Here is a 288358-nt window from a genome sequence, read left to right on the forward strand (position 1 = left end):
GGCTCGATCGTCGCATTAAGCAGGAAAGGAAGGTCTCTTTGAGACAGGAAGAAGTAGTCTATCCTGGAGTAGCGGTTGTAAGGTGGGGAGGAAAATGTAGTCTTTTGTGTTAGGGTTGATTGTTCTCCATGCATCATGCAGCAGGAGATTTAATTGTAGCTTAATTTGTTTAAGCGCTCAGAGAGGCATTGAGGAGGTGCCCGTCGAGGGGTCTTCTAGAGGATTGAGTGAGACATTGAAGTCTCCTCCCAAAAGCAGTATGCCCTACTGGAAGGCAGATAGTGTTTGTGTTGTTTGCCGGAAGAACCCAACCTGAGCCGTATTAACTGGTCTCCCCTATAGTGAGTCTTTAACAAATAGATATGGGCCATCATCATCTATTAGGGAGTCAGCTATTTGCAGTGGCAAATGTTTGGAGAATAAAATGGATACTCTTCTAGTCTTATAGTGTTTGTTCGTTGCATGTAGGGAAGTTGGGTAGCTCAGGTTAGCTAGTTTCGGGATACAGTCTGAGCCGAAGTGTGTCTCTTGTGTGAAGAGTATGTCAGTTCCCAAGCTCCCAAGCTATGAGCATGTGCTAACAGCTGTGAGCGTTTCTCTGAGTGATTTAGTCCTTTCGCATTGATGGAGACAATTTTAAACTTAGCGTCAGCTCTCTGTATTGTATTGGAAGTCATTGTGTACTGTCAAGCTCTCTTTGTGTTAGGGCACAGGTTTAGAGCAAAAGAAAAGAAAAAAAAGTGGGTGGGGGGTGGGTGTGATTTCTAGGAAATATTGTAGGACCTTTGTAGTCCCAGTGGTGAGATAAACCAGCTATCTACCCTAGTTGAGTAAATATCCAGAAAGGGTCGGCGTGATTCGATAGAATCCGTCAAGTGGTGGAGTGGAATGGCTCTGCACTGGATGTTGTATGAGTGAGAAGAGGTGCAAGGAGGTTACAAAGGTGCAGGGTCTAAGAAGGATAATATCCATGGGGTGTGGCAAGGTTGTAATTATCGCTTTAGTGAGAGTAGCATCTACCTAAACCATTGCACAAGCAGTTGTGTAGCTATCTTCGACAAGAAGAGGGGTAGCTGTGCTACCTTGGTGTGCAACTTAGGTTTTGGATTCCTGCTCTCATGGGTATGACTGTTCATAGCAAGGCATTACCTGAAATGTACCCGTTTCTTTGTCATAAGGTGGATAGGCAAAGCTAGTTTCACTACTCGGGCAGGACTATCTACAAAAGTCCAATATCAAGTTAGCTTGAGATTGCTAGGGATTCTTTGGTCTGGCACAGGGACCAAATAAAATGACACCTGAGGCCCTCATATGGTTTTTTGTGTAGCAAATATACAGTAGAGCATGTATTTCAAGAAGGCAGGATGAGCTCCATTGCCAGGGGTCTATTCCCCCACTCAGCCAGATGTCCCAGTGGCTATGGGGGGCGGAGGGGTTCTAAAAGTGGTTTAAGGGAGATAGGTTGGGAGTAATTCTCTCAATGTGAGGAAAAGTTTTGATCACAAAGCAAGCTGGCTGGTTGGGGAGGCCGCATCACCTAGGGGAATTGAGTCCTTAAAATATGGTGTTCTCAATCATAACATTGTTTGAAAGAACAAAATGTAATCATACAAACACAACATAAGAGAGTGCATAAAACATTTAGTAGGTATCTCAATAAATGGTATACAATTAACAAACTTCCACCCTATCAACAGTCATCCTTCCGAGGGTCTAGTCAGCAGAGTGGAGTGGGAGGCAGTCTTGCACATACATGTGTTGCTGGTACTGACAGTATGTCTATGACCATAGCGTACGTTCTCACTGCTGAGCTCATTCTATACAGCAATAAAATAGAGACTCCACCATCTGGTCCCTGGTATTTGTGGGTGGTACTTATGTACCTGGGATTGAGATGTATATGTTATCAGCATTGCGAAGATTGAGGTTGAAATGACAGTGATAAATGTGGATAAACAAGCTTATGAGAAACTTCAATAATAGCACACACGTTTTGATACACTGGCTGTGGCTGGGTGGACTAAGGATGTCAGAATGGGTAGCATGCTTCTCATCTCAGGAATTGTGACAGTCATCTATGGTATCAGGCATGAACAGGGAGATAAGTTAGAAGGCTGGCCATTGGCTAGCCTGTATTTGTAGGAGGAGTTGGGGCCTTATAATCCCCCCTCTCCCCCTGCATACTCGTCGGCTAGCATTTCCAGGTTAGGAGAGCAGTCGATGCGTCATTTCCGGTTCCGGGTAAATGGCGTCTCTGGCTAAACAGCATGGACGAGCTGCTCCGGCGTATCTGTGGGTCTGTATGTTTCCTGGTGGCCTGTTAGCGTGGATGGCTCGGGTCTCACGCTTTATTCCGCATCACAGGTGATGGCTTTCCAGGGTATCGGCCGGCAGGCTTAGCTTCAGTGAGGATGCTCCTCTCATCTCCTGCTCTCTCTTAAGCGGGTCGGTTTGATGATTAAGTGTCACTACGTGTGTTTTTTAAATAAGGGTCGCAGCTGTCTGGTTAAGGTAGGTTCGAGGACAGGTGTCAGGAGGAGCGGGAGGAAGTCAGAGGATCACCATTCAGGGGGTCACGGGCTCTGTGTTGTGATGACCGGTATTTGTTGTTCTTTCAGGGTCTGGTGCAGCGTTGTATTAGGGTTTCGTTAGCTACCTGTCACCCAAGGGCAGGGTGCATCACTGAGCCAGAACATGGGAGTGCTCTGGGTTAGTTGACAGTCTCACCTGCATCAGGCACCTCAGGTCAGGAATCTCACTGGCAATAATCAGGCAGTCTGCTGAAGCTCTTAGTTCCACAGCTTGGTGGCCATGGTTTTGAGCACTCATTTGGCTGCAATTTTACGCACGTTCAGCACCATGTCACATGTCATGGGCAGGGCAGGGTATGCATGGCCTGGTTCAGCCACCTTCCTTTAAAAAAAAAAATAAGAAACAATTGCTCACGGTTGCTTTTCCGCCACAGGTTCACCTTTCGTTCTCCCACCACAGAGCTCATGTTCACTCTGGTCAGGTGGTTTTCGTTTGGTCGGTACGTTATTGTTAGGTTGCAACTTTCAGCTTGTATTTTCAATCGCTTTATTCAGTGCATACATCATGGTGTTGTTGCAGGTGAATTCTATGCTTTTTTCGTTCAGGAACAGTAAGGTGTGTTCTGTGTGTCTTTCGTTCAGGGGTCATAGCTAGTGGCATTATATACCAGGATCTGTCACGTCTACAGATCCGTGCGGGCTAAGGTTTCATTTTTAATGATTGTAATTTGCAATCTTCTCACCTGTACATCATACATCATACATCATACGTTGCACGTCACGTACATTCCTATTTTCTGCCTACTACGGTCTGTAGGTACCAAGCCCTGAGTGTTCATTTTTAATTGCCTGTCTCAGCGCGGCAGGTTACTCGGTTTCGCTCCACACTCACGCAGGGGGTCACAGTCATTACAGTCACTCATGTGCTTTTTTATTTTTTTCAGCACCACTCACCATTTTCGTATAGTCGAGGGTTAGAGTTGGTGGTCCGTTGATGGTTGGGCTGACTATATTAAGTTGTTTTTCCCACAGATTGGAACATGTCACATGTGTCGGCATTCAGCATATTTTACAGATGGGTAAGGGCACATGGTTGTCTAAAGCAGATATTTCGGATGCCATCAAACCGTCTCTCTGGCAATGGTATGGGTTAAAATGGCGGGAGAAATATTACTTTGCCACAAAATTGACATTTGGCTCCAATAATAGTCCTTGGCTCTTTAATACATTTGCCTCAGCTCTCAATTTGGTTTTGTCTTCTTAGATAGGGTGTGGAAAGGTCATTCATTACTTGATGATTTGTTATTAGAAAGCCCAGCTCAGCCTCCCAGGGACCTTGTGGCACTCACTGATTTGTTCATGGATCTGAACGTCCCTTTAGTCAGTCTGCCTCAGGATAAGTTGGTCAGGATTAGAGGTATCATACACAGTCTGGTCAGGTCCCCGGTGTGCTCCAAGAAAGATTTGCAGTCACTATTAGGCATGCTCAACTTTGCCATGAGGATTATTCCTCAGGGCAGGTCATTTGTGTCTAGGCTTTTGGCTCTCCTTCCTCTCTACCAGGACGCCGATTTGGTGGTGCGATTGCAGGACGATGCTCGGGCAGATCTGCTGATGTGGGATCAGTTCTTTTGTGATTGGAATGGGATCTCTATGTTCATACATCCACCTACGACCTTGTCTCCCAGAGTTTTTTTAGATGTCACTGCCTCAGTAGGTTTTTCAGCTGTTTTTAGGTGTCAATAGTTAGTAGGCCCTTGGCCCCTGGAGGTGTGGGACATTCCCAGGTTTGCCCAGACATCCGCAATTTTTGAGATTTATCCAATAGTGGCTGCAGCTGTCGCCTGGGGACTCCACTTGGTCTGACCATACAGTGATTTCTTCATCAATAACACAGCCACTGCTGAGATTATCAATAAGGGTAGATCGGGTCTCTCCTGATAATGTCTTAATGCAGGTTGACATGGTTGGGCCTCAGGTATAATTTTCATTTCCAGGGGGAGTTCATAAGTGGGGTCTATAATGTGGCTGCCGATGCCTTATCCCGTCCTGATTTCTGGCGTTTCTTCCAACAGCATCCAGAAGCAGATTGGGTGGGCAAACCTGTTTGACCTTTTGCCCTGCTGACATTGGATTAGATGCACTCAGTGTGCAGGCATCCATCCTGGTGAATGCGTCACTGTCAAGAAACACTCTCAGGGCGTACAAGACAGCATGGAGGTGTTTCTTTGCCTTCACGTCCCTCTATCCCTGCAACTGGGTGGGAAATGTTAAGTACATGATGACTTTCATGGCCTATTGTCATGACAAGTTGTCACTGTCATTCAACACCCTTAAAGTGGTGGGCCACCCTGAAAAAAAAAATCACCAAAAATCCTAAAAAAAAAAAAAAAAAATTAAACTTACCTAAACCCTTGTTGCTAGGCAGTCTTCCTAATCTGCCTCTTCCTATTCCGCGGTGAGTTCTTCTCCTCGGTGAGTGGCCCCGTTGTCTTCTGGGAACTGTGTGTGTTCCCAGAACACCACGGGGCCATTCACAGAACGGAGCACCGCTCACGCATGCGCAGTAGGAAACTGGCAGTGAAGCCGCAAGGCTCCACTGCCTGTTTCCCTTTCCTAGGATGGCGGTGTTGGGACCCGAGAGCCGAGGGATGGGTCGGCCTCGGGCGGCCGACATCGCGGGCACCCAGGACAGGTAAGTACTTATTTAAAGTCAGCAGCTACAGTGTTAGTAGCTGCTGACTTTAATTTTTTTTTTTTAGGACGGAATCCCGCTTTAAGCTATACCTTTCAGGTATTCAGCACTTCTTCTCACTTCTTAATCCAGACAGACCGTCCTTTTTTGCAGTTCATCCTATCAAAGCTATTCTCAAAGGTATCCAGAAAATGCAGGGGAAGCCAAGGGTGACACGCTTGCCTATCTCCGGTCAGTTGTTCTGTGAACTAGCAGATTTGTTGTCCTTTTTGGGGTGGGTCCCGGCTTGGTCCTCAAGGTGGCTGTCTTCCTTAGTTACTTTGGTTTCCTCAGACCTGGGGAGGTGTCCCGAGCTGGACTTAATGCACCGGTACTCCTCAAAGGTAGTCTTACTAGGTTCCTGATCATTTTGCACTTCAACTCCCCAACAACAAGAACCGGCAGTCAGGGCAGGGTTTTGTGATCAATTATTACAAAACCAATGCTGTCTGGTGTCCAGTCGAGGTCTTGGATCAGCTCTCCTTCATATTCACAGCAGTTCCTCTTGATAGCCCATTGCTTCCCTTCCCTACACAGGCTCTTAATTCCAGTCAGTTTATATCACGTTAGGATTCTGATTGCTAACTTTGGGTTGAACCCAAAACAGTTTGCGGGTCATGGCTTCAGGATTGGGGCAGAATCCGCAGCATCCAAATAGTGGGTCCCATCCCCATCCCATGTCATCAAATACATGGGATGTTGGCAATAGTCTTGTTACAGTCGGTACATTCCTGATCCCCATGTGGAGGTCAAATATGTTTTTTCTACTTTGTTGCATTAATTATTTGTCATGTTTTATATTAAAATTCACATCACTGTACCTAGTTGGTGTCTCTTTTGCCCTCTTTTAAGCATACTCTCATGGGCGACCATGGCACACCTCAGGTCGCCATGGTTGGGGTTACGTCTCCTCCAGTATCCAGACTCTGACTACAAGTTAGAAGGCTGGCCATTGGCTAGCCTGTATTTGTAGGCCTTTTAATCCCCTGTCCTCTCCTGCATACTCATCGGCTAGCGTTTCCAGGTTCCCTCCAACCCATTTCCCATTTGTTCCACATTCCATACTTAGGGTATGCCCTCTTTTAAGCATACTTTCACAGGTGACCATGACACACCTCGGGTCACCATGGTTGTGATAATGTCTCCTCCAGTATCCAGACTCTGACTACAACCACAGTTTATCAAAAGTATACTAGGGTATTGGAGTTAGAGCAAGTGGACACTAGGAGCGAATGTTGAGTATCCTCTAGGACTAAGAGGGAAAGGGGAGTCAACCAAGCAGCCACGCATATTCAGTTGGTTAGTAACAAAAGCCACTCCCTTGTACAGAGTCTGTAGGAAAATTACCCCAAACACAGCATGTTGATTGCTGGGACCAGAAAATATGTTACTGAGTCAGTCATGTTTGAAGGAGAGCAGTTCCTTGCTGGATACAGTATGTGATCTGAGGAGTAGCTTTATAGTCAGCCATTTATATGAGTGAAGAGCTGAGGGCTAAAAGTTTCAACAAGATAGTACGGAGATAGTATAACAGTCTGGCATTTGTGTCAGAACGATTTAACATACCTGAACCTTTACAATACAGCCCCGCCTCACACAACATGGAGTGTGTAGACAGGGACAACTGAGATGGACGGTAGCAAAGACTTAATGGACAGTTCTCAATCTCGACAGGCTTTGCGGTGTGCAGGGGAGGTTGGTTGATTTCCTCTGTGCAATGAGCATCAGTTAGCTGGAGCTGGGTAGGCTGGTCGTGGTGATCTCAGACGTCTGGAGGTGAGAGGTCTACCCTGCATCTGCAGCTCTATGGGTTCTCGTTCAGGGTAGAAGAGGAAGACGCAAACCGCTGTACCAGTCAGAAAGTTCCACTAGAGGCAGGTCCAGATCTTCACAAAATGATTGCAGGTCTTCTGGGCCTCTCAAGGTGACTGTGCGTCCCAAGTGAGTGACTGACTGGTATAATGGGAACTTCCATCTGTAGGATATATTTCTGGCTCAAATATGTTCAAGCAGGGGGCGGAGGTCTTTCCTGTGTTGTAGAGTGATATAGGAGAGATCCTGGTACAGCTTGATTTCAGCTCCATGATATAAGATATGTTTTTCACCTTTTGGATGATCTCTTCTTTAAGCCGAAAGTTAGCTATGCAGCAGACTACATCCCTGGGGGGGTCTGTGTGCTGGTGTAGCTCATGAAGATGCAGAGCATGTGCGTCTGCGACATGCCTAACATCCTGAAGTGCAGCATCATGGTGGGCAGTCACTCCCTCCACTTCTTCCAAGCGAGTTGCCACTCCTTGGATATCGAGCCTCAGATCTGAAATAGCTGCCAACAAGGTTTCTTTTATGTCAATGGCTACAGCTCGCAGGTCATCTAGGCTGGGTGTCCGGTTGGTGATTGGGGCAGCAGACTCTAGCTGTGATGATTGAGATCACTTAGGGCTTTTGCTTGCTGAGCACGTAGTGTGCCCCATCTGTTGTGTGGAGGCCAGTGCTCCTTTCTGCTGGGTCCACAATAGCTCCAGGATGTTGCTGCTCAGCTGTGTGCTAGTGTTCCTGGGTGATCGGGAACGTGATCCCGAGGCGTTCCAGTCAGGTTTCCCCATGTTGTCAGCTGGGTAGCTTCTTCAGCAGGCTGTGAAGAGGACCTCAATGTGATGGAGCAGGGAGTTTAAGCAGCCTTCTTAGTCAGCATCCAGACCACGCCCCCTCTTTTTTAATCAACTTTATTGCTATCACAATATGAACAACATCCCTTTTGATAGTATGGGCAGTGATATGTGCTCTTTATGGAGACCCAAGATTTCTCCTCTGCACTTAAAAGCACCTGATCAAACTGAGATTGGTTTGATCAGGTCCTTTCACAAGCCATTGGCCAGTAATGTCTTGTTTACATCCTGGTGAAACTGGAAGTGACAAAGTAAAATTGCTCTTACCTGTACATTAAAGTCCATTGCTAGCTTAAAAAAAGATATATGCCTGCAACTAAGGCATCATCCTGGTATCACCCCTCAGAGTCCAGGACGTCATATGACATCATATGTGCGGGAAGTGGTTAAAGTGGGAGTCTGGGCTGGAACTACCTAAGCCTAAAACTGCTTTCACCCACCTTCTAACACCTGTATTAACTTCTTTGTAGAAGGAAGATGCTTATGCTTACCTATTCTCACAACCCTCTGGTCTGGTAAAGTGATCTCTTCAGCGACCGGCTTCAGGGGAGAGGAGAGACAGCCAACAATGGATGTCCCATATTAAGCCTATGTGTGACGTCATAACCCAAGCATTTCATCCGTCGTCTGTGTTCTCTCCTCCCCCTGTAGCCGGGCGCTGAGGAGATCACATGACTGGACCAAAGTGCCCTGAGAATAGGTAAGTATATGCATCTTGCTTTTACAGGGTAGTTAACTTGGGAGCTAGAAGGTGGGTGGGAACCCTTCCAAGGATAATTAGTTCTAGTCTAGACTTCTACTTTAACCACTTCCCTACAGGCCTTTTGCAGAATGACGTCTGCAAGGTAGCTCAGTTATCCTGACTGGCGGTCATATGACATCCAGCAGGATAAGCCACTCGTGCGCGGCCCCAGGGCCCCTCCCACACACCGCATCTCTGATCGTGGTAAAGAGCCAATGACTAATGCCTCGTACACATGAGCGGACTTCACGGCAGACTTTGCCCGGCGGACTTTTCCACGTACTTTACGACGGACTTTCTGAATGAACGGACTTGCCTACACACAATCCACCAAAGTCCGCCAAATTTGTACGTGATGATGTACGACCGGACTAAAACAAGGAAGTTCATAGCCAGTAGCCAATAGCTGCCCTAGCGTGGCTTTTTGTCCGTCGAACTAGCATACAGACGAGCGGACTTTTCGACCGGACTCGATTTCGACGGATTGATTTAAAACATGTTTCAAATCTAAGTCCGTCCAACTTTTGAGCAAACAAAGTCTGCTGGAGCCCACACACGATCGAATTGTCAGACGAAATCCAGTATGCCAGACCATGTCTGCCGTAAAATCCGCTCGTGTGTACGCGGCATTAGGCTCTATACCACGTGATCAGCTGTGACCAATCACAGCTGATCACAAGGGTAACCAGGAAGTGCTGGTAATTGGCTTTCCTCAGTTTGCGCTAACAAAACACGAACAGAGGAGAGCCGATCGGCACCTCTCCTGACGGGGGGGTCTGCGCTGATAATCAGCACATTGATTATCAGAGCAGCCCCCATCAGAGGTGCCAATCCACATGTCAATCAGTGCCCATCAGATGCTAATTAGCGCCCATCAAAAATGTAAATCAGTGCCCATCAAAAATGCCAATCAGTGCCCATCAAAAATGCCAATCAGTGCCCATCAGTAACGCCTGTCAGTGCCCATCAATAATGACTGTCTGCCTTCTCATCAGTGCTGCCCATCATTGCCACCTATCAGTGCCCATCATTGCCGCCTATCAGTGCCCATCACTGCCACCTGTTAGTGCCCATCTGTGCCGCCTATCAGTATTCATCAGTGCTGCATATCAGTGCCACCTATCAGTGTCCATCAGTGCTGCATATCAGTGCCACATATCAGTGCTGCATATTAGTACCTCCTCATCAGTGCCCATCAATGCCACCTCATCAGTGCCCATCAGTGCTGCCTCATCAGTGCCCATCAGTGAAGGAGAACTTTTTTTATAACAGAAATGAAGAAAAAAAATTTTTTACAAAATGTTGGTCTTTTTTAATTTGTTTAGCAAAAAATAAATAAACCCAGTGGTGATTAAATACCACCAAAAGAAAGCTCAGTTTGTGGGAAGAAAATTATAAAAATGTTATTTGGGTACAGCATTACATGTCTGCGCAATTGTCATTCAAAGTGTGACAGCGTTAAAATATCATCCTATATCTAGGCACAAAACAATGATGGTATGCTCTCATATTTACAATATGATGAAAACAATATAAAGCCAAATACTGACTTTTTATTTTATTTTTCTGTGTTGTCTAACTTTACTAAATGTGAATTCTACAGTATTAGCTGCAATGGCGTTATACCATATTACGTATAATATTATGTATCTAGATAGAAGATAAAAATTAATGTTGCTTAAAAAAATTATTGTACAGTACAGTCGCATTGTGAATTATAAGTGCCAAGTAAATCACCAATCCCCTAGATAACATTATATTGCTGAACATACCATGAACTCACAGCAAGAGATCGGCAAATGAAAGTTCACACTTTTATGTACACAGAACAGGTTGTATTGTTGCAACTATTTGATGTAAAAGCAACAAGAACAAGCAGCTACAAAATCATCTTCTATAAGAAACTTCACATGTCCTACAGAGTTCCTAAAAAAAATTGCAATGATAAAAAGCCGGGAAATGTGCAAATTACCAATTTTGTGCTATGAAACACCAGCTTAACTAATAATATGGGCATCTTCTACTATAGACTCTATAGTATGCCTGTAAAGGGGTGCATGTTTCCCGTGTTTTTTTTTTTTTTTTTTAACCACTTCAGCGAATTTTTTCCTAAGAGACGTTGTTTCAACTTTAAAAAATCAAAAACTAGCCCATCTCTTTTTTTCACATCATTGTGGCTAATATACAATTTTATCTTTATTTATTCAAAAACTTCTTAATTAGAAAAGAAATAAAAGCAACAAATTCTCCAGTTAAGCGGAAGTTATACATAATGTTTGTACAAACTACAGTAGTGTCTGCTGCTATCTCCCTCCCTCCATCCCCCTCAAACCCCCCCCAACACCCCCCCCCACCTCCACCCCCCCTCCACCCAAACACACACCACCCGCACAACCTAAATTCTGTTACACCTCACTAATTCATTCATGCTCCAGCCATAACTTCCATATACTCTTGTATTTCTTTAAATTACCTCTCCATCTGTACCAGAATTCCTCCTTAATGATCATATCCTTAACCTCTCTTCTCCATTCTCCTACCGTTGGGGGTTCTTTCGCCTGCCACTTCCGTGCTATAATTTTCCTACCCTGAAACAAACATCTTATAATTGCCGTCTGGGTGTCCTTCAGCATATCATTTTTCTCAAATAAACTCAAAAGGCAGGTTCGGGCCTCCATCGCCAGTGAAGATCTAAATATTACATTGATTTCCTCCACTAGTTTTTCCCAATATCTATGTAACTTGGGGCATCGCCAGAACATGTGTATCAGGTCGCCTCTTCCATCTCCACAACGCTGACAGTTCACCTCCTGCCTCTTTCCAAACCTAAATAATTTTTCTGGTGTATAGTAAAGTCTATAAATTAGATACAAATGGGAGACCCCTTGTGATGGTGACAGAGTTACCCTTGGGCCCAATGCTAGATTAAACTTCCATTGTTCCTCTGTTATGGTGCCGATCTCTTCCCCCCATTTAGTTCTCCTCTTGGGCTCTACCTCCCCCTCCTGCCCCGCCTTGATTATACTCCTGTACACTTCTGAAATCAGCCCTCTAGATCCCTTGCTGTTTTCCAATTTCCTTAGTAAGGGCATTTCACTCCACTCTATCTCTTTGCCCTTAAATTGTGCCTCCAAGGCATGTCTTACCTGCAAGTAGCCAAAGAACAATCTATTGGGCACTGCAAACTCCTCTCTTAACTCTTGGAACAACTTCATCCTCCCTGCTCTATACATCTGCCTCAGACAGTGGATACCCCTCCTATCCCATTCTTCCATTTTCTCCATCACACTGAGCTCCTTCAGATTTTTGTTGTTCCATAACGGGGAAAATTCGGAGAACCCCGAGTATCCTAGTACGGCCTTTACCATCTTCCAGCTTCTGATCATTAACTGAGTTGTGGGGCAGCTATGTCCAAAGGATTCGGCCTCCACTGCCTCCACCTCTGTAGCATAGCTGATGTTGCTCATCCATAAGTTATCTCTTCCTGACCTTTCTTCAGACACATTGCTGCCTCTCATAAACTGTATTTGGGCTGCTAAGAAGTAGCTCCAGGGGTCCGGCAACGCCAGGCCTCCCTCCTCCCTCGGCCGCTGCAGCGTTTTCAAACCTATCCTTGCCACACCATTTTTCCAGATTAATTCCCTGAACAGACTATCCAGCCTCCTAAACCAATGTCTTGGAATCCAGACAGGGGAATTCTGTAGTATAAATAAAATTTGTGGCATCCATATCATTTTGATAAGATTACATCTGCCGGCGACCGAGAGAGGAAGACCACCCCACACCCGACTCTTCTGCTTTAATTTTACCAATAATGGTACTAGATTGCCTGTTATGTACTGCCCTGGATCTTTTGTTATATTTACCCCCAAGTATCTCATTTGGTTTACAATTTTTATCGAACTCACCTGACTAGGGAGAGGATTTACCAGGGGATCTATCGGCAATAAAGCCGATTTATCCCAGTTAATCTTCAAGCCCGAGAAATGTCCAAATTCTTTAATTAGCTTCATGGCTGCTAGCAAGGAGGTTTGTGTATCTCCCAGGAATAACAGGATATCGTCCGCATACATAGCGACTTTCTCCTCTGCACCCCTGCTTTTGAAGCCCGGATTTCCTGTGACGTTCTCAGAGCGGTTGCCAAAGGCTCCAGTGCGAGGGCGAAGAGCAGGGGCGACAATGGGCACCCCTGTCTCGTCCCCCTCCTCAGAGCACTCACCATTAACTCTGACTTTAGCTTTCGGGTTATCATATAATAGCCTCAGCCATTTCACAAAGTTAGGGCCGAATTTAAACTCTGCCAGTACCTTCCACAGATAGTGCCACTCAAGGCTATCAAATGCCTTAACCGCATCTAGAGATAGAATAGCCCTGTTGCCTCCCTTCTCCATAGGTACTTGTATGTTACTATACATTCGCCTAATATTCATACTCACCGATCTATCCGGAATAAAACCGGTTTGATCCACGTGTATTACTCTAGAAATTATTTTTTTTAACCTATTTGCTAAAACTTTAGCCAGAATCTTGACATCCGTACATAAAAGTGAGATTGGTCTGTATGAGGCAGCATCTAACGGGTTCTTCCCCTCTTTTAACAAAATTATGATCGTGGCTTCTGTCATAGACATGGGTAATTTACCTTCCATCACGGCCCCATTCAAAACTTCTACTAGTTGTGGGAGCAAAACTTCCCCATATTTTTTATACAGTTCTGCAGGCAAACCATCAGGTCCTGGCGCTTTTTGATTCGCCATTTCCTTTACCATTCTTTGTATCTCCACCAGTGTCAGCGGGGCGTCCAGGGTATCTCTTTCCTCTCTGGCTAGAGGAGCAATTTTGAGTCTTTCAAAGAACTCCCACATCTCCCCTTCTACATCTAACTGAGGGGCCTTATACAGATCTTCATAATAATCTTTGAACACCTCCACCATACCAGGAGTATGCCTTATAGTGCACCCGTCCCTTTCCCACACCGCCGGTATCGTGGAGGAGGGGCCATTTGCCCTAGCTATTAATGCCAAAGTTCTACCCACCATTTCCCCTTCACAAAAAAAATTCTGTTTCTGAAAAATTCTACTCTTTTCCTCTTTCTCCAGGATTAATTTTCTATATTCCTCCTGGCCCTCTACCCAAGCCTCATATCTGACTGTGGTAGGCTCCTCCAGATATCTAGCCTCTACCTCCCTCACCTTTTCCCTTGTTCTTTGTTCCTTAACTTGTGCTTTCTTCTTGACATAGGAGATTTTCTGTATAAGAACCCCTCTAAGGAATGCCTTCAAAGCGTCCCAAGTGGTACCTATCGGGGCAGACCCTTGATTCAGGTTTATAAACTCTTTCAGGTTACTGATGATCCCTCCATCATCCTCAATCACTTCAAGCCAGAAGGGGTTCAATTTCCACTCCCCTCGTCCAGTGTTCCACCCCATTTTCACTGAAAAAACCACTGGAGAATGATCTGAGAGCCCCCTAAGATCATAATCTATCTCTTCCACCATTTTCTGAGCTTCCTCATTACAGAGCACCAAATCTATCCTGGAGAGGGTGGCATGCGTCCTTGAGTGGCATGAATATTGCCTCACACCCGGATGCCACCTCCTCCAGACATCCACCCAACCCACTTCCTCACAAAATTGGAGAAGCGGGCCCCTAGATATCCCTCCAGGAGCCAACCCTGTCAGGAATCTATCTAAACGGTTATCCATAGCCATATTGAAATCCCCCATTACTATGACCGGTACCCCTGGTTTGTCCGCTGTAAAATTTATCAGTTTGTTGAGTATCTCTGTTTGAAATGGTGGGGGAATATATACACCCGCAAGAATACAATCCCGCCCCTCAATATTACAATAGAGAAAAACGTACCGACCATACTTGTCCATTTTGCTCTGTCTACAGGAGAAAACCAATCTGGTGTTTATCAGCACACTCACTCCTCTTGAGTACGAGGAATAGGTTGAGTGGAACTGCTCTTGATAGCCCCTATTCCTTAGAATGTTGACCGAACCCCTGTCTAAATGGGTCTCCTGGAGGCAGAGTATCCTGACATCCCTTATTCTGGCCATAGAGAAAATTGCTTGTTTCTTGCATACATCTTTCAACCCCCGCACGTTCCACGAACATACCTTCACACAATTAACTATTCCTAGCATTGCCCTCGTATCTGTTTTTGTGCCTACCATCACCTGTTCCTATATCTGAATTCTAAATAATACTCAGTTTCCAACACTGTTGTGATTAATTTTTAAAATTTTGGTGCTATTACTTTTTGTGTAACTTCAATGCTACACCTGTTCCTATATCTTAACTCTAAATAATACTCAATTTCCAACACTGTTGTGATTAATTTTTGAAATTTTGGTGCTATTACTTTTTGTGTGACTTCAATGCTACCCCCTTCACTCCACTCTACCCCCCTATCTCCCCCCAAACCCCCATTCACACATCTTCGCCCCCACACCCTCCCAGCCCTCCCAACCCCCCACCTCCCCTCCCCTCCCACCCACTCCATCTAAACCCTCCCCCCTCCCCCACCGACCCAACCTTGGGCCCTTCCCACCGAGCTTCCAAAGTGACCGTGATTAACCCTTTAAACCTGGGTGTGCCACCTTCCTCCTCTTACGTTGCAACCCGAACCTTTATAAGGGGGGGATTACCCCCAGCATACTTAATAAGTGTAAATACCAAGAGGAAAGAAAAGAGAGAAAAAAAAAAAAAAAGAAAAAAAAAAAAATTGTTTCTCTCTTCCCCTTCCCATGGCTGCTTCTCCCTAAAACCCACACCACTGAACCATATATCCCTACTATATCAACTGTGAAAAGGATGGGAGGGGAAAAAGAAAAGGGGGAGGGGGGGGAGAAGGGAGGGAGGCGAGAAAAAGAGAAAGGAAAAAAAAGGGTTAAAAAAGAAAAAAAAAGACCCCAAATTCCGATCTCCTACTCCCTCCCCCCCTCTCCCCGGAGCCCCTCACCTGGCCGCAGCCTTCCCTCATATCTTTCTAACCATGAGGACACTTCTGCAGGAGCATTAAAAAATTTCACCTCTCCATTTGCTATTACTCGTAAACGAGCTGGGTACAGCAGCGCATATCTGAGTCCATGCCGCTGTAAGCTTCGCTTACATTCTACAAACTTCGCTCTCTGTCTCTGCAGTTCAGGAAAAAAATCTGGATACAAAGATATTCTTGCACCATTATACAGGATATTTTTCATCTCCCTCGCTTTCTGGAGAATAGTCACTTTATCTCTGAAAAACAAAATTTTAACTATGAGTGGCCTTGGCTGACCCCCTGGATGTGGGACCCTCGGGGCAATTCTGTGTGCTCGCTCAATAGCAAACATTTTGGAGAAAGCGTCCTTGCCAAACATGCCCCTGAACCATCCCTCCATGAATTCTACAGGGTTGTTGCCCTCACTTTTTTCGGGGAGGCCCAGGACCCTCACGTTCTTCCTGCGTGCTCTGTTCTCATATTCATCAATTTTCTGGAGGCATGTGTCTAGCTGTACCTTCATCTTCTTAACCTCCTGTCTCAGTGGGTTCACATCGTCCTCCACCTGACTGAGCCTCTCTTCTAAAGCAGTGGTGCAGGCACATACCTCTTGCATATCCTTTTTCAATATGACCAGGTCATCTCTAATTCCTCTAAGTTGGTCTGATAGATCCAACAACGTGGTCTTGCAGACATTAATTGCTAGGAGGATGTCCTTCAGGGATGGTTCCTGCTCTGCGGCCTCCTTATCCTTTATTACTTCATGGCCCAGGCCACTCAGGCCACTCTCCTTTACCAAACATGTCTGCAATGCTGATTCGGTTACTGTAGGTATACAGATTTCAGCTGGACCTTGGCTCTTCCTCCCCCCAGGGTGATTAATCTGTGCCCCTTGGAGTTGTGCACCCCCCTGGTTTCCCTTTTTTAGTGTGCAATTTGTGTGTGAGCAAATCGCTCCAATTTAGCGGCCGCTCCCTGGGCTACCTTTTCCTTGGGACCTCGCAAATTGTGCGCTCCCTCCTGTGCTGCGGCCTCCTCTGACCCTTTTTTCCTGGTCATCTTATCCACCCTCACCCCTTAAGATTTTGGGGGCAAAGGTTTGTACCACCTGTTCAATCGCTGCCAACTTTTTTCTTCCCAAATAAACCAGTGGTCTGCTGATACCCCGAGGGGGAAAACCGCCTCCAGAAACCGGCTCCAGAAAGTTCAGAAAAGCCCTGAGACGGTGGCACTAGGCAGTATGATCACCTTGCACCTTACAACTCCCTCTTCAGCCTTTGAAATGCCCCCTCCAATACATCAAAGTAAAGACTCATCGGGAGATGACACTACAGGAGGATTCCCCAGGTTCACGTTTATTAGGGGTGACACAGACAGGTTACCTCAGGTGTGCAGCGCGCTGTGTAGCTAGACAGTCTTCCTTCCTCCTGTCATCCAAACCGCTAACCGGCGGTATCCACCTGTGTGCTGGCAGCCAGCGCGAGCGCTCAAATGAAGGATCCGGTGCGATTTTTAAACTCCTGTCTCCAGGAGAGCCACGGCTTCAGCTAGATCATGAGCCAGCTGCTTACTCCTTGTCTCCTCCACCCTCCGGCCGTCATAAACATGGGGAAAGCCGCTACGGCATCCCAAACATCCAGCATGGGTGGCGGGCGGGCGTCAGGAGGAACAGCTGATAGCAGCTAGGTCCGGGTTCTCACCCCCCTCCCCTCTCCCTCAGCCTCCGGTCACGCCCATCCTGGCGTTTCCCGTGTTTAGAACAGTCTTACAGCAAAATTACATTTCTAAAGGAAAAAAAGTCATTTAAAACTACTATCGCTATCGCCGGCTATAATGAATTGTCGATCCGGCAATACACATAAAAGTTAATTGATAAAAACAGCATGGAATTTCCCAACAGGGGAACCCCGAACCAAAATTTTTTTAAAAACTGCGTGGGGGTCCCCTTAAATTTCATACCAGGCCCTTCAGGTCTGGTACAGATATTAAGGGGTACCCCGCATCAAAATTTAAAAAAAAATGGCGTGGGGGGTCCCCCAAAAATCCATACCAGACCCTTATCCAAGCACGCAACCTAGCAGGCCGCAGGAGAAGAGAGGGGGACGAGAGAGCGTCCCCCCTCATGAACCGTACCAGGCCACGTGCCCTCAACATTGAGAGGGTGCTTTGGGGTAGCCCCCCAAAGCACCTTGTCCCCATGTTGATGGGGAGAAGGGCCTCATCCCCACAACCCTTGCCCGGTGGTTGTGGGGGCCTGTGGGTGGGGGGCTTATCGGAATCTGGAAGCCCCCTTTAACAAGGGGACCCCCAGATCCCGGCCCCCCTGTGTGAATTGGTAATGGGGTACAAATGTACCCCTACCATTTCACAAAAAAAAATCTATCTTGTCCCTTATTGTGTTTTTTTTTTTTGTTTCTATGTAGAGATCTTTATTGTTGCTACAGGCTCATACCATTCCCTGAGGAAGCCAATGTCTTGGCAAAACATGTAGGAATTGAGTACCTGTTTTGAAGGCCCTCCTCACCAGGCCTACTCCATTGTATTTAGAAAAGAAAACGTTTAACCCTGCGCTTACCCAACAACTCAGCAGCTCACACAACAAATAGGATTTTTGTCTAAAGTTACAAGTGCACAAACAGGTGTAGCACTTAGAGTATTACATGCTTATAATATTACATATGCATAACAAAGATTGAGAGAGAAAGGAAAAAGTCTTTAGCAATTCTTAGTGCACACAATGTAGTCTCTGGTAGTCTTCAGATGTCACTATGAATACGAGAAGTTATTCATGATCCAATGGTTACATGCAACATCCTAATCACCACGTGGATAACTCATGCGGAAAAGTGAGTGTGACGACCCTCCACACAGGAAGAATGAAGGCTTACCAGAGGGGTTGGACTCATAAGAACGTATGCTCAATGAGTCAACCAAGCTTGTATCACCGACTGGTGAAAAAGGGGACCTCTTAACTGGATGACCACAGAACTTCAAACTTGTCCGGAACTGTGGGGGAACCCTCTTTACAGTGGATGGCAACCCGTCCAATGGACCGTCTCAGGTGAATAGCCCATATAAAATAAAAAGGGGCCACATAGCATAATACCATTTGTGAAATAAATTTATTAAAAAAGGTAAACAACTTACATTTCTGTAGTAAAAAAGCGCTTTATATAAAATTATGGCAGGCAGTGGAGTCTCCCGGCGCGTTTCGTCTTACAAGACTTCTTCTGCGCGCGGGCATGTGCGGGTGCGCGCAGGCGCACGCCTGGGCATGCCGGCGCGGTCGCGGTGTTTGGCGCCGGTTGCCCTATTTAGGTTGCTGGGATGCTGTGCTCGGTGCTGTCCGATCATCAGCTTCCTGTTCCGTGCTTCCTGTTTCCTGTGTACTGTTTGATCTCTCTGTGACCCGGCTTGTTTACTGGACTCTGCTCTGCTATCCGCCTGCATCTGACCCCTGGCCTGCCTCCGACTTTGAACCTGCCTGACCCCTCTGTACCGTGCCGACCTCCTGCTGCCAAACCTGCTTGTGACCTGGACTTTGTATCTGCCTGCTCCTTTTGTACCGTGCTGACTGCCTGTTGCCAACCTTGCTTGTGTTCGGATCTGCCTGCTCCTGCTCTGCACCTGTAGCTGACCTACAGCCTACCTATCATCTCCTGCCAGCTTGCATCAGGACTTTGGGCCTCATCCCTGCTAACCACCCGCCAGGCTCTCATACCATTCTGTGCTCCCGTGCCTTCTGTGTGCTCTATCAGGGGCCGGGAACCAGACACGTACGGGAGGCCATCCTCTGCTATATCAGGTTCATCAGTCTGATACGGGTAAATCTGACAGTATCGGACAGCCATGTCCGAGCCCGAGCAGGGGACCTCTCCCATGGAGGAGCTATGCAGACACCTGGCGGGTCTCACGCAGGCTGTGAAGAGCCTTCAAGAAGGTTATACCAGACTGGAGGAACAAGTTCAGGTGCTATCCTCACCTGCTAACCCGCAAGGTGCTTCTGCTAGCGGGCTCTCATCTGCACCCTCAGTGGTTATGCTACCTCCCGAACCCAGGGTCCCTACACCCAAAAGGTTTACCGGAGAGCGCAACAAGTATCGAGCATTTCGTAACGCTTGCGAACTGTACTTCGCCTTGCAACCACGCACCTTCTCCTTGGAAGCAACCAGGGTGGGTTTTGTCATCTCTCTTCTATCTGGAGAACCACAGGCCTGGGCCCACCGTCTCCTGGAGCAAAAATCAGTCTGCTTGGATAATCTGGATACCTTCTTTACTGCCATGTCTCAATTGTATGAGGACCCTCAGTTAAAAGCCACGGCTGAATCCGCCTTACACGCCCTACAACAGGGGCGCAGGCCTGCAGAAGACTATGTTCTGGAATTTAGGCGTTGGAGTTCAGACACTGAATGGAATGATGCGGCCCTGCGATACCAATTCCGCTTAGGATTATCCGATTTGCTCAAAGACGAGCTGGCACGGGTAGGTGTACCCCAAACTCTTGAAGACCTTATTAACCTGTCGGTGCAGATTGATCAGCGCTTGAGAGAGCATCGTTCCGAGAGGTCGGTAAACCAGTTCTGCCCCACTTGGGTCCTCCCCAAGGTTCCTAGTCCTACCAGCTCCGTAGGCCAAAGCCTTCAGGTACCAACTGCCTCAGCCCTTGACACTTCTGAACCGATGCAACTGGGGCTTCTCCACCCATCCCTCACTCCTGAAGAACAACAACGTCGATGGGTCAACAACTTATGCATGTACTGCGGGGAATCAGGTCACTATGTGAGATCTTGCCCAAATAAGACAAGTAAGTCTCTTTCAGCTACTTCTAAAATCGCACCTGCCTTGCCTAACCTTGCTAACCATCTGGCTCTCTCCATTACCCTCCAGCTTCAAGGACAGGATCCGCTTACCTCGGTCATCATTGACTCAGGAGCGTGCAGTTGCTTCATTGATCTCACCTTTGCGACTCAACACCGTATCCCTCTCCGGACAAAATCGCAGGGACTTGCTGTCTATCTCGCGGATGGTTCCACCCTCAGCTCTGGTCCGGTCACCTTGGAAACCATCCCACTGCTAGCCACCATGAACACCTGTCATCAGGAATTTCTCCGGCTGGACGCCATTTTTTCACCACTCTTCCCTATTATTCTAGGAATGCCTTGGTTGCAGGCGCATAACCCCAGTATTGATTGGGTTTCTGGGGAAGTCAAGTTCTCTTCCATTTACTGCTAACAGCACTGTTTGCGCAGAACTCCTGCAAAACCCAGTCAACTCTTGTGTCTGAACACCGACACAGAATCGCAGCAGGCGATTCCCATCCCTTACCAGGACTTCTCCGATGTCTTTAGCAAAAAAGGGGCTGAGACCCTTCCGCCTCATAGACCCTACGACTGTCCTATTAAGTTGTTGCCTGGATCTGAAGTTCCTTTTGGGAGAATATTCCCTTTAACAGAGCAGGAGCTGGGTACTCTCAAGGTGTATATCGATGAAAATCTTAAGAGAGGTTTATCCGTCCTTCGACATCACCAGCCGGGGCAGGCATCTTTTTTGTCGAGAAAAAGGACCACTCGCTACGTCCCTGCATCGATTATAGAGAACTCAACAAGGTGACCATCACAAATCGCTATCCCTTACCTCTTGTGCCAGAACTGTTCCAAAGATTGGGTTCAGCAAAAATATTTACCAAACTCGACCTCCGTGGGGCCTAGAACTTGATTCACATCAGAGAGGGGGACGAGTGGAAAACAGCCTTCTGTACCAGGTTCGGACATTTTGAATACCTCGTCATGCCCTTCGGCCTGTGCAACGCACCGGCAACTTTTCAACATTTCGTAAATGACATTTTTCGTGACCTCCTGGATTTATATGTTATCGTATACCTGGACGACATTCTGATCTTCTCCTCTTCTGTTACCGAACATCGCAGGCATGTCAGGAATGTGTTAACCCAGCTCAGGCAGCATGGACTCTATGCTAAATTGGACAAATGAGATTTTGAGCTCCAGTGCATTCAGTTCCTTGGCCTAATCATCTCTACCGATGGTGTTAAAATGGACCCGCAAAAGGTTGCAGCTATTCTGGACTGGCCCGCTCCCTCCTGGGTCCAACGCTTTATCGGTTTCGCCAATTTTTATCGGAAATTTATAAGGAGTTTTTCTACTATAATCACCCCCATCGCAGAACTGATGAAACAGGGAAATCGATTCTGTTGGTCTCCTCAGGCGCAAGCAGCCTTTGATAAACTCAAGGAACTTTTACTTCCGCTTCTGTCCTGAAGCACCCAGACCCTGCCTTGCCATTTGTCCTTGAGGTGGACGCATCGGAGGTCGCGGTAGGGGCAGTACTGTCTCAGCGGCAAGGTGCCAAGGCTCTCCTTCATCCCGTAGCCTTCTTCTCACGAAAACTTTCTGATGCAGAAAAAAATTACAATGTAGGAGATCGTGAGTTGCTGGCCATTAAAGCCGCACTTGAAGAGTGGCGCTACCTATTGGAGGGGGCCGCTCACCCCATTCTGATTTACACGGACCGTAAAAATCTTGAGTATTTGAGAACGGCCAAGAGATTGAGACCACAACAGGCAAGATGGGCTCTGTTCTTCTCGAGATTTCAATTCCACATTACGTATAGGCCAGGTACCAAGAACACCAAACCAGATGCATTATCTCGTATGTTTCATGACTCCAGGGAATCTCTGCCTCCAGACACCATTCTCCCTGCTGGAAGGTTTCTGCTTTTTCAGGGAGATCTTATATCTCGGATCAAACAGGCCTCAAGAAATTTGTCCCCTTCTGTGGAAGGCGAGGTAAGCTTGCAAGATGGCTTATTCCGATACAAGGATAAAATCTTGGTCCCAGAGGATCTGAGGATTGCTGTACTGGAACTCTGCCACGACCACAAATTGGCTGGGCATTTTGGTGTGTTGAAAACAACAGAACTTGTACAGCGTACTTTTTGGTGGCCCCAGCTGGTAAGCGACTGCAAGAGCTTTGTGGAGTCCTGTATTACCTGCGCTCGGAGCAAGAGCAGCCGAATGAAGGCCTGGGGGCTATTAAGCCCTTACCCATGCCAGAAAGGCCATGGAAAATGATTGCGATGGACTTCATAGTTGAGCTCCCGTTGGCAGAAGGCTACTCCACCATTTTTGTCATTGTAGACAGACTGTCCAAGATGGCCCACTTTCTACCCATGAAGGGTACCCCATCAGCTTTGGAAACCGCAAAAATATTCATTAAGAAAATTGTACGCCTCCACGGAGTTCCCTCAAGTATAGTATCCGATCATGGGGTTCAGTTTACCTCCAGATTCTGGAAAGCTCTCTGTAGGTCTCTGGAGATAGAATTGGCATTCTCTTCGGCCTACCACCCCCAGACGAATGGGCAGACGGAGAGAACTAATCAGTCGCTGGAACAGTACCTTCGTTGCTTTTCTGCCTTCTCACAAGACGACTGGGTCTCTCTCCTGCCTATTGCCGAGTTTGCCTACAACAACTCTGTGCATCCGGACATCAAACAGACACCGTTTTTTGCGAACTACGGGTTTCACCCATCCTTTTTAACCAGTTCCTTACTTGAATGTGCGATTCCCGCGGTTTCTGAAACTATGAACTTCTTCATCGACAACAACAAACTATTGCAAGAAACAATGGCTAGAACCCAGGAATACAACAAAAAAATGTATGACAGGAAGAAGCGAGGACAACTATTGCTAGAACCTGGCAATCAGGTCTGGCTGTCTACCAGTAACTTAAGGATGGCTTGTCCTTCAAGAAAGTTAGGTCCAAGGTTCATGGGTCCCTTTTCAGTCAAGAGAAAAATCAATGATGTGGCCTATGAGCTGGACTTACCTAATTCATTGAAAATCCATCCGGTTTTTCACGTATCCCTACTTAAACCCGTTATCCCCAACTCTTTTTCGGGTCGCAATACTGGCCCGCCTAAACCCGTAATTATCGACAACGAGGAGGAGTTTGAGGTGGAGGCAATTTTGGATTGTAGGAAGAGACGCAACCAAATTCAGTACTTGATCAAGTGGAGGGGGTATGGACCAGAAGACAATTTTTGGGAACCGGAGGCCAACTTGCACGCTGAAGAACTCTTAAGGGATTTTCAGAGTACCCATGCGGATAGGTTAGCCCGGCTGGGCATCCGGAGGCTGCCCTTAAGGAGGGGGCACTGTCAGAGAGGATCTCGGTTCAGGACATTTGCTGGGCACTCTGGAGTGCGCCGCGTCGCACTGGCTCACCCTGGGGTGCACTCCCCTGTGGGCATGTGCGGGTGCGCGCGGGCGCACGCCTGGGCGTGCCGGCGCGGTCGCGGTGTTTGGCGCTGGTTGCCCTATTTTGGTTGCTGAGATGCTGTGCTCGGTGCTGTCCGATCATCAGCTTCCTGTTCCGTGCTTCCTGTTTCCTGTGTACTGTTTGATCTCTCTGTGACCTGGCTTGTTTACTGGACTCTGCTCTGCTATCCGCCTGCATCTGACCCCTGGCCTGCCTCCGACTTTGAACCTGCCTGACCCCTCTGTACCGTGCCGACCGCCTGCTGCCAAACCTGCTTGTGACCTGGACTTTGTATCTGCCTGCTCCTTTTGTACCGTGCTGACTGCCTGTTGCCAACCTTGCTTGTGTTTGGATCTGCCTGCTCCTGCTCTGCACCTGTAGCTGACCTACAGCCTACCTATCATCTCCTGCCAGCTTGCATCAGGACTTTAGGCCTCATCCCTGCTAACCACCCGCCAGGCTCTCATACCATTCTGTGCTCCCGTGCCTTCTGTGTGCTCTATCAGGGGCCGGGAACCAGACACGTACAGGAGGCCATCCTCTGCTATATTGGGTTCGTCAGTCTGATACGGGTAAGTCTGACAGTATCAATTTATGTGTGAACTGCACCCATCATTTTAATGACCTGTTTTTCTGCATGTGATAATATATGTTAATAACGTATTTTTGTAATTTTACCCGAAAACTCACTTCTCCTTTTCTCTGGCACCGTTATAATCCCTCTATACTCCCAAATTTCTAAATTTCACAAAAAAAGTGTCAAAAAGGTTAAAAAACACAAGAGATGGTTTTTGACAATACGGGGAAAGCCAGAGGGGTCACCGGGTGGCCCCGTCCTCCATTATATAAGAGGTTCAGAAGAACCTAAGCGTCACATGGCGGAAGAATCCCACTGAGGCGGATCGTGCGGACGGAGCGGAGAAGAAGCCGGAGGAAGATGCGGGACGAGAAGAGCGGAGGAAGAAGAAGATGAAGAGGAAGAAGATGGAGGAAGAAGAACACCGAAGAAAGACCAGAAGAAAGAAGATGGAAGAAGAAGAAATTAATAAAGGAGTTGTCAAAAACCATTCTTGTGTTTTTTAACCTTTTCGACACTTTTTTTGTGAAATGGCAGGGGTACATTTGTACCCCATTACCAATTCACACGGGGGGGGATCTGGGGATCCCGTTGTTAAAGGGGGCTTCCAGATTCCGATAAGGCCCCCACCCGCAGATCCCCACAACCAACGGGCAAGGGTTGTGGGGATGAGGCCCTTCTCCCCATCAACATGAGGACAAGGTGCTTTGGGGGGCTACCTGAAGGGTCTGGTATGGATCTTGAGGGGGACCCCCACGCCATTTTTTTTTTTAATTTTGGCGCGGGGTTCCCCTTAATATCCATACCAGACCTGAAGGGCCTGGTATGGAAATTAGGGGGACCCCCACGCATTTTTTTTTTTTTAATTTTGGTTCGGGGTTCCCCTGTGGGGAAATTCCATGCCGTTTTTATCAATGAACTTTTATGTGTATTGCCGGACCGACAATTCATTATAGCCGGCGCTAGTGATAGTAGTTTTACATGACTTTTTTTCCTTTAGAAATGTAAATTTGCTGTCAGACTGTTCTAAACACGGGAAACATGCGCCCCTTTACAGGCATACTATAGATACCCCCCAGGTATAAATTTAAAGGAATATTACACTTTTATTGTTTCACTTTAAGCATTATTAAAATCACTGCTCCCGAAAAAACGTCCATTTTTAAAACTTTTTTTTGCATTGATACATGTTCCCTGGGGCAGGACCCAGGTCCCCAAACACTTTTTATGACAATACCATGCATATAAGCCTTTAAAATTAGCACTTTTGATTTCTCCCATAGACTTTTAAAGGGTGTTCCGCGGCTTTCGAATTTGCCGCGAACACCCCAAATTTTGCGAACGGGCGAACAGCCAATGTTCGAGTCAAACTCATATTCGACCCAAACATAAAGCCCATCCCTAGCTAGCAGTATAAAAGCAAACCATAAACATGGTAACAGGAACAACAACTAAACGGAAATAAGCTGTGTCTCTCAAGGAACCCAGAAAAAATAATTTTATGAGTACAACATGTACTAAAAATGCATTTTTTTGTCATTCAATGAGAGACACAGTGGTTGATTTACTAAAACTGGAAAGTGCAAAATCTCGTGCAGCTCTGTAAAGAAACCGATCAGCTTCCAGTTTTTTTTTCAAAGCTTAAAGGGTTTGTTAACCCATCTACACAAGTCTATCCTATCCCTAATATTAGAGGCTAACATAGCACACTGTGTAATTTATTTTGAAAAGCGAGCGCTGTAAATACCTAATATCAGCTGTCTTCAGGCCGGTCCCATCACTCGTGGCTGCTTTCCAGCTACAATACATGCCTTCTGAGGGAGGGGCCCTGATCTCTCTCACTCTCCCTTGAGAGCGTGAGAGCGATAACACCAAATTTACCACACCTGCTCCCTGTTCACACCCGAGACCTTGTAACACTAATGAGTCACATGACACTGGGGAGGGAAAATGGCTAATTGGGCCCAATTTGGACATTTTCACTTAGGGGTTACTCACTTTTGTTGCCAGTGGTTTATAATTTATTGGCTGTGTGTTGAGTTATTTTGAGGGGACAGCAAATTTACACTATTTTACAAGCTGTACACTCACTACTTTACATTGTAGCAAAGTGTAATTTCTTCAGTGTTGTCACATGAAAATATATAATAAAATATTTACAAAATGTGAGGGGTGTACTCACTTTTTTGAGATACTGTATATATATATATATATATATATATATATATATATATATATATATATATATATATATAGTAAGACCTCGGATTGCGAGTAACGCAGTTAATGAGCGTTTCGCAATACAAGCTATTATTTTTTTTTAAATCCTGGCTCGGTTTGCGAGCGTGCAGGATTCAAGCCTCTGCAGTGTGCAGTACCACATTTGGCCAGAGGTGCAGGGGCACCGGTGACATTCAGAGCCACTTGGATGCACTCTGAGCCATTTGGAAACACTCGAAAACACTTGGTTCCCGTGTGTTTTTCGGAGCCTCTCTGAGTGTTTCCGAGTGCATCCAAGTGGCTCTGAGCAGTTTCCGAGTGTTTTCGAGTACTTCTGCATACCACAGAAGTCACTGTGGAACAAATTATCTGAGTTTCAATTGACTTCTATGGGGAAACACGCTTTGATATAAGAGTGCTTTGGATTACAAGCAATCTTCTGGAACGAATTATGCTCATAATCCAAGGTTCCACTGTTCACACTCATAATGTCCCTAATCACCAACACACCAGTTACAGTTTTCCGGATCACTTTTACACCAGTCTTATTGTCCCTGATCACTGCCACTCCAGTTAAAGTGTCCCTGATCACTGGCCGCCACACCAGTTAAATTGCCCCGGGTCACTGCCACACCAGTTACAGTGTGCCTTTATCACCACCACACCAGACCAGTGTACACCAGCAACAGTGTTTTTTATCAATGCCACACCAATTACAGTGTCACCACACCAGTGTAAGCAACCAATGGTGTCCCTGATTGTCACCACACCAGTCCCAGTGTCACTAGACCAGTGAAAGTCAGCAGTAGTGTTCCTGATCGCCACTACACAAGTCTCACTGTCACCAGACCAATGCAGCCAGTAACAGTTTTCTTGATCAGTGCAGTGATGCCTCTGCCTGCTGCCTGTACTAATTCTGCACTAATTGTCGACGTTACTGCTTGCTGCCTGGACCAATCCTCTGCCTGTTTGCGGATCATATCTCTGCCTGCTGTCTAAACTGACCTATTTGAACATCCCACTGACTATGTTCCTGCGACACACCAGTCCCAGCCATCCCCTGCAGACAACTGCACTCCTGGAACCATAGGAACTATTTTGTTATTTCTTTCTTCAGCCTCCTGAACTTCCCGACCAGTGAACATGGCATTCCTGGAGGCAGCCACATTCCAGTAGGCTAGGCTTGTTTGCCTTATAGGAACTGGTACTGCTATAGATGATGCTACACTAAGCTTTATTCCCTAACCACTCGCACAAACACGATTATTACAACATATTTGTGTTGACACAAATGGTTTATTTGTGTAATACACAAGATACAATGGTACATAATCAGTCCAGAGTCTTTCAAATGTGGTATCGTTATATTTGGGAAGAGCAGTAGAATGGGTTTTGGGTTGTAATTCCCATGCTGTGTGGCAGAAATAACTGTGTAAAAAAAGTAATTTTAATTTTCTTTCAGCAAAAAAATTAGGTCTTCAAAGGACTCACCAAATATTTAAAAGGCCCCTTAAAAAATACCTTGGGGTGTTTACCAAAATGGTGGTCATTTTGTGGTTATTTTTAGTGTCCTGGTGCTCCAGAGCCTTTAAAAATGTGATAGTTAGGAAATTAGATGTGTAATTTATGAAAACATGAAGGTACTTCTTGGATATTGGGCCATGTGGTTCAGCTGTAAAAAAAAGTCTGACACGTGGTATTTCCACACTCGAGAGAAGTAGCATAATGTGTTTTGGGGTTGTAATTCTTAGTATGCCAATGCTGCATGTTAGAAAGATCTTAACAATTAGCAACTTTGTGTAAAAATATACATTTTCATTTTCTATCTGCAATTTCCAAAACCTTGTGGCAAAAAAATTTAGTTTTCAAAAGACTCACCATGCCTTTTAGAAAATACCTTGGGGTGTTTTCTTTGCAAAATGTGATCATTTTTGGGCGTTTCTACTGTCCTGGTTCTCCTTCAGGGCCTCCAAAAATGTGATAGGTAGTTAGGAAATTAAATGCATAATTTATGCCCCTGGAACGCCTGAAGGTGCGCCTTGGATTTTGGACTGGTAGGGGCGAAAGTGTCCAGATTTGAAGAGAAGGGGAGAAGGGCAGAAACAGCCACAAGGTCGGACTTTAAAGGCACTTTGGACAAGAGTTGAAGTATAAAAATATATTTTATTGTTAACAATTCATGAGGCAATAGAACAAAAAAGAAGAGTTAAAAATACATATCATATAATGGATAAGAGTATATAGCGCAACAAATGAAAATCTGCAACACATGAACCATAGCGGGCCCCTGTGCGTCAAAGCGTTTCACTGTTTTGCTTCGTCAGGACACATTCAGGGGTTGTTGAAAAATGTGGGTCTCACTATCTTGTCAGCAGAGTTCACCGAGGAGTCCACTAAGCATCATGCGACACCATATATATTTTTCAAATACATGTGACCAGTGGTAAGTAGCCAAAAGCATCATTCCAGGTATATATTAGTGCTATAGTATTCATCTAGAGTAAGTAAGGAGAAGACAATACATAGCAAAAAACAAAAAAGATGGGAGGGGTGGTATGGACAAACCCTAGCAGGCTATCATTCAACCATAATACTAATGGTGTTCATATAATTTATGTATTTGTTGGCTCAGCCGAACCACATTTTCATAAACAATGAACAACCTGACCTGCAATTGGTAAGTATTTGCGGAGAATGACTGACTCCTTAAAGCCATCATAGCTGAAGTTGTGTCCAGTCTGCCCCCTCACACATAGAGCACATCCACCATGTAGTGATGGCTTTAAGGAGTTAGTCATTCTCTGCAAATACTTACCAATTGCAGGTCAGGTTGTTCATTGTTTATTGTTTATGAAAATGTGGTTATGCTGAGCCAACAAATAGATACATATATTATATGAACACCATTAGTATTATGGTTGAATGATAGCTTGCTAGGGTTGTGTCCCCTCTTTTTTGTTTTTTGGTATGTTTTGTCTTCTCCTTACTCTGGAGGAATACTATAGCACTAATATATACTTGGAGTAATGCTTTTGGCTACTTACCCCTGGTCACATGTATTTGAATAATATATATGGTGTCGCTTGATGCTTAGTGGACTTATCTGTGAACTCTGCTGACAAGATAGTGAGACCCACTTTTTTTCAACAACCCCTGAATGTGTCCTGACGAAGCAAAACAGTGAAACGCATTGACGCACAGGGGCTCACTGTTGTTCATGTGGTGCAGATTTTCATTTGTTTTGCCATATACTCTCGTCCATTATATGATATGTATTTTTAACTCTTTTCTTCTTTTTTGTTCTATTGCCTCATGAATTGTTACCAATAAAATATATTTTTAAACTTCAACTATCATCTAAAGTGCCTTTAAAGTCTGACCTTGGGGCAGTTTCTGCCCTTCTCCCCTTCTTATTCATTTTTGAAAACGGATGTGGCCTTAGGAGTGCTCTCTCTTTATATTTATGTCCAAATTTGAAGTGGTTAAAGCCCTCTTTCACCTTGGTCCCATGCTGTCTTCATCCTTTCCATCTCTCTGATTTGGTCTCCCCGAGCTGAACACCACTCTATCATCTGGTTCAAAGACACTCTTACCACTGTCAGACACTAAGATGCCTCATTAGAAGCAAATCTTGTTGATATTATTATATGCTCTATGCTATTCCTTACCGTTCCCAGATGTAGAAGATAGTCTAGGATTATCAGCCTCTTTCTAGACTAATAAACAATATCACACAGTAAAAATTCCCTTGCAAAGTGAACATACTCTACTTCTTTAGTAAATCAATCCCATTATGACAGTAATTGTTTTGAATGCAATGTCACTTCAATAGCAATAATGGGGATGTTTTGTCTTTTTATTGTTCATAGGATATACATGTAAAAACAGATCAACTTGATGTAAGTAATTTTATCAATATGCCTTAATGCAGATTAATGTTTTGTAATATTATACTTATGTGTATAGGGGCATCTGTTTTTGCTCACAGTTAGCCGAGGTTCCACTTTCTGGTTTGCAGTCTTTCAAATTGCAGGTCTACAATGCTGGTAAGGCATCTGGGTGAATCCCGACATTATTGTCGAGATCCCTGCAGAGTCTGGACTGGCTCTTGAAAGTCAGCCGACAGCCGACTTTAGCCGGCTGTCAGCTGAATCTGGGTCATGGGAGTGCAGAAAAAAAGCGCACTCCTGTGACCCACAGAAGTTTGGTCAAAAGAGCTTTGGCAGTACTTCTCCTTTAACACAATACACTCTATTTTTACCTCTCTGTGTAAAGAATAAGTATGTGGCAATAATAACTTTAAAATGCATTGTTTAGCAATGCAGTAAAGTTCAGTGGTTCTACTACTAATGGTAATGAGGAATAGAAAGATTTCAAGAAGGCAACACAATTTTTTGTGCCACCTATACATTTTGGTAGGTAAATATAGATTAAAAAAAATACATGTATTTTAATTCTGTTTTCTGTATAAAGTACTGATTAATGCTTTAGCCAGCGATTTAATTGTGGAGTAAATATCATTTAAAAAGCTCTGTCTATACACACTGTGGAATGCAAAAATGTTACTATTCTTAGTAAATATGTACAGAAAAAAAAGCAAGAAGACAATAGCATTATTTATTTTTTTTCACCAATATGAATTTATGGTTTAAAAATGTTTTTAAATGTTAAAAATGTAAAACAAGCACTGATCGCTATTTTAATCCTTTTAACTCACTTTACCTTTAAAGTGTAATTCCATTTTTGCTGAGAAGATCTAAAAAAAAGATCTAAGTGCATTGCAAGGATTTTAACAAACTGTGTTGAAGAATCCTTCCTTTTTCTGATCTGAACCTTGTTCTATTTTTGTTTGTTCCACTATGACCTTTCTAGTATGATTACTGAATCAGAGGGTCTGCATTCATAATAAACAACTGGCGCTCCTCTATCCTGCTTTAGTGTTCTAATCAGTGGCGGCCTGTAATGCAGGGTGCAGGGGCACCGCCCCCCTATCCATGCATCCGGCCCCTAATCTACATGTGGGTGCCGGATGCATGGAGTCCAATGGGGTTTCTTTTTTTTGAAGCATGTGATTAGAGCCAGAGGCTCTAATAGGCTTCAAAAAAGGGTGGGCACAGTTCACCCAGTTGTGTGACCAAAGTGAATAAATATTTGCTATTGTCACACTGATTTTCCTCCCGGGCCAATCAGGAAGTGAGACCCCTGGGTGACCCGACCGACCGGGAGGGTGGCTGTGGTTGCATTGTTTCCCGCCCCCCCCAAAAAAAAAAAAACACCAGCCGCCACTGGTTATAATGAGGGTAGTTGCATTGTCTGCATCCAGTAGTTAACCCTTATAGAGTACCTCACCAAAAAAGAAGCTCTTATTGCACAGGATACCTAATTTTACTTTTATCTTACTGTAGATCTGATTAAATCAGCAAGCTAATCACTCAAGCAAGAAATACAATTTTTGCGGACATCCTGTATACCAAATGTGTTCAGAACACCTCCAAGTTGCCATATTGCTTAGAATTTTTTGACAGTTTTAGAAAATGCAGACATTAAAGACATGGAATTGAAAATTATTTTTAATATTAAATTAAATTACAAAATGGCTTGTGTGGCAATGCTATATGTTATTTATTTTGTATTTTTTAATGACAGTGGAATCCCTTTTTAAATGTAGACCAGTCTGCTTTATCATCTATAGGCATGGTTTAAAATAAAAAAAATGTTCAATGAACAGAATAAAAAAAAAGAATTCACAGCTTCAAATATATTTTATTTTGTAGACAGAAATTAAATCTCTAGGCACAGTATTAGGCATTATCGAGAACACAGAGTCAATAGGTTAGTGTATACTGTTCTGTACAAAAATACAGTCTGAATAAATTACATTGCTAGTTATAAGATTGGGTTTCACTTATCGGTCAGTTCATTGCTTGTTTAATATTATAAAGTCATATGCTATGCCATATATATGTATGTATGCTTTGTTTCAAACAGATAATTCTCTTTATAATCATTTTTAAATTGCAATTACGAACTTTAACATATTTGTGCAATGTTATATTGGCACATAAACATGTTATGCCCTGAAAATCAAAATGAGTTGCCCTCCTGGCACTCGTGAAAATTTGGGTTTCATGTTTAAAATAATTGAAATAATAAAGCAAGGTGTTTACAAACTAAATACGTTGTGATTTAGAACAAGGACAGGATTAATAAGCACACCAACTGGTAAAGCTACAAGTAAGTATACAGCTCATCTAATTAAGAACATACAGAGAATGAACTGTCCAGAAAAACACAGAAGGGAGCTTTATCAACACCTTTTTTTTGCATACAGTATAGGCTTCATCAATGCAAAGAAACAGTTCTATTTTAAAAAAATATTTACTGTTTAAAATAATACAATTAGAGACAATAAAAATATTTGAAAAGATAACTAACGTCAGTTTATAATTTCTCATTGTAAGTACCATTTATCAGAAAACGGAATATACTGTATGTACCAGCTACATGTGATGCTGTTTTTTATACTGAATAATGATATACAATAGTGCTATAAGCATTTTAGCAAGTGTTTTTTTATAACAAAATATATGCACCTCTACCTTCTTGTATTACATAGCTAACGCTTCCTACTCTCATAATAGCTTTTTCAACATACTTAAGTGAAAATTAATGTGCAAACAGTAAACAGTAACAAAAAAAATATGACACAATAAAATGGACATTTCAGCTACACAAATCAACACTATAAAAATAATAAATCTACCTATGCCTTGACATGTGTGTGTATATATGTGTTAGGGACCCTTGATGTGGGTGGTACATATCAGTATTCATGTGAACAGCCCATTTCCTGGGACTGAGTATATTCCCTCAAAATTATATTGTTAGCAAAGTAAAAATGTTCATTCTACCTTGCAGGCAATTGATGCTTGCTTGCTATAGAAACTACATGCGTGATCTTCTATGGTAGTTGGAAGTCTGGAATAGCTTACTCTGGATGATTAGTTAACAAATAAAAAAGGGTTAAAGTTAGCCATTGTTCTGTGTGCATGCAGCATGGAAGGTGAACCAGCCACATAAAAAAGAATGGGATTTTTAATTGTCATACATTATCATGCAGCAAAAATGCAAGAGTTTTGTAGCATCAAAATGGGCAAGTGTGAATAGGCCCTACTTAAATTTTATTATTGATCATTTCCAGAAAAAAAATGTTTTTTTTTTTCTCTTTTTTCTAGTATCAAGTAACTTTAAAACACAAACATTTTGGAACTAACATTTATGGAATAAATTTAAAATAAATTATTTAATTTACAACACATAAAATAAACATATTTGTAAAATAAGCCTGTCACAAACAAAGTGTCATAAAACAAATCTTCTAGTGAAAAAAATGCATAAAAAAGCTGTCTTCAGTAAAAACTGCATTTCAAAATGATCAGCAGAGCCAGAGATATTGGTAGCTAAATGTATATGCAAATATAAACATTTCCTATAAAAAATGAATCTGACTGTGTCCTCTCAAGCCTCCATATTGGTACTTTAGCATTACAAATGAAAAGTAAGGAGGCTTGAGAGAAGCAAGGACTAGAACCTCCCATTTTCAGAAGTCAAGAATTGTAGCTGCATACATCTCTGGATCTACTGAATGTTTGTTTATAATAAATCATTTTCATTTAGAATAACTGCATTTATGCATTTTCTTCATGTTACGATTAGTATGAATGGCTAAATTTATGACAGGTTTAGTAGAGTTAAAAGACTAAAAAAATAAAATAAATAAAAATGTTTTGTTACATAATTTTTTTTCAATTAGCAGTGCCTATTCCACTGATTTTAAACTGGATGAATGTGCTGTTCCACCCACTGAATGTCATTGGCGCATCAGGAAAGCAACAGCAATACTTAATACATACAATACATGTGCATGCCCTGGAAAGTAGTACTAAGACTATGGACTATGGAACTGAGACTATAGACTCCTTCATGTGTATATTGTGTATTATTTAATGCTCCTTTTAATATGTTTTATTTGTTTTACACTATAAAGAATATATATATACAAATATATTGCTCTCTGATTATATAGGTATATTGTAGGTGGCATAACAGAGCTATCAGCATTCAGTTATGTATAATCAAAATGCACAATTATGTCAGATATTGAAAATTATAAAGGAAAACAAACTTTTTTTGTTATAAATATAGTTATTTTTTCATAGGTAAAATAATAAAAGTGGTTAATTATAATTAAATAAGAGATGCTGATATGTATATTCTTCTTACTTACACATACAAAAAATATCCAACATTAAATTTGAACTGCTAAAAAAAATGTACATTTGATTCCAAAAACGTTTGCTAGCCTGCACCTGTATGAAATGTTTATAGAAATATGCTGTTACAATGTAGAGGATATGTGCTTGTCTTTCATGAATTTGCATGAGCATAGTACTGTTAAAGGGACAAGCAAGCAATCTTACTACCTCAGTCAGTCAATCTAGCCCCCTGGTCTTCTAAGAACTTTGTTTAAAAGAGAAGCATGGGTTTGGGGTTTTTTCCTTCATCATACTTACCTTGGTGGATGCAGCATAGGTCCAATGCTGCATCTTTTCCACGGCATCTGTACACTGAGAACCGAGTGATTGAACATCGTTGATGGCTAGGTTCTCACAGCTCCCCGAGCAGAGACCTGCTGACTGTCAATCAGCAACTCTCAGCTCTGCTCCTCCACACTCACTGGAAAGCTGAGCTGTGGAGGGGGCGGGGAGTGGCCATCTCAGGCTCTCAGCGGCTCGCTGAGAGCCTGAGATGGATGTCAGTCCAGGCACCTGGCGGGTCCAGACTCCCATTGTTGGGATGACACGGCTGGACTGGACTGGTTTCTGTGATGTCACAGGAGTGATGGGTCACAGGAGTGCAAAACGAATTGCACTCCTGTGACCCATAGGAGAAGCCCAGCCAAACATGCTTAGGCTGGACCTTTCCTTTAAGCATTTGTTTCCCAGTATGCATCATACGCTCCTGTAAATGGTAGATCACGTGATTTAAGCAGGTCACAATCTAGTATGAGTATTTCTATCGGTACATTTGATGGTTTGACGATTGTTTTTAGAAAGTGCATCAAAAACTTTTGCTTTTAACATTCAATTTGGAGTAAATAGACCTTCTGAAATGAAAACTACATTCACTGTTAGAAACTCATTCTTTTCAAAATATGTTCCATCCTGCTCCTTTAAATCTTTTTATCATGAATGTCATTTTGATCCCACCAGCGATTACAAAATCAAACAAATGTCTTCAAATGAAATATGTTAAATTAAATTCTACTAGTGTATGGCCAGCTTTAATGTGATACATCTTGCAGTTTAGCTTTTACTGTAGATTGTCAATGTGTGTTTGTAGGATCAGCTTTAGTCAAAGGGAATGCAGATATTTGTGTGCGCAGATCCTTTTTTGCTACATAGAGTACAATATTATCTTTAATTGTGTTGAATAAAACCCCTAAAAACTGTGATATATTTGAAAAAAAATTCTTTGTTAAAATGAAATAAAAAAGCATATATACTTGCAATATCTAAAAGAAAAGAAAGCTTTATGTCTACTTGTTGACCTGATCACCTCTTTAAATTACAATAGCGTCCCAGAATGCCCTTAGAATTGCATACGATCCCTTATATTCTGGTTAATTACTCCAGCAAACATCTCACAGTAATAGCTGTTTTTAGTGTTGTATACAGAGATTTACAAGAACAATTGATTTCAGGTCGAGATTTGTTTTTGTAGTGCTGCTGTAATTCCATTTAAAGTGCTTTACATGATATTTAAAAGATTGTGTTTAGTTTTCGTTGGTGAGGTAAATTACTATTTCAGGATTGAGCATTTTGTTTTTTTAGTACATGTAAAGTGTTTGTTAACTCATATATACAAATCACTGCCAGCCCCTCTATTATAGGTAGGCATATCACACTGTATTAGTCTATTATAAAAAACGAGGCTTGTAAATACCGATTTAGAGCAAACTTCAGGCTGGTCAAGTGACTTGCGGCTGCTGTACAGCTCCGATACATGGCTTCTGCAGGAGGGGCTGGGATCTCCCTCTGATGTCAGCCAGGGAGGTCACATGGCCACTCAGCCCCTCCTGCAGTAGCCCTGGAAACAGGCCCAGAGTCACCTGACAGGCCTGAAGATCACACTAAATCATTATTTACAAGCCTCAATTTTATAAAAGACTAATACAGTGTGTTATGCCTAACTATAATAGAGGGGCTGTCAGTGACCATATATAAAATTGTATTTCTACTAAAAGCCAGAGACACAGAACACAGAGCTGACAGGCAGGGAGGAGGGGGTGAGAGGAGAACTGAGAGCAGGGCTGCGGATGACAAAGGGATGTTCGCTGACCATGGTGGTCAGGGCTCAGCAGCCCAGGGGGATACAGGAAGTGGCAGGATCAGCCAGGTTTATTTTAGAGAGGGGCAGATTACACAGTACAAGCAATTTGCTGTTTAATCTGCTTTAAGGGACCAGGATCTCTATTTTTTTGGGGGGGGGGTTAACAAACACTTTAAAGTGTATTTGTGTTTCTACAAATTTTGATTACCTAATTCAGATGCTGTATTACTGGTTTGAAGGCTCTAACAAAAATGTAAAAATGTGAATCATAAAAGTACACAATTTTAACTGGAGTACAAGTTTAGGGGATTTAAAAGGCAAGTGACAATAGTTCAAAGAACACTTGTGTCATTCCAGTAGTGAAGTTACAGTAAGTACAGCAATTGTACCATTGACAGTAGATAGAATGGTGAGGCAGCTGCCCACACTAAGAATTGTGTAATAAGCCTCTTTACTTTAGGCCTGATTTACATAACATGAGATAAAGTGAGAGGAACAAGGAAAAATGTATTATTTTCTAATCAGTGGCCTGTATTGAGATTCTCTGACCTGGGCATACTACAGTTAAAGCCAAAATCCAGGCATAACTATTTTTATTTATTATTTTTTTAAATTAAAATTCCACATTAATACTGCCATAATTTATTACTTCAGGAGCTTTCTAAGCTCTGCTGAGAGCTGCCAATATGTGCAGCATGAACAGTACTTCCGGCTCCAGACTGCATTAAAGGAGTGTTCATAAATGACACCAGTTTGGTTATTGTACTCCACCCGCTCACTCTGCTTTCCTATTCACAAATTGCAGCATAATAATCTGTGCTATACTTAGAGAGCACATGAAGTAATAAAAATGACAGCATTAATGTAAGAATTAAAGATTAAAAAAAAAAACATAAAAGTGACTCTGCTTGGAGTTGGGTTTTAACATTAAAGGGATTGTAAGGGTTTTTTTTTTAAATAACAAACATATCATACTTACCTCCACTGTGCAGCTCATTTTGCACAGAGTGGCCCTGAACATCCTCTTCGGGGGTCCCTCAGTGGCTCTCGCGGCTCCTCCCCACATCAGGTAACCCCCTAGGAGAAGCGCTCTCCCGAGGGGGTTACCTTGTGGGCGCGCTCCAAAGTCCAGTATTCAGCATCCATAGCCGCAGAATGTATGACTTGGCCCCGCCCCCCAGCACCCGCATCATTGGATTTGATTGACAGCAGCGGGAGCCAGTGGCTGCGGTGCTATCAAACTATCCAATCAAAAGCCCAGAACCCCGGGCAGAGAGACAGCGCATCCCCACCGGTTCAAGTTCCAGGGCTCAGGTAAGTAAAATGGGGGGGTTGGGGGGCTGGTCATTGCCAGGTGTTTTTTCACCTTAATGCTGATTAATATGATGCATTAAGGTGAAAAAACATGAAGGTTTACAACCCCTTTAATCTAATATTATTCCAAAATGAGAACACGTATACAGTTCTAATTACTGAAATAACATGTAAGTCGATCTTTACTGTAGGCAGTACATCTCTGCAATACATGCACATTCCCCCAGTAAATACTGCAAGTAGGAAAAATCAAACAAACAATTGATCTTGCAAGACATTCACAGAGCTTCTAACTTCCTGTTCATCCTTCCTCTGCTGCACTGAAATCCCAAGCAGTGTCATCAGCCCTGTCCAATTCTCTTTTGATAGACTACAGAACACAAACTCCTTATGTTATGGAAATGAAGAGAAAGTTTTCTGTAGTTCAGCATAATAGGACTAGGCACAGCTGGAAGCACTGCTTGGGATTTGTGTGCAGCAGGGGTAGTTTTACTAAAACTGGTGTACTCAGAATCTGGTGTAGTTGTGCATAGTAGTCAATCAGCTTCTAACTCCAGCTTGTTCAATTAAGCGTTGGCCATAAAACCTGAAAGCTGATCGGTTTCTATGCAGAGTTGCACTAGATTTTGCACTCTCCATTTTTAGTAAATAACCCCCACTGTGTTGTCAGGTCAAACAGGAAATTAGGAGCTCATTCACATATGTCAAGTTATTTTCATGCACTTTCATGCACTTGCATCATTTTTAAAAACCAAATGCATATGGAAATGTGTATATATTATACAGATGTGCTGCATTTTTTTTTTTTTATCGTGCCCAGACATACACGCTAAACATTTTCTCTATCCATTACATCAACATAGACACACAGTAGACAAAAAAGAGGGGATTTATATTCTTCATCCTCAATGCCTCTGCTACAAATTAACAAGCAAAAAGTGAGAGAAAGGCAGAGCATTCTGCAGTTCTCCCTATATTTATCTGACTTCTGTTTATGGTAGATACATTAGGAACATATAAAATGTTTTATGCACAGAAAATGAGAGTTTTTTAAGCTGTTCTACCATCCTTTGACTCCCTCTCCCTATTTTAAACTTTACATCTTGCCTTGAACTCTTGGCCATATCTACAAAACCAATAGTTCCTAAGATGACTGTTGTTGGAACATATTCTTTATTTGGAGCTATTCTGCCCTCATGTACATAACTCAACAACGTTAACATTTAGTAAAAAATAAATTTTGCCGTATTTTCACAATAAAATGCAACTTCTGGTAAGTTTTCATTACAGATACAAATTTAAATTCAAAGCAATAAACAGAAAGCTGTTGCATGTTGCTGTATCTTTCTTTTTATACACATTTATATCTATATTTTCTCTATCTTTATCCTAAACATTATTGCATACTGCACAACAGTATTATCAAAAATAAACAACTTCTGTGCTTATATACTGGAAAGCATATATGAGTCTGGTGCAATATAATGCAGACTGCCTAAAAAAAAATTGGCTGTATTGTGAGTGCTAAATGTTCATTCATTTATTGACACTTATATTAGTCCTAATTTAGTCCTAATTTATCGACGTGTTTCAAACAAGATTTGTCTGTGTTATCCCTAGCAGCCAAGCTGCATTTTATTATTTCGGTAAATTATTTAAATTAGAAGGCAAATCTGATTGCTAGGAAACACACGTATCTTATATCATAGAAAAGGAAGACAGGTTCTGTCAAAATCGTTGAAAGCTTAGAACCCCTGAACAATTTTGGGGTGTGTCAAGCAACCAAAATATTGCATATGCTTGGCATTTCACAAAACAGGGTCCTAAATGGATTAAATTGAATTTAAACGTACTATTTAACATAAGGAAATGTAAAAATAGTGGCTTACAAATGTCAAGGGCCCTTTAATTATGCTTACAGTCAGACTCTATTAGCTGTGTCCACTTATTTAGCACTATTATGCCCACTTTCATTCCCTGTGTATTATAAAAATTAATATCTACAGTGCCTTGCAAAAGTATTCACCCCCGTGGCATTTTTCATGTTTTGTTGCCTCACAACCTGGAATTAACATGGATTGTTTGAGAGTTTGCATCACTTAATTTACAGAACATGCCCAGAACTTTGAAGATGTTTTTTTTTTTTTATTATTGTGAAGCAAACAACAAATAGGACAAAATAACAGAAAAAGTCAATGTGCATAACTATTCACCCCCCTAAAGTCAATACTTTGTAGAGCCACCTTTTGCGGCTATCAAAGCTCCAAATCGCTTTGGATAAGTCTCTATGAGCTTGCCACATCTTACCGCTGAGATTTTTGCCCATTTCTAGCAAACCTGCTCCAGCTCCTTCAAGTTAGATGGTTTGCACTTGTGAACAGCAATCTTTAGGTCTGACCAAAGATTTTCTATTGGATTGAGGTCTGGGCTTTGACTAGGCCATTCCAACACATTTACACATTTCCCTTTAAACCACTCAAGTGTTGCTTTAGCAGTGTGTTTGGGGGTCATTGTCCTGCTGGAAGGTGAATCTCCATTCTAGCCTCAAATCACACACAGAGTGGTACAGGTTTTGCTCCAGAATATTACTGTATTTAGCACCATCCATCTTTCCCTCAACCCTGACCAGTTTCCCAGTCCCGACTGCTGAAAAACATCCCCACAGCATGATGCTGCCACCACCATGTTTCACTGTGGGGATGGTGTTCTTTGGGTGATGTGATGTGTAGGGTTTGTGCCAGACATAGCGTTTTCTTTGATGGCCAAAAAGTAAAATTTTATTCTCATCAGACCAGAGCATCTTCCTCCATACATTTTGGGAGTCTCTCACATGCCTTTTCGCAAAATCAAAATGTGCCATTTTGTTTTTTGCTGAAAGTAATGGCTTTCTTCTGGCCACTCTGCCATAAAGCCCAACTCTATGGAGCGTACGGCTTATTGTCGTCCTATGTACAGATACTCCAGTCTCTGCTGTGGAACTCTGCAGCTCCTCCAGGGTTACCTTGGGTCTCTGTGCTGCTTCTCTGTTCAATGCCCTCCTTGCCCGGTCCGTGAGTTTTGGTGTGCGGCCATCTCTTGGCAGGTTTGCTGTTGTGCCATGTTCTTTCCATTTAGTTATGATATATTTGATGGTGCTCCTAGGGATCATCAAAGATTTGGATTTGGATTTTTTTATAACCTAACCCTGACTTGTACTTCTCAACAACATTGTCACTTACTTGTTTGGAGAGTGGTCTTCATGGCAGTATTTGGTTAGTGGTGCCTCTTGCTTAGGCGTTGCAGCCTCTGGGGCCTTTCAAAAAGGTGTGTATATGTAATGACAGATCATGTGACACTTGGTTTGCACACAGGTGGAAATTATTTCACTAATTATGTGACTTCTGAAGGTTATTGGTTGCACCAGAGCTTTTTATGGGCTTCATAACAAAGGGGGTGAATACATACGCACACGCCAATTATCAGTTTTTTAGTTCTGAAAATTAGTTTTATGTCTATATATTTCTAATTTTACTTCACCAACTTAGACTATTGTGTTCTGATCACATATAATTCAGATTAAAAAAAACATTGAACTAAAGGCTGTAATGTAACAAAATAGGTAAAAAGCCAAGGGGGGTGAATACTTTTGCAAGGCACTGTATATGTGGATTTAAAGTGTCTTTTTTCTTAGATGCTTTTACACATACATTTATCCTCTTTGCCCACTAGGTCAATGACACAATGCAAACTTTGATTTGCTCAGGCTTTCCTAAGACTATATAATTTGTGTTACACAACTTTTTCAATACCTCAGAAATGTAACCCTTGATAATATTTGGACAGACCTGTAATATAAATGATTCTCTAGAACAGTGTTTCTCAACTCCAGTCCTCAAGGAGCCCCAACAGGTCATATTTTTAGGTTTTCCCTCAGATGAAACAGCTGTGGTAATTACCAAGGCAGTGAAACTAATCAAATCACCTTTGCAAAATAATGGGAAGCCTGAAAACATGACCTGTTGGGGCGCCTTGAGGACTGGAGTTGAGAAACACTGCTCTAGAAGCTCACACATAAAAGGCACATCATACTTCAATGTTGCATTGAACATGTATACGCTAAAAATAATGTCAATTTTGAAAGGTACCCATTAGTTTAGAATGCTGATTAAAATACTACAATCAGTGACCTAAGCTTTTTTCCTCTATCTGACAGGCACCATTCTACAAGCCTACATGTACATAGCAGACTCCAATGGGGTCACTTTTCTCTTGGGGGAATAATACACTACCAGTTGATAAGCTTCCAACCTGATCTGTTGTCAATTTCTATGCCAAGCATAGCTGCAAAAGTAGGTGGTACCCCAGTAATATCCTGTCACTCAATTTAGACAGCTTTAGCAGAATCAATTAAATTTAAAATAAAAGACAAAGGACATTTATATAAAAATGCTGAGATGTTTGACTTTCAGTACACAGGGAACACATTCACGTCAGCATATGTAACATTTCATTCATATCTAATCCTGCACTACTCCACTACACCGAACACTACTGTAATAGATCTACAATCATAAGTGCATCTGAAATTTCAGTTGACATATCTTATATTGGTATTGTTTTATATATTTTTAGGTCATTTGATTTCATATACTGTGCTTTTTAAGTTATTATACATGTATTGCCTTTCACTTAAGCTTATCTCAAAATACTTGCCATGCTTACCACACCTTTGCTGATGTATTTTTTCACACATAATCTCATATCTGCTGATTATGTAATAAAATATGCCAACAGTCAAATATATGTTAATCAAATGATCTATTAATTATAGTATAACCTAAACCCTTTGCCTATGGCAGTCCTAGTACAAAATGATTTACCATTTTGTTAAAATCACAGATATATTCTGATATTAAAATATATGTGTTTCCTTGAGAATATAATACATTAGCCTGACTATTTTGCCAAAGCATAGATCCCTTTAATTGCATTTTATATTTAAAAAAATAATAAAGGAAGAGCTAAATTAACCAAATTCAGTTTAACTGCCTACATTTAAATCATTTGATTCATTCAATTACAATTCTCCAGTGAAAATTCCCTATAACAGTGAATTGGGGGCACTTTGAATCATCACCTTTTACATGTTTAGTGGCTCTAAAAAGGAAAAAAGAATGCTCACAGCTGCACAGCCTATTTCGGCATGACATAACTTAAGTCGAAGTCCATTTTTTTAGTGAGTTTCAAAACCTAGAGCAATGTCACATTTAGAAATTTCAACTGCTGATTCTTCTCAGCCACAAAGCAGCTGCTTCACAGAGGTCCAAATCATGAGACATTGACCCACCAATGGAGAAGTGTCCACCAATCTAAAGGCAAAAATAGTAGTCACATCCCTTTAACACTTGTTGCAACTAGGTCCCAGGACGAACAGGAGCATAGGCCTACCTTGCTCTCCAACCTTTTGTTGCTTCTACTTCTTTATTATATAAATCTGTCATTTGGAATGCTAATATGTCTATGAGGATTTTTACGGTTACAATGCTTTTAGCATAGCCATTGTTACATTACTGAATATTACTGATTGCATGCACAGTACAGATTAGGAGGCCATAACATAGTAAGATGGGATAAAACAGATAAAATTGTTAGCAAAAAGAAGATCAGCCAAGACATTTGCGATAGGGGCTAGATGTAAGTAACGAATAACATAATAATATGTTGCCATTCAAAAAAATAGTTTCCTTATTACTTAGAGCTATCAGTGCATTTAGTCATGGATGGTGGTGCACACATGCAACAGCATGTGTTCCAATCTATTTAAGTTGTAAGTAGAAAGTATTACTTGAATTACTTATAAATGTGACTAATTCAGACCATATCCCTATTCTCTGGCAACCTACAGCATTAAAAGCATATTACCTTAGGTATCATGTCTTCTCATTCTAAAGTTAGCAGCATATACTGTATTTTTAACAATATGTAAATATGAAACTGATATATCTAATGGTCATGAATCTAATAGTCATGCTATGGTAAGCCAAACTAAATTTCTGGAGACTATAAACAGTGCACACAAAGTTTGGTCACAGAATGTAGTAATACATTTCTGCATTCATTATGAATACTGCTAAATATTATTTCAGAGAAGTGACAATTTATATTAACATTTATTCTACACAATATACCAAATACATAGCCTTCTTCAAAAAATAGTTACTCGAAAATCTAACAACATACTAGCTATCTTTTTTAGGCTTAGCTATAGCCTAGCTAAGGTACTCAGTTTAAAAGAAACCCACAAACCTATTTTTCTTTTATTTTCATGGAAAACAAATGTCCATTTTTAGTATTTCAAGCAAAGGTGAATGTGTAGCCTCTAGTAAAGGGCATATTCCATGGGTGTTCAAAAATGTGGCTGAGCTACGGTTTACTGCTAAGTTAGCCTTTCTTGCTGAAGAAAACCCTTGTGTTATTTTTGTAAATGATTCTAATGTGAACAACCATTCCTATTGGCTATTATTCTTTCAAGAGTAATTTCATAGCATCTTGTTTCTTCAGAACCTGGTCCTGTAAATGATGACCTTGGCAGTCTGGTATGGAGTAAATTTCTTAAGAATTCTTCATCTGTGAAATTCCACCAGGACTTTGGCATCCATTTCAGTACTAATTTCATTGTACAGTTTATAATTACACTTTTGAAGTTTTGTTACATTTGCTGAAGAAACAAGTTAATATTGTAGCAGATTGCATCAATTAGCTATGGAGTTATTGGTATCCTCGAATAGTTATTCTTTTTTCTACAGTGTTTTTTCTTAGGATGAATGTAAAGCTGGTTATATTACTGGCAGCCGAAAGTCAAAGGGAAATCAACTGAGCAGGTTACTTGATGCTCCACATGTCTTCTAGAAAAGGGAGATAAAAAACTGGAGTAAACTATTGTTTTGTTTCCTCTCACACACCTAATAGTAGTCCTCATAGTTTTTGGGGTTCAGGCAGTAAAGTATGGCACCTCCAAATGAAAATATTGTTGCACCCCATGCTAATCCATAGCCCCAGTTGAACTCGTGGTATATCTTTAGAGTGACAGTCTCAATAAACTTGATTGGATACAACACAAGACCACAGACCTGAAGAACAACTGAAAAAAAAAAGTAATAAAAAAGCAATTAGATTCAAAAAGCATTTACATTACATACTTGCATATGCAAAATAAAACTGACTGAAATATAATTTATTTTTAATTTAGCTTAATGTGTTGATGTTCAGAACCCAGCTATACGAATCCCTAAAAAGTAATTTATTGCAAAAGTGTTGAAAATAACACTTAAAATAACAGACAGTAATGAACTAGTAATACTTTACCTTTACTTCAATAATCCTTCTAATAATGGATATATTTGTTTTTATTTTTAAGATTTGGTCCATCTGAGTCACTCATTGCTTTTCACTGCAACTACAATGGAGGGAGGCAGTACAGAGAGTTGTAACAGTTCTAAAGTTGATTACTAAAGGAAAATGAGCTGTTCACTTTGCATAGTCTCTAATTGTGTGCAAGGAAAAAAACAACTTTTGCTCATACATGATTGGATGATTGAAGTCAACATAGCCTTACCACTATTCACTAAGCTAAGGTAAAATTCTCTTGAAAAGTGAAAATTCCCTTTCAAATTGAAAAACCTATTTGCTTTTAGTAAATCAATTACAAACCCTCACCTAAAGTCACTGACTGAATCAACCCACTGATGTCAACCAAAAATGTTATCACACAGTGGGGCTTTAAACTTTAAAAATAAAATAAAGAATCAACAATAAACAAATAGTTCCTTATCATCAACCTTTTTAGGGCTGATAGTGATTCTTTATCCTATTATATAACCTAAAGGTGATGTTAAGGAACATATCTAAAAAAATATTGTGAACATCAGTAAGGTCTGATTTTTTTTGTGACTGGTGGTGATGCTCAGGAACATCTTCTACATAAAATATTGTACACAGCAGTAAAGTCTTTTTGAAAGAACAATGAATTTACAACAAAACAACTTTTAAGGTAAAATATACAACTGAAAGCTGATTCAAGTGAAGTGTGATTGTAAAAGCATCACAGTAACACAGTTCATAAGCCTTTATATTCTGTAGGTTTAAATTCTGTAGGGGAACCAGTTTTAGCAAAAGAGACATTTTATGGCTTTTATAGTTTGCACTGTCAATGATTTGTTAAACTCAGCAAGGGAATGTGGATTAAAACAGATAATACCGGACAGCCCCCTGTGTTTACATATGATTTTAATTTAATATGGCATTATAAAAGATCATATCCCTGCTTCTCAGTTTTTTTTAAAGGAGTTTACTGAAATAACAGGTATTAAAATAATCTCCCTAGGCCAATCTTATCACTACACCTACCATTTCTAGCTTTGTTAAAGTTCATAAGTATTTGCATGTACATTTCCCTTAGTGACCAAATATAAACCAACATTTTTAAATGTCACAGTATGAGCAAAAAAGGAAGTGTGGCATTTACATATGATTAAAATCGACTCATTCTTATTTTAACATATAGTTTAAAGTATATTTGAAATTACTTGGAGACTGGCTTCTTTAGGGTAGATTTTGGTGACCACTCACTAAATACTATAAAGATTGGGCCCAAAATCATAAAAATTAATTCACACAAGACATGAGCATTCTGCTATAGAATGGTACATGGCACAAATTATGTCCACAGTCTCTGGGACTGAAGCACTGTCCCAACTCCTAATGGATATCGGACTCAAAGGCAGTTTGCTTTTAGGTGCTTCTGGGTTGCTTTGACTTGCAATCCATTAATGCCAACATGCCTTTAAGTCTGCACAAGGAGTTTCTTCATGCTGCTTCTATGTTGTACTGAGCTACTTCTAAGCTGTGTGGAGCTGCTTTGAGTTGCTTCTTCATCACACTTATGAAGAAAAGTAGCTCAGATGCAAACCAAAGCCTATATACAAGCTTGTAAAGAGTTGGTAATCAAGGCAAACAGTTATTGTACCAGGAGAATGATTTTTTTTTCATGTGAAAAAACCTGTTGTTTTATGTGCCCTATCCTACTCATACCTTAAGTGTATCATTTAAAAAAATGTGCTAAAAAAGGAATAAAAAAACATGTTTCACATATTTCAGGACACTACAATGTGCCCGCACATTGTAAGGCAATGTAATGCAGCTGTCAAAAGAACATGCAGCAACCCTAATCTAATATGCAAAAACTGACTTCCTAAAGGAATAGGCCTGCCCGATCCCAAAATGCAATGCATGCCCCTAGTAATTATCTAACGAGATCTACTTAATGCCATTTCATTGACTCTAATAATGTTTTTTAACCACTTCAATAATGGGCACTTTCACCCCCTTCCTTCCCAGACCTATTTTCAGCCTCCAGCGCTGTCACACTTTGAATGAGAATTGCGCGATCAGGTAACACTGTACCCAAATGAAATTTTTATCATTTTTTTCACATAAATAGAGCTTTTTTTGGTGGTATTTAATCACCACTGGGGTCTTTATTTTTTATGCTACAAATAAAAAAAGACCGAAAATTTTCAAAAAAAATGTATTTTTCTTAGTTTCTATAAAATTTTGCAAATAAGTAAATAATAATTTTTCTTGAAAAAATTTTGACCAACAATGATGCTGCTACATTACTTTGGTAAAAATAACCCAAATCAGTGTTTACTTGGTGTTGGCAGTGATGGGGAACTGACCGATTTTTTATTGGGACACTGAAATGTGTATAGGGACAGGGGTATATCAGTGGTGCTTAGTGTACTTTGTGGGGTGATCTGTAACAGCTCTCTGTGTAAAATCATCCTCACACAGACAGCTGTCACAGATCTGCAGATTCCCCCTCTTCCTCCCCCCCTCCCGCACTGAGCTCTCACTGAGCTCGGTGGGGAGACCTGTCACAGAGACACACGTCTCTGTTTACATTGTGGTGGCTGTGATTGGACACAGCTGTCAGGTTATTGGGAGGGCCAATCACAGCGCCCATATCCCGATCTCTGCTCTGCTGGATCCTGTGATCAGAATGATCACAGGATCAAGCCACAGCGCACCACGTGGCCGCGCTGCGAGCACTCATTCTGAGGGATGTTCCTGAAAGTTGGATTTTCTTAGTATTGTTTTCCTGTTTTAATAACAGTCCTTTTTCTACAATAAAATGACATGGGCTGTATAGCCTTGATACAGTGTATGCTTGTAGCTAACAGTAAGTACAGTACTTTTAAATTATTTCTGTAAACATTCCATTTAATTCTAAAGGTCTATCTAGCTGAAATAAGAGAAAACAATTAATTAAAGAAACAGAATAGCCCTGTCTTTGTCCAGCTGAGCAGAAAATGTTAAAAATGTAAATAATGGAGATTTATCTTAACTTGTGACAGTCATGGGGCTATGATTTCTTCTGACCAACAAAATTATTTTTTTTCAGTTCAATGTGTGATAGGATCTTGTTGTCGGAAATTCCGGCCGTGTGTAGGCTCCATCACACATTTTCCATAGGAAATTCTGACACACAAAGTTTGAGAGCTTGCTATAAAATTTTCCGCCAACAATCGTGTGTACCCAAATCCGATGCACAAAGTGCCACGCATGCTCAGAATAAATTAAGAAATTAAAGCTATTGGCTACTGCACCGTTTATAGTCCCGATGTACGTGTTTTACGACACTGCGATCAGAACAATTGGATTTTCCAACAACTTTGTGTGACCGTGTGCATGCAAGACAAGTCTGAGCCAACATCCGTCAGAAAAGAATCCATGCATTTTGTTGTCAGAATGTCCGATCAATGTCCGACCATGTGTACAGGTTATTACGCTACAATTGTCAGCTGTATAACTTGTTTTATAAATTAAGCAGTCATGAAGATGATATTCAGCTATGTAAATATGAGCAGGTACTGGCCAAGAACATGCAGGCTGAGCTTCTTACAGTCTTTATAGTGAAAATTTATCAACACAAACGACAGTAGACAGTAAAGCACCATCTATGTGCTTTTGAAAGTCTTCACAGTAAACTAGAGGTTTCCCAGCATGAACTACCTGATCAGACTCTGAAACGACCATATACAGTTTAGGGTCATAGCAGCTCTCTAAATACCAACAGTTTGTTAATGTAAACCCAGATGAGATATACTGTATATATTCATATTATGTGACTACATGCAAATAATATGTAACTGTAACACTTACGAATCCTTATTACCTCTCCTAGAGATCAGAGAACTCAATATGATATTACCTTTGTACCTATGATATTACCTTTATTACCTTCCTTTGTACCAGGAACACCAGCTCCATCTTTGTTCAGATATCAATCAGGGTCAGCATATACTACTTTATAGAAATGAATGCAAAATGTTCTCTGATTGAACAAAGTGGAGAGATGGGGCAGTGATGTCACAATCACCACCTCAATCAATCAGAAAACACTTTGCATTCATTAAGAAAATGCAAAGCATTCTCTGAATGGCACCCATGCTGAGTGGCCAACCTCCTGTGTTCAGAATGTATCAGTGTAACCACTCCGCACAGGACCCAGAAGCAAGGGGGGATCCCTGGAATAGCTGTGTCTACTTCAGTGAATTACAGCTTTCAGGGGCATCAGCCAGTTATGGTATATAACCGAGCTGGACCAATGTAACTACGTCTAAAATATCCATAGCATGAATTCATCTTTAAGTTATTTAAGGTCCACTTCAGCATAATGCAGCTTTAAAAGCCTACACTCTTTCCCTGTGCCACAAAAATGTATTATTTGAGAAGATTATCCCTTAGGTATACATTCAGGAAGAAAAATGGTAATTACAACACATTTGGTTTTCAGAAACAATACACAAACTTCTATTAAAATGCAAAAGCAGTTTATATGAGTATAACTGATATTTTATAGGAGAGGGGGGTAGGCCTACAAGACAATCAATTTAGTGTATTGTCTTCTTGACATAACGCAGTTTCTCAAAATTTCCTTCAAGAACAAAACATTGAACTACAGACGTGGTATTAATATCAAACATCTCAAGCATGTTATTAGATAAAGTGTAATGATAGTAATCATTGCACCAAATATATCTGGTTTATTATCAAACTAGGTATTTATTCAAAATTGAACTAAATGCCTACATTAAATATAGATATTTGCCATCTAATATACATAAATGCAAATATCTGTTCTTACTGTGGTGCTGTTTGACATTTTATTATCGTGAGAAATGGGACAGGAAACATTAGGCAATCATGCAATGTTAAACATACAATGATACATTTAAAATGTTTTTATTGATTTTTTTAAAATGATACTAAAGCCTAATTTTTTTTAAATTTAAAAATAACAAAAATGTTATACTTACCTGCTCTGTGCATTGGTTTTGCACAGAGAAGCCCAGATTCTCCTCTTCTCGGGTTCCTCACCGGCAGTCTTGAACTCTCCCTCCTGCTGGGTGCCCCCACAGCAAGCAGCTTGCGGTTTAGACATTAATGGCTGTGTGTTGAGTTATTTTGAGGGGACAGCAAATTTACACTGTTATACAAGCTGTACACTCACTACTTTACATTGTAGCAAAGTGTCATTTCTTCAGTGTTGTCACATGAAAAGATATAATAAAATATTTACAAAAATGTGAGGGGTGTACTCACTTTTGTGAGATACTGTATTTTTGGTAAAAAAATCCCAATAAGCTTATATTGATTGGTTTGCGCAAAAGTTATAGCATCTACAAACTATGGGATATTATTTTTTTAACTAGTAATGGCAGCAATCAGCGACTTATAGCGGGACTGCGATATTATGGCAGACAGTCGGACACTAACTGACACTTTTGTGGACCAGTGACACTAATACAGCGATCAGTTATAAAAATATGCACTGTCTCTGTACTAATGACCCAGGCTGGAAAGGGGTTAACATCAGGGACATGTGTGCCTAGCCAGTTTTTTTACAGTGTGGGAGGTGCTTTTACTAGAGGAAGGCATGGATCCATGACTCTGCTTTGCAGGATCACAGGATCCATGCCTTCCCTACTGACAGAACGGCGATCTCCCTTGTTTACATAGGGAGTTCTGCCCCTGTGCTGGATGATCGGTGGGTGCCCGCAGACATTGAGTTTGCGGTACCTGCAGATCAGCTCCTGCTGTGTATAATTACAGCTGGAGCAGGCAGCCAGTGGTGCTCATGCGCGCCCCCATACCGGAAGTGTCCAACGCAGCAGCGTCACCTTGACACTGTATATTTAAGTTATACAGTTGTCTAAATTGTTAAAGTTGGGAATCATCACTCAATATATTAAGTGAAGATTCACTTTAGTTATCCACTGTGAAAAGCAAATTCTTGTTTTTTATTTATTTCATCTGCACATCAATGGGCATTCAAAGTGAACACAGCTACAATTTATAGAGTGAAGATTCTTAACATCTTTAGTAGATCAGTCTAAAAAAACAACAACTTTAAAGACAAAAGTCTACAATTAGTATCACAGTTTGTGTGGTATCTGCTTTATATATATTTTATATACAGTAAATAATGTTGGTTCTTCTACACATTACCCTTCTCTCTTGCATATGGAACCTCAACGCCATGACAACACCTGTGACAATAAAGCAAAATGCTGCCAAAGCAGCTGCTGACAAGACTTGTACTTGTAATCACACTACAAGAAATACCATTAAAGGTCCAGTTCACTTTTAGTCCATTCATCTGTTTTCAACCTCAGGCCGTAATAAAGGTGATGTTTTTGGACCCTTTGAAAAACATTGGTTACTCTTTGGACTGACCCCCTAGCTTTTATTGGAATAAGGTTGTATCCGGACCTTTTAGCATTAGTGTTGCACTTCAATTTACATTTTGTAACAATAAATCAATAGTGGTTGTTCTGAACAGCACAGAAGGTTTTAGTAGTACTGTAAGCATGTCCTATCCTGGCAAATAAAACATTTATACTTAATTAATAATGAATAATATTAAAAAGTATTTCAGCTTGTCTAGATTGTGCAGCATTGTGTAGATATCTGAAAGCTGATGGCAGAGAGAACCATGCAACTATAACATGATCATGCATTTTTAGCTTCAAGCTCTCTCTGTTCGGTTACAGGTAAATACACAATTTAAATGCTCATTCAGGTGTACAGCCAGGGGGTGGTAAAAGTAGGTAGCTGAGGCATGGTTTCCCTGGCACCCCTGACAGTCCACCTAAACAAAGACATGCAGCCACTCAAGATCCATAATCTCTCATAACAGTTTCTTTAACCACCTCCTGCCCATAGGCAGCATATCTACAGCCTCAGACTGAAGTGGTTACACCAGGATCATGGCTGCAGATCCTGCTATTGTTTTTTCAGGTAAAATTGAATACAGCCACTCGATTGCTTTTTGCAGGTGGTGGAAGGGGGAAACCCCTGCTTCCGCTGCCTTTACCAGGCTCTCCCATCCCATTAGGGAGACTGGTACCGATGCGACTGGACAGGTCACATTCCCTAGAACAGAAGTTCCTGCCCTTCTTCTTTGGTGTCAGAAAATAGAAGAGACAAAGTTGTTTATTTAGAAGCCATTACCAGATTGTACAGCATCTAATTAAACTGATCTCCAATTTGATCAAACACTTTGGAGGCCAAAGGAGAAATTTGGGGTCTATTAGACCAAAAAGGGGACCTGCCATGGCCCAGGCTATCCCAAGGGATGTTATTCATCAAAAAAAAAGTGCAATTTAATTTAACCACTTAAGGACCAAGCCTATTTCTGACATTTGTTGTTTACAAGTTAAAATCAGTATTTTTTGCTAGAAAATTACTTAGAACCCCAAACATTATATATATTTTTTAGCAGAGACCCTAGAGAATAAAATGGAGATTGTTGCAATACTTTATGTCTCACCGTATTTGCGCAGCAGTCTTTTTTGGAAAAAATACACTTTTTTGAACAAAAAAATAAGAAAACAGAGTTAGCCATTTTTTTTTGTATAATGTGAAAGATGATGTTACGCCGAGTTAATTGATACCTAACATGTCATGCTTTAAAATTGCATACGCTCATGAAATGGCGACAAACTACGGTACTTAAAAATCTCCATAGGTGAAGCTTTACATTTTTTTACAAGTTACCTGTTTAGAGTTACAGAGGAGATCTAGTGCTAGCATTATTGCTCTCACTCTAATGACCGCGATGATACCTCACATGTGTGGTTTTAACATCATTTACATGTGTGGGCGCGACTTGAGTATGCTTTTGCTTCTGCGCGCGAGCTTGGAGAGACGAGACGCTTTAAATTATTTTTATTTTTTTCTTATTTATTTTACTTTTTATTTTTACACTGTCCCTTTAAAAAATTATATATATATATATATATATATATATATATATATATATATATATATATTTTATTTTTTTTTTTATCACATTTATTCTAATTACAAGGAATGTAAACATCCCTTGTAAAAGAAATAAGCATGACAGGGCCTCTTTAATGTGAGATCTGGGGTCAAAGAGACCCCAGATCTCATGTTTACACTTAAAAGCAATAAAAAAAGAAAAAATTAAATTTTATGCTTCCACATAAAAAATAATGGGCTCTTTAAGGCCGGAGGGCGGAAGTGACGTTTGAAGTCTCTCCAGGCCCCCAAGGACATAGAGTCGAGTGGGGGCCATCTTGCCCTCACTCCACTTCCTGCCCATCATTCCACCGGATCGGATAGTTTCTGTCACTGCTGATCTCTCCTGTAAGTGGCGGAAGCAACCAGGAAGCATCGGGAGAGGGGGGCACCTCTCCCCCTGACCATAAAGGTGATCCGCTGCTGGGAATACTTTTAGCTAGCTGCTGCAGTAACCCCGGTATTTAACATCAAAGTAGCAATGTATATACACAATAGGCGGTTATGAAAGTGGTTTAAATAACATCAGAGTAAAGCCTCGTACACACGATCGGATTTTCCGCAGACAAAACCTCTGACTATTGTCCGAAGGCGTGTGCCTGGATTTTGTCTTGCATACAAATGGTACACAATTGTCGGCCAACAAACACGAAAGTAATGACGTACTAGTTCACACTTTTCAATTCACACATTTCAGTTAGTTTTTGAATGGCCATTCGTCAACCAGCCATGATGCGGAATCAGAGGAGATAACTTGTTATTTATTATTGACCTTGGAGTAATTGGAGTATATATATATATAGTCCAGGAACAGAAACAGGAGGAGGAGGATTTCTAGGACCAAAAATTGATTGCTTTATTTATCGTGACCAATTATGTCATATGCCTTTGCTGTGGGAGCTCTAGGAGAATAATCCAGATGATTTTAGGAATTATCTCCTGATGATGGACCCCTGCTTTCACCAACCATTGGCATTGTTGACCCCCTATATTAAGAAGCAGGACACATACTTGAGGTTTTTATTTTATTTTTTCTTTGAATAATAATGATTTGATTAGTCATATTTTCTATATTTTTGGATGCATAGAATGCACTTTTTGGTTAAGTTTTTTTGGCAGATAGCATGTCTAATTTTATTTGTTTTCTTTTTTTTAATGCACAATAAAAAAAATTGTGGAGAATAATACTTGGCTATGTGTTTTATTTCAAATGACAGTTTGGGAGTAGGCAGTTACATTTTAAAAGATACAATGTAAAATTAACAAGGGATGCCAACATAATTATATCTTTGATCTTAAAAACTACGGGATAATGGTGTTGTGGTAACTTGCACCAAAAAAAAAAAAAATAACAAGCATAATACTATTATTCTTGATATCACGAGAAAAAAAAAGCCTTTGAAAAATTGTTTGCAATAACTCCATCAGTATCACCAGCAAAGCAGCTTCATTATTATCCCATTAAAGAAGAAGAGAATTGTGCGCTGCATTTCGAGATTTCATAATTTGCCACATCACAAATATTAATTCTCCATTATGAACGCTAGTTTACAAGACCGACCGCTTCTGGCTCGTCCTTGCTTCTGAGCATGCGTGTTTGTACTTTGGACTTTTGTCTGACAGACTTGCGTACACACGCTCGGAAAATCCGAAACAGACATTTGTAAAAATTTTTTAGCCTGCCATCCAACATTTGTCCGCGGAAAATCCAACAACAATTGTCTGATGGAGCGTACAAACGGTCAGATTTTTTGCCAACAGCCTGCCATCACACATTTCCCGTCGGAAAATCTGATCGTGTGTATGCAGCTTAAGAGTAATGATTCTACTGCCAGGCCTCCTGTGTAACTCTGAACTAATAACTTGTAAAAGTTTTTAAAGCATCGCCTATGAATAATTTAATGTATGGTAGTTTGTTGCCATTTCATGGGTGTGCGCAATTTTCACAAATTTTCACAAATACCATGGACATAAAAACCCACTATTTTATTCACTAGGGCCTCTGCTTAAAGGTTATATAATGTTTGGGGGTTTTCCAGCGTTTGTTACCCAAGACTTCATATTCCTGATATGTACCATCTACTTGTGAGAACAAGTATCCTGTTCTCTTTATTGCTTCCTTTGTGTGAAATCCCTGGCATTCCTGCCAGTCTCTCTGCTTTCCTATTAAAAACTGACTACACTAAGCAGGAGAACACACCAGGGTCAGTTCTCTAGCTATGCTTGGAACTCAGTGTGCTATCCTCCGATGATCAGACTTTTCCTGACATGCCCCTGCTGCACAGCCATTCACTGGAAAGTTCAGTGTGCTACTGCTACTCCTCCCCCAGCTCTTATGCTGCTGAGAACAAAGGGAATGTGATCACTTATAGAAAAAGGTATTTATAATTGTTTTTATATCTATACTAAAATGATTTGCATTTAATTTCTGTTTTAAACTGAATAGGTTGTTTTACAAGGTGGTCATTTACAATCACTATAAGTAATTTTCCATCAAAAAGTATGCAGTTTCTTACAGGTATGAGAGAAATCTCAGAAATCACCTGGGGGTCAAGTGGTTACAGATGTTAAATTTGACTGTAAATTCGCTGTAATGGCGACTTGCAAGACAACTGTGCGGCGTCATGCACAGATGTCAGTACAAGTCACACCCAAACTTGCCAAAAGTAGTGCAGAAACTACTTTTTCAAATCAGTGCGGTGCTGCAAAGTTGGTGTCACACCGATTTGAATAGTGTGATTGCTGGCAATAAGCTGCAACTTGTCAAATCGCATGACAAGTCGCTCCAATGTGAATGGGGGCAAAGATAATCACTTGTGCATTCAGTGAATTTCAGGTGATTCTCCTACCTAGAAGATTTCTCTAAGCCCTAAGAATTAATTATTTGCTCCTTTTGAAATTGTTTTGTTATATACAGTATTTTTAATAGGTGCAAAAAAATACAGTGCTGTCCTGTCTTATGTTCACTCTGCAGTAAGGATGAGCTCCGGTGTGTTCGCATGGCGCACGTGCCGAGCCCGCCAGGAAGTCGGCACGGCGCAGTGCTAATCACAGGCAGGGAGACATTTCCCGATCTCTGCAGCCGCACATCGGGAAATGTCTCACTGCTTGTGATTAGCGCTGCCCCGTGCCGACTTCCTGGCGGGCTCGGCACGTGCGCCATGCGAACACGCCGGAGCTCATCCCTACTCTGCAGTCTCACCACTTTATCACAACTGCTCAGCTCACTTCTGTAAGCTACTTAACACTTCCCACTATGTTAAGAAGATGAAGAGCAGGTGAGGTGTTCTGCAGGCCTTAACACACTTCCTTTCCAAGGAAGAGAACTCTGCTTGTCCATATAAACAGTACAGCGAGCAAGGGTTGTTACCCTAGGACAGAAAGTATGTTACTGACAGGATAACTAAGTAGTAAAAAAAGAAAAAAGGATTAAAAAAAAATAAAACTAAATCAGCCACTATGTTTAATGATTAGTAAAGTCATTCTTGGAATAGCATAAACTTTAAGGAAGGGAAAGGGTCTTGAATAGACATTATCTATTTTATGTTGGGCTCCAAAACTATGCAAAAGCAGTCCATTTTCAGAATAAGGGAATGAAGAAAATTATGCAAGAACAGGCAGACACCCTTGCTTTTTTAACTGAAGGGTTCGATATGTGATTTGATAACTCTGTAGGTAAAATAAAAACCCTTCAATATGCTTTTTTAGAATACAATAGATCCCTTTAGATTTGTGAAAGACTGTGATTTGCTGAGCCCACAAATAATCTAATATATAATCTCTCTTACAGCTAAACAGCTATACAAATTGTGTTACAGGTCACTTGCACTTGTTCTCCAGGATGGGAGCTCCTCTGTAACATCAGTATGAACTCTAATGCCGCGTACACACAATTGGAATTTCGGCCCACAAAAGACCGATGAGGGTTTTTCGTTGGAAAACGCGACCGTGTGTATGCTCCATCGGTCTTTTGCTGGCGGAATTCCAGCCAACAAAAGATTGAGAGTATGCTTTCAATTTTTCAATCGGGAAAAGTTCCTATACGAAAATGCGATCGTCTGTGGCAATTCCGACGCGCAAAATCCCTATGCATGCTCGGAAACAATTCGACGCATGCTCAGAAGCATTGAACTTAATTTCCTCAACTCATAGTGTTGTACGTCACCTTGTTCTTGAGGGTCGTAATTTCAACTAACTTTTGCGTGACCGTGTGTATGCAAGGCAAACTTGAGCGGAATCCCGCCGGAAAAGCCGTCATATCTTTTTCCGACGAGAAATCTGCTTGTGTGTACGTGGCATTACAGGTACAGATAAAGTTGGTCAAAGTAAATTATATTAAAGAGAATGTAATACTATTTAGCTACAGAAATGTATGCACTTCTATTTGTATTTTAAAGGAGAAGTCCAGTCTGAGCTTGTTTGGCTGGGCTTCTCCTATGGGTCACAGGTGTACAATTTGTTTTGCACTCCTGTGACCCGTTTTCAGCAGAGATCGGTCTGAAGTCCGCTCTCTGCTGGTGTCATACAGATCAGTCCAGGCACCGCGTCATTACGACAATGGGAGTCTGGATCCCCTAGGTGCCTGGACTGATAGCCGTTTCAGAGAGCTGCTGAGAGCCTGAGATGGCCGCTCCCCGCCCCTCCACATCTCAGCGCTCCAGTGAGCAAGGCGGAGCAGAGTAGGAGAGCTGCGGATTGACAGTCAGCAGCTCTCTGCTTGGGGAGCCAAGAGAACCGAGCCATCAGCGGTGTTCGATGGCTCGGTTCTCAGTGCAGAGACACCGGGGGACAGATGCAGCATCGGACCGATGCTGCATCTACCTAGGTAAGTATTAAAAACTGCAATAACCCTGATTCCCATACTTCTCCTTTAATAGTTTCTGCTTTTAAGTAAAAATTACCTCACCAGTTTTAACTTATATTTCTGAGTTTAAACATTTAGAAACTAGAGCACAGTAAGCTTGGTTACAAGTAATGCTCATTCAGAAACTAGCTTCCCATAGTTCTTGTTTCTCAAAAAAAAAAATGTGTTCCATACATAAACTTACCTTTATGCATGAAATGAAAGAAGAAGTATCAGCGATGCTTAAAAATTCTTCTCAAATTCCCCATGGGACCATATGCATGTAGCACTTATTTACGTTCTGATCTGAGACCTCTTTTACATTCGGATTGCATTTTTTTTTATTGTACTGTGCTGTAACTTCTCCCTAGGCTAAATCTCAATTTATTGGGGAGCTACAGCACAGGTCTAGGAACCACTCCTTGACTGAGTGTGTGAATGAACAGTCAGTGCTGGTGAGGCTGTGTAATATGCCAACTGCTAGTAAAAATCTATTGCATCAGCAGATAGATCACACAGCCTCTAAGTGCTCTCTGATCTTTAACTAGTGGCTTGTTATTAATAGAGCTGACCCCCAGACAGCTGTTAGGGAAGGATGTCTAAATGCACTGCTCAGCAACCACAGGATGGATTGGAACAGGACAAAGAGCTACATGCACTTGGTCCACTGGTGGATTCAATAAAGGTTTAAAAATTTGGTTATACATCTTCAAGTAAAGATATTGGTTAAATATGTCCAACTAAAAAAAAAGAAAAAAGAAAAAGACATGCTTAGACATTTTCTTACTGCAGCCAGAGCAGCTATTCTGCATTACTGGAATTAACATCTGTACCTTCTCTTGCAGAATGGGCAATCAAACTAGACTCAATCAGAGATTTGGAATGGCTGATGGCACGGGAAATAGAAAAAGAGGATCAGTTTTTTCACACTTGGACAGCCTGGTCAGAGTTACGAAGGTTATTTGAATTTCTGACCTGGGCTAAAACAGACTCTGTCACTGTTCTCTCTCAGCTATGATGGAGTGTTTCTGCTATTTCCCGCATCCATGTTACCCTCCTCTTCCCTCCCCAGATACTTACCCTTTATTCCAAGCGACCTTTCCCTATTTCCATATCCCCCCCCATTTTACTCCCCCCCTTTTTTACCCCTCCTCTTTTTTTCCCTCTCTTTCTCTTTTTCAATTTCTTTCCTCCTCTTCTTTATTTATTTATTTATTTATGACTATCCAATTTTTTTTATATATATATATATATATATATATATATATATATATATATATATATATATATATATATATATTATTATACAGGGCTTTTTTTTTCTCAAAGAATAGGCGCTGGAACTTAAACACAGCCCCACAAAAACCCTCCCCTCCCCCTACACACACCCTCCAAATCACATCAAATAGTGGGTGTGTTCAGTCAAATTTCACAAAAACAGTGAGAGGGTCTTAAAGGGGCATTAAATACCAGGATTGTATTGCATACAGAGTGCAGAGCTGTCACTTGTAAACACAGAAACCAGACTTCTGTGTTTACAAGTGATTGTGGTGAGCAGGCACCAAAGGGTCTGAGCCAGAGGTGGTGGAACTGAGTTCCACCAAGTTCCCCCTGAAAAAAAGCCCTGAATATATATATATATAGAGAGAGAGAGAGAGATATCTATATCTATATATAGATGTATATCTACAGTATATCTATAGCTATATATATATATATATATATATATATATATATATATATATATATATATATATACACTGTATATATACAGTGGGTATAGAAAAAAAATCACCCTCCCCTTTTTAAAAAAAATCACATTTTGTTGCTTTGCAGCCTGAAATAAATACAGACACAGTTTTTGTTTTATCCAGCTGTATTTACTCAGTGCAACTTCTAGCATCCAAGTGAAAGATATAACACCAATATGTCAGAAAAAAAAAAAACAGAATCACTGAGTTGGAAAAAGGATCAACCCTCCAAAAAATTATTTGGTTTATCTAATCGCTTTCTCAGTGGCATACAAAGCCATTTTACTTTCAACTGTGATCAGCTGTGGTCATTCTGATTAGCTCAGCATGGAAATGGCTTTCCTGGAGGATTTCAGTCCCTGGTAATGCAACTGAAGCAAACAATCAACTATGGGTGGCAAGGCACTTTTAAAAGATCTCTGGAATAAAGTTGTGGACAGACACAAGTCAGGAGATGGATACAAAAAAAGTCAAAGGCGTCATCAATGCCTCAAAGCACAGTGAAGTCTACTATTAAGAAGTTAAAGGTATTTGGTACAACACAGACCCTCTCAGGACATTTCTCAAAACTGGATGAAAGTGCCAGGAAGAAACTGCAAGGACCTACAGCAACTCTGAAGCAGTTGCAAGAATTTATGACAGAGTGGTCATTGTGTGCATGTGGCAACAATATCACAAATTCTCCACAAACGTGGCTTGTATGGGACCACTGAAAGAAAAAAGACACTCCTCAAAAAAGGCCACATGCAGTCACGACTGAGCTTTGTCAAAATGCAGAAGATTCAAACAAGGAAGATGCGGCTCCAGGTGAACAGTCACTACAGTCCAGATGCGCTGGGTGCAAGCCATGGCTCGCCACCAATGATCAATAGGAAGAAAAGAATGGCTGCACACCACAGGAATGTTCCAACGATTTTATTCCAAAAATAGCAAATGACAGCCAACAAAGACAGATTGTCTGAACCCAGGAGGTTACACGTGCATTTCACACTGACCTCAGTGCTTCTTCAAACCTTTGGCTGTTTTTGGAATAAAATCATTGGAACATTCCTGTGGTGTGCAGTTGTTCTTTTCTTCCTATCTGTCAAAACACACTTTGAAGATTCTGAGGTCACGTGGAAAACGTTGTTAGATGAGACTAAAAGGTAAATATTTGACCTCAACACCAAACGAGATGTCTGGCAGAAATCCATCCAAAAAACACCTACAGTAAAGCATGGAGGTGGTAATATCCCGTTATGGGGTGTTTCTCTGCAGCAGGGACTGGAACACTTGACAGGATAGAAGGAAAAAATGGATGGGGCAAAATATCGTCAAATTCTTGAGGAAAATCCACTCCTCTCAGCCAGAAAGTTGTCAATGGGACGAAGGTTTACCTTGCAACATGACAATGACCCAAAGCACACAGCAAAAATGACCACACAGTGGTTAAAGGAGAAAAAAGTTGAAGGTCCTTGCATGGCCTAGTAAGAGCTCAGATTTAAACCCCATTCAAAATCTGTGCAATGACTTGAAGACTGCAGTCCACAAATGGTGACCATCAAATGTAACTGAGCTTGAGCAGTTCTGCATAGAAAAGTGGACAAATATTGCCAAGGTCTAGATGTGCAAAGTTAGTGGAGACATATCCCAATAGACTAAAGGCTATGATTATAGCAAAAGGTTGGTTAACAAAATACTGACACAAGGGGGTGATTCTTTTTCCAACTCAATGATTCTGTTTTTTTTTTCTGACATGTTGGTACACTTCATGATAGAGATAAACATGCTTATTTTCATTTATCAATAAATACCAGATGTACTATCCAAATTCATGTGACTAGTTTATTCACATTGCCTTGGAACAAAAGCTTTGGTGAGTTTAGATTGGTGCAGACTGCAGATAGGGGAGATGAGTGTAGCTGTAAATAGTTATTACATTTTCTAAAAATACTTGAAACTAGAATTTAGAGTAAATAATTGTCTGTGTTTCTAGATTAAAGCTGAAGTCCTTGATTTTATTGCATTTTATTGCATAATTCCATTGATTCAGCTTGGACCAATGCAAGCATGCATATTTAATACCAGAAGAGCCGCTGGAGAAGCTGACAATAACTGTAGTTATTTTAGTACTATAGTGATAACAGAGATCTTCTGGGTCCTGTTTTGAGCATGTTCCAATCTGCACACTGACCACAAGGGCTTACTCCTTTGGCACTGCCACCATTTACACAATGCCTTTTATTTTTTTAACGAATACAAGGTATTCTCTGATTAGATGAGGTGGAAAGGAGGGGTGGTGACATTATGATCTCATTCTCATCCAATCAGAAAACATTGAAACAAAAATACAAGGCATACTGTGAATGAGGGCAGTGTCAAATGAGTGGCCCCCTGTGGTCAGTGTGTACAGGGGAAGCCACTAGGCACAGCAGCTAGAAGACTGCCACTATCACTGCAGTAGTGATGACTACTACAGTGATTGTGAGCCTCCCCAGTAGTCTCTCTCGTAGGAAATATGCATACCTAAATCACAAACCAGATCATTCCTGGAGTTGAGCTTTAAGCATTTCCATTTATTCAGTAATTTTCATTAAAAAAACATTTATATAAAAAGGCACAAACCAATAGGTTCCAGGTCTACTGGCCAAAGAACTTCTAACTGCTTCAACAGTGGTTATATGGACACACTGTGTGATATCCTTTTTTATTTTATTTTGCAAACAGAGCAGACTTTAAATGGGCATTGAAGGTGTGCTGTTTCCCCCTGCAGTTACAACTATTTCAGCTGTGTTATGCAGGGTCAAGTGGTGGAAGCACAGAGGTATACTTTTTTCTGTTTCAAACCCAATCAGAAACATGTGGAAATAAAGGAAGAGACAATAATGTTTTCAGAATATGGGCTTCTCTTTAAATAGGTATCATTTATACTTAAAACAAAATCAGTAAATTTTCTCTCTTCTCCCTGTCCTGACCTGGGATTTGATGTGAAGCACAAGGCAAGCTACACAAGGCAGTTTTGGAAAGATATAAACAGCCTTTATATCACATTATTACATTACATTATTACATGTTTACACATTAATGTGTAATGTTTATTAATGTTTATTACACATTAAATTGGGATGAGTCAGCACGTGGCTAGCCGCAGAACGAGCTTGCTGCACTGTGAGGGAGCTCCGTAATCACGGACATCCCTGAGCTACACACATAGTGACAGAAAAGCCCTGGAGACATACCCCGAATCAGAAAAGCGGCAGTAATGTGGATATATAGTCAGCAAAACAAAAGACCAGAGAGGGGCCCCGCAAATTGAGTGAATTCCTGGGTCCGGTCAGGACACAGGGGATCAAAGATGGCACTGACTCCTCCCTCCTTCATCGTAGCATTGAACACAACATTGCAGACTCAGGAGAGGAAGAGGGGACACACAGTGGTCAGCAGCGGTATAGCAGCCTAGACACACAGGCTGAATTTACAAGCCCTCTCAAAGAAGGAGGATTTCTTCTGCTGAAGGTAATAATCCCTCACAAGATAATAATCACACATCAGATATAAATCCATATGATGAGAAGCTGAATGCAATTCCCACAGCAGGACAACCCATATTGGACTCCACTATAAAAGATATGATAATTTCACTAAGAGGCGCACTACAATATGATATGTTAAATTTCATGCAGAAATCTAAAATGGAAATTGATGCGTTAGGAGAGAGAGTGAACTATGTAGAAAATAAAATGTGTGAATTTACATCTGCCCACAATTAAATGGTCAATTCTCACTTTGAGTTAGAAGATGAAGTTAAACATCTCAAAATGAAAATGGCGGACTTGGAAGATCCTGCAAGACACAATAACGTGAAGTTCAGAGGCATACCCGAAAATGTTAAACCACCAGAACTGAAGCGTTTTCTTAAAGACATGATTAAAAAATTAATCCCAACAATCTCACATAAGGAACTAGAAATCGACAGAGCCCACAGATTGCCCAAACCGCCTCACAATTCAGAAAAACTACCAAGAGACGTCATAGCCAGAAATACGCATGATGAAACTCTCCCCTACCTGACCCATACCCAGGTATCGTCTTGTATGCAGATCTATCACAAGCAACGATCCTGGTATGATAGAACCTAAACTTAAAGCGGGTTCCACTCAAATTTTTAACTTAATCTTACCCCCTTCAGTTAATTGCATAGATATTCAAATGCCGCACAAAAAAAAAAAATTATCGCTGTAATTACCTTTATATTGTACTTTATTGTAGCACTTCCTGTCTCTCCTCCCATGGGAGTAGGCATGTTTATTGCCTTTCCCCGACACCGCATGGTCTCTTGGGAGCTTAGTGTCAGGCTTCCCAAGATTCAGTGAGGAAACAATGATCATGCGTGTGAACAAGCTGTGAATGAACAGCATTTACTGCATCCAGGAAATCAATGCTTGTGGGCTTCACATGCCCACAAGCAAGATGGAAACAGCCAGCATCACATTTTTTGTTATTCTTCAGTACGAAAACATACAGAGGTGGAAATATTACCCCCAAACTGTGAGTATTATTTTGGGGTTAGCAAAGTGTCTCAATGACCTAAAAAAAAAAAAAAAAAAAAAAAGATTGGTCGCCAGACTCCCACTGTAATTACAGGGATGAAGACAACATATCGGATAAATCCACACCTGGAAAAGTGTCACAAGACTGGCATAAAAGTCCCAGATGAATCCTCTATACATGGTAAGATAATAATATGCCCTATATATAGCAACATGTTGCAGTTTTTTGGAGCTGAAAACTCCTCCAAAATGAACCATCCTATGTTTTTCCTTTACTGAAGATCAGGGATCCAGATACCTGATTCACCCCGTGTTTTTCCCTGTTGCCCCTGTAAATTAGTACAAGTTCAATGCACACTAGAGTTGCCCCGCAACTCTTTAATTTTTTCTACCTTCTTATATTTGAGTTTTCGTTTTTTCCTTTCATTTCTTTAAAACCACTTATATTGATTAAATGGTCCAACACCGCCATCTGCTGGAAGAAAAACATATCTACATCAAATCCATTTCCTTTACAACTTATCTGTATATAAAACATATGACTACTTTCAGCAAGTACACACGAACCTATAATAAATCTTAAAGAGGAGTTCCACCCGAGGGCCAGTAAAAAAAAATAAAAATAAATAAAAGTCAGCAGCTACAAATACTGCAGCTGCTGACTTTTAATTGGACACTTACCTGTCCCAGGGTCCAGCAATGCGGGGGATCGAAGCCCCGCTCATCCCCCCTCCATTCAGCGGCGCCAGCATTGCAACTGTGGGCGCCGGGCTGTGGCTTCACAGCCTGGCACCCACTGCGCATGTGCGAGCGGCGCCGCGCGCTGTGATTGGCTGCTCAGTCACCTGGGACCTGTAATGAGTCCCAGATGATTGATAGGAGGGAGGGAGCAGAGCTGAGCCCTTCCTGTGCCAAGGGGGAAGTGATGTCACCAGCCCAGGCACTGGAAGAGGCAGACTACGAGGGACCACCTAGCAACAGGCATTTAGAGGTAAGTAAAAAAAAAAAAAATATCCAAATTTTTTTTGTATTTTTTTTAGGATGTTTTATGTAGTTTTTTTTTTTTTTGGGTGGAACCCCAATTTAAACTCTATTCGCTGAATGCAAAGGGACTTAACAGCCCTTTCAAGAGAAGAGCTCTGTGGACCGATGCCCTAAAATATGAATGTGACATGAATTGCATCCAGGAGTCCCATTTCGCATTAAACAAAACTCCCAAATTCAACCATCACAAATTTCCTCATATCTTCATATTCATATCTCTTTCAAGCTTATTAACCTAATAACCGACGCTCAAGGCAGATACATAATTTTGGTGGCCTCAATAGACAATGTAATCTACACAATTGTAAACATTTATGCTCCCAATAAAAATCTGCATCAATTCATCCGAAAAATTCTCAAGAAAACAAAGAAAATACAGAAAGGAAATCTTATATTCTGCAGCGCCTTCAATGCGCCTATGGACCCCGTTATGGACACCTCCAAGGAAGGAACTATCTCCAGGAAGGGTTTATCTCCCATTTTTTCCTCAGAAGACATGTATGATACCTGGAGATGCTTGCACATAACGAAAAGGGGACTTCACTTTTTTTTCACATGTTCACAAATCCTATTCTAGAATAGACTATTTCATTGCCTACAGGCTTCTCCTGCCAAAGATCACCAAAGCCTGCATCCACAATATAACTTGGTCCGATCATGCACCAATCACACTTGAAATCAACCAAGGGTTACCTTGCTCTAATAGCTACATATGGAAAAATAACACCTTTATTGTTTTGCAGGAGAATCACTTGTCGGCTCTGAGAAAAAATTTGGAAGAATTTTTTGTAATTAATGATAAAGAACCGATAAAGTGCACTACCCTATGGTGTACACACAAAGCCTATGCTAGAGGCCTCCTTATACAAGCAGCAACAAGGAAAAAAAAAAAAACAATATGGTAAATAATATCTTACAAGACAGCCAAATTAGAAGAACTACACAAAAAAAACCCCAAGACATTAATCTAGATCACCAACTTACTCAACTAAGATCTGAATTGAGAGCCATCCTAATTTCAGACCAAGACAAAATAAAAAAAAAAATGAAATTAAACTATTGCTCCCAGAACAACAAAGCAGCACTACTAGCCTCCCAACTCCAGCAACGCCAAATAAAGAATAAAATCCATAAACTAGCACATCATACCTCCGGTAAAGTAGTAATCAACCCCCAAGAAATAGCAGATACATTCGCATGCAAGAAATAGCAGATACATTCGCATGCAGATACATTCGCATGATACATTTAATACTATGAGTCACTATACAACCTAAAAGATGAAAGCAATACTCCCCAACCTAACCTAGAAAATATAACAAAATTCCTAGATAACATAAAATTACCAAATATCGACCCTATTGATCTAGAACGATTAAATAAACCAGTATCACCTGAAGAAACCCTTAAAGTAATCAAAGAACTACCCAGAAACAAAACACCAGGTGCAGACGGCCTATCAGGGGAATATTACATGGCCTTCAAAGAAACTCTAGTTCCATATCTAACTAACATGTTTAACCATATAGCTAACTCTAAATCTTTTCCCAAATAACTACTGGAAGCAATAATAATAACAATACCGAAACAGGGTAAAGACCCCTCATCCCCTCTAAATTATAGACCCATTTCATTATTAAATTCTGACCTAAAATCTATGCAAAAATCCTAGCCAACAGATTAGTAAACAATACTCCCCACCTAATAGGACCCGACCAAGTAGGATTCACTAAGGGGAGACAAGCACCAGACACCACCAGAAAAATTCTTAATATAATTGACCAAATTCACACTGATCGAACTCCCTCCTTACTTCTAGCATTAGATGCAGAAAAAGCATTCGACAGAATGCACTGGGTATACATTTCCAAAACTCTAGACAAATTTGGATTTCAAGGATTCATCCACTCGGCAATTATGGCGCTATACTCTCATCCTACGGCCAAAGTATTCACATCAGGTATAATCTCTAAAACTTTCTCCCTTACTAACGGAACCAGACAAGGATGCTCATTATCCCCATTAATTTTCTCACTAGCAATAGAACCACTTGCGGAATATATAAGATCAACCCCCAACATCAAAGGTATAACTATAGGACTATATGACCATAAAGTAGGATTATTCGCAGACAATATCATACTTACATTAACCAATCCTACCTCTTCCCTGCCAGAAGCTCAAAAATTATTAGATAAATTTGGGGAGGTGTCGTATTACAAAATAAACCAAAACAAATGCTATGCTCTCCCTATGAACATTCCTATGACACTAATCAATACACTATGCAAGGAAAATGGCTTTAATTGGGATAACTCCACAATAAGCTATTTGGGAATACAACTTACCTGCCCACCAACCAAAATATACAAAGCTAATTTCCTCCACCTTTTAGACTTAGTCAACAAAGACCTACAAAACATACAAAAAACACAACTTTCCTGGGTAGGGAAAATAGCCGCATTTAAAATGCAAACCCTCCCTAAAATATTATACCTTTTTAGATGTTTACCCATCCCAATCCCGACCAAATTTTTCATGCAACTGAATACAAAACTTAAACAATGCATATGGAATGGAAAAAACCCAGAGTGGCTTTTTCCATCTTAACTACCAGAAAATCTTTAGGAGGAATGAACCTACCTGACATCAAAAACTACTATTATGCAACCCTATTAGATCAGATGAGATATTGGTTTTACTACACGGAAGACAAACTATGGCTAAACATAGAAAAACAAGTCACAAAAAGACACAACCTATATGCCCTAGCAATAGCTTACGCTATACTACCAAAGATTAACATATTCTACTCAGTATCAGCTCCACATTAATAGCTTGGAAACATATACTCTCGAAAACTAAAAATATCCAAAATAAAATCAACTTAATGATACCGACAGGAGCAATCAATTATTGCAAAATACGCCTAAATGTTGATGAATGGGTTAAAGAAGGTTATCATCTTTACGTAAATCTACCCTTGCAATATAAAGAGATCACTCTAAACAAACTGTGGAAATATACCAGACTAAAAGAATTCAACCCGACTAAACCTGTACAAATCCCTTTGATTATATGGCAATTTTTCACAAGTCAAAATCAACTATCAATAAAAGGAATTTCTCTTTTTTTATGATCTATTATCAACTCACCTATTTGATAAAAAAAACACACACGTGATTAAATGGGAGAGAGATCTAGAACAAGACTTTACCTGGGCCCAATGGAAAAAAGCCATCCATATATCTAGTAAGTCATCAGCATGTATTGAGCGCTGGGACAATGCACAAAAAATACTGAATAGGTGGCACCTGAGCCCATATAAATTATCTAAACTATATCCCTCAACATCTAATTTGTGTTGGAAATGCAATGATCAGACAGGTAACCTTTTACACATTCTATGGAGCTGTAAAAATCTGCAAAGCTTCTGGAATTCAATAACTTCCTTTATAGCAGATCTTACGGGTATTCTAAATAAACTAAACCCTGCCACAGCTTTAGGTATTAATTTGGATATATATCCTAAAGAATTCAGAACAATTGTATTCTACACACCAATAGAAGCTAGACTCACTATAACCAGCCTCTGGAAATCCAGTAATGCACCCAACTTATCGACGGTTATAGCCAGAATCAATACACAGGCCCAATACGAATTAATGCTGGCTTATAAAAACTACTCCACCATTACATTCAGAAAGAATTGGATTGCTTGGTTCTCCCATCCAAGAACATTCAATTACTTAAAAGAGTATAATATATAATCTATTGACAAGTTTGAAGTACACTGAAGTCATATATATATATATATATATATATATATATATATATATATATATATATATATATATATATATATACCTCAGATGTAGTATATCATCCTGGACCCACTTTATTAATCTGTGTAGCAAGTTTTGTTCAGTTAATTAAATGATATATTTTTTATGTTTTTGTTACAATTTTCTGTATTCAACTAATTCAACGCAATTGATGGCCTATCCATGCCCAGTTTGAACCCAATAGGGGTAGGCTGGTACAGACTACCAATTACTGTAGTTCTATAAGAACAATCTCAGGAACTAATGCAACTATGTTGGTTACAATAACTATTGTGACAATTTCAATCTGTATTGTTAAGAAAATTTCTTCAATAAAAATCTATTGTTTAGAAAAAAATGAAATCTCAAGGACTTGAGGTTTTGTCTTTGGTTTTAAAGATCCCATATACAGGACTGGCACTTTCAGGTCAATTAACTTTTGGATATTGGATGATTTCATATGTATATGTTCTATTTCCACCATATTTTTGCCTGTGATTAGCAGTATATCTTTCAGTCTGCATAAGGCTGTACCATTTTGAATGAAATGGGAATTATCCAGGCGAGATAGACCAAAAAGTGAAGGCACTTCGCCACACTATCAAGATTGTATGCTGTGCAAATTTTGTATCATTGGCTCCTGAAGAAGTGGACTAAGTCCAGGAAACATGTTGAGCCTCTTGATTATCATATGCGGACAAGATATATCATACAAGACTCTGGTCCGGCCTCACCTGGAGTATGCTGTCCAGTTCTAGGCACCAGTCCTCAGGAAGGATGTACTGGAAATGGAGTGAGTACAGAGAAGGGCAACAAAGCTAATAAAGGGACTTGAGGATATTAGTTATGAAGAAAGGTTATGAGCACTGAACTTATTCTCTATGGAGAAGAGACACTTGAGAGTGGATATTATTTTAATTTACAAATACCATACTGGTGACCCCACAATAGGGAAAAAACTTTTCAGTTGAAAGGAGTTTAATAGGACATGTGGCCACTCATTAAGATTAGAAGAAAAGAGGTTTAACCTTAGACTGCATAGAGACAGTTCTTTACTGTAAGAGCGGCAAGGATGTGGAATTCACTTCCACAGGCAGTGGTTTCACCAGGGAGCATCGATAGTTTAAAAAAACTATTAGATAAGCACCTGAACGACCACAGCATAAAAGGGATATATAATGTAATACTGACATATAATCACACACATAGGTTGTGAGTTGATGGACTTGTGTCTTTTTTCAACCTCACCTACTATGCAACTATATAACTTTAGCCTTTTTTGATCACACATTGCAATATGAGAATGTTTTTACTTCATATCTTTATATTTTAATGTGATGTAAAAAAACTGCATTTTAAGTACAAGAATGGTGTGACTCAAAAGTCCCATTTTTGATACTACAATAATTTTAGGATGATATACTTAAAACAGAAACAGTAAATTTGATTGAAATCTAAAGCTGCATAGAATGACTTATGACTATACTTTCCTTGATGTGACTGCTCATTATTATTTTTATTATTATTATACAGGATTTATATAGCGCCAACAGTTTACACAGCGCTTTACGAGAAACAGTTATAATACAATAAAATACAAGAAGATTAAGAGGGCTCTGCTAAGAAGATCTTATAATCCAATAGGGTGGGGCAGGTGGTACAAAAGGTTGTAACTGTGGGGAATGAGCTGATGGAAGTGGTAAAAGATTAGTTAGAGACATGATAGGCTTCCCTGAAGAGATGAGTTTTCAGGGATCGCCTGAAGGTAGCAAAAGTAGGGGATAGCCGGACAGGTGGAGGTAGCGAGTTCCAGAGGATGGGAGAGGCTCTGGAGAAATCCTGGAGATGGGCATGGGAGGAGGAGATGAGAGAGCTTGAAAGTAGAAGGTCTTGAGAAGAGCAAAGAGGACGATTTGGGTGATATTTGGAGACAAGATTAGTGACGTAGCTCGGGGCAGAGTTGTGAATGGCTTTGTATGTTGTGGTTAGTATTTTAAATTTAATTTGCTGGGTAATTGGGAGCCAGTGTAGGGAGGAAAGGGTTGGCAGACACTGAGTGGTTGGTAAGGTGTAGAAGTCTGGCAGCAGCATTGATGATAGACTGAAGAGGGGATAGCCTATGGAGAGGCAGGCCAATGAGAAGGGAGTTGCAATAGTCAAGGTGAGAGATAACGAGGGAGTGAATGAGGAGCTTGGTGGTTTCATGTGTTAAAAAGGGGCAAATTTTAGAGATGTTACGGAGGTGAATTCTACAAACATTTGACAACGATTGTACTTGAGGCTGAAATGACAAGTCAGAGTCTAGGATTATGGACAAACACGCAGCGCTCAATGGGGGGCAGTAATAAGAGATTGTTATAAGGAGTGTAAACAATCAAGTTAATTTATTGGACACATATAAAAGTGAAAAGTCTGACACTGTAGACAAATTAAAAAAAAATGAAATTAAAATCAACCTTGGTTAAAAGTTAATGTACACAATCAAAATCAAGAATGAAGTACTCTGAAATGGTACTGACAGCGATCCACCATGACTCCAGTAAGCAAGGGGTTAATGTAAGCAAGTAGTTGTGTGTGCCTCAAACTTCAACAGCAGACTCTGTGGCTATGATGCAAGTGAATGATGGGATAAGAGGGTGACAGTTTGCTGGAATGCAATGGAGGGGGCAGCTAGGACTGCCAGACTCACTGTGACCAGAGGTGTAGTGTGGGCTGTGTTGAAAGATGAAACCTGTCACGCTGGCTGGTCGAACACGCTGGGACCTGGCTTGAACTCGTATGCTTGTATCCAAGGAAAGGAAAAGCCCGAGTAAAGCCGACCAAAGCTGATGATTGCCGGAAGGGAGGAGAAACCAATGCTGTATGGAGACGAGTGCTGGGCAGATCGCAAGCTCCGTTAGGTTGCCAGAACGACTGTGACTGACATGTTTTGCGCGCCTGCACTTTGTCAATCAGAGAAAAGTTTTGTAACCTCTTCAGTAGAAGCCAATTCAAAAAAGAAGAGTGTTGAATGTGCTGTTAGGCAAGGTATGTTGGGTGGGGAAGATGTACGCACAGTGGAGAGGTCCTCACGAAATGCATCAATCTTGTCTTTGAAGTGATTGGCAATCTCTTGGGCAGTGAGTGAGTTAGTGGGTAAAGGGGGTGGGGGACGAAGCAGAAAGTTAAAGGTTGAGAAGAGCTGACGGGGACTGGATGACAAGGTATTAATAAGAGAGACAAAGTAGGCTTGTTTGGCAGGATGGAGGCAGGAATAGTATTTTAGAGGGGCAGATTTATATAGGGAGAAATCTTGCAGGCATTTGGTTTTATGCCACAGTCATTCAAGAGCACGGCAATGTCTCTTGAGATTTCTAGTGTTGTCAGTTTCCCAGGGTTGTAACGATCGGGGCCTGATTCTGCGTGTGGTTAGAGGAGCAAGTGTATCTAGTAATGATGAGAATGAACTGTAGACAGAGGTGGCCAGGTCAGGACAGGACAGGGGAGAGATTATGTCATATAGGTGCTCAGTAGCAGAATAGAGAAGAGAAGGGTTAAAGTGGCAAAGGTTTATACAAGTAATTGTTTGCTGCTTGGAGGGATAGTTGGTTGGAAGCAAGGATACAGTGAAACTAATGAGGTTGTGATCAGAAAGAGGAAAGGGGGTGTTGGTGAGGTTGCCAGGGTTTTGGATATTAGATATGCTAGATAGACCGATTAAGCAAAATGAAGATTTGAAAGCTTGATTGCCAAGTAAATAATTAATGCCGTTTATAGATTGATCCACTATCTGTGTGTACCTGCAGAGACTTGTATCAAATGAAACTAATCAAAAGTACATAAGACTACTACTAGCCTGCTGAAGGAATAATTGAAGATGTTTTACCACCCACTGACCTGCAAAAAGGAAAGAATAATGAGTATTACCTATATCCTGTCACATTGCAAATCACATAGATCTTTGTTATAAACATGTTATCTGGACTGCATTTGGGAATAAAATACAATTACAATAATCATTCTAAAATAAGGCCTAAAAAAAGATTTTAACAACAGGAGAAATATGAAGCCACAAATGTACAATATGGTATTTGTTCATTTTTATAAATGAAACACTGAACATGTCCAAGATCAAGAATGACAGCTGTGACAGTCTGATTGTTGGTAGCTTCAGCATATAAAATAATACTTAGATAAATAAATTGCCTTCCTATACATGGGTGGAAAATTGATTTATCTGATAATTCTGCAATATCTGTAGAACCAATTACTAAAGTAACTACTTGCATCTTTATTTGATCATATTTGACAAGTAGGGATTAGCTGAACACCCCCCGGTTCGGTTCGCATACAGAACATGCAAACAGCAAAAAATTTGTTTGAACATGCGAACACCGTTAAAGTCTATGGGACACGAACATGCATAATCAAAAGTGCTAATTTTAAAAGCTTATATGCAAGTTATTGTCATAAAAAGTGTTTGGGGACCTGGGATATGCCCCAGGGGACATGTATCAATGCAAAAAGAAGTTTTAAAAACGGGCGTTTTTCGGGAGCAGTGATTTTAATAATGCTTAAAGTGAAACAATAAAAGTGTAATATTCCTTTAAATTTTGTACCTGGGGGTGTCTTTAGTATGCCTGTAAAGGGGCGCACATTTCCCATGTTTAGAACAGTCTGACAGCAAAATGACATTTCTAAAGGAAAAAAAGTAATGTAAAACTACTATCGCTACTATCATTACTACCTGGGGGGTGTCTATAGTATGCCTGTAAAGGGGCGCATGGTTCCCGTGTTTACAACAGTCTGACAGCAAACGTTTATTTCTAAAGGAAAAAAGTCATGTAAAACTACTATCGCTACTATCTACTGTAAAGCTACTGTAAAACTACTATCGCTAGCGCCGGCTATAATGAATTGTCGGTCCGGCAATACACATAAAAGTTCATTGATAAAAGCAGCATGGAATTCCCCCACAGGGGAACCCCGAACTAAAATTAAAAAAAAAAAATGTGTGGGGGTTCCCCTAAATTCCATACCAGGCCCTTCAGGTCTGGTATGGATATTAAGGGGAACCCCTTGGCAAAATTGAAAAAAAAAATGGCGTGGGGGTCCCCCTCAAAATTCATACCAGACCTGAAGGGTCTGGTATGGATTTTAAGGGGAATCCCGCACCAAAATAAAAAAAAATGGCGTGGGGTCCCCCAAAAATCCATACCAGACCCTTATCTGAGAAGAGGGGAAAGAGGGGAAAAGAGGGGGGACGAGAGAGCACCCCCCTGAACCGTTCCAGGCCACATGCCCTCAACATTGGGAGGGTGCTTTGGGGTAGCTCCCCAAAGCACCTTGTCTCCATGTTGATGGGGAGAAGGGCCTCATCCCCACAACCCTTGCCCTGTGGTTGTGGGGGTCTGCGGGCGGGGGGCTTTAACAAGGGGACCCCCAGATCCCGGCCCCCCCGTGTGAATTGGTAATAAGGTACAAATGTACCCCTACCATTTCACAAAAAAAGTGTCAAAAAGGTTAAAAAAACACAAGAGACAGTTTTTGACAAGTTCTTTATTAATTTCTTCTTCTTCTATCTTCTTTCTTCTAGTCTTCCTTCGGTGTTCTTCTTCTTCCTCCATCTTCTTCTTCTCCATCTTCTTCTTCCTCCGCTCTTCTCCTCCAGCATCTTCCTCCGGCTTCTTCTCCGCTCCGTCCGCACGATCCGCCTCAGTGGGAGTTACATAGTTACATAGTAGGCGAGGTTGAAAGACACAAGTCCATCAAGTCCAACCTATGTGTGATTATGTGTCTGTATTACATTGTATATCCCTGTGTGTTGTGGTCATTTAGGTGCTTATCTAATAGTTTCTTGAAGCTATCGATGCTCCCTTCTGAGACCACCGCCTGTGGAAGGGAATTCCACATCCTTGCCGCTTTTACAGTAAAGAACCCTCTACGTAGGGTTAAAGAACCCTCTTTAAGGTTAAACCTCTTTTCTTCTAATTTGGCAATGAGTCTTGTTAAACTCTCTTCTGCAAAAAAGTTTTGTTTATATTGTAGGGTCACCAGTACGGTATTTGTATATTGAAATCATATCATCTCAAGTGTCTCTTCTCCAGAGAGAATAAGTTCAGTGCTCACAACCTTTCCTCATAACTAAGATCCTCCAGACCCTTTATTAGCTTTGTTGCCCTTCTTTGTACTCGCGCCATTTCCAGCACATCCTTCCTGAGGACTGGTGCCTAGAACTGGACAGCATACTCTAGGTGCGGCCAGACCAGAGTCTTGTAGAGTGGGAGAATTATCATTTTATCTCTGGAGTTGATCCCCTTTTTAATGCATGCCAATATTCTGTTTGCTTTGTTAGCAGCAGCTTGGCATTGCATGCCATTGCTGAGCCTATCATCTACTAGGACCCCCGGGTCCTTTTCCATCCTAGATTCCCCCAGAGGTTCTCCCCCCAGTGTATAGATTGCATTCATATTTTTGCCACCCAAATGCATTATTTTACATTTTCCTACATTGAAACTCATCTGCCATGTAGTTGCCCACCCCATTAATTTGTTCAGATCTTTTTGCAAGGTTTCCACATCCTGCGGAGAAGTTATTGCCCTGCTTAGCTTAGTGTCATCTGCAAATACAGAGATTGAACTGTTTAGCCCATCCTCCAGGTCATTTATGAACAAATTAAATGTGATTGGTCCCAGCACAGAACCCTGGGGAACCCCACTACCTACCCCTGACCATTCCGAGTACTCCCCATTTATCACCACCCTCTGAACTCGCCCTTGTAGCCAGTTTTCAATCCATGTACTCACCCTATGGTCCATGCCAATGGACCTTATTTTGTATAGTAAACATTTATGGGGAACTGTGTCAAATGCTTTTGCAAAATCCAGATATACCACGTCTACGGGCCTTCCTTTATCTAGATGACAACTCACCTCCTCATAGAAGGTTAGTAGATTGGTTTGGCAAGAATGATTCTTCATGAATCCATGCTGATTACTGCTAATTATACCATTCTCATTACTAAAATCTTGTATATAGTCCTTTATCATCCCCTCCAAGAGTTTACATACTATTGATGTTAGGCTAACTGATCTGTAATTCCCAGGGATGTATTTTGGGCCCTTTTTAAATATTGGTGCTACATTGGCTTTTTTCCAATCAGCTGGTACCATTCCAGTCAGTAGACTGTCTGTAAAAATTAGGAACAACGGTCTGGCAATTACTTGACTGAGTTCCCTAAGTACCCTCGGATGCAAGCCATCTGGTCCCGGTGATTTATTAATGTTAAGTTTCTCAAGTCTAATTTTAATTCTGTCCTCTGTTAACCATGGAGGTGCTTCCTGTGTTGTGTCATAAGGATAAACACTGCAGTTTTGGTTACTGAAGCCTCCCGATTCACTCGTGAACACTGAGGAGAAGAATAAATTCAATACCTTTGCCATCTCCCCATCCTTTGTAACCAGATGTCCTTCCTCATTCTTTATGGGGCCAATATGGTCTGTCCTTCCTTTTTTACTGTTTACATACTTAAAGAATTTCTTGGGATTTTTTTTGCTCTCCTCCACTATGTGTCTTTCATGTTTTATCTTAGCCGTCCTAATTGCACCCTTACATTTCTTGTTGCATTCTTTATAAAGTCTGAATGCTGAGGATGATCCTTCAACCTTGTATTTTTTGAAGGCCTTCTCCTTTGCTTTTATATGCATTTTTACATTGGAGTTAAGCCATCCAGGACTTTTGTTTGCTCTTTTAAATTTATTACCAAATGGGATACATTGGCTAATGCCCTTATTTAATATACTCTTAAAGCAAACACATCTCTCCTCTGTATTTTTTGTTCCTAATATTTTATCCCAATCTATGCTTTTTAGCAAGGTTTGTAGTTTAGGGAAGTTGGCTCTTTTGAAATTCAGTGTCTTTGTATTGCCTTTAGGTTTCCTATTTGTGTGATTTATACTGAAACTAATTGACCTGTGATCACTGTTACCTAAATTTCCCTGTATTTCCACATCCGTGATCAGGTCTGTATTGTTGGTAATCAGTAGATCCAGTAATGTATTATTTCTAGTTGGTGCGTCTACCATCTGACCCATAAAATTGTCCTAGGAACTGGCGAGCCTTAAATGAATGCGCGGTTCCCTCCACCCAGTCTATGTCTGGATAATTAAAATCCCCCATTATGATAACACTTCCCATCCTTGCTGCTAATCCAAATTGTGATAGGAGATCTGTCTCCACTTCCTCCCTGAGGTTAGGGGGCCTATAGCATACTCCCAGTATTATTTTCCCCTTAGCTTCATCCCTTTGGAGCTCTACCCATAAGGATTCCACCTCCTCCCTAGCTCCCTCAGTGATGTCACCTCTCACATTCACTGTACATTATTCTTGATATATAGGCATACCCCTCCCCCTCTTTTACCCTCTCTATCCTTGCGGTAAAGGGTATACCCTTGAATGTTTGCCAGCCAATCATGAGAGCTGTTGAACCAGATCTCTGAAATTCCCACAAAATCCAAATCCCCCTCGTACAACAGTATCTCTAGTTCACCCATCTTGTCCGCCATGCTCCTGGCATTGGTGAACATGCCACATAGTTTAGACCGGTCGCATATTGTCCTCGTATTGGGTGTTTCGAGATTGCAGCTAGGACTTGCTACTATACTTACCTTGTGTTTTTGTGCTCTGGTCAACCTACCACTAATGCCCCCAATATCTTCCACGCTGACTATCTCTACCTCTGGACCTTCCCCCCCTTCCGGGAGTCTTTCACCATGTGATGCTTTGGTTCTTCTGACACTTCTTATATAACGCATGGGGACTTCACGGGGACTTCCCTGTGGCTTTCCCCGTGTTGTCAGAGGGGGCAGGGTCACCCGTTTACATAACCGGGTGACCCCGCCCCCCTGACAACACGGGAAAGCCACAGGGAAGTCTCTGTGAAGTCCCTGTGTGTCAGAGGAGGGCGGGGTCACTGCTCTCTCACCCCCCCTTTTCCTGTGGCCTGCCAGGTTGCTTGCTCAGATAAGGGTCTGGTATGGATTTTGGGGGACCCCATGCCATTTAAAAAAAAAAAAATTGGCTCGTGGTTCCCCTTAAAATCCACACCAAACCTAAAGGGCCTGTTATGGATTTTAGGGGGGACCCCATGCTATTTTTTTATTTTGGCACCGGATTCCCCTTAAAATTCATACCAGACCTGAAGGGGCTGGTGTGGATTTTGGGGGCCCCCACGCCATTTTAAAAAATATTTTGGCACAGGGTTCCCCTTAACCACTTCAATACACTGTGTTATATAAACTACACTGCCTGCATTGACTGAATATAGAGTATACTCCGAATATCAAGTCTGTATCAATTCTAAATGCAGAGTATATATATATATATATATATATATATATATATATATATATATATATATACAGTATATATATATATATATATTTATATATATATTAAATACACAGCCACTAACAAACCTGCCTGCCTAATCTAGCTTAATTTATCTCATCCACACACTATAAACGGCCGCTATGTAAGCAGCCTTATATAGTGTGGGGCATGGACTTAGCCCCTCTGAGCCATGATTGGCCAAAGGCATCCTGCCTTTGGCCAATTATGGCTCTCTCAGCAGAATGCACTGTGATTGGCCAAAGCATGCAAGTCAGGTGCATGCTTTGGCCAATCATCATACAGCAATTCACTGCAAATTCACAGTGCATTATGGGGCGTTCTGCAGTGCTCGAATTTCCTGCAAATTCCCCATAATATTTTTCAGTGAACGGGCGAACACCCAATGTTCAAGTCGAACTTACGTTCGATTCGAAGCATCAAGCTCATCCCTATTCAGCACTAGGGATGAGCTTCGTGTTCGAGTCGAACCCATGTTCGACTCGAACATTGGCTGTTCGATCGTTCGTCGAATTGCGAACGATATGGGCCGTTCGCGCCAAATTCGTGTGGCGCGTCACGGCCCATAATTCACTGCGGCATCGCAGTGCATTGCTTGCTGATGATTGGCCAAGCATGCACTATGACCCGCATGCTTGGCCAATCACAGCGCCGCCTTAACAGAGAGCCGTAATTGGCCAAAGCCAAGGAGGCTTTGGCGAATTATGGCTCAGGGGATTTAGTACACGCCCCACACTATATAAGGCCGCCTGCACGGCGGCCCTGTGCAGTGTGTTCCGGTGTGCTGAGAAATAGAGAGAGAGAGAGACAGTGTCATTTCATTTGAGTTAGCTAGATTAGGCAGGACAGTCAGTCAGTTAGCTGCACTTAAAGTGTATTGTCTATATATATGCATCCCAGGTGTTGCATATATATATATATATATATACACTGTATTCAGTTTAGCTAGATCCGTTCCTGTTATCTTCTAGACTATTTACATTTAGTGCAGTGCGTCCTGCTCACAGTGTTCAGCTAGATCCGTTCCTGTTATCTTCTTACTGACAGGCAGGCTTGTCTTGTTACAGTATTTTGAAGAAAATTACTGGTGTTCTTTTGATCCTATTAGTACCACAGTCAGGCAGCTAGACTATTTACATTTAGTGCAGTGCGTCCTGCTCACAGTGTTCAGCTAGATCCGTTCCTGTTATCTTCTTACTGACAGGCAGGCTTGTCTTGTTACAGTATTTTGAAGAAAATTACTGGTGTTCTTTTGATCCTATTAGTACCACAGTCAGGCAGCTAGACTATTTACATTTAGTGCAGTGCGTCCTGCTCACAGTGTTCAGCTAGATCCGTTCCTGTTCTCTTCTTACTGACAGGCAGGTTTGTCTTGTTACAGTATATAAAGCTACCTGAAGAAAATTACTGGTGTTCTTTTGATCCTATTAGTACCACAGTCAGGCAGCTAGACTATTTACATTTAGTGCAGAGCGTCCTGCTCACAGTGTTCTGCTAAACCTACAAGTTAGTGGGGTGCGTCCTGCTCACAGTGTTCAGCTAGATCCGTTTCTGTTATCTTCTTACTGACAGGCAGGCTTGTCTTATTACAGTAAATACAGCTACCTGAAGAAAATTGCTTGTGTTCTTTTGATCCTATTAGTACCACAGTCAGGCAGCTAGACTATTTACAGTTAGTGCAGTGCGTCCTGCTCACAGTGTTCTGCTAAACCTACAAGTTAGTGGGGTGCGTCCTGCTCACAGTGTTCAGCTAAACCTACAAGTTAGTGGGGTGCGTCCACCTCACAGTGTTCAGCTAAACCTACAAGCTAGTGGGGTGCGTCCTGCTCACAGTGTTCAGCTAGATTTGTTTCTGTTATCTTCTTACTGACAGGCAGGCTTGTCTTGTTACAGTAAATACAGCTACCTGAAGAAAATTGCTTGTGTTCTTTTGATCCTATTAGTACCACAGTCAGGCAGCTAGACTATTTACAGTTAGTGCAGTGCGTCCTGCTCACAGTGTTCTGCTAAACCTACAAGTTAGTGGGGTGCGTCCTGCTCACAGTGTTCAGCTAAACCTACAAGTTAGTGGGGTGCATCCACCTCACAGTGTTCAGCTAAACCTACAAGCTAGTGGGGTGTGTCCTGCTCAAAGTGTTCAGCTAGATCCGTTTCTGTTATCTTCTTACTGACAGGCAGGCTTGTCTTGTTACAGTAAATACAGCTACCTGAAGAAAATTGCTGGTGTTCTTTTGATCCTATTAGTACCACAGTCAGGCAGCTAGACTATTTACAGTTAGTGCAGTGCGTCCTGCTCACAGTGTTCTGCTAAACCTACAAGTTAGTGGGGTGCGTCCTGCTCACAGTGTTCAGCTAAAGCTACCTGTAGAAGGTTGGTGGTGTTCTCATACTACAGGCAGGCAGTTGATTTTGCTAGCTGCAGTATCAGTACATATATATATATATATATATATATATATATATATATATATATATATATCCCAGCTTAGTGCAGCTACAGGCCATTAGTATGTCTGGAAGGCCAAGAAGGAGAGGCAGACAGTCACAAGCCAATAAGAGAGGGCAAGCAGGCTCTGTGTCTAGTGCTGGTCGTGGAGACGGTGCATCCTCATCAGCACGTGGCCATGGGACACGCTTGGCCTTTTTTTCGGCAACTGGCCATGTTGAGCCGCAACATGCGGAAGACTTGGTTGAGTGGATGACCAAGCCGTCCTCATCCTCCTCAACCTCTCTCACCCATGCTCAGGGTACTTTGTCTGGCAAAGCAGCAGCCTCTTCCCTCGGCTCAATGTCATCAGTGACTCCTTCCCTAGCCCCACCATGTCCTCCTAAGGAGTCCCTCGAACTGTTTGACCACAGTGTTGGGTACATGCTCCAGGAGGATGCCCAGCGTTTGGAAGGCTCTGATGATGATACTGAGCTCGATGAAGGCAGTAACATGAGCACGGACAGAGGGGGTGCCCAAGAAGGACAGCAATCTGGCAGTCATGCTCCCCCTGCTGCAGCATACTGCCAGGTTTGCTCCAGTGATGAGGAGGGAGGGGATGATGAGGTCACTGACTCAACGTGGGTGCCTGATAGGAGAGAGGAGGAGGAGGAGGAGGCGGCACATCACCAACGAGGCAGGATGCCCTCCAGGGGCCAGCCTAAGGGCAGCACATTGACTGCATCACACCCCAAAGCTCCACATGTGCAGGGCACTGCAGTCTCTGCGCGTTATTCAAAAAGTTCTTTGGTGTGGGCCTTTTTTGAGACGAGTGCATCAGATCGCACCGCTGCTATTTGCAACATATGTCTCAAGCGTATCTCGCGTGGCCAAAACATCTCCCGCTTGGGTACCACATGCTTGACCAGACATATGTTGACCTGCCATGCAGTTCGTTGGCAAGCGTATCTAAAAGACCCACACCAAAGAACAAAGGACCTCTCCTTGCTCCTCATCAGCTGAGATTTCCAACCCCACTAGACCTTCAGTCCTCTCTGAGACCTGCACTGAGAGGAATGAAGGTGTAGAATTAGGTGTGTCACAGCCAAGTACTTGTGGGCAATCTGATTTTGGTACACCGACATCAGATTGTACCAGGCAAATTTCCCTGCCCCAGCTGCTGTACCGCCGAAAGAAGTTTGCTCCCAGCCATCCACATGCCCAGCGGTTGAATGCTAGCTTGGCAAAATTGCTAGCACTTCAACTGCTGCCTTTTCAGTTGGTAGACTCTGCCCCCTTCCGTGAGTTTGTGGAATGTGCGGTTCCTCAGTGGCAGGTACCCAAACGCCACTTTTTCTCATGGAAGGCGATTCCGGCTCTCTACCAGCATGTGGAAGGCAATGTCCATGCCTCGCTGGACAGGGCGGTCAGCGGTAAGGTGCATATTACCGCTGACTCATGGTCCAGCAGGCATGGACAGGGACGTTACCTAAGTTTCACGGCGCATTGGGTGACTCTGCTGGCAGCTGGGAAGGATGCAGGACAAGGTGCAGTAGTGTTGGAGGTTGTTCCGCCACCACGCCTCCAAAATGCTAATGATTGTGACACACCTCTCTCCTCCACCCCCTCCTCTTCTTCTTCCTCCATGGCCTCTTCCTCGGAACCAGCGGTGCTCCGTAGTCGTTCAGGGGGCTACGCAAGTACGCAGGCCAAAAGATGCCATGCGGTGCTTGAGCTGGTGTGCTTGGGGGACAGGAGCCACACTGGGGCAGAGGTTCTGTCAGCTCTGCAGGGGCAGGTTCAGAGGTGGTTGACGCCACGCCAACTTAAGGCAGGAATGGTGGTTTGCGACAATGGCACCAACCTCCTCTCTGCCCTCCGACAGGGACAAATGACCCATGTGCCCTGTTTGGCTCACGTCCTTAACTTGGTGGTGCAGCGGTTCTTCCCTCTGCTGCATGTGCAGCCGCTGCAGCATGGCCAACGTTGAGTTCCACCTGGTGGGCATGTCACAGATTAGGCGGTTCTTGGGCAGGTTAAACTCCTTTTGGAGGTCCGTCAGCCGAGCACTGGCATTATATGACCGGCGGAAATGCACACAGACTTTCCTGGCCTGCCTCAGGACAAGCAAAGAACTTAACAAGATACTGGCTTACCAGGAAGCTCATCTGCCCCCAAACATGTTGGGGATATGGTTGACAGAGCCTATTTTGTGGATGGCCCTCAGCCCCAAATATTGAATAACTGGCTTCCCACTTAACATAAACTTGGATTGTTTCACTTAACACAAACTTGGAATAACTATCCACCAAGTATTTTTCAGCTGACTGGGTAAAAGAAAATAATTATGACCAAAAACATTTAAAATCTTTTCACAGTGTAATAACTGACAACTGTTATTGAATATTTTCAGCAGTAATATAGCCACAAGTTGTGAACAAAAGACAATAAATAAATGAAGTATAATTGTAAGAACTAAATAAATAAGGATGCTCGGGGGCCTCAGTTAAAAGAAAATATTTACTTAGCTTAATGTATTAATATATGCAAAGATACTGTATGTTCTTTACTTCAGGTCACCACAAAAAGTCAAAAAGGAGCTTGTTTTGTTTAGAAGGAAAGATGCACTTAAGGCTTTACATGTAGAAATGACTTATAAAAACACCATGCTACCCATAGGCACTTCTTATCAATTTATAAGTGAAAATAATAAAACCTTATATAAATAAACGGCTGTAAACTGCCCAAGGTAAGTAGAAATAGAGGATCAATGACAACTGAAGGTGCAGTTACACTTTAGGCAAGTAAGTCCTTTAGGCAAATAATTGACTCTCTATCTTTTTATGAGTACAGGGCAGGGGCGGACTGACCATTCGGGCACTCGGGCACCGACCGTGGGCCCCATGCTACTAGGGGGCCCCATCAGGATGGCCAGCCTCAGTAAAAGCAGGGACAGTATGTAAAAATCTGTGTTTTTTTACATCTGTCCCTGAAATGCCCCTTGCTGACATAATTTTGCTGTAAAAAAAATGAGGGGAACACTATGTGTACACACAGTGTACACGCCCCCTTCCTCACCGCGGCTAATTTGATTTCAGAGCAGGACATTGCCGACTGCTGGAGGAGAGGAGAGGGAGGAGGGGACAAAGCCTGCAGTGTGGGAAGGACTGCAACCTGCTGGAAGGTAAGCTTGCTGAGCTGAACTGATTGCATTTTTGCTGTTAGATAGATTTTCTGTGTGAGAAGTGCCATGCTTCTGGAGGAAGGATGTTCTGAACTTCTCCCCCAATCTCTGCTACCCTGCCTACTCATTACCTGCCCACCAATACACAGACACAGTCCCTCCCTCTCCTACATTACCACCTAAAGTGTCTGTGAGCTGCTGGGGCACTACAAGTCCCAGCATGCAAGGAGATGGGGCAGCAGTGTGTTTCTTTTAGGCTGATTTTTGGGTGAAAAGTGCTGTGTATATATATGTATACTGTGTGTCTATGTGTATATATGTATACTGTGTGTCTATGTCTATGTGTATATGTATACTGTGTGTCTATCAGTGGTGGTGCGTCCATAAGGGGCGCATGGGCACTGCCCCCTCTCTCCTGGCACCTCTCTGTCACCATAGATAGATTCATGCATTGCATGAATCTATCTATGGTCGCCAATGACACCTCCTATTAAGGTGCCCGGCCCCTTTTCGGGCGCCAAGCACCTGAATTACAGTGGTGGGGGTGTTTTTGGGAAGCACCTGATTAGAGCCGTAGGCTCTAATAGGTGCCCAAAAAGGTGAACAGCGGGCGCCATGCTGGGCGTTCGCTGTTCACTCAGCTGTGTGTTAGCAAAGCTAAGGAATTCACTTTGCTAACACTGAACCGCCTCTCAGCCAATTAGGTGCTCGGGTCTGTTACCCGTCACCTGATTGGCTGAAGCGTCAGGTGCTGTGATTGGATGCCTGATAGCGAGGATGGAAGAAGACATTGAGGAGCGCGCAGGACACCTCCGCTGTCCCGCTGTGAGACAGGTAAGTGCCGGGCAATGCACACTGGCAGCATTTGATGGGGCACAGTAGCGGCAATTGATGTGCACACTGGCAGCATTTGATAGGGCACAGTAGCGGCAATTGATGGGCACACTGGCAGCATTTTATGGGGCACAGTAGTGGCAATTGATGGGTACAATGGCAGCATTTGATGGGGCACAGTAGCAGCAATTGATGGGCACACTGGCAGCAATTGATGGGCACACTAGCAGCAATTGATGGGCACAGTAGCAGCAATTGATGGGCATACTGACAGCAATTGATGGGCACAGTGGCTGCGTTTGATGGGCATAGTGGCGGAAATTTATGGGTATAGTGGCTGCATTTGATGGTACAGTGGCTGCGTTTGATGGGCACAGTGATGGCAATTTATGTTTACAGTGGCTGCGTTTGATGGCACAGTGGCTGCACTTGATGGGCACAGTGGCTGCGCTTGATGGGCACAGTGGCAGCAATTGATAGGCACAGTAGCTGCGTTTGATGGGTACAGTGGCGGCAATTTATGGGTACAGTGGTGGCAATTTATGGGTACAGTGGCTGCGTTTGATGGCACAGTGGCTGCGTTTAATGGCACAGTGGCTGTGTTTGATGGGCACAGTGGCTGCTCTTGATGGGCACAGTGGCAGCAATTGACTGGCACAGTAGCTGCATTTGATAGGCACAGTGGCTGCAATTGATGTTTTTTTCCGTTTGTTTGCACCCCCCAAAAATTTTGAGCACCAGCCACCACTGGTGTCTATATGTATATATGTATAACATGTGTGTGTGTCTATGTGTATGTATACTGAGTGTGTATGTATACTGTATGTTTCATTTGGGCCTACTGCCACTAAACAGAAGTAGAAACAATCCTATGCCCATGAAAAATCCACTTGTTGCCATTCAGAGGCAGCTGAATGGTGAACTGCTGACCCCGGCCTCAGATCAGGCAGCAGGGCAGGTCTGGGTGCTTGCCTGTGCGGTGATATGGCACACATCAAGCATGGCTTTTATTCACACACCCCACTGCCAGATCTGAGGCCAACCACAGCAGTTCACTATTCCACTAGCTCTATGACTCACTTGAGCAGTTCAGAGCCTGAAACAAGTGAATTTTTTTTTCTAATTTAAAGGCCTTTTCCTGCCAGCTGCCTGCAACATCAAGCACTAAGGTGCAAAGGTGTGTGTAAGGGGACACTGATAGAAGGTGACACACTGGGGGGGCTCTACCATAAGGTAGGACTCTGCGGACTGTGATGTATAGGGAGAATGTTGGGACTTTGGCCTAAGGGAGGACTCTGATGTGAGCGTGGCACTCATCCTGACTGGCTGTACTCCATATGTTGTTTTGTTTGTTACTTACTCCTGGCATGGCAGCCACCTGTAAGCCTGGGGGCCCCATAATCTTATATTGCCCGGGGGGCCCATGAGTTGTCAGTCCGTTCCTGGTACAGGGTAGACAAAAACCTATTTTAGCCAGAAAGGACACAGTACATTTCTGCTAAATTGAAAGAATATAAGCTGTGCTTCTGTATCTGTGGATAACCAAATTCTATGAGGTAGGGATGGCAATATATACAAGTTCATAGCAGATTCTACTAAATCAACTAAGATCATAAAAATAGTTTTAATGTGAACTTGGGATGAGCAAAACCGGCTACTGAAGACTTAAAAAAACATTACCTGGTCAATTTATGTTTTCTGCTTGGCTAAGCAAATAGTAGGGTTAAGCCTCGTACACACAATCAGATTTTCCGCAGACAAAACCTCGGACTTTTGTCCAAAGGGCGTTGGCCCCATACTTGTCTTGCATGCAAACAGCACACAACTGTTGGCCAACAAACATGAATGTAGTGACGTACTACGTGGTTTTTCAGCTCTTAGCTCCACCCTTTGGGCTCCATCTGCTAATTTCGTGTTTGTAGATGTTTGGTGAGTGTTGATTCAAGCTTTTCATTTCACGCTTCTCATTTTGCGCCTTTCATTTTACGCTTTTCAGTTTGCGCTTTTCATTTTGCGCTTTTCAGTTTGTTTCTGAATGGTTGTTGGTCAACCAGCCATGTTGCGAAATCGGAGGAGATAACGTGTTATTTATTATTGACCTTGGAGTTATTGCTTTGACCCAAGTCCAGTCCAGGAACAGGAGGATTTCTTGGACCAAAAATTGGTTGCTTTATTAATCGTGACCAATTATGTCATATGCCTTTGCTGCGGGAGCTCCAGGAGAATAATCCAGATGATTTTCAGAATTATCTCTGGATGACAGACCCCTGCTTTCACCAACTCTTGGCATTGTTGACCCCCTATATTAAGAAGCAGGACACATGCTTGAGGATTTTATTTTGTTTTTTGGTCAAATAATGATTTGATTTGGTATATTTTCTATATTTTTGGATGCATACAATGCACTTTTTAGTTAAGTTCTATTGGCAGATAGCATGTCTAATTTTATTTGTTTTCTTTTTTTAATGCACAATAAAAAAATTGTGGAGAATAATATTTGGCAATGTGTTTTACTTCAAATGACAGTTTGGGAGTAGGCAGTTACAATTTAAAAAATACAATGTAAGATTAACAAGGGACACCAACATAGTTGTATCTTTGATATTAAAAACTATGGGATAATGGTGTTTGGGTAACTTGCACAAAAAAAAATAACAAGCATAATAATATTATTCTTGATATCACTAGAATAAAAAAGCCTTTGAAAATTTGTTTGCAATAACTCCATCAGTTTTACCAGCAAAGCAACTTCATTATTATCCGATTAAAGAAGAAGAGAATGTGCGCTGCATTTCGAGATTTTATAATTTGCCATGTTACGAATGTAAATTCTCCATTACGAACGCTACTGCTTCTGGCTCATCCTTGCTTCCAAGCACGCATGTTTATACTTTAGTCTTTTGTCCAATGGACTTGTGTACATACGCTTGGAAAATCCGACAACAGACATTTGTCCGTGGAAAATTTTAAAGCCTGCCATCAAACATTTATCCGCGGAAAATCCGACAATTGTCGGATGGAGCATACAAACAGTTGGATTTTCCACCAACAGCCTGTCATCATACATTTCCCAGCAGAAAATCTGATCGCATGTAGGAGGCTTTAGAATCAAATATACACAACATAATTCATGAAGCCATGTTGTATAGTGTGAATGTAACAGGTGTTGGTGTTGGTGTATCAATGCAACAATGTTCTCATAGGCCCTTAATACTAACTGAGCATCATTTGAATACTACAGTCTACCTAAGTGTTGCTGCTGCCCATATGTACCTTTTCAGAGTCAAAGTCAATCTATTTTTCAGAGGTTATGCTTAGTAGAATGATGTGCCCTTTCAAAAAGCACACATAATTTCAGTCCAATTCCACAAATGTGACTAAGATTTCAGTGTGATCCAAAGGGCCTACACAGTCCAGGTATCAGTGTTTAATCCAACAGGTTACATTTGGATGACGTGGCATGGAAGGTTTAAAGTATGAATGAATCACTGACAATCTGAAGAAACTACATAATGCTGTCAAGTCAGCATAGACCAAAGTCCCTAAGGAGCATTTCCATCCCCCTTGCTGAATCCATGCCACAATGAATTCAGTCTGTTCTTAAGGCAAGGGAATTTTTTACATAATACTATTATTATTATTTCAGATACTTACATAGTGCTGTCAATTTAGGCAGCGCTTTACATATACATTGTACATTCACATCAGTCCCTACACTCAAGGAGCTTACAATCTAAGGTCCCTAACTCACATTCATACATACTAGAGCCAATTTAGACAGAAGCCAATTAACCTACCAGAATGTCTTTGGAGTGTGGGAGGAAACCCGAGTACCTGGAGGAAACCCATGCAGGCACAGGGAGAACATGCAAACTCCAGGCAGGTAGTGCCGTGTTAGGGATCTGAACCAGCAAACCCTTTTTACTGCTAAGCGAAAGTGCTACCCTCTACACCACTGTGTCACCCTGCTAGATGTATGTACCTAATGAATTGCAATCTAGCAGTAAATAGTAATAACAGGAGTCTTACTTTTATGCAAATGGTATTAGAAATATTTTAAATGAACGATAAATGATTATGTGAAATTTAAAATTAGTAGGCTATTGATCATGATTTTTTTTCTCTTTGAAAAGCATGATTTTATAAGTTAGCATATGGCCTACTTTTAATGTCTGCTTCTTTTTGGTAGGAAGCAGCCTAAACCATCTACTTTTAAGAACACATCTTGTGCTAAAATAAAGCTTAATTAGCCTTGTGTAGTGCTTTTATAGATGCAGTGGTAAAGCAATATTATCATTTATGGTTGGCTGTCTGTCTCCTTGGCCTTCTCCTTCCTCCTTAGAATATAAAAATCATACCATACAGCATCATGTAGTGCTGATCGATCATAAAGATTTAGTTTTTGTTGCAGGTCAACAAAATGCTACAATCTATAGAAGGAATTTTAAGCATTAATGTGCATATTTAGCATTAGTCTATTGTGAATAAATGCGTATGTGTAAATCAAAATATATACATTAATATACAGTATCTCACAAAAGTGAGTACACCCCTCACATTTTTGAAAATATTTTATTATATGTTTTCATGTGACAACACTGAAGAAATGACATTTTACTACAATGTAAAGTAGTGAGTGTACAGCTTGTATAACAGTGTAAATTTGCTGTCCCCTCAAAATAACTCAACACACAGACATTAATGTCTAAACCGATGGCAACAAAAGTGAGTACACCCCTAAGTGAAAATGTCCAAACTGGGCCCAAAGTGTCGATATTGTGTGTGGCCACCATTATTTTCCAGCACTGCCTTAACCCTCTTGGGCATGGAGTTCACCAGAGCTTTACAGGTTGCCACTGGAGTCCTCTTCCACTTCTCCATGATGACATCATAGAGCTGGTGGATGTTAGAGACCTTGCACTTCTCCACCCCTCCGTTTGAGGATGCCCCACAGATAGTTCAATAGGGCTTAGGTTTGGACACATGCTCAGCCAGTCCATCACCTTTACCCAGTGGTCATCTTGGAGGTGTGTTTGGGGTCATTATTATGTTGGAATACTGCCCTGCGGCCCTTTCCCCGAAGGGAGGGGATCATATTTGGCTTCAGTATGTCATGGTATATTTTGGCATTCATGGTTCCCTCAATGAACTGTAGCTCCCCAATGCTGGCAGCATTCATGTATCCCCAGCATATGACACTCCCAGCACCATGCTTGACTGTAGACAAGACACATTTGTCTTTATACTCCTCACCTGGTTGCCGCAACACTCTTGTAACCATCTGAACCAAATAGGTTTATCTTGGTCCCAGAAGACCACAGGACATGGTTCCAGTAATCCATGTCCTTAGTCTGCTTGTCTTCAACAAACTGTTTGTGGGCTTTCTTGTGCATCATCTTTAGAAGAGGCTTCCTTCTGGGACAACAGCCATGCAGACCAATTTGATGCAGTATGCGGCGTATGGTCTGAGCACTGACAGGCTGACCCCCCATCCCTTCAACCTCTGCTGCAATGCTGGCAGCATTCATGGGTCTATTTCTATGCTGAGCATGTGCACTCAACTTCTTTGGTCGACCATGGTGAGGCCTGTTCTGAGTGGAACCTGTCCTGTTAAAACGTTGTATGGTCTTGGCACCGTGTTGCAGCTCAGTTTCAGGGTCTTGGCAATCTTCTTATAGCCTAGGCCATCTTTATGTAGAGCAAAAATTATTTTTTTCAGATCCTCAGAGATCAGTACCAGTATGAGAGAGTGAGAGCAATAACACCAAATTTAACACACTTGCTCCCCATTAACACCGGAGACCTTGACATATTTTTCTTATTTTGCTTTTTTACATGTTTTGTGTTGGAATTGGGACACAGTTATGGTTATTCTGTCTCCTAGAGTCTCTTGGGCATTATATCTGCCGCCATATTCACTGTGCATGTGCAGTGATGTCACTACGAGTGCGTTGTGATGTTTTGTAAGCAATGGACGTTTACTTAAATTATATTGTTATTTGCCATTTTGGCGCCAATGGCAGACATTTTAAGCACATTTACAAACATTTCTCATATGCATAGGTGACATTTGCCTCTGAAGCAGCTGGAGTGACGAAAGATATGAGCGAAACCAGGCAGGCTTTCAGCCTTTCTTCCATGATAACAGCTTTTGGGATACCTCCTCCCCTATCTCCTCTATCCATTGAAGTGACCATGGCTCCTCTGGATATGGACTTATAGACCATCACTCGCTATAAGAACAACTTGGACTTTCCAAGGCCCACATAGATGGCTAAGTACTACTTGAGTATTTGAGTGTTATATGGCTTGGAAATGTTTCCTAATCAAAATTGATGGCTACCACACTGGGCAATTATGAGCTACATACTACACAGTTAAATGAACTTTCTTATGTGGATCTAGTTGCCAACAAAGGGAGGGTATAGGATGCCATGCTACAAGCTATATGAAGGCTATACGTGATGATATGGGCACACTCCCTGGGGATTTTTCCAGTTATGCTTTATATATGTGCCATAATTCACTCTTGCTCCCAGCTGCTTATATGGGGGTTGGTCCTACAACACATTTCATTAAAGGACACCCTCACGGACTTTAAATGCTATTCAGCCACAAGTAGTGACCCATCAACACATATTTGGGATGGTCTTACTCTATATTCCATTGGAGGATCCCTTAATGAACTTTGAATGACATCCATCCACATGTTGGTTTCGGAATACATCCTACCAAAGGATCTTTCCAGGAATTCTGAATAACATTCAGTTACTTATAATTATCTAATCTTGAAGATCAATATGGAGGAGAGGCTTTAATTTTTTGACCTAGTTCACCTAGACTGTGCCCCCCCCCTCCCCCCGCCCCACTGGGGTATACATAGCTGTGAACATTTTGAATTGCACAATTTTGTTCCCCCCTTTTTTGGAGGGGGGGTGATAACACAACCTACCTGTAGCTGCCATGGTTGGGCTTTTAATAATTGGCCAATTATAATTGTATTAGTTAAATAGTGGGATAGTGGGCAAAAAGCAAGGTCCATAAAGACATGGATAAGCGAGTTTGGTGTGGAGGAACATGACTGGCCTGCACAGAGTCCTGACCTCAACCTGATGGAACACCTTTGGGATGAATTAGAGTGCAGACTGCAAGCCAGGCCTTCTTGTCCACATCAGTGCCTAACCTTACAAATGTGCTTCTGGAAGAATGGTCAGACATTCCCATAGAAACACCCCTAAAACTTGTGGACAGCCTTCCCAGATGAGTTGAAACCATAGCTGCAAAGAGTGGGCTGTCTCAATATTGAAACTTACGGACTAAGACTGGAATGCCATTAAATTCATGTGTGTGTAAAGGCAGGCGTCCCCAAACTTCTGGTAATATAGGGGGTTATTTACTAAAGGCTTTGCACTACAAGTGCACTGAAAGTGCACTTGGAAGTAAAGTCTCGGTAGATCCGAGGGGGAAAAGGAAAGAAAAATAAAAAACAGCATTTTAGCTTGCACATGTTTAGATGATAGAATCAGCAGAGCTTCCACTCATTTCAGATCTACCCCTTAGATTTAGAGCGACTACACTTCCAAGTGCACTTTCAGTGCACTTTCAAGTGCACTTGTAGTGTACTTGTAGTGCAAAGTGGATTTGCCTTTCGTAAATAACCCCCAGGGTGTATATGTAAAGCATAAGAATGATCTGCTCCTGTTTGTTCCTTTTTGGTCTGATAAAAATACCATTAAAAGTGTTTTGTTAAATCTACTCTTCAAGTAAAAAAACACCTGTTGATCTTGACAGATATCTTCTGAGCTGTGCCCTCTTGCATCTCCCTCATGATGAAGAGGAAAGATGGTGGTGTTCTGTAATCTGAATACATGTTCTTTCCTAGAGTGACAACAGCATTCCTTTATAGGCACAGAATGGTGAATGAGCATTGTAACCTTATGATGCCATGGGGGTTATTTACGAAAGGCAAATCTACTTTGCACTGCAAGTGCACTTGGAAGTGCAGTCGCTGTAAATCTGAGGGGACAATCTGAAATGAGGGGAAGCTCTGCTGATTTTATCATCCAATCAAGTGGAAGCTAAAATGCTGTTTTTTATCTTCCTTACATGTCCCCCTCGTATCTATAGCGACTGCACTTCCAAGTGCACTGCAAGTGCAAAGTGGATTTGGCTTTAGTAAATAACTCCCCATATCTAAAGACTGGTAAGCTGAAGCATATTGCGTATCATTTTTTGGTTTTATATTTGCTTTAAAATATTTCCTAGAACTACTATTAGACATCAAATATGAATATGTTAGGCTTAGATTTCCTAGACAGCTTCTAAATGCATCTGAATCTGAAAAGAAAGTTAGCGGTTGTATGTAAGCAGATGGGATTCTGGGATGGCCTGTTTTACTTTGATCGGGATATATAAAGTGAAAATGATGTTTATGGTTAGGACCCAAAACTGATCAAACCCGTATTGCTGGGTACTATACCATAATGGCATTCCTACATGACATTCCTATATATGAGCATCTTTGACAAATATGGAAATTGTGTGTGCTTGCCTCTTAGCGGATAAGTATTACTTGATGCTTCAGTAGGAAATGGTTTAGTGCACAATTCAGTGTCTGTTGTCCAGGCAACACAGTCCAGGTAAGTGCCATTAATACATGGAATATCCTGCTACCGACTATGAAAGAGAAGAGATGCTCTTTGTGAGTTAGCAAAGAGCTATTTTTAGCTGCAGTTTTTCCAGGCATTGTTGCTTCAAGGGCTCACACTTACAAATTCATTTTTCTGTCTCAAGTGGTTGAAGGAGGAACAACAAAAGCAGAAAATATGTGAATATAAAATGAGAAATGCTGTCAGCTATAGCAAAGTCATTTTCAAGAGACATGTATATGAAACCTCACAAAATGCAGATGGTGAGCGGCAGCATTTCTTTTTTTTTACAGGGCTGGGTTATATGAGGCTGATTCTAACAAAAATTGAAATTGCCTTACATTTGTTTGCCTCTAGTTCTAACACCATGGAAAAATATAGTTCATAGCATTTTGGTCATAAGCAATTTCTTTATTTTTCCCATAATCCGTTTGAATGGGTTATATACAACTAAATAACACATCACTCATTTTTAAGCATCGCATTTAGAGCTCATACAGAAAGGCTCTGCTTACTAAACACTGCACTTTCCAGGCATCAATACTCAACCACGTGCAATTAAATGCACAATGCAGCAGGATCTGGGTTTGAGCTGCTTTGTCTGCAATAATAATACATTAAGCAGGCTCCATGGTTCTAAAAGCAACTAATCTGCCAATCTTTTCAGGTGCAACTGCATAGCTTCCAACTGTCCCTGATTTCGAGGGACTGTCCCTGATTTGGAGAAATGTCCCTCCATCCCTCCTTCCTCTTCATTTGTCCCTCATTTGGGTCTGATCTATATAGTTGTATATAGAATGCACTTTTTATCTTTCAAAAAGTGTTTACCAGTGCTAAACCTTTCATCCAAATTCTAAATGGCTGCATTTGTAAATTTTAAAAGCCAATATAAAGGAATAGTAGTGGTAAAAAAAAAGTTTTTGTGGATTTAATGAACCTTTTCTTGGTTAATTCTCCTTTAAGGGGGGGTGTGACAGGGGATGTGTCCTATGCCTACATACATTTGTTAGTAGGTGTCCCTCATTTCCACCTCAGAATGTTGGGAGGTATGTGCAACTGTGGCAGCATTGCATTTTGCTTGCAGTGCTTCCAGAGTTTACAGATCACAGGAAACAAATCTGGAGCCATTCTCATTTATTGCAAATATTTCTTGTATTCGTTGATGCTATTGATGTCTGTAAGGTAAAGTTGAGTATCTATATACAAATTGCATGAGGGCTGCATTAGCCAAGACACATCTTAGGCAAGTAAGGATTAAAGGTACTTGGCTTCCAGGTTTTTTTTTTAGCACTGCTGAGTAGGCCATACCAAAGAGGTTGCCACTGCTTTGCCTAGCTGAGGGCAGAGCACTCATGTCTCTGATAAAGCACGTGTCAAATCTTCCATTCACATATTGCTTTGCAGTACTTGAGAAGTAGAATCCTCTTTTATGCTAAAGGTATACTCTACATCAGGGATATGCAATTAGCAGACCTCCAGCTGTTGCAAAACTACAAGTCCCATCATGCCTCTGCATCTGGGTGTCATGCTTGTGGCTGTCAGAGTCTTGCTATGCCTCATAGCAATAGCTGGAGGTCCGCTAATTGCATATCCCTGCTGTACAGAGTCAAAGGGGTTTATTTACTAAAGGCAAATCCAGTTTGCACTGCAAGTGCACTTGGAAGTGCAGTCGCTGTAGATCTGAGGGGGACATACAAGGAAAATAAAAAACAGCATTTTTGCTTGTACATGATTGGATGCTAAAATCAGCAGAGCTTCCCCTCATTTCAGATCACCCCCTTAGATTTAAAGCGACTGCACTGTCAAGTGCACTTGCAATGCACTTGTAGTGCAAAGTGGATTTGCCTTTAGTAAACCAACCTCAAAGCCTGTATATGAGCAGGATACAGCCATCTGCAACCCCTAGCCTGCCACAAATAATTTTGTCAGTGTTAGTACAGAGAAACCCAAGGGAAAGGAGGGAAAAGAAAGACACTGTGCCCTGTGGAGTTGCAGGCATTCTATCATCAGATAGCAGAAATCAAAGGAAAAACATTTACATTACTCCATTAGACTGTACAATAACTTGGAGGAGAGATTGAAAAAGAAAAGATAGCATATACAGTATATTTGCTCCATGGGGGATAGGTTTAGTAAGGAGCAATGCTTGGTGGGCTAAAATGTGGAATTTGTGGTTGATATAAGGAATTTATTGCACTGACAAATTGTACCTCTGATTTATAGTTTGTAATTTACCAATATGGCTGTCATCCTCTTTCTGACTTTTGCCATTGTTAAAAATAGTTAATTTCCCATATTCTTTTTACAATGTCACCACTCCTTTTGAGTTATAACCACACACACACACACACACACACACACACGCACACACACACACACACCTTGTTTAAATGTTAGTTATATTTATGTTGACCCTTGTATGTTTGTTTTGTGTATGTATATTTTTAAATAAAAAATAGAAAAATCAAACTATTTCCCAGACAGAAATTGGCAAAGGGGATTCACACATCGCATACACAGTTATCACCAAAATTTAATTTACCCAAAAAAGATATCCATCCACAAATACTGTATGTTCTGTTAATGTAAAAATTTTGAGGAAACCATTTTCTTATCCCTACCTAAAATGCACTTCAGATGCAGAAGAGTAAAATGCACTTAGACTTAGGCTGGCCATACATGGTGCAAATTTCTGTCCTGCAACAATAGGTTGCAGGACAGAAATTTACACAATTCCCCCATCAACATAGACAGTGCTTATAGGGAAATCAGCAATTGTGTTCTCCCTGTGGGAGGGTTATGGGGGGTGGGAGCGGGCGCTAGCAGCTGCTACCGATAATTGCGAGCAAATTTGGCAGGTTGGTTGTACCCAAGTTGATCAATCGATCGTTTTGGTACATTCAGCCTGCCCACTAATGGTTCGAATCTTGGCCGGTTCCTGCTGAACTGGCCGAGATTTGAACAGTGTATAGCTGTCCTTAGCAGTTTTCTGAACTAGAAAGCTTTAGAGTAAGGCCTACCTATAAGACCCCTTGCACATGGGATGGTTCAGGTGCAGTGCATTAGTGCTTGTATGTGAAAAACCTTCCACGTTGATATAAAACGGAAAAAACATCCTGAATGGCGGCACTTCACACCTGTACATGTTACGCTCTCTAACTAGCTTCTTCAGCAGGTAAGCAGGTGGAATTTTTACATTATATGTAATTGATTTATTGCACTGGTTGCGCTACACTATATTTTGTTTATTGGTATTGTACTAGTATTGTATTGTACTGAGAGTCACATGTGGATACACTCTGAGAGGTGTTGGCAGCAATCACGATAAGCCTATCAGTGGGCTATTGAGACTGGATTTGTTCAATATTGAGTTGCACTGAATACTTTATTTGTATTTTCACTTGCATTTAGTTTGATATATCGCGCTGATTATATTTTTGTTTCACATTTTTGGTTTTCTATACCACAGAGTGTCATTTCAGTGACAGCTCTGTCTGCATGGGGCTACTGATAACAGATCCAAGTATGTAAGATACTTTCATGTTTAAATGTTAGAATGGGTGGCTTCTGCATCTGTAACAATGAGACTAAGTTACCTGCTGCAAACAACATGACCGCCACGGGCCTGTAGAACCGCCGGCGAGATCCCACACATATGGAAATTAGACCAACCAGGAATGCAATGAGAATGATGGCTGCTCCACCCAGTAGTAAAGCGAGTGTTGCAATCTGCCAATCTGCAATAGAAAATATAATGTGTATAAAGTTAGTAAAAACAGCATAGTTACAATAAAATAATTGTTATTTTGAATCTCAGCTTTTTGCTTTTTTTATGTATACTGTTACTTTTCATATGCAAGTCAATTTTCTGAAACTGAAGAGTGTGGAACATTTTAACTGCAAAAGTTTAGTTAAAGAATCTGCACTTGTTATATCCCTAGGTACAGTATACCTAAATATCTGATAAGAAATAAGTAAAAAAACAAATATGTGCACATGCTATTTACAATGTTTATACAAGAGTCACAGAGTTGCCATCTGCAACCCATCCCCAACCCCCCCCCCCCCCCTCAACAAATTAAATGTCTCTTGCTAACCTTAAATAAAATGCAAGGAGTGGATAGGTTGACTGAACTGAGACTTCATTCCTTGTGTGTCATTCGTTGTGTGTCAGGCTATAATACTCCTTATAGTGATCTTTTAGTTTAAATTTATACAAAACTCAAAGGACCTAAAACACCTAGGGGTTGATTTACTAAAAACAAATAGCCTGTGCACTTTTCAAGTGCAGTTCCATTCATTTTCCCCATAGCTTAGTGATTGTGGAGAATCTTCACTTTGTAATGCATGCCAAGTATAGGGTAAACTAAAAAAGAAAAAGCATTTTTCCTTGCACATGACTAGATGATGGAAATCAGCAGAACTTTACCACCTTAGCTGTGCGCAGGGGGTGTGCTGGGTGTGCACACCCTAATGCATACCCTCCATGTGCATTAACATTAGTACTCTGTGTGCCAGCAGGGAAAGATCTCTCACTGATCTCTGCTATAAGAGTGTGTATCTGTGTGAGTGTGTGTGTGTATATCTATCTATCGATAGATAGATAGATAGATAGATAGATAGATAGATAGATAGATAGATAGATAGATAGATAGATAGATATACATATAGTGCGGCAAAAAAGTATTTAGCCAGCCACCAAAGCCACCAATTGTGCAAGTTCTCCCACTTAAAAAGATGAGAGAGGCCTGTGATTGTCATCATAGGTATACCTCAACTATGAGAGACAAAATGTGGAAACAAATCCAGACAATCACATTGTCTGATTTTTGAAAGAATTTATTTGCAAATTATGGTGGAAAATAAGTATTTGGTCACCTACAAACAAGCAAGATTTCTGGCTGTCACAGACTTGTAACTTCTTCTTTAAGAGGCTCCTCTGTCCTCCACTCATTACCTGTATTAATGGCACCTGTTTGAACTTGTTATGAGTATAAAAGACACCTGTCCATAACCTCAAACAGTCACACTCGAAACTTCACTAAGGTGAAGACCAAAGAGCTGTCGAAGGACACCAGAAACAAAATTGTAGACCTGCAACAAGCCAGGAAGACTGAATCTGCAATAGGCAAGCAGCTTGGTGTGAAGAAATCAACTGTGGGAGCAATAATTAGAAAATGGAAGACATACAAGACCACTGATAATCTCCCTCGATCTGAGGCTCCACGCAAGATCTCACCCCGTGGGGTCAAAATGATCACAAGAACGGTGAGAAAAAATCCCAGAACCACACGGGGGGACCTAGTGAATGATCTGCAGAGAGCTGGGACCAAGTAGCAAAGGCTACCATCAGTAACACACTACGCCGCCAGGGATTCAGATCCTGCAGTGCCAGATGTATCCCCCTGCTTAAGCCAGTACATGTCCGGGCCCGTCTGAGGTTTGCTAGAGAGCATTTGGATGATCCAGAAGAGGATTGGGAGAATGTCATATGGTCAGATGAAACCAAAGTAGAACTGTTTGGTAGAAACACAACTCATTTTGTTTGGAGGAGAGAGAATGCTGCGGCACTGCGTCGCTTTAACTGAAAATTGCGTGGTCGTGTGACGTGGCTCCAAAAATTGACGTCCTTTTTTTCCCACACATAGAGCTTTCTTTTGGTGGTATTTGATCACCTCTGCGGTTTTTATTTTTTGCGCTATAAACAAAAAAAATAGCGACAATTTTGAAAAAAAAAATGCATTATTTTTACTTTTTGCTATAATAAATATCCCCAAAAATATATAAAAAAACACTTTTTTTCTCAGTTTAGGCTGATACGTATTCTTCTACATATTCTTGGTAAAAAAAAAAATCGCAATAAGCATTTATTGATTGGTTTGCGCAAAAGTTATAGCGTCTACAAAATAGGGGATAGTTTTATGGCATTTTTATTAATATTTTTTTTTTTACTAGTAATGGCGGTGATCAACGATTTTTATCATGACTGTGACATTATGGCGGACAGATTGGACACTTCTGGTGCCCTCAATGAACTGTAGCTCCCCAGTGCCAGCAGCACTCATACAGGCCCATACCATGACACTCCCACCATCATGCTTGACTATAGGCAAGACATGCTTGTCTTTGTACAGGACATGGTTCCAGTAATCCATGTCCTTAGTCTGCTTGTCTTCAGCAAACTGTTTGTGGGCTTTCTTGTGCATCATCTTTAGAATAGGCTTCCTTCTGGGACCACAGCCATGCAGACCAATTTGATGCAGTGTGCGGTGTATGGTCTGAGCACTGACAAGCTGACCCCCCACCACTTCAACCTCTGCAGCAATGCTGGCAGCACTCATACATCTATTTCCCAAAGACAACTTCTGTATATGACGCTCAGTACGTGCACTCAATTTCTTTGGTCGACCATGGCGAGGCCTGTTCTGAGTGGAACCTGTCCTGTTAAACTGCTGTATGGTCTTGGCCACTGTGCTGCAGCTCAGTTTCAGGGTCTTGGGAATCTTCTTATAGCCTAGGCCATCTTTATGTAGAGCAACAATTCTTTTTTTCAGATCCTCAGAGAGTTCTTTGCCATGAGGTACCATGTTGAACTTCTAGTGACCAGTATGAGTGAGAGCAATAACACCAAATTTAAAACACCTGCTCCCCATTCACACCTGATACCTAGTAACACTAATAAGTCATATGACACTGGGGAGGGAAAATGGCTAATTGGGCCCAATTTGGACACTTTCACTTAGGGGTGTACTCACTTTTGTTGCCAGCGGTTTAGACATTAATGGCTGTGTGTTGAGTTATTTTGAGGGGACAGAAAATTTACACTGTTATACAAGCTGTACACTCACTACTTAACAATGTAGCAAAGTGTTATTTCTTCAGTGTTGTCACATGAAAAGATATAATAAAATATTTTTAAAATGTGAGGGGTGTACTCACTTTATAAACATATATATATGTTTATATATATATATACATATATGCACACACATGCACACTCATGTGTTTGAGCTTTGGGGTGCACACCCTAATGCAATAGGTTGCGCACATCTATGTTTACCACATTTACTAAGCTCTGGGGGAAAATTAGTGCAATTGTACTTGGAAAGTGGACAGTATTTGTCTTTAGTAAACCACACACTGTAATCTTATTCTGAACATATCTAGGCAACAAAATTTCAAAGGCATATTGCAATGATACCAAAGTCCACAATATTATAAAAAATACATATCTAAAATACATATGAGAGCTACATGCACATTTTAAAGCTGAACAATAAATTAGTTTGATTTACATCACGTAAAACATCAAGAGGAAAAGAGGAATTTGTATTCATAATAGGATCTATTAACCCAAAAAGGTATAGATGAAAGTTTTCTGGGCAGTTAAAGTGGTATTCCAAAAACAAAAACATATTAAAGCTTAGATGTGCTGGCTTTTTTTTTAGTTTTTTTACTTTATTTTCACATGGTAATCCAGCCAGTAAGTCTGTTATTTTTCAACTTACTTTAACAGACCATTCTGTCCAGTAAAAGTACCAGTTAAGGGGGTGAGACAAACCAAACTGACAGGTGTGCTTACAATGATCAGCTTTTATTCATTTATGAAAAACCTTTAGCCCAAAAGAAAAAGTTGTTGCTGTAACTGCTTATGAAGTATTAGCTAGAATTCAGCTTCAACTTGTTAGTCAAGTCCTGCTGTCAAATCTGACGTTCAACTTCAAATTGTTAATCAAATCTGCTAGTCCAATACTACCCTCTCCTGGGACTGACAATGCTGTCGAAAGGTGTCTCATTACTACTTTATCCAGAATGCAGACACCCTAGGACAGAAAGTGTGTTACAGGCAGGATCATCAGGAGTAATAAAGGGAAAAGGCCTACAAATATAAACTAATGCAGACACCACATCTAAGAATTGGTAAACTGCAATATGCTCCATTTTTGTTTTTGGGTTTGTCCTCTTACTAAATACAATTAACTATGGCTATCAAACACAATATACTTTAACTAAAAAACATACCGTCAAACACAACATACTGTAGTTTGCAATTTGGCTAGACAGTAATTGTATAGTAATTTCTTGAAAGAAGGGGAGGATTAAAACCCCTGCCAGGTTATTTTTTTTTGCCACCAGTGTACCATTGGGAAAATGTACCTTCACATTCTGTCCCAGATGCAGCAGGAAGTTAGAGGAAATCTTCCAAAGTGAGGAAAAGTCCCCTCTTCAACAGTTTTCCCTAGTTTCCCCTTATCTCCTGTTCCAGGAAAAACTTTAAAGGGTGAGCTCACCTTTACAGAAAATCTGTTAGGGTGAACTTACACTGGACCCCCTCCCCATCCACCCCAGTCCTGCTGACCTTGAGTCCTGCAATCACCCGCTGTGAAAATCCCCACGGCCTAATCTCCTAAATGTACCTTGTAAAGGTACATATAGGAGGCATTCTCATTGGTCGGCACCAACACATGGACAGCGCAAACCATAAGCACCCGCCTAGCCCGTCCTGTCAGAGCTGGAAAAGAGGAGAGGAAGCCATGGGGATTTCAAATCCTCAGACCGGTAAAGCGGCGACCCAATGTCTCACAGCGGGTGATCGGGGGACTCTAGGTCAGCAGGACCAGGAGGGATGGGGAGGGGGTCCGATGTAAGTTCACCTGACAGATTTTCTGTAAAGGTGAACTTACACTTTAATCCATGACAGTACAAAAAGTGGGGGGAATCTCTTCAGTGGAGACAAACAGCAGTGGCTGTAAGAGGGCAGCAGTAAGTCCAGCAGCTGCTGGTGCTCAAAGGGTAGAAAGTGTAGTAGCTGCTGGGTAGGGGCAGAAGGTGTGGAAGCTAGTGATGTTACATGTTCCACCCTAAAAACGGGCACCCGCTGCCATCCAATTTGATCCTGTCCACCAACAACATATGAATGGTGGTCCTTTTTCCCATCCGTCTGGTGGGTTGGATCGGATGGCATGGAAATGGACAGGCAGTCTATTTCCATCCGATTGCCCCATAGAGGAGAGCGGGACTGAGCGGACACTGACCTGTCATCTGCCTGCTCAGCAGGGATCGGTGGAGAGATCCCACGCTGAGCAAGTGGATTCCGTTCAGCGGAAGTGCCCTTGTGAAAGGGGCCTAAAAATTCATACCAGACCAAAAGGGCCTGCTATAAAACCTGGGGTGACCCCAGGCCTTTATGTGTTTATTTTCTGTGGGTTCTACCTTAAAGTGGATGTAAATCCTCACATATACCCAGTGAAGTGAACAGCCTCAGATGATACACAGAGATAAAACAAATCTCCCTACATACGTTTTACATCTATCTCTGCTGTCTTCAGCTCTATATACTGCTTAGAAAGTGCACACTGTGTCAGAATTTTCACTGTAGGAGGAGATCATTGTGAGACACTGTGAGAAAGCTCATTAGAGGAAAGGTACACACCCCCTCCATACACATGCAGAGCGTGTCTGTGAATTGTTTAGCTTTGTGCTAATTTATTTATAGCGACCTCCCCCGACACAAAGCTCAGGCTGCCCTCTCCCAGAACTTGTGAGAAATGATCAGACTGATAACAGAGCTACTGAGGAGGGGCCAGCCATGGGACTTAGCTCTTTGAAGAGAGATAAGAAAACACTACAGATAGATGTGCCCAGCTCAATATTCATGAACTGGGTTTACATCCACTTTATCCGCTTCCCAACCAGCCGCCGCAGTTATACTGTGGCAGGTTAGCTACCCTGCGCAAGCCGTCGTAGCTATACGCCGGCTCGCGGGGCCGAGATAGCATGCGCGTGCGCATGCCCACTGCACAGCTGTGTCAATGCTCGTGGCAGATAGACGCGATGACCGTCAGCCATGAGCGATCGTGAGCAGGAGACACAGAGCAGGGACGAGTGTGTGTAAACACACACTTCCCTGTTCTGTTCTGACAGGAGTGACAGATCGTATGTTCCTATTAGCTAGGAACAACGATCCGTCACTTCCTCTAGTCAGTCCCCTCCCCCTTCAGTTAGGATCACCTCCCAGGGAACACAGTTAACCCCTCGATTGCCCCCTAGTGTTAACCCCTTCATTATCAGTGACATTTTGACAGTAATCAATGCATTTTTATAGCATTGATCGCTGTATTAATGCCAATGGTCCCAAAAATGTGTCAAAATTGTCCTATGTGTCCACCATAATGTTGCAGTCATGATAAAAATCACAGATCGCCGCCATTTACATTAGTAAAGAAAAAATATATTAATAAAAATGCTATAAATCTATACCCTATTTTGTAGACACTATAACTTTTGCGCAAACCAATCAATATATGCTTATTGCATTTTTTTACCAAAAATATGTAGATGAATACATATCGGCCTAAACTCAGAAAAAAATTTGATATTTATTATAGCAAAAAGTACAAAATATTGTTTTTTTTTTTTCAAAATTGTCGCTCTTTTTTTGTTTTTAGAGCAAAAAATAAAAACCGTAGAGGCGATAAAATGCCACCAAAAGAAAGCTCTATTTGTGGGAAAAAAAGGACGTCAATTTTGTTTGGGTGCAACTTCGCATGACCACGCAATTGTCAGTTAAAGCGATGCTGTGCCGAATCACAAAAAGTGTTCTGGTCAGGAAGGGGGTAAATTCTTCGGGGGCTGAAGTGGTTACTATCCATTCTAGACCTTCATCAAGGGTATGGTATATATTTTAGAGAGAACTCCCACAGCTTTTTTTTTTTTGTGTGTGTTGGGGTTCATTATTAAAGTAGTTCTAAAGACTTAAGGTTTTTACCTTAATGCGTTCTATGCATTAAGGTAAAAAACTTTTGTGCTGCAGGATCCACCCAACCCCTCCCCCCCTATTCTTACCTGAGCCCAATCCGAATCAGCGATGTGCATGAGAGCACTAGCTCTCGCCGCTGTCTCCCTCTACACTGGACAGATTGACAGCAGCAGGAGCCATTGGCTGTGACAAGGGAGTGGAGGGTGGGGCTGAGCCACCCAGGCTGTGTCAATAGACTCACGGGTGCCCAGTGGAAGTAACTTTCTACTGGGGCACTCGCTGAAGACGAGGAGCCTGGAGCACCGATGGGGACCCCAGAAGAAGAGGATTGGGGCTGCTCTGTGCAAAACCCCCGATAGTGGCTGAATAAAGAGTTAAAAGCACTTGCAAAGCACCGCTGCTGAACTGATTTGCAGGCACTTTGGCAGTGGTGCCCAGTGATTTTAATGGCAGGGGCAGTGGAGAAGCGGTGTATACATCACTAAGATGCGAAAGATGCTGCTTGCAGGACTTTTTCTAATGTCCTGCAAGCGCACCGCCCCAGTGTGAAAGCACTTGGGCTCTCACACTGGGGCTGCAGGGGAGGCATTTTTTAGGTGCTATTTATAGCCCAAAAGCGCCTGAAAAACGCCCCAGTGTGAAAGGGGTCTAAGAGCATTCGCCAGCCATGTTATTCAAAGGATTTTTTCATTTTTAATGTTGCCCTTGAAGCACTATTACCATTCTGCACCCAGACAAACAGATAAATGTTTTGCTTTGTTCCCCCCAGGGCAGTGGGGTAATTCTGCTAGAGACTTTGTGCTGTGAAAAACTTGCTGGTTGGATTATCAGATGAAAAAACTGTAGCCTAAAAATGGAAACTAACTACATCTAAGAATTGCTAAGTTGCAATATAAGAAATGTTTGCTTTTGGCTTTAATACTGCTTTAACTCTCAGTATTTTTCTATGAGCCTGTAAGTCTGTGTAGAGGGGATGAGCCCCTTTGTTCCAATCAGCTGAGATATCAGGAAAATCTGTGCTCTATGCTCTCCAGTTTGTGACATCAGATCCCCACCCCCTGCTGCTAAAGCTGACAAAAAATCCTTTGATCTGTGTGAATGCTGGTTGAATGCTAGTTCAAGCAGGACCATTAGAACAGCTTCTGTTGAACAGACAGGGGTTCACACAGAGCAACATTTTCAGTTTGTGTATACCCAGCTTTATGAAGGAGGATTTGTTTAATCTCTGTTTATCGCCTGAGGCTTCACTGGGTATATGTACAACTTTGTTTTCATTCTACTAATAATCTTGACAATGCACTTATCAACTTTATTTATCATATAGTTACTAATGCTTAAGTGCCAACTCCTAAGTTTAGTAACCCATACCAATCAAAATTCCCTTTGTACTTATCTGATTTCAGCAAAATGAATTCAAATTGGTTCTGCACCTAAGAATTAGCACTTTAAATACATTATTAATTGAATAATGTTCAAATTTTTCTATATACCCCATAATGACAAAATGCCTGGTAATAAGTTACTGAAAATCATTGTAAGCAACAGGGAAGCCCACTTTCCCCGCTCCTATTTGCTCTCTCCCTGGAACCCTTTCTATCCAAAATTAGATTGAACCCCCGACATTCAGGGGATATCAATTGGTCCTTTGCAACACAAGATCTCGGCCACCTGCTCTTTTCGTTAACCAACCCAGGAGTGTCCCTACCGAATCTACTCGCAGAATTCGAGATATATACGGGAAAATATCAAACCTTAAAATAAATTTTTCCAAATCGGAAGCAATGGGGATATCACTACAGGCCCATATTCTTCTGAATTTACAATCTAATTTTTAATTTAAATGGACGTCTTCCGCCCAGACTTATTTAGGCATGAAAATACCACCAGATCTGTCTCACATCTATGAGAGCAACTCCCCCCCCTAGCTAAGACCAGGAAATTGCTAGAAAATTGGAATAAAGGGTTACACTCCTGGTTTGGGAGGTGCAATTTACTCAAAACGAGTATACTCCCAAAATTTTTATACCTCTTCCAGGCCCTACCGATTAAGATACCTCCCATATATTTCAAACAAGTACAAGCCCTTTTCACCCATTTTGTTTGGGCTCATAAAAAGCCTCGCATCCCAAGATCTCAACTATCCACACCAAAACATTACGGCAGCCTAGCGCTACAAGACGTAAGGAAGTACTACCAAGCTACTCACCTAGGTAGGGTTCTTGATTGGTGCCGTCATAGGGACTATAAGTTGTGGGCACAAATAGAACAACACCAAACCAATATACCTCTATGATCTGCGATATGGTGTAGTGACTCTCTCCCTGCAGAATTGAAATCCCATCCTATCATCGGCAACACTATAAGAGTGCATTCAAGCTACCTTACACACCTCTCTAACTACCAAAACATCACCTTTAACCCCGAATCTAGGTAACCCCAAGTTCTTTCCTGGACTCTCCTCTTCGCAATTTCAGACCTTGAGAAGATCCAATTGTGTTTTAGCGTCACAATTTGTGCAACAAAATAAATGGCCCTCCATCTCAGAACTAATGGACCCAGTAGGTCCGTTTAAACTTCTGTTTTGGGATGCAGCACGAATTCACCACTTTCTCCAGACCTTGCCAAACCCTCAAAGTTACACCAGGCCTTTGACCACGTTTGAAGAATGTTGTAAAGACACAGAGCCATTGCCGCAGACCCTATCCGAGATGTACAGCCTATTGAACACCCCACCCCAGCCACCCAGATTACCATGCATTATGAAGTGGGAAACAGACCTCCAACGCACTTTTACAACAGTCCAGAAACAAAACATGATTAGTCTCTCCTTTAAGTCCTCAATATGCACTAAAGTCCAAGAGACAAATTATAAGATCCTGACAAGGTGGTACCTAACACCAAGTCGATTACATATCATTTTTCCTGACACTTCAAAGTATTGCTGGCGTTGTCACCAGGAAGAGGGAACGCTTCTACACATGTTTTGGTCATGTCCTATGTTGACAACTTTCTGGACTGCAGTTCGTACCATTTCCCAAAAATTCACTGACTTTCAAATCCCAAATGACCCGGCATTTTTTCTACTCCACATTTCTTCCATACCAATCAAAACCTATATGAAATCTCTACTGAGACACTTAACAAATGCAGCCAAATCCTGTATTCCCATGTTGTGGAAACAGCAATCCCCACCAACCACAGCAATGTGGTTGAGAAAAGTAGAAGACATAAATAAAATGGAAGACTTGATAATGACAGCTCAAGATAGACAGGAAACCTATCGGAAAACATGGACTCATTGGAAAATATTCAAGTATTCAGAAGAGGGTAAATCCCTCCTTAGGAGCTAAAACCCTACCATTTCATACTGATCGACAACCTACAGTAATCATCGTAAACAGGGATTCACGTATCTGAGCGCCTAATACCCCCCCTTTTTTTTAACCCCCCCCTCTCTTGTTTCTTCTTCTTACTTCTTTCCCCCCCTATCTATTACTTTTTCATCTATCTCTTTTTTTTTTTCTTTTCTTTGGTGGCTGCCTCCTGACTAGGGTATTTATACTCTCATATCATTCTGGGATTCTAACTCAGAGAAACAAAGATACCCATATATATATATATATATATATATATATATATATATTTAAAGATATGATAATGCTACATGCCTTGATGTATTACATGTACTACTATAATGCAATGTCGGGAGGCTGTGACCCCCTTTTGTTATATATCACTGTGGTATGTTGTGGGCTCTGCCCCTCTCTTTTCTATTGAAAACTAATAAAATATATATTTGAAAAAAAAAAATCATTGTAAGCAGTACATAATTATTCATCCAGACTTTGCTGTGAAAACAACTTTGCATATACTATATTTGATGATGAACGTAACATTTTTAGGTTGCACATTAAAAGACACATCAGGAAAGAAATATAGACACCGAATTGCATGATCTGAAGAAGTTAATAGAGAATTATTTTTTCTTTTTTAATATTAGTTAAACCCACAAGTGTTTTTTTTACCACTACTATTCCTTTATACTGGATTTTGAAATTTACAAATGCAGCAATTTAGAAGTTGGATGAAAGATTTAGCACTGAGAAACACTTTTTTGAAAGATAAAAATGTGCATTTCATACATAATTATATAGATTCGACCAAAATGAGGGGCACATGAGGAGGAAAGAGGGACAGAGGGACTTTGTTCCAAATCAGGGAAATCCCTCAAAATCAGGGACAGTTGGGAGCTATGTCTATAATTATATGTATTATTTCATGATTTTTTTTTGCCAGGCACCCGAAGCTCTTTTGATATTAGGTATTTACCCATTTTGGTTTTGGAGGCAAGGTGATCTCCTTCTCCTTTTTTCCTCCATGGTTAATATCCTTTTTTTCTCTTCAGTTGTTATAATTGCTCTAAAACAGTATGAACCCAAGGTAGCATTCCTAAACAGTGCACGTTTAGGAGATATTTACATTACCTATAGGTAAGCCTCATTATAGACTTACCTATAGGTAAAAGTCAGAGATGGGTGTTTACTCCCACTTTAATAGCAATTTGACATGCAGAAATAGCAGCAAGAGCTGGTTGCAGGGGTGGGCCTGCCAAATTATATAGTGATTTTACTTTTAAGAACACCTCAAATATTTTACTTTTTAATAGGTTCAGAGAGATGTTTAGAATAGAGACGGTAGGGTCAACAACACGATTGACTAATTTTTGTGCAACTGGGTGGAATTCAGCAAAGATTTTAAAAATTCAGCACACTGAAAGTGTATTTCTGACTTTTGATACAATACAGGTATTACATTCCTGATGTGTTTTGTAGTACACAAGGTTGGTGCACCTTCTTTTGGCTTTACAGTTCTGGCCATTTTGAAGCTGAAAGACTGTGTATTCCCACCCACATGAACTTTGCTGAAAGTCTGTATTTCTACCCACATGAATGTTCCACATGGATTTAAATATTACTATTAATCAGTTGGTGCCCTGTTAATGATATTTTGTCTGCCAATACTGTATGCTTACACACTGCTTTCTTACGTGTTGAGCCTGCCATTAAAGTCCATCTAATGCAGCTTTCTGTAATGGGGTGGCAACAATGCTGCACTTCATTGCCTGCTTGCACTACTGGGTAAAAAAATGCTGCAGAGGACATGGTTGTGTGAGCATCTGGCATCTCTCCCTGCTCACGCACACAGTGCAGAGCATCTGAACCCGCCACCTCATCCTTGGCTGTGATGTTTTCCAGTACACAGACAGGAGAAGGGGTAGGCACACCACTCTGCCTGAGTCTTGCTGTTCTGAGGTCTGTAGTAGATATACAACATGCATGAGACTTGTAGGGAAGGGGACATATGGAGGAAGGTGAGGGGGCAAGTTTATAAGGCTCACATCAAGGATTTGTGATAGAACTGGGGAGAGGACTTGTGATGGCAGGGGGGAAAAGGATTTGGCCTGGGTAGGATAGGGGAAGAGGATTTGACCCAGGATGGGGGGAAGGATGTGATGGAAGGGGGGACTTGGGGGAGAGGATCTGTGCTGGAAGTGGGGAGAGGATTTTAGCTGGGAGGGGGATTTGGGGATGGAGGATTTGTGCTGGAGGGTTTTGATGATGGAGAAGAAGGGTTTGTGCTGGGATGGCAGGGTGGGATGGCTTCATGCTGGAAGCGGGGAGCAGAATTGTGCTGGGAGGGGGGATTTGGAAGGTGAAAGAATATTTGTGCTGAGAAGGGGGATTTGGGGGGGATGATTTGTGCTAGAAGTGGGGAGGGAGAGGATTTATGCTGAAAGGAGGAGGATTTGTGCTAGAAGAGGGATTTGGAGAGAGCGTTGTGCTTGAAGGGGGGAGAGAATTGTTCCTGGGAGTAGAAATCTGGGGCAATTTGGGATAAGGGATTGGAGGGGAAAGAATATTTGTGCTGGGGAATTTGGACAGGATTTGTACTGGAATGGGGGGTCGTGCTGGGAGGGAGGATTTGGGGAGTGGAAGAGGATTTATCCTGAGAAGGGTACTGGGAGGAAGGAGGATTTGTGATGTGAGGGGGGAACTGAGGGTAGTGGGGATAAATGATAGGCAAGAGGTTGGAATTGTGCTGGAACTGGGAATTTGGGGAGGGTGGAGGAGGACTTATGCTGAGGAATGGGGAAGATTTACGTTGGGAGGGGGGATTTGAGTGAGAGGGATTTGTTCGAGGGGGGTATCCCCTGCATTCTGTGCATTATGTACTCCTGGACCATGCTCTCTGCATGTCATGTACACCTAAACCCAGCACTGACTACAGCAATCTGTAAATTGCATACTCCAGATCCTTAAACACATTGCATTACACACCCTGGACCCCTGCAGTCTGTGTTATGTATCCTAAACCCAATACTGACTGCAGCACTCTGTGCGTTGGACATCCCCAACCCATGTGCTCTGCCTTACACACTTCTGCATTATACAGAATATACAATCTTATACATTATTTCTTTCCCACCATAGTTTTCATTGTCTCAGCAGTTGCTGGTTGCTATACAATCCCTGAATATTTTTATGAAGTTCTTCTTTAAAGGATAAGTTCACCTTTTTACTCCACCCATATTTAGAGTGGAACATCTAACATGTCCCAGGAGTTGTAGCCATTCCCCCTCCCCCCCCAGTGAAAGCGGGTGGGCATCTTCTCCGGGTGCCCGCTGTTACTCTTTGATACTAATGTGGCAATGTGGGGCTCCACCTGCCCAGTCATGTCATTCATTTACAGTCCTCTGTGAATGGGAAACTACAAGTCCCAACAGTCTTTGCGGCTGTCGCCTTGTAGTACTCATTGAACTACCACACCGTAGTGTGCCGTGGTGGTTCATTGATTCTTCTTGTCAGTGTATCTGCTTGCCCATATAGAACATAATTCAATGCTTTACAGGCTCCTACAACAAAAAATAATAAATGCACATTTTTTTTACCTGCAAAAAAATGCACATTTTTTATTTTTTGTAAAAAGGTGAACTTATCCTTTAAGGTAGGCTCAGACAAAGCATTTAAAGCATAATTGTAGCCACACCTCTTAATTCTCTCCCACTTTTAAGAATTTTTTCTTGGCCACACCCACATTTTGCCACGGCCCACTACACGCTCGAGTGTTCCTCATTCTGAAGTTCAAAAGTTGGGAGGTATGCAATACCCAAAACTTTACGGTGGGTAAGAACAGATGAGGAACTGAGATAGAAGTCTCCAAGTACTTAGCCATAAAACTTCAGCTCTCACTGAAATATCACTTGGGTACTATTGCTTCTTAAAGCGAAACTTCAGTCATTTTTTCATCTTTCCATCTGTTAAATCTTCTGCCCTTGTTGTTTTAACTTTGGATAGTAAAACATTTTTTTCTGCCAGTAAATACCTTATATAGCCCACTTCCTGTTTATTGTCTGCAAAAAACCCTAGGCTTATGACATGCACAGCTCTCTCTCTCACTGTAATAAGAGTTTGCCAGGAAGGGAGGGGGGGACAAATCTTAAGAGGGCCAATGAGAGCTGCAGAGCTTGAGGTGTGCCTCTGTGTGTCTGTGTAAATCCAGGAAGTGAATAGGCAGCAGCTTCAGCTGCCCACAGTTAAAATGATTGCAGCCAGACTCAGTGGAGGGAGATTTCTGCAGCATATTTGGCAAGTACAGAATCACAGTGTATATAAAATAATATGCAAAGTGGCTGGAGGGAAGCTTCAGAATGGCAAAGGTGTTTTTTTTACAAATTATGTGAGCAGACTGCGGTTCCTCTTCAAACGAGTGATGCAAAACATGTATTTCATGTATGCCCTCAAACATAATCACTTTTTAATGATTGTATTTTTTGAAACTTGTTAATAATAATAATAATAATAATGATATGAATACTAAATGGAAATTTGAAATCTAGCATGCAACCCTGGCACAAACATACACAGCACAATATGTTGGTTTACACAGTGCTGCAGGAGTAGAAAACCCAGAACAATTATTGTACAGTTCCAATTTTCAGTATGGCAGAGCAGAAAAATGACAACTATTAGAGCTCGTTCCTGGGAAAGAATTTACCATGTAAACTATGCCAATTTCACTCTGAACAGAAGTAAATCAATTTTAAGCAGAAATGCAATCCTGGCAGCCTTGGACAACTGGTGCATGCATGAGTTATAGCGAGCACAAAACAAAACAGCAGACGCATTATCTTCTTTTCACATGGAACAATGAAAGAGAAAAAAAAAATAACTACATGTATAAGTGAAGTGTTAAAGGCTACTTTTAACAATCCCCATACACTACGGGATTTTTCATGAGAAACCATAAAAATAATGACAGTCTGCTTTCAAATACCACATTGTGCAATTTCAACAGTCACGATGCATGAAATAATACATTTTACCATGTTTGGTAAGATGGAAATGCCATCTATGTGGCAAATGACTCCAGAATGCATACTAGTTTATGTTATAGGAAACTGCTTGCAGGCTTAGCGTTCCAGCAAACGATATAATATAAATATTGATGATGAGAGTGAGGTAAAACTGCCCATTACTGGCACAGAGCATGCCCACCGTACCCCTAGGAATGTGGTTTGAGCAGTGCAGTATTTCATAAAAAAGTGTTGTATGCCTCTTATTAGCTTCGGATGATTGGATGTAATTAAGTGCAATCATTCATGCCATTTTATTTTACATTTAGATGATGAGGGAATAAATAGGTGATATTTTTGTTAACAGTGCCTGTGACATTAACTATATATTCCAATTCAGATTTTACTCATGCTGAATTTTGAATATGATGGGTACCCTTTGAATTTTCCAACTTACAGCACATACTGACATGACTTTAGTGGGTGAAGTCCTGTTCACGGCTGATGCAAATCCAATTCATTTATCTAAGACCAAGGAAAACAGATAAACAAGCATTTCCTGTAGGTTACATAGCAGAGTCTTAGCTTCTTTGACCTATGCTCATACTTATGTTTCTGCGATATTATTTGGGAACTGCTCCATGACAACCTAGAATCACATTATTTTGTACTTCAGTAACAAAGTAAACATAACAGCAGTCTTTAAATATCAAAACTATTTTTACCATTTCATAAACAGTGTACATGCCCAGTTTTAGGCTACATTCACATGGGCGTAAAAATGTTACAGATCTTATTACAAATGTTTTTTCTTGCACAAATATTTCTGCGTAATGATAAGTAAATACTTACATAAAATTGTCCTGCTTTTTTTTCTTTTTTTTTTTTATCGAATACTTGTATCTGACATATGTATTTCCTCAGATGCAGATTTTTGGATTTTTTTTAGGCTCAATTCACACTTGTACGATTTCAAAGTTGCGCAGACTTTGGAGAGCAACTTTGGTGCAACTTTTATGCAACTTTGACACAACTTTCGATGGTTGCAACTTGGATATGACTTTGGCTTTGACCAGTGATAATGGACAACTGTTGCACACAAGTTGCATTGTATAACATTCAGGTATAACTCTCATGGAACTTCTGAGGGTTAACATTGAAGACTATGGCCCTCAAGTTGCATTAAAGTCAGACCAAAGTATTGCATGAACTACTTTGAAGTTGCTGCAACTTTAAATTGCATAACAATGAATGGTTATCATTGGAAAACATGGGGAACAACTTGTCGTGCAACTTTGATGTCCAAAGTTGCATTGCAATTCACACAAGTGTGAATGGAGCCTTATAGACCTGAACGCAGTGTATGTTTATACACACTTGTATGAATGCCTCCATTAAAAACAATGCAGCTGCATTCAGATTTGTAGAAAAAAAAATGCTTGTAACTTTTTGTTTTTTACGGTTGTGTTAATGTGGCCTTCTGTCGACTAAGTATGGTAACATTGCCACTCTCAGTTAAACACAGTACTGTAGGAAAAGTTTACTAGATACAAATGAATAGCACATTAAAAGATAAAACAACAAAACAAGTTTTGTTGTACTATTCAGCTTCAAACCAAACATTTTCTCGGCGATATTTTTTGATACTAGATGTCTAATGTGAAGCATAATTCAACCTAATACCTCTAGACTCAGGTTTTCCTGGACCTAGACTGCGGTGGCTGATTCCAAGTCAATTCAGATATTTTCACTGCTTGCAAAAAACATTTAACCACTTGTCAACCGCCTACCACATATTTACTGCAGCAGGTCGACTCTATTGCGTGAAATCACCTACCTGTAATTCATTTAGTTCAATAGCCACTGCGTGGTGTATGTTGGACATGGGGGATGCCAATCAGTGGGTCCAATGGACCTGATGTCCACCGGGCCTCCTGCAATCCTTCCCCAGAGAGGCAGAATGGTGATCTGCCTATGTAAAAAGGCAGATCGCCATTCTGACAGGGATGAGGATGGAGATCTTGTGTTCCTGCTAAGCAAGAACATCGATCTCTGTCTTCATCCAGTCAGACCATCCCCCACACAGTTAGCAAGCACCAGCTAGGAGCACACTTAACCCTTCGATCGCCCCTGATGTTAACCCCTTCTCTGCCAGTGTCATTAGTACAGTAACAGTGCATATTTTTAACACTGAACACTGTAATAATGTCAATGGTCCCCAAAAAAGTGTCAAAAGTGTCAGTTATATGTCTGACTTGTCTGCCACAATGTCGCAGTCCCGCAAAAAATCGTTGATCGCCACCATTACTAGTAAAAACATTTTTTTTTAAATGCCATAAAAATGACCCATAGCTTGTAGACACTAAAATTTTTACGCAAACCAATCAATATACGCTTATTGGGATTTATAGAGCAAAAAATAAAAACCGCAGAGGTGATCAAATACCACCAAAAGACATCTCTATTTGTGGGAAAAAAAGGACACAAATTTTATTTGGGTACAGCATCGCACGCGCAATTGTCAGTTAAAATAACACAGTGCTGTATCACAAAAAATAGCCTGGTCATTACGGAAGTAAAACCTTCCGGGGCTGAAGTGGTTAAAGTGGTTCTAAAGAATGAAGGGTTTTTTTACCTTCATGCATTCTATGCACAAAGGTAAAAAACCTTTAGTATATAGCTCCCCAACATCACCCCCAATACTCTCTGAGCCCAATTGTGATCCAGCGATGTGCATGAGAGAGGCTGCTTATTCGGATCTCTGACTTCTCATTGGCCATTGGCTCCCACTGCTGTCAATCACAGCCAGTGAGGAGGGAACGGGGTGCTGGGCCAAGCCCCGCTTTGTGTGTCTTATGGACACAGATAGCTGTTTGCTTTGGGGGCACTCGAAAAATAGCAGGGGCCAGGAGTGCCCACAGGGAACCCTGAGAAGAGGAGGCATTTAATATTGTCTTTTAAATCTGTCTAAAGTAGCCATTCTCAGCCAGCGTTTTTTTAGTGGTTGCTATGGGTTTCTTGAGCTGCGGCTGGTTCACCTTCCATTTGATGGTACCTGCATAGTTCTGGGTCACTGCCAGCAGTATGATACCTATTAAATTATTTCACAGGTTGCTTGGCAGTAAAGTGTTGAGAAAGGCTGACTTAGAGTAATAGCAGTATATGAGTTTGTTTCCACTTAGAAGCAGGCTGTTGGTGATTAGGGATGAGCTTCGAGTTTGAGTCGAACTCATGTTCGACTCGAACATTGGCTGTTCGCAAGTTCACCGAACAGCGAACAATTTGGGGTGTTTGCGGCAAATTCGAATGCCGCGGAACACCCTTTAAAAGTCTATGGGAGAAATCAAAAGTGCTAATTTTAAAGGCTAATATGCAAGTTATTGTCATAAAAAGTGTTTGGGGACCTGGGTCCTGCCCCAGGGGACATGGATCAATGCAAAAAAAAGTTTTAAAAACGGCCGTTTTTTCAGGAGCAGTGATTTTAATAATACTTAAAGTCAATCAATAAAAGTGTAATATCCCTTTAAATTTCGTACCTGGGGGGTGTCTATAGTGTGCCTGTAAAGGGGCGCATGTTTCCTGTGTTTAGAACAGTCTGACAGCAAAATGACATTTTGAAGGAAAAAACTCATTTAAAACTACCCGCGGCTATTGCATTGCCGACAATACACATAGAAGTTCATTGATAAAAACGGCATGGGAATTCCCCAAAGGGGAACCCCGAACCAAAATTAAAAAAAAAAAATGACGTGGGGGTCCCCCTAAATTCCATACCAGGCCCTTCAGGTCTGGTATGGATATTAAGGGGAACCCCGGCCAAAATTTTAAAAAAAAAATGACGTGGGGTTCCCCCTAAATTCCATACCAGACCCTTCAGGTCTGGTATGGATTTTAAGGGGAACCCCGCGCCAAAAAAAAAACGGCGTGGGGTCCCCCCAAAAATCCATACCAGACCCTTATCCGAGCACGCAACCTGGCAGGCCGCAGGAAAAGAGGGGGGGACAAGAGTGCGGCCCCCCCTCCCTCCTGAACCGTACCAGGCCACATGCCCTCAACATTGGGAGGGTGCTTTGGGGTAGCCCCCCAAAACACCTTGTCCCCATGTTGATGAGGACAAGGGCCTCATCCCCACAACCCTGGCCGGTGGTTGTGGGGGTCTGCGGGCGGGGGGCTTATCGGAATCTGGAAGCCCCCTTTAACAAGGTGACCCCCAGATCCCGGCCCCCCCCCTGTGTGAAATGGTAAGGGGGTACATAAGTACCCCTACCATTTCACGAAAAAAGTGTCAAAAATGTTAAAAATGACAAGAGACAGTTTTTGACAATTCCTTTATTTAAATGCTTCTTCTTTCTTCTATCTTGCTTCATCTTCTGGTTCTTCTGGCTCTTCTGGTTCTTCTGGTTCTTCCTCCGGCGTTCTCGTCCAGCATCTCTTCCGCGGCGTCTTCTGTCTTCTTCTCCTCGGGCTGCTCCGCACCCATGGCATGGGGGGGAGGCTCCCGCTCTTCTCTTCTTCTCTTCTTCTTTTCTTCTTTTCTTCTTTTCTTCTCTTCTTCTCTTCTTCTTCATTTTCTTCTCCGGGCCGCTCCGCAATCCATGCTGGCATGGAGGGAGGCTCCCGCTGTGTGACGGCGCTCCTCGTCTGACAGTTCTTAAATAACGGGGGGGCGGGGCCACCCGGTGACCCTGCCCCCCTCTGACGCACGGTGACTTGACGGGACTTCCCTGTGGCATTCCCCGTGACGTCACAGGGAAGTCCCGTCAAGTCACCGTGCGTCAGAGGGGGGCGGGGTCACCGGGTGGCCCCGCCCCCCCCCGTTATTTAAGAACTGTCAGACGAGGAGCGCCGTCACACAGCGGGAGCCTCCCTCCATGCCAGCATGGATTGCGGAGCGGCCCGGAGAAGAAAATGAAGAAGAAGAGAAGAAGAGAAGAAGAGAAGAAAAGAAGAAAAGAAGAAAAGAAGAAGAGAAGAAGAGAAGAGCGGGAGCCTCCCCCCCATGCCATGGGTGCGGAGCGGCCCGAGGAGAAGAAGACAGAAGACGCCGCGGAGGAGATGCTGGACGAGAACGCCGGAGGAAGAACCAAAAGAACCAGAAGAGCCAGAAGAACCAGAAGATGAAGGAAGATAGAAGAAAGAAGAAGCATTTAAATAAAGGAATTGTCAAAAACTGTCTCTTGTCATTTTTAACATTTTTGACACTTTTTTCGTGAAATGGTAGGGGTACTTATGTACCCCCTTACCATTTCACACAGGGGGGGGGCCGGGATCTGGGGGTCACCTTGTTAAAGGGGGCTTCCAGATTCCGATAAGCCCCCCGCCCGCAGACCCCCACAACCACCGGCCAGGGTTGTGGGGATGAGGCCCTTGTCCTCATCAACATGGGGACAAGGTGTTTTGGGGGGCTACCCCAAAGCACCCTCCCAATGTTGAGGGCATGTGGCCTGGTATGGTTCAGGAGGGAGGGGGGCCGCACTCTCGTCCCCCCCTCTTTTCCTGCGGCCTGCCAGGTTGCGTGCTCGGATAAGGGTCTGGTATGGATTTTTGGGGGGACCCCACGCCGTTTTTTTTTTTTTTTTTTGGCGCGGGGTTCCCCTTAAAATCCATACCAGACCTGAAGGGTCTGGTATGGAATTTAGGGGGAACCCCACGTCATTTTTTTTTTTAAATTTTGGCCGGGGTTCCCCTTAATATCCATACCAGACCTGAAGGGCCTGGTATGGAATTTAGGGGGACCCCCACGTCATTTTTTTTTTGTAATTTTGGTTCGGGGTTCCCCTTTGAGGAATTCCCATGCCGTTTTTATCAATGAACTTCTATGTGTATTGTCGGCAATGCAATAGCCGCGGGTAGTTTTAAATGAGTTTTTTCCTTCAAAATGTCATTTTGCTGTCAGACTGTTCTAAACACAGGAAACATGCGCCCCTTTACAGGCACACTATAGACACCCCCCAGGTACGAAATTTAAAGGGATATTACACTTTTATTGTTTGACTTTAAGCATTATTAAAATCACTGCTCCTGAAAAAACGGCCGTTTTTAAAACTTTTTTTTGCATTGATCCATGTCCCCTGGGGCAGGACCCAGGTCCCCAAACACTTTTTATGACAATAACTTGCATATAAGCCTTGAAAATTAGCACTTTTGATTATTCATGTTCGTGTCCCATAGACTTTAACGGTGTTCGCATGTTCGAACGAACTTTTTTCCTGTTCGCATGTTCTGGTGCGAACCGAACAGGGGGGTGTTCGGCTCATCCCTATTGGTGATATTGTAAAAGTGATTCAGCAGCTATACAGCTGTTATATAATAATATATAAAATATAATAATAATAATAAGCTATATATAATAATAATAATAATAATAAGTAATTATAATAATAATAATAATAATAATTATAATAATAATAATAATAATAATAATAATAATAATAAGCTAAATAATAATAATAAAAATAATAATAATAATAATAATAATAATAATAATATACAGCCACTTTTTGAGAGTGGAGAGAGATGGAGCTACATATGAATATACAAGGCTGAGAAAATATTCCAAGGGGTTTCTGGTCTTACAGAGTTTCAGCTGTTAGGGCCACCTTAAAGCCTAACTCCACCTATTTTTAAAGCTTTGGATAGAGTGTGGAAGGGTTAGAGGCCAGCTCAGAGCACAATGAAAAAAAAACCCTTGCAGTGAGCCCCCCCACACTGCAAGGGTTAAATTATCATTATTTCTAGAGGAGTTGGTATTCTACACTCCAGTAGGGTCCCTCCTGAAGTGTGACCAACCAGCCCCCACAGCCTCCTCTCTAAGTTACTCTAAGTTACTCACAGACGTGCTTGCATGCTTGCTTCTCCACATACAATGTAGGGTTAAAAGCCCTACATTGTACATGATGCCACCAAGGGATAACCCACAAATCACAGCTTCTGGGAGAAGAGGGCAGCACCAGAGCAGGGGATAAGATAACAAAAATGCTTGTTCCTCTACCTCAGACATAATAAGCATTTAACCCCTGAGTTGCGAGGGGGGCACTGCAAGGTAACTTTTCTCCTAATTCCTAGAGCTGGGCTATAAAATCTCTGTCAGAAATAAATTCCTATCTCTGGCCACATTGGGGGGGGGGGGGGTGTCCTATACGTCCTGTCCTGCGACACTGATGGAAGAAATGCAGATTGCAGTTGTCACTAGAACAGGGAGGCACAGAGAATGATAAAAACTTTGTCAAAAGTTCCTGACTATGCTAAAAACATATTTTTGTCTCCCTGTTGGAAATATTCTCTCTCGACTTCCTGTTCTAGCAGGAAGCAAGGTAAATCTCTCCAACAGGGAAACACTGATAGCAATAAAAACCTGAGAAAAGTTATTCACCCCCTGAACTCATAAAAAGTAAGGATCTGCTATGTTATAAGGAACATCTGGAATAGTTAATTGCGTCTAAGCTATACTCTGAATAAGATACCTTATTTTAGTGAAAAATAGCAGTGCACTTTCTGGTGTGGGGAAATGCCAAGGCACTCCTGTGCCAACTGTCTCATAGTTGTATATCTGCAGTGTGAGACCTAAGACACTGCTGTCTCTGACTACTTGTCTCAGGAGATTTGGTGATATCACTACTGTGCTATTCACTGTTCTCCTTGGTAGATGCTCTGACATCAGGAAGCAAAGCCTGTCTTTACTAAGATCACAACCTCCACACAGAGACACAGTGAATGGTATGTTAGTAATGGGTAAAATCATCTGCTGGGAGAAACCCCGACAATTGTGACTAGTCCTTTGCCCTCTTCTTGCTGTTTATTGGCACAGCTTCCTGAGTTAATTTCCTCAGAGACTAACAGTGGCATGAATGCTTAGGGCAGTATGTGCCCAGGGACAGATGCCCCAAATGTATTCATTTTACCTCTAGGTGCACAGTCCATCCACAGTTGCTGTTAACCTCTTATAAAATGTGAAAGGATGCTATCAACAGGACTGGAGAGGGGACCTGTGGCCTCCACCTCCACCAAACACTAAGCATCCTGTGTGCTTGGGACTTTATGCTTTCCCTTTCCAGAACTCCCCAAGTATTCTGTTCTAAATTGTTAGCACTACAGCCTACAGCTGAGGATATTTATTCTGTTTTATGTCTGCCACATTCAAACACTTTGTATCATGTTGGTAACTTAGTCAGCACTAGACAGATTTTCTTGTCATATGTGACTATTGAAAAAAACATATTTCATTATGTATTAGTGAAAGTGTTTTACATCAGATTAATCAAAAGTTCCGTAATATGTTTTGCTAATTATTGCACAAATTCACACATAGCCCACAAAATACTAAGTGAATGTTTTGAAATGTGGTAATGGTTCTTTAGCAATTATACACCATTGCTAAGTTGAGCATTTTTAAAGCTAAACTCCTGGCAGATATGAAAGACACAAATTAATGCAGCTCTATATTCTTTAATACATCATTAATTATATTTTTAAGTACAAGCAGTGTAAGTACCTGAGTCTGACTTGGTGTCAGCCTCTTGCAATCCCTTGTACAGCAAACACCAGACTCTAAGAGGGAGAAACAGAACACAGGGCCAATCAGTTTTACTGCACAGCTAATACCCTAAAAAGACACACATTGATAGAAGAAGAAAGCAGAGTGACAGAGAGATGGGCTCATAAGTCTTCTGCTTCTCATTTCACAGTCCAGTCAGAAGCTGGGGAAGGGTCAAGACCTGTAAGCGTAACATAATGTGTATGTAAACTCTAACAATAAGATTCTCTTATTTGCTCCCTTTTCGTTTGTAAAAGTGGAACTGAAGGCAAATAGTAAAAAAAACTGTGAAAAGGCAGGCTTTTATTGCACAAAAGAAATGCAATGTCTCTTGTGCAATAAAATACACTTACCTGCCTGTATGTAAACCTCTCTAGAATGTACACTGAGCTGTACATGCTACATTCCGGCACACTACCTTGATGCCAGAATGACTGCACTCCTGCACATGCACTAGAGTAAAGCCATCTCACGCCAACCAATCAAGATGCACCCGGAAAAAGCTTAAGAGAGGATATCAGTGCCAGCCAGGGACCTTGCGGGCATCAGACTGTTTGGGCATAGGTGAGTATTTTGACTTTAGTATTGCTTTAAATATAAAATTTAAAGCATTTTATCTGCTTCTGGACTGTTAGCATCCCTTAGCATCAGTTAGCATTAGTTGTCCATTGGCTACAAAAAAACCTTCCCCTGTCATGGAAAGGAAAGGGAGGTGTTATGTAGTCCTAACACAGTGCTATGTAGTCCTAACACACTACCTGTCTTAGAGTGGCATCGATTCCGGCACACTACCTTGATGCCAGGATGACTGCACTCCTGCACATGCGCTAGAGTAAAGCCATCTCACGCCAACCAATCAAGATGCACCCGGAAAAAGCTTAAGAGAGGATATCAGTGCCAGCCAGGGACCTTGCGGGCATCAGACTGTTTGGGCATAGGTGAGTATTTTGACTTTAGTATTGCTTTAAATAGAAAATGTAAAGCATTTTATCTGCTTGTGAACTATTAGCATCCCTTAGAATCAGTTACCATTAGTTGTCCATGGGCTACAAAAAACCTTCCCCTGTTATGGAAAGGAAAGTGAGGTGTTATGTAGTCCTAATACAGTGCTATGTAGTCCTAGCACACTACCTGTCCTAGAGTGGCATCGATTCTGGCACACTACCTTGATGCCAGGATGACTGCACTCCTGCACATGCGCTAGAGTAAAGCCATCTCACGCCAACCAATCAAGATGCACCCGGAAAAAGCTTAAGAGAGGATATCAGTGCCAGCCAGGGACCTTGCGGGCGTCAGACTGTTTGGGCATATGTGAGTATTTCTCCTTTAGTATTGCTTTAAATATAAAATGTAAAGCATTTTATCTGCTTCTGGACTGATAGCATCTGTTACCAACAGTTTGTATCAGTTGTCCATGGGCTACAAAATAGACCTTCCCCTGTTATGGAAAGGAAAGGGAGGTGTTATGTATTCCTAACACAGTGTTATGTAGTCCTAGCACACTCCCTGTCCTAGTGTGGCAGCGATGCTATGAAATACTATGAATTTTTGTTCTTGGGTTTAGATGCGCTTTAACTGCAACAAAGAAAAATCAGGTCTTCTGCCATTCCAGAGAGAATTGTGCTGTGTGTGGCAGTAATGTATTAACCTCAGGACTAGCCGGACATAAATACAAATTCGATGGCAGGTAAAACATTTTCTTATATATATTTTATCTATTTATTGCCTGGAGTTCATTGTGTCTAAGCACTTTGAAAACTTTATGTTTGAGCATTTCTTAAAATAGCAAATTGTGTCTAAGCATTTTAAACCTATGTGTACAGAGATTCAATTATGGATTATTATATTAAGTATCATACTAAGATATATATATATTTTTTGCTTGTTTTGTAAATATGCATATGATATACATACAAAGCCATAAGCATCATATTTTGTGTTTATCCATACATTTAATTGCACTGTAATTTATTGATGTATTCCATATTAGAGAAAAAGAAGACTCAAAAAACTGTTAAGCATCACCAATAGTCCATGGCTAGGTTATGAATGCCATATAGAGCATTAAACATTCATACCTCATCATACTCTATCGTTGAATCATTCTGCTCAAAACAAAGATCAATGAATTCTATTATATCTCCAGACACAGCTCAGACATTATCTGAAATGCTTTATTCTGCCACTATTAGTCAAGCACATTACCTACAGCAAATATTGTTATGAAAACACATGATCAATAATTATGCTCTTATGGATATTAAGAATTAAAAGAAAAAGTAAAAAACTATACCAACAAACTGGTATTACAAATTTATGTGAGTATTAAAGTTGCAATCTTCATAGACATGTGAAATAGCTCAAATAAAGTTAGGCAATTTAGTACTATGTGGAATTCTTTATGGCTAAAAGGAGTAGTAGACAAAGTAGTAAACAAATGAACTCTGAACACAAAGTCATGGTATGGCTCTAGGTATTTTCACTGCACTCATCGGCCTGCAAGTAAAAGATTTGGAATTTGTCTCCTCCCAAAATGTTCAATAATGAACTAAGCCACATTCCGTTTTTTTAACCACAATTTGGCAAAGTACAATGTACTAGGGACAACAAAGCTCATTAACAATAGAACTGAGAGTTCTACCACCAAATTTCCACCTACACCCCCAGTTGCACTCCACATGCCAAAACTTCTCCGTCCATTCCAACTGAACAATCAAACCGCTTATATTTGGTATAATGGAATACAACTGTATTTGAGGCCTGATTTATAGACTGAGATCCAGTGCAAGAGATCACTACAGAAATGACAGAGATAACACACAGGGGTCTATTTATGAATGTTTTTTCCCAAGAGTCACACAACATTCACTTAAGATTCACACATTTTTTAAATAGATTCAGGAGCAAAAAAAAATTGTGCACCTTAAATCGAACTACAGACAGAAAATAAAGAAACATATATACAATTAGTGTTGCCACTTTTTCATCAAGTCAAATCCGAACACTTTAGCCGTGCACAGCTATTTTTTTTTATACATCTATTTTACTAATAAATAACATTTCGAATCATATAAAGTAAACAATAATCCTCCTTTACATCAGAGTCAAAAGAGTTCACCTTTTACATCTGAACTCGCAGAGTTCCCCTTCACTGTAGGGGGGACTCTGTAGACTCTGATGTAAGGGAGAACTCTAGGAACTCTAACATAAGGGATGCTCTGGGAACACTAATGCCGTGTACACAGGAGCGGAATGTCCGACAGAAAAAGTCAGATGGAAGCTTTTCATCGTATATTTTCATCGTATGAAAATTCTGATGGACCTAGAAATAGAACATGTTCTAAATATTTCCGTCGGAAACAAATCCTGTCGGGAAAACTGCTCGTCTGTATGCTGTTCTGACGGACCAAAACGACGCATGCTCTGAAGCAAGTAAGAGACAGAAGCTACAGTACCTGACCGCGAGATTGTGTTTCCAGCGCGATACCATCGCGCTGGTTCTCGGCGACAGGGTACTGTGAATGTCGCGCTGGCTCGCTCATCGGGAAAGGAAAACTTTGTTTTCCTTCCGCGATGAGTGACAGGCAGCGCTGACAGCTGTCTGGTATGAATCCTGAGGCGGGAACACCGCGCCAAATTTTAAATGAAAAAACCGGCGTGGGTTCCCCCCTCGGAGGCATACCAGGCCCTTAGGTCTGGCATGGATTGTAAGGGGAACCCCCTATGCCGAAAAATCGGCGTGGGGGTCCCCCCAAATCCATACCAGACCCTTATCCGAGCACGCAGCCCGGCCGGCCAGGAAGGGGGGTGGGGACGAGCGAGCGCCCCCCCCCCCTCCTGAGCCGTACCAGGCCGCATGCCCTCAACATGGGGGGGTGGGTGCCTTGGGGGAGGGGGGCGCCCTGCGGCCCCCCCACCCCAAAGCACCTTGTCCCCATGTTGATGAGGACAAGGGCCTCTTCCCGACAACCCTGGCCGTTGGTTGTCGGGGTCTGCGGGCGGGGGGCTTATCGGAATCCGGGAGCCCCCCTTAATAAGGGGGCCCCCAGATCCCGGCCCCCCACCCTGTGTGAATGAGTTTGGGGTACATGGTACCCCTACCCATTCACCTAGGGAAAAGTGTCAATGTAAAAAAAAACACACTACACAGGTTTTAAGAATAATTTATTAGTCAGCTCCGGGGGTCTTCTTCCGACTTCGGGGGGTCCCCTTCCGACTTCTCCCGGTGTTCGGCCTCTTCTCCCGGTGTTCGGCCTCTTCTCCCGGGCCCCACCGCTATCTTCTTCCAGCTCTATTGCCAGCGAGGGGCCCGGTCTGCTGCCGCTGTCTTGTCGCCGCTGTCTTGTCGCCGCTGTCTCGCCGCCGCTGTCTCGCCGCCGCTGTCTTGCCGCTTCTTCTCTTCTTTTCTTCTTCCCCGATGTTGACACGACGCTCTCTCCGACTCGAATGCTGTGTGCGAGCTGCGGAGCCATTTATATAGGCGGTAACCCCGCCCCCTTACGACGTCATGGTCCCAGCATGCGCAGGGACTCTGGCGTCATAAGGGGGCGTGACCCCAGAGTCCCTGCGCATGCTGGGACCATGACGTCGTAAGGGGGCGGGGTTACCGCCTATATAAATGGCTCCGCAGCTCGCACACAGCATTCGAGTCGGAGAGAGCGTCGTGTCAACATCGGGGAAGAAGAAAAGAAGAGAAGAAGCGGCAAGACAGCGGCGGCGAGACAGCGGCGACAAGACAGCGGCGACAAGACAGCGGCAGCAGACCGGGCCCCTCGCTGGCGATAGAGCTGGAAGAAGATAGCGGTGGGGCCCGGGAGAAGAGGCCGAACACCGGGAGAAGAGGCCGAACACCGGGAGAAGTCGGAAGGGGACCCCCCGAAGTCGGAAGAAGACCCCCGGAGCTGACTAATAAATTATTCTTAAAACCTGTGTAGTGTGTTTTTTTTTACATTGACACTTTTCCCTAGGTGAATGGGTAGGGGTACCATGTACCCCAAACTCATTCACACAGGGTGGGGGGCCGGGATCTGGGGGCCCCCTTATTAAGGGGGGCTCCCGGATTCCGATAAGCCCCCCGCCCGCAGACCCCGACAACCAACGGCCAGGGTTGTCGGGAAGAGGCCCTTGTCCTCATCAACATGGGGACAAGGTGCTTTGGGGTGGGGGGGCCGCAGGGCGCCCCCCTCCCCCAAGGCACCCACCCCCCCATGTTGAGGGCATGCGGCCTGGTACAGCTCAGGAGGGGGGGGGGCCGCTCGCTCGTCCCCACCCCCTTTCCTGGCCGGCCGGGCTGCGTGCTCGGATAAGGGTCTGGTATGGATTTGGGGGGGACCCCCACGCCGATTTTTCGGCATAGGGGGTTCCCCTTACAATCCATGCCAGACCTAAGGGCCTGGTATGCCCCCGAGGGGGGAACACACGCCGTTTTTTTCATTTAAAATTTGGCGCGGTGTTCCCGCCTCAGGATTCATACCAGACAGCTGTCAGCACTGCCTGTCACTCATCGCGGAAGGAAAACAAAGTTTTCCTTTCGCGATGAGTGAGCCATCTCGGCGCTGGCCCCTGCGACGGGGCCCGTAGGTGTCAAATCTCGCCGAGAAGTGCGGCGAGATTGACACAATATCGCGGTCACCTACTGTATTGGCTACTGGCTATTGAACTTCCTTTTTCTAGTCCCATCGTAAGTGTTGTACGTCACCTCGTTCTTGACGGTCGGACTTTGGTTTGACCTGTGTAGGCAAGACCGCTTGAATGGAATTCCATCGGAGTTCCATCTGAGAAACCTTCGGAGTTTATTCCGACGACAAAACCAGTCGTGTGTACAGGGCATAATAATTCTGATGGATGGAGAGGACTCTGATATAAGGAGGAACACTGTGGCCTCTGGTGTAAAGGTGAACGCTGATATAAGGGGGGCTCTGAGAACCCTGATTTACCTTAGTGTACTCAGAGGCAGGAGAGAGAAGGGGGGGACTTCAGTCACAGATAGGGATGGATGGTGAGCAGTGTTAATTTAGTCGACTAAAACGACTAAAATATTTTAGTCAACTAAATGAATACTATTTTAGTTGACTAAAATATGACTAAAACTAAAACAATTGAGATGACTAAAATATGACTAAAACGAAAAGCCATTTTAGTCAAAAGACTATGACTAAAACTAAATTGCAATTACTGTAATATACTGGAGATTTTAGTCGACTAAAACGTAGGACATTTTAGTCGACTAAAATGTACTGGAGATTTAGTCGACTAAATACAAATAAAATGAAAAAAATTGCAGAAGACTAAAATGGGACTAAAACTAAAATGCCATTTTAGTCCTAAGACTAAAATTAACACTGATGGTGAGCTCACTCACCCCTTGGCAGTCAGCGCCTCTCATTCAGATCTATCTGAGGCTGCTGGACTTCAAATTTCCGGCCCCAACTTTCCTTTTCTGAGGCACCGGGAATCGGAGTATGGGCTAGCACAGAGAGGTGGGGGGGGGGAAGAGGTGCAGATCAAGCCCTCTCTCCTCTCCAGTCTGTGTGTGTATTTGGGGGGAATTTTTAGTGCTGGCTTTGGGCAGCATGAAATATTGTAGCAGACACTCTCAGCTTAGACAACTGCAGCCAGCAACCTTGCTGGGAGGCCATAGTCCAGTCTGAATAATGTGTCCGGGTTTCAGGCAGTCTGAAACCCGGACGCATGATTCCAAACCCGAACTGTCCAGGTGAATCCTGGACAGGTGGCAACCCTATATACAATACATTCAAAAAGTATAATAAAATTACCAAAGGCTTCATATACATGGCTATACATGGCAAGCAATACAGCCATTTTTCTCTTCTAGGATTGACAACTGCAGCGTATAACCACTGCCAGTCAGTCTGTAAAAAATCAATGGCAGGTAGCAGTTATATGCTGATATTAACAAATATACATAAATCAGAGCTACTAAATGTTTATGGGTGCTTCCTCAAACACAAGCAGTCTGTGTTCAGGGAAGGTGTATACAATTTTGTACACATGTAACCACTAGCACTCGAATTCACACATATACTGTATGTGTACTGCAGCCTTTTGCCATTGATTTGTACAGGCTAATTTTCCTCAGCTCTATGCTGCATGTGTCACTCCTGGTAATAATATTTCTGTATTGCATGCTATATAGCCATTTGTGGTTGAGTGCATTAAGCCTTAAAGATCTTTATTTTAGGTTAGTTTGGTCTCCTGCACAGTATTATCAAATTGAGAGAGGAACGATTAGCACTGTGAGCCATTGCAGTGGTTCTTAAGCCTAAACATTTTTTTTATCTTAATGCATTCCCTGTATTAAGCAAGCCCCCCACTTACCTGAGCCCTTACTCGATCCAGCGCTGTGCCGTGTCTAGCAGCTCTCTCTCACAGGTTTTGCTGAGGCAGCAGGAGCCATTGGCCCCACTTCTATCACTCAAATCCTGTGACGAGGGAGTAGAGGGCAGGGCTGAGCTGTGCTATCTGGGATTGAGCCTGCAGGTGTGCCACAATAGGAAGTGGCACACCAAGAAGAGGAGGAGCCAAAAGCATTTGCGGGGGGATGCAAGAGGAGGAGGATCGGGCCACTCTGTGCAATTTTGCTGAACAGAGCAGGTAAGTATAACATGTTTGTTATTTTAAAAATATATACTTTTCAATCACTGTACGAGCAGACGATTACTGAACTGCAGGACTAATCAATGAACTGCGAGAACATTTATCAGTGCCCTTGCAGTTCATTGACAACTACAAGCCATCTGCCTCAGTGGCAGACTGTAGTTGTAGTTCATTTATTGACAGAACTTTGTGAATGAATGACAGAGTTGAATGTGGGTGGAGCACTGCACGGCCACGCTGTTTTTAAATTGTGACAGTGGATGCGGGGAGAAGACCCCCACCTGCTGACACAGGGGGAGGAGGGGAAGAGGGATAGGTGAATTGCTGGAGAGGTGAACTTATCTTTTAAGACTTCTGGATAATCTTGTCAGTGTGCTGCTGGTCATTCTCTGTCCATTTCAATGCAGACAGCAGTATGATAGCTGTGCTATCTGATAGAGGATCTGATTTACATGACTAGCTCCTTTGACAAGACAGTGCACCTGTATTTCAACTGTGAAACTGTGTATTTAGGGGTCTTCCTGGAATTCAAATTTAAAATAGATATAATGCCCTTTAGAGAAAAAAATATTGGGATATATAATGGCAGATGTATTCAGAAAGCTTTTAAACAAAGGTTAACTTTTCCGATAAAAGCATTTTCCAGGATTATGACAGTATAATGTGCCTATAAAAAAGAGGGCATATGCCAACTTTTTATGTTATTTGTAATTTAATGGGATATGATCCTCCGGAGTATACGTTAATGCACGTTGTCCTAGACACATATTATCCGAAGGATTTTTCAGAATTCTGTGCACTCACTTTACATTCATTCTCACATCTGTCTTTTATACTACAGCACATAAAGGAACAGCTCATCTGATGTACCCTAAAGCTTCTTTCTAGCAGAATGCAATTTGTGAAGATTCTGATAATTGGTTTACGTGATGTTGATTAGATTTCACTTTATTGCATTTTACTACATGCTTTCCACGTCATAAACAAGAGCAGATGATGTAAATGTGCTTAGTTATCTGCTGAAGAAAGGCTGTAGCAATAAAGGAATGGGAACATTCTCTGGCTGGCATATGCAAAATGAGGCAAACAATTCTTGCACAAACAGAAGAAAAATATGAAGTCAATGATATTGTCTGTATTCAGCAGTCTGCAATGAACACAATATATTTTTATCATGTTACCTCTTCTTTTTAAATGGTGAAAAGATATTTTATTTATTGAGTGCCAAATGTAAGGCAAAAGCATTGTTAGTGTTACCTTGGAAAAAAAAAATCTCTCAGCAAGCTTTACAATTCAATCTTGCCAAAAGGTGCTGATGTCTATGAAAGGTGCACAATGAGAGAGGTATAATTACAAAGTGCTTTTTTATGTAACAGCGTGATCTTATTATCCATCTACTGAAATGCCCTTGCAGATGGTGTAAGTGAGTTAAATTACAAAGTCATCTCCCCAAGCAGTAGTGAGCAGAAAAGTGCAGCAGAATTGTGTATCATTATATTCTGGATTGCTACATTTAGGAGGCTTCATTCTTCTTCATTCTTCCACAGAGATTTTTTTTTTTAAATACAGCGAGCAGCCAGAATGTGGAGTAGCTGTGCATGGCAACCAAACAGCTTCTATTGTCAGCTTGTTTAGTAAATCTTTGAACATTAAAGATAGAAGCTGATTGGTTGTCATGCACAACTGCTCCAGATTCTGTCTGCTCCAGGGTTGATCAATTCCTCTCACGGAGTTTAGGCCTAGGGGAAAAGGGCTTTCATATCAGATTTTTGATGCTCAAAGGGGTACAATGCTTTGCATGGAAATTTGGCGTTTTATATTGTAGGCCTGTAATTCTTAGTAATAACACATTTAAATCTGTCCAAACAAGAGTCTAGTAGACAGCCCGGGTATGATAAAGTTTGAAACACAAAATCATACATTATAATATAATAAACAACTATAAATAATTATAACAAATAGTAACAATAAATATTCAATAATGTAATTAAATCAAAAACACTGAAATTTGCTCAGTTGCAGAATTGTCTCTGTCATTAATTTCAGTGTTTGATAACGGATTTCCCCACAAATTACTATCGCTCAATTTTGCAAGTGATTCGAATTTATTATACTAAGTATTTAATCGGAGATGTCTGTAAACTACCCAAATCCTCCCACAGACATCTAGGAAAAAATAAGAGGCGCTTTCAAACAAAAAATCAAGTGTATTAAACACAGTGATGGTGTGACCCTCTACACATGTGTATGTGAACACTAATGCAAATACACATACACATGTGTAGAGGGTCACACCATCACTGTGTTTAATACACTTGATTTTTTGTTTGAAAGCGCCTCTTATTTTTTCCTAGATGTCTGTGGGAGGATTTGGGTAGTTTACAGACATCTCCGATTAAATACTTAGTATATGCATTATAATTTAAAGGGGCTGCTTCATAGTGGGTGTGGGAGTTCAATTCCCCACGTGGGTTATTGTATAGATTGATTTTGAGCACATTCACATTCAGTTTGTGAAACATAGTGGCGCGGTGGAGGTATTAGTTTTTGGTGAAGGGCGGTATACCATTTATAATACCTATTACTGATTCTAATTTATTATCGCTGTTTTCTAGCTGGTCTAAAACCACTTTTTATGTAAAGGGACACTTTTTGGTTGCTATAGACAATCTCCAGTTTCCAGGCAGAAAGAACAGTATATATAATATAAAACTGTATGCAGGGCATTGGACAAACTACTAGGGACAAAAGGGATGTGAAATAATGTGATACAGTAATGTAATCTGTAAAATTACAGTGTACTATATATGTAATGTGTTTTCAACTTTTTGAATTTGGCGCCGTGCTCCGTCCCTGTGCGTTGCAGCGCTCTCAGTGAACGGAGCTCGGTACTGTGATAGATCGAGCGCAGACACGGCTCGCACACACAGCGGGAGGACATTGCAGGATCCTGGGGACAAGGTAAGTAACTTTGCCCTGATCCTGCAATCCCGAGTGTGGCGCAGGGTTACCTCTTTTGGTACTGAAAATTCACCCCGAGCCACACTCGGGAATACCTCTAGGGAGGTTAAAGCAACAGCAAAATAATTAGGATACCTCAAAGTTTTAGAAACAGAAATCAAAAAGATCCGGCTGAAACAAATCATAAATACATTCTACATATATACTACAGTATATGAGTTCACTTCATGCATTGCTAATTTAAAATATTGTTAAAAATGGTGATGGTGCTTGGATTTTTGAGAAGGCAAGGGTGCTGGGATGCATCATGAAAATGCTATACTAGTTAAATAGGCTGCAAAAACACATTTACCAATTAAAACAAACCTGCAATATCCTATAACACATGGTCAAATTTACTCTAGAAAAGTGGATTTGTTGGGAACACTACCAGCAAATGATCTGTACTCTAAGACCCTTGTCATTGTCTTGTGCATAGCACCCATGCATATTGAACTGGATCCCCATGCATGCACTTTCTTACAACCTGTAGCACTACATAAGACTAACTGCTTTATCATGACAGCGCTGTCTCGGTTGGAATTCACCTATTTGAACTGTCATGCTTCTATGTTCATGCTGTAGTGTCCATGCCAGGGTGATGCTATCCTTAGTATATTGCCATGGTGGGATAGTAAAATCAGGCTCAGACTGTTAAACCCCCTGGAGTGGGACTACCTTTATCCATATACCTGAGAAGCGACCAGAAGGTTTCAAAATTCCATCAATTACAGGATTTTTTCCATCTATGTCACAACTCCAGTCTGTCCCCAATCCCATGGCATATTATCTATAGGCCATAAATATGGACTAATCATCGGCAAGAGTGACACTGTGACCTCTCAATATTGTGTGTCCATAGCATTGACTAGCCAATAAATATTGGATTGACCACACAAAATCAGCCCATGTGGGCTTGCCAAGAACCACCTGCTGAGACACTGTAGTTATTATCCTGCACTTGTGAGGCTTTGCTGAATGCCTGGAGAATGGCTGGCTGTTGTCTGCATGGCTATGAGCTCAGCTGTGTGCTATTTTAATGTTGTGACGTTTTCTCAATTTTGATTTTTGTTTTTTGGGAGGGTTGCTGGCTAATAGCCCAGCAGTCTGTTATCACTTTACATTGTTGTATAATAAAGATTTTCCATTACTCAATGAAACACCCCTAATGGTCCTGAATTAAAACATCTTGTTGTAGGTGGTCGTCTTTGACCCTCGGGTTCTGTTATATGTAGCTGTTTTTGTTTTAACCGCTTCAATACCGGGCCTATTCTGGCACTTCTCTCCTTCATGTAAAAATCATAATTTTTTTGCTAGAAAATTACTCAGAACCCCCAAACATTATATATGTTTTTTTTAGCAGACACCCTAGGGAATAAAATGGCGGTCATTGCAACGGATGGCGGCTGTAGGGGGGGACGTCCCCTCCCGTCGCCTATAAGAACGATCAAGCGGTGGAACTGCCACTATGATCATTCTTATCGTGCACAGAATCGCCGGCTGAAAAGAATGATATCTGAATGATGCATCTAGCTGCAGGCATCATTCAGATATCACCCCACAAAGTAGAGGACGTCATTTTACTATAGGCGGGTATTGAAGTGGTTAAGGACCCCACCTAATTGGACGGTTTCTGATCCACGTAATTCGGGAGTCAAAGATCCTATTTTTCTTTTTTTTAATAAAAAAAAAATTATCTGTACTCTTAAGCCTCGTACACACGATCGGATTTTCCGCAGACAAAACCTCGGACTTTTGTCCGAAGGCGTGTGCCTGGACTTTGTCTTGCATACAAATGGCAAGGAATTGTCGGCCATACGAACGTAGTGATGTACTATGTGGTTTTTCAGCTCTTTAGCACCACCGTTTGGGCTCCTTCTGCTAATTTTGTGTTAGTAGAAGTTTGGTGAGTGTTGATTCGCGCTTTTCATTTTGCACATTTCATTTTGCGCTTTTCATTTAGCGCTTTTCATTTAGCGCATTTCAGTTTGTGCTTTTCATTTAGCACTTTTCATTTCACGCTTTTCATTTTGTGCTTTTCAGTTAATTTGTGAATGGCTGTTCGTCAACCAGACATGTTGCGGAATCAGAGGAGATAAGGTGTTATTATTGGCCTTGGAGTTATTGCTTTGACCCAAGTCCAGTCCAGGAACAGGAGGAGGAATTCTTGGACCAAAAATTGTTTGCTTTATTAATCGTGACCAATTATGTCATATGCCTTTACTGCGGGAGCTCTAGGAGAATAATCCATATGTTTTTTGGAATTATCTCCGGGTAACAGACCACTGCTTTCACCAACTCTTGGCATTGTTGACCCCCTATATTAAGAAGCAGGACACATGCATGAGGCTTTTATTTTATTTTTTGGTTGAATAATAATTATTTGATTTGTTATATTTTCTATATTTGTGGATGCATAGAATGTACTTTTTGTTTGAGTTCTATTGACAGATAGCATGTTTAATTTTATTTGTTTTCTTTTTTTAATGCACAATAAAAAAATTGTGGAGAATAATACTTGGCTATGTGTTTTACTTCAAATGACAATTTGGGAGTAGGTGGTGACATTTAAAAAAATACAATGTAAAATTGACAAGGGACACCAACATAGTTGTATCTTTGATCTTAAAAACTACAGGCATACCCCACTTTTATGTACACAATGGGGGTTATTTACTAAAGCTGGAAAGTGCAAAATCAGGCTCACTTCTGCATAGAAACCAATGAGCTTCCAGGTTTTATAAACAAAGCTTAATTGAACAAGCTGGGGTTAGAAGCTCATTGGTTTCTATGCAGAAGTGAGCCTGATTTTGCACTTTCCAGCTTTAGTAAATAAACCCCATTGTGTACTTAAAAGTGGAGTATGCCTGTATGGGATAATGGTGTTGTGGTAAATTGCCCCCCCCCCCAAAAAAAAAAAAAAAGCATAATAATATTATTCTTAATATCACTAAGAAAAAAAAGCCTTTGAAAATTAGTTTGCAATAACTCCATCAGTATCACCAGCAAAGCACCTTCATTATTATCCAATTATAGAAGAAGAGAATGTGCGTTGCATTTCGAGATTTCATAATTTGCCACGTTACAAATGTTAATTATCCATTACGAACGCTAGTTTATAAGACCGACCGCTTCTGGCTCGTCCTTGCTTCTGAGCATGTGTGTTTGTACTTTAGACTTTTGTCCAACGGACACGCTCAGAAAATCCGACAACAGACATTTGTCCGTGGAAAATCTGACAACAATTGTCCGATGGAGCGTACAAATGGTCGGATTTTCTGCCAACAGCCTGTCATCACACATTTCCCTTTGGAAAATCTGATCGTATGTATGAGGCTTTAAGACCCTTGTCACACAGATGCCTTGGCGTTCAAGTCAGAGGGCCCACAGTATCTGCTTTTCTCTGTATGAAAACAGAGGTACATGGATGCATATTTGTGTACATTAATTTCTCTTCAAACTATTTATGTGCTAAGGACAACAGATCCATTGTCACTCTATGGGGAAATGGAAGTTGATGGATGTATATTGGTCAACATCAGTTTCCCCATTGGGAATCACTGTCCTCCATTTTTCATCTGTCTCTTGACTAATTACAAATGCATGATGGAGGCAAGGCTGACTAGCCCACTGGATACAAGGGGATTTCCCATTGGGCCCAAAGAAAATAGAGCATACATGCCTAAGGGACCTGGAGGAGGGGGTCCAGCCCCATACCATTTCCTATTATCTGTTTGCTTCAAACAGTGAGTAGGCTGGAATACTGCATTCCTCTGCTCCCACATGGAGTGTACAGACATAGGTACAGGTGTGTGCCATCTCATCCCTGTACTGTTTTCCTGTCTGCAAGTGTGGAGAGGAGGAATATAAGGACCATCTGCAGCACCGCTGGCCCAAGTGACTGTCTCCTCTGGAAAAGTATGTCCAGTCTGTGGTTCAATGCTGCTTCTTATTTCTCAAAGATTTTGAGTGATATTGCACCAGATCCATGCACTCTTCTCCCACCAAGCCGAAATTTCACTGCAACATTTCATTACGTCACAATCATTGCCACTGTGCACCCCAGTGTTGCTACCACTTGCATTGTGCACCTCAAAATATTTTAGTTTTTTGGCTGCGGTGTGTCCAATTTTAATTACAGCACAGAGAATTTCCTGCATGGAAAAAAGCCCTCTTTCACCCTGTGTGTCCCAGAGTTCCCGCCCACCTCTGGATGGCGGTGTCCATGTGAAAAGGGTATTAGTGAATTTAATGCTGCAGTTGCAAATGGCAAAATATTTGCCCCTCACAAAAGTGAATGTGTCATGTGTCCTTCCTGATGCAGCTGTGCAGCTAGTCCTATAGTTAATAAAGAAAAGCATGAGCAATCCTGTGGTTATACTTACAAATGTGTAAAATGATAACTTACTGGCTTTTTTCCCACTACTTTGCCAAAAAAACCTTTGTTATCAAATCTGACTCGGTGATAAATCTAGAGGCTTTTGTTGATAATTATCACATTGGTTTGTCACTTTTATGCCTTTTGCAATTTATTAAACAGGTACATTCTATTACTTTCTCTTTTCTTTTTTCAGCAAGAATACACAGTGAAGAAAAGGGATGAGATATTCCCTGTCTTTTAGTACTACCTGCATTTTTACCTTAGTAGGAACTTATCACCATGGTAAGTGATGAAAAGTGTTATTACCACTTATCAGTCTTTTAATTGTTTTTAAACATACACCTTAATATGAAACTCAACTTTTGTAGAGAAAATATAATAAAGCCCTTGTCAGCTAAAAGCTTAAAAGATTGTAACCCCTGACCAAGGCAAGCATACATTTATTCAAAGTTTGATGGTGAAGCATTGTAAAACCAATAAAACATTTAAAAAATTTAGTTCAGTTTGAGAAAAAAAAATATCAACAGGAAGCAGATGATGATCATCCATTCACAAATGGTTATAACATATCCTACAGTCTCTGATGTCAACAGCATCATAACACTTTTTCAGTGACAGCAATTCAACATCATTGCTGTGCATGGTGTGCAATGTCTTTCATTTGTAGTGAAGATTTGCAAGGCACAGCAATAATGTGTAGAAGCATTCAGAAACCTCACAGTGGATAGCAAGAGTGATTGAACAGCCAGGGAGAGAGGACACATGGTGCTGGATGTCAAAAAACACAAGAAGCTGCAGATATTGGATCTTTGTAAATAAGCATTTGCAAGGGGGAGGTTGGAATCTGCTAGGTCAGCAGAGAGGGGCAAAACAAATATGGTAAATGTTTGAAAGCTGTCCGAAAGTAACCTATTCTTTCAATTAAACCATTGTGTTCAGTGGTTCTCTAGAAGGATTAATTTATGAAATATTGATTGGTTGTTTTTGATACAGGACAGTGTCTAAAGCAACCTTTAAACAAATAATAGAAAAGTTTTGAAATGGATAAACTTGTTCCTTGATCCCTACAGGGAGTCAGTCATTACCTGGATGGGGGGAAGGATAATGGAGGGGTAGGAAAAGGGAGTGGTTAAGGCTGTGTATGGCAACCATAATCCCTACTTGACAGGAAGGAGATCTATATCAATGCCTGGTGGGAGAAAGTGTGAAATCCAGTGTTACCATGCACTGATAAAAATGATTCTGTTGGCTTGTAATTTTAACATAAAAATTTTAAAATGTTCAACATAAAAATGAATGTTAATTAACTTACTTTGATATTTTAAGTACCTTACTTAATTTTCATTGGTTCTTAAAACACACCTTTTACATTTACGAAAATAATGTATAATATTGAGTAATCTAGACAAAACTTTTAAGGTATGGACAGTTCCATATTCTAATTAAGTTACATTTACTTAAAAAAATATCTTTTCATTTAACTGAAATTGCGGAAACATGCAACTGCATGAGTTTTGATGTTGTATATTTTAAAGAACTTGACGAATTTTGGTACTTTGAAAGCCTGCACAAGGCAGTTCCCATACGTTTGAGGCCCATCAGGACAACAGAGCGCCACCAGTGACAATAATTTTTCCAAGTCACTACAAAGCCATGCAATGTCATTGAAAGGTAAGAATGAATATTGACCAAATTATCATTCACATGCTTTAAATGTTGCTTAACATACCATCCAAAATGTTTATTTTATTTGCCGATTAATATATTTATAATAAATGGACATACGTCCGTTGTATACAACTAGTTTTTAGACGCAGCAGCTTTTGCGCAAACCAATCAATACGCCTATTGTGATTTTTTTTACCAAAAATATGTAGAAGAATATATATCGGCCTAAACTGATGAATACATTTGTGTTTTTTATATTTTTTTGGATATGTATTATACCAGAAAGTCAAAAAACTTGTTTTTTTCAAAATTAGCAGTCTTTTTGTTTATAGCGCAAAAAATAAAAACCACAGAGGTGATCAAATACCACCAAAAGAAAGCTCTATTTGTGGGAAAAAAAGGAAGGTCAATTTTGTGTGAGTACAGCATCGCACAACCGCACAAGTTAAGGTATGTATTCATAACTTAAAACACTATGGTCTATGAACTGAAAAAAATTGGGTTGGATTTACTTAAAACAACTAAGTTGAAAACATGAAAAGTCTAATGAGTCAGACAAAAATAAGTTTAGTTGACAGTACTTAAAAAGCTGATGCAAATAGTTGCTCACTGGCAGCTATAAGGTGGACCAAAGTGTTATGTAAGTGTATCTGAATAAAGTGTTACTTGTTTTTACTATCACACTGACCCAGGCGCCCTCTTTCTGCTGCTTCAATATTGAGTTGGCCCACCCTTTGCAGCTATAACAGCTTCAACTCTGTTGGGAAGACTGTCCACAAGATTTAAGAGTGTGTCTATGGGAATGTTTGAGCATTCTTCCTAAAGCGCCTTTGTGAGGTCAGGCACTGATGTGGACGAGAAGGCCTGACTCGCAGTCTCCGATCTAATTTACCCCAAAGGTGTTCTATCAGGTTGAGGTCAGGACTCTGTGCTGGCCAGTTCAATTCCTCCACCCCGAACTCACTCATCCATGTCTTTATGGAGCTTGCTTTGTGGACTGGTGTGCAGTAATGTTGGAACAGGAAGGGGCCCAACCCGATAGAACACCTTTGAGATGAATTAGAGTGGAGACTGTGATCCAGGCCTTCTCGTCCATGTCAGTGCCTGACATCACACATGCGCTTCTGGAAAAATAGTCAAACATTTTCATAGATACACTCCTAAACCTTGTGGGCAGCCTTCCCAGAAGAGTTGAAGCTGTTATAGCTGCAAAGGGTGGGCCAACTCAATATTGAACCCTACGGACTAAGACTGGGATGCCATTAAATTTCATGTGTGTCTAAAGGCAGGCGTCCCACTACTTTTGATAATATAGTGTACATTGCATTTAGAGGTACCCTGAACCCTAGCAGTTTTGTTGAAACTTGAAAAACTTCAGCCCAGAGCTGTTGATCTGTCAGATTTTCCACGTCCAACAGAAAGTGCCTATTTGTACACAGCCCTGGAAGCACAAAGGTTAATGACCTGACATGTATTAGGTGCTTAACTTCAGCCCAGAGCTGTTGATCTGTCAGATTTTCCACGTCCAACAGAAAGTGCCTATTTGTACACAGCCCTGGAAGCACAAAGGTTAATGACCTGACATGTATTAGGTGCTTCTAGAGGGTACAAGATATCATCTCATAAGAACTTTGCAGTTTGTCTCTTCTGCCAGAACGTTATGCAAGCAAAACTTTGTTCTCTCCCATAATTGGGTCCAGTCATCTTCCTCCAAATTTAGCCTTAGATCTGCTGCCCGTTTCTGGGTGTACAAGGTGGGTTTGCTACGTAGCTAGGGTGGACAGCATGTTGTAAAGTAGGAATCACACCTGGCCCGTGGATATTTCCCCTCTTTCCTCACCTAATGACAGGAAATCAGAGAGACAGGAAGCAATGGAAACACCCTCCAATAGAACCCCCCGATTTTCTATTCTGCAGTCATTTGTATAAAAGGATAAAAAGTGAGCAGAAACCTTCTCAATGAAGTCACAGACCACCATAATTTAGAGACAGATTCTGATCCTTTCTCACTGTTCGAAAGAAAAAGTTTCAGGTAGAAATGGACAGATATCTAATTTGTATGCTATTTTACAAACCATTTGTTCACCAATTTACAGCAATAATGGGCAACTGAATGCAAACCATTAGATATATATGATTGTTGTTCTCCATCTGCATGCCTTACATCTATCACAAATCCAAAAAAAAAAACTATTGCTGAATGCAGTGTTAGAAAAGCAAATGGCTTCTCTGCCCCTTATCTCATAGCGTGATTAAAAAAAGGGATACTATTTTTTATTAGCATCAGAAATTCAGTTGTGCTACTTTTGATAAAAAAGCACTACATTAAGGATCACAATTATGTTTTCTTGGCAAGAAGCCTGAACATTACATCTAATCACTTAGGAACCACAAAATGCAGATTTATATGGTTATCTACAACCACACACAAACCACGCTACATGCAAACTGATAGCTGAGAGACATTCACATCTGTCCTTTTCCTCATTTTAAAACATTTTTGCTGGTTTAATAGAAATTATAAGTATCATGTAAAAAGTAAGGGTTGTATTTCTAAAAAGCAATGCATAGCTAGCAATCCAACAAAACTGCATGTACATTGCTTCTCTGAGAACTAACCAAGGAACAAACTACAAAGCAGCACTCTACGGGTAAAAGCCAGAAAGTACATATGAAATTTTAGCTGAATAAAAACATATTTATTGCACTGTAGACAGATGAACAAGAACTGCAGAATGCTGTAGAAACTTAAGAAGGCTGCAGAAAACAGTCAGCTTGCAGTACACCACACCATACAGGCTTTCTGTTCCCCTCACCTCTGGCGCAGCACCAATATCATCCAGCGCGCCCAAATCCATCGGCTTTGCTTGGCTCCCCAGTTCCATCTTCTCACGGCGGCTGTCACACCTCACCACCCGCAGCCTAGCCTGGCTCTCTCCTGCTACTGGCTCCAGACATCACAGCAATCACCACAGTGTCCCTCCACAATCTGCGGTTTCCATCAGGGACACTAGCGGAGTGTGACAACAAGCCTGCAGGCAGCGTGCTGAATACCACCTTCTTCCACCGGGCTTCAATCATTCCCCACATGGCTCATGGAGCCCTCCCTTCTATGTCTGACCAGCAAGCCTCTTGGATGGTGTTAACTCTTCCTCACCCAGATGTTATTGTGGTACCGTTTGCTTTTTAATATCATCAATATTACTTTCAGCTATATTCTTTTTGACTGTTTTGTGCAGCCTTCTCAAGTTTCTACGGCATTCTGCAGTTCTTGTTCATCTTTCTACAGTGCAATAAATATGTTTTTATTCAGCTACAGTTTCATATGTACTTTCTGGATTTTACCCATAGAGCGCTGCTTTGTATTTTGTTCCCTTGTTATCCATTTTTCCAGTGGTTGGCAGCTGCACTGGATTTCAGTTGATTTAACCCTTCTGGTTATGACATCCATACACATGAATGACAGCTTTTAGTGCTCAAGGACCTTGTTGTTGTTCTGAGAACTAACGACTGTTGTGAGAATGAATGTTCTTAAGCTATTTTCTTTTCTGGTTGAATGTTTTCTAAATATTACAGGCAGTAGTAAAGACAGAAACAGTCATAACAAGCATAACATAGATACTGAAAATACCTCATTATGGCCACTAGATGGCGATGATGAAAATATGAAAAAAGGGGGAAATTAGCAAATAAATGTAACCAATGCTACTATGGGATACCCACTTATTTTCTATTTCTCTCCAGTGTTCTGTCAGTGGAACTGAAATCAAAAAGTGAATATCTGCTATGTTATAGAGAGCATTTAGAACTTTCAAAAGAAATGTATAGTCTTTTTTTTTTTTGCTAGGGAAGGATTAAAACCTCTGTCATTTTTGGTCTGGGTACTATTGGGGAAATATCTTTAAACTTCTCACCCAGAGATTCAACAGGAAGTTAGGGGAAGTCTCCAAAAAGAATTGCCCCCCCGTGGAGAGTGGCCCCAGAACAGATGGCCTTATTGAAAGATTTTTTCCTTTATTTTTTTCTGCTAATAATGATAATCAGTGCAAAAAGAGGGCTATGTTTGCCCAGAGATACACTTAATTGGGTCAAATCAGTACCCTGAAAAGCACACTTTTTGTCTAAGGGTCCTTTCACAAGGGACTTTCCATATGTCCACTTTTCCTCCATCCGTTGGCAGATGAAAAACGGACATCCATGTATGTCTATGGGCTAGTGGATCTGCTGACATCAGCCTCCGTTAAGTTCTGTTTTTTGAGACGGAAGAAAACCCTATTTTTCTTCCATTTAAAAAAAGTAACGGACAAAATACGGATGTTAGCAGATGACATCCGCTTACATCCGATCCGCTGAGATCCGTTTTTTACCCAAAAACATTGGCGTTCAGTCACTTTTTTGTAAAAAAATGATTAAAAGTGGATGTCAGCAGACATGAAAACGGATGTAAAAATTGACAAAATATCAGTTTTTGATCGTTTTTTTTTTACCAAAAAAAAAAGTGACTGAACTGAACTAAAAAACTGAATGCCCGTGTGAAAGGACCCTAAGACTACTGCCTCTGACTGCTACACAGTGTCTCCAGATTTGCAGTGAGATTTTGTGATGTCACTACTGTGCTGTTCAGTGTTCTGGTATGAGGAGGCCTTTACCAATAGGGCCACCTCCACACAGACACAATTCAGAACAAGTCATGGGAAAATTCTGTTACAGTGTGAGGGCTGAAGCGTAGACTTTGGAAAGTTGATTACCCTGCCAAAGGTTTGAAGGTGAAAGGTTTGAACTGAATAATCTTTTTGATGTTTCCAGGAATGTCTGTGGCTGAGGAGTCCTTTAGTAGGAGGTCATCCAGGTAACCCATGACATGGATTAGAAAACAGAAAATCCCCCTAATGGGGCTTTAATGCAGCCAGTAGTATATGATAAACAGAATACAAAAGAAGTAGTAATGGCTATTAAGTTTTATTGATGCAGGCAAGTATTATCAACAAGAGTTGAGACATAGGCTAAAATCCAAAAAATAATCAAAATAAGAAAACAATACCAATGACAGAGGGCAGTGTGCGATAGAGTTACATCATGGGCAACAGTAATACAATGACACAGAGATGTTGATTGTGTGATTCCTTGCAAGACATGTGTGGGTGGTACTCGCTCCCCTTGTGACTGGCCCGCCAGCTACGGGATCGGGGACACAACAAGAGGGAAACTCCCTTATACTGTGGCCACCTGTAACCATCGAATACATCGTGACTGGTAAAGATGCACCATATGGAACTGTTTATATATTCTTTTTCTTTTGGTTTTAAATTGTTTGACACATGTTTACATTGTTACAGTCTTTCTATACATTTATTCTCTGAAGAAGACCCATTGGGGTCGAAACGCGTCAGGATCTTACACAATCAACATCTCTGTGTCATTGTATTACTGTTGCCCATGATGTAACTCTATCGCACACTGCCCTCTGTCATTGGTATTGTTTTCTTATTTTGATTATTTTTTGGATTTTAGCCTATGTCTCAACTCTTGTAATGGTGTGTAATAGGGGGCGCTAGAGACCTAACAAACATATGCTTCTACCATTAAGTGCACTCACTAACCAAATCAGTCTCAGTGAACTGGGTGGTGTTGATTGTGCTAAACTAGTGATACCACAAACACATGATTTATGCTACAAAAATGATATAAAATACAATAAAAAAATATTAATTAAAGAGTCCAGTGAAAAGAATTTTTTGAACAAAATTAGTGCAAGTGAAATGAATAGATCGTGATGTCTAATAGTCCCAATCCATTGAAGAGATCAGAGCAAAGCAGTTGAAACCAACATCACAGCAGACACATGGATCCTCACAAATGCAACAATTTAAGCGTTGATATAAAGGTTCCGTCACCCAAGAGGAAAAACACCTGAAGGTAATAGATATCTGCTTACCAGATACCAATGACTTCTTTAACTAAAAAGAAAGTCATTAGTGCTTGTACAGGATTGTGCCTGTTCACATGAAGGCTGGAAGGCTGGATGGTACTTTAGGCATTGAACCCTCCCGTCCCATTCATTCAGGATAGGAAATATGAGAAACAAAAAGGAATCCTCATAGCGTAAAACCGTTTAATATATAAAATTAGAGAACAATAAAAATAGCCAAATGGCCTCTTACATTGGACGGTGCCTACCCGGCACTGGGACTGCTCGCATGTCAGGGTGAGTAGAGTCAAGAACCCTTCGCATCACATCGCACATGCGGCGTGCGTTCCACTCCGTGCGTCTAGCTAACCAGCTAATCCGGAAGTAGGTGGGACGAATCTGGACATGTGACCACGTACCGCTCCGACGTACGTTTCGTTTGTGAACGTCATCAGGGAAGCGTACATGACGTTCACAAACGAAACGTACGTCGGAGCGGTACGTGGTCACATGTCCAGATTCGTCCCACCTACTTCCGGATTAGCTGGTTAGCTAGACGCACGGAGTGGAACGCACGCCGCATGTGCGATGTGATGCGAAGGGTTCTTGACTCTACTCACCCTGACATGCGAGCAGTCCCAGTGCCGGGTAGGCACCGTCCAATGTAAGAGGCCATTTGGCTATTTTTATTGTTCTCTAATTTTATATATTAAACGGTTTTACGCTATGAGGATTCCTTTTTGTTTCTCATATTTCCTATCCTGAATGAATGGGACGGGAGGGTTCAATGCCTAAAGTACCATCCAGCCTTCCAGCCTTCATGTGAACAGGCACAATCCTGTACAAGCACTAATGACTTTCTTTTTAGTTAAAGAAGTCATTGGTATCTGGTAAGCAGATATCTATTACCTTCAGGTGTTTTTCCTCTTGGGTGACGGAACCTTTATATCAACGCTTAAATTGTTGCATTTGTGAGGATCCATGTGTCTGCTGTGATGTTGGTTTCAACTGCTTTGCTCTGATCTCTTCAATGGATTGGGACTATTAGACATCACGATCTATTCATTTCACTTGCACTAATTTTGTTCAAAAAATTCTTTTCACTGGACTCTTTAATTAATATTTTTTTATTGTATTTTATATCATTTTTGTAGCATAAATCATGTGTTTGTGGTATCACTAGTTTAGCACAATCAACACCACCCAGTTCACTGAGACTGATTTGGTTAGTGAGTGCACTTAATGGTAGAAGCATATGTTTGTTAGGTCTCTAGCGCCCCCTATTACACACCATTACTTATTTGATTGTTCCATTCAAATTAAGGGGAGCAGCTTGTATTTGTTGTGTTTTTTTTGAGTGTGTGGTTTTCCACTCACCAATTCACTCATTATATACTTTGAAATTTTTTTAAATTTTTTTATTTTTTATTTTTTACCAAAGGCGCGAAAGTATTGTCTATTTATGTCTCAACTCTTGTTGATAATACTTGCCTGCATCAATAAAACTTAATAGCCATTACTACTTCTTTTGTATTCTGTTTATCATATACTACTGGCTGCATTAAAGCCCCATTAGGGGGATTTTCTGTTTTCTAATGCTGACAACATGTATTAAATGGTAACTTCACTTTCGTAGGGAAAAAAAAAAGAGCAAATAAAAAAAAAAATATATATATATATATATATCTATATATATAGATATATATATATATATATATAGCATATACAATTGTGACACAAGTCATATTGTAATATATTTTATTAAAACATGTTATTATGTTATTAAAAATGACATTTACTTTTCAATCTGCAGCACTGTAAATTTTCAGTAAAATGTAATGCAATATTTCTACCTGGAGGTGTTCTCTACACAGAATGTGTACAGAACGCCCCCCAGAGACCTAATTTCCTGCTTGTGTGATTGGCTCACTGACTTTTCCCTAAGTCTACAATAACATACAAGTCAGATTTCAGGCATCCCCTGCATCAAAAATATAATTTTTGGTGAGATACTCCCAATAGGAATGCAGATCTTAACATTTTTCTCATTAAAGCCCTGCAAGTGCAGCAGCTGATTGTTAATTATGAAACCACTCTTATTAGATTCACTTTCCACATGGACACAAGCAAACAAACAAACTGTGATTTCTTCAGAAAAAGAAAAGTTAGGAATCTGCAGCAAAGTTTGTTAAAATCTTTGCAATGTACATACTGTAGATCACCCAGAGGGGAATGTTTTTTTCTCAACAAAAATGGAGTTACTCTTTAAATTCTGTCATATCATGAAAGTATTGTGAGGTAAGTATGAGGCTCTCTAAGGACAATCAGTTCTTTTGTGGTGTTGAGAATTGTAATGGTACAGCCCTGAGCTACAATAAACTCAGGGAAAATCAAAGAGGGAGGACAACTTTTTGTATAATAGAACCAAAGCGAGAGTTGTGACAAGTTCAGCAATCATCAGTATGTGAAAGAATCATAAGTAACTGTTGAAATATAATTTTAAATGTCATGGAAATCTTAATAATTTAACCTTCTCATTTTGACTTCCATTGATGTTCTGTGGGCCTGTGAGCCCTTTTCGCTATTAAAATGTAATTGAAGTCTTTTACAGCAGTTTTAAGAAGTACCATCACAGAGTTAGAGTTCATTCAGCACAATGTTCATCAAGCTCAAAGTATGTTAATTTAAGGTGGTGTTAAACCCAAAACCAAAAATGTAATATATTGCAGCTGCAATCAAAAAAGAAACCACCCACCTGGGTGAAAACAAAATGCTGCTAGCCCAAAATAGTAGTAAAATATTTTAAAAAATGCTCCCAAGGGCTTATAGACAGCTAAACATATTAAACTAGATCAAGTATATATATAAAAAATGTTTTTCCTTTATTGCATACAAATATACAGTATCTCACAAAAGTGAGTACACCCCTCACATTTTTGTAAATATTTTTTTATATCTTTTCATGTGACAACACTGAAGAAATGGTACTTTGCTACAATGTAAAGTAGTGAGTGTACAGCTTGTATAACAGTGTAAATTTGCTGTCCCCTCAAAATAACTTACACAGCCATTAATGTCTAAATCGCTGGAAACAAAAGTGAGTAATCGGCTTTCCTCGCCTGATCATCAGTGCCCTGATTACAATAAATAAATATAGTGTCACAAACAGTGCCCACCACAAATGCCAGCATATAGTGCCCACCAGTGGCAGGAATCAGTGCCCACCACTGCCCACAAGTACCACCAATCAGTGCCCATTAGTGATGCCAGTCAGTGCTGGCAATCAGTGCCGCCTATCAGTGCTGCCCATCAATGCCCATCAATACTGTCGATCAATGGCCATCAGTGTTGCCCATCAGTGCCACACATCAATGCCCATCAGTGCCCATCTGTATCGCCTATCCGTGCCGCCTATCCGTGCTGCCTATTCGTGCCCACCAGTGCCACCTATCAGTGCTCACCAGTGCTGCCTATTAGTGCTCATCAGTGCCACCCAACAGTGCCCATCAGGGCCGCCTATCAGTGCTCATCAGTGCCACATAACAGTGCCACCTATCAGTGCCCAGTGCGGCATATTAGTGCCTCCTCATCAGTGCCACCTCATCAGTGCCCATAAGTGCCACCTCATCAGTGCCCATAAGTGGCACCTCATCAATGCCCACAAGTTCAGCCTATCAGTGCCCATCAGTGCCGCCTCATCAGCACACATCAGTGAAGGCGATAAATTACTTAGTTACAACAAAATTTACTGACAGAAAAAAAAGTAAAAAACATTTCTTTTTCAAAATTTTTTTTTTTTTTTTGTAAAAAATAAAAAACCTAGGAGTGCTTAAATACCATCAAAAGAAATCTTTATTTGTGTGAAGAAAATGATAAAAAATTTGTTTGGGTACAGTGTAGCATGCCCGCGCAATTGTCATTCAAAGTGCGACAGCGCTGAAAGCTGAAAAATGGCTTGGGCAGGAAGGGGGTGTAAGTGCCTGGTAGGCAAGTGGTTAAATAAATTGTACTTTTAAAAACATTTAGCTCCTTGTCTGGCCTGTACAGTCCGATATCCATTTTTGCTTTGTTTCTTTCTTACAAACGGGCTGTGATAAAAATGTAAGTGGTGAAATTATCTGCATTTAAGATGATGTAGAAGAATCTGCGTGGCGTATATCCCATAGCAAATAAGAGTATCAAATTAAATGTGCTCAGATAAGGAAAAAGAAGGAAGGAGAGGGGTATGTGAGAAAAGAGAACTAGGGTCATAGAGAAAAGAGGGGAAGTTGGGGCACTCCATCATGGCTAGGTAGAGATTGGGGGATATATTCCTTACTCCATTCCTGAAAGGCAGCCAAATAGTGGAACATAAACCAGTTCCATGTTTTACAGAACTGCTCTTCCTTGCCATCCTCCTGTGATTGCTCATTCCACAAGAGGTGTAGAGGTTGTTTTCCAATTGCTGGGAATGACCATCCTGGTTGCAGCTAGGAAATGTCTGAGGACATCTTTTTTTAGCAGATTTAAAAGGTCCGGGAATCATGGAACGAAGAGCCACTGTGGGGAATAGCAGTATTTGGGTGTCCATGAGTTTGCAAAATAAGTTGAAAATCTGTGTCCAGATTGTTTGGATCGGGGGACAATCCCACCAGATATGAAGCATGGTACCTTTAGAGGCAGGGCATCGCCAGTAAGTGTCTGGGACCACAGGGTTGAAATTATGAAAAACGTAAGGGCATCTATATCACCTAGTTATTTGTTTGAACCCCATTCTCTTGCATTTTAGTTGCTAATGATAGTTTGTGGGTTGGAAAAAAAGTATTTTCCCAGTCTGTGGGGTTGACAGTAAGCTGGAGTTAACCTTTCTAAGCCTATGTGTAGGCAAAGAGGTCTGGATGTGTGATAGCTAAAAGGATAGAGTATAGCTGGGAGATGTTATTTTAGGTTTTACATCTACCACTTTATATCTGGTTGGTGTAATAAAACAGCCGGATGGTACCCTTACCAGGGTCGATGGGCATAGCTGTATATTCACATCGGCTAAAGGCATGCAGTAAATGTATCTGTACGTCAACAGCAGCTAAAGGCAATCAGAAATCACAAATAATACAGTGTAGTACTGATTACATTAGTGAACAAATGCATTAATTAAATCCTTTGGCTGCAGCAGAAGAAAGCTACAGCTAAAGATGGTGTTGGGGGAAGGTGTGAGTGGCGAAACCACTGACCACCAATGTGGGATTGTTTTGGGGGAGGTTTAACCGCTTGCTGACCCCCTCACGTAGGAGTACAGCAGCAGAGCAGCTCTCCTGTGCTGGATCATGTATCTCATACATGATCCAGCCCTTCCAGGGTGGTGATCGCGCCCGCCCGCAATGCCGGCTGTGCTGATCGGCAAGGAGGAAAACAGGACAGAGCTCTGTCAATGTAAAAAATACAAAGCTCTGTCCTGTCAGCGGGGATGTGTTGGTTTTTGTTTCCCTGCAAAGCAAGGAATAAAAACCAGCACATCCCTTAGTAAAAGCAGCTCACAGTAGACACGTAAACACTGGTTAGGCACACATTTAACCCGTTGATCACCCTAGATGTTAATCCCTTCCCAGCAAGTGTAACTAGTACAGTGAGAGTGTATATTTTTAGCACTGATCACTGTATTAGTGTCACTGGTTCCCACAAACTGTTAAAAGTATCAGTTAGTGTCAGAATGTCTGCCATACTGTTGCAGCCCTGCTATTAGTTGCTGATAGCTGTCATTACTAGAATAAAATAAATTTAAAAAATTCCAATGTTTGTAGACAGTATAACGTTTGCAACCAACCAATCAATATATGCTTATTGGGATTTTTCCTTTACCAAAATATGTAGCAGAATACATATTATCCTAAATTTATGAAGATATTTGATTGTTTTAATTTTTTTTACTGGAAATGTTTTATAGCAGAAAGTATAATATATATACTGTATTTATTGGCGTATAACACTCACTTTTTCACCATGAAAATTGGGTGCAAATAGTGCGTGCGTGTTATACACCAATACTTCAGTTTTAGCTGCCTCGGGGGGGACAGGGAGGGGGGGCAGGACGAGCACCGACAGATTACATACAGTGAGAATCTCCTGTTTACTTGGCGGCCTCTGTAATAGGAACTCCTGTCTCCTGGGCCGCCATTGGACCGCTATTCTGTCTATCATAGGAGATTCTCACTGTATGTAATCTGTCGGCGCTCATCCCGCCCCCTCCCTGTCCCCTCTGGGCTGCAGATGGGCATCAATCAGGCTGCACTGATGGCAATGGTGAGGCTGCATTGATGTGGACTGATGAGGCTGCATTGATCGCACTTGTGAGGCTGCAGATGGGCATTGATCAGGCTGCATTGATGGCAATGGTGAGGCTGCAGATGGGCACTGACCCTTATTTTACTTCAAAGTTCCTTATTTTAAATTTAAGTTTTTTTTTGTGTTTTATAAAAAAAAAATGCCAGCTATACCTGATTTCAGGGCGCCGCTCTGCGCTCAAGACTGGGCGGCTCTTTCTTCCTCTCCTCCTCTCGTCCCAACTGATGTCAGCGCTGTCAGACATGGAGAAGAGAGAGCCAGCTGGTCATGTGGCGCTCTGAAATCAGATATAGCCAGCATTTATAGCCAGACAGGAGCACCTATCATTAGCAAACACACAGGATAATATGAAGTTAAATGAGTGGGCTAACAACCACTTTAAGTGGTTAAGTACATCAGTGCTGCACCACTCAAGAGGGACAGCCAGGAAAGCCCATAATGTTAAAGTAAAATAAAGTAAATCCAAACACTAACTGCAGACTGAGATAAGAAGAAAGAAAAACACAGTCATAATGCTGCATAGTTGAAAAAGGCACAGCATCTGCAAGTCATATGTCAGAAAATATGGGTGTCTTCATATACAATGCTAAATACAAGGTATTTACAAAAATTTAAAAAAAAAAAAAAAAATATATATATATATATATATATATATATATATATATATATATATATACTTAGAATGGCAGTACAAGCTTAATGCCTTGGTGTAAGATCATCGAAATCACTGTGCCTCTGACTGCTTGGTGATGTAACTACTGTGCTGCTCACTATTCTTCTTGGAGGGGAAGCTGTACCTAAATAACTGTAGTGCAAGGATCTTACTTGTTCTACTATTTCCACTGTGCAAATCTGTGCTTCCTGCCCTTCTCCTACTAATTTTTGAATATTAGACCACCAGTCTTCAAGAGGGAAGCTCTGACATGAGGAAGCAAAGCACCAATAAGATGGCTACCTTCACACAGAGGCACAGTGCAAAACAAGACATGGTAAATCATGAAAATAATCTGCTGCAGGGAGCCGACAGGAAACTCTGGTAATTAGTCCTTTCCCCATTGCTTACCTTTTTCAGACACAGCTTCCACATTACAGGTTCTCTTTAAGCTTATCATCAATCTATCTACAGTATAATATGTTTAAAAGACTAAAGATTCCCTGTAAATACTATATACAATGTTTTCTTATATTAGAAAATGAGATCACAAAACTGGATTCTAATAAAGCTGTTTTAAACAGTATGTCAACGCTCAGTGAGATGCTAAAATGTTATAGTGTTTACTGATGCAAAAGTTATTTTATTTTAAATATTTGATAATAAGTTAAGCTGGAAAATGGTGCATATTAATTTGCTAAATGACTATTAAATCTGAATTAGCATAATGATATATTGACCAAAATTATTCTTTTTACTGAAATTACTTTTTGCAGGTATACATTTTCCTAGTTGGTATGAAGGTTCATTGAATATGCAAGAATTCTGCAAACATAGTAAAAGATTCAGTAACTAATAAAAGATTAACATTCTGAATGCTAAGATATTGCAATAAATATGTAATATAAAGTCCATCTCCATCCAAAGCTATTTTTGTTTTGTAAGCAAAAGGGAATGACCAATTTCACAAGATGCATAAAGCACAAAAATAACCCAAGAGACATTCTATTAGGTTGCATAATAAAAGCATTATTCCACCAAAAATGACCAGTAAATAAAAGTAAGCAACCTGAGACAGAATCCCATGAAAGTGGTTAGCTTGCTGCAATTTGCTGTTATTCACTGACATCATAACTCATGGTTAGCTTACAATGCTGATTTGCGGTCATACAATATTTTACATGGCAACCTTACAAACGTATCTGTGGTACAAAATAAAAAGCTGGTGTATGAAGCCCTTTGAATACTTTGAACTGCCAAAACCATCACCCAGCTATACAACCAAATTCTGTAAACAGAATATTTGAAAAATAAAGGTTTAAAATCATTAACATTACTCACATGTGTCCCCCACTGCCCAAGGTGCATCTGATTAACTCGCCCTTTAAAGGAAGGTGTCTCTTTAGCAATACCATTCCCAATATCTCTGGTGATGCAGGTGATCTGTGGATGGGTCAGAACAGCTCCATTCATCTTTTACTATAGTTATGAATGATCATGTCTAACTCCCACTCAAGCAGCAGATCTTTAGTTCAAAAGTTCTCTGTCTCATCTGTTCAGTTGTTTGCATGAAGGTGAGCCCCCACTTTTGCCATGCCAGGCTGTATTTTCATCCTACTGGATGCCTGAGGGGTTTACCTCCTTGCAGTTTGGATGCTCAGCTTCACCTTGTAACTTCCACTCTATACTCCTGGAGCTAGCACCTCTTTTAGCCGTTTCCTTTGGTATTACTGCACATTACTAGGAATCTTGCCTGGTTTGTTTGTGTTCTTTGCACCATGGGATCTCTGATTCCTACTACTAATCCCACACTCTTCTCTACAGGGGAATCCATTTCCATCATGGATAGTTGCACCCCTTGCTGTGCTTGACTTTCTTTAGCCCTTTCCTTATCATGTAGGATCCTGTCACTTGCAGTATCAACAAGGACCAGTTCCTTACCTTGTACGAGCCTGACTCATCGGTAATCTCCAACAGTAGGGGACCCAACCTATGGCACTGAACATTATATCTACCATAGTGCCTTCTACTGGTATCCCCACTGTGACTCTACTGGTATTTCCCTAGACCACAGGTGACAAACTAGCGGCCCTCCAGCTGTTTGCGAAACTCAAGTCCCATGAGGCATTGCAATACTGACAGTTACAAGCATGACTCCCACAGGCAGAGGCATGATGGGACTTGTAGTTTTGCAACAGCTGGAGGGCCGCCAGTTTGATACCCCTGCCATAGACTGCCATAGACTGTCAAAATTCATTGAAAATCGAGGGCCCTATCATTTACACTGCTTGTGCACATCTTAGCGTACTTTGTTCAATTCACCTCTTTCGTGGTTTGTTGAGATGGAGATTTTTAGTTGGTTCTACATAGTCCTCCTTTTTATGCTGTCCCTCGGTACTTTTCTATCTATTGTTCTGAGTTACAGCATCTTAAATTTGGCCATCGCACCAAGAAGTCTTACTATTTGCCTAATTTGGGTCATGCTGGGAATAATCTCTTCAGATATCCTGGAAGTATGCTCTCAACATCTGTCAAATCTTTCAGTTGCTATTGCCTACACCTCAGCTAGACTGCTTTTGAGCATCCGGACTATACTAAATTTAGGTATGTCTCAAAGGGAGATAGAAGAGATTTAGGAATCATGATTCCTTGGAAACATTTCTGTTTTTATATGTCGCTGTGGAACTACCAGCAAACACTGAGGAGCCTAAGTTGAACCAGCTCACTGGGAGATTATTCCATTTGCTGTGGAGCTTTATCCATCTAGAGGGACCATAAGAAGCTACCCGGGACCACGGTGGAGCATTCCCCATAGGAGAGGTGCACTGCGTGCAAAAGTGTGTTTGACCCCCTGCCGGTTCTTGCAGTGAGACTGAAGGTGTTGCTGTCTGCTGTGCCTCCTGTGCTCATTTATCCAGAGTTGTGTCTCACTAATACGGGAGCTGTGTTACTGGCCAGATAACCACATGAAAACAGAGGGGAACAAGCCAAAGAAAAGAGAACTGATGCAGCTATCACATCTATTGATTGGTGAGAGTTCTGAGAGCCTGATGTTAGCGGGATTTTTCACATGAAGATTATTATGAACTTTATCCATCTACTCAGTTCATTTGATTCCAGCTCACTTACGAAGCTACACAGTCAAGTTCAGTCCTACATCTGTTCACTTTATGAACTATATAACTATTTAATTTTTATTTTTTTTGATACACAGATACCTAACACAGTTCACTTTAGTTGGGTATCCATTCATATTGATCAGTGTGAGATTGTTTATTTATTTTTTCACAGTATTTTCACCCATCGTGTTTATCAATTTTTTATTATTACATGTGTGAATAGATTTTATGCGCAAGATCTCCTTACTTTTATTATTTCATTGAAGTGTAATGTGAACACTTGCTGATTTTGCTGCTGTCTTCATAAGACATCATCACACTACGTTAATTATTATTAGCACCTATTTTAAACATTTTCCTCTTTGTCACTTTTTACACATTTTCACTATTACTTGTAAATAGCGCGAAGGACTTCTTCACCTGCGCTTTATAGAGATGCTGATTTCATTTTCCAGCAGGACTTGGCACCTGCCCACACTGTCAAAAGTACCAAGACCTGGTTTAATGATCATGGTATCACTGTGCTTGGGTGGCCAGCAAACTCGCTTGACCTAAACACCATAGAGAATCTGTGGGCTATTGTCCAGAGGAAGATGAGAGACACTAGACCCAACAATGCAGATGAGCCGAAAGATGCTATCAAAGCAACCTGGGCTTCCATAACATCTCAGCAGTGCCTCCATGCAAATTGATGCAGTAATTCATGCAAAAGGAGCCCTGACCAAGTATTGAGTGCATACTATACTGTACATGGACATACTTTTCAGTAAGCCAACATTTCTGTATTAAAAATCCTTTTTTTTATTGGTCTTATGTAACATTCTAGTTTTCTGAGATACTGAATTTTGGGTTTTCACTAGCTGTAAGCTATATTAATCAAAATTAAAAGAAAGAAATTATTGAAATATATCTCTCTGTGTGAAATGCATCTATATAAAATATAGGAGTTTCACTTTTTGAATTGAATTACTGAAATAAATTAACTTTTGATGGTATGCTAATTTTATGAGATGCACCTGTAAGTTTAGTTTTTTACATTTTAGAATAAGGAGCCTCGTGATGCACAAAGGCTGCCGTGACTGAGAAAACTTTGAGAAACACCAAGCAAGAAAAATAAAAAAAACACATTTATTTAATTAAAGCAACTCTGTCATCCAAAAAAGAAAAAGCCATGTACAAAACAAGAGGAAAAATACTCATTGTATGTGTCCTGCTGCCCATGCCTCTGATTTTGGCTCCTTATAAAACCAGCTGAAGAATCTTAGCATCTGACACTTCTGAGTGTGTTAGATGCCTGCACCCTGTGCTGCATGTTTTGGCTAAACCCAGCAACCGCTATGACACGAGTGTCCCTGAGACAAAAGTGAAGGAGAGCAAAGACTGGAGACCCAGGCAGTGGGTGTAAGATAAGTAATATTCTTCACATTGCAAAGGGAAAATTGTCAACACCTTTATGAGGTCAACCACACTGAGCAAGTGGCAGGAGACCACTGCTCTTGGGCAAGGTCTGTGTGTACTCATGTATCAGAAAATCTGATATAGAAATAGTTAAATAATAGCCTTTACACCCTGGAAATAACTTCCAAATTTAATAATCTGTATGTCAGTTGCTACATAAAACTATTATGGGGATGTTCCACTGCTGGTTCAACTGTCCAGATTATTGTAACAAAAGTATTTTACCTTTTGTAGAAGAAAATGAAACATAGCCTTCATAAAGGACTGGTGTTACCTGTTACCTGCAACCATTACTTGTTAGTTGTTACGCCATTGAACCTCTACACAATTACACATGGAGCTAAGGGTAAAGGCTATTCAAGCCTCACTGATATGAATGATAGATACTATGGGTAAAGTCAAATTTAGCATTTGAGAGAAATGGAGCTTGGGGGACCCCGACAGAGAAAGGGAGAGGAGGAAGTAGAGTTGTAAATGACACTGAAGGTGCGGTGGAATAGGTAGGATGAGAACCAGTGAAGAGTATAGTCATGGAGACCAAAGGAGTTTTTTGAGGAGGAGGGGGTGGTCCACACTGTCAAAGGAAGCAGAGAGGTCCAGGAGAAGTAATAAAGAATAGTGTACATTAGTTTTAGCTGTTACCCTGTTTCCCCGAAAATAAGACCTAGCGTGATTGTCGGTGATGGCTGCAATATAAGCCCTACCCCCCCAAATAAGCCCTAGTTAAAGTCCTTGTAGGTCTTATTTTCAGGGTAGGGCTTATTTTCGGGGAAACAAGGTAGGGCTTATTTGGGGGGTAGGGCTTATATTGCAGCCATCACCGACAATCACGCTAGGTCTTATTTTCGGGGAAACAGGGTAGTAGGTTGTTTGTGAGTTTAAGGAGAGCAGTTTCCATGGGGTGTTGAGGGCCAAATCTGGACTGAAGGGGACCAAAAAGTTTGTTCTTAGTCAGATGGTCGCTCAGTTGGTTGTAGACCAGTCATTCAAGGAGTTTGGAGGAGAAGGGGAGTAAGGAGATGGGGCGTATGTGGTTAAGATTGGTGGGGTCCAGTGAGGTCTTTTTAAGGATGGGGGTGACTAGCGCATGTTTTATAGAGTTAGGGAAGATGCCAAAAGAGAGGGAGAGGTTGAAGATGTGAGTTAGAGAGTGTAGAATAGAGTCAGAGAGTGAGTGTAGCATTTGCGAGGTAGCAGGATCTAGGGGGCAGGTGGTAAGATAGGTGTTAAAAAAAAGTTTAGCAACCTTGTTAATACTAGCAAGGTTGAATGAGGGAAGTAATGATTGTACCTGTCGACATGGAGTGTTAAGTGAGGGAGGTTTCTGCGCATTGGAGATCCCCTTACAAATTGTATCAATTTTATTTTTGAAGTGATTGGCGATCTCCTGGGCAGCGAGTGAGTTAGTGGGTGGAGGCAGTGGAGGACAGAGTAGAGCGTTAAAGGTAGAGAAAAGTTGATGGGGACTAGATGAGAAAGCGTTGATGAGAGTGATAAAATGGATCTGTTTGGCAGTGAGGAGGCAGGAATAGTATAGGAGGGCAGATTTATATTGGTTGAAGTCTTCCTGGAACTTAGTCTTATGCCACAGGCTCTCAAGAGTGCGGCTTTGTTTTCTGAGATGTCTGATGTCGTCTGTTTGCCAGGGTTGTAGTGATTGGTTCTGCATGTAGTGAAGGGGGCAAGCACGTCTAGGTAGAATGACAGTGAGCTGTTGTAGATGGAAGTGGCTAGGTTGGGGCAGGGCAGGGGTGAGATTTTGTCATAGAGGTGGTCAGTAGCAGAAAAGAGAAAGATTGAAGTGGCAAAGGTTTCTAGGGTTAACAAAGGTTTAGGGGTGCAAAGGTTAGCCGGTTGGAGGGAGAGAAAGTGGAAGACAGGGAGAGAACGAAACTAATAAGGTGGTGATCAGAGAGTGGGAGAGGATTGTTAAAGAGGTAGCACCTAGTGCATAGATAGAAAAAGACAAGGTCAAGGGTGTTGCCATTGAATTGAGTAGGAGAATGTATCCACTGTTTCAGGTCAAGGGATGAGGTTAGACTGAGAAGTTTAGAAGTAGTAGTAGTATTAGCATTAACAGGGACGTTGAAGTCACTAAGAATGATTGTGGGGAGTTCAGAAGAGAGAAAGTAGGGTAGCCAGGCAGAGAGGTCATCAAGGAAGGTTGATACCGGTCCAGGGGGCCGATAGATGAAAATAGGAGAAAATATTTAATCTGCACATGATTGAATACTTTAAGTGGGTATTCACTGAATTTATTGTGTGAACATTATATAATCCTTTAGTAAATAAGCCTCAATCTGTTTAATTAAAAAGTATGGGATTCTTTGGCCCCATTCACGCATAAGGGTAAAACAAATCTTAATAACTAAGCACAATTTTGCAATTTTGACACGTGTTAGTAAAACCGTACATATCACCACAACTACTTAATCCATCCAAATTCAAATAGATTATACCTTTTTTTTCAGGACAAATTGGGCATTTATTTGGTGGTAAATGGTTATTGATAACTCCTGATTTTTATTTTAGTATTATCAATGGAAAACTTTTTAAATTTAGCTGCATATTTCTTGTTGCTACCATAACCTACCATCAAAGAACATCCCAAAATAAATAAATTCTAGTGCTCCTGACTTCAGGTCAAGGGATGAGGTTAGACTGAGAAGTTTAGAAGTAGTAGTAGTATTAGCATTACCAGGGATGTTGAAGTCACTAAGAATGTTTGTGGGGAGTTCAGAGGAGAGAAAGTAGGGTAGCCAGGCAGAGAGGTCATCAAGGAAAGTTGATACCGGTCCAGGGGGGGCGATAGACGACATGGAAAACTGATGACATGAAAAAATTGAAAACTTTTTAAATTTAGCTGCATATTTCTTGTTACTACCATAACCTACCATCAAAGAACATTCCAAAATAAATTCTCCTGCTCATGACGATTGCAGCGAAATAACATATGTTTATGTTATTTGTTGTTTGTACCCGTAATACAACCCAGAATCAATAGTGCACATTTTGCTTTTTTTGTCCTACCTAAAACACAGACAACTGACATTGATGCTAATTTAAAAAAAAATCCTGCCCAAAATATACTGATCTTTGCTCCAAACCCTGACCTTTGACTCTGAGCTTGAGGGGGTGGGAGCGGCTGGCTCAGTTTCTCAGCGACTCGCTAAGAGGCTGAGCCAGCTGCTGGTTCAGGCATCTGAGTGGATTTCAACTTTATAGTCTGGATCGTTTTAGAGCCTAGACTGGTCACATCAGCCAACAATGGGCTTTAACCCGCTGTCAGCTGAGAATGGGTCACAGGAGTGCAGAACAAATTGTAAAAGTAGGGCTAAAAAAGCTTTAACAGATCCTTTAAAAATTGTCTTTTTTAGTTTTGAGTAAAGTAGAGTAATGGTTAAAACACTCTTATTTTTTTATTTTTTTGTTGTGTCTCATTGGTGATATCCCTTTACTTCCTATTCTAAAAACACAACGAAATATTGGTCAATGTGACAAATAAAGAGGGTGACTTTCCCCAGCAGGGACACAAAGAGCAATAAAAGCCTAGCAGATGTTATAACCCTTCCCTACTATACAACATTTCTGGATGTTTTATACTGTGTCTTCAAACAAGAAGGTAAGTATACAGCATTTCTAAAATAAAAAATACATTAAAAAATAAGGGTTTATTGCTGTTCATTAAAATATATGGATTCTATCCAAAAATCAATAAAGAGGTTCACAATACTCTGGGCATAATCAGCCCCCATGACACTTTTCTTAATCTTAAAATTGCCACTTGAACCATTCTAAAATTTAAGATTACTTTAATAAGGAAGAATTCCAGGCAATCACAAAAAACACCCTTTATTTCAGTTATGTATTCTACAAACAGTATGTATATTAAATCAATGTTGACATTCCTGTTTGAAACATTGTATTTATTTAAATTGAATTCCTACCATCTCCTGCACATTCAAAATCAGCAAAAGAAAATGAGATTATAGGTTCTAAGCCAATAAGGATCAGGACTGGCAGGAGTAGGTAGCTACGGGCTAAGCATAGGGAAGATTTTAGCAGTGTGATCATGCTCTTTTGTAATCCAGTGAACAGCCAGCTAACAAAGGACACTACAAAATAGCCCAAAAAACAGTGTTGCAGTGTGGCAGAAGTATGTGAATCACAAGAGAGGCTAAACATATCATAAATACATCTTTTTTTCTGCTTTTAGTGTATTTTTTTACCCAATGGCTCAGTAATAAATTATCAATTAGTATATTGATAGTTCCTCTCTTCACTCTTGGCACTTCCTTATCAAATGTGGAATATTTTATGAAGTAATGCAGACTTTACAGTTAAATATATATTTGAAACACACACACACAATCACCTTTAAATTTAGCTAGATTACCGTACTAGTACAGCAGGAGACTATCCAGTGTACAAAAATGCTTTTAAAAAAATGTTCTACAAAGCAGTGTGCATGCATGAAAAAAAGGAATTTATTTACATCATCTATGAAACTGTTACAACTATACCCAAAACTTCCACAATAGTGTCTCTTTCAGTCTAAAATATCCAAAAAATGTACACAAGATCAAAAAATAATAAAGCTATATAGTTTTATAGCACTTAAAATATATATTTGTCTGCTCAAATTATTTGGAAACAAGAAAATTAAACGCAGGTATATTACTGCCTTTCATTTTCAAAAACGGCCTTCAAATTGGGTGTTTTTAATTATCAAGAAGCATGAAATAACTACTTGAACCACAAGATCATTTTCTGCCTATGAGTCTATGTAACTGATTTAAGAGATAGGTAATCACTGAATGCTAATCATGAGCAGCGGACATTCTCTTTAATTATTAATTAGATTTTTTAGGCATTTTTTTTTAAGCATTACTAAATAAGCTACATTATAGGGCATTTTAACTGCAAGTTTTTTGTTTTGTTTTTTAACTATGGGGTAACTTGGAATTGAAGTGTTGGTTAAATAATAATCTTAATTTAATATTAGCAGTATAGTAAACAGTATAGTAAAATGATTGTACATAAAGTTTAAAACATAGCAAAGAAAAAGGTTAAATATTTCAGATTTACTTTTTATAGAATGTGGAAGGGTTAGAACCCCTATCAGCTTTGTATTGCCATCTGTGTTCTCCTTGGTTAGATATACCCTCTCTATGCCTCCTGGTGCCAAAGTCAGAGTAACAGAAAGTGATGGAAACTCCAAAATGTGACAGTTCTAAACACAAACTCCAAAAATTAAACTGACAGCCTATTCCATGTAAAATAAAAACAAAACAAAAAAAAGTTTTGCAACAAAAATTGAAATAGAGCATCACATCACTGCTAAGAAGACCAGATACAACTTTATTCCAATAAAAATTAGGGGAACAATCTAAGAAGTAGCCAACATGTCTCGGGGTTCCAAGAGAGCCCCTTTTTTATCAGGGTTCAAAAAAGCATAAGGACATCTCCATATCAATCTGGTATCAATACAATGTCTCCTTCTCAGGGTCATAATTAAAACAAAATGTTCAAAGGCCAATAGCATTGGAAGTATAAAAATTAGTGTCAGGTAAGTGGTAACACCAAATAGACAACCAATATGCAAGAACCCCAGACAAGTGTGAGAACATGATTAATAAACCATACTATTTTAGTTCATCAATTGGGTATAAAAATAATAATAATAATAATAATAATAACAATAATAATACTTAAAATAAACCTTTCTGATTAAAATATAGACCTAATGAAAATACATTCAAAATTACAGCAAGAGGAATTTAGTAGTTTGATCAATGTATTTGGTGATTAAACTACATTTAAAAATCCCTCCTGCTGTAAGTCCCACTCAGTGCACCTACTGCCTGCTGCATATTCTATGTACTTTTTTTCATGGATTGCACCCAGGCCAATACACCTACAAGCGTGTGCAGTGACCCATTTCTACATGACCTAATATATATAAATATAAAAACATGATATATCCAACAACTATACACTATACAATCTGCCTGCACAATCACTGAACAATCTCATACTTAACAACATCATGCATTATAAGACTAAATCCAAACAACCTGATCCATTAGAGGTGGATCCAAAGGAGACTCTACAATCAGATTGTATTGGATACTTTTTGTATTTTCCTCTTGACTTTTTTGGGGAAAAAAATGTATCTGGACCTCTTAGCAGTGGTGTGGCACTTCATTTTCCATTTTTGTTACAATACACTAGAAGCCAAGGAGACCGTAGAGCTCCTCTGAGGTATAGAAGCTGCCTGGCCAGGAACCAGATCGTTTACATCAACATCAGTACTTAAAGATAGCAATACCTCTGAGATAACCTTAAGGGTCCAGAGCTATTTTTCCACTTTCCTTAAAAAAATGTTTTGGCTGTACATATACTTTAAATGTTTATGTGATAATTTAATCAACATCTACTATATCAGTGCTATATGTAGTACATCACAATGGAAAAAAATACAAAAGCCAAACATTTCTAAAAAGCTCACTCTAACTATCAACTCTATCATTCTAAACTATATACAATATACATGTTTTTAATAAAAATAAAACAGACCTTGCCTTTCATTTGATTTAATACGCATTGGAATAGTCTGACATTTAAACAGAGCTTACAGGCTGTAAACCTGTCATGAGCTGTCATTCTAAAAATCCTCTTAAAAAGTATGCAGGTCAGAATTTCTGACATCACTGTACACTCAAATTTTCTTGGTTACTGACTCACAAAATTGTGTGAAGCCAGAGGATTGTCTTGACATCAGGCATTTTTAAAAGGGATCAAGAATGCCAGCACAAGTATGTATGTCTTTCTCAACAGGTTTCCTTTAAATTGAAATCTTCTCATGCCAACTATCTGCTGGGAATGATTTATTAGATGTGATGCTGGAACAGGCATAGCAGGGAAATGCTAACTTTCTCATTTCTGAATTCCATTTTCAGGAGTGTCATTTCTGCATCAATTATCAGACCACTTTCTCCAAAACCATTCCTAACTTCTAAAATGTATCTGAATATTGTTTTCCAAATTTAACCACTTCCCGACCGGCGCACAACGATGTAAGTCGGCAGAATGGCATGGACAGGCAAATGGGCGTGCAGGTACGTCCCTTCAAATTTGCCGACGTGTCATCGCGTGCGCACCGCCGCCGGCATGCGCGCCAGATCGCAGGTCCCGTGGACTCGATTGCCGCGGGGATACCCGCGATCGACTCACAGGCAGGAAGAATGGGGAGATGCTAATATAAACAAGCATCTCCCCGTTCTGCCTAGTGACAGTGTCACTGATCTCTGCTCCCTGTGATTGGAGCAGAGGTCAGTGATGTGTCACACACAGCCACGCCCCCCCACAGTTAGAAACATGCCCCCAGGACACACTTAACCCCTACACTGCCACCTAGTGGTTAACCCTTTGACTGCCAGTGTCATTTACACAGGAATCAGTGCATTTGTATAGCACTGATTGCTGTATAAATGACAATGGTCCCAAAAATGTGTCAAAATTGTCCGATGTGACCACCATAATGTTGCAGTCATAATAAAAATTGCTGATCGCCGCCATTACTAGTAAAAAAAAAAAATATTAATAAAAATGCCATAAAACTATCCTCTAATTTGTAAACGCTATAACTTTTGTGCAAACCAATCCGTAATCGCTTATTGTGAATTTTTTTTACCAAAAATATGTAGGAGAATATGTATCGGCCTAAACTAAGGAAAAAAATGTTTTTTTATACATTTTTGGGGGATATTTATTATAGCAAAATGTAAAAAATAATGCGTTTTTTTTTTCAAAATTGTTGCTCTATTTTTGTTTATAGTGCAAAAAATAAAAACCACAGGGGTGATCAAATACCACCAAAAGAAAGCTCTATTTGTGGGAAAAAAGGACGTCAATTTTGTTTGGGAGCCACGTCGCACGACCGCACAATTGTCAGTTAAAGTGACGCAGTGCCGAATCGCAAAAAGTGCTCTGGTCTTTGGCCACCAAAATAGTCCGGGGCTTAAGTGGTTAAAGAGGCCGTAATGGTGAAATTTTTTTTTCTTTTTTACCTTGCTGCAATCTCTGCATGTAAGCAAAAAAAAAAAAAACCTTTTACATGTCCACACCCCACTCTGCAGTTTATAAATTTAAACATAAAATGCAAATGCAGTATGGAGTAATCACTATGATGTTCTCAGAAGGTAATAGATACCACTCTCCAAGACACTCACAGAAATATTTCCACAAAAGTTTTGCCACTACTCTCTACACATAATAGGTGATCAGTACTATAGTTTCACCACAGCAAAAAAACTTAAAGTCACCCATGCCATTTATTTTGCTATCCCATCTAACAGCTAAGAGGCTATTGAAAGCTCTTTCTTGCTCTCGCTCTCTTTCTCTTATTTGCCAAGATAATGAACCCCATGGACTGGACAATGGGTGCTGATTCACAAATACCTCATTAAACTATGACGGATGTTTTAGGGAAGCATTGATCACTACCTTCAAACATTTATAATGTCATCTGAACTGGTTTACAACACATCAGGGTTTATTTACTAAAGGCAAATCCACTGTGCACTACACCCACTGCACTGGAAGTGCAGTCGCTGTGGATCTAAAGGGGGCGTGCAAGGAAACTAAAAATAAAAAATTTTGCTTGCACATGATTGGATGATAGAAATCAACAGAGCTTTCCCTCAGATCTACAGCTACTGCACTCCCAAGTGCACTTACAGTGCACTTGCAGTGCACAGTGGAATTGCCTTTAGTAAAGCAACCCCATTTTTTGCAAAAAAAAAAAAACAACCTTTAAAAGTGAAAAGCCAGAGATGTTCTTTGAAATTATGCTTGCGTGTCTGTATTTCTTCCTTTAGCTCAATTCTTCCAGTGTCCAGGTGGTTGTAGTATAAATGTTGCAATCAACTGTTTCCTCCACATTGTTTCTCCTTTACCCTTCTGAAATATTTTGCTACACATGCAAGGTTGTTTCACCTGTTTAATCAGTTGCTCATTTTCACTGCTACTCTCCTTGCTTGAGCTTGCTCTCACGTACTTAATGGCAGGGGGGTTGATTTACTAAAGGCAAATCCACTTTGCACTACAAGTGCACTCCAAGTGCACTTGGAAGTGCAGTTGCTGTAAATCTGAGGGGTAGATCTGAAATAAGGGGAAGCTCTGCTGATTTTATCATCCAATCATGTGCAAGCTAAAATGCTGTTTTTTATTTTCCTTGCATGTCTCCCTCAGATCTACAGCGACTGCACTTCCAAGCGCACTAAGTGGATTTGCCTTTAGTAAATAACCCCCAAGGTCATTTAAACAGAGCTAAACAACAGAAGGAACCCAGTGTCCAGGCTGACATTTCTGCAATTCAATCAGTTTCACTAAAATGTTTGCCAGAGCCATTAAATTAATTAATGGTTCTGATTATATGACACCACAATAGTGGATGTATGATTTTCCTGAACAAAAAACACTGGACTGTAATGCAGCTAGCAACTGTTATCAACAGAGGAACTCACAGGGAGCTTGGGGCTTTAGGCAGATGGCTAATTTACAACCTCTCAAATACTTGCAAGTGAAAGACGCATCTAATGTATGGCGGATGCCCAAATTCATAGAAGATATGAAAAAGCGATGGAAGAGAAAAAGTTACAGTTGCTCAAAGGTAAAATCTTACAATTCAATTTCATCACTTAAGCTAGCTTCACATCTGTGTGGGTGGGGGACATGTACAAAATCATGGGAGTTCCTGAACAGCAGAGAAAAGGGCTGCACTTTAGAAGATATGTGGGGGTGCCAATAATTCTTAATGGCACTCCCACACATCATGAACCTTGGCAAGATTTCACACACTAAACTGCATGATGCCACCGTAGTAGAGCATGATTTCAAAAAAAGGTCAGGGACTTCTTTCAATGTCCAGTAGGGTCACATATATGTGTACTGTCGGCATAAAGGGGTTAAGAAAAGAGTAGGCGTAGTAAAATTTGTGAAGATGCCACCTATCAAAAGTTATGGGGAAGTCCATTCCTGGGGAGAACAATAGGTGGCCTAGAAGGCGTAGGAGAAGTAAATGTGGTGAGATTAGTTTAATTAAATATTTGGTGGTGTCCCATAAATGAGAATTCTGCATTAGTGTATTCATGGAGGATCTGAATGAGATCCAGGGAAGTGAGTAAGGGGAAACAGGGAGACAACAGAATGTCTCCAGGTCGACTTATAAAGGGGACTGTTGCGCAGCATACAAGGAGATCAATGTTGTGATTGGTGTGGCTTAAAAGTATTTGACAAATTTGGGGACTCCAAATCTGCCCTGCCTATAAACATTGTGTATTTTAATATCTGTGTTTTTTTACTAGACCAATGAAATCATAAAACAAAGTTATAACAGTTTTTAAGGTGTATAATGGGATTGTGCGGAAAAGGTAAAGGAGCTTCAGTAGGATTGGCATTTTGATGGCATTAATTTTCCCTATCCATGATAAGTCGTATCGGGGCCAGGATGACATCAGAGGTTTTAGGCATTGGAAAGCTGGAGTATAGTTATCTGCATAAACGGTATGGTACGATCAGGTGAGGTAAATTGCTGGATAATCGAGATGTGAGCCAAGTAAATCTACAATTTATATTAGATATTAAGGGCCGTATTTTTCATTACTGTTCGTAAGGCTAGATATTTTGGAAAATTGTTAAAGCATGGAGAATAAAACAGGTAAAGTTATATATGGTTGGGATAAGGTGGTGTTGCCAACCGCCAGTATTTTGCTGGCAGCCAGTAAAAATGGGCACCTTTCTCATGCCAGTGACAGGAAAAGTTTGCCAATAAAAAATATGGCTGTGGTGCTCGGCTCGGAACTGCTCATGCACAACTCCTATCCAGAGCTGGCAGAGTCCATCCAAGTGCCTGCCACAGTGTGTCTGGGCGGGTCTGGTGGAGGCGGTGCCTGAGTAAGTCGTGTGGCTTCCTGGTGCAAGGGAACAGAACGGAGCAGTTGGAGCCTCGTGTGCGGGTTTGTGGGACGGGAGCAAGGCAAGCCGGGAGCCGGGTTGTCAGTGCTGTTTGGATTGGTATGGACTAAAGGGACCACATGGCGTAGAGAGACACTGTCACCGTGACTCAGGAGGGTATGTCTCATGTCAGTGAGGTGTCATCATCACATGCTGATACACACTACTGTCAGTGTCACTGTGAGAGTCAATTTCATGTGTGTGCATTTACCCATTCTAATTTCTTGCCCACCTGAGCCCTGTACCTGAGCTACTTACAGACTATATTAAAAATAAAGTAAGAAATATAATTTTTACCTTCATATCTACCTTAAATCACATCGGTAATTGCATATTGTACTTGTTTGTAGCCTAAATACTGAAATTTGCATTTAAAACTGTAATTTTGTAACTTTTGGAAATGCCAGTAAAAACTTGGCTGTGCCAGTAAATTGTGTGTGTCATGTCAGTAAATTTCAATCTAGTAGATTGGCAACACAGGGATAAGGTTAAAAGTAAAAGTTTAAAAGTTAAAAGATTTAGGTCCCAGATCGATTTTTCTGTCTGGATTAAATCTGATGAGACATGCCAAGGGTTCCAAAGATAATATGAACAGGATAGAAGCGAGGGGACACCTTTATGGATTAGAAATGGTGCAGGAGGGGCATGGCCTGGCACCGGAGCGAGATGGTGGCGTAGACGGAGAGCTCCGATATCCAGATCTTCAGTTCTGCCCTTCATAAGCGGGAAAACCTCACTATTAGTGCGTGGGTATGACCGGGAGAAGCTACTCCACCACCCGATCTCAGATGGACTCCTCTACTCAGCTGAGCTGGAATATTTACCATCGAAGTTCCACACTCAGCATGCGGATACACAGACCGCATCACAAGCCTCAGACCACAGTGCAGCCAGATATGCTGACATGCCTGAATCCTCTGTCGCATCTCACAGAGGTATGCAGGCATACCACTCATCTCCCTTTCTGTGTCTAGATGACCTTCAACAGGTTGCCGCAGACATAAAAAAACACTCTGTCTGCGGCCATATCAAATTTAAAAACTGGATCTCAGAGCAGTTGCCTTTCGCCTAGAACTCGTGGAGTCGGCGGCCATGACACATGGCGCGGCCATACAGCAAGTCCAAATGGTCATAAGCATGCACGCCCAACACCTCATTGACATGAATTGCCATATGGAGGACCTAGATAACAGAGGTTACAGGCAAAATTTGCGGGTCAGGGGGATACCGGAGTCAGTGGAAGGGCTGAGACTACAACCGGTGGTATGGGCTATTTTCAATATACTGCTGGATAGACCGCTAGATGCCCCTATTGAAATGGAACAATGTTATAGAGCTCTTAGACCTAGAGGGCAAAACACTGATCCACTGAGGGACGCTGTGTCCTGTCTGATGAGCTTTACCCTAAAAGAGGACATCTTACGTTTGGCACAGAACCACGGCCACTTGGATCATGAGGGGGCTCATATACAAATATTTCAAGACCTCTCTGCCATGACCCTTGAGCACAGAAGATATTTACGGTCTCTTCTAAACATCTTGCAGGACAGACATATCGCGCACCAGTGGAAATTTCCCTTCTGCCTACAAGCGACAAACAATGATCGCACAACCTCACTAAAAATACCCGCAGACCTACGAATGTTCTGTACCACCCTCAGCATCCCAGAGGTTAGGGTTCCAGACTGGTACAGTGCATTTATGCAACCAGAACCCTGGATTCCAACCCAACCGGATGATACCCCTTTCTCAGAGGCAGACAGAGGCGCCGTAGACCATAGTCCCAATCTCCACTAAGGATTCACGGAGACATGGACACAGATGAAAACCCATAGGTCTCTCTATCATCCGTTCGGTGCAGAACAGACCATCCAATATAAAGTCTACTAAGAAGTGAGCTGACCTTCAAACAGTCTCTCTATACAGCTCTAATTCCTGGAAAGATGCACCTATTGTCACTGACTATACAGCTGTTCCTGAGAACTACTTTGTTGGCAAATCTCACTACAGAGTTGCCTGAATATGGGAACTACACATCGCATTTACCCCACATGGCTCTGTGGCTCGTGGTTCTTGTCAGTCTGCACTAGAAAGTTTGACCACCCCCCTGGGCTCAGGGGGAACTCTTTTTCATCTCCACCTACGAGGAACGTTGGAGCCTACTGTTGGAGCCTTATACTCTGCAGTGATAGTCTTTGATTGGCTTCAGGATAAGAGGTAAAGCTATCCCTTAATCTTAGTGATTACCGGACTTTCCAGTTTAATGCCCTGGTCCTGTTGCCTAAAAAGGAGGGGAACGTTTTCTACAAGGCCACAGTTGGGCTTGTGGGAAGCTCTCCACCTACTTCTCCTCCTTACCCTGTTACTCTGGGACACCTGGCAGACAATCAGAAGTTGTGCTGAAAATAACTGTCTCCTTGTATCTTTCTTATTCTGCCTTATACTATTACTGAGTCACTGATTACGCACACACATGAAAGCATATGTAATGTTAATAGACGCCACACCAGTTTCAATAATGCTGTGTTTCTGGTTCTCTCCCTCTCTTTTTTTTCTCTTCAAGTAGGAACTCAGGGGCCCTTTAAAGGGCTTTTCACAACTCAGGTATGCTGTCAGAATGACATAGGATGGACTCTGAAAATATCTATGGTCCTGGGTGACATTATGAGCTATGGAGGGCTTCCATTTTAGTCTCTTGATATGATATCTTTATCTGTTTATTAGCTCCATGGTTGTTCAGCCCTCTGGGATCTCTGTATCACTTGTCCTAAACTTACATCCGGGCTTCTAGTTTATCTATCTGTATGCAGAGGTTCCTGGGGGGGATAAACTGGTTGTTAGCCGAACCAGCTGACACATAGGTCCTTGACAGGACCTCAAGGAAGTGGTTCTTTGCTTTTCTGTTAAGTATGCAACAGCTTTGGTAAACAAGGCAGGCAAATTTAGGCTGAATGTTGGTATATTGGAATCTATGCATAATTTAGGTAATGTAAGTTAACTGTCACTATGACCGAATCTCTGGAGTCTGTGTCCGCTTGGGAGGTGGGATGTTTGGCTAGGCTGCGGCTTGGGGCATATGTCTTCAGGTGGGTGCTACACCATATTTAGGGTGCTGGAAGATGGATGGTCCTGGCAGACGGCGGAGCTAACGGATATACAGGCTGCATGCCTATCTTCCTCAACTGACTTAATGATTGTTACTTATGATTAAGCCTGGTCATTGGACTTTTGCAGTGGGGGGGTTCAGGCGGGGACAATACCCATTCATATTGGGTAGGCCCGGTCTGTTTCTATCTATCTCCTATGGCTGAGGCTTTTTCCCACTTTGGTTGACTCTGATTTCTGAAGTTTCTGGATAAAAGAGTTTATATAAATATTTTGGTGTTAGACTTCTCTCCCACCTCAGGGAGGCAGGCTCTCCTTTGAAACTAGCCGGAAAATTTCTCTCCTTTTCCTTACTAACTTAAACCTTTCTTATTAGGTGATTTAGCTGGTCTGAAGTCATCTCCAGTATCCCTGAAACGCCACCCATGCTTAGGGGTCACGTTTCCTACTGCTAGGTAATCCCTATTAGCCCCTGAGGGTTTAATAACTAATCACAAAGGTTAGGTCTCTCTCCTCCCCCTCTTACCCACCACCACCCCCCAACCTCTCCCTTTTTTTTCTCCTTCTCATGGCCACGACCCTCTTCATCTATAACTTGCTGGCATCACTAATTTCTACAAGTATCCTTTAGCCATGCCACCGAAGGTGGCTAGCTTAGCTCCTCTCTCTCTCAAGGTGTATTCGTTAAATGCTAAAGGCCTCAATGTTCCAGAAAAGCATAGCAGTGTTCTAGCAGAAGCGTACTGACATAAGGCTCAAGTTCTCTTTTTGCAAGAAACCCATTTCAAAAAGGGATCAATCCCCCACTTATCCAATAGTCGCTTTCCTATGGTCTACCATGCCACATGTGCTGATTCCAAGACCAAGGGAGTCTCGATCCTGATCTCTAAATCGTGTCCGTTTCACCTTACGGATCAAATACTGGACCCAGGGGGCAGATTTATTTTCCTAAAAGGTACTTGAAAATATAGTCCAGTGACCTTAGCAAATGTGTACTGTCCTAATTCCAAGCAGGTAGCCTTTTTGAAAGATGTGCTCTTGAAGCTTACAACCTTTCAGACAGGCCTCCTGATTCTAGGAGGTGACTTTAATATGGCTCTGAACCCGCTTCTTGATAGCTCTAATGGTACCTCCTCGCTATCCTTCTCTGCTCTTCGTCAAGTGAAGCTTCAATTGGCCTCTCTCATGCTCCATGACACCTGGCGAATGCTTACTCCTCGAGAGAAGGACTACACCTTCTTCTCATCTCCGCACAATCGCTATTCGAAATTAGATTACCTTTTCATACACCAATCTGACTTATCTTTCCTTTATGATGCAACCATAGAAAATATGATACTCTCTGACCATCACCTGGTCACACTGACTCTTCATTTCCCTCAGAGGAAAATGTCCACTAAGATCTGGAGATTAGATGCTTCCCTTCTCACCGATCTGAGTATTTTGACTACCACTAGACAAGTGATTAGCAACTATTTTCACCACAATGACATGCCAGATATCTCTTCCACTCAATGGGAGGCTCATAAGTGCATTGTGGGAGGCCACTTGCTTGCTATAGCGGCTCAGAAGAAAAGAGAGCATCAAAAGTTGGTGAAGGAACTTTCTGCCAACTAGAAGCACAACATAAGAGTCCACTGGCAGTTAAGGTAGCCAGAGAATTAGCAGACACAAGGTCTCTTCTGTTGGAAGAATTATTCACAAGTGGGAGACGACAACAGGTCTTATCTTAAAAGCTGTTCTATGAACAGGCAAATAAGCAGGGCAGGCTCTTGGCCAGATTCACCCTTGCTTCCACAGTACATCATGTCACTGAAGCATCAGGTTCGACCCATTTAAAAAATGAGGATATAGCGCAGCAGTTCCAATGCTTTTATAGTAAACTGTATAATCTCAGAGCGAGTAAATTAGACCCTCTAGCAGATGACATATGTATAGAACTGATCCAAGACTTTTTACACCACTATAGTCCATGTGCCATGTCTACAGAAGATTGGAAAGCGCTAGAAGCTCCATTGTTGTTAGCATGGGACCAGACGGCTTCTCGGCGCAATACTACAAAAGCTTTGCAGATCTTCTCGCCTCGGCTTTTCTTAAGGCCTTCAATGCCTTGACTGCTACCTCCTGCCCCTCAGAAACTTTGCTAGAAGCTTACATCTCAGTGATTCCCAAATAGAATACTCTGCAAATGTCACTAACTATAGGCCGATATCCCTTTTAAATATGGATGTAAAACTATTTTATAAAATTCTGGCAACCCGATTATCCTACCATGTCCCGACCTAGGTTGGTCTAGATGAGGTAGGATTTGTCCCTGGTAGCAAAGCCAGGGATAATACTATTAAAGCCCTGATTCTTCATCACTGACTTACCTCCAAGCAACGGGAGGGTTTCTTTTTAGCAATGGATGCGGAGAAGGCATTTGATCGAGTTGCCTGGGACTAATTGGACGCAGTCTTGGGTGCCCTGGGGTTCGAAGCACGTATGCAAGCTTATATTCAATCTTTATATGCCAATCTGATGGCCAAAGTAAAGGTTAACAGCCACTTATTGAGCGTCTTCTCTATCCATGGGACCAGACAGGGATGCCCTCTTTCCCCCCTGCTCTATAGTCTTCCACTAGAGCCTCTCCTTCGCTGTATTCGGGCTGACTCAGATATAAAGGGAATCGAAGTACACAATAAGGAATTTAAGATCGCTGCCTTCGCAGATAATGTATTACTTTTCCTTTCATCACCGATGACATCCCTGCCTAATCTTCTGCCAGTCCTGGAACAGTTTAAGCGTATTTCAAATTTGAAAATTAATTATTCAAAATCCTTTGCATTGAATGTTTCCTTACCAACAGAACTTGTGAAGCAATGCCAGATCAATTTTCCCTTTAAATGAAAAACAGAGGCCATCACCTATTTAGGCATACAACGCCCGGGTAAGCTGACAGATCTTCATATGATATAAATTTCTTGTCAGAACTGAAAAATATACAAGATCTTAAATGATGGGACACGCCCACCATCTCCTGGTTTGGGTGGGCCTCCATCCTGAAGATGATGGTCCTTCCATGCTTATTGTATAAAATGCAGACTCTTCCGATTCTCTTACCGCCTTCTTTCTTTGCAACCTAAAAAACGATGTGTAGGACGTTTATATGGGGGAGCAAGTCAGTGCTAATCGGATGGGCAAAGTTGGTTTTGCTGAAGTCAAGTGGTGGAATTGGTCTCCCTGACCTGCAGCGCTAATTTTGGGCGGTCCATTTATCGCGGGTGGTGGATTGGAGGATACAGAGTTTGGGTAGACCTCGAACGCTTAATATCAGGTTCTGAATTGGGCTCAGTGTCTTAGTTCTCTAAAGAACATGTACTGCCTGCTCTTGACTCACATCCCCTTATTGGGGCCATCCTTTCCACCTTTGACAGAGCATGCAAAGTTCATGCACTCTCTAATAGGGCATGCCCTATTACCCCTGTGAAAAGTAACCCAGACTTCCCTCTGGGCATGGCTAAGGCCTACTTGGCAGCAGAATGGCCCTATGTGGAGATGCAGGCAAGACATTTCTTTCGCAGAGGTAGGTTCATGTGTTAGAGGGAGCTTGCAGAATTGTCCAATACTGACTAATTTCCTTTCTGGACTTACATACAATTGAAGCATTACTTGGACAACCTTGTTAGCAGAGAGGGCTATGCCAAGGCCTCCACAGTTTTTGAATTTCTGTGTACAGGCTTGGCTCACCAAACCATGTGATCTCAGCGCTATACGCCTCCATGTTTGGGACATCATATGCTTCTCTGTGCTCTGAGCTTACATTCTGGGAGCTTGCTCTAAATGCAGAGATAGACAATGCCAGTTGGGACCGTATTCACTTATACATCCACAAAGGATCACTGAATGTGAACACCCAAGAAAATTAATTTAAACTTAAAACACGATGGTACAAAACACCGAAACTGCTTCATACATTTATGCCATCAGTTTCAGACTGCTGCTGGAGGTGTGAAAAAGAGAAGGGTACTTTTTTCCACATATGGTGGACATGCCCGATGATCCAGTCATATTGGTGCAAGGTGCACGACGCGATAGTGAAGATCGCTTCACTTCCGATTGAGTTTTCACCAGCACAATACCTACTTCCTCTCTCTAAAATATCCGAAAAAAGATACTTTAAGTCAGTAGCCATGCATATGATAAACACTGCTAGACTTTGTGTACCAGTACACTGGAGGTCTAGATCCTCACCTTCAATGAAGGAGTGGGCTTCCCATATAAATCATATAGCAGCGATACTGCACAGGACAAAATATCTAGCTTTTCGGACATATGGGAACATTGGATCACTTTTCAAAAATCTCAGTCCTACCAAGTTCTAATACAGGACAACACTTGAATTCTTTAACTATCATGATGTATCTTGTGATGCAACCAGAGGGCAGTGAGGCCCGACTATAAACATATTGCTTCCAGACATAGATAGAGAGGGTTCTTGGTGGTGTCCCCACCCCCTCTTCTCGTTTCATATTTTGTAAATATCTTTCTCTCCCCCCTTCCCTATTCCCTCCCCCCTTTTTAGGGTTTTCTCTCCCCCTTTTTTTCCTCCCCCCATGTTTGTCCCCCACCAATTAAACTTTAGATAACTGGGATTATGTGGCTGAGGGCTGACTTGGTCAATTGGCCCCCGATCTCATGTCTATCAAGACCTGCTGACTGATGTGTGTTCGAGTTCTTTTGCAGTTCTTACTTATTAAGACTAGTTTCTATTTAGTTACCCCGACTACAATTCCAGACAAGTAGGATGTTATTATTGAAAATGGTTTAGTTGTCAGGGCCTCCCTAAGAGGCTGCTATAAATTCTCACATTCTGAATATTTGATAGACATGTGCACACTGAAATATTTTGTTTCGGAATTTCGTTTTCGTCCGAAAAATAAATTTATTTAGTTACTCCCGAAATTCGTTTATTTCGTTTCGTTAAAAAATGCATTCGTCTGAAAATCAGAAATAATTAAGGTCGAATCTGTCGAAGGCTTATGGTGTCTATCGAATGTTCTAAGAACCCTTCAGCGGCACAGTGGTGTAGTGGTTAGCACTCTCACCTAGCAGTAAAAAAGGTTGCTGGTTCGAATCCCAACCACGACACTACCTGCCTGGAGTTTGCATGTTTTCCCTGTGCCTGCGTGGGTTTCCTCCGGGTACTCCGGTTTCCTCCCACTCTCCAAAGACATGCTGGTAAGTTAACTGGCTTCTGTCCAAAATTGGCCCTAGTATATGAATGTGAGTTGGGGACCTTGGATTGTGGGTTTCTTGAGGGTAGGGACTGATGTGAGGGTGTACTCACTCAGGATGGACTGATGTCTTTATTCAACCTTACCAACTATGTAACTATGTTAGGTACATTCGACCACAGGTTCGATGGACACAGATCGCTATTGTCAGCGTCATGTCAAATCTCCTATCTATATTGAACTGTTGTCGCAACGAAAACGAAAATAAAGCATTTGTTTAATGACGGATCTTTTGTTTTTTGGATTCTGCACGTTCGTTATCGAAAATACCCGAAATTCGGACGAAAATGCATTCGGACGAAAATGTGTATGCCTCAAGAACAGTCTTCCTGATGTGATGTATGTGGAACCATTATTGTTACCCTTGTTTGTAACTCTCATGTAAAAGTTTCAAGAAAATGTTTATGTTAAAAAAAAAGAAAAAAGAAAAAGAAATGGTTTTGGGGATCTAATAAGTCTTTGCCTGGTTTTGTGATCATGACAATATGGGCTGATAATGAGGAGGGATGTAAGTCCAATTGCATGCATAAGTGATTAAATAAGTTAGTCAGATGCGGAGAAAGACGATCTGAAAGCTTTTTATAGTATGAGGCCAAAAAGCCATCAGGACCTGGAGTTTCTTTTTGCGCTTTTAGGCTCGATTCACACCTATGCATGTTGCTTTTGAGCGTTTTTGGAGGTTTTTTTTTCATGCTTGCCACGTTTTTGAGCCGCGTTTTTGCCGCGTTTTAGCGGCGTTTTTGCCGCGTTTTTGCCGCGATTTGCGTTTTGCGTTTTTTTTTTTTTTTTTTTTTTTTTCATTTTTTTTTACAGTCTTACAAAAAAATTACAAAAAAAAAAAAAAACGGCAAAAACGCACCAAAAACGCACCAAAAACGCATCAAAAACGCTGCAAAAAAGGTGCACTTGCGTTTTTGATGCTTGTCCATTGAAAACCATTACATGCAAAACGCTGCATTTTGCATGAGAAAAAGTCCCCGACCCTTTCCAAAAACGCGGAGATACAAAAAAGCATTGATGTGAACATGTTCCATAGGAACCCATGTTAAAAAATTCCCGTGCATTTCTGCAAAATGCAAAATGCATCAAAAAACGCGCTAGTGTGAATGGGGCCTTAGGCTCCATGAACACTAGCGTTTTTTAAACTCTTAGAAGCTGTTATTAGCATTTTTTTCTGCTCTAAGGCCCCATTCACACTAGCGCGTTTTTTGATGCATTTTGCATTTTGCAGTAATGCACGGGAATTTTTTAACATGGGTTCCTATGGAACATGTTCACATCAATGCTTTTTTGTATCTCCGCGTTTTTGGAAAGGGTCGGGGACTTTTTCTCATGCAAAATGCAGCGTTTTGCATGTAATGGTTTTCAATGGACAAGCATCAAAAACGCAAGTGCACCTTTTTTGCAGCGTTTTTGATGCGTTTTTGGTGCGTTTTTGGTGCGTTTTTGCCGTTTTTTTTTTTTTTTTTTTGTAATTTTTTTGTAAGACTGTAAAAAAAAAATGAAAAAAAAAAAAAAAAAAAAAAACGCAAAACGCAAATCGCGGCAAAAACGCCGCTAAAACGCGGCAAAAACGCGGCTCAAAAACGCGGCAAGCATGAAAAAAAAACCTCCAAAAACGCTCAAAAGCAACATGCATAGGTGTGAATCGAGCCTTAGGCCCCATTCACACTAGCGCGTTTTTTGATGCATTTTGCATTTTGCAGAAATGCACGGGAATTTTTTAACATGGGTTCCTATGGAACATGTTCACATCAATGCTTTTTTGTATCTCCGCGTTTTTGGAAAGGGTCGGGGACTTTTTCTCATGCAAAATGCAGCGTTTTGCATGTAATGGTTTTCAATGGACAAGCATCAAAAACGCAAGTGCACCTTTTTTGCAGCGTTTTTGATGCGTTTTTGGTGCGTTTTTGGTGCGTTTTTGCCGTTTTTTTTTTTTTTTGTAATTTTTTTGTAAGACTGTAAAAAAAAATGAAAAAAAAAAAAAAAAAAAAAAAAAACGCAAAACGCAAATCGCGGCAAAAACGCGGCAAAAACGCCGCTAAAACGCGGCAAAAACGCGGCTCAAAAACGCGGCAAGCATGAAAAAAAAACCTCCAAAAACGCTCAAAAGCAACATGCATAGGTGTGAATCGAGCCTAAGAAGCTAAATAGTGTTACCCTATGTGTCCATGCACACTACTACTACTACTATACAAAATGCTACTAACAGCTTTTTTTGAACTTTTTCTTTTTTTTCCTTCATGTACTGCAAAAATGCCAATAAAATGCTAATGCTCCTAACAGCTTCTAAATGTTTCTAAAAGCTACTAAAAGGCTACTAGTAGCTGGCACAAAAATGTTATTATCAGCATTTTTAATCCAGCATTTTTCTGGTATTTTTTTTTAGCTTATAGTGTGCATTGAGCTTTAGGCTCTATGCATAGCATTTTTTTAAGCTCATAGAAGCTGTTATTAGCATTTTTTTCTGTTGCTAGTAGCTAAATAGTGTTATTCTACTATTTCCATGCACACTACTTTAAGCTATTAACATTTTTTGAGATTCAGCATCTAGGAGCAGAATAATAAATTTTCTTGTAGAGTTTTTTGGAGAGTTTTTCCAGCAGAAAAAAACGCTGAATGCTCTTAACTGCTTCTAAATGCTCCCAACTGCTTCTAAAAGCTACTAAAATGCTAACAGCTTTTTTTGAGCTTTTATTTTTTTTTTCTTCATGTACTGCAAAAATGCTAATAAAATGCTTATGCTCCTAACTGCTCCTAAAAGATTCTAAATGCTTATAAAAGCTAATTAAAATTCCACTAGAAGCTGGGACAAAAATGCTATTAAAAGCATTTTTCAGCCAGCATTTTTTCTAGCTTTTTTGTGAGTTCATGAAAAATGCTAGTGGGCATGAAGCCTAATGCAACGTACACATGACCGGTTTTGCCGTCGGAATAAACTCTGAAGGTTTCTTCAACGGGACTCCGACGAAATTCCATTCAAGCGGTCTTGCCTACACATGGTCATCCCTAAGTCCGACCGTCCAGAACGCGGTGACGTACAGCACGTATGACGGGACTAGAAAAGGGAAGTTCAATAGCCAGTAGCCAATAGCTTCCTTCTCATACTTGCTTCAAAGCAAGTGTAGTTTTTGGTCCTTCGGAACAGCATACAGACGAGCAGTTTTCCTGATAGGAATTGGTTCCGTTTGAAATATTTAGAACATGTTCTATTTCTAGGTCCGTCAGAATTTAAAAAAAAAAAAGGTCCAATGAGGCACACACATGATCGGAATAGACGATGAAAAGCTTCCGTCTGACTTTTTCTGTCAGACATTCCGCTCGTGTGTACGCGGCTTTAGAGATTTAAATGCACTGAGGACCTTGGAGGGTAGTGATTTCTGCTTCTATCATGTCTAACATAGTTTGGATAGAGATAGGAGATCAATATTTTGAAATAGGGTTTCCACTAAATCTTTGCAGAGGGGTCTGAAGGTCGATATAAGGCAGATAAATTTGCCCAAACTCAATCTTTTAGAAACAAAGGTAATAATATTTCCCCCAGCTACATCACCAACTTCATTTTAAAATATCAGCTTAAAGAGGAAGTAAACCCTGCAATCCCTGAGGTGCATTTCATCTATTTTGTTGTAATCACTTGTTAGCAAGCATCACATAACCTAATCCAGCCACAATTGCCTATTACTTACTTTTTTTTTACTTTGAAAAAGGTTTTCTTTCTGAATAGGACGGCACCATCTTCAGTATTGTTATCTGAGTCCGATTTCCACCCTTTCATGCTTCCCTTCACCGCAATCTTACGCATGCGCAATCGTGTAGTAGCCAAGCCTCGTTCTCAATCTGATGTTCCCACGACAACCGCCGCTCATTGCTGAGTTTGCTGAATTACTCATAATAGTTAAGCACAATTGCATATGTATGCTTGTCAGTCCTGCTGCAGCTGATCGCTGCTCTAGAATGCAGTATGATTGCCAAGGTTTATGCCCCCCCCATGTGACATCACACAGTCACATGGAGAGTACCAGGAAGTAGAAAACACTGCAGTCTCTCGAGCTTAAATGGTTGTGCCGCTGGGAGAGGAAATCCCATTCACGGCACCATGTCAATGGATGGAATGTACACAGAGCGTGTCGTGACTCAAGGAAAGTGAAGCGCATTTGCTGGTGACGTCATTAATCAAAAGGAAATGGATTACAGCAAAACAAAACAAGTAAGGAGAGAGTTATTAGCAGTAATCATGAGTGTTTTTTTTATGAGGATACAATGCGATAAAGTTGTGAGGGACAGTTTACAACCACTTTAATTGTCCTCTTTACTCCTCAAAAGACCTGCTGCTCTATAGCTCCCTCATTACCTCCTTCCATGTTCACCGCCAGGACCTCTCCAGATCCTCTTCCATCCTCTAGAACCCCCTATCCTAATCTATATGGATATTTCCTACTCCTGTCTGATTTTTCAGATGATTTCAGAAAAGTGCCCTTCTAAACCTCGTGTCTTGAAATGTATTGCCTCCCTTTATTTTGTAAAGCACTGTGCAAACTCTTGGGACCATATAAATCTTGTATATTAATAAAGAAGATTCATCCATCCACCCTATTTAAAGTCATGGAACTGAATAAGAGAAATCTTACAGTGTACGGACAGCTTAAATCTCTTGGGAACTACTATTTTCTATAGTTCATATATGCACTCAAAATTACATTACTTTTTTGTGTAGAGAAGATGTGCTTCAGTCCTTAGCAACAGCTCCTTCTTCAGCATCACCTGCCAATCTCTTAGTAATATCTAAGCATCCGAGTACTTAAACATGCAAATGTGAAATCTGATTCTTCTTGGAAGCAAGTGGTGAGAAACAACCCCAAGACAAATTGGAGCCAACAAAGCAATTCTCTCTTTCTCTCTCTACACTACTGTGCAAATTTTTTATGCAGGTGTGAAAACATGCTGTGATTTAAGAATGCTTTCAGAAATAGAAGTGTTAAGACCTGTAAAGCGCCGGAAAAACGACTCCCCTGCCACCCCAATGTGAAAGCCCGAGTGCTTTCACACTGGGGAGCTGCACTGGCAGGATGTTAAAAAAAGTCCTGCAAGCAGCATCTTTGGGGTGGTGGAGGAGCGGCGTATGCACCACTCCTCCACCGCCCCTGCCCTTTGAAATGAATGGGCACCTGCAAAGCGCTTCGGTAGCGGCACTACATGGGCGCATTTAACCCATTTCTTCAGCCGCTAGCAGGTGTTAAATGCGCCCCGCTAGCGGCCGAATAGCGCCGCTAAGACAGCGGTAAAGCGGTGCTTTACCATTAACACTTCCCCGCAGCTCAGTGTGAAAGGGCTCTGATCGTTTATTATAAATTAACAAAATGAAAAGTAAATGAACAGAAGAAAAATCAAAATCAAATATTTGGTGTGACCAACCTTTGCCTTCAAAACAGTATTAATTCATATAGGTACACTTGCACTCAGGTTTTGAAGGAACTCAGAAAGGTAGGTTGTTCTAAACATCTTGGAGAACTAACCATAGATCGTCTGTGGATGTAGGTTGCCTCAAATCATTCTGTCTCTTCATCTAATCCTAGACAGACTTGATGATTTTGAAATCAGCGCTCAGTGGGGGCCAAACCATCATTTCCTGGACTCCATGTTCTTCTTTACACTGAAGATAGTTCTTAAAGCGAGGTTCCACCCAAATTTTGAACAATATCTGTATGTATTCTCTTCCTTGCCTAGATGCTGACATGCCGTTTAAAAAAATTTAAATCGCCGTAATTACCTTTTATTTTTCTATTCTTCTTTGCACTTCCTGGTTCTCCTCCCGTGGGAGTAGGCGTGTTTCTAGCCTCTCCCAGACTCCTGGGAGCTAGTCTCAGGCTTCCCAGGATGCCACTGAGCATGTGCGGGAACGAGCGGTGAAAGCTGAGAGCACAGCATTCCCCACATCCAGGAAATAAATGCTTGTGGGCTTCAAATGCCCACAATGAAGATGGAAACCGCCTGTAGTGAATAATATAAGTTATTCTTTCCGACAAAATCTGACACAGGCGGACATATTACACACAATATGTGAGTATGTAATGCTGAGAAGAAAAGTTTGTGAATGAACTCAAAAAAAAAAAAATGATAGATAGGTGGACCCCCGCTTTAATGACCTGGGCCTGCCGCAGCCATGATATCTTTGATTCATTATACCCAATGCGAGTTTTAATTTACTACATGTGAGTGCAATTACCTGTGGCTTTGGTTTATGATTTTAATACATTAATAAGATGTTATTTGAACTATTGGAGTTTCTCCATATTATATATATATATATATATATATATATATATATATATATATATATATATATATATTTATGAAGTTCCATTGCCCCATGAGAGTGGAGGAGATGCTGTGACTGTCTGCAAACCCTGAGGGGTAAAATGCTTAATTGCCCAACAAGAGAGTGTGAGGCAATTATTTCTGGTGAGTTTACAATGTATGGGGGAGCGGTGACACACATGACACGTGGTCTCATCTGTGTTTTATATGGATTTACCTCTATACTGTTTCAACTATGGACTCATTTAAATTGGACTCTGAATATTGTTATTTGCACCATTTTCATCACTGTGTGTGTGTAGTATATCTATTAGGTGCTAGCACCTCTATTTACCTGTATTTCTATACTGTGGTAGATGTCTGCTTTTCATTCCATTCTAATTTAAAGTGGCAGCTTGAGTAGGTGTTTATCTAGTTTCTGGTGCAGTGGTAGGATCAACTGAGGAGTGAGGGTAATTTTAGATCCTGTTGAGTATACTACATATGAAATTGATAATCATTAGTCACACCAAATCTTGACTAACATTTTTCTTCCATTTGCTCACTTTGCATTTTGTAAATTGATAAAAAATAAAATAAACAATTAAAATATACAGTTTTGAAAGCGTTCTTACTTTACAGCATTTCTTGTAACCTGCCTTAAACTTTTGCACAGTACTTAATATAAATATATATATATATATACACACATACGTACATACTGTATATATATCTTGTACCACTTCACTATTGCCAGTTGGAGCAACACAAATGTTGTACAGTAAATATAAGAGAAGGCTGTTTTTTTAACATAGAGTTTGACATTTGTTAATCAACCATGACCAAGCCTACTTCCAGTACCATGCACCCTAGCCTATAATGTTTATAGAATAATAAATGCTCTGCTCCTGTCAATCTGAGCATTTAACACACTTTGTTGTATGTCAGTGAGTCACAATAAATGAAGCTAAATGCCATGCCCTCGGGTCTTTTTCTTTATTCTAGGTCATACGGTTCTTGGTTTTATATGTTTCATTGTTTCCTTTTTATTCCAATTCTACACTGTGTATGATTTATCAGAAGCTGAAAGAACAAATCCAATAACTGTGAAGTGTGTTCTCAATCACATGTAGTTTGTAAAGGGTCTTTAAAACTCCTTTAGTCATGGTAGCTTACTTTGAAAATGCACTCATAAATTGTTGCTGATTCTGTGGCCTGGACCAGATGTTAAATATTTTAAAAGCCTGGCCAATTTTCTTTCATTCCAGTGCAATGCTGCTTATTTCTGAAAGCATTCTTTGTCTATGAGGATAAATGGTTATGTTATACTGGCTCCATGGTAGCACTGTTAGGAAACTGAAATTTAAATGTTTATATTACAAGCTTTGGTGGGAAACTATGTTAACTCATACAAGTGTTTAGTAAATGGCTCAGAAATCACAACAACTGTAAGCAAGAAAGAGTAAATGCTTAAAACCTTTGTTTTCAAATACATAATACCATAAAACTAGCTTTAGGCTATAAAATAAATTTAGAAACATTACAATTTTAAAGTAATGTAGCACTAATTTTAAAAATGTGAAAAGAGCAAATAAATGCTTAAGATCTATCACTGTGTTACCATAGAAAACTGTTTTAAACACTAATGGCTTCAAATAGACTTGTTTCAAATCCAACATGCAAAAACTAACCTCCTGATGGACCTGTCAAGAACTATGGTACAGTGTATCACAGTACTTGGAGGAGGTTGGCTTCAGTTGTGGTAGTGTGGCGTAGTGTGGTTACAGTGATTGTGTTTCAAAGTTCAACCAACTCATTGCAAGTCTTGTAGTCTGTTTAGATTTAGACTTCATGTACACTTGGCTGTGATTTTACATTTTCCTGCAGCCGGCGGTCAAAACGTTCCTATCATGAATGCGATTCTTCTTCGTTCAGGAGATGAAGGTTGAGGGAGGCTGAACTTCACCTAACCGCAGCAAATCCTAAACTCTGCTAAAACCCTTCAGAATGTGTACATTGACACATAGGCTTTTATGGAGTTGAGTTTAGAAGCTGTGGCAAAAAAAAAAATTCAAAAGCTCCTAAACTCAAGTTTAGAGCCGGTTCACACTAGAAGCGGCACGACTTGCAGGTCGCCTCACAGAGGCAACCTGCACACGACTGCCATGGCGACTTGCAAGACGACTTCTGTATAGAAGTCTATGCAAGTCGCCCCCAAAGTAGTACAGGAACCTTTCTTCTAAGTCGGAGCGACTTGCGTCGTTCCGATTAGAACTGTTCCATTGTACAGAACGGGAGGCGACTTGTCAGGCGGCTAGGTCGCCTGACAAGTCGCCCCCGTGTGAACCGGCTCTTAGGAGCTGCTAGTGTACATGAAGTCTTAGTTTAGCAGTTATGCTGACAACACCTACTGCAGGAAAGATAGCCTCTTAAGAAAGAGAAAAGTAAATTTGTATATGATGCGCCATCATGAATATGTAGGACAGCAAGCATGCAAAAATGTGATCATATAAAAATATCGCTAGAATAACATTACAATTACAGTGTCAATTGCATACTAGCAATATTCTCTTTAACCACTTAGTGGCCACCCCACGTACATTTACTGCGGCAGGGTGGCTGCTCTGTACAAGATTATGTACCTAGTACGTGATATGACACATAAGACACCGGGTCTGAGGCACGTACACGTGCGACATCGAAGACCTGCTCCTGCTGGTGCAAAAATGAATGCAAAGCAGAAACACGGATATCTGCCTTCCCATAGTACAAGCACCTCACCCACAGTAAGTAAGCACATTTTAGACACACATTTAATGCTTTGATCGCCCCTGATGTTAACCCATTCCCTGCCAGTGTCATTAGTACAGTGACAGTGGGATATTTTTACCAAAAATATGTAGCAGAATACATATTGGCCTAAATTGATGAAGAAATTAGATTTTTTACGTTTTTTTTTATTGGATGTGTTTTATAGCAGAAAGTAAAAAATATAGGTGTTTTTTTTTACAAAATTGTCAGTCTTTTTTTGTTTACAGCGCAAAAAGCAAAACCTGCAGAGGTGATCAAATACCCCCAAAAGAAAGCACTATTTGTGGCAAAAAAAGGACCTACAATCTATTTGGATACAGCTTTGCACGACTGCGCAATTGTCAGTTAAAGTAACACAGTGCCGAAAATCTGCAGAATCAAGTATTTAAAATGCTTAATTGCAGTGTTTTTCCTTTCCATAAATGATCTTTGCATCTATTTGCAATGTGTCTTTGAACTTGCTAGAAAATGTGACTAATTAAAAAAAATAAGTTCCCTAGCACAATTCCCTACCTCCTTACCCATCATACCCCTCAACTTTTCAGGGAGTGTCTAAATAATCTGTGTTGGCCCCGCTTGTCCACCCTCTACCATCCTCTTCTAATCATCAATGCAGCTGCTGTTCTCAACCTTTTTAATGTGCAGGAACTCTTGAAATAATTTGCAGGCCTCGGGGAACACCTGCTAATAATTATTATTTCTACAGCTAATGGGAGATTACTGTGAACAGTATATTGTGGATCTAAATATAAAAATTTAGGGCTGGTCTATATTGAAAAATTATTTTTGGTAGTAATAATTACTTTGTAAATAAATAATAATAATGGTCAGAAAAGTGCAAACTATGAAAACTGTAGTGTTCTAGTTACATTTATCACTTGCCTACTGGGCACTTTTACCTCTTTCCTGTCCAGGCCAATTTTCAGCTTTCAGCACTGTCACACTTTAAATGGCAACTGCACAGTCATGCAGCACTGTACCCATATGACATTTTTATCATTTTTTTTTTTTTTTACACAAATAGAGCTTTCTTTTGGTGGTATTTAATCACCACTAGTTTTTTTATTGTTTGCTAAATAAACAAAAAAAGTCAGAAAATTTAGAAAAAAATTATTGATTTGCAGCACTGTTGGGCATTGATAGGAAGCACTGATGGGCACTGTAGGGATTGCACTGATAATCAGGACATGTAGATGTCCCTTTTACACAAGCCAGTTATTGGCTCTCCTCTACTCTCAAAAGGTATGCCGTTAACCGGCCTGTGTTTACATTGTGATCAGCTGTGACTGGACACAGCTGATCACATGGTAAAGAGTCGCTGATCAACTATTTACCCCCACCTGTGATCAGTTGTGTCCGGAGGACACAGCGATCACAGTGCATGCAACCTGCACACCGCAGTGGGCGTGTTTACTGGAGGATGTCATATAAAACCCTCCCAGAATCGGCCGGCCACACTATAGCTGTCATTCGGCTATAGAGCGGTCGGTAAGTGGTTAAATGTCAGTGAAAAAGTGGCCCTTACATGCTTGGTCAGTGTAGTGCCCCCTTATACTGGTGGGCAATGAGAAGAGTGTTTCTTACATTGTTGGTCAATGGGAAGAATGCTCCTTACATTGGGGGCTCACTGGGAAGAATTACCCATTACAGATAGCTACAAAGATCATTAGTGTTAATTTATCTGGGAGGCAGAAATTGCTCAACCCTCAAGTTAACTCCTAGAAACTGCTAGAGGAACCCTAATTGAGAAAGGCTGCTTTAGAGTGTCACTTGTATAACAGCTCTCAGTCTGCTTGGGCTGCTCCCATCAACAAGATGGCAGCACCCAGCAACAGTCTTAGGTCTTTTGGATGTCATTACCAGAAGTCTTTTACAGTTGAATAACACACATAAATGATAATAAATATACATATAACCTTATGCAAAGACTTTTGCAGAATTTAATGGTACGACGAGAAGGTCTCTTATAGAGTAAAATGCACCAATGGGTAAAGCTGCACAATTAATCGTTAAAAAATTGTGATCTCGATTCAACCCCCCCACAATCTTAATCCAGCATTTCCACGATTCATTCATGTAACAAGTGCAGAGCCGTTCTCTGCTTACTCAAAGCTGTCAAAAACAAAAAACAACCATCTGGCAAATTTTTATGAACATTGCTCAGTGCTGAGATAAAAGGAAACGTTGTAACATTTAGTTCTTTTAGATCAAAGGGATGAACTTCGGTCTGTAAATGAGGTCAGTTTAACTACTTAAAGACTAAGCCTCTTTCTGCCACTTGTTGCTTACACGTTAAAATCAGTATTTTCTACTAGAAAATTACTTAGGACCCCCAAACATTATATATAGATATATCTATATATATAGATAGATATATCTATATCTATCTATATATATAGATATATCTATATATATAATTAGTATTATTATTATTATACAGGATTTATATAGTGCCAACAGTTTATGCGGCGCTTTACAATATTAAAGGAAACAATACAGTTACAATATAATAAAATACAAGAGGATTAAGAGGGCCCTGCTCAGAAGAGCTTACAATCTAATAGGTTGGGGCAGGTGGTACAAAAGGTTGTAACTGTGGGTAATGAGCTGATGGAAGTGGTAGGAGATTAGTTGGAGACGTGATAGGCTTTCCTGAAGAGATGAGTTTTCAGGGATCGCATGAAGATAGCAAGAGTAGAGGATAGCCGGACCAGTGATGTAGCTCGGGGCAGAGTTGTGAATGGCTTTGTATGTTGTGGTTAGTATTTTGAATTTAATTTGCTGGGTGATTGGGAGTCAGTGTAGGGATTGGAGGAGAGGGTTGACAGACACTGAGTGGTTGGTAAGGTGGATAGCCTATGGAGAGGCAGGCCAATGAGAAGGGAGTTGCAATAGTCAGGGCAAGAGATAACGAGGGAGTGAATGAGGAGCTTGGTGGTTTAATTTGTTAAAAAGGGGAAAATTTTAGAGATGTTACAGAGGTGAATACAAACTTTTGACAACATTTGAACTTGGGGCTGAAATGACAAGTTAGAGTCTAGGATTACACCTAGTACCCTGGCGTGAGGGGAGGGACTGATAGTTGCATTGTTGATTTTGATGGAAAAGTCATATATTTTTAGCAGAGACCCTTGAGAATAAAATGGTGGTCGTTGCAATATTTTATGTCACACTGTATTTGCGCAGCGGTCTTTTAAATGCAATTTTTGGGGAAAAAATACATTTCAATGTTTAAAAAAAAAAAAAAAATGAAACAGTAAAGTTAGCCCAATTTTTTTTAATGTGAAAGATGATCTTACACCGAGAATCGTGAGAGAATTGTGAGAGAATTGTGATCTTTATTCTAAGCAAAACAATCTCTACTATGTATATTATAAAAGTGAATCTGTATTTCTAACTAAAAACTTTAACAAAATAAGATTTAAAACAAAAAAATTGTGCTTCTCGTTTTTTCCAGAATCGTGCAGCTTTACCAATGGGTATTTCAAATAATCTGTATCTTCACTCTTGTTGTAATGGTACCCTCCAACCTCCTTACCTGTACATTCTGGAATGTTAGCACTGGAGATAGCCCATCTCCTGTACAAAAAACTGACATTTTTTGTGGGTTACCAAAGCACGTTCCCAAAAAATGCCCAAATAACCCTATTAGCAACATACTAAAATAAAAAAACATGGAATTGAATTGTGGATGCAAAATAATTGTAAACAAGCCTCTTATGCCACGTACACAGGAGCGGACTTTCCGGCAGACTTGGTCCGGTGGACCGGACTCCGTCGGACAATTCGATCGTGTGTGGGCTCCAGCAGACTTTTTTTCCCAAAAGTCCGACGGACCTAGAAATAAAACATGTTTCAAATCTTTCCGGTCGAAAAATCCGCTCATCTGTATGCTAGTCTGATGGACTAAAACCGACGCTAGGGCAGCTATTGGCTACTGGCTATCAACTTCCTTATTTTAGTCTGGTCGTACGTCATCACGTACGAATCCATCAGACTTTGGTGTGATCATGTGTAGGCAAGTCCGTTCATTAGGAAAGTCCGTCGGATGTCCGCCGAAAGTCTGTCCCATAGAGCGTCAGACCAGTCCAGTCGAAATGTCCGCTCGTGTGTATGCGGCATTAGTGTTGCTATGCCATTTATTAAGCAGGCAACTGGTATGCATTTTAATCACATCTTTCCACTTTTTTCCTAAAAGACAAAAACATGCAAAATCAGTAGATATTAGTTTGTATTTTGGCCAAAATATGTGAACTCACCCCCACACCAAGAACCCTAATGTTTTGTGAGCTCTACACCAACACTTTACATCTCTTCCTAAGCATTATATAATGCTAGCATTTCTGTTCTAACATGGAGCATACAACTAAGTAACAGCTCACACAGCTGTTTAAAAGGTACAGCTGCACTAATTTAATGATTGCTTCCTGCAGCAAATGCCCATTCCTGACTGGTTCTTGATAAACTAGCTCTCCTTATTGGAGAGCTAGGTGTATAGGCGCTGCAACCTTCCCACATAAAAGCTCTGCCTGGTGCTCAGACCTAGAGGCTGTTGACACCTCTAATGTACCAAAATAAGGAAAGGGATGATTGGTAATCAGGATGACATCCAATAGCCATGACTAAGGACTAATGTCCGAAACGCGTAGGCTGTTTTACAGCTTTGTACATGTACTTAATAAGGAAATACTATTTTGCCAACTATCCCTTTCCTTATTCTAGGTCTCCTTATTATGGAGATTGGGGCTTATTGAGATTTCACATATCTAAATAACATTTATAGTAGACAAGGATGAGCACTTAATAAATTCTGACAATGTGATTTAAATGGGGGAATGTGACATTTTAGCACTGTGTAATGTTTTGTACATGTGCATATATTTCACTTACATTGTTGTCATCATGTTTTATTTTAATTGATTTCACTTGCCTTTTCCCTTGATTCATCCATGATTAATGACTCAGTATATTCTCAGTAGAACTTATAAGAAATTTTGGCACGGTAACTGTCAGTTCAATGATTTTCATAGCGATATTAGCATATTTATTTCAGTCATCACAAGATTTGCTAATTCATTTCATTGTTTAAAATGTAGGAAAAAAATACCAGAACACTAATCAATACATTATTTATTCCTCCCTACAGTTGAAGACAAAGATAATCTTGATATAACCTGGGATGTGCAAATATTTCTTTAGAGTGAACCTGTGTCCATAATACATTAAAACATTTAACATTTAAAACATGTAAAACATTTAAATATTTAAAACAATGAAAACATAAAACAAGCCCTCACCCACTACTCATTTAGTTGTGCTTACATGTGTTTAGTATTTTTTTTTGATGGAATGCTTCTCTCCTGAATACGCTAGCACTGGGTTTTTCTTTCTGCCTGTAAATGCTCCTGCCTCTGAAAGCCTAAACGCGTTTGTGTGCAAGGATACATAGGCTAACATGGAGGAGCATTTAGATGCAGAAATAAAATAACATCAAATCCCCGTTTTTGACGCCCAGTGTGCATGAAACCTAAAGCTGGGTGTTTGTATACAAAGTAGGCTCTCTGTGTTCACTGAACCCCAAAATAGCATCAATAAAGTTTTCCTGAAGTTGTAGCAAAATGAGTGTCATGCTGACAAAGTATGGGCACTACTGTTTATATGTTACCCCCCCCCCCCCCCCCGATACGTGAGTGCTGTACCATGTACTAGTCTTAAAAAGCATCCTGTTCTCTGTGTATTTCTTCCTTTATGTGAAATACTTGGTGATCCTTCCAGTCCCCCTGCTTTTCATTTTCAAACTGACCATTATAGGCATAGGAGCACATCTACCCCAACGCGGTAAGTTTTCTGGCTGTGCTGGGAGCATAGCCTGTTTGTGTTCCAGTGGTCAGACTTATGCTGACACACCCCTGCACAGCTCTTCCCTAGGAAGATCAGTGTATTGCTCTTTCTCTGCCTCCTGCTCACATGCCCCCCTGCATTATATTATATTATATTATATTAGTGTAAATAAATAAGTGTAAACATTTCAAAGTGCAAAGTAATGATAGATAATTAATTATAATAGGGCAATAATAATCAATAAATTCATAAATATATACAATCTACTTAAAGTGCAATAATAACTTGTGATAAAAAGTCCATAAAGTGCTTGGTGTAGTCAATCTTCAGTGCACAAGAATAGTTCATACACAGGGTTACCGATCACAGTGTAATATATCCAATTCCTCAATAGTGCTTTCACCATCCTTGTGTACAGTGTGCCCCGGCCTCTCACCTCAAAGGAAGACCCGGGTCTAGTCGCATTAATGATGAATCTCTCATATGCATCCACAGCTGTAAGCTCTTTCCTTATAATCTTCTGCTAGATAGGACAGCGGTGTTCTCAGATACAGGCAGGCAAATATCCTAAATATTGCAATTCTACAGCGACATCTATTGGTAACTACCTCATACAACATGTTAGATGTTGAATGAGGTAGTTACCAATAGATGCGTCAATCTTTTTTATTATGTTTGATAGTATATCATTACTTTGCACTGTGAAATGTTATACCTACTCATGGTATACCTACTCATTCACATGGGGAGGGCAGGGATCTAGGGACCCGCTTGCAAAAGTGGGCTTCCATATTCCAATAAACCCCTTCCCACAGACCCCCACAACCCTGGCCTTGTCCCCATCAATATGGGGATAAGGTGCTTTGGGAGGAAGCCCCCCTACCCCAAAGCACCCCCCATGTTGAGCGCATGTGTCCTGGTATGGTTCAGGAGGGGGGGCGCTCTCTCATTCCGCTCCCCTTCCCTGGCCTGCCAGGCTGCATGCTCAGATAAGGGTCTGGTATGGATTTTGGAGGTACTCCCACGTAGGGTTGCCACCTCAAATCCTTCAAAACCAAACACATGTTACTTACACAGGTCCTGTGGCTGATTAAAGTGGTAATTCAACTCTGTTAGTGCGTTATCTGCATTAAATTAGCCTCATAATCTGTGTATATATTATATGTTTGGTTTTAACCGCTTGCCGACTAGCCGCCGCAGTTATACTGCAGCAGGTTGGCTCAGCTGCGCAAATCACCATAGCTGTAAGTCGGTCCCTATAACATCTATAGCAGTCGCGCATGCCTGGTGGCTGCGATGTCCTCCGGCCACCCACGATCGCTCCACAGAGAATCAGAATGGGATCTGTGAATGTAAACAAACAGTTCCCTGTTCTGACAGGGGAGTACAGAGCGATCGTCTTTTCTTAGTCATTAGGAACAGCGACCTCTCTGTACCCTCAGTCAGTACACTCCCCCCCACAGATAGAAACACCTCCCTAGGGAACACTTAACCCCTTGATCGCCCCCTAGTGTTAACCCCTTCCCTGCCAGTGCCATTTATACAGTGATCAGTGGTTATTTTTAGCTCTGATCACTGTAATAATGTCACTGGTCCCAAAAAAGTGTCAAAAGTGTCTGATCTGTCTGATGCAATGTCGCAGTCCCGGTAAAAATCGCTGATAACCACCATTACTAGTAAAAAAAAAAAAGAAACAAAAAAAGTAGTACCAAGAGGGCGGACTTTATAGGCTAAGAAACAATGGAGAAGAGACAAATTATAAACAATCAAATCTATGAAGGTTAACAATTACATAGAAAAATCAGACTTAGATAAAAAATGTAGCATATATGCATCTATATTTTTATTTTTTAGTAAAAAAAAAAAAAAAAATTATAAAAATGCCATAAATATATCCCCCATTTTGTAGACACTATAACTTTTGCGCAAACTAATCAATATATGCTTATTGCGATTTTTTTTTTACCAAAAATTTGTAGAAGAATACATATTGGCCAAAACTGATAAAGATATTTTTTTTCTGGGGATATTTATTATAGCAAAAAGTAAAAAATATTGTTTTTATTTTCAAAATTGTCGGCCTTTTTTCATTCATAGCACAAAAAATAAAAACTGCAGAGGTGATCAAATACCACCAAAAGAAAACTCTATTTGTGGGAAAAAAAGGATGTCAATTTTGTTTGCGTAAAGCGCCTCATGACCGCGCAATTGTCAGTTAAAAATGACGCAGTGCCGTATTGCAAAAAATGTCCAGGTCATTAAGGGGGTAAAAGTGGTTAAAGGGATGAGGTGGCAACCCTACCCCCACGCCATTTTTATTTTAAACTTTGGCATGGGGTTCCCCGGAGGGCCTGGTATGGAGTGGGGAGGACCCCATGCTGTTTTTTTTTCTCAAGTTTTATTGCCGGCAATTCTTTTGTTTACATTCAGCTGTCAGTGGGAAACCATCTGAAATCGCAGCTGAACAACGGAACAGCTGCTTTGGAAATTTGCAGTGAAAACAGATAGTAAATTCGCACCAGACATGTGTGAACCTAGCCTAACAAATATATGCTATAGATGGTAAAGCTTTTAATGAAAAGCATTCATAATGTTAAAAAGGGTAAAAATCTACAGAAAGTGAAAATTAAGTGAATATAATTTTAATTCAATTCAAATCTGCAAGCAATGAAAAAAAGAAAGTCAATGGGCCATTTGGAAACATGAGATATAATCTCATAAAATATTAAAATCAATTAGCTTGCCCTCAGCAATACAACCTAAAGCACCCTTTAACTGGTGAGAGTGAGTGCTGAAATGTAGAGTTAGCCATATAGCATTCATAATACAGCTTTTTATCGTATCATCAGGGAGGCAGATGCAGCACACAGCCATGTAAGTTAAGTCGACTTGATTTTAATCTCATCAGCTGTTTTTTTTTTTTTCTTTTTTAGTATGGCATGTGCGCAGTGATCTAATGATCTTTAGAGAAATTATAGTTTGTCTCCACGGAGAAGAAGCTTTGAAATTACCAGTGTTTATCTGCAATGTTTGATGAACCGCTGCACAAACACATAAGGAGACAAAGTCAGTGACCTGGATTTCAAACATTGCGTCTATATACATATGATCTAAAAAGCCAATCAGGTTTTTCAGAGGCTGTTGTCCTGTTACTAAGTAAAAAAAATGAAAAATGAGTAAAAATCTGCTGAAGATATTATTGTAACAATCACCACACTTTTCTACATCTTATATACATGAATACAATTGACACACAGTAGCCCATCTTTGAGCATGCATGGGTGGAAGACTGTGAAAGGTGATACACACATGAGAGAGAAATGAAGGTGCGCTTCTCCATGCAGCATCAGCATGGATGTGGAAGTGCTTAGGAACACACACCATGAGCCCAGACAGGCTTATAACAGCACAATGTATAACACTATTAATTCTATGAATAAAAACAAGCACAGCTATCAATTCACTCTATAGAAATCAATACTAATTGGGCCGCCTGCTTTTTAGGCTGGCCATACATTATACAATTTTCTTATCTAATTTTCCTTTGGATTTACCAAAACCATATAATATGAGATCTAACCTTAACACTTTCAATGTGTATGCAGTCAAGAAGGCCCTTGCACTACATAGTTGAAGGTAAATCTAAAGAAAATTGAACAAGAAAATTGTATAGTGTATGGCCAGCCTTACCTCTGCACATTTGCAATATATTTTACTCATTTTACATAGATACATGGTAAAGTATCTCATCAGTTCACCTTTACTGGCAAAGCTGCCTCCTAGACTCATAAAAGGGAATAAGGAAAACCCTCACTAAACCCCCTTTGAAGGAAAAGGAAACTTGTGATCCTCTCTCAAACCTTGCTAACAGCAGCATTTCATGGACTGAATAACAGGGTGGCTGGCTGGCTGTTACTGATCACAAGATAGGCAATCAACAAAGGAAAGCTTACAAAGAGAGCTGGGGAGGAGCAAACTACACCAGGTTTGTTTCTCTCCAGCCATTGTGCTTCAGGGAGCTCTATGACACAAATGTACACTCTGCAGTGTTAGGCCCCTTTCACATGGGGCGGATCCGCTCAGCGGACTCTGCTAGCTCAGTAAGGATTGCTCCGTTGATCACCGCTGAGCAGGTGGATGACAGGTCTGTCACTGCTCACTGTGCAGGGATGGACCTGTCAGAGCCCCGCTTTTCTGTATGGGAAGTTCGGATGAAAATGGACATGACGGATCTTGTCGGGTTGGATGGCAGGCAGGTGTCAGCAGAAACATCTCTGCTGACATCCACCTGCCCATACTAGTCAATGGGTGGTCCACTCAGATCCGCCTGAAAAAAACGGACATGCGGATCTTTGCGGACCGATCTTATGAAATGGGCCTTACTTCCACTATACAGTTCCTCTACACAGCATCTCCTAATAGTGGCTATATACACTCACCAGCCACATTATTAGGTACACCTGTTCAATTGCTTGGTAACACAAATTGCTAATTAGCCAATCACATGGGAGCAACTCAATGCATTTAGGCATCTAGACAAGGTAAAGACAACTTGCTGAAGTTCAAACCAAGCATCAGAATGGGGAAGAAAGGGGATTTAAGTGACATGGTTGTTGGTGCCAGCCATGCTGGTCTGAGTATTTCAAAAACTGCTCCACTGGGATTTTCATGCACAACTCTCTCTAGGGTTTACAGAGAATGGTCAGAAAAAGAGAAAATATTCAGTGAGCAGTAGTTGTGTAGAGGAAAATGCCTTGTTGATGTCAGAGGTCAGAGGAGAATGGGCAGACTGGTTCAAGATAAAAAGAAAGGCAACAGCAACTCAAATAGCCGCTTGTTAAAACAAAGGTATGCAGAATACCATCTCTGAACGCAAAACACATAGACCCTTGAAGCAGATACGCTTGTAACGGTTCAGGGTGGAGTGGGTGATGTAATGGTTTGGGGGATATTTTCGTGGCACTTTAGTATGAATTGAGCATTGTTTAAACACATGGCCTACCTGAGTATTGTTGCTGACCATGCCCACCCCTTTATGACTACAGTGTACCCATCTTCTGATGGCTACATCCAGCAGGATAATGCACAATGTCACAAAGCTCAAACTATCTCACCACTGGTTTCTTGAACATGACAATGAGTTCACTGTACTGCAATGGCTTCCACAGTCACCAGATCTCAATCCAATAGAGCACCTTTGGGATGTGGTGGAATGGGAGATTTGCATCATGGATGTGCAACCGACAAATCTGCAGCAACTGCGTGATGCTATCATGTCAATATGGACCAAAATCTCAGAGGAATGTTTCCACCACTTTGTTGAATCTATGCTATGAAGAATTAAGGCAGTTCTGAAGGAAAATGGGGGTCCAACCCGGTACTAGCAAGGTGTACCTAATAAAGTGGCCAGTGAGTGTACAATTGTCATGTAAGGTGACGTTTACTGCATGTGTCAAGGTTGTGCAGTTATAAAATTATTCTCCTCAAGAAGTCTCATTACTCGTCCTTGAACTGTTATTGGCACACACAAAAAGATACACTGCCTTTTATAACAGTAAGCATATAACTTTTTATTCCTGTAGGAATCAGGGTTTCCAGCAGAGCACCTGCTTCGGGTAAATAAAGCAATAAATGAAGGCCCCTTTTCCCACTACACTGGTCACCACTGTTAAAGTGGTTCTAAAGGCTGAAGGTTTTTTATGGTAAAAAAACCTTCATCATGCAGCTCCCCCCACCCACCCTTATACTCACCTGAGCTTGTGTCAGAGACCATGAAATCATACCAAGACAGAAGTACAGTTAAATGACACTTGTTTAATAATAAAAGTAAATAGATCAAACGTGGTCAAAACATAGCCAGAGTTCAGGAACCGGAATGGATAGTCAAACAAGCCAAACGTCAGGGAGCCAGAGATGAGCGTAGTCAAACAGCAAGGAGGATCTGGAGCCAGAAGGGATGTCAGTCAAGCAAGTCATTTAACAGGAATGCAGGAGAGCATCTTTGTGATGTTGACTAAGGCGAAGGCAGTGATCCTCTGGGCTGGACGGCTTAAGTAGGCAGGACTGATGAGCAGGATATGATCAACAGCTGAGTAACTATGGAGAGATAGGAGCTGACAATTAGCTGACAGCTGAGCGGCCAGCTCAGAGAAGGAAGGGCTGAGCCCAGCCCTGACAGTACCCCCTCAATGACCCCTCCCCCTCGGAGGACCACTAGGCTTGAGGGGAAAATGTCACACAGGAGGAATCACAGGAACCGAAACCGACTCCAACTTAGAAGTGGAGGAAAATTGTCATGACAAGGCGTCAGCCCTTACATTCTTAGTACCGGGTAAGGATGAGACAATGTAATTGAAACTTGACAAGAAAAGAGCCCATCGCGCCCTTCTGGGAGAAGGGGCGTTTAGCCTCAGACAAGAATGTAAGATTCTTATGCTCAGTAAGAATGAGAACTGGCACAGTGGTACCTTCGAGGAGATGTCTCCATTCTTTCAGGGCTAAAATGATCGCCACCAGCTCTCTGTCACCAATCTCGTAATTGCACTCTGCAGGTGACAATTTCTTGGAAAAGTAGCCACAAGGATGAAAAGCGCTCTCAGAGGTAGGACATTGAGACAGAAGAGAGCCAACTCCAGTCTCAGAAGCATCAACCTGAAGGATAAAAGGTAACGTAGGATGTGCCAACACAGGAGCAGAAACAAAGGCAGCCTTGAGACTCTCAAAGGCCTTAATGGACTACGGAGACCAACTCTGTGGGTTACCATCCTTTCTGGTCATATCAGTCAGGGGCTTGACCAGAGATGAGAAGTTACAAATAAACTTCTGATAATAGTTGGCAAAGCCCAGGAAACACTGCAGAGGACGTAAACCCACAGGTCGGGGCCACTCTAGGACTGCTGAAAGTTTCTCTGGGTCCATCGAAAAACCAGCAGTGGAAATGACATAACCCAGGAATTTTACCTGTTCATGATGGAACTTGCATTTCTCCAATTTACAATAGAGATTGTTCTCTCTTAGTTTCTGAAGCACACGACAGACATCTGCGTGGTGGCTTGTCAGGGACTTGGAAAATATGAGGATATCATCGAGATAAACCACCACACATAACTGCAACAAATCTCAGAGGACATCGTTAATGAATTCCTGGAAAACTGCTGGGGCGTTACAAAGGCCAAAAGGCATTATGGGGTAATCATAATGGCCTGTTCTTGTATTAAACGCAGTTTTCCACCCGTCTCCCTCCTTAATCCTCACAAGATTGTATGCCCCTCTCAAATTAAGCTTCATGAAAACCGTTGCTCCATTGAGGCAGTCAAATAACTCCGTAATCAACGGAATCGGATAGAAATACTTAATCATGAAAGGATTGAGACCCCTATAATCAATACAAGGTCTCGTTTCACCACTCTTCTCCTTCATGGAGAAGAAATCAGCACCAGCAGGGGACGAGGATTTGCAGTTGAAAGCTTGAGAAAGTGCGCCTGCAACATACTCCTCCATGGCCTTATCCTCCAAGACCGACAAAGGGTATGGCACCAGGCTGAAGGTCAATTGTGCAATCATATGACCAGTGTGGAGGCAAACTACCGGCTTGACCTTTGTCAAAGACGTCACATCGCTAAAATTGCAGTACTCCTCCAGCAGGGAGGAGAGTGAAGAGGTCACAGGACCTTGGATACCTTCTGGAAACATGTCTTACTGCATTGTGGCGACCAGGAGAGAACCTCAGCATGGAGCCAATCAAAAGAGGGGTTGTGCCTCTGTAACCAAGGATAACCAATAACCAGCAGAAACTTAGGTGAGGAAACAACTTGGAATTGGATTATCTCATGGTAAAGAGTCCCTACGGCCATGGACAACGGAACTGTCTCATGAGTCACATGGGCAGGCTGTAGGGGTCTCCCGTCAAGAGCCTCAATGGCAAGTGGAGTGTCACGTAGCTGCAGCAGAATTGAGTGCTTTGATACAAAGGCAGCATCAATGAACAGGCCTGCAGCCCAAGAGTCGATTGGAGCCTGTATCTTGACAGACAACTCAGCACTAGAAAGGGTGACTGAAACCAGGTACCTGCTCAGCCCCCCAAAAGGTGCCAAATGTGGCAGCAGAGGGGGGAAGAGACAGACAAGCGGAGCTTCCCCTTTTGGGTGGAGCTCTGCTTTAACACCTGGTAGCATGGGTTAGAGGGAGTGGAAGGGAGAGATGGGAAAAAAAGACTTTTTTGCAGGAAAAAGCACATAAAAATCAAAGTATTTTAAATACTTACAGAATTTTCTCTTTCCATAAACTATTTTTATCACTTTTAATATGCTTTTTTGAGAATTTGATTACTCCAAAAAGAGTTGATTCCCTGGCACAGTTCCCCCTTCACCCTGCTACACCATAGCACTCTGCTTTACTAGGAGTGTCTAATTCCTTGTCTGTTCTGGCACAGCTTCTATGTCCCTCTCAGCATAACTAACCTTTCACTGCATTTGATGTAAGGATTACATCAGTTTGTGTTTGTGTGCACTAAAATGAATTTAATTGTATTTTTTACTGATAATATAAATGTAATAAACAACATTTTAAAAACATTTTTGGCAGTGAAAGGGTTATTGTGACTGTGGGGGTGATTCAAAGGTTTCACCTATAGAGGGTCACCTGAGTGACAGCATTGGGTCGGCTGGAGCTGTTGAAACCACATCCAAGTTAACAAAACAAGGGAGGCTTTTACAAGTAGATAACAAGCACAACACAGTGCTAAATGCACATAAAAATGTATTGGGAGATTATTATTGAAATGAATGCTCTAGCAACATGGTATCTTTAATTGACTTAGCCATTTCTCAGAATAAAACAGCCTGGTTCTGTCCTCCTATTACTGCCTTGACAGGGTGAAGATATTTTACAAACCTGTCAGTGTAAAGTGTCACAAATGGAAAACACAGAGTTGCCACAGGCTACAGGGTTTGTTGCTGCTATATGATCACACACTCGCTTGTGACTATGTGATTAATTAATCTGAGGCTTTTGGAAATTTACTGCATTTCTTTTCTGACTTTCAAAGGTGAAATATAGCAGTTTCCCACTTGGAATAGAAGGCATAAAATGATAAATGAGATTTTCACTGATGAATTGTTGGGTTGCAAAATCGTTATTTTATGGTTATTTCCAACTTTACAACCAAAACTGATGTCTTATTAGGACAGTTAAGAAACTAGACCTAAACTCCAGCAGTTAACTATTCATTAATATTGATTAAATGTAGTTAAACTTATATCTTGATATGGGCCTCTTATGCCCCGTACACACGGTCGGATTTTCCGACGGAAAATGTGTGATAGGGCCTTGTTGTCGGAAATTCCGACCGTGTGTAGGCTCCATCACACATTTTCCATCGGATTTTCCGACACACAAAGTTTGGAAGCAGGCTATAAAATTTTCCGACAACAAAATCCGTTGTTGGAAATTCCGATCGTGTGTACACAAATCCGACGGACAAAGTGCCACGCATGCTCAGAATAAATAAAGAGATGAAAGCTATTGGCCACTGCCCCGTTTATAGTCCCGACGTACGTGTTTTACGTCATCGCTTTTAGAACGATCGTATTTTCCGATAACTTTGTGTGACCGTGTATATGCAAGACAAGTTTGAGCCAACATCCGTCGGAAAAAATCCTAGGATTTTGTTGTCGGAATGTCCGAACAAAGTCCGACCGTGTGTACAGGGCATTAGACCGGGTTAACACATATGCAAATCTGATGCAGGTTTCTCCACATCCAATTCGCATGACAGGAGAGTGTGACTGGCTCTCAAAGGAGCTAGTTCACACAGCTATGGGGCAGCTGTGGTCCAGATTAAAAAAGGGTCCAGCGCAATATTATTATTATTATTATTATTATTATTATTATTATTCAGGATTTATATAGCGCCAACAGTTTGCTCATCACCTTACAACATGGGGCAGACAGTACAATTACAATACAAATCAATACAGGAGGGATCAGAGGGCCCTGCTCGTTAGAGCTTACAATCTAGAAGGGGGGGGTCAAGTGGAACAAAAGGTAATAACTGGGGGATGAGCTGATGGAGAAAATGAAAATAAAGTTGTTAGGTGTGGTTAGGATAGGCTTCTCTGAAGAGAAGGGCTTTCAGGGATCGCCTAAACATGTCATTTTTTTCTACAAGTTTTTGGAAAATGTGGAAAGAAAATGAAAACGCATTTTTTTTTTACACAAAGTTATCCATTTATACAATATTTTTAACACATAGCATGTACATACCAAAAATTACACCCCAAAAAAGATTCTCCTACTCCTCTTGAGTATGGTGATACCACATGTGGGAGACATTTCTACAGCCTGGCCACATACAGAGGCCCAACATGCAGGGAGAAGCATCAGGTGTTCTAGGGGCAAACATTTCTCAAATCTAATTTGACTACCAATTACACTTTTGTGAGGCACTGTAGTGGCATAAATGAGAACTGATGTACCATGGATGAGCATGAATGGGGATGTATGAGCCATGGATGGGGATGGCTGAGCATGGTTAAGCCATAAATGTGGATGGCTGAGTATGGCCGAGTATGGATGGGATGGCTGAGTACGGCTGGGTACGGCTGAGTACGGCTGAGTACGGCTGGGTATGACTGAGTACGGCTGGGTACAGCTGAGTACGGTTGGGTACGGCTGGGTATGGCTGGGTATGGCTGAGTATAGCTGGGTATTGCTGAGTATGGCTGGGCATTGCTGAGTATGGCTGAGTATGGCTGGGTATGGATGAGTATGGCTGGGTACGGCTGGGTATTGCTGAGTATGGCTGAGTATGGCTGGGTATGGCTGAGTATGGCTGAGTATGGCTGGGTATGGCTGGGTACAGCTGGGCATTGCTGAGTAAGGCTGGGTATGGATGGGATGGCTGAGCATGGACGGATGAGTATTGCTGTGTGTGGATGGCTGAGCATGGGTGGATGAGTATGACAGAGGGATGGCTGAGCATCTATGGATGGATGAGTATTGGTGAGTATAGATGGCTAATCATGGATGGATGGATGAGTATTGCTGAGTATGGATGGATGAGTATGACAGAGGGATGGCTGAGCATGGATGAATGGATGAGGCTGCAATGGGCACAGAGCAGCGCTGTGGGCACTACAGATCAAGCCCATAGCGCTGCTGCAACCGATCTCTCCCCTCTCCACTCACACTGTACCGATCGGTACAGAGAGGGGATAGAGGAACCGGACATGATGCTGGTATGCTTACAAGAGATCACTCCGTCATTTGATGGAGCGATCATGTGGTAAAGGCCGCTTTCATCAGCCATTTACCGTGATCCGTGATGCTCATGGATACTCCTGTGTGCATGCCCCAACATATGCCAATAAGAATTTGATTGAATCATCACTAAAATATGTAAATTTACCTTTTGCAGAAATCTAAATGCATAATGAACTACAGTCAGGGCCATCTTTAAGGCAGGGCAAAAGAGGCAGCTGCCCTGGGCCCTGTCCTTGATGTGGGGCCCAAAGCAGCTGCCTCATACTTGCCAACTATCCCGGTTTAAATTCCCTTGTCCCTTGAAATTTTAGTCCTGTGCTGTGTCCCGATATCTCAGTGTGAAATGCTGTTACTAATGCTGCCCAGCTCTGCCCTATTGTTGTGTACAGATGACTCACCTGCAGACCCTGTGTTTTATATGTAAATAGTGACAGCATTCAATTACATTACATACATTCTATGTAAATAGTCATGGCCAGCGACGTTGATATGTAAATAGCGGAGGCATTCATATGCAAATAGCGGCGGACCGGCAGTATTAATATGTATATAGAGGCAGCATTCATATGTATATAATGCCCCCTCTGAGGTCATATCCACCATCACCTATACTGAATGCAGCCCACTGGGGAGACAAAGGGGCATGCTTAAAAGTCCTGCCTACAACAGTAAGCCTAACAGCAGCCTATTCTGCAAAGGTAATCAAATTAGTGGGGGGAGGGTAGTGTGGGGTGTGCAGAGGTAGGTAGAGAAGGAATTACAGTTTGAGTGCACAGGTGAGCAAGGAGGGGATGTATAGAGGTAAGAGCAGAGGAGACAGGTAGAGTTAAAGATGGGGAGGGTTGGAGTGGAGAGAATGAGGGAAGTGCAGAGGTACAGAGGTTAGCAGGGGTTTTAGGATGCAAAGGTGTATTGATAGGGTGGATAAAGATATAGGTAGCATATAGGGCTGCTCTATGCGCTAGAAATGCGGAAGAAAGTCCCTAACCCTTTTTCAAAACCACACGGTGCCACAGCACGTCAGCAGATGCCAGGGTGTCATTAACATTTACTGGCACTGCTGTGTATCTGCTAAAGGGCAGCACATTTTTGTGGTGTCAGGGAAGCGATTTTGCACCCGTTCCCAACACACACAAATGTGAACGCAGGCTAAATGTCTCAAGTACATTTGTGGTCAGTGTAAATCTTCTCATTACATTGGTGTTTGGTGTAGAATCCTTTCATTCACACTAGTGGCCAGTGTGAAGGTCCCCCTTACATTTGTGGTCAGTGTATATCCCTCCTTACTTTGGTGGTTACTGTAAATGCTTCTATTACATTAGTGGTCAGTGTAAACCCCTATTTTATTGTTGGCCAGTGTTGAAAGTCCTCTTTATTTTGGTAGTCGGTAAAAAAAAAAAATCAGCTTTGCCATTGATCACACCCGCCCTTCCACCCAGCACTGCCACTGATCCCAGGAGTTCTAGGATCCTTAGGAGTTTTCTGTCTATTGATTATTGATATAGAAAGTAAAGGTCCGCTCATCTCCCCTGGCCATGGTGTGCAGGCAGTGGGGAGATGATGTGCTGTAACCTCTAGCGACCAGTGAGTAGTAATGATGTGCAATAACCTCTAGCAATGAATCAGTGAGCAGTATTGATGTATAGTAATCTCTAGCAACCAATGAACAAGCATAAATCATGTGCTGTAACCTCTAGCAACCAGTCAGTAAGCGGTAATGATATGCTGTAACCTCTGGCAACCAATTGCAATCGCTGTCTGATCTGATTCATTAAACTGATTTTGAGTCTAGCTGCTATTTATTGTATGTCTCAGAGCAGGTGGAGAGCGAAATTGCATGGGGGGGGCAAGAAAATGTTTGCCCAGGGTCCAATCAATATTAAAGACGGCCCTGACTACAGTATGCATAATGCATCCATTCATTTACTTTTTATTAAGTCTAACGTAAAAATTCTCTTCATGTGTGCCTGAATTCCCACATAGCAATTACAAGAAGCTGCTTTTGTTTAAATCACAATAACAGGTCAGCTGGGGTTGTCAGAGTCTACCTAATATGCTATCACAACTGTGCTGGGACTCAGAGAAACTGCTGATCACCCAGAAAACAATATCTCTTGGCAACATTATTTCAATGATTTTAAATTACCTTGAAACATGAGCATGTAACAGGAACTTTCCAGGCAATCACTGTACATTCTGCTACCTTGGGGAACCCTGAATATGCCTGCCGTGTCAATTCCTGCTCTGTTTACATCTTTAGGAAACCATGCTCCAATATCATTATTATTTTTGCCATAGATGGATCATTATTTTCCTATCTGCCTTACCAGGGTCTTTGAACTGCTCTTAAATATTTCCTATTTTTAACCCAGCTGTGGAATGGTTAAAAGCTTAAGGTGTTGCATCTGTGAGATACTGAGCAATTCGATCTAATGCTGCATACACACGGTCGGACTTTTTGGCTACAAAAGTCCGACGGCCCGTCCGACAGATTATCGACAGACTTTCGACTGACTTTTGGTGGACTTTCAACGGACTTTCTAATGACCGGACTTGCCTACACACGATCACACCAAAGTCCGACAGATTCGCACGTGATGACGTACATTGGACTAAAATAGGGAAGTTGATAGCCACTAGCCAATAGCTGCCCTAGCGTCGGTTTTTGTCCGTCGGACTAGTATACAGACGAGCGGATTTCTGGGTCCGGGGGAGTTACGACGTAAAGGTTTGAAGCATGTTCCAAATCTAAAGTCCATCAGATTTGCGACTGGAAAAGTCTGCTGAAGGTCAGGTGAAGCCCGCACAGGATCGGATTGTCTGGCGGATTTGGTCCGTCGGCGTCCGTCGGACAAGTTCGGTCGAAAAGTTTAACCATGTGTACGCTGCATTAGACTATATCCATTCATGTTCTGGGATCCATCTATGAGGATTAGAAGTTCATTAGATTTGTGGGGAGTGTATGTCTGCTTGTGGTGGCCATCTGTGTCTTCAGTTTTATTGAATGTGGTGTTGTTATGTTATAGATATATTTTTCCTAGCTCTCAGTGTTCATGTGGATTTTTCAGTAAAGAATTGTACATTTTTTTGATAATGCTGGCTGTTCCTCTTTGAAGAATTACTTGGGAAACTTTTCCTTCTCCCCTCTTTTTTGTATGCCTACCTTAATTCAGAGGGACACACCTTAAGTCTCCATTCAGTCTTTAAGGTAAAGGTACGCGATGTCTAAATGAGGAATTGAACAAATTTCAGTTTCCCTCTTTCAGCCAAATCTGTACTAGGTGTAGCCGTTGTGTCATTTTTATCTCTTTTGTTCCATGAAACATGAGCATGGTTGCCTTAAAAAAAAGTAAGGCACATTTCAAGATAATTGTAAATTGTGTCCACTTCTCACACTTTTATATAAGAAAGCAGAGTAAAAAAAAGTAAAGCTGAAAAAAGAGGCAAAAAGCAGACCTATGAACACAGAAGAAAGTGAATAAGTCATAAAAATACATAATAAAATAAATCATTAAAAATTAACAAATGAAATAACAAAATGAAAAAGGTAAAGAGAAAGAAACACATAAATAAATTGGAAAAGAAAAAAAAGAACAGACACAAGGAAAAAAGAGAAAATGTATCAATATAACCTAAGAAATGAATTAATAAAAAGCAGAGGTAACCAGATACAAAATGTCTTGGAGAGATAACGAAAATATGGCAATTTGCTACCAATCAGTGAATATTTATTTTCAAGGATGCAAATTTACAGGTGAGGTTACCTCATAATTTGCTGCCCCCGCTAACAATTCCCACTCAATGTACATGCTATGTTATCGCAGACATAGCCTCAGAAACATCTTACACTTCACTTTGGACAGGTCTGCTATGTTTTGCATGCTAAGGGGAAGCTTTATAATGGGGAATGGGTATCACTACCCCCACTTCATTATGCACCACTACACTACGCATTGTGGCCCATCACGTTCATAAAAATCGAGCACTGAGGTATGGCCGGCAAGGCCCCATGGATTCCTCTCTGGTTTAGAGTCCCAAAGACAACAAAGACTAGATCACATTTATAAAGCACAACGCTGTGCTTTATAAATGTACATACAGTTGTGCTCATAAGTTTACATACCCTGGCAGAATTTATGATTTTTGGCCATTTTTCAGAGAATATGAATGATAACACAAAAACTTTTCTTTCACTCGTGGTTAGTGTTTGGCTGAAGCCATATATTATCAATCAACTGTGTTTACTCTTTTTAAATCATAATGACAACAGAAACTACCCAAATGACCCTGATCAAAAGTTTACAGTTCTTAATACTATGTATTACCCCCTTTCATCAAAGACAGCTTAAAGTATTTTGTGGTATTTGTGGATGATGCTCTTTATCTTCTCAGATTGTGGTATTTGTGGATGATGCTCTTTATCTTCTTCCTCTTGGCAAAAAGCCTCCAGTTCCTGTAAATTCTTGAGCTGTTATGCATTAACTGCACATTTAAAATCTCCCCAGAGTGGTTCAATGATATTGAGGTCAGGAGACTGAGATGGCCACTCCAGAACCCTCACTTTATTCTGCTGTAGCCAATGACAGGTTGACTCGGCCTTGTGTTTTGGATCATTGTTTTGGATCATCACGTTGGAGTGTCCAAGTACGTCCCTTACGCAGTTTCCTGGCTGATGAATGCAAATGTTCCTCCAGTATTTTTTTCATTCAATAGTTTTTATTGATGATTTTCACATATAACAGAAGCAATCAAAAACTGTTGTTTGTTGCAAGGTGGTAGAACAATGTACAAATAAGGTAACATAGTAATATCAATGTTGGGTAAAGTTATCGTTATATAAACTTCCTAACACTTGTTATGCAGTGGAGGTATGGGTTGACTACCATCCTGGACACCCCTTCGGGTTCAAGACTGTGTCCAGGGCTATAGACAACTCCATTCTCCTTTGGGTTATTCCATTCAATTGTGCAGTTTATTATACATTGAAGAGAACCATCTTACGAACATTAGTAAACACCTCCAGTATTTTTTGATAACATACTGCATTCATGTTGCCATCGATTTTGACCAAATTTCCTGTCCCTTTGTAGCTCACACATCCCCAAAACATGAGCGATCCACCTCCGTGTTTCACAGTAGGAATGGTGTACCTTTCATCATAGGCCTTGTTGACTCCTCTCCAAATGTAGCGTTTATGGTTGTGGCCAAAAAGTTCAATTTTTATCTCATCACTCCAAATGACTTTGTGCCAGAAGGTTTGAGGCTTGTCTCTGTGCTGTTTGGCGTATTGTAAGCAAGATACTTTGTGACATTTGCATAGTAATGACTTTCTTCTGGCAACTCAACTATGCAGCCCATCTTTCTTCAAGTGCCTCCTTATTGTGCATCTTGAAACAGCCCCACCACATGTTTTCAGAGAGTCATGTATTTCACCTGAAGTTATTTGTGGGTTTTTCTTTGTATCCCAAACAATTTTCCTGGCAGTTGTGGCTGAAATTTTTGGTCTACCTGACCATGGTTTGGTTTCAAAAGAACCCCTCATTTTCCACTTCTTGATTGGAGTTTGAACACTGCTGATTGGCATTCTCAATTCCTTGGATATCTTTTTATATCCCTTTCCCATTTTATACAGTTTAACTGCCTTTTCCCGCAGATCCTTTGACAATTCTTTTGCTTTCCCCATGACTCAGAATCCAGAAATGTCAGTGCAGCACTGGATGAAAGATGCAAGGGTCTGTCAGGAGTCCAGAAATTAATTGACCTTTTATACACAAACACTAATTACAAGCAAACAGATCACAGGTGAGGATGAGTACCTTTAATATCCATTCAAACCTCTTTGTGTCAACTTGTGTGCATGTTATCAGGCTAAAATCACCAGGGTATGTAAACTTTTGATCAGGGTCATTTGGGTAGTTTCTTTTGTCATTATGATTTAAAAAGAGTAAACACAGTTGATTGATAATAAATGGCTTCAGCAAAACACTAACCATGAGTGAAAGAAATGTTTTTGTGTTATCATTCATATTCTCTGAAAAATGGCCAAGAAATCATAACTTTTGCCAGGGTATGTAAACTTATGAGCACAACTGTAGTTAGTTAACTTAAACCTAAAGTGGGTGTAAACCTCAGACATGAAATCTGAACAAAGCATATCCCTCTATAGTGTATACTTGTCTCCATTAATAGCAAAGTGAGGGAGATTTATTAAAACTGGAGCACTCATAATCTGGTGCAGCTGTGCATGGTAGCCAATCAGCTTCTAACTTCAGCTTGTTCAATTAAGCTTTGACAAAAAAAACTGTAATATGGTTTCTGTGCAGAGCTGCACCAGATTTTGTAAGCTTTAGTTTTAGTAAATCTACAGTTAAAGTGATTGTAAACTTTTTTTTTTAAATAACATGTTATACTTACCTGCTCTGTGCAAGGTTTTGGCACAGAGTAGCCCCGATCCTCCTTTTCTCGGGTCCCCCGATGGTGCTCCTGGCTCCTCCTCTTCGATGAGTGCACCCACGGTGAGCTGATTTCCGTAGGGGCACCCATGCGGGCACGCTTCCGAGTACTGTACTGAGTTTATTAACACAGACAGCAGGACTCGGCTCCGCACTCCATTCTCGTGTCACTGGATTTGATTGACAGCAGCAAGAGCCAATGACAGTGGCTGGAGCTGCCGGGCTTGAGCTCATCACTGGAACGATCGGGTTCAGGTAAGAAAAAAGTGGGCTCTCTGGGGCAGCTGCAGCACAGAAGGTGTTTCACCTTAATGCATATAATACATTAGGTGAAAATCCCTGAGACTTTACAACTCCTTTAAGTGTCATTTTTGTCTTCTGCTTCATTCGTCTGCAATCAACATTGCTTCTGACAAGTTTTCCTGACACCAAGAGAAAAAAGGTGACAAGGGAGGGACCTCTAGCTGATTAACAGCCTCAACTCTGTTCATGTGTGCTGTGTGTGTGTGGGGTGTGTCCCTTCCCTCCAACCAACTCTCAGAGCTCTCTTCACTGAGCTCTGTGGAGTGTAACCTCAGCTCTCTGCACCTTTTTTTTAACAACTCAGACAAGCTTTAAAAATGTTGGACTTTGAATGGATGTAGAAAAATAGAGGACTGCAGATAAACAGGTATAACTTATGTAGGAGAATGTGTTTAATTACTATGTATCACCCGAGGCCAGTCCCTTCACTGGGTATATGTAAGGGTTTACAACCACTTTAGGGATAACTGTACTTTTGGAAAAAGTACAGTAACCCTTTGTGCCTACCACCTTAACAAACTCAACCAACCCTCTTCTGCCCCTGATACATTGTTACTCAAAACCAATGGCCAAGATCAGCATCATTCTTCACAACCTCCAGATGATATCTTCTTGCCACCGCCCATGTCTGCACATTCAATCCACATTGACTTTCATGGGGCCATCCCCTAAACACCCTATAGGAGTCTATGGGGATTGATTGCACAGGTGTGGCCAACAGCAGCAAGACTTCAGCCAAAGAACTATGCAGATTCCTGTAGGCCAGGGGTCTCCAAACTATGGCCCTCCAATTGTTCAGGAACTACAATTCCCATCATGCCTAGTCATGTCTATAAATTTCAGAGTTTTACAATGTCTCATGGGATCTGTAGTTTTGCAACAGCTGGAGGGCCGTAGTTTGGAGATCCCTGCTGTAGGCCACCAGATTCAGTTAAGAATGCATCTGGATTATTGTGCTTTTCACATTATTATGTTTCCTTGCACAAATGTACTGAATCATATGCTAATTCTGTAAACCATAATTCACAGCGTTTGGTTCCCAGTGGTTCTTCCTATCTTTAACTAAGCACATAATGGTTAAAATAGTTTGAACAGAATAAGAAAACAATGACCATTGGGAGTGTATGAAAAAATCAGAGATTAAACAATTTCTCAGCTGCATGTTAACTCTCCTACCTTGGTGCTATGTCAATAACAAGTATCACATGAGAATACTTAAAAAAAGAACCCTGCGCCATGCTCAACCCCCCCCCCCCCCCCACTCCTTTTTCTTTGTTCAAACTGGCAGGTAGCCAGATCTAATGTTAGCATTATTTTGTATTTATTTTTGTTTTACTAAACGACTGTAAAGGCAGTGACAAAAAACAATTAGCAATTAAAGAAGAAGTCTACCAAAAGGGCTTCATTTGTTAAAAATCTTAAAATAATAGACCATGGTTCAGCAGCTCCACATTCCATAGGGTGTACTGCTAGGATCTAAAATCCCTATTCCGAAGTGTTGTAGCACCTTTAGCAGAAATCTGGTGTATAGATGGGTTCTCCACCATGCATACAGTATATGCTGTGACAACCTCGTCTCATTATGAAAAAGGGATACATGCTAGCCAACTGTATTAAAACCCAGTTCCAAAAGGACTTTTTTTGTTTATTTTAAATAGAGTATAGAATAATGTGAACTGTTTTCAGATTTTTTATTTCTGTCTACACCTCTACTGTTTCAGAGACCAGGACAAGAAATGAAAGGATCAAGGGTCACCAAGACAGTAAGGCATACAGCAATAAAAACATGACCAAGGTTTAAAGGGCGCATTATAACACACATAATACAACCATTACTGTACATGTTATGTTAGATTAATATGTGTTGTGGTATGTTGCCATTCATTGTGATTTGCTCCTCTTTAGGCCTCAATTACACAGGCAGCTGGGGGACTGGTAAAAACAGGTGGTTGAGCAGCTGTATTGCCATCCCCTGACTGCCAAGTTGCACGGTAACATGACCAGCGTCCATGTTAGTACACACTGCCACAGTTGCGCTGCTGCATAATTTATACAACATGTCACGTTTGGCAGAAAGTACTGTCGCCAAACACAACCCGTTCAAGTAAATGAAGCTGCACGACAACCACAAGCCAAGTGTTTGTCTTGCGAATGTGGCGCGGCTTCATTTACTTGAATGGGTCACGTTTGGCCTGCCCAATGTGACCAGCACAGTATTTCAATAGAAAATCCCTGTCTGGCCAAAAAAAAAAACAAGCATTCATCTTTCAGCAGTGTCACCCTTGAATGCCTGACAGCTGCTGCGCTACCACCTCCTGAAAAGTGATTCCCCCATCAGGGTGGATATCAATCAATCATTTTATTTTTTTTTTAAATAAAAAAAAAAATCTACATTTTTTTTTTTTTTTTTTTATATAAATCAGATTTTTTTTTCATTTCAATCGATTTTTTGGATTTTTAGCATATTTATTTTAATAAAATGCTTTTGGAGTAAAAATCAATCTAAAGATAGTTTTCTATTCAAGATACATTAATAATTTAGTTTATTCAGCATGAAATGGAGCTTAGTTATGTAGCATGAGGCAGTATATTCTGCAATATTTACATTTTTGGTAAACTCATTCAATGAATCCAAACTCTGCAAGATGAGAACATGCACTGCATTGATGCATTCACACAAGTTCACAGTAATTAAGAGATAAAACAAAGTTCAAGAATATTCCTGTATCCCATTATTTTTCAAATCTATGTACACCACAATCTGTATGACTGAATCGGTTCTGATATTGCTGTTTTACTAACCTTTTTTTGTGTGGCCTGCACTTCTGTCTCCCATAAAGATTGATAACTTGGCAACTTTATACCTTGATTACACCTTGATATAGTGTAGCTGGGAGCCTGCTGATGGGATTTACAAAAAGCTTATGGCTGCTATTGCAGCCATTAACTTGTTTTAGTCCCTGTCAATGCCTTGAAGAATGCTTCACATCATTGGCAGCATAAGGGTTAAATCAGCTATGTCCTGCCTAAAAAGGTCTACCTGCAACAGTAGACAGTAAATGATTACCTCTTCTGATGGCCGCACTGCCAAATGCAGCTCCATTCACCAGAACTCTTCCTCAGAAGGCCGCTGAGGAATCAATACCTCCAGAAGTGTAGATCTCATTGATCCCCTACTGCTCTCATTGTCACTTTTTGTGATAAAATGGGCATTAAGGTACCTTTTTTATGTTTACTCTCTGCCAATTGACCGTCAAGCCTTGGTATCTGTCTTCTACCCAAAGAGTGGCAAGCGGAGCTTTCTCTTCTGCACCAATGTCAGAATGGGAACTGACATCTTCATCCCAGATATCCACTTCCCTAAAGCCAGAGTGGGGGAAATAGAAGCGGAGGAGCCAGATGGGCAAAGCATGTACACTGATGAAGGCCTCTGTTGTAACCAGTATAAATAAATGAGGCACTGTTTCTTCTGGGTACCAACAATGCTGTTGCCATCGACCATTTGATAGGCTGAAAAACGTTGTTGGACCAGCGCAGGAAATACAGTTAGATTCAGGGGAACAACAAGATAATCAGGTAGTTTTATTAATAACTGGAGCTAATAAAAACAAAGATTATTTCAATAAGAATATATTATAGTAACATCACAAAGAAGACTTTATCCAGTTTTGATTGGAGAGATACTTTAAAGGCTACTAAGAACTAAAATGTTTCAAACCTTTTTTGGTATTTTCAAGTACTGAGTAGTATGGTATCCTTGATTGCTCACAGCACAGACTATAAATAAGGCTGGTCATAGATTATACAATTTTCTTGTACAACTTTCCTTCAGATTTACCAAAACCATATAATACGAGGTCAAACCTAAACACTTTCAATGTGTATGCAATCAGGCATTCCCTTGCACTACATAGTTGAAGGTAAATCTAAAGAAAAATGAATAGGAAATTTGTATGGTGTATGGCCAGCTTAAGTAATGACACCTACGCATATGTGTGCTGTGTGGCAAACTTTAACCCTGCTACAGAGTAATAAACACTAATTGGGTTCCAATTAATGATACATAATATACACTCAGTGGCCAGGTACTAGGTACACCTTGCTAGTACTGGGTTGGACCCCCTTTTGCCTTCAGAACTGTCCTAATTCTTCATGGCATAGATTCAACAAGGTGTTGGAAACATTCCTCGGAAATGTTGGTTCTTTTTGACATGATAACATCACGCATTTGCTGCAGATTTGTCGGCTGCACATCCATGATGCAAATCTCCCATTCCACCACATCGCAAAGGTGCTCCATTGGATTGAGATCTGGTGACTGTGGAGGCCATTGGAGTACAGTGAACTCATTGTCATGTTAAAGAAACCAGTTTGAGATTATTTGAGCTTTGTGATATGGTGCATTATCCTGCTGGAAGTAACCATCAGAAGATGGGTACACTGTAGTCACAAAGGGATGGACATGGTCAGCAACAATACTCAGGTAGGCTGTGGCATTGACTGATGCTCAATTGATACTAAGGGGCCCAAAGTGAGCCAAGAAAATATCCCCTACAACATTACACCACCACCAGCCTGAACCATTGATACAAGGCAGGATGGATCCATGCTTTCATGTCGTTTGCCCCAAATTCTGACCCTACCATCTAAATGTTGCAGCTGAAATCGAAACTCATCCAACCAGGCAACATTTTGCCAATCTTCTAATGTCCAATTTTATTGAGCCTTTGTAAATTGTAGCCTCAGTTTCCTGTTCTTAGCTGACAGGAGTGGCACCCGGTGTGGTCTTCTGCTGCTGTAGACCATGTGCTTCAAGGTTCAATGTGTTGATCCCTGACATCAACAAGGCATTTTCTTCCATGCAACTGCGGCTCACTGGATATTTTTTTGGACCATTCTCTGTAAACCCTAGAGATGGTTGTATGTGAAAATCCCGGGGGATCAGCAGTTTTTGAAATACTCAGACCATCCCGTTTTGCACCAGGAACCATGCCACATTCAAAGACACTTAAATTCCCTTTCTTCCCCATTCTGATGCTTGGTTTGAACTTCAGCAAGTTGTCTTCACCTCGTTTAGATGCCTAAATGCATTTAGTTGCACTCCAATGTGATTGGCTGATTAGTAATTTGTGTTACCAAGCAATTGAACAAGTGTACCTAATAAAGTGGCTTGTGAGTGTATATACAGTATGATATATATATATATATATATATATATATATATATATATATATATAATTTTTAAATAATAAGCATGGCAAGGCATGCACACACAAAGAAATTGTGGTATTCTTACTTGAATCCAGGACTATCAACTTTTTTGCCAAGTTCAGCCACAGGAATCCAACTTCACATAACTGAGATAGGACATTATTCCCAAGCTCAAATGAAAAAAAACAAACAAGTTACTTAAAACGCAGCTCACAAGGCTTCAATTACTGTGCAAGGACTTGAATGGAATCCAGATAACAAATATGTGAAACTTTCAATTCTACCACATGAGGAGCTAAACAAGCAAAGCAAATATACTGTGGTAACCATAGTAGGGAGAAGGGCAGTATTTGGCATTTCTTTGTCAGGATTAGCTATCCCAAATCTTTCTTAGCAAAGATACACCGAGCATGTTTTGTATAGTACTGTATTTTTCGCCACATACTACTAAAATAAAACAGTGTCAGGAGGGGGTCCTCGTCCCACAACGGGCCTTTATGTCCCACCAGACAGCCACAGATGTCAAACATAAAGAGCCTGTTCAGGCATAATTATTCATTTACTCAAGAAATTGCTAGTCAGTTTGTGTGATGACCTTGAAAGGCACAAGTTAAAAGAGGAGCTCATTTCAGAAACTTCTGCAAAAGTGAACACCAATATGATAAAAATAGACCTGTGGATTGAAAGAACCCCCCCCAAAAAAAAAATCACATCTGGTTCTCAGTTCTCCCTTAACTGTGTGAAAAAAGGGACTATTGTTCTGCTATTCTTTTGTTTTCCACCATAAAAAGCTGACATGAATTGAGCTTTAAAATAAGCATGAGCCACCTTGCATTGTTCCCAACAAGCTTTGTCACGGCCTCTTATTCCCATACTGTCTTGAGCGCACAGCCACTCCAACAAGCACGCTAAAAATGCAGCTGCTAAGAAATGCAAATACTTCTTTTTAAGCTCATTCCCCTCTCAGCCATATAGAAAATTTGTCTGGAAACCATGGATATTATAGCAGAAAGTCACTGAGCTGGAATAATGGATTGCGGTTGCTACGGAGACCTTTTTGAAGTTGCCTTTCTCCCATAAGTTTGCACATCCAGCAACCACAATCAGAAGCCAACAGACTGCTGATGCCAAAAACTTAAAAAAAATAAATAAAAAAGCTGTACCCAGAATAAAAAAAAAATACATTTATTGATCTGTGCAAAGTAAAAACTGCAGTTACTGAGTGAGCACATTTCAGGAACACAAACTCAGCTTCAGACTGGAAAAAATATGCAAACCAACATGTGGGGTTTATGTGGTGGTATAAGGCTTGGCTGGGGTAACATCGAAAGCAGCCAAGTTATAAAACTATGTTATTACGGCTCCATTTTGTTGGACATAATGAACATAATGCATATTAAAAGCATCTTGTAAAACCTAATGATGCAGTAGGTTACAAAATATAAAGGGAATGACTGCCAGTTTATAGATGAGAAATAAACGTTCCTAGCAAATGCTGAGCTAGTAACCAACACTATTGCCAGCCTGCTATACTATCGCCTTCCCCCTCTGTGTAAAAGTGTATTTTCTGTAATCCAGTGCTGAGAGATACAAATCAGTGATTTGTCATTTTATACATCAGTATTCCAGCCGAATGGATTCATGTAAAAGGCTTCAAACAAATGCAGTGACATTGGGTGCAGCATTAAATTCACCAGGGAATATGCTCTATCTAGATGATGATTCATCTCATCTAAACTAGAATGTAGGCATAGGTTAAAGTTATTATGTATCTAATGAATTTAGCAACAATAAACACATATCATAACATGGAATTTCAAAAGAAAATAATACCAGATTATTTACTCGTGTAACATTTATAGTAGATACACAAACAATGAAAGTGCACAGCAAACAGAAGAGACTGCCTGTTCAGTAAAATATCTGATAATACACCTTCCCTGTTTGCCATGTAACAGAATAAAACTGAAGCTGTACATGTATCTGTCAGATATGACAGCACACAAGGTTCCAGTACACCACTAGACATTTAAATCAATTTACATCCAACTTGATGACACAAAGTAATAGACAGATTGATCCTCCTGTTATTGTGCATCAAGAGGTTTTGGGTCTTAAGGAAGGAGAGGTAATATTTGCAGACAATTGTTAGAACGTCAAGATCAACCATACATGATAACATTATACACAGGGAGCAGGGGGGGGGGGGGTGCTATGGCTTGGCACAAGCTGTAGGGAAATGTGATATGTATCACAACAGGCAGCAGTAAGCTGGTATCTCAACAGCAACACAAAGGCAAGTAGGCACTCAGTCTAAAGGCCCATACACACGGTCAGAAAATCTGAAGATACATTTCGTCTGATGAACGATCTGCCGATTTTCTGATTGTTAGTATGCTGCTTTTGACAGCCGATTACAAATTTTCGGCAGATAAAAACTTGAAAATTTTTGTCTGATGTGACCACAAGGTCCGATTTTCTTTTCATTAGTATGGTTTTCTGACAAAAAAAAATCTGAAGAGCAAGACTAGGCATGCTCAGAAATGAAAGAACACGTAACAAAACAATTCAACATATTACGTCACTTCTGACGTTGAATTCTGTCAACAGAAAAAATTCTGATGGTGAGTACCCTCTTCACTTTCGATTTGAGACAAGCATCAAACAAAAAAAACTGACGAAAATTCATCCAATAATCTGACGGTGTGTACAAGGCTTTAAGCCCCATACACACTATTAGATTTTCTGTAGATTTTTCTCTTCAGATTTACCAAATATATTTATAATATGAGGTCAAACCTTAAGAGTTTCAATTTTTATGCAGCCAGGCAGGCAGGCCCTTGCACTACATGGTTTTGGTAAATTTGAAGACAAAAATCTGCAGAAAATCTAATAGTGTGTATGGGGTCTTAAGCTGGCCATACACCATTCAATTTTCTCAATCAATTTACTTTAGATTTACCTTCAACTATGTAGTGCAAGGGCCTGCCTGATTGCATACAAATTGAAAGTGTTTAGGTTTGACCTCATATTATATGGTTTTGGTAAATCTAAAGGAAAGTTGCACAAGAAGATTGTATAATGTATGGCCAGCCTTACTGAGCAAGGCAGCGCAAAAAACTGTGGTGTGCAGTAACCCATAGTAACCATTCAGATTTCACCCTTTGTCTGCTGTCAGTGCAATGCAAAATAATTGCCAGGTCAGTTATGTGTTACTTTTTTTTCAAAGCGCTTACTCTACGTGTTATCAAAAAAAAAAAAAAAGGCCAGAGAGGTACATTTTAACAGCATAGTGCAAAGAGCAGTGATGTGCAAAAATCCAAAGCTACTAATCATACATCAGCTGACTCCTTTGAATGATTTAAAAACTGACATGTTGCTGTGGATAAGCAGATAAGTGCATGCTGTTCTCCCTATTGTAAAACATTTTTCAAAAAATCAAAATATTCTTCAGTAATTCAAGTAACATATTAATTCAATGCATAAAGAGAAAATTCTAAAAACTTAAAATCTGAAAGAGCTAAAAAAAAAAAAAAAAAAAAAAGCTTAGTTTACAAGCAAAACACACTGAGCTAAAACTTACTGTGCTCTTACACAGCCATTCTCAATAAGGGTTATGTGAAACCATAGGGTTCCTCTAGAGGTTGTTAGGGGTTCCTTGAGCTGTGGCTGATTGACCTTTCTAGCTGCTGGTGTCTGCAGGGTTACAGTGCCAATGCCACTTGGCAGAGTCACTGGAATGTTGCCAATGGTCTTTTTCGCTGTCTGTAAGAGTAACATGCCTCTCACTGATGACAATTGTAAGGGGGTATTCTTCCCACTGTCCACCAGGGTGGAGGCCATTATTCCTACAGACCACTAATGTAAGGGGGTTCTTCCTACTGGCCACCAATGTAAGGGGCAGTCTTATCACTGACCACCAATGTAAGGAGCATTCTTCATACTGACCACCAATGTAAGCAGCATTCTTTCCACTGACCACCAATGTAAGAAGCATTCCCCCACTGACCACCAATGTAAGAAGCATTCTTCCCACTGACCACCAGTGTAAGGGGATCCTCTTCTTCTACTTCTACTTCTTCTACTTCTTCTACTGACTCTCAATGGAAAGAGTATTGGTCCCTCTGGCTACCGATGTAAGATGCATTCTTCCCACTGACCCCTAATCTAAGGGGCATTCTTTCTATTGACCACCAGAGTAAGGGGACATACTTCTTACTGACTACCAATGTAAGAGACATTCTTCCTACTGGCCAGTGGCCACCAATGTAAGGGGAGTATTGTTTCTACTGACCACCAAAGTAAGGGAGACAGTATTCCCATGGGTGGACATTCTTCCCACTGACCAACAAAGTAGAGGGGATGGCATTCTTCCCACTGACCATTAATGTAAAGGGGAATTCTTCCCCTGATTCTTGATGTAAGGGGGCATTCTTCCACTTGATTCTCAATGTAGGGGACATTCTTCCCACTGACCTACAATGTAAGGGGCATTCTTTCCACTGACCTACAATGTGAGGGGAATTTTTTCCACTGACCCACAATGCAAGGGGCATTCTTCCCAGTGCCCTCCAAAGTTAAGGGCATTCTTCCCACTGTCCAGCAATGTAAGGGGGCATTCTTCCCACTGACCTTCAATGTAAGGGGCATTCTTTCCAGTGCCCACCAATGTTAAGGACATTCTTCTAACTATCCACCAATGTAAGGGGGCATTCTTCCCCCTGATCCTAAAATGTAAGGGGTATTCTTTCCAGTGAGCTACAATGTAAGGGGCATCCTTCCCGGTGCCCACCAATGTAAAGGGCATTATTCAAACTGACCACAAATGTAATGAGCCATTCTTCCCCCTGATCCTCGGTGTAAGGTATCATTCTCCCCACTGTCTACCAATGTAAGTGGGCATTCTCCCCCCTGATCCTCAATGTAAGGGGTATTCCCAGTGACCTACAATGTAAGGAGCATGCTTCTCAGTGCCTACCAATGTAAAAGGCATTCTTCCCACTGATCACAAATGTATGGAGGCATGCTTCCCCCTGATCCACAGTTTAAGGTATCATTCTTCCCAGTGCCCACCAATGTAAAGGACATTCTTCCCCCTGATCCTTAAAGTAAGGTATCATTCTTCCCTGTGCCCACCAATGTAAAGTGCATTCTTCCCAGTGTCCACCAATGTAAAGGGTGTTCTTCCCAGTGCCCACCAATGTAAAGGGCATTCTTCCCAGTGCCAACCAATGCAAAGGGCATTCTTCCCCCTGATCCTCAGTGTAAGGTATCATTCTTCCTAGTTCCCATCAATGTAAAGGGCATTCTTCCCAGTGCCAACCAATGTAAAGGGCATTCTTCCCCCTGATCCTCAGTATAAGGTATCATTAGTCCTAGTGCCCACCAATGTAAAGGGCATTCTTCCCCCGATCCTTGATGTAAGGTATCATTCTTCCCAGGTCCCACTAATATAAAGGACATTCTTCCCAGTGCCCACCAATGTAAAGGGAATTATTCCCAGTGCCCACCAATGTAAAGGGCATTCTTCCCAGTGCCAACCAATGTAAAAGGCATTCTTCCCACTGACAACCAAGGTAAGGGGGATTCTTCCCACTAATCCCCAATGAATTCTTGTTAGTAGGGGTTCCCCGAGACCCGAAGGTAAACAAAGGTAGGGTAAGGCAGTTTTACATTGTATTTGGTATGACCCTTAACTAGCAGCAGAGAAATGATGATGTGACGGGATTTATTTGCAAACATTTCGTTCCTACACAGGAACAAACCCATCCAGTAATAGTGAATAGCGGGACTGATGGGGAGATGATGTGAAGAGAGGAATGGGTGCAGGGATGTGGGAACAAGTGTCTCACCGCTCTGCAGGGTGTTCTCACATTTCCACTCGCCCACTTTCTTGCAGGACTCCCATAGGGACAGGTAGTATTGATTGTCCGCCGTCACCCAGGCTGGGCTCAGAACGGCTCCGATGTCCAGACACAGGGCAAGGAAGATGCACACAAGTCCCACCAGTTTGAGAGGGGTAAGTACCGAGGAGCGCACCTCCTCCATCCCGCTGGTAGAAGAAGCCATGCTCCCCTCCCAGGATCAGCTACTAGACGATGTATGGAAGGTGCTGGAGGGGACACCGAGCCGCCGCCGCCGCCGTCTGCCTCCAACTCCCAGGACACTTGTGTAAGTGTATGACTAGTGCGATATCAGGTGGGGTGTAGGACTCCGCTGCCTGCTGTAGGTCTCCACTGCCTGCTGCACGATGGGGAGAACAAGTGGCTGGAGAGGCTCCTTCCTCTGCTGCTTCTTCTTCTGCTGCACCCTGCTCCAGGACACAAGCCAACTGTTCCCCACTGACCTCCGTCTTTGCATAACTCCCTCCCTCCCTCCTGCCTTCCTCTCCTTTCTTCGCCTTCTTCTCCTCGGCTCTCTCCCTCTCTCCTGCTGGCTGCAAAGGGGGCACCGGCCAAGCTGCTGACGTCACAGACAGGAGGGACAGACAGCCAGGGAGCACGACGACAACGACAATGACATGCATGGACTTGGAGAGACGATGTTCCCGGCTCAAGAATCACATCGGGGGGTGATAGGAACACTCTGGGCTCCTCTTAGCAGCTTGTTTTAGTGATGCCAGTCTCGTCTAGTAATCCGCCGTTCATAGGGGTGTGCAGGAGGAATGTTCACTGAAAAGCTCAACTCCACCAAAGTCTTACCTTGCCTGAAAGTCACACTAAACAAGATCCTCATTCTCCTAAAAATCAACCAGGACTGGACTGGGACAAAAATATGGCCATGGACTTCATCCAGACCAGGCCACTTGAATTGAATAAAATGCTGCCCCCCACCCCTCTCAAAGAAAAAAAAAATCATGCCCACAGAAAGGCCCCCACATCCATTATTGTATATCATGAGAGGATGAGAGAGACAGGTGGGAGTAAGAGAGAGGGGGGTGTGAGGAAAAGGGGGTGAGAGAGAGGGGGTGAGTGTAAGAGAGAGGGGGTGAGAGAGAGGGGGTGAGTGTAAGAGAGAGGAGGAGGCTGAGAGTCAGAAGGGGGGCTGAGAGAGAGGAGGGGGCTGAGAGACAGAGGGGGCTGAGAGATAGAGGGGGAGGGGGCTATGAGAGAGAGGGGGCTGAGAGACAGAGGGGGCTGAGAAACAGAGGGGGGCTGAGAGAGAGGGGGTGCTGAGAAACAGATGGGGGCTGAGAGACAGAGGGGGGACTGAGGGACAGAGAGGGGGGCTGAGAGACGGGGAAGGCTGAGAGACAGAGAGGGGGCTGAGAGACAGAGGGGGCTGAGAGACAGAGAAGGGGGGCCTGAGAGACAGAGGGGCCTGAGAGACACAGGGGGGCTGAGAGACAGAAGGGAAGAGGAGGGCTGAGAAACAGAGAGGGGGGCTGAGAGACATAGGGGGCTGAGAGAATTAGGGGGGTGAGAGACAGAGAGGGGGGCTAAGAGACAGAGGGGAGACTGAGAGACAGGGAGGGCTGAGAGACAGAGTGGAGGAGTGAGAGACAGAGGGGGCTGATAGAGAGGAGGGGGCTGAGAGACAGAGGGGGACTGAGAGACAGAGGAGGGCTGAGAGAGAAGAGGGGGTTGAGAGACAGAGGGGGGCCGAGAGACAGAGGGGGAAGGCTGTGAGACAGAGTGTGGGCTGAGAGACAGAGGGGGCTGAGAGACAGAGGGGGGCTGACAGACAGAGAGGGGGCTGAGAGACAGAGGGGGAAGGCTGAGAGACAGAGAGGGGGGCTGAAAGACAGAGGGGGCTGAGAGACAGAAGGGGGCTGAGAGACAGAGAGGGGGGCTGAGAGACAGAGGGGGAAGGCTGAAAGACAGGGAGGGGGCTGAGAGACAGAGGGGGGCTGAGAGACAGAGGGGGCTAAGAGACAGAGGGGGGCTGAGAGACAGAGAGGGGGCTGAGAGACAGGGGAGAAGGCTGAGAGGCAGAGAGGTGGGACTGAGAGACAGAGAGGGGGGCTGAGAAACAGAGGGGGGCTGAGAGACAGAGGGGGGCTGAGAGCCAGAGAGGGGGGCTGAGAGACAGAGGGGGGCTAAGAGACAGAGAGGGGAAGGGCTGAGAGACAGAGAGGGGGGTTGAGAGACAGAGGGGGCTGAGAGACAGAGAGGGGACTGAGAGACAAAGGGGGAGAGAGACAGAGGGGGGCTAAGAGACAGAGGGGGGCTTAGAGACAGAGATGGGGGCTTAGAGATAGTGGGGGGTGAGGGACAGAGAGGGAAGCTGAGAGCCAGAGAGGGGGGGCTGGAGACTGAGGGTGGGACTGAGAGACAGAGGGGGGGACTGAGAGACAGAGGGGGCTGAGAAACAGAGTGGGGCTGAGAGACAGAGCGCAGGGGGGGTGAGAGCCAGAGGGGGTGGCTGAGAGACAGAGGGGGGTGGCTGAGAGACAGAGGGTGGGAGTGTGAGACAGAGGGGGCTGAGAGACAGAGAGGGGGCTGAGAGACAGAGGGGGGTGAGAGACAGAGGGGGGCTGAGAGACAAAGGGGGGTGAGAGACAGAGAGGGGGTCTGAGAGACAGAGGGGGGCTGACAGACAGAGGGGGGCTGAAAGAGGGGGCTGAGGGACAGAGGGGGCTGAGAGACAGGGGGGCTGAAAGACAGAGGGGGGACTAAGAGAGAGAGTGGGGGGCTGAGAGACAGAGGGGGGGGGCTCACAGACAGAGTGGGGCTGAGAAACAGAGAGGGGGTTGTAAGACAGAGAGGGGGCTTAGAAACAGAGAGGGGGGCTGAGAAACAGAGAGGGGTGGCTGAGAGACAGAGAGGGCTGAGAGATAGAGGGGGCTGAGAAACAGAGGGGGAGGGGGCTGTGAGACAGAGGGGGCTGAGAGACAGAGGGGGGACTGAGAGACGGGGGGCTGATAGACAGAGGGGAGTGAGAGACAGAGGGGGAGCTGAGAGACAGAGAGGGGTTTGAGAGACAGAGAGGGGGTCTGAGAGACAGGGGGGCTGAGAGACAGAGGGGGCTTAGAGAGACGATGGGGCTGAGGGACAGAGGGGGGCTGAGGGACAGAGGGGGGCTGAGAGAGAGGAGGGGCTGAGAAACAGATGGGGGCTGAGAGACAGAGGGTGGCTGAGAGACGGGGAAGGCTGAGAGACAGAGAGGGGGCTGAGAGACAGAGGGGGCTGGGAGACAGAGAAGGGGGGCCTGAGAGACAGAGGGGGCTGAGAGACACAGGGGGGCTGAGAGACAGAAGGGAAGAGGAGGGCTGAGAAACAGAGAGGGGGTCTGAGAGACAGAGGGAGCTGAGAGAATTAGGGAGGTGAGAGACAGAGAGGGGGGCTGAGAGACAGAGGGGGGACTGAAAGACAGGGAAGGCTGAGAGACAGAGTGGAGGAGTGAGAGACAGAGGGGGCTGATAGAGAGGAGGGGCTGAGAGACAGAGGGGGACTGAGAGACAGAGGGGGGCTGAGAGACAGGGGGGCTGAGAGAGAAGAGGGGGTTGAGAGACAGAGGGGGGCCGAGAGACAGAGGGGGAAGGCTGTGAGACAGAGAGTGGGCTGAGAGACAGAGTGGGCTGAGAGACAGAGGGGGCTGAGAGACAGAGGGGAGCTAACAGACAGAGAGGGGGCTGAGAGACAGAGGGGGAAGGCTGAGAGACAGGGAGGGGCCTGAGAGACAGAGGGGGGCTGAGAGACAGAGGGGGCTAAGAGACAGAGGGGGGCTGAGAGACAGAGAGGGGGCTGAGAGACAGGGGAGAAGGCTGAGAGACAGAGAGGTGGGACTGAGAGACAGAGAGGGGGGGCTGAGAAACAGAGGGGGGCTGAGAGACAGAGGGGGCCTAGAGACAGAGAGGGGGGCTGAGAGACAAGGCTGAAAGACAGGGAGGGGCCTAAGAGACAGAGGGGGGCTGAGAGACAGAGGGGGCTAAGAGACAGAGGGGGGCTGAGAGACAGAGAGGGGGCTGAGAGACAGGGGAGAAGGCTGAGAGACAGAGAGGTGGGACTGAGAGACAGAGAGGGGGGGCTGAGAAACAGAGGGGGGCTGAGAGACAGAGGGGGGCTGAGAGACAGAGAGGGGGGGCTGAGAGACAGAGGGGGCTAAGAGACAGAGAGGGGGAGGGCTGAGAGACAGAGAGGGGGGTTGAGAGATAGAGGGGGCTGAGAGACAGAGAGGGGACTGAGAGACAAAGGGGAGACAGACAGAGCGGGGCTAAGAGACAGAGGGGGGCTTATAGACAGAGATGGGGGCTTAGAGATAGTGGGGGGTGGGGGACAGAGAGGGAAGCTGAGAGCCAGAGGGGGGCTGGAGACAGAGGGTGGGACTGAGAGACAGAGGGGGGGACTGAGAGACAGAGGGGGCTGAGAAACATAGTGGGGCTGAGAGACAGAGAGCAGGGGGGTGAGAGCCAGAGGGGGGCTGAGAGACAGAGGGGGAGCTGAGAAACAGGGGGTGCTGGGAGACAGAGAGGGTGGCTGAGAGACAGAGGGGGGTGGCTGAGAGACAGAGAGGGAGTGTGAGACAGAGGGGGCTGAGAGACAGAGAGGGGGCTGAGAGACAGATGGGGGTGAGAGACAGAGGGGGGCTGAGAGACAAAGGGGGGTGAGAGACAGAGAGGGGGTCTGAGAGACAGAGGGGGGTTGACAGACAGAGGGGGCTGACAGAGGGGGCTGAGGGACAGAGGGGGCTGAGAGACAGGGGGGGCTGAAAGACAGAGAGGGGGACTAAGAGAGAGAGTGGGGGCTGAGAGACAGAGGGGGGCTGACAGACAGAGTGGGGCTGAGAGACAGAGAGGGGGGTTGTAAGACAGAGAGGGGGCTGAGAAACAGAGAGGGGGGCTGAGAAAGAGAGAGGGGGGGCTGAGAGACAGAGGGGGCTGAGAGATAGAAGGGGCTGAGAGACAGAGGGGGCTGTGAGACAGAGGGGGCTGAGAGACAGAGGGGGGACTGAGAGACAGGGGGCTGATAGACAGAGGGGAAGGGGGCTGTGAGACAGAGGGGGCTGAGAGACAGAGGGGGGTGAGAGACAGAGGGGGAGCTGAGAGACAGAGAGGGGTTTGAGAGACAGAGAGGGGGTCTGAGAGACAGGGGGTCTGAGAGACAGAGGGGGCTTAGAGAGACGATGGGGCTGAGGGACAGAGGGGGGCTGAGGGACAGAGGGGGCTGAGAGAGAGGAGGGGCTGAGAAACAGATGGGGGCTGAGAGACAGAGGGGGGACTGAGAGACAGAGAGGGGGCTGAGAGACAGGGAAGGCTGAGAGACAGAGAGGGGGCTGAGAGACAGAGGGGGCTGAGAGACAGAGAAGGGGGGCCTGAGAGACAGAGGGTGCTGAGAGATACAGGGGGGCTGAGAGACAGAAGGGAAGAGGAGGGCTGAGAAACAGAGAGGGGGCTGAGAGACAGGGGGGCTGAGAGAATTAGGGGGGTGAGAGACAGAGAGGGGCGCTGAGAGACAGAGGAGGGACTGAGAGACAGGGAGGGCTGAGAGACAGAGTGGAGGAGTGAGAGACAGAGGGGGCTGAGAGACAGAAGGGAAGAGGAGGGCTGAGAAACAGAGAGGGGGGCTGAGAGACAGGGGGCTGAGAAAGAAGAGGGGGCTGAGAGAGAAGAGGGGGTTGAGAGACAGAGGGGGCCAAGAGACAGAGGGGGAAGGCTGTGAGACAGAGAGTGGGCTGAGAGACAGAGGGGGCTGAGAGACAGAGGGGGGCTGACAGACAGAGAGGGGGCTGAGAGACAGAGGGGGAAGGCTGAGAGACAGAGAGGGGGGCTGAGAGACAGAGGGGGCTGAGAGACAGAGGGGGGCTGAGAGACAGAGAGGGGGGCTGAGAGACAGAGAGGGAAGGCTGAAAGACAGGGAGGGGGCTGAGAGACAGAGGGGGCTAAGAAACAGAGGGGGGCTGAGAGACAGAGAGGGGGCTGAGAGACAGGGGAGCAGGCTGAGAGACAGAGAGGTGGGACTCAGAGACAGACAGGGGGGCTGAGAAACAGAGGGGGGCTGAGAGACAGAGGGGGGCTGAGAGACAGAAGGGGGCTAAGAGACAGAAGGGGGCTAAGAGACAGAGAGGGGGAGGGCTGAAAGACAGAGAGGTGGGTTGAGAGACAGAGGGGGCTGAGAGACAGAGAGGGGACTGAGAGACAAAGGGGAGAGAGACAGAGGGGGGCCGAGAGACAGAGGGGGAAGGCTGTGAGACAGAGAGTGGGCTGAGAGACAGAGGGGGCTGAGAGACAGAGGGGGGCTGACAGACAGAGAGGGGGCTGAGAGACAGAGGGGGAAGGCTGAGAGACAGAGAGGGGGGCTGAGAGACAGAGGGGGCTGAGAGACAGAGGGGGCTGAGAGACAGAGGGGGGCTGAGAGACAGAGAGGGGGGCTGAGAGACAGAGAGGGAAGGCTGAAAGACAGGGAGGGGGCTGAGAGACAGAGGGGGCTAAGAAACAGAGGGGGGCTGAGAGACAGAGAGGGGGCTGAGAGACAGGGGAGAAGGCTGAGAGACAGAGAGGTGGGACTCAGAGACAGACAGGGGGGCTGAGAAACAGAGGGGGCTGAGAGACAGAGGGGGGCTGAGAGCCAGAGAGGGGGGCTAAGAGACAGAAGGGGGCTAAGAGACAGAGAGGGGGAGGGCTGAGAGACAGAGAGGTGGGTTGAGAGACAGAGGGGGCTGAGAGACAGAGAGGGGACTGAGAGACAAAGGGGAGAGAGACAGAGGGGGGCTAAGAGACAGAAGGGAAGAGGAGGGCTGAGAAACAGAGAGGGGGTCTGAGAGACAGAGGGGGCTGAGAGAATTAGGGAGGTGAGAGACAGAGAGGGGGGCTGAGAGACAGAGGGGGGACTGAAAGACAGGGAAGGCTGAGAGACAGGGGGGCTGAGAGAGAAGAGGGGGTTGAGAGACAGAGGGGGGCCGAGAGACAGAGGGGGAAGGCTGTGAGACAGAGAGTGGGCTGAGAGACAGAGTGGGCTGAGAGACAGAGGGGGCTGAGAGACAGAGGGGAGCTAACAGACAGAGAGGGGGCTGAGAGACAGAGGGGGAAGGCTGAGAGACAGGGAGGGGCCTGAGAGACAGAGGGGGGCTGAGAGACAGAGGGGGCTAAGAGACAGAGGGGGGCTGAGAGACAGAGAGGGGGCTGAGAGACAGGGGAGAAGGCTGAGAGACAGAGAGGTGGGACTGAGAGACAGAGAGGGGGGGCTGAGAAACAGAGGGGGGCTGAGAGACAGAGGGGGCCTAGAGACAGAGAGGGGGGCTGAGAGACAAGGCTGAAAGACAGGGAGGGGCCTAAGAGACAGAGGGGGGCTGAGAGACAGAGGGGGCTAAGAGACAGAGGGGGGCTGAGAGACAGAGAGGGGGCTGAGAGACAGGGGAGAAGGCTGAGAGACAGAGAGGTGGGACTGAGAGACAGAGAGGGGGGGCTGAGAAACAGAGGGGGGCTGAGAGACAGAGGGGGGCTGAGAGACAGAGAGGGGGGGCTGAGAGACAGAGGGGGCTAAGAGACAGAGAGGGGGAGGGCTGAGAGACAGAGAGGGGGGTTGAGAGATAGAGGGGGCTGAGAGACAGAGAGGGGACTGAGAGACAAAGGGGAGACAGACAGAGCGGGGCTAAGAGACAGAGGGGGGCTTATAGACAGAGATGGGGGCTTAGAGATAGTGGGGGGTGGGGGACAGAGAGGGAAGCTGAGAGCCAGAGGGGGGCTGGAGACAGAGGGTGGGACTGAGAGACAGAGGGGGGGACTGAGAGACAGAGGGGGCTGAGAAACATAGTGGGGCTGAGAGACAGAGAGCAGGGGGGTGAGAGCCAGAGGGGGGCTGAGAGACAGAGGGGGAGCTGAGAAACAGGGGGTGCTGGGAGACAGAGAGGGTGGCTGAGAGACAGAGGGGGGTGGCTGAGAGACAGAGAGGGAGTGTGAGACAGAGGGGGCTGAGAGACAGAGAGGGGGCTGAGAGACAGATGGGGGTGAGAGACAGAGGGGGGCTGAGAGACAAAGGGGGGTGAGAGACAGAGAGGGGGTCTGAGAGACAGAGGGGGGTTGACAGACAGAGGGGGCTGACAGAGGGGGCTGAGGGACAGAGGGGGCTGAGAGACAGGGGGGGCTGAAAGACAGAGAGGGGGACTAAGAGAGAGAGTGGGGGCTGAGAGACAGAGGGGGGCTGACAGACAGAGTGGGGCTGAGAGACAGAGAGGGGGGTTGTAAGACAGAGAGGGGGCTGAGAAACAGAGAGGGGGGCTGAGAAAGAGAGAGGGGGGGCTGAGAGACAGAGGGGGCTGAGAGATAGAAGGGGCTGAGAGACAGAGGGGGCTGTGAGACAGAGGGGGCTGAGAGACAGAGGGGGGACTGAGAGACAGGGGGCTGATAGACAGAGGGGAAGGGGGCTGTGAGACAGAGGGGGCTGAGAGACAGAGGGGGGTGAAAGACAGAGGGGGAGCTGAGAGACAGAGAGGGGTTTGAGAGACAGAGAGGGGGTCTGAGAGACAGGGGGTCTGAGAGACAGAGGGGGCTTAGAGAGACGATGGGGCTGAGGGACAGAGGGGGGCTGAGGGACAGAGGGGGCTGAGAGAGAGGAGGGGCTGAGAAACAGATGGGGGCTGAGAGACAGAGGGGGGACTGAGAGACAGAGAGGGGGCTGAGAGACAGGGAAGGCTGAGAGACAGAGAGGGGGCTGAGAGACAGAGGGGGCTGAGAGACAGAGAAGGGGGGCCTGAGAGACAGAGGGTGCTGAGAGATACAGGGGGGCTGAGAGACAGAAGGGAAGAGGAGGGCTGAGAAACAGAGAGGGGGGCTGAGAGACAGGGGGGCTGAGAGAATTAGGGGGGTGAGAGACAGAGAGGGGCGCTGAGAGACAGAGGAGGGACTGAGAGACAGGGAGGGCTGAGAGACAGAGTGGAGGAGTGAGAGACAGAGGGGGCTGAGAGACAGAAGGGAAGAGGAGGGCTGAGAAACAGAGAGGGGGGCTGAGAGACAGGGGGCTGAGAAAGAAGAGGGGGCTGAGAGAGAAGAGGGGGTTGAGAGACAGAGGGGGCCAAGAGACAGAGGGGGAAGGCTGTGAGACAGAGAGTGGGCTGAGAGACAGAGGGGGCTGAGAGACAGAGGGGGGCTGACAGACAGAGAGGGGGCTGAGAGACAGAGGGGGAAGGCTGAGAGACAGAGAGGGGGGCTGAGAGACAGAGGGGGCTGAGAGACAGAGGGGGGCTGAGAGACAGAGAGGGGGGCTGAGAGACAGAGAGGGAAGGCTGAAAGACAGGGAGGGGGCTGAGAGACAGAGGGGGCTAAGAAACAGAGGGGGGGCTGAGAGACAGAGAGGGGGCTGAGAGACAGGGGAGCAGGCTGAGAGACAGAGAGGTGGGACTCAGAGACAGACAGGGGGGCTGAGAAACAGAGGGGGGCTGAGAGACAGAGGGGGGCTGAGAGACAGAAGGGGGCTAAGAGACAGAAGGGGGCTAAGAGACAGAGAGGGTGAGGGCTGAAAGACAGAGAGGTGGGTTGAGAGACAGAGGGGGCTGAGAGACAGAGAGGGGACTGAGAGACAAAGGGGAGAGAGACAGAGGGGGGCCGAGAGACAGAGGGGGAAGGCTGTGAGACAGAGAGTGGGCTGAGAGACAGAGGGGGCTGAGAGACAGAGGGGGGCTGACAGACAGAGAGGGGGCTGAGAGACAGAGGGGGAAGGCTGAGAGACAGAGAGGGGGGCTGAGAGACAGAGGGGGCTGAGAGACAGAGGGGGCTGAGAGACAGAGGGGGGCTGAGAGACAGAGAGGGGGGCTGAGAGACAGAGAGGGAAGGCTGAAAGACAGGGAGGGGGCTGAGAGACAGAGGGGGCTAAGAAACAGAGGGGGGCTGAGAGACAGAGAGGGGGCTGAGAGACAGGGGAGAAGGCTGAGAGACAGAGAGGTGGGACTCAGAGACAGACAGGGGGGCTGAGAAACAGAGGGGGCTGAGAGACAGAGGGGGGCTGAGAGCCAGAGAGGGGGGCTAAGAGACAGAAGGGGGCTAAGAGACAGAGAGGGGGAGGGCTGAGAGACAGAGAGGTGGGTTGAGAGACAGAGGGGGCTGAGAGACAGAGAGGGGACTGAGAGACAAAGGGGAGAGAGACAGAGGGGGGCTAAGAGACAGAGGGGGGCTTAGAGACAGAGATGGGGCTTAGAGATAGCGGGGGGTGAGGGACAGAGAGGGAAGCTGAGAGCCAGGGGGGGCTGGAGACAGAGGGTGGGACTGAGAGACAGAGGGGGGACTGAGAGACAGAGGGGGCTGAGAAACAGAGTGGGGCTGAGAGACAGAGAGCAGGGGGTGAGAGCCAGAGGGGGGCTGAGAGACAGAGGGGGAGCTGAGAAACAGGGGGTGCTGGGAAACAGAGGGGGTGGCTGAGAGACAGAGGGGGGTGGCTAAGAGACAGAGGGGGGTGGCTGAGAGACAGAGGGTGGGAGTGTGAGACAGAGGGGGCTGAGAGACAGAGAGGGGGCTGAGAGACAGAGGGGGGCTGAGAGACAAAGGGGGGTGAGAGACAGAGAGGGGGTCTGAGAGACAGAGGGGGGCTGAGAGACAGAGGGGGGCTGAGAGACAGAGAGGGGGCTGTAAGACAGAGAGGGGGCTGAGAGACTGAGAGGGGGGATGAGAAACAGAGAGGGGGCTGAGAGACTGAGAGGGGGAATGAGAAACAGAGAGGGGGGCTGAGAGACAGGGGGGGCTGATAGATAGAGGGGGATGAGAGACAGAGGGGGAGGGGGCTGTGAGACAGAGGGGGGACTGAGAGACAGGAGGGCTGAGAGACAGAGGGGAAGGGGGCTGTGAGACAGAGGGGACTGAGAGACAGAGGGGGCTTCGAGACAAAGGTTGGCTTCGAGACAGAGGGGGCACTGAGAGACAGGAGGGGGTGAGAGACAGAGGGGGCCGAGAGACAGAGAGGGGGCTGAAAGACAGAGGGGGAAGGCTGAGAGACAGAGAGGGGAGCTGAGAGACAGAGGTGGTGTAAAAACAGAGGGGGCTGAGAGACAGAGGGGGGCTGAGAGACAGAGAGGGGGGCTGAGAGACAGAGAGGGGGGTGAGAGACAGAGGGGGAGCTGAGAGACAGAGAGGGGTTTGAGAGACAGAGAGGGGGTCTGAGAGACAGGGGGCTGAGAGACAGAGGGGGCTTAGAGAGACGATGGGGCTGAGGGACAGAGGGGGGCTGAGGGACAGAGGGGGGCTGAGAGACAGAGGGGGCTGAGAGACAGAGAGGGGGACTGAGAGAGAGTGGGGGGGCTGAGAGACAGATGGGGCTGAGAGACAGAAAGGGGGGCTGAGAGCCAGAAGGGGCTGTGAGACAGAGAGGGGGGCTGAGGGACAGAGAGGGTGGCTGAGAGACAGAGGGGGGCTGAGAGACAGATGGGGGTTGAGAGACAGAGAGGGGGGCTGAGAGCCAGAGAGGGGGGTGGCTGAGAGACAGAGGGGGGGTTAATCAGTACAGTTGTCATCTGAAAATGCAATACAATAACACTACAACACATCACTTCCAAATTTTTATTCTGTTGTACGAGAATTTTCATAACGTTAGTAACCTATTCAATTTCTACTTGCGACTAACAAGCGAAAAAAGTTGGACGATCCGTCTTCCGATTTTCAGATCGTGTGTATGGGGCGTAAAGCCTAGTACACACAACAAGATTACCAGATAAATGACTGTATGTAGGGGGGCTGAGAGACAGAGAGGGGGCTGAGAGACAGAGGGGGTTGAGAGACAGAGAGGGGGCTGAAAGACAGAAGGGGAAGGCTGAAAGACAGAGAGGGGAGCTGAGAGACAGAGGGGGCTTAGAGACAGAGGGGGCTGAGAGACAGAGGGGGGCTGAGAGACAGAGAGGGGGCTGAGAGACAGAGGGGGAGGCTGAAAGACAAAGAGGGTGGCTGAGAGACAGAGGGGGGCTGAGAGACAGATGGGGGTTGAGAGACAGAGAGGGGGGCTGAGAGACAGAGGGGGGTTAATCAGTACAGTTGTCATCTGAAAATGCAATACAATAACACTACAACACATTACATCACTTCCAAATTTGTATTCTGTTGTACGAGAATTTTCATAACGTTAGTAACCTATTCAATTTCTACTTGCGACTAACAAGCGAAAAAAGTTGGAGGATCCGTCTTCCGATTTTCAGATCGTGTGTATGGGGCATAAAGCCTAGTACACACAACAAGATTACCAGATAAATGACTGTATGTAGGGGGGCTGAGAGACAGAGAGGGGGCTGAGAGGGGGCTGAGAGACAGAGGGGGCTAAGAGACAGAGGGGGGCTGAGAGACAGAGAGGGGGGCTGAGAAACAGAGGGGGGCTGAGAGACAGAGGGGGGCTGAGAGCCAGAGAGGGGGGCTGAGAGCCAGAGAGGGGGGCTAAGAGACAGAGGGGGCTAAGAGACAGAGAGGGGGAGGGCTGAGAGACAGAGGGGGGCTGAGAGACAGAGGGGGCTGAGAGACAGAGAGGGGACTGAGAGACAAAGGGGGAGAGAGACAGAGTGGGGCTAAGAGACAGAGGGGGGCTTAGAGACAGAGAAGGGGGCTTAGGGACAGTGGGGGGTGAGGGACAGAGAGGGAAGCTGAGAGCCAGAAAGGGGGGGCTGGAGACAGAGGGGGGACTGAGAGACAGAGAGCAGGGGGTGAGAGCCAGAGGGGGGCTGAGAAACAGAGTGGGGCTGAGAGACAGAGAGCAGGGGGGGTGAGAGCCAGAGGGGGGCTGAGAGACAGAGGGGGAGCTGAGAAACAGGGGGTGCTGGGAGACAGAGGGGGTTGCTGAGAGACAGAGGGGGGTGGCTAAGAGACAGAGGGTGGGAGTGCGAGACAGAGGGGGCTGAGAGACAGAGAGGGGGCTGAGAGACAGAGGGGGGTGAGAGACAGAGGGGGGCTGAGAGACAGAGGGGGGTGAGGGACAGAAAGAGGGTGTGAGAGACAGAGGGGGGCTGACAGACAGAGGGGGCTGAGAGAGATGATGGGGCTAAGGGACAGAGGGGCTGAGAGACAGGGGGGCTGAAAGACAGAGAGGTGGGCTGTAAGACAGAGAGGAGGCTGAGAAACAGAGAGGGGGGCTGAGAAACAGAGGGGGCACTGAGAGACAGGGGGGCTGAGAGACAGAGAGGGGGGCTGAGAGACAGGGGGGCTTAGAGAGACAATGGGCTGAGGGACAGAGGGGAGCTGAGGGACAGAGGGGGGCTGAGAGACAGAGGGGGCTGAGAGACAGAGAGGGGGACTGAGAGAGAGTGGGAGGGGCTGAGAGACAGATGGGGGGCTGAGAGACAGAGAGGGGGGACTGAGAGACAGATGGGGGTTGAGAGACAGAGAGGGGGGCTGAGAGCCAGAGAGGGGGTGGCTGAGAGACAGAGGGGGGTTAATCAGTACAGTTGTCATCCAAAAATGCAATACAGTAACACTACAACACATTACATCACTTCCAAATTTTTGTTCTGTTGTACGAGAATTTTCATAACTATAGTAACCTATTCAAATCCTACTTGCGACTAACAAGCGAAAAAAGTTGGACGATCCGTCTTCCGATTTTCAGATCATGTGTGTGGGGCATAAAGCCTAGTACACACAACAAGATTACCAGATAAATGACTGTATGTTTTTTTCTTGGAATGCTAGTCTCCATATCGAAAATGAAGAGGTTACTAAATTACAAAAATTTTCATACCACAGAATAAAAATTTGGAAGTGATTTATTGTATTGTATTTGTATTGAATTTTCAGATGAAAACTGTATTGATTAAACGGAAATCATACGATCTTGTATTGTATGAGAAAAAAATGTGTTTATTCCTTCGGATAATTTCAGATGAAAGCTGTGTATTAATGATCAGATTCTAAAGCGGTATTTTTTGTACGGTTTTCTGATCACGTGTACGGGAGTTTACGCATGCACTACTTAACAGCCCTGATATCTATTTTCATGAAATTGTTTCTTAGGCTCCATTTAGACATGCAGCTGGGGGGGGAGGGTGCAAAAATGTGTTTTTGCAGTCTGGCAACTGCCCCTCAAGCTGCATTAGGAGGAGAACAAGGGTTAAATGCCTCAGTTGCGATGCTTTGTACCTGAGGCAACGTTTACATGACATGTAGCGATCCCCAATTATCACTTGTTGCTCTGCCCCTCCAGCACTCACTGAAGCACTGGGCTAAGGAGGTGGTGGGAGCGGCTGGCTCAGAATCTCAGCGGCGTGCTCAGAGGCTAAGCCAGCTGCCAATCAGGCATCTGGGTGGAACCAGACATAGAAGTTGAGATTCCTCCAGATTCTGGACCGGCTGAGTGACATCAGCCAACAGTGGACCTTAGCCTGCTGTCGGCTGAAAATGGGTGACAGGAGTGCAGAATAAAGTGTGCTCCTGTATCCCACAGGAGGAGTAGGACCAAAAGAGCTCCCTTAACCACTAGGCGCCCGCGCTATAGCCGAAAGACGGCTACAGCGCGGACTCCAATTGCCGGGAGGGCGTCCCTGGACGTCCTCCTGTTTACTTCCGCATTGCGCGCTCCCGCGGGCGCGCATCGCGGAAGTTTTGTGCTGGCCGTGTCCCTCGGACACGGCCAGTCACAGATCGCCGTAAACGGCCAATGACAGCGGCCGTTTACAGTGCGATCGCTCTACCAATGAGAGAGGATCTCATATATAAACATATGAGATCATCTCTCATCGCCGGCTCTCCCTCCTCACACAGAGACAGCGTGTGAGGAGGGAGAGCAAACCGCTGCTGCGGTAAGTGTAAAAAAAAAAAAAAATAAAAAATAAAAGTGTCTCCACTGTTATCTGTCCTGCCATCTGCCCCTGCCAACTGTCCTGCCATCTGTCCTGCCATCTGCCCCTGCCATCTGTCCTGCCATCTGCCCCTGCCATCTGTCCTGCCATCTGCCCCTGCCATCTGTCCTGCCATCTGCCCCTGCCATCTGTCCCTGCCATCTGACCCTGCCATCTGTCCCTGCCATCTGACCCTGCCATCTGACCCTGCCATCTGTCCCCAGTGCCATGTATAAATGCCATCTGTCATCAGTGCCACATAGTGCCATTTGTCATCAGTGCCACCTGTCAGTGTCACGTGCCATCTGTCATCAGTGTCACGTGTCATCAGTGCCACGTATCAGTGCCATCTGTCATCAGTGTCATCAGTGCCACGTATTAGTGCCATCTGTCATCAGTGCCATGTATTAGTGCCATCTGTCATCAGTGCCATGTATTAGTGCCATCTTTCATTAGTGCCACATGTCATCAGTGCCACATATTAGTGCCATCTGTCATCAGTGCCATTTGTCATCAGCGCCACATGTCATCAGTGCCACATATTAGTGCCATCTGTCATCAGTGTCATGTGTCATCAGTGCCACGTATTAGTGCCATCTGTCAGTGCCACATATTAGTGCCATCTGTCAGTGCCACGTATTAGTGCCATCTGTCATCAGTGTCACGTATTAGTGCCATCTGTCATCAGTGCCACGTATCAGTGCCATCTGTCATCAGTGCCACATCAGTGCCACGTATCAGTGCCATTTGTCATCAGTGCCACGTCAGTGTCACATGTCATTGTCCTGGTTCTCCAGGGCCTTCAAAAGTGTAATAGGTAGTCAACAAGTCAGATGTGTAATTTATGCTCCTAGAACACGTGATGGCGCTCCCTGCATGTTGGGCCTCTCTATGTGGCCAGGCTGTGAAAAAGTCTCACACATGTGGTATTGTAATACTCAGGAGGAGTAGCAGAATGTATTTTGGGGTGTCATTTGTGGTATACACATGCCATGTGAGAGAAATAACCTATTACAATGACAATTTTGTGGGGAAAAAAAAAAAAAAATCTTCATTTTGCAAAGAATTGTGGGAAAAAATGACAACATCAAAAACCTCACCATGCATCTTACTAAATACCTTATAATGTCTACTTTCAAAAAAGGGGTCATTTGGGGGGTATTTGTACTTTCCTGACTTGTTCGGGTGGCAAGAAATGAGATAGGCCACCAGTCCTTCAGATGTGATCAATTTTTTATGATTTGCACCATAACTTGTAGACTCTCTAACTTTCACAAAGACCAAATAATATCCACTAATTTGGGTTATTTTTACCAAAGATATGTAGCAGTGTAAATTGTGGCCAAAATTTATGAAGAAAAATTACTAATTTGCAAAATTTTATCACAGAAACAAAGAAAAATGCGTTTTTTTTCAAAATTTTCGGTCTTTTTTCATTTATAGCGCAAAAAATAAAAACCCAGAGGTGATCAAATACCACCAAAATAAAGCTCTATTTGTATGAAAAAAAGGACAAAAAATTCATTTGGGTACAGTATTACATGACTGAGTAATTGTCATTCAAAGTGTGAGAGCGCTGAAAGCCAAAAATTGGCCTGGTCACGAGGGGGGTTTAATTGCCCAGTTGTCAAGTGGTTAAATATCAATGGTTAATAAAATAGAAATAAACAAAAAAATCTGCAGGAAAATACAAGTTGAAGGAGTCAATTGGGGCTGCTTAGGGTAAAATAAGGGTTAATAGGGGTGAAAGAGAGACAAATTTTATTTGCATTTTTTACGTGTCAGGTTGCTGTAACTGACAAAATCTGCAGATTGAAGCTCATCCCTTTGTTTGGCAGATGAATGAAACAGAGTAGATACAAAAGTAACAATGTTACTTTGTACCTCTCTATTTCATATGTTAATGGTGTTGGCATCTTGCTCCCATATGGATGAGGACAAGGGCTTCTTTCCCACAACCCTGGCCCAGTGTTTGTGTGGATGTGCAGGTGGGGGGGCTTCATCCGACTGTGGAAGCTCACTTTAATTATAAGGGGGTACACAGATATGTACTTGAATGAATAAGGGTACATATTACTATTATTATTATTATTATTATTATACAGTATTTATATAGCGCCAACAGTTTACGTAGCGCTTTACAGCTTGAGGGTAGACAGTACAAATACAATACAATTTGATACAGTAGGAATCAGAGGGCCCTGCTCCTTAGAGCTTACAATCTAAGAGGGAAGGTCAAGAGATACAAGAGGTAATAACTGTGGGTGATGTGCTGATTGAGAAGATAAATGTACAGTTGTTAGGTGGGGGCCAGATAGGCTTCTCTGAAGAGATGAGTTTTCAGGGATCGTCTGAAAGTGGATAAAGTAGGAGAAAATCGGACGGATTGGGGTAGAGCATTCCAGAGGATGGGGGAGGCTCTGGAGAAGTCCTGAAGGCGAGCATGGGATGAGGTGACAAGGGAGTTTGAGAGCAGGAGGTCTTGGGAGGAGCGAAGACATGTGCAGGTTGTTTCGTTCCGAATTCAAATATGGAAGAATTTTCATTTTTCGTATGTGAATTTACGAATAACACTAGTACCGAATTTAAATGAATCCAAAACAAAAAAAAATTCGGACGAAATTTGAATTCAAATTGTTTTAGAATTGTTTTTGAATACTTTTCGAATTCGTATAGTTTTCAAATACGAATACGAAAAGTTTGCAAATTGGAATAGTTTTCAACTTCTAATAGTTTTCGAATTTCCAAAGAGAACGAAAAAGAATAGAAAATAAAGGAATAGAATAGAAAAAAAATAGAATAGAAAAGAATATAGCAAAAAAAAAAAAAAAGAATAGAATAGAATAGAAACAAATAGACTAGAATAGAATAGAATAACATAAAATTTATATAACCATCTTCTGAAATTCAAATTTCAAATAGAATACATTTGAATTTGAATACATAAGAAAAGAATAGAATAGAAAAGTATATAATAAAAAAAAAGAATAGAATCGACTATAATAGTATAGAAAAGAAAAGAAAAAAACAATAGAATAGACTAGAAAGAATATAACCATTTCCCAAAATTCGAATTTGAATAGAATAGCAAAGAATAGATTATAATAGAATAGAAAATAACAGAATAGTATAGAAAAAAAAACAACAGAATAGAATAGAAAGAATATAACCATCTTCCGAAATTCGAATTTTGAATAGAATAAATTTGAACAGAAAAGAATAGAATAAAATAGAATAGAACATAAAATAACAGAACAGAAAAGAATAGAATAGAATAAAAACATAGAAAATAATACAATTAAAAAAACAATAGTATAGAATTGAAAGAATATAACCATTTGCCAAAATTCAAATAGAATCAATTTGAATTTCTAGTCTGTTGTTTTTTTCTATAATATTGTGTTATTTTCTATTCTATTCTACTCTATTCTTTTATATTCTATTCAAATTCGAATTGATTCTATTTGAATTTTGGAAAATGGTTATATTATTTCTATTTTATTCTGTTCTTTTTTTAATGTTATTCTTTTCGATTTTATTCAGATTTCAGAAGATGGTTATAATCTATTTAATTATATATTTTTTAATTCTATTCTATTCATTTCTATTCTATTCTATTCCATTATATTCTGTTCTTTTATTTTCTATCCTATTTTGTTCTGTTTTACTCTATTATATTCTATTCTTTTATTTTCCGTTCTATTATATTTTTTTCTATTCTATTCCTTTATTTTCTATTCTATTTTATTCTCTTTGGAAATTGGAAAATGTTTCCAATTCGCAAACTGTTCAAATTCAAAACTTTTCGAATTTGAAAACTATTCCAATTCAAAAACGTTTCAAATTTGAAAACTATTCGAAGACTAGTCAAATTCGAAAACTATTTGAAATTGTTTTCGAAAACTTTTCAAAATGATCTGAATTCAAAAATTTTAAATGACTTGAATACAAATAAACGAAACAAATCCCAGAAATGAATTAAACAAATTTAAATTTGAATTAAACAAAACTAAACAAATTTATGTAAATAACAAATTGAACCGAAACAAAACAATTTTTTTTTGTTCTGCACATGTCTACATATTACCCTTACTCATTCACAAAAAAATGTAAAGTTTAAATAAACAAATAAACACACATACAAATTTTTTAGCACAATTGCTGCCCCCTTTTTTTTGCGTTGATATATGTTCCACTGGGCAGTGTCCCTCTCCACCATGCCATTTGTTTAATAATCCCTTGCCTATTAGCCTAGAAAATGGCCATTACTGTTTGTTTAAACATCCCGCCCCCAAAGACTTTAATGGGGTTCCGATTCTGCATCTGAACTTTAGTCATGTTCACCTAAGCTGCTGAGAAATTAATCCAGGTGCTGTTGCTGTATGCTTGTCACTAATCATTAAATGCACAGGGTGCCCATACATTGCCTTCACCTTGAGGTTTATGCTATCACACTCTCCAAAACAAAAAAGGATGGTGCTGCATTTCAAATAATAAACATAAAGCTGGGAAAAGTAACATTCCTGTGCCAGGACCACCGCTGCGCACCTGGATCCCAAACACAAAATAGAAAAAGGTCCGGCAACAAGGCAAGATGTAGTTACAAATCTGTAAAATCTTCCTTAAACATCCATCAAGACATAAAAGGGGAATCCAATACAGAACAAGGATGACTCGTTTCAGCCTCTTCCTGGGCCTTAGTCGTAACGTAAGTTGGTTATGATTAAGGCTTAGAAAGGGTCTGAAATGCGCCAACCTTGCGCTGTATTGGATTCCCCCTTTTATGTCTTTATGGATGTTTAATAAAGATTCTATGGATTTTGAACTGCATCTTGCCTTGTTGTCGGACCTTTTTCTAGTTTAACCATCACACGCTGCCTGTGTACATAACTGCATTTGCATTCTCTAGGCAACCAAGTGGTTGCTTGGTGAGGCTAGGATAATGCTGACATTACTCTCAAAGTGCCACCGCTGTCCACACTGACCATGTAAATGCTCATACAACTTTAAAGCTCCTCTCTGAGATAAATGCCTCTCCCTCTCACCCTCCCTAAAAAAATCTCTACCTACATGCTTTTTTTACTTTATGCCAAGGTCACATAACGCCACAGCTCCAAGTCTTCTCCTGTCTATATTCTGCTTGGGTCCTTCTTCGTGTGTCCATGTTGGTATCTGCATGACTTATACGTTTTGTGTTCGATATCCAGTGTGGGGGGGTTCTCTTTTAGGATACAGAAAATGACTGGTATCATCACATGGGGACAATAGGATCTCAGGCTCCATTGCACCACTGGATTTCAGGAAAAATGTGTGGGAAAAAAAACTTGCTTAGAGGGAGGGAAAGGTGGGAAAACAATAGTTTTAGCCCAAGGTGAGGCTTTAAGTGAGCTGGATTGAGGTGCTGTGGTGATCCATACATTCACTGCATTTAACCACACAGCACTGCCCAGTGGGTGTGTTAACACATGCAGTATGTGCATTGAACCCAGTGGCAGCCGCTCCATTAGGTACCGCCCCCTAATCCATGCGCCCGTCCCCTAATCTACACACAGGGCGCAGGAAGCATAGATTTCAATGTTTTTTTTTTTTTTTTACATGATTAGAGCCTGAGGCTCTAATTGGCTTATTATTAATAATCGCTGGTGTCTTCCTGCTTCTCCTCCCGGTCAGAAAGCCGGTCTCAAGACCCGATTGGCCGATAGGAGAGGTGATCGTATTGGCCAGCCGGGAGCAGAAGCAGTGGGGAAACCGTCAAGGAGGAGCGGCAGGGGGAAGCTGCCAAAGCTGTCTGCGACCTAGATGGGGAAAGTGCGGGGCTGGGGGGCAGACGGGCAAGCAACGGGGGGGGTTGTTTGCCGATCTACTGAGTGACAAGGGAGGGGGGTGGGTTGATGGGTTTGATCAATTGACTGAATGGGAGGGGGGGTCGGGTGGTTTGTTTGTCGCCCCTCCCAAAAAATGAAGCAACACTGATTGAACCAGTCCATTTATTTTTAACTGGCTGATAGCACACCTACATGTATTAAAAAATGTACCTGCAGCATTTTTTACAATGCATAGTGTGTTGTGGTGTGCTTTAATGACAATATTTTCATCACACATGTTCCTGGATTAGGCTCAGCTGGAGACTGGAACATCACAGATCAATGTACATTTTTGCCAGCACAGCATGGAGGATTATCAAGTCTTAACTTGTAAGCTTTAATGTAGAATGATCACACCACAATATACAGTGCAACGTTTCAGAGCTGTGCAGGACCCCTTTATCAGGCAATGATTATAGTGAGTGCTGTAGCACAGGTTTCTTAGCAGGTACTGTATGTGTGTGTTGTATGTTAACATGCATTATCACAACACACCTGTGAAGGCAATGTCTTTGAATGCTACTCCTGAAAATCCCTGTAAGTTCCTCCCTTCCCATATACACATACTACATGAGCATCTAGGTTCATTGATATTACTTGATTGTGTTCCAGTACACTCTCCAGCAAAAGTCTCATATAGCAGATATTATTAACCATATCCACTATTGTCAATAGAGTCTTAAAGACATCTTAAAGTGGAAATAAACCTATGGATTTAACTATTTCCCACATCAAGTAGAGGCTAAGATGACAGTGTCCAAGAAATTATTCACAAATTCAAAACGCGTTGGTACAGGACCTTGCTAAACTGTTCCCGCAACAGAGTGACCTTTGCTGGTGATGCAAGGCACAGGGTATACACTTGCACATGTTTTGGAATGGCCCTTCCATTCGTTCTGGCAAAAAGTTCAATGTTTAAAGTGGTTCTAAAGGCTCAAGGTTTTTGCTTTCATGTATTCTATGCATGAAGGTAAAAAACCTTCTGTGTGCGCAGCCCCCCCCAGTCCCCCTAATACTTACCCAGGCCCTATCTCAATCCAGTGATGTGCACTGGAGCCTCAGCTCTCCAGGGACTCCTGATCCACATTGGCTGAGGCAGCAGTGAGAGCCATTGGCTCCCACTTCTGTCAGTCACAGCCGGTGAGCCAATCAGGAGAGGGGGGGCAGGGGTGAGCCGCGGCTCTGTGTTTGAATGGACACGCAGAGCCATGGCTTGGGAGCAAACCTGGTTGGGTGTCCCCAGAGCAATCTGCTTTCTCTGGGGGCACTTGGCAGGTGCAGGGGCCAAGAACGCTGGTGAGGAACCCGAGAAGAGGAGGATCCAGGCTGCTCTGTGCAAAACCATTGCACAGAAAAGTATAACATGTTTGCTATTTTTTTTAAAAGACTTTAATACAACAACTTATAGACATATTTCTTGAAAAAAAACCTTCTTCTGTAGTCGAGGGTAGTCCCAAGAGAGGTGAAGAAGTAAGCCCTCCGCTGCTTGCCAATGCCAACAGTGTTGTGAGACCTGGGGGTATATCTGATGTAATTGCAGCGGTTTCCTGTACCAACATAGCAATCATTTATACTCATTCTCTTGGTATTTATTGGCCTAGGAGGCTTTGTTGAGCTGGATTTTTTAATGCCCCCCAACTGCTCCCCTTTAAGTTTCAAAGGCAGCGGAATAGGGTGTACATATACCATGGCTGTGATGCTTGCCATTGCAGCTCAACAAACATGATCCCTGTGGTCACATTCAGTGTGTAATCTTATGTTTTAAAGTGTTGCAAAAATTGTCAGCTATATATAAATACTGTATCATAATAATAAAAATAATAATAAGTAATACTGCCCACTGAATACAACCCATTTAACTGAATGGGGCGCCCTGCACCTGCAATGCAGGCTGTTGTGGTGCACTGGTCCAGGCTTTAAGAGGTTAAAACAGGCGGTGAGGAGGCAGTATAACTCCTCTTCACCACCTGTCAAAAGCTCTAATACACGCATCTCTCTTCAGCTGACAACACGCACGTAAATGAGGCTGCAGTGATACAAATTTCTACATGACCATGGCTTTAGTTTGGTCTGAAAAGGTTTTCAGAATCTGAACCAAACATGGAAATAGGTTTCAATATGGGCAATCAAAACCTACCAGCAACTCTATATAGAGTTCACATGTAAATGAAACAAACAGTGGTCTGACATAATACAATGTATGATTTAAGCTAATTTCCTTATAACTGTAAATGTCCATCTTACATCACACAGAATACCTAGAAATCTCTATTTTGCATATAATTACTTTGAATAGCTGCATTAGTGAGATCTGAGAAGTAATAATGAAGTGTCAGCAGTGAATTCCTGACTATTTAACACAGCAGTATAGGGAACAGTGGTATGTAAAAAATTATCAATAGGCTTTTGACAGCTTATTGTGGGCTGACTAATGAATGCTGGCTGCTTTCAATGAGTTAGCTATGTGGAGGGGAATAGGTAATAACCACTGAACTTTTAATACTATTATTTTTTGCTGTGTTTTAATGTTGGGATGGACATGCCTTGCTGTGCTGTACTAGAAAGCATTTATTAATCCAATCAAATCATCTGAAACAAATCCACCCACACATGCTGATGGCAAGGCCAGTTGCCTGCAACTCAAAACCTTTTTGGTTCAGAAAACCTTTTCATACAAAGAATAAATAAATCAGTTCACACCATGTAATGTGTTGTATGCATTCCTTTTTTCATGCAGTTTTCGTGCTTCTAACACAGGTACAGCCATTAAGTTCAATGAGCTGCCCTACACATGACAAATTTAGCAAAGCAGATCAAGTGTTTTTTTAGCTTTGAGCATTTTTTAGCTGCATGTTTGTAGCTTTTTTTTAACATGCAAAAACATGTGTTTCTTTTGCTGCATTGGGGTACAATTGTGCATATTTTGTGAATGCACTACTGTAATATAAATGAAGTTACATAGTAGGTGAGGTTGAAAAAAGACACAAGTCCATCAAGTCCAACCTATGTGTGTGATTATGTGTCAGTATTACATTACATATCCCTGTATATTGCGGTCATTCAGGTGATTATCTAATAGTTTCTTGAAGCTATCAATGCTCCCCGCTGAGACCACCGCCTGTGGAAGGGAATTCCACATCCTTGCCGCTCTTACAGTAAAGAACCCTCTACGTAGTTTAAGGTTAAACCTCTTTTCTTCTAATTGTAATGAGTGGCCACGAGTCTTATTAAACTCTCTTCTGCGAAAAAGTTTTATCCCTATTGTGGGGTCACCAGTACAGTATTTGTAAATTGAAATCATATCCCCTCTCAAGCGTCTCTTCTCCAGAGAGAATAAGTTCAGTGCTCGCAACCTTTCCTCATAACTAAGATCCTCCAGACCCTTTATTAGCTTTGTTGCCCTTCTTTGTACTCGCTCCATTTCCAGTACGTCCCTCCTGAGGACTGGTGCCCAGAACTGGACAGCATACTCCAGGTGCGGGCGGACCAGAGTCTTGTAGAGCGGGAGAATTATTGTTTTATCTCTGCAGTTGATCCCCCTTTTAATGCATGCCAATATTCTGTTTGCTTTATTAGCAGCAGCTTGGCATTGCATGCCATTGCTGAGCCTATCATCCACTAGGACCCCCAGGTCCTTTTCCATCCTAGATTCCCCCAGAGGTTCTCCCCCCAGTGTATAGATTGCATTCATATTTTTGCCACCCAAATGCATTATTTTACATTTTTCTACATTGAACCTCATTTGCCATGTAGTCGCCCACCCCATTAATTTGTTCAGGTCTTTTTGCAAGATTTCCACATCCTGCGGAGAAGTTATTGCCCTGCTTAGCTTAGTATCGTCTGCAAATACAGAGATTGAACTGTTTATCCCATCCTCCAGGTCGTTTATGAACAAATTAAATAGGATTGGTCCCAGCACAGAACCCTGGGGAACCCCACTACCCACCCCTGACCATTCTGAGTACTCCCCATTTATCACCACCCTCTGAACACGCCCTTGTAGCCAGTTTTCAATCCATGTACTCACCCTATGGTCCATGCCAACGCACCTTATTTTGTACAGTAAACGTTTATGGGGAACTGTGTCAAATGCTTTTGCAAAATCCAGATACACCACGTCTACGGGCCTTCCTTTATCTAGATGGCAACTCACCTCCTCATAGAAGGTTAATAGATTGGTTTGGCAAGAACGATTCTTCATGAATCCATGCTGATTACTGCTAATGATATCATTCTTATTACTAAAATCTTGTATATAGTCCCTTATCATCCCCTCCAAGAGTTTACATACTATTGATGTTAGGCTAACTGGTCTGTAATTCCCAGGGATGTTTTTTGGGCCCTTTTTAAATATTGGTGCTACATTGGCTTTTCTCCAATCAGCTGGTACCATTCCAGTCAATAGACTGTCTGTAAAAATTAGGAACAACGGTCTGGCAATCACCTGACTGAGTTCCCTAACTCAGGATATCGGGGAACTGGAGAAAGTGCAGAGAAGGGCAACCAAACTGATAAGAGGCATGGGGGAGCTCAGCTATGAGGAAAGATTAGAGGAACTGAATTTGTTCACTCTTGAGAAGAGGAGAATAAGGGGGGATATGATCAACATGTTTAAATATATAAGGGGTCCATATAGTGAACTTGGTGTTGAGTTATTCACTTTACGGTCAACACAGAGGACAAGGGGGCACTCTTTACGACTGGAGGAAAAGAGATTTCATCTCCAAATACGGAAAGGTTTCTTCACAGTAAGAGCTGTGAAAATGTGGAATAGACTCCCTCCAGAGGTGGTTCTGGCCAGCTCAGTAGATTGCTTTAAGAAAGGCCTGGATACTTTCCTAAATGTACATAATATAACTGGGTACTGACATTTATAGGTAAAGTTGATCCAGGGATAATCCGATTGCCTCTCTGGGATCAGGAAGGAATTTTTTCCCCTGCTGTAGCAAATTGGAGCATGCTCTGCTGGGGTTTTTTGCCTTCCTCTGGATCAACTGTGGGTATAGTATTGGGTATATTGTTTTTTTGTTTTTTTTTGTTTTTTTATGGTTGGACTGGATGGACTTGTGTCGTTTTTCAACCTGACTAACTATGTATGTAACCCTCGGATGCAAGCCATCAGGTCCCGGTGATTTATTAATGTTAAGTTTCTCAAGTCTAATTTTAATTCCGTCCTCTGTTAACCATGTAGGTGCTTCCTGTGTTGTGTCATGAGGATAAACACTGCAGTTTTGGTTACTGAAGCCCCCCGATTCACTCGTGAAGACTGAGGAGAAGAATAAATTCAATACCTTTGCCATCTCCCCATCCTTTGTAACCAGATGTCCTTCCTCATTCTTTATGGGGCCAATATGGTCTGTCCTCCCTTTTTTACTGTTTACATACTTAAAGAATTTCTTGGGATCTTTTTTGCTCTCCTCCGCTATGTGTCTTTCATGTTCTATCTTAGCCAACCTAATTGCACCCTTACATTTCTTATTGCATTCTTTATAAATTCTGAATGCTGTGGATGATCCCTCAACCTTGTATTTTTTGAAGGCCTTCTCCTTTGCTTTTATATGCATTTTTACATTGGAGTTAAGCCATCCAGGATGTTTGTTCGCTCTTTTAAATTTATTACCCAATGGGATACATTGGCTAATGCCCTTATTTAATATGCTCTTAAAGCAAACCCATCTCTCCTCCGTATTCTTTGTTCCTAATATTTTATCCCAATTTATGCCTTTTAGCAAGGTTTGTAGTTTAGGGAAGTTGGCTCTTTTGAAATTCAGTGTCTTTGTGTTCCCTTCATGTCTCCTATTTGTGTGATTTATACTGAAACTAATTGACCTGTGATCGCTGTTACCTAAATTGCCCCGTATTTCCACATCTGTTATCAGGTCTGTATTGTTGGTAATCAGTAGATCTAGTAATGTTTTATTTCTAGTTGGTGCGTCTACCATCTGACCCATAAAATTGTCCTGCAAGACACTAAGGAACTGGCGAGCCTTAAATGAATGCGCGGTTCCCTCCGCCCAGTCTATGTCTGGATAATTAAAATCCCCCATTATGATAACACTTCCCATCCTTGCTGCTAATCCAATTTGTGATAGGAGATCCGTCTCCACTTCCTCCCTCAGGTTAGGGGGCCTATAGCATACTCCCAGTATTATTTTCCCCTTAGCTTCATCCCTTTGGAGCTCTACCCATAAAGATTCCACCTCCTCCCTAGCCCCCTCAGTGATGTCATCTCTCACATTCACTTGTACATTATTTTTGATATATAGGCATACCCCTCCCCCTTTTTTACCCTCTCTGTCCTTGCGGTATAGGGTATACCCTTGAATGTTTGCCAGCCAATCATGAGAGCTGTTGAACCAGGTCTCTGAAATTCCCACAAAATCCAAATCCTCCTTGTACAACAGTATCTCTAGTTCACCCATCTTGTCCGCCAGGTTCCTGGCATTGGTGAACATGCCACATAGTTTAGACCGGTCGCATATTGTCCTCGTATTGGGTGTTTCAAATGGAGGAACCCTAAGTGTCCTGCACATGTTTATAAACATTTACTCCACCATAATACAATCTGATATGTAAATAATTACTAAAAATTGGAAAGTAGCAACCACTCCCTTATCTAGCTATTAGATACTCAGTATGATGGTAGACTTTGTACTGTAATTACAAGCTAGGTGTGAGGTGGGTGGGGCAGCTATTGACTTCCCTGCTCTAGGTGAGTCATTTGCATATCACAACATCCTGGGATGATAGAGAAAGCACAGGCAAGTATCTACAGCCAGCTAACTTTGATTGCCTCTCAGTATTATTGAAGCTTTTTTGTGCTCTTGGGGATATTCACTGTAAGGGAAATGTCCCTTTAATGAAAAAAAAAAAAAACTGTACTAAGAGAATATGGAGGGATACATTTTCTGACTTTCCCTTCTGAAAATATGTGTTGCTCTTTTGTCATGCTAACCCTCTGGCTTCAATAGGTTCTGACAAAAACAAAAACTGTTGTAGCCCTCTTAAGAGAACTCTATTCTCTTAGTTTTTGTTGTATGCCTATAGGGCAACCAGAACTGCATCCCATGGGAGTCCATTTGGATGAAGTGTGTATACAAATCGCAACTACTTCTAATAATTACTATTATTATAATTGCGGTTGATCCAGGCAACTATTTGTTATTTTACATGGACCTTGAACAAGAATACAGATTTGGATTTCTAAGATTAATCTGCATGTTTGCCAGTGACTCAAAAAGTACTGAAAGCAGAAACAGCATGACAACCAGCAATAAAGACTGTATTTCTACAGATTTGCTTAAGTCCAGGTTCACACTGCTCCGGGTTAGAAATTGCATTTCAAAATGGCATTGCAGTCTGACTTCAGGGCGAATTGACAGGCAAATTAACAGAATGCTTTAGTGTGTTTTTGTGGTATATTAAGACCTTGGACATTTAGGGTCAAAATGTTTAAGGGGCCCACATTGATAATATAAGGAGTTGCATAATAAATAATAAAGAGAGCTAATAGCTCAACAGAATGGTGTACTGGGGGAGTGACAAGCGGTCCACCAGAGGCCAAAGAGCTACCGTCAGAAGCTATAGGGTAAGGTGTATACAAGTAACAAAAAAAAAGCTCTTTACATAGCTCGAGGCTATGTAAAGAAATTTAGCAAACAGCTTGCTGCTGTCAGTAAAAAAAATAGACCAGCAGTAAAGTAAGGAGTTAAACAACAGAAAAAAGTTTTAATTGAGTGAGTTTTAAACTGGTAAGGCAAAAAAGTTAACCAAACGTCTAGTTAGTTGGACATTAAAGATATAAGAATACCTGACATTGAGTCAAACAAAAAGAAAAAAGTCAGTCTATAGAGTCCTCAGAAGTTGGCATAGGAGAAGAAAAACGACCACATTTTGGTTGCCTCTGGCGACTTTTATTACCTTCAGCACCAGCTGATTTTTGCAGAGAACGGGGAACCAATTGACTTTGTGTGTTGCATTTTTTAAAGCGGGGGTCCACCTATCTTTTTTTTTTTTTTAGTTCATTCACAAACTTTTCTTCTCAGCATTACATACTCACATATTGTGTGTAATATGTCCGCCTGTGTCAGATTTCGTCGGAAAGAATAACTTATATTATTCACTGCAGGCGGTTTCCATCTTCATTGTGGGCATTTGAAGCCCACAAGCATTTATTTCCTGGATGTGGTGAATGCTGTGCTCCCAGCATTCACTGCTCGTTCCCGCACATGCTCAGTGGCATCCTGGGAAGCCTGAGACTAGCTCCCAGGAGTCTGGGAGAGGCTAGAAACACGCCTACTCCCACGGGAGGAGAACCAGGAAGTGCAAAGAAGAATAGAAAAATAAAAGGTAATTACGGCACGTCAGCATCTAGGCAAGGAAGAGAATACATACAGATATTGTTCAAAATTTGGGTGGAACCCCGCTTTAAGAGGGCATTCTGGAAGCTGGATGTTTTGTAAAGAAGATTGGAGTTTTTCAGCAGAACAGCAGACATATTTAGATCCTTGGCAAGTGCAGCAAATTGAAAATGGAAAGCCCCAATGATAGGTGATTTGATGTTGTTGTAAAACTTGAAGAAGTGGCTTAAAAGCCTGACACTTAGAGATGGAGAGCTGAGATAGATCAGCAAAAAGTTGATAGGTATGTTCCTGGAAAATCAGTGAATCTTTTCCTCTAGCTGCAGCTAAAAGTTGTTCCTTGGTACGGAAATAGTGAAATTTGGCGATAATATCACGCAGTGGTCCATCATCTTTTCGAGGTGTGAGGGCTCTATGAACCCTGTCCATTTCCACTTGTTTGACTGGTATGGAAGGCTGTAGTTTTTGAAATAGGGATAGCATAGTGGCCTGCAAATCAGTGACAGATTCAGGTATTCCACGTATATGGATATTGGAACCCCGGGCCCTATTTTCATAATCTTCTAAACGAGATTGAAAGACTAAGTTTTCCTCTTTAAGGTTTTTAAATTCAACTGCATAAGCCTGGGTGTTATTTTCAAGTTCATCAACCCGCAGTTCAAGATTTGCAGTGCGTTGGCCCAGTTCTCTGATTTCCCTAGTCAGACTGTCTGTAATATGATCTGAGGTATGTTTAGGGGCTTTGTGAAGCATTTTTTCAAATTGCCTATAATTGTCTGTAAAGGAAGTCATTTGTGAAGTTTGTATAGATGAATCTGAGTAATATTCCCCCTGTGTTGCCACAGATACCTTAGAGCACTGAGAGGATTTCACTGAATGTAAGGTACCAGGGGGAGGGGATGGAGCTAGTGCCATTCTGACTGAAGCCCGAGACTGCGCTTCTTTGTTGTTTTTTGGCTTAATTTTTAGACGAGAACTCCCAAGAACCATTACAATAAGTGGTGGGGTTTATTAGCAGACCGAGTAACAATATTTACCGGGTGAAGCTGAGCCAGGACGTGGCATAATACGGCAGAAATGTCCCTTCAGAAACTGAGCTCTAAGCTGACATATCTGCTCAGTCAGGCTCTGCCCATGCGCCCATCTTAAAGGTCTGTTTTCTTTAAAAATCACCCACAGCCTGAGTAGAAAAGCCTGACCTGCCAGCATGCTGCAGAATGGGACACATGCTCTTTGTGTGTAAGCAGTGATCTTTTTTCAGAGATCTGATTTTCCCCCTGCGAGTCAGAGCTTTCCAATCATGGAAGGGGTGGGATGGGGGAATTTAATAAGAGCTTTGTCGACAGCAGAGCTATAGGTCTGATTGAGTAGGGGGCGTGCCAAACTTCTACAGTGTTACAGGCCATACACCAAGCAAATTTCTTTCCTGCAACCATGTGTTGACAGGGGAATCCCTCCTGCTGAGCCACTGTATTCTCCCGGCAGGTGTGGGTTCTTGCTGAACCGGCCGAGATTTGAACCGTCTATGGTCGGCCTAAGACAACTGTTTAATCACCAAAGGCTCCTACTTTGCAGCTGCTGGCAAGGGACAAGATATCCTACTCAGGCTGTGGCTGCCTTGGAAATAAAACAAACCATAAAACATTGAACACCTTTTTGTTTTTGTACACCTGGAATATTTTTAGTTTAAACTGAGGGTTCAGATTGCCTTCAAGAGCATATACAAAAGAGGAACTGCAGTTTGCTTACATAACTTGTAATAAAAACATCTTTGCCACTCTGACGCTTCCCTCCAACCACTTTGCATATTATTTTATATAGGCTGTGATTCTGTATATGCCAAATATGCTGCAGAAATCTCCCTCTACTGAGTCTGGCTGCCACCATTTTAACTGTTGGCAGCTGAAGCTTCTGCCTGTTTACTTTCTGGATTTACACAGACACACAGAGGCACACCTCCAGCTCTGCAGCTCTCTTTGGCCCTCTTATGACTCATCCCCCCTCCCTTCCTGGCAAACTCTCACAAGATGGAGAGAGAGAGCTGTGCATGATGTCATAAGCCTAGGCTTTTTGCCAGACAATAAACAGGAAGTGGGCTGTATACGGTATTTACTGGCACAAAAAAAAGTTTTACTATCCAAAGTTAAAACAACAAGGGCAGAAGATTTAATAGATGGAAAGTTAAAAAAATAACTGAAGTTCCGCTTTAAGTATTGGGTTATTTAGGTTTAAGATTAGGGGAATGGTGATACAATGGTTAACTGCTGGGGTTATGTTAAGTGTTAGGGATATGTTAGCGTTTGGGGCATGGATGCTTTCACTATAATATGAATTTATTTTCAGTGTGAAAGTCTTGATCCAAACTATGTTGTGTGATTCTCCCAGCACTGAAAGAAAAAGAGATTCTAAAGGCAGAATTTTTTTTCCTTAATGCATTCTATGTATTAAGGTAAAAAAACCTTCTGGAAGCAGTCCCCGCCCCTCATGCCACCTGAGCTCAATCTCGATTCAATGATGTGCACGAGGGCTGAGGCTCCCCTAGCTTTCTCTCTCTCCTCTTTGGTTCAGACACACATTTGCTCCCGCTGTTGTCAATCACAGCCAGTGAGGAGGGAGCGGGGGGCAGGGCTGAGCCCAGAGCAAACTGGCTTAGGAGCGAGCTTGCACAAGTGCCCCTATAGAAAGCAGCTTGCTATGGAGACACTCAGTGGGGAGTATCAGCCAAAAGTGGTGGTAGGCGAGAAGAGTAAGATTGGGGCTGCTTTGTGCAAAATCATTTAGTGTGACATGTTTGTTTTAAAAATAAAAAAATCTTCCTTTACAATCACTTTAAAGGAAAAGTATACAGTGTTTTCTGTTAACACAGATTGTGAGTATTTGAGATTTTACCTTAACGCAAACATTGATCTGCCATATCTGAACTTTTTATTTATTTGGTTTTATTTTAGTTACCTGGCTTTTATCGTCACCTACTGGATTTGGAAAGCCAGAGAAGAGCCAGATTTATCTACATATGTATAATGCTATTCCTTATCAGATACGGCACATCTAGTGTCTTCCAGATCCTCTCCAGCGCTATAAAGTGTAAAATCCTTATTTACTTGATACAATAAAAATATGCAGCACACTTTTATTGGTTTGTGTCTACCTGACACTAAGGATGAATCACTGATACTCAGATTTTATAAGAAACAGACCTTATTCTATACCTATGGTCTCCAATAGGAAATAAGATTATGCTGGATTAAACTCTTGAAAGCTGGAAATGAGTAAATCTTTGTGCACTGGAGAGAATCTGGAAAACCACTAGATAAAGTGATCTTGCTGATTGGATAGTTGTAAGTACCCAGTGTAATAAAGGTGAAGGACACGAAATGTGGAGGAGACACTGAGAAGATTTTATTTTTCACATTAGCACTATGGCACTTTATTTGTGGATTCAAGACACCTTTTGCCCTTTTTCCTTGTCAAAAGAAGTTTATTGAGTATACAATATTATAAAGATACATAAAGTAAGTTTACAAGGATCTATAAAGTAAGCTCATTGTTTTACAGTAGGGTTTATATAGGTAAATATCATGAAATTTCAAATATTAAACATTGGGTTCACGTAAACCTAAATTAAAGATATATATCATTTCCTTAGTTACTTTTGTAGGTATTTAAATGATTTATACCTACTATACATATTGTTTACAGGTAGAGTGTATATAGGTCAAATAAATGATGATAATGAGCTTTAATCGTAAGGTGGAGAAAAGGAAAGAGAAAGAAGAAAAAGGGTAGAAAGGCAGAGGTATGGTCCACAAGGTTGTCCCGCTCGTCAGTTTATTATTCTTTTTAGTTCTCTTTGAAGCCTTAGAATGGGTGTCTCTGTAAGTCATTTAATCTGTTACCATGGCAACAGGACAGAGTCATTGAAATTTGACAGGAACTGTTGTTTTATCCAAGGATGCCAAAGTTTTTCAAATTTTGGAATTTGATTTTGATCGATGGCTACCATCTTAGCATGGGACATTGTATTATTCATTCTGTGAATTGTTTCTGCTAGTACCAATGTAGGAGATTTCCATGCCTTGGCCACTGTTTGTTTTGCAGCCATTATTAGTTGGATCATAAGTTTGAATTGAGAGAGTGTTAACCATTCCGGTTTTAGATTAAGTAAAGTTATATATGGATCTGGTTGTATTATTTTTTTAAATATTTTAGATGCAATCGTGAAGACTTCATTCCAGAAGGTTTGGATTACTGGGCACGTCCACCATATGTGTAAATGTGTGCCTATTTCTGGGCATCCTCGAAAACAAAGAGCTGAGGTATTAGGTGAATATTTTGCCACTCTAGCAGGTACAAGGTACCAGCCAGTTAGGACTTTATAATTTGTCTCCAGTGCTAAGATGTTGGGTGAAGATGACTTAGATGTGAGCCATATGTTAGACCAGTCCGTGTCTTCTAAAGTTCGTCCCAGGTCCTCCTCCCACCTCTGAACGTAAGAGGGTCTATTAAGATTTACTACTCCATATAATTGATTATAAAGTGATGAAATTGTACCTTTAGCAAATGGATCTTTTGTACAGATTGATTCAAAAATGGTGTATCCTCCTTTAGGAATGGTGTATAGAAATTTTTGATTTGGAGATATCTAAATATCTCAGAGTTTGGTAGATCATATTTTTCTCTAAGCGATGGGAATGAAAGGAATGATTTAGATGCTATGAAGTCATTTAGTGTCTGAATGCCTGATGTTGTCCAAGCTTTAAAAGAATTTGGGTAGATCCATGCCGGATAAAAGGCTGGATTTCTGATAAAAGAAAGGAGAGGATTGTGTGGAGATTGTAACTGATATTTGGTTTTTTAGTTTATCCCAGAGAGATAAGAAGTGTTTAGTTATGGGATTATGAATTTTAAAGCGGTCTTTAGGATTAAGCCATAACAAGTTTGATATTAATAGAGGGTCATTTTCTGAAGCCTCTATAAATACCCATAATGGGATTTCCTGTTTTGCATGGTATTTGGACAGACTGGCCAAATGTGCTGCTCTGTAGTAGTTAGTAAAATTAGGGTATCCCAGGCCTCCTTTATTTTTGGGAAGATGTAGTGTGTGTATAGGTATACGTGGTTTAGAAGAGCCCCATATAAACGAAGTTGCTCTTTTTTGTACTATTCTCAAAAAATAGGAAGGAATTGGAATAGGGAGGACTCTGAATAGATAAAGCAATTTGGGTAGAATAGTCATTTTGATTGCATTAATCTTCCCTATCCAGGATAAAGGAAGTTGCGACCATTGTTTTATTAGATTTGTGATCTGTCTTAATACAGGAGGATAATTGGTTGAGAATAAGTCAGAATGAGATGCTGTTAAATGAATTCCAAGATATGGGATTGATTGTTCTGCCCATGTGAGTGGGAGTGCAGCCCTAGCCGGGATCAATTCCATGTTTGTGAGCGAAATATTAAGCACTAGGCATTTCTTAGGATTAATCCCTTTTGCCCTTTTTCATCTTTGCATGGGACACTTTTTTGAACTTTGATTCTGAATTATAAACTTGACACATAAATTTTCTTTTGATTAATTATACTACACAGTAATTCATTGTTTTAAAATGATTTTTTTAAAATGGCAGAAGAATATTTGATTGGTGAATTTTGTATTACACTTTATATTATATTATACTATATTTTGATGAATTCTAGATGTTAATTTATGTTTTGTGATGCACAGTAGGGATGGGTGAACGGTTCGACAGGAGCATAAGTTCGGGCTGAACTTTGGTTGTTCGTACGTTCGGCGAACAGCGAACATTATGCGGTGTTCGCGGCAAATTCAAAAGCCGCGGAACCCTGTTAAAGTCTATGGGACACTAACATGAAAAACCAAAAGTGCTAATTTTAAAGGCTTATCTGCAAATTATTGTCATAAAAAGTGTTTGGGCGGGCGTGGCCGGTGACTGAGGAGTATGGCCGCGGTGTAAGAGAGCTCCATCAATCACGGACTTACCAGAGTGAATATCTCCACTCCTGAACCTCAGATTGCAGTGGTTTTTCTTCCCAGAAGGTCGCGCACACCTAGGGAACATGTCCAGGAAAAGAAAAGAGACTTGGCGAATTAGCAAAATGACAGACTTTCTTCAGCAGCCTTGCGGTGCACAGATCCAAAATGGCGCCGGTAAGCACAATGACAGGGAGCGTGGCATGCTCTCTGGTCACAGCAACACAGCTCAGTGTCACTCTTACCAGCCACAAAAAGGACAAAAGAGGCAGAATAGTAAATCTCAATCACCCACCTCCTCATCTAGCCCTATTAAGGCAAAGCAGCAGCACATATAGAGAAAGGACATGGAGGAGGAGGAGATAGATACATCATCCCTTAATGACACCAGGAAACTCCAGGTCTTAGAATTCCCCACTAAAAACCAGCCAGTGATTGATACAACTCTGAAAGATATGCTGGTATCACTACGCAGTAGTATACATGCGGACATCCTATCCCTTACAAATCATTTCAAGGCGGAAATAAAAGCTGTTGATACCAGAGTTACCCATATAGAATGCAAGATGGGAGAATTTTCTGGCAACATTAATGAAGTAATTGATGCCTATAATGAGAGGGAGGAGGAACTACAAAAGATGAAGGCTAAAATGGCCAACCTTGAAGATCGCTGAAGGAGAAACAACATGTCACGTACCTGGTGGCGGAGCCCAGAATGCAGGGAGTAGCCTCTCGTGCACCTCTGGTTCGAGAACCCCTGATAGAGAAGACAGGGACTCAAGAGCACAGAGGGCCACAAGTGCTTGGCAAGTGGCAGATGTGGAGCTGGTCCGGACCTCTGGTGCAGCAGAAGAAGGGCTGGCAGGAACACTGGAACCGTGGACTGAGCAGAGAAGGAGTGTAGCTGGCAGGAACTTAGGAACAGCAGGTAGAAGGGAGGTGTTCTGTAGTTCAACTGGAGCACTGGAACAACTGGTAGTAGGAAGATGAACCGGAACTCTGGCAGGAACACTAGCGAGGTCAGACAGGCCGGGTCAATACTGGCGGGCAGAGCAGGTACCAGGCAGAGGCAGAAGAGTAGTCGGGCACGGACCGGGTCGGCAACGGACAGGCAGCAACAACCGTAGGATGAGGCAGGAGAATAGTCAGACAAGCTGAGGTCGGGGACTGGCAGCAAACAGGAGTAGTCAGGAGCGGACCGGGTAACAGGATCAGGTAGACAGGTATACTGATAGCTTAGGGTCACAGGAAATGCTGTAGACCGGACAGCAAGAAAGCATGCTGACAGGCTCCTTTAAATAGGTCCACTGGTGCCAAACACTGTCACCGTGCACGTCCGCACGCTGCCGCAGGCACCCGCGCGCACCCGCGCGCACCTGAGTACCGATCGTACGTGCCCGCTCGCAACGCCACGTACCCGCGTACACACGTTCGTGCTAGCGTGTCTCCGCATGCGTTCATTCGCGCTAGCGCGCACCCGCACACGTCCACCGGCTCTAACAACTGTGCTAACAGGACGTCTTTCATGACACAACATTAAAATCCATGGGATACCTGAGTCGGTCAAACCACCCGAATTGCATGCATACTTCCAGAATAATCTCCAGGAAATTCTACCTGATGCTTCTTTGACAGACCTATCTATAGATAGGACCACAGGCTAATAAAACCCAGACATCTACCAGATCATCTACCGAGAGATACGATCGCTCAAATTTACTTTTATCAAACCAAAGAAAAATTCCTCCAGCCCTTGAGGGACACCATCTTGCACTCAAGGCCTTTCATTCTATCCAGATTTATCAGCTTATACAATGCAAAGGAGGAGGAATATGGCCACTATCACCAAACCTCTGAGAAACCATCAGATCACCTATGGATGGGCATATCCAGCGAAACTTCTCATCACAAAAGAGGGGAAAGCCTTTTACATTAACTCGGTAGAGGAAGGCATACAGCTTTTAATAGAGTGGAATATCCTGGAAACAGATGAAGATCATCTATCAGCATTCTCCTCACCTCGGCCTCAATCACCTGATTGGCCAACCGACACAAATGACTGATGGCTCAGGTAACACAGTATCACTATTATATAACTTTATCTCCGGTGGATCCGTGGTTGTATACCTAGTTTTTTTTTTCATCCCGTTGTGAGTTACGGGATAATATCCCTACAGATTCGGTTGAATCGTTTCTTTTTTTTTTTTTACTCAATTTTGTATTTACATCAGAGGTTACGAGTTTTGTTTTAATCCATACAGAGACAGACAAAATGGGTAGATTTATCATACTCGTATGTGAGGTGAATAATAGGGTCTACACCATAGTAAACGTGTACCTACCAAATGTGAAACAAATATCCTTTTTGCATGAGGTCTGGAAATTGGTACATGAGGTGTGAAAGGGTCATACCATACTATGTGGCGATTTTAACGCCATACCCAGCATTGGATGTCTCGGCTGGGACGCAAAAACAAAGTAACAGAACTACCCTCTTGTACTTCATGTCCTCAGAAGACTTGTATGACGTGTGGCGATGCCAATGCTCGACTGAGTGGCACCACTACTTCTCGAGTATGCATCACACATACTCGAGAATTGATCTCTTTTTGATTGACAAATTTCTCCTGCAAAATGTTAGTGGGTCTACCATACATAACATCTCGTGGTCAGACCACGCTCCAGTTTCCATGGAGGTGGAGGGATCCCACACCGAAACACGGGCAAATAGATGGAAAAACTATGTTATTTTATTTGAACACCCAGACCATAAACTCAAAATTACTAAAGAGCTCCGTGATTTCTTCCTTACTAATGCCCCATGGAACTGTCATAAAGCGTACATGAGAGGAATCCTCATGAAATTAAGCAGTGTTATTAAAAAGCAGCGGAACCAGCAGTTTAATGATCTACTTTCCAAAATAGAAAATTTGGAACTGGCAAATAAAAAAGCTCTTGATCCTAAAATTAGCTCAAAACTGGACAAAACCAGACATGAGCTTAGATTACTTCTTATTTCTGAACATAACCACTCTACACGGAAATGGAAAGCTCACTTTTACAGCCAAGGTAATAAAGCAGGTAAGCTATTAGCTAACCAGGTAAAAGAGAAAACAGTTAAACAAAAAATACGGTTTATTTTCCATCCAAGTACAGGAAATAAACTCTTTAAACCAAAAGAAACTGCTAACGCTTTTAGAGACTATTATGATAATCTCTATAATTTAAAAAATGACACATATACACCACAACCTTCTCCTGAGTTGATCCAGGAATTCCTGGATTCAATCCCCATGCCAAAACTAGACGCAGACCAACTAAAATCTCTAAATGAACCAATCTCTATAGATGAACTTCAAAAAACAATCATGTCTCTCCCCAATAACAAATCTCCAGGCCCAGATGGATTCTCATCTGAATATTACCGCACATTCTATTCTAATCTCACATCAAGTAAAAGTATATGAGACTGCTGCTTCCAAAGCTTCATTTCCTCCAGAAATGGTAATGGCCACAATTGTAACTTTACCCAAACCTGGTAAAACACCAGACCCTCTGCAGAATTTCAGGCCCATATCATTACTAAATGTTGATTTGAAGATATATGCTAAGATTGTAGCAAATAGACTGGCCCGGTTCCTGCTCACCCTAGCAAAACAAGACCAGGTTGGTTTTGTCCTGGATTCGGCAGTCACCGGACGCCACGCGTACAATCATCAATCTTCTTCATAATGCGGAGACGTCTGGGGTGCCTTCTCTGCTTCTTTCATTAGAGGCAGAGGAGGCCTTCAACAGGATTCATTGGGGATACTTAAAGTGGGGTTCCACCCAAAAAAAAAACTACATGAAAAATTTAAAAAAAAAATACAAAAAAACATTTGGATATTTTTTTTTTTACTTACCTCTAAATGCCTGTTGCTAGGTGGTCCCTCGTAGTCTGCCTCTTCCAGTGCCTGGGCTGGTGACATCACTTCCCCCTCGGCACAGGAAGGGCTCAGCTCTGCTCCCTCCCTCCTGTCAATCATCTGGGACCCATTACAGGTCCCATGTGAATGAGCGGCCAATCACGGCGCTCGGCGGCGCTCGCGCATGCGCAGTGGGTGCCAGGCTGTGAAGCCACAGCCTGGCGCCCACAGTTGCAATGCTGGTGCCGCTGAACGGAGGGGGAGACGAGCGGGGCTTCGATCTCCCGCATCGCTGGACCCAGGGACAGGTAAGTGTCCAATTAAAAGTCAGCAGCTGCAGTATTTGTAGCTGCTGACTTTTAATTTTTTTTTTTTTACTGGACGCCCTGGGTGAAACTCCTCTTTAAGACATGTGTCTAACAGGCACAATTAGTTCAGCCATCTTAGCACTATACACTAGTCCTTCCGCAATGGTCTTCACAGATGGCATGTTTTCTGACAGCTTTAACATTGCTAACGGGACAAGACCAGGGTGTCCATTATCCCCCTTGATATTTGCCCTTCTAATGGAGCCCCTTGCCGAAAAAATTAGATCCCACCAAGACATATCCAGCATTTATGCCACACAACAAGCACACTCCATCTGATCCTGTCCTTTTCAGAGCCAAAAACCTATCTTCCAGCCATACACAACACACTAAACCACTTCAAGCAAATTTCATATTATAAAGTAAATGCAACCAATTCTAATATACTTGCTAAAAATATAGATGAAGATCTTAAACAGACCCTTAAACAATACCCATATCCATGGACTGACCAATCTATTCAATATATGGGCATACATTTGACAACTTCAAGTTCAAAATTATTTAAAGTAAATCTTTTACCCCTCATTTCTTCTATCCAGCCTGAATTAAACAGACTAAGATCCCTTTGTTTGTCCTGGTTGGGAAGACTGGCTGCATACAAAATGCTGATTCTACCGAGAATTCTGTACTATTTTAGAGCCCTACCAATCTTTGTACCAGCATCATTCTTTAAAAAGGTATCTCAACTGCATAAGTTTGTGTTGGCGGATAAAAAACCAAGATGCTCCCAGTCTTCCCTACTAAAACATAAAAAAGATGGGATTATGGGGCTTCCCATATTAAGAGTCTACTTCACAGCCCGCATTTTAGACCAAGCAAAGTTTTGGCTCCACTCACACCCATCAAAACATTGGGCATCTATAGAGAAAAACTGGGTGTGACGGGAGGGCCCGTGGAACCCAGGATCCCTTGCAAAGGTTATGAAACCCATATTTCAGCTCCCCATGCAACTCTTATGTCTAAGTCACCCTGTGCCATCCTGGCACAGGGTGACTGAGAAAATATATCTTGCATTACTTAAAATGAGACAGTAATATTTATCCACAATATCTCCCAGGATATACGTAAAGACTATTCTTGGTTTGTTTGATTCTGTTGATACATGTTAGTTGAGAGAGCTGATCACATTGGCCTCTGTACAATGTAGGAGATAGGCCAACTCCTGCTGGAGCTCCTGCTATTGTGAGAAGGTGTCCTATGTTTATACTTATGATAATGTATAATCTTCTGTGTGAAGCTCGGTGACAACAAGTCTGACCTGTAGTGAAATCCTGATTAATCATAACAATGTTCAGGAGGGCACAGAGTCACATCGGCTGCTTTAAGGGTATAGTTAATTAGTTCATGTTAATTCTGTTTCTGGTTACAGGTGTATTGTTAGAGTAATATGAGCAGGAGGGGGGACCTCCTCTTCTACTGTATATAAGACTCGTATTTTGGTTCTAATAAAGAGTCCATGTTCAGCAACTAAACAAGTATCATCTTGTTTTGTGCTTGTGAGCGGTTGGAATATCTGATATCTATATTCAGACTGGGAGGAAGTGGTATATGACGAAAGCACTCAAGAGGAGTGTGGGACGTTTCGTTATACTGGGTATCGACTAACTCCTTAAGATCTAAACTTCTAGCCAATTACTTCTCAAATACTCATTTTAAATCCACTCATCCCATTATACAATTAGTAATGGATACATGGAAACATTTTTACAATTCTATGGAACATAACACAGACCTGACCGAAAAAGTACCCCCTTGTCTTTGGTTCAAACCCACATAAGAGACCTCATGACAACCAATTGGGAATACAGAGGAATTACCCTAGTCACAGACCTTATAAACCATGGGAAGATTATCCCCTTCGAGATGCTAATCCAAAAGTACTCACCTCCCAAATCAGATCAATACATGTATGTGAGGTTGGCAACATTTTTACGGGCTCACCCCATTAACAAACATTAAAATACCACATGGAGCTTGGTCTTTTTGGAATGATGTAATCAATAGCACAAAAGGGATTTCCCTATGTTATAACCTGTTGCAACAGAAAAAGATATTTACTAAACTACCACCACTTCAAAAATGGGAATCAGATATCACTACTTCCTTCTCAGAGGAACAATGGAAAAAGGCGGTTAAATACAATCACTGTTACACAAGATCCACAACATATTGGGAAACAGGCCAAAAAATACTTCTTCGATGGTACTACACTCCCTTCATTACAGCAAAATTCTCTCAAGGCAGCTCCAATGAATGTTGGCGCGGGTGTGGTAAAATAGGCACATTACTACATATGCTTTGGGACTGTCCTATTCTTAGGAGCTTCTGTATTCCGTTTAATATCCAAAACAGGCTTCATCAAATTAGGCAGCGTTGAAATGGCTATATTAAGCATCCATGTAGATCTCTATCCACCAATCCTTAGACCAATGGTAATACAGATTCTGATGGCAACTAGACTGGTAGTCACTAGACAATGGAAATCTAACACATCACCAAATATTAGGGAAGTTGTTAATAAAGTCGATGAGGCCTTTAAGTATGAATTGATTATGACCAGTATAGAGGGAAAATTACCCCTCTTTTATAAACAGTGGGATCCTTGAATTCTTCTTAGATTAAATGAAAGAATAAACATTCACAAATTCCTGGATGTTCTGTATCCTTTCCGAATATGAGCCAAGGTACCTAATTCTAGGTTAATGTTTCTGTGTGTTCTAACACTTTAGACATATGCTTTTCAATTTTCTGTTCCAACATCGCAGTTTATTAATGTTATTAAAATAAGCATTCTTCATGTGCTTATGCACAATTTGTATTCCACAGTTTCATGTGATTCTGAAGATATACGTTATGGAACCTATATGCTTGCATTATATGTTCATGTACACCTTGCATGGTAAATGACTGTGGTTTGCAAGTTATAAAAATTTCAATAAAAAAATGTTTCTAACAAAAAGTGTTTGGGGGCCCGGGTCCTGCCCCAGGGGACATGTATCAATGCAAAAAAAAGTTTTAAAAGCTGACGTTTTTTCGGAAGCAGTGATTTTAATAATGCTTAAAGTGAAACAATAAAAATGAAATATTCCTTTAAATATAATGCCTGGGGGTGTCTATAGTATGCCTGTAAAGTGGCCCAGTTTTCCAGTGTTTAGAACAGTACCACAGCAAAATGAAATTTCTAAAGGATCGCGGCTGTAATGAATTGTTGGGTCTCGGCAATATAGATACAACTCATTGAAAAAAACGGCATGGGTTCCCCCCCAGTCCATTACCAGGCCCTTTGAGTCTGGTATAAATATTAAGGGGAAACCCGAACCAAAAATGTAAAAAAAAAATTGCGTGGGGGTCCCCTCAAAATCCATACTAGGCCCTTCAAGTCTGGTATGGATATTAAGGGAAACCCTGCGCCAAATAAAAAAAAATGGTGTAGGGGTCCCCCAAAATCCATACCAGACCCTTATCCGATAAAAAAAAATGTCCCGCTATGTAGATCCATCTCACGCCACCAAAAGAGCCAAAAAAAGAGAGAAAAAAAAGCCACAACAGCTCCGCCTCCACGGGAGGCTTCTGCCGAGTGACTCTTCTTCTCGATGACAGCTGTTTTATAGCTGAGGGCGGGCCAATCATGATGTAAACGGGTGACCCCGCCTTCCTCTGATGTCACGTGGTGTCAGAGGGGGGCAGGGTCACCCGCTTATGTCACTGGGTGGCCCCGCCCTGAGCTATATAACAGCTGTCACAGAGAAAAAGTGTCGCTCAGCAGGAGCCTCCCATGAAGGTGGACCTGTTGCGGCTTTTCTTTTTTTCTTTTTTCGGTCCGTTGGACGGTGTGGGATGGATCTACATTGGGGGACATTTATATTTTTTAATAAAGGACTTGTCCCAAAGTGTCTCCTGTCTTTTTTACTATTTTTAACACTTTTTTGTACAATGTACCCGTTACCAATTCACATAGGGGGGGAGGCCGGGATCTGGGGGTCACCTTATTAAAGGGGGCTTCCACATTCCGATAAACCCCCTGCCCACAGACCCCCACAACCACCGGGCAAGGGTTGTGGGGATGAGGCCCTTGACCCCATCAACATGGGGACAAGGTGCTTTGGGGATCCCAAAGCATCCTCCCCATGTTGAGGCCATGTGGCCTGGTACGGTTCAGGAGGGGGGGGTGCTCTCTTGTCCCCCCTCTTTTCCTGTGGCCTGCCAGGTTGCATGCTCAGATAAGAGTCTAGTATGGATTTTGGGGAGGACCCCTAAGTCATTTTTTTTTAAATTTTGGCATAGGGTTCCCCTTAAAACCCATACCAGACAAGTCTGGTATGGATTTTGGGAGGGGCCCCTACGCCAATTTTTTTTAATTTGGCACAGGGTTCCCCTTAATATCCATACCAGACCTAATTTTGGTTCCGGACCCATGCCGTTTTTTTCAATGCATTTTATCTGTATTGCTGAGACCCAACAATTCATTAGAACCGCGATCAGTTTTAAATGACTTTTTTTCCTTTAGAAATGCCATTTTGCTGTGGTATTGTTCTAAACCCAGGAAAACTGCACCACTTTACAGGCATACTATAGACACCCACCAGGCATGATATTTAAAGGAATATTTCATTTTTATTGTTTCACTTTAAGCATTATTAAAATCACTGCTCCCAAAAAAACTTCACTTTTTAAAACTTTTTTTGCATTGATACATGTCCTCTGGGGCAGGACCCGGGTCTCCAAACACTTAGCTTGCATATAAGCTTTTAAAATGAGCACTTTTTGATTACTCATGTTTGTGTCCCATAGACGTTAACGGTGTTCGTGTGTTCTTCCAAATTTTTTGCCTGTTTGCAAGTTCTGGTGCAAACCGGAACGGGACGGGGGGGGGCTATTCGGCTCATCCTAAATGCACAGATAAATTTTACTTATTGATATTGATAAACTGATCATAGTCATGGTGCAGTCACATCTTTTTCTTCTATAAAATTTAAAGGGGTCTTATCATGCCTGAATGGAAGAATACTTGATGGTGCAATATGGTGCCATATTCCTGTGCGCTGCTAGCTGTCTCACTTTGCTGCTTACCTTACCAACTTTAACAACCAAAATCTTTCATGTTCTCCTTATACTGTATATTTTTCCTTATTCAGCAGTTTGGGTGTATACCTTATCCCTCCTAGATATGACAACTTTGTACATTTACCATGTATATTTAATTTGCTTCCATGTATACTTAATACATCAGCCCATTTATTTTGAGATGCTATGCTGTATGTGTTTCCTTGGATGCCGATTGTATCTACGTTGCAGTGCTTATCTTGAAGAAGCAACCATCACAAAACGAGATATTGCATGCTGTACATATGTGATTACAGTTCTCTGTGTGTAACTTGGGCTGATGCATGTTTTTATGTGAATTCATTTATCGCTATTTTAACTTGTATTTATAATAAATGCTGCTTTTAAGATACATTGTAGTTGATTTGATTCCATCAGACACACATAAAGTCCCATAATCTATTCCCCTCTTTGGTACAAGGCGTTCTCCCCCTTTGTTTCACGTCTGATCTTGTTAGTGTAGTAGCTAGGCTAAGCAGCCCACTGGGGTAGAGCTAGCTGGCCTAGAGATCTAAATCCATATACTGATCAGAAACAAATTAGATGCTTAAGTAAAACCAACTGATATCTAATGAGCCAAATAGCCTGTGATCCTCCTATACGATAGAAGTGATATAAAGCTGAAGATCCCCATAGCCTTATTTTGAATTCTTAAATAGGACCTTTTCTGGTTCACACAACAAATTCTAAGAAAAGCAAATCTGAAATGAAAAGAGAACAAATTATAGTCATGAGATTTCAATCTAAGATATTTCAAAATATGTCATTGTGCCTTCTGTGGATTGTATTAGATAATAATCAGAATTTGTGACTGAAAAATCATTTCACTTTTCATTATAAAAAACAAAAAAAAAATAGCTTGTTTTAAAATGATTCTCTCTCTCTATGTTTTTGATGTTTTATTAGGGGTTGATGACTTGGATGGGGTAGGGAAATATGGAATGCCCAACTTAAAAAATGTCCAGAACTATGAACGAAGGGTCATTACCTCCCTATTTACAAAGAGTCCTCTTCTTCCTTTCTCCTGCACAAACCTGCTTTATACAGCACAGCACCTGCTGCTCACTCCTGTGGGAGCTATAAGGATAATACTGGCTCAGCAAAGGCCCATTACAGGCAGGAACTCCCAGTCCCTTGAAAAGTAGTACAGTGTGAGTGAACTTCATGGCATTCCCCCTTCTGCTTCCCTAGGGCCACTGATCCCAGCTCCACTTGCTTGTAGAAAAGGCTAGCCCACCTGGATGCCACCAGCCACGCCTGGCTGATCTTCTTCCCAGTCCTCCTGACTGACTTTCTGCCCCAGTCCTGCCCAACTGACCTCCCAGGGCAAGGTTAGATGAAGACTTGGCACTACACGGTCTTCAAGAGAGGTCTGCTGCACCACTGCCTCCTGTGATTCTTCCAGGCTAGCTTTCCCGAGGACCTGACTTGAGGCAACCCCCCTCCCCCACTAAGGGACCCTTCCAGAGCCACTGACATCCTTTTCTTTGGCACTGCTGCTCTATCTTCCACCTGACTCACCTGCTGGAATGGCCCATGTCTATTTATTGGGTTGTCTCAGCCCCCTGCCAGCCCACCTCTAAGGATTGGCTGAGGCCCCATAAATATTCATGACAGTTCCCCCTAACCCTCGCCCTCTAGTTCTAGACACCAGGGGGAGGCACCAGAGAGCTGTCAGGATGAGTCATTCAATCCTGGCCTCTAGTAATACACATACTGACTACAGGTCCCTGTAGCTTTAAGCAGAAAGCAAAAAACTTTCAAAGAAATAGGTTCTTTCCAGCTTAAGCAGCGCTCCAAAAAAAAAAAAAAACATAAATAAAGTTAAAAAAAATGCATATGAGCAACCAGCACTCTAAAAATATAAAAATTGTGACACATGATGATCAAATCGACAGAGATATGGCGTCCTGATCCTGAACATTCCAGACTGCAAACACACCTGCAATCCTCTTATTCCACTCAAGATGGATATAGAAGGAAAAGGAATCCTCATAGTGTGAAACTGCAAATTTTTATTGTCCCAAAAACACCCGCCCCTTAAGCTATTGCACTTACACAAAGATACATTTAAAACAGCATTCAGGTGTAATATACACTGCTGGTGAAAGCAGTTCCGATAATCTCACCACCTCAGAAAGAAACAGATCATTCGTGGTGGTTCCCGGGAGAGACTCGGAACAAATCCCAAGTGCAGCAAACCATGTGGTCTCACCTAGACGCCTTTCCACATTCTGTCTTTGTCAACAGGTGGGCGCCCACAAGAAGTCTTCAAGAGAAGTCTGCTGCAGATGACGGCCTCTCCCCTTGTCTGTCCCTGTACAGTGCGGATCTACTCACTGTCTCTCCTTGCTCCTTCCTGCTGCCTCTCCGGCATGAATCATTCCACTGTGTTAAGATCCTTCCAGGCCAGCTTTCCTAAGCACCCGGCCCGTGCCCCCCCTCCCTTACCGGTAAGGGATCCCTCCAGAGCTTCTCCTCAGCTCCATCTTGCACTGACTCCCCTGCTGGAATGACCCATGTCTGTTTGTGGGGTTGTCTCAGCCCCCTGCCAGCCCACCTCTGGGGTTGGCCCCATAAATATTCATGGCAGCTCCTCCTAACCCCTGCCCTCTAGTTCTAGAAGGTTCTCCAACCTTCCAGACACCAGGTGGAAGCACCAGAGAGCTGCCAGGATAAGTCATCTAATACTGGCCTCTAGTAACCCTGACCCAATTTAATGACTCGGGTTATTCCTCTCCAGAATATCACTGTAATGTACTGTAGCTTTATAGTGTTAACCTATTTTAATTCTTTTTATTAAACAACTGATATTTTATTTTTTTAAAACAAGAATTTTATTTGATACACGTATACAGTAAAATATTAAAATTAATAATAAAATAATAAAACTGTTGAACTGTACCACCGGCAAGACAGATAAATATCTATCCTGATAGACTCTCCGTGAGCCCTCTTTGAGTCTCTGCATACATACATTATTCAATCTCCTTGTACAATTTTTCTTTAGATTTACCAAAAATTATGAGGTCAAACCTAAACACTTTCAGTTTGTATGCAATCAGGCAGGCCCTTGCACTACATAGTAAAAGGTAAATCGAAAGGAAATTGAATAGGAAAATTGTATACTGTATGGCCAGCTTTAAACTGGCTATAGACAGTTTGAATCTCAGCCAGTTCAGCAGCAGGAACTGGACAAGATTCAAACCATGTATGGGCAGGCTGAATGTACCCTAATTTATCGATTGATCAACTTGGGTACAACCAGCCTGTTGGATTTTTCATGCGATCATAGCTAGATGTTATAGCTCTAGCAATAATCACTGTGTGCTCCTGGTGGGAAAGGCCTCCCCCACCTACTGGAGAACACATTGGCTGCACAGGAGAACACTGATTGACAGGAAAGAAAATTGCTCTGACTATGGCCGGCCTAAGATTCCAAGGGCCAGTGCACCATCTTGCTTTAGGTCTCAAAGCAACTCTTGTCCCAAGGGCTTATTATCCTTGTACTACCAGAAGACTGCAAAAGACTTACAAAATCAAATAGAAGAGCCTAGCTGTTTCTGGATCTAAGGACTCTCATTTTGTTCTTGCAGGTTCAACAGTTACACATGGAAGCTACCAGGTTAGTTATTGCCTTCTTCTTTCTGGGGGATTTTCTGGTTTCAGTAGGCATTTTCGGGAAGCTTACTTGCATACTCCCATCTCTTCTTACTCCTGTTCATTAACATTATATGTATTTTGCTGTGGCTGTCAAAATTACCAACTGGATCTTCTGACATCCAGATTTAATAACAAACTGGACAAGTTTGTTGTCAGTTCCAGGGATCTGGTGATGTTGTGGGATCAATTCAACCTGATTTATGGCTTTTCACTCTTCCATATTTTCCCTTTTCTGCTCTGCAGGATTGGGATGGAGGGCACTTCGGGGATTCTCATCACATGGAATTGGCCCAGGAGGATATGGTACTTGAACATGCTCAGACTCCTGGCAGACTCATAGACTCTCTGTAGGCCCTCCCAGATTGTCTGGACTAACTGTCCATAGGGCAAGTGCACCATTCTGTTTTTCAGGCGCTGGATTTAACAGCTTGGATGTTGAAGCCATGGTCCAAAGGGGCAGGGGGCTACCAGACTTGGTCATCTCTACCCTTCTGAAGGCTAGGAAATCAACTTCTCATAGTGTCCAGCATTGCACCTGAAAGGCCTATTTTGCTGTGTGTGAGTAAAGGAAATTTCACCCTAGGAAATACGCTGTGATACATATCCTGTCCTTCCCCCAGTCTGGCCTAGAGCACCATCTACGCATTGTAATTTTCAGTATCATCAAAGTGCAAATGTCGACCTTAGCCATTTTATTTCAGAGACACTTTGGCTCACTTTGTGCTTCTCTCTGTCTGTATGGGACCATCATATGGTTATCTCTGCCCCTCAGAGGCCACCATTTGAAACTATTAGGGATATTCCATTGTCCAATCTCACTCATAAGATGGCCTCTCCTGTTGCTATCACCTCTTAGTAAAGGATCTCTGAGTTATGGGCCTCATCCTGTATTAAGCCCTTCCTAGTTTTTGCACAAGATCTCCTTTCTTCCTAAGGTGGTCTGTTCCTTCCACCTCAGCCAAGACGTTGTCCTTTCTTCTATATGTCTTGCTCCAAAACATCCCAAGGTAATTTATCTCTGCTGTCTTGATTTGCTGTGTGATTCTTACTCTCAGTTACAAGTTCTTTTAGCTAAATAGATTCCCTGTAAAGGGTTCCAGCAGGTGCCTCCCTGCTTCTCATTCCACCATTGCTAAATGGATCAGACAAGTCATCACTTGAGCCTATGATCTGTAGGATCGCCTGTTAAGATGCACTCTACCAGATCAATTTTTTCTTCAAAGGCTTTTCAGCATAAGGCATCTGTTTCTCGAATTTGTGGCTGCCGCCTGGGTTTCTGATCACACATTTGTTAAGCTCTACCAAGTGGATGTTCAGGCCTTGCCTGATGCCAGTGTTGGGTATAAAATTGTACAAGCTGCTTTCTGAGTCTGTTGACCCATTTGTTACAGTATGTGTGTCTTTATGTGTTTGTTTGCTGTGATGCCCACCCTCAGTGGCACTCAGTACCGAATAAGGTCATCTAGTGCCAAGGGTGAAGATGCCAAAGTGTCAGAAACCCCCCCGCTAAAAAAAAGTCAAGCACTAATCTGCACACTAACCTAAACATATATTCCCTTTTCAATCCAAAATTTAAGAAAAAAATTGCCCCTCCTCCCAGTGCAAATCCCCCCCCCCCTCAGCACAAATATTTGGTCCCCTATCTCCCTCTCAGCTCAAATCATCTCCCTCCCCAAATCTCCCCTCCTGCCATAAATCCTCCCCCACCCAGAAAAAAAAATCACCCATCCTAGCACGAATCCTCCACCCTTTAAATTTCTCCTCTACGCACAAATCACCCCAGCACACATCACCCCAATAATCACTACTAGCACAACCCCCCTCTTCCTAGCACATATCATCCCACTTAGCATTAATCCTCTTCTCATTCCCCTTTCCTAGAACACTCTCATCCCCAGCATTGATGTTTCTTACTCTATCCACCCCCATGTCCCCAGTGCACTTCTCCCCTCCCTCCAACACACAGACTTCAGATGCAGTGCGGCAGTGGCTGTGCAATGTCCTTCCTCATAGAATCCTCCTCATCTTGCAACATCAGAGTTGAGGAGGAGCCTAGGAAACACTTTTAACAATTTTAACAGAGAGCCAATGGGGAAAAATGCTGGCTGCAAGTAAATAATAGGCAGCGCTCCAAAAAGCTAACATTTAGATTTTCATATATTTATGAAGGGAAGTAACATATACAGACAAAACTGTACAACAGAGTAAATGCAAAAGATCTCCCCACAGTACCTCTATCCAGAAAAAAAGACAAACAAGCAACATATGCTTTCTCATTGGAACATAGAGGAGATCCAGGCTAATAGTACAGCAATTATCAAACATCAATACATATGATAGATACCAGAAGAAACCTTCAGCAGACATGCAGGCACTCTGGATCAGGCGGAGGTGGTAATCACGTTTCGGAGTATAAAACATTTTTTCAAGTGGGATCCACCTCAAGAAATGCTGGCTGGTGCAGGGGTATTGGATCTAGACTTAGGGGACACCACTGACTGTCAGATCGGGACTTTACAAAGTTTTCTTACCTGCCCCCTACCTACATTCTTTGCTGGGAGAAGATAGGGGCAGGTAAGCACACCCTACACAGTCCCAATCTGTCACTCCTAATGTAGGAGGGCTGCAGGGGCAAAAGGAGGAGCTCGATGGGACAGAGTACAACCCACACCTCCACCCGGCTCTCTTCTGCTCTCCTGAATCGGCTTGTCACGTCCCCCGCTAAGCTGACAGTAGTGATGCTTCTGTCACAACTTCTGTCATTCAGTAGCAGTAAGAATTCTCCACATGGCACCATCCACTGCTTTTGGCCATCTCATGGTAATGACTACAAATTATTGTCCAGTCCTGTACAACAAAATATGATTTTTGACTTACTAATAAATTCCTTTTCTTTGGAGTACAATATGGGCAACAAAACTGAGGCTAACTGGGAGTGGGAGAGATTAAATAAGAGATGCCCCAGCAGCTTTATTTTTGCCAGTGCTCTTGTGTCCCATATGGTACTCCAAGAAATACATTTTACTAGTGAGTCTAAAAGAATATTTTTCTTCACAGACTGGCAATGTTTTCAATCCACTTTGTGCAATGTGATATAGAAAGAGGTGTATTGTAGAATGAAGCCTGGTTTCCTGGGCAACTGCGTAGGTTAAGCTAATGGACCCATCGGGTACAGCCAAAGTCTGCGGCATAGTGGCATATTTTGAAACACTTAAAATACTTCCCCAGTGATATACACTGAGAAAATATTTGTGGAGAGCCTTTTATCACTAAGGTGGCACATTTTATCTTGGTTGCTAAGATAGCAGCATAGGACTGAAAAAAAGCATAATTTTTTTCAGTTCGTTTAGTTTCTAATACACATAAACAACCTCCCCTCACACATTTAGATTTATTGTCTGTTTTATTTTTATATTTCATAGTTTTATTTTTAAATGGCTGGATCAGAAGCTTATCTCACAATCCCTAGAATTCATAACGATTATCCAAAACACTCTTTAGCATTCCAATGCACCTCTATACAACAAATGCTGGTGTAGGTGACAGATTCATGTACGCATTGTACTCAGGCACATGAATTTGGTGCACACACCAAGTGTGGAGGTGCACTAAGAGCAGAGTGTCCATACGGACACTTTGCCTTGAGCACAGGGCTGCTCCCTCACTGCCGCTGAAGCTGTCTGGGGCAGACAATTATTTTTAACAAAAAATGTATATCTAACATTAAAATATATCTCTAAAACTATATTTATTATATATAAGAAAATAAACAATATGACCAGGAGATATGTGAAAACTATATATAAGTATACCAAAAAAAAAGTTCATATATATATATATATATATATATATATATATATATATATATATATATATATATATATATATATATATATATATATCTATATCTATATCTATCTATCTATCTATAGATAGATATAGATATAGATATATATATATATATATATATATATATATATATATATATATATATATATAGATATAATTATTATTATTATACAGGATTTATATAGCGCCGACAGTTTAGGCAGCACTTTACAACATTAGGGCAGACAGTACAAGTACAATACAATTCAATACAGGAGGAATCAGAGGGCCCTGCTCATTAGAGCTTACAATCTAGGAGGGAGGGTCAAATTATACAAAAGGCTAATAGCTGTGGGGGATGAGCTAATGAAGAGAATAGTGCAGTTGTTAGATGGAGGCAGGATAGGCTACTCTGAAGAGGAAAGTTTTCAGGGATCACCTAAAAGTGGATACATTTGGAGACAGTCTGACAGATTGGGGTAGGGAATTCCAGAGGATGGGCGGGGCTCGGGAGAAGTCCTGGAGGCGGATATGGGAGGAGGTGATGAGGGAGCTAGAGAGCAGGAGGTCTTGGGAGGAACGGAGATGGCGATTAGGTTGGTATTTTGAGACTAAGTTAGTGATATAGCTGGGGGCAGAGTTGTGGATGGCTTTGTAACTTATTGTTAGTATTTTGATTTTAATTTGTTGGGTGAGTGGTAGCCAATGGAGGGATTGGCAGAGAGAGGTAGCAGACACTGGGCGGTTTGTAAGGTGGATGAGTCTGGCAGCAGCATTCATGATGGACTGAAGGGGGGATAGTCTATTTAAAGGCAAGCCAATGAAGAGGGAGTTGCAGTAGTCGAGGCGAGAGATAACCAGGGAGTGAATCGGGAGCTTTGTGGTTTCATTGGTTAGAAAGGGACATAGTTTAGAGATGTTGCGGAGGTTGAGGCGGCAAGCTTTGGAAAGTGATTGGATGTGGGGCCGAAAGGAGAGTTCAGAGTCCAGGATAACACCTAGCACCCTGACATGTGGGGACGGGTGGATGGTTGTTCCATTGCTCTTGACAGAGAAGTCAGGGGAAGAGGCATGTGGGGGGAGGAAATATTATAAGCTCGGTTTTGGACAAGTTGATATATATATATATATACAGTATCTCACAAAAGTGAGTACACCCCTCACATTTTTGTAAATATTTTATTATATCTTTTCATGTGACAACACTGTAGTAGTGAGTGTACAGGTTGTATAACAGTGTAAATTTGCTGTCCCCTCAAAATAGCTCAACACACAGTAAATAATGTCTAAACCGCTGGCAACAAAAGTGAGTACACTCCTAAGTGAAAATGTCCAAATTTTGCCCAATTAGCCATTTTCCCTCCCCGGTGTCATGTGATACGTTAGTGTTACAATGTCTCAGATGTGAATGGAGAGCAGGTTTGTTAAATTTGGTGTTAAATAATGATATTTGAAGCGCTTCACAATGTGCATGAAAATGAATATATAAGAATAAATATAAATAGTAAAATAAATCCAGCGGTGAGTAGAAATTCCTAAAAAATCCAGCAATCAAAATAGTGTAAAATTATAAAAAATTAGTGACACCAAATGTGTAAAAAAATTCACATAAAAAATCCACATAAAAATAAATATATAGGGATGTATTCAGAAGGTTCAATTATACAGGTGTAGAATCCTGATTGGTATAGAGCTTTTGATCACTAGCAAAGCTGTTTAAAAACACTTGCTTAATCAAGGTGCTCATTGACCTTCATAGTAACAATGTGCTTTTTGCTTCTATTCACAACCAATGTGAGAATCATAAACAGGCAGATAAGAGAAAAAACCAATCATTGTGCAATAGTTAGGATACCAAGGTACACAGGCAAACTTCAATCCACTCACGTGTGCCTTATAATGATAAGGCATATGCAGGTTTTACTATAGCAGTCAGCCACCTTAGACAGGAGCAGATTCAGATGAATCTGCTCCTGTCTAAGGTGGCTGACTGCTATAGTAAAACCTGCATATGCCTTATCATTATAAGGCACACGTGAGTGGATTGAAGTTTGCCTGTGTACCTTGGTATCCTAACTATTGCACAATGATTGGTTTTTTCTCTTATCTGCCTGTTTATGATTCTCACATTGGTTGTGAATAGAAGCAAAAAGCACATTGTTACTATGAAGGTCAATGAGCACCTTGATTAAGCAAGTGTTTTTAAACAGCTTTGCTAGTGATCAAAAGCTCTATACCAATCAGGATTCTACACCTGTATAATTGAACCTTCTGAATACATCCCTATATATTTATTTTTATGTGGATTTTTTATGTGAATTTTTTTACACATTTGGTGTCACTAATTTTTTATAATTTTACACTATTTTGATTGCTGGATTTTTTAGGAATTTCTACTCACCACTGGATTTATTTTACTATTTATATTTATTCTTATATATTCATTTTCATGCACATTGTGAAGCGCTTCAAATATCATTATTTATTCTTTTTAAGTGACTCTGAAAACACTCTCTTTTGATAGCAGCCTCACTTGGTTTTATATGTAATTATCAGCTATTTAGCATCACAGCGCTTTGTGTTTTATATATATTTTTTCCACTTAAATTTGGTGTTATCACTCTCTCACTCTCTCATACTGGTCACTGGAAGTTCAACTTGGCACCTCATGGCAAAGAACTCTCTGAGGATCTGAAAAAAAGAATTGTTGCTCTACATAAAGATGGCCTAGGCCATAAGAAGATTGCCAAGACCCTGAAACTGAGCTGCAGCATGGTGGCCAAGACCATACAGTGGTTTAACAGGGCAGGTTCCACTCAGAACAGGCCTCGCCATGGTCTACCAAAGAAGTTGGGTGCACGTGCTCAGTGTCATATCCAGAGGTTGTCTTTGAGAAATAGATGTATGAGTGCTGCCGGCATTGCTGCAGGAGTTGAAGGGGTGGGGGGTCAACCTGTCAGTGCTCAGAACATACGCCGCACACTGCATCAAATTGGTCTGCATGGCTGTCATCACAGAAGGAAGCCTCTTCTAAAGATGATGCACAAGAAAGCCTGCAAACAGTTTGCTGAAGACAAGCAGACTAAGGACATGGATTACTGGAACCATGTCCTGTGGTCTGATGAGACCAAGATAAACTTATTTGGTCCAGATGGTGTCAAGCGCGTGTGGCGGCAACCACGTGAGGAGCACAAAGACAAGTGTGTCTTGTGTACAGTCAAGCATGGTGGTGGGAGTATCATGGTCTGGGGCTGCATGAGTGTTGCCAGCACTGGGGAGCTACAGTTCATTGAGGGAACCATGAATGCCAGCATGTACTGTGACATACTGAAGCAGAGCATGATGCCCTCCCTTTGGAGACTGGACCGCAGAGCAGTATTCCAACATGATAACTACCCCAAACACACCTCCAAGACGACCACTGCCTTGCTAAAGAAGCTTAGGGTAAAGGTGATGGACTGGCCAAGCATGTCTCCAGATCTAAACCCTATTGAGCATTTCTGGGGCATCCTCAAATGGAAGGTGGAGGAGCGCAAGGTCGCTAACATCCACCAGCTCTGTGATGTCATCATGGAGGAGTGGAAGAGGACTCCAGTGGCAACCTGTGAAGCTCTGGGGAACTCCATGTCCAAGAGGGTTAAGGCAGTGATGGAATATAATGGTGGTCACACAAAATATTGACACGTTGGTCCCAATTTGGACATTTTCACGTACTCACTTTTGTTGCCAGCGATTTAGACATTAATGGCTGTGTGTTGAGTTATTTTGAGGGGACAGCAAATTTACACTGTTATACAAGCTGTACACTCACTACTTTACATTGTAGCAAAGTGTCATTTCTTCAGTGTTGTCACATAGATATAATATAATAAGATATACCACAAGATATAATAAAATATTTACAAAAATGTGAGGGGTGTACTCACTTTGTGAGATACTGTATATATATATAGGTGATATTTGTTACTCAATTTCATTTAACCACTTGCCTACCAAGCACTTTCACCCCCTTTCTGCCCTGGGCAATTTTCAGCTTTCAGTGCTATCACAATTTGAATGGCAATTGCGCAGTCATGAAACACTGTAGCTCTGCAACTAATGATTTTTTTCATAATTGATTGGTTGGCCGATTATTGTTTTGATTAATCATTAAAAAAGTGTGGTGTATAATTGAGTTAATATGTAAAGTATATAAAAAAGGCAATTTATTCTGAAATATTTATATGCAGTGGTAAATATAAATAACCAACTATATGGTTAGGGAGCAAAATCTCTAATCCACTCTGAGAATAACAGAAGAGATACTGTATAGACTATGAGAGGTTGAATCTAGTAAATATCATCAGACTCGGGGATCACATTTTTTATTTAAAGGAAAAAAAATGAAAGACTGTTTTGCTGATTTTCAAACAGAACTGTAATATATTATATGCTGGCCATACAAAAGCAATGTCTTCCTAAAAAAGAAAAATGTCATTTTAAGAACGTTCGTTTGAGTTTCTAATCATTAGTAGGGTCAAATCGACATTCTTTTTGACCACAGTGATGGGAAAATTCGAAGGCGCAGAATAGAAAACTTCTTGGTCAAAGGAATTTTCAGACAGTGTATGCGATTTTTGTTCAGAAGTTACATTCATTTTAAAACTGAATGTTTCAAGTCAGAAAAAGGAGATATGAAATATGAGCCAAAAGAGATACTAAAGGAGTTCCATACCTTTTACACGAAAGTATATAACATACCTAATGATGGCACAAAAAGTGACACGGAGGGACTTCAACAAAGTATTTATCAATATATAAGAGAAACTGCACTCCCTGTTCTAGCACCGACAGAAACTGTACAATTAGAGCAGGATTTTTCGGAGATTGAGATACAAAAGGTAATTGATGCATTAGTACCTGGGAAAAGCCCAGGCCCTGATGGCTTCACCCCAAGATTCTATAGAACATTCAAAGAAGAACTCACCCCCATTTTGAAGCGGACCTTTAATGCTGTTTCTACATCAGTGCCTTTTGTCCCACAAAGCCTACAGGCGTTTATTTCACTTATACTCAAACCAGAGAAGAATCATACCTTATGTGGAAACTATAGACCAATTTCCCTAACAAATATTGACCTAAGATTGTATTCTAAAATTATCGCCAATAGACTCGCCCCTATATTACCTGCACATATACACTTAGATCAGGTGGGTTTTATAAAAGGAAGAGAGGCTAGAGACAATACCTTAAAAACACTTACACTAGTAGAATATGCAAAGAGAGGTTCCATCCCATCCTGTCTACTGGCAATTGATGCTGAAAAAGCTTTTGACAGGGTGGGATGGAACTTCCTTAGAGAGACCTTGGTTCAATGGGGGTTGGGCCCTGTACTTATAGATAGAATAATGGCCTTATATCAGAATCCAATGGCTAGGATTTGGGCGAACGGAGATTTATCGGAGGTAGTACCTATAACAAACGGAACCCGACAAGGTTGCCCGCTATCCCCATTGTTATATATATTAGTGATGGAGCATTTATTAATAGCAGTTCGAGAAAATAAGGATATACAGGGAATTAAGGTGGGAGATATAGAATACAAGATGTCAGTATATGCAGATGATATCTTGTTATATATTACAAATCCCTTGATATCAATACCAAACCTGATATCTGAATTTAAACGATTCGGTGCACTAAGTAACTTTAAGGTAAACTATAATAAATCTGAAGCCCTAAATGTTAATTTGCCAAGCGCTATGGTGGAACTCCTTAAAAATAATTTTTCTTTTAAATGGCAGGCGAAGGCAATTAAATACTTAGGTATATATATCCCCACTGACCTCAATAAACTACAGGAGTATAACTATGCCCTGTTGGTGCAGAAAACCATGAGAACGTTACAACAATATGAAAAAGGTATGTTTTCCTGGATGGGTAGAATAAGTATAGTAAAAATGGATATACTACCTAAAATAGTATATACCCTACAAGCAATACCCATTTTTCCCTTAACAAATACCCTGAAAAAACTGCATAAGCTAATAGGAAAATTCATCTGGGGAGGCAGGACCCCCAGAATTAATAGGTCGGTCTTGAATAAAACTAAGAAAAATGGGGGCTTAGCTCTTCCAGATATAGACATGTACTTGAGAGCAATATTGATAACAAGAATAGTGGATTGGTTCCACAATAGGGATATCAAACAATGGGTGAAGCTTGAAGAGAAGATCACGGCCCTAAAATTAAAATCACTACCCTGGATAAAAAGAGAGCAAAGACCGCCGGATGGCGAAATGCCCTCTTTAGTAGTATCAACATTAAAAGTATGGGATATTATGATAAAAAGAGGGATTGGATCTACTGATAGGGGACCTATGACTCCACTATTTAGTAATCCAGAATTTCCACTGGCACTCGAATCTAAAACATTTCTTAAATGGAGGAGATGTGAAGACACCAGGTTGGTGGAAACGATGGAAGAGAACAGGCTCCTCCCATTGGAAGGGTTGGGTGTAGAATATAAAACAAAATGGATGCAGTATGGGATGCTCCAACGGTATATCGCATCTCTAATAAAAGAATTGGTAATAGATAGGCCCTTGACAATTTTAGAAAAAATCTTCTTACAAGAACACAGACCCACCCACGTCCTCTATAAAATCTATAAATACTTGAATTCAGAAAATAAAGGACAGGAGCTACCCTATATTAAAAAATGGGAATTAGTGATAGGAACAGAAATCCCCAGGGAAACATGGGAAAAGGCAATCATAGTAACCCATAAACTCTCGATATCTGCCAAACATCAGGAAAGAAATTATAAAATCTTAGCCAGATGGTATAGGTGCCCTGTGGACTTACATAAAATGAACCCTGAAAACAAGGATATCTGTTGGAGATGCCATAAAGCGCAGGGCACAATGTCACATATCTGGTACTATTGCTCAGAAATCCAACCATTCTGGCAGAAAATATTTGAGGTATACAGAGCCATGACCGGGATCGTACAAGTGGCGGTATTATCTATGATCCCAGGATCGGTGAAGAAAATAAGAAAGGGAATACTGAAATATTTTCTGACAGCGGCACGAACCATTATAGCAAGAAAATGGAAAAGCACATGTGTGCCTTTTGTAGTGGAGTGGGAGTGTGAGATGGCGGACATGCGTGCCCTGGAAGAAAGAATGGTGATAGAGGAGGGGTTGAAGGTACAAATACTTAACACATGGGCTAAATGGGAAGAGTTCAGAGCCTCTTCGGGGATATTAAGGACAATTATATAGAATCCAATGGAAAACAACAGGAGGGAAACCCCTTTTTTTTTTTTGTTGTTGTGTGGTTTGGTAGTATGAATGGGGATGATTGAGTAGAAAGGGAGGACAGAGGGGGGGGGGGGGGGGGGGTTTAGAATAGGGGTTACACATTCATGCATCAATTAAATAATCAATTAAAAGGTTAATGAAACCTGAACTAGTGCTTTGATAAAGAAGTATAGAACTATTGTATGTCTTGGATGTGTATAAGTTTCCTTTTTAACTTGGTGTAAAAAATGTTTTGATAAATAAAGATTGTAAAAAAAAAAAAAAGCAAGTGAAATTTTCAAATGATATTCTTTTGTTCAGCGAATGTCCAAATATTTTTTGTATAAATATTCTTGTCCGAAAATTGATACGTGTATGGCCAGCATAAGGCTCAGTTCACACCTATGCAGTTTGCTTTCGATCTATTTGTACACTGCTTTTTGCTGTGCGTTTTGCGTTTTTGCAGCGATTTGCAATTTGCATTTTTATGCTTTTTTTTGCCAATTTGTTGTTGGGCAGGTTAAAAAACGCACTACATGTTTTTCTGCAGCTTCTCAGTTGAAGTCTATTGAACCAAAAAAGCACAGTTTTGCGGTGAAAAAAGTCATTTCCATATAGGCAGCGGCTGAAAAAATCATAAATGTGAACATGTCTAATAGGAAACCATGTTAAATGAACTGTAGTGCATTTCTGCAAAAAGCACCAAAAAAAACGCTTAGGTTTGAACCAGGCATGCAGCAGCATGCTTTTTTTTTTGTATCAGCCTCCACCATCATTGGGTTCAGATGCTGATCTTCCCTGCACAGAGTCTTTAAATTGATTTTTTTTTATAAACATAAATGTTATACTTATCTGCTCTGTGCAATGGTTTTGCACAGAGCAGCCCTGATTCTTCTCTTCTAGGATCCCTCACCGAAGCTTCTGGCTCCTTCTGTCTCCAGAGTGCCCCAATGTCAAGCTGCAAAGTATAGTATAGAGCACCCCTATAGCAAGGTAAAAAAAACTTCTGACTTTAGAATCACTCACTTCCTGCCCAGCACTACATGTCCCATGGGGCATTGCTCCTTACACATTCACATTCACAAGTTCTCAGGCACTTACTGACATGTATGGATGGTGTACTGAGCTGTATGTGTGCTGTACTGTATTTCCTGATATGTAAACAAATAAAGCATTCTGTATGCAGGCCAACTAATTGGCTGGCCCATTAATCGATTATGAAAATAAATGACAACTATTTTCATAATCGATTAGTTGCCGATTAATCGATTGGTTGTTTCGGCCCTACAACACTGTATCCATATAAAATCTTCATTATTTGTTTGAGACAGATAGAGCTCCCTTTTGGTGATTTTTAATCTCCACTGGGTTTTTTTTGCTAAACAAACAAAATATATATATATATATATATATATATATATATATTTTAAATAATGTTTTCTTTGTTTCTATTATTCAATTTTGCAAATAAGTAATTTTTCTTCTTCAATAATGTACGCTGATAAGGCTGCACTGATGGGCACTGATGAGGCTACACTGCTGAGGCTCCACTAATGGACACTGATTGGCTGCGCTGATGAGGCTGCTTTGATGGGCACCGCTGATGGGCACTGATGAGACTGCACTTATAAGCTGCACTTATGGGCACTGATAAGGAGGCACTGATGAGGCTGCACTGATAAGGCAGCACTGATGGGCACTGATAGGCAGTACTGATAGGTGCAGTAATGATATGATGTACTGATGGACACTGATTGGTACTGATGGGCTGCACTGATGATCAGTGGCCTGATTGTCATTGTAAATATGTGCTGTCACAGGATAGTCAGTTATCTGCTTTCCTTTCCTTACAGTGACAGAGCTGAGGAAAGGAAATGCTGATAAACGTCATTTGATTACATAGGATAAGGTGTAAATTTTGAATAAACACTGACCAATCCTATTACAGGACCCCAAATTGGAGAAAGCATTGCCCGATAAACCAAAATTTGTTATTAGAAATGCAAAATATCTCAAATAATAAATCAAAAATATTGTGGCACCTCGTAGGCTTAAAAACTACAAGGTTGCGATCACAGATAGGCCCACTTTTTTGTATCTAAATGGGATTTGTCCATGTAGAAAATCCAATTGTAAAGCTTGCCAATTTATTATGCATGGCCGAAAATCTTTTTTGTGGTACTAATGGAAAGGAATACAAAGTTAAACAATTTATCACATTTTCCACGCAGTATATAATTTACAGATTAAGCTGTGCGTGTGGTTTGATATACATGGGAAGGATATTAGGGACTGTGAGGACCAAGTTTGGGGGGCAAAGATGCTTGATTGAAGCTGGAAAAAACACATGGAACATAGTGTCCTCTAGACACTTTGCCCTATACCACAATGGCAATACAGAGGGTCTTAAATTGTTTGGCATTGAGGCTATCTCATCAAAAGTAGTGGGGAAAGAGAGATACAAGTTATGTTTTAGAGAAACCTATTGGATTTTTATATTAGACAGTATGACTCCGGAGGGGCTAAATGAAGATATAGAGATTAGTACAGTATTGCAATAAGGGGTTTACAAATAATGTCATAGAATATACAATCAGTTTTAAATTTTGCGTGTTTTTGTAATTGTAATAGTAATTTTACATTGTGCCTTTTTAATTATCATTTTACATAATCTTTTACAGCCATGGTGTAGAAACAGAAAAAAAGGAAGTACGGTAGATAGAAAACGCTGTGGGTAAAGTATCTTATATTATGCTGGATAATGAAATGCATATTTCATTTTAATCTACTTAATTTAATTGTGTAGGCATATACATTCAGGTCCAAAAATATTGGGACATCGACACAATTCTAATCTTTTTGGCTCTTTACACCACCACAATGGATTTGAAATGAAACGAACAAGATGTGCTTTAACTGCAGACTTTCAGCTTTTATTTGAGGATATTTAGATCCAAATCAGGTGTACAGTGTAGGAATTACAACAGTTTGTATATGTGCCTTCCACCTTTTAAGGGACCAAAGGTAATGGGATAGATTAACAATCATCCATCAAACTTTCACGTTTTAATACTTGGGTGCAAATCCTTTGCAGTCAATTACAGCCTGAAGTCTGGAATGCATAGACATCACCAGACGCTGGGTTTCATCCCTGGTGATGCTCTGCCAGGCCTCTACTGTAATCGTCTTCAGTTCCTGCTTGTTCTTGGGGCATTTTCCCTTCAGTTTTGTCTTCAGCAAGTGAAATGCATGCTCAATCGGATTCAGGTCAGGTGATTAACTTGGCCATTGCATAACATTCCACTTCTTTCCCTTAAAAAACTCTTTGGTTGCTTTCGCAGTAAGCTTCGGGTCATTGTCCATCTACACTATGAAGCACCATCCAATGAGTTCTGAAGCATTTTGCTGAATATGAGCAGATAATATTGCCCGAAACACTTCAGAATTTATCCTGCTGCTTTTGTCAGCAGTCACATCATCAATAAATACAAGAGAACCAGTTCCATTGGCAGCCATACATGCCCACACCATGACATTACCACCACCATGCTTCACTGATGAGGTGGTATGCTTTGGATCATGAGTAGTTCCTTTCCTTCTCCATACACTTCTCCTCCCATCACTCTGGTACAAGTTGATCTTGGTCTCATCTGTCCATAGGATGTTGTTCCAGAACTGTGAAGGCTTTTTTAGATGTTGTTTGGCAAACTCTAATCTGGCCTTCCTGTTTTTGAGGCTCACCAATGGTTTACATCTTGTGGAGAACCCTCTGTATTCACTCTGGTGAAGTCTTCTCTTGATTGTTGACTTTGACACACATACACCTACCTCCTGGAGAGTGTTCTTGATCTGGCCAACTGTTACCTGGGAAACAATTCTTCAGTCATCCACTACAGTTGTTTTCCGTGGTCTTCCGGGTCTTTTGGTGTTGCTGAGCTCACCAGTGCGTTCTTTCTTTTTAAGGATGTTCCAAACAGTTGATTTGGCCACACCTAATGTTTTTGATACCTCTCTGATGGGTTTGTTTTGTTTTTTCAGGCTAATGATGGCTTGCTTCACTGATAGTGACAGCTCTTTGGATCTCATATTGAGAGTTGACAGCAACAGATTCCAAATGCAAATAGCACACTTGAAATTAACTCTGGACCTTTTATCTGCTCCTTGTAAATGGGATAATGAGGGAATAACACACACCTGGCCATGGAACAGCTGAGCAGCCAATTATCCCATTACTTTTGGTCCCTTAAAAAGTGGGAGGCACATATACAAACTGTTGTAATTCCTACACAGTTCACCTGATTTGGATGTAAATACCCTCAAATTAAAGCTGAAAGTCTGCAGTTAAAGCACATCTTGCTCATTTAATTTCAAATCCATTGTGGTGGTGTAAAGAGCCAAAAAGATTAGAAATGTGTCGGTGTCCCAATATTTATGGACATGACTGTATATAATGTATGTGCACAGGAAAAAGGGTTCTACCATGTTGTACACCAGTTCCACCATTTATTTGATTTTTATGCACAGTTTTATTTTTTTTCGGTATTAGATCTAGATGAATCAGTTTATGGGTAACAGCCCATGTGTAATAGCTAGAGCATTGTGAGGTGCATCTGATGTGCAGCTCCTTCCTTCCTCTTTTTGGCAGATATGTAGTAAGAGTTAAATGTGTAATTACATCATGAGGAGGAATGAGAGATACTCGCGGGCAGATTTGAGTAAAGAGGCCATGCCTCTGAAATGTGTCATGTGATCGGGAAATTTGCATACTCCCCTGATTCTCTGTAACGCATGGTGACACTCCCAGCTGTCCCTTGCTGTATTCAATGCTTGCCTTCTGTCACCTGCTGGAGCAGCTGGCTGTAGGTAGGACCAATGAACTACGTGTCTTTCTCTCCCTGGACTCCTATCTCCATTGCATCATCTGCAGGTGCGGCTGGTGGGTTGTCACAGTTCCCCACTGGGTTCTTACAGTGATAGCCAGATCTCACACTGCACATCGATGAAGTTAACCAGAGACAGGTTACAATAGATCCAGAGGTTGTGGTGGACATATTCAGGATTTTTTTTGTCATTTGAACCATGTGAGTGCAATCTTATTGTGTGTGTTTTTGTCTGCTTAATTATAGGTTTATTGCACTAGGTTGCACTTCCCTCTCTTTTGTGTTTTTAGATGTTTGTGTAGCCCATTTAGCCCTTTTGATGGGTGTGTCGAGTGTTATGCAGTGTCAAAATGGGTACTAATAAAATATGCACACTGTGAGCATTTCATATTTTGCCTAAACAACTCTTTTAAGCTTATGCAACAACTACAAATCAGTTGCTTCATACCCACTCATCGCCTCTTGTTTCAGAGATAGAGCAGTCTGTTTAAATTAAGCTCAGCTGCCTTAAGTATACCACCTCTTTTTCCAATCTCCCAACTTTCTCCTCTACATGATAAGCAGCTCTTAGGCTGATATAGTTACTGAGATCATTGACCAAGAACATTTGCTAAACACTCCTAATGGTTTATTAGGTTGATAAGCAAAATAGAACTACTTATGTTTTCAGTAAACCCTTGCTGTTTTTCATCTCAATGCATTCTATGCATTGAGGTGAAAAATCTCTTGTAGTGCACCAGCCCCCCACAGCCCCCCTTTTATCTACCTGAGCCTGATCGTTCCTGCGCCAGGAATGAGCACACCTGCTCCAGCTGGTGTCTCTGGTCCTTATTAGATAGATAGCCATTGGCTTCCGTTGCCTTCAATCAAATTCAATGATGCAGGAGCTGGGGGCGGAGCCAAGTCCTGCTGTCTGTGTCAATGGACGCAGCAGCAGGACATGGGAGCCCGCCTGCACGGGTGCCCCGAGGGAGAGCGTTTCTTCGATGGGGCACTCGAGAAGGGAGCGCAGCTGAGGGACCTCATTGGACATTTTGACTGAATAGTAGTAGCGGTAGTAGAAGCTTGGTTTTACTCTAGAAGCACAGGATTATAATTATTACAATTTTCTCTTTTCCATTACAGCTGTTTCTTATATATGATTTTGCATTCTGGTTATTGATCTCAGCTACTCTTGGTGACACCCATCTTTTCTTGGTTTCTGTTAAACGTCAACCCCAGAGGCGTAAGTAGAATATTCAGGGCCCCGGGCAAGAAACCATGAAGGGCCCCCACCAGGGGCATGCTAGGTCTACAAAAAATATCGGGCCCATAGCAGTGAAATAAATAAAGTCATACACTTGGGCAGGCATACACATGTATATAATATACATGTGTGTGTATGCATGTATTTATAATATATATATATATATATATATATATATATATATATATATATATATATATATATAATATTGTTGAATATCTGAGCCCCCCACATTATACCAGGGTCCCCAAAGAGCCCCCCTTACATCAGGGTCCTCAAAGCTCCCCTCACATCAGGGTCCTCAGAGAGCCCCTCCTTACATCAGGGTCCCCAGAGAGCCCCCCTTACATCAAGGTCCCTAGAGAGCCTCCCCTTTACATCAGGGTCCCCAGAGAGCCCCTCCCATTACATCAGGATTCCTAGGGAGCCCCTCCTTACACCAGGGTCCCCAGAGAGCCTCCCCTTTACATCAGGGTCCCCAGAGAGCCCCCCTTACATCAGGGTCCCCAGAGAGCTTCCCCTTTACATCAGGGTCCCCAGAGAGCCTCCCCTTACATCATGGTCCCCAGAGAGCCCCTCCTTACACCAGGGTCCCCAGAGAGCCCCTCCTCACATCAGGGTCCCCAGAGATCCCCTACCTTACATCAGTGTCCCCAGAGAGCCCCCCTTACATCAGGGTCCCCAGAGAGCCCCTCCTTACATCAGGGTCCCCAGAGAGCCCTGCCTTACATCAGGGTCCCCAAAGAGCCCCCCTTACATCAGGGTCCTCAGAGAGCCTCCCCTTACATCAGGGTCCCCAGAGAGCCCCTTCTTTACATCAGGGCCCAAAGAGGGCCCCTTCCTTACATCAGTGTCCCCAGAGAGCCCCCCTTACATCAGTGTCCCCAGAGAGCCCCTCCTTACATCAGGCTCACCAGAGAGCCTTTTCCCTACATCAGGGTTCCCAGAGGGCCCCCCTTACATCAGGGTCCCCAGAGAGCCCCTCCTTTACATCAGGGTCCCCAGAGAGCCCTTCCTTATATCAGGGTCCCCAGAGAGCCCCTCCTTTACATCAGGGTCCCCAGAGAGCCCCCTCCTTACATCAGGGTCCCCAGAGGGCCCCTTCCTTACATCGATGTCCACAGAGAGCCTCCCTTACATCAGGATCCCCAGAGAGCCCCTTCTTACATCAGACTCACCAGAGAGCCTCTTCCTTACATAAGGGTCCCCAGACCAGAGGGCCCCTTCCTTACATCAAGGTCCCCAGAGAGCCCAATTACACCAGGGTCTCGAGAGAGACCCTCCTTTACATCAGGGTCCCCAGGGTCTTGTGAAATTTCACTTCACCTTCCAAGGTGCAAGGATAAGTTAATTTTAGTAAATTAACTGCATTATCTATTACTATATCATTGGCAATGCCAAGGATCAATATTACCCATAGAAATATTTTTATCCATAAAATGGCAGATACTATAGAACAGGGTTGTCCAGCTGGCATAAAAATTAAGATAAAACAGCAATGGAATAATCCACCATTCTTGACTATATCATTTTTGAAGAAATGGAAAAGGCTTTTCTGCTGGATTCCCTGAAGGTGGATAGTGGGTACTTTACAAAATAGGGATCTGCTCTGGTCAGTTTTGGTCACAATGCCTGTGTTTTATGTACTTTATGAATATATACATAAAGGTAATCCAGCAATGGATGATTCCTCCCTCATCCCCTCTCACGAAATGTATTTCCAATAAGGATGAGATACCAGGGTCCCCAAAGAGCCCCCCTTACATCAGGGTCCTCAAAGCTCCCCTCACATCAGGGTCCTCAGAGAGCCCCTCCTTACATCAGGGTCCCCAGAGAGCCCCCCTTACATCAAGGTCCCTAGAGAGCCTCCCCTTTACATCAGGGTCCCCAGAGAGCCCCTCCCATTACATCAGGATTCCTAGGGAGCCCCTCCTTACACCAGGGTCCCCAGAGAGCCTCCCTTTTACATCAGGGTCCCCAGAGAGCCCCCCTTACATCAGGGTCCCCAGAGAGCTTCCCCTTTACAGCAGGGTCCCCAGAGAGCCTCCCCTTACATCATGGTCCCCAGAGAGCCCCTCCTTACACCAGGGTCCCCAGAGAGCCCCTCCTCACATCAGGGTCCCCAGAGATCCCCTACCTTACATCAGTGTCCCCAGAGAGCCCCCCTTACATCAGGGTCCCCAGAGAGCCCCTCCTTACATCAGGGTCCCCAGAGAGCCCTGCCTTACATCAGGGTCCCCAAAGAGCCCCCCTTACATCAGGGTCCTCAGAGAGCCTCCCCTTACATCAGGGTCCCCAGAGAGCCCCTTCTTTACATCAGGGCCGAAAGAGGGCCCCTTCCTTACATCAGTGTCCCCAGAGAGCCCCCCTTACATCAGTGTCCCCAGAGAGCCCCTCCTTACATCAGGCTCACCAGAGAGCCTTTTCCCTACATCAGGGTTCCCAGAGGGCCCCCCTTACATCAGGGTCCCCAGAGAGCCCCTCCTTTACATCAGGGTCCCCAGAGAGCCCTTCCTTATATCAGGGTCCCCAGAGAGCCCCTCCTTTACATCAGGGTCCCCAGAGAGCCCCCTCCTTACATCAGGGTCCCCAGAGGGCCCCTTCCTTACATCGGTGTCCCCAGAGAGCCTCCCTTACATCAGGATCCCCAGAGAGCCCCTTCTTACATCAGACTCACCAGAGAGCCTCTTCCTTACATAAGGGTCCCCAGACCAGAGGGCCCCTTCCTTACATCAAGGTCCCCAGAGAGCCCAATTACACCAGGGTCTCGAGAGAGACCCTCCTTTACATCAGGGTCCCCAGAGAGCCCCTTCCTTACATCAGGGTCCCCAGAGAGCCCCCCTTACAACAGTGTCCCCAGAGAGCCCTCCTTTACAGTATGGTCCCCAGAGAGCCCCCCCTTACATCAGGGACCCCAGAGAGCCTCCCTTACATCAGGGTCCCCAGAGAGCCCCTCCTTTACATCAGGGTCCCCAGAGAGCCCCTTCCTTACATCAGGGTCCCCAGAGGGCCCCTTCCTTACATCAGTGTCCCCGGAGAGCCCCCCTTACATCAGTGTCCCCAGAGAGCCCCTCCTTACATCAGTGTCCCCAGAGAGCCCCACCTTACATCAGGCTCACCAGAGAGCCCCTCCTTACATCAGGGTCCCCAAAGAGCCCCCCCTTACATCAGGGTCCTCAGAGAGCCCCCCCTTACATCAGGGTCCCCAGAGAGCCCCTTCTTTACATCAGGGCCCCCAGAGGGCCCCTTCCTTACATCAGTGTCCCCAGAGAGCCCCCCTTACATCAGTGTCCCCAGAGAGCCCCTCCTTACATCAGGGTCCCCAAAGAGCCCCCCCTTACATCAGGGTCCTCAGAGAGCCCCCCCTTACATCAGGGTCCCCAGAGAGCCCCTTCTTTACATCAGGGCCCCCAGAGGGCCCCTTTCTTACATCAGTGTCCTCAGAGAGCCCCCCTTACATCAGTGTCCCCAGAGAGCCCCCCTTACATCAGGGTCCCCAGAGAGCCCCTCCTTTACATCAGGGTCCCCAGAGAGCCCTTCCTTATATCAGGGTCCCCAGAGAGCCCCTCCTTT

General features: G+C 42.2%; 1 protein-coding gene across 1 annotated transcript; it reads right to left on the bottom strand.

Annotated features, from left to right (window-relative positions):
- Positions 1 to 32476: 32476 nt before the first annotated feature.
- On the bottom strand, positions 32477 to 220249 carry TMEM47 (transmembrane protein 47). Its single transcript, XM_073614842.1, has 3 exons — positions 219473 to 220249; positions 97874 to 98014; positions 32477 to 45559 (listed from the first exon to the last, which is right to left on the bottom strand). Exons 1-3 carry the CDS (start codon positions 219687 to 219689, stop codon positions 45381 to 45383), a joined length of 537 nt encoding a protein of 178 aa, XP_073470943.1. The 5' UTR covers positions 219690 to 220249; the 3' UTR covers positions 32477 to 45380.
- Positions 220250 to 288358: the final 68109 nt, after the last annotated feature.

Source organism: Aquarana catesbeiana, linkage group LG02 (genome assembly GCF_042186555.1).
Source record: "Aquarana catesbeiana isolate 2022-GZ linkage group LG02, ASM4218655v1, whole genome shotgun sequence".
Taxonomy (NCBI): domain Eukaryota; kingdom Metazoa; phylum Chordata; class Amphibia; order Anura; family Ranidae; genus Aquarana; species Aquarana catesbeiana.

What these genes read in the sequence shown, in the direction of transcription:
- TMEM47 (XM_073614842.1), bottom strand. Translation starts at nt 219,689, where the DNA reads ATGGCTTCTTCTACCAGCGGGATGGAGGAGGTGCGCTCCTCGGTACTT. An exon ending in TGAGAACACCCTGCAGAGCG is followed by an intron (nt 98,015 to 219,472) that starts GTGAGACACTTG and finishes TTTCTATTGCAG; the next exon opens with ATTGGCAGATTGCAACACTC. An exon ending in GGTCATGTTGTTTGCAGCAG is followed by an intron (nt 45,560 to 97,873) that starts GTAACTTAGTCT and finishes TTTTTTTTTCAG; the next exon opens with TTGTTCTTCAGGTCTGTGGT.